Raw genomic sequence first — 243,793 nt, forward strand, 5'->3', positions numbered from 1 at the left:
ATCCCATCTCTACTAAAAACACAAAAAAATTAGCCAGGTGTGTTGGCAGGTGCCTGTAATCCCAGCTACTTGGAGGTTGAGGCAGGATAATTACTTAAGCTTGGGAGGCAGAAGTTGCACTGAGCCGAGATCATGCCACTGCACTCCAGTCTGGGAGACAGAGCAGGACTCCATCTCAAAAAAAAAAAAAAAAAAAAAAAAAAAAAAGGCATTTATAGCTATTCAGCATCTTCCCAGGCGCACCCAATGGGATAAACTCTAGACCCATGACGAGATGAATGACAGCGTCGTTGAAGTGAGGCCCCTCAAGGCTGGCAGCTGCTCCACTGGCTTCTGGATCCCTGTTTTCATCAGCTTTTGGAAATCCTCCCTGAATGATAACAGTAAATATTTGTTTAATTAATAAATAAAATGTTCATTCTAATCAATCAAGTAAGCCACAAAACAGTTTAAAGGAAGTTAAGCCTGCAAAGCTGAGTTACAAACTTTTCCTGTAAAGGGTCAGGTTATAAATCTCGGACTTGACAGCCGTCTACCCGCTATCTCTGACACATATTTTTCCTTTTCTTTCTCCTCTTTTTTTCTCCTCCCTTCCTTCCTCCCTCCCTCCTTTCTTCCCTCCCTCCCTCCCTCCTTCTCTCTCTCTCTCTCTCTTTCTTTCTCTCTCTCTTTTCTTTCTTCCTTTTTTCTTTTCTTTTCTTTTCTTTTTTTTTTTTGCCCAGCTCTTTAACAACATCAAAACCATTCTGAGCTCAGGAACAGGTAAAAGACAGATTGACCTGTGGGCTGTAGTTCACTGACCCCTGCTTTAGAATACAGAGAAATAGTGATATTAAGATGAGCTCACACTTTTTGAGTTCTTGTTATATGCCATGCTCTTAATTTCTGTGGCTACCAAAAATTTATAATACTCTCTCTACAGAAATGTATAATAGCGGCCTTGAAAGATAATCCTGTGGGTCTCTTAGGACCACCATAAGTGTACGTGAAAGTTCCATTTGCGGACCACCATCGAAAAAAGTCTCCTGAGAACACACAAGGAGGAACGCAAAATTCACTCTTCTGACGGTGGGTCTATTATGCTTTGTCTATCATTGAAATTCACTTGTAAATATTTTTATTGCCTGTAGAAGTCAGAACAAACTCTCCTAGACCTGGGGGTTGAGAGGACATGATCTTTGTTGTGTTTCTAATATGGGCCAGGCCCTGTTCTGAGGGCAGAGAGCAAAGCTGTGAGTGCAGCAACTGCAGGTGTTGGTTCAAGAGCGCATGTGTGAGTGCAGGGACCACCATTGTTGATTCAGGAGTGCGTCCATGAATTCAGAGACCAGAGCTGTTGGGCCAGGAATGCATCTGTGAAAGCAGGGACCACAGCTGTTGGTACGTGGGTGCTTCTATGTGTGTAATGTCTACAAATGTGAGTGCAGGGACCACCGTTGTGAGTGCAGAGTCTACAGCTGTGAGAGCAGGGACTACAGATGTGAGGGGTTTGCTATCACTGCAATTATATATAGTAAGATAAAACAGAAAATAAGCAAATGAATACATATGCTTATTTCAGGTACTAACAAATGGTCAGAGATGACACAGTCTTAGTGAGTATCTGGACAAGGCGAAGGAGGATGGGATTGAAGACCTCTGGAAAGAATGGATATGATGATAAGGGAAGAGCCTCTGGAAGGTGTGTGGCAAGAGCACTGAGGTGAAAAGAACAGTTTTGTGTATTGGTCTATTCCCCCCATCCCCTTCCACCTCTCCCCTGCACCAGGAGCTAGAATTCTACCCCAGGGCCGAGAATCCTGGAATCTGAGTTTCTGACACCCCAGTGCCCTGGAGGCAGGGCACATTCTGCTCCTGAGACGTGAAGGTGTCTTAGGCAAGCAGGTATAGTGCAGATGAGTGTGTGGGCTTTGGCAAAGGCATGACTTGGCGTTTCCTGTCCTGGCCGTGTGGTTTCTCTGCTCATTGGCAGAAAGTTCCTCCACTTTCCTGGTGCTCCTGATTCCCTGGTGAAGCTGACAGCAACCATCGGTTCCAATCCTTTCATGTGTTTGCATCACAGTCTCCAAATTAAATTCTTTTCTTCAAAAACAGTTTCTAGAGGGGCATTTTTTTTTTTCTATTTCAATCCTGACTGATACAACAAGTGCAAAGTCCTAAGGTGGGAATACTTTTTTTTTTTTTTTTTTTGAGACAGGGTCTTCTTCTGTCTCACAGGCTGGAATGCAGAGGCACAATCATAGCTCACTGCAGCCTCCAACTCCTGGGCTCAAGCGATCCTCCCATCTCAGCCTCCCGAGTAGTTGGGACTATAGGTGACTGTAGCCACCATGCCTGGCTAATATTTTTTATTTTTGTAGAGACAAGGTCTCACTATGTTGCCCAGGCTGGTCTCAAACTCCTGGCTTCAAGTAATCCTTCCACCCTGGCCTCCCAAAGAGCTGGGATTACAGGTGTGAACCGCCCCCTGCTGGCATGCCATACATTTATTGGAGCATGAGAAGGCTGGCCATGCTGGAGCAGGAAGAAAATGGTAAGGGAGTGGGAAAATTGAAACCAGAGGTCAACGAAAGCCACAACTCCACCCATGGCTGATGAAGGGCCACATAAGTCATCCTAAGGGGTTTGGATTTTCTTCTGGAGGTTCTGGAAATGCACCAGGGGGTGAAGGTAGGGGAGGGAATTGAACAGGAAAGGGGAGAAATGAGCAAGACTGGAAAGATGAAGCAGAACTAAGGAAGTATAAATAATTTATAATAAGGCCGGGGTGGTGGCTCACGCCTGTAATCCCAGCACTTTGAGAGGCCGAGGCATGTGGATCACTTGAGGTCAGAAGTTCAAGACCAGCCTGGCCAACATGGTGAAACTCCATTTCTACTAAAAGTACAAAAATTAGCTGGACATGGTGGTACACACCTGTAATCCAGCTACTTGGGAGACTGAGGCAGAAGAGTCGCTTGAACCCAGGAGGTAGAGGTTGCAGTGAGTCGAGAGCGCACCACTGCACTCCAGACTGGGTGACAGAGCAAGACTCCATCTCAAAATAATAATAATACATAATAATAAAAATAATAAAGCTTACGATAACATGTTCTGGAAAAGAAAATAATGGCTAAAAGGTGACTTGATAACCATCAGCCAACACTTGAAGGGCTATTTGATTTCTTATGTTTACTAGATGTTTTCTATCAAATCTGAAGATAAAGGAGGACCAGCTTCAACCTATAGAAGCATTCAGCTTAGTTACGTAGAAAAACAACATTCCTTACTGCAGAAAGAGGTTCAATAATTCCTTCTCTTGAGACCCTGTCACCCAGCCTGGAGTGCAGTAGTACAATCATGGCTCACTGAAGCTTTGAATTCCCGGGCTCAAGCAATCCTCCCACCTCACTTTCGTGAGTAGCTGGGACTCCAGAAGCACATCGCCACACCCAGCTAATTTTTTAATCTTTTGTAAAGACAGGGTCTCGCTCTGTCGCCCAGGCTGTTGAACTCCTGCCTTCAAGCAATCCTTTTGCTTCAGTTCTTGAGAATTTAAGGATAAGACAGACAACTGTTGAGTGTTCCTAGCATTTGGATACACATGATTATGGATAATTCGGTCTCATTTCTATATTCACTGTATGATAAATTGACCTTGATTATAATGCTATATGTTGATTACCCTCTATGAGTTCAGAAAGTCTAGTTTCCTCAAAACACACACAGAATATGCAGTCTTCATGTTAAGAAAACATAAGGTTTGGAAATTATATACCTTATAACTTTGTCATAAGTACACTACGAACTGCATTAACAATGATGAGGTTATTCATCTATTTCCAGTAATAGAGTATTAAATAATCATTTACTGAACATGTGATACACCTGTGGCAGGAATGTGGGCAATGGAATCCATAGGCAGGAAATGATAAAGAGAACCAGGCAGCCACAACAGGCTGTAACAGCAACCCCGCCCACTGACTCAGGTACTAAGCTGGCCAGGTCCAGGTATCAGCCTCAAGATAATCACAGTGATGTCACAGAAGAAGCAGGATATGGGACATGATCTCCAATGCCCCTCATCTGTCAGCTGTGGGTCTAATATGGTTTGAGTCTGTGTCCCCAAATTTCCTGCTGAATTGTAATCCCTAATTTTGGAGGCGGGGCCTGGTAGGAGGTGATTGGCTCATGGGAGCGGTTTCTCATGAATGGTTTAGTGCCATCCCACTAGTGCTGTTCTTGTGACAGAGTTCTCAGGAGACCTGGCTGTTTAAAAGTCTCTCTTCCTTCTTCTCTGGCCACCTAAGATGAGCCTACTTACCCTTTGCCTTCTGCCATAATTGTAAGTTTCCTGAGGCCTCCCCAGAAGCCAAGCAGATGCCAGAATCACACTTTCTATATAACCTGCAGAACTGTGAGAATTAAAACTCTCTTCTTTGTAAATTACCCAGCGTCTGGTATTTTTGTTTTTTTCCTTTATTTTTTAAAGTTGTATTTTATTTTATTTTATTTTGAGATGGTATCTCACTCTGTCGTCTAGGCTGGAGTGCAGTGGCACAATCTTGGCTCACTGCAACCTTGTCCTCCTAGGTTCAAGTGATTCTCCTGCATCAGCCTCCCAAGTAGCTGGGATTACAGGTGCATGCCACCACACCCAGCTAATTTTTGTATTTTTAGTAGAGTCAGGGTTTCACCATTTTGGCCAGCTGATCTGGAACTCCTGCTCTCAGGTGATCCTTGTACCTCGGCCTCCCAAAGTGCTGGGATTATAGGCATAAGCCACCACACCTGGCCTTTTTTTTTTTCATACTAGGCAAGGAAGGCAGGCATCTCTTTGCAGCAGTGTGAGAATGGAATAATACATGGTCTCTCACTGGAGTTGTGAAGGGTGGAACCTGAGGAAGAGAGAGAGGATGTTTGCCTTTGGAGTGGAAGCCTACAAAGCAAACTCAAAACTGGACCTCAGGTCCTGTGACCCGATAAAGCAAGAGGCCAAGGTACAGGAGAGAGGGCTGAGAAACAAAAAGTAGAACAAGCAAAATAGAAAGTGGGCCGGCACAATGCCACAGGGATAGGCGATGCCCTCTCTGGCTTCATGCAGGGGATGGACAGAGCCCGCTCCCTGGGGTCACCAAGACCTGGCCTAAAATCTCAGCTCTAAGTCACCACTTGGGAAGCCTTGAGAAAAGCATTCAAACCCTTGAGTCTCAGTATCTTCATTTTCAAGAAGGAATACTGGAAGTCTTCATTATCCAGGGATCATTGGTACAGGTTTAAAAAAAAAGAAAAACTTGAAGTGACTCTGAAGAGGAACTACAGTTTGAGATCAAATAATTTAGGAGTGTTTGGTTACAATCCTAGCTTTAAAAATGAAACTCACAATTATAAATAAAAATTATTTTGTTTCATAGTTGAGAAAAACATAGGTTATACTTACAACAATGTGCTGATTTTTAGAACAAAGAATGACTCAGATTTATTTGCAGAGCACTGGCATATTTTTCCTGACAGCATTCTCGTGCTGGAGGGCTTCATCCATTTTCCTAAGGGTCTCTCCTAATGCTTTCACATGCAAAGAATTCTCTTTCCATGATGTGGCATCCTGGTGTCAATACATTTCATACAAGAACAGACAGGGAATGAACAATTTCAATTTTAATTTACTTTTAACTTTACATAGGTTTTTAAAAATTACAGAAATCATTTTTATTCCTGGCAATATGGTAGACTAGATATCTTAAAAAGCCTTCCCTCTCCACAAAACATTTAGGAATTCGAGATAAAATAGAACAAACACCCCTTTAAGTGCAGAGCTGGCTCAGAATAAAGGCGGCTCCCAGAAGAAATGGATAAGGGCCATAAACTAGATGCTGCAGCTGCCTTGGGCCGGGCAAGGGCAGAGCTGCAGCAGAGACATCTGCAGAAAGTGCCAAGCTGCAAAAGCCCCCGGAGCTTCAAGGAGGGCTTGGAAAAAAATCCACCATGACAAAATGAGATATTCAGTATGTCTGCTGCAGCTTGTGGTGGTGGGTACATGGTAAATAAGTGTGAGATTTGCAGAAGAATGGTTTGGTGTGTATCTTTTCAGATACACACACACACAGCCATATGTGTTTATATGGTTCTACAACATTTTTCCTTTTCCTTTGTCTTTGAGATCTTTGCACTATATGCATTTGTCTCATTTTTTAAAAATTTGTATAACAACATGTATTATGGACATGATTTCATTTGAAATTACAAAAAAAAATGCTTTATACTTTCAATTTTCCTTACTTTGCTGACATTTATGGGTGAGTTTCTGTTTCCTGCAATGAGCGTGGAAGCTTCAAGGGGGAGAGATTTGTGTTGAGTTTTTTCACTGAGCTATCCCATATGCTTAGAAAAGTGCTTATCATCTGGGCACAGTGGCTCATGCCTGTGATTCCCAGCACTTCGGGAGGCCGAGGTGGTTGGATCATTTGAGGTCAGGAGTTCAAGAGCAGCCTGGCCAACATGGTGAAACCCCGTCTCTACTACAAATACAAAAATTAGCCAGGCATGGTGGCCTGTGCCTGGAGTCCCAGCTACTCTCCTTGGGAGGCTGAGGCAGGAGAACTGCTTGAACCTGAGAAGCAGAGGTTGCAGTAAGCCGAGATCACACCACTGCACTCCAGCATGGGCAACAGGGTGAGACTGTCTCCAAAAAAAGAAAGGAAAGTGCTTATCACATAGTAGACTCTCAGTAAATATTTGCTGAATGAATTGAATGAATAAGCTATACTTGAACCCAGGCCCCAAATAACTTGTAAGTTTGTATGACTCTAAACAACATGGCAAACATTGTCATGCACTGCCACGTGCACAAAACTGCAGTCAAACATCCAAGTCTACACAGTGGTGGCCACTAGATGAAAAGATGTATGGAAAATAACTTCTGCTGAGAAACAAGCAAGACAATTTACTACTCCGCTCATGGTGATTTATTGCAGATATGTAATACATGACTATCGGAATTGCTACTCAGATGTCTTCCAGGAAGTTTTAATATTGCTCTGCTGCCGAGAGGGCCTGGGACTCCAAAACAGCCCCACATTCCCTGTCCTTTTGCTGTCGCCCTAATTCATGTTCTTCCCACAGAAGCATATTCCTTTTTCCTATGGGATAAAGAAGGTAGAGAGGCCAGGAGCAGTGGCTCACGCCTGTAATCCCAGAACTTTGGGAGGCAGAGGCAGGTGGATCACTTGAGGTCAGGAGTTTGAGACCAGCTTGGCCAACAGGGTGAAACCCTGTCTCTACTAAAAATTCAAAAATTAGCTGGGCCTGGTGGCGGGCGCCTGTAATCCCACCTACTCGGGAGGCTGAGGCAGGAGATTCGCTTGAACACAGGAGGCGGAGGTTGCAGTGAGCCGAGATCGTGCCACTGCATTCCAACCTGGGCGCAGAGAGGCTCCGTCTCAAAAAAATAAAAAAAATAAAAAAAGAGAAAGTAAGCTCTTGGCTACTTCCCTTTTACTGCTTGAAGTTGAGCCTACGGGCAGAGCTGAGCATTTTGAAGAGATGGGAAATAATAAATGCCAAGATTCATGCGAAATTCAGATGGAAGTCAGCATCCCATAAATTTAAATAAATGTTTATTTTCAGTCAGGCAATGAAATGTGGAGTGTGACATCAGATCAAAAGAATGACCACATAACGGAGATACAAGACCCGAAGGAGCTTTCGTTTGTTTGTTTTTTGTAAGCCATGAAGTGAGAGGGACCTGCACAAGCCAAATACCTGGAGGAGCTGCTTGGCACCCGCTGTGCATTTTCCTAATTCACCATGACTTCGCTTCCAATTTCACATTCAAGAACATTTCCCCAACAGTGTCCTACCTATGGCATCCCACGAACAATAAGAAGGAATGACCAGATATCTCATTTTAAAGAATGTGTTCTCTTTTATCTTAATATTGTTCTTCCTCAGGTGATTTGGGGAAGGAAAGTAATCAGTTCCCCACACCACACAACCCCCACCCCCGCCTTTTTTTTTCGAGACAGTCTTGCTCTGTCGCCCAGGCTGGAGTGCAGTGGCATCATCATCCCAGCTCACTGGAACCCCGGGTTCCAAGCGATTCTCATGCCTCAGCCTCCCAAGTAGCTGGGATTACAGGCGCCTGCCATCACCCCTGGCTAAGTTTTATATTTTTAGTAGAGACGGGGTTTCACCATGTTGGCCAGCCTGGTCTTGAACTCCTGGCCTCAAAGATCCACCCTGCTCGGCCTCCCAAAGTTCTGCGATTGTGGGCTTGAAACACCACCCCTAGCCTGTTCCCTTTTTCTAAGTGCCGTGGCACCTCCTTACAAAAGTTAGATTTGAAATGGTCCTACCCGAACCCTACCGCCTATCCAATGACTGAAGGGAAATAGCATCTCGGGGTTTCCCTCCTAGAAGGTGTAGTTTTTGAGCATCGTAACTGACTTCCCTGGAGGAAGAACAGTTTCCCTGCTCCTTGGGCTATTGGGATTTCCTGTCCCCTGCCTAAGCCTTCAGCGATGCCAGTCCCCCAACACAAACATCTGAGAGCAGCTTTTGAGCCGCCTTCCTAACTGGCCTCATGTATCACAGGGCTCCTCCCTCCCCTCTATGCTCCGATGCCCTCCATTTTTGTTAGAACGTAGGCATAGCCCTGTCATTTGCAGGACTGAGGTTTGAGTACAAAGGGAAGCCTACAGACGATATGTTCAAATATTTAAAAGTGATAGATCATGTTAACAACTTTTAAATAAAATGGACTCTATCCTTGCGCCTTGTCAAATACAACTTCATAACAACTAAATGAAAAACAATGTGTAAGCCGGGCATGGTGGTTCATGCCTGTAATCCTGTCACAGGCACTCGAACCAGAGCGACTCCATTTTGAGTGAGGGCTGGAGAATGAGGCTGGGACTTGCTGGGCTGCATTCCCAGAAAGTTAGGCATTCCAGGCCTCTAGATGTTTACGGTTAAGGGAACAAATTAGTAACCTTTACTCAACAGACTCAGACTTAGGAGTGTCCAGATATTCCAATATCTGGAGAACAAAGGCATTCCTAATTTTGCTTTAAAGATAATATTATAGATTCTTGCAAAATGTAGTAATTAAGAAAATTAGTTCTTTATCACAAACTCTCAGAGCAGAGCACATCTCCCCATATACATGAGTATTGTACCTAGGGTGGACGCGTTCCTCCTCTTACTTTCAGGAACGTCCTACTCTGTCTATGGGAGTAGCTGTTCTTTCACCACTTTACTCTCTTAATAAACTTGTTTTTACATTGCGTTGCGGACTCGTCCTGAATTCTTTCTTGCGGGAGATCCAAGAACCTTCTCTTGGGGTCTGGATCGGGACCCCTTTCCTGTAACAATCCCACACTTTGGGGAGCCAAGGCAGGTGGATCACTTGAGGTCAGAAGCTCGAGACCAGCCTGGCCAACGTGGCAAAAAACCGTCTCTACTAAAAATACGAAAGTTAGCCAGGCGTGGTGGTGGGCGCCTGTAATTCCAGCTACTCGGGAGGCTGAGACAAGATACTCCTTTGAACTCGGAAGGTGGAGGTTGCAGTGAGCCGAGATGGCGCCATTGCACTCCAACCTGGGTGACAGAGCAAGACTCCGTCTCAAAAAAAAAAAAAAAAAAAGAAATGAAAAGAAAAAGAAAAGCAGTGTGTAAATCTGTGATTTTGGGCAAAATATCAAAGACAGCTGAATTTAATCACTATTGTATTATGGCTAGATGTTCTGCTAATGGAGCAGGATGTTCAGACGAGTAATAAAATAGAAATGTCCATAATTCATAAACCGTTTGTTTCAGAATATTTTTCTTACCTTCATTTCAGCAAAATTCTTAAATATTTATAAAGAATTTAAAATAATCTGTATTCTATTGACAGTTATTTAAAAGATTAAAAACAAAATGTAACAATATTCTAACTATAAAATTTGAATGTATTCCATCCCTGTTTGAGACATCAGCATATACAGATAACGTTCACTAAGTGTTTAGCATGTGGTAGGCACATGCTAAAGTGTTTTCCTTGCATTAGTGTATCTAATCTTCATAATTATGAAACAGGTGCCATTGTTATCTCCATCTTATAGATGAGGCAACTGAGGTTCAGGGATAAAGTCATAAAATTGCCTGTGGTCACCTCCCAAAAGATCTGAATATATTTTTATTAAGAGAACAAAATAAAGGAAGTTAAAAGTAACAAAATTAAAAGTATTTTTCACATCCTTAGGAGTTAACTTTCTTTAAAAAGAGTCTTCAAAGAAATTTTAAAATTCTTGAAATTTGAAGACATAATTAAAAAGCAAAATTCAAACTATAAAAAATGAACATCCAAATTTTAAATGAAGTTATTTAAAGTGAACTGCAATATTTATTGACTCTTTAAACATGTAAGTGCATTTAAGAAAGTATATCATGAAAGTAAAATTATTCACAAGTCTAGTGTTTCATGTCCATTTATTGCCAACGTAAAGCATCAGCCTATTTCATGCATGCTATATTTAGACCTACATGTAAACAAACCTAAGAAAAATACGAATTGTTTCATAGTGCAAACATTGCTGAGTGACGGCGTTCAATTTTTGTAAACATCATACTAGCACGTCAGTACCTCCAACAATGGGCAGAACACCATGAGCAAGAAACTGGATTCTTGCCACTACTTACTGGAAATATTTTATTACACAAGAATATTGTTTAGTCATGCTGAGAAGAAGGATTTGACAAATTAACCCATCTTTTCTCTTACTTAGGTGTTTTCCAACAAACTCTCATCACACTTTGAAGGAATCAATCCACAAACCTCTATGGCACGGAGAAGCTGGCAGCCCCTGTTTTGAGGACATGGGGCAAGAGACATGAAGAAGCAGGTCCCTGAGTGGTACGAGTCCCAGCTGCACATATTTAGGCTTCTGGGCTAAGCTCTGTGTCCTAAGTGGCAGGGTTGGGTCAGGGCTTGCATTTTTTACATAGATTTTTTTTTTGTACTCTTATGATATGTGGGATCCTAAAGTGCAGGGCCCAGGGCTGGGCCTAGATCTTCCTTAGATCTGAGGTTGATACTGGGTGCATGGAAAACTCCTGTGATCATGATTATTATTCTATTTGAGACAACGTCTCACTGTGTCGCCCAGGTTGGAGTGCAGTGGTGCGATCTCGGTTCACTGCAGCCTCCGCTCCTGGGTTCAAGCGATTCTCCTGCCTCAGCCTCCTGAGTAGCTGGGACTACAGGCACACGCCACCATGCCCAGCTAATTTTTTGTATTTTTAGTAGAGACGGGGTTTCACCATGTTAGCCAGGATGGTCTCGATCTCCTGACCTCATGATCCACCCACCTTGGCCTCCCAAAGTGCTGGGATCACAGGCGTGAGCCACCGTGTCTGGCCACTCCTGTGACTGTTGAAGTATCACCGCCCGTGGAGACCTCCCCTGTGAAGGAGGGCTGACAGCTTTAAGATAGGGCTCAACGCATGACATTGAAACTACTTGTTCCTCCTACTTGATTTTACTTGATGACCCTATCTGAAATTCCTGATGCTTTTACTCAAATGCAGTCTCCTTGAGGACCTCCAGCTTACAAACAAGATTTACCTGTATTTCACTCTCTGTCATATTTCAAAGGTAATACATGCTTAATTCAAAAGCGTGATGTTGAATAGGTTTTTCTGACTCCTCCTGCCATCCTGTTTATGTGCCGCAATGGAAAGCCACTATGCTACAGGGAGGGACGGGGGTTCACATGACTGTGGGATGCACAGGCCCAAGGGCAGGCTGGTCTTGGTACACTCATTTATGCATGGAGATTCTCACAGGGCTTGCAGTGCACCGACTGCTTCAGGTCTCACTCCTGTGACCCAAAGTCTTCAATTCTGAAGATCCTTTGCCAATTTTTAAGCTGACTCTCACTCTACCTCTTCTTTGCAAAATCTGAGGATTAACCAGGGACAACAGGGAGCCTAAAGCAGGAAGGGAAACGCCCCACAGACCCTTCTCCTTGAATCTGGCAAATGGAGGATTTTGGAACTGTTGTTTTGGGGCCTCTAATGGTTGAGACACCCGCTTCCGAAGGTATTTCTTTGCACCATCTCTTAAAGGGTAAGTAATGACATTGAATAAACATGGGAAAGGGTAGAGGTCGCAATTCCAATAATGATTACAATTCACATCAAGGCTTCAGAGCTGGACTTTTATTGGTTGTGCAGGAAGTAAATATGACAGCAAAGTATCTCATATTCTTATAGGTCCATTGTAAATGTCTTTAAAGCAAATGAAATCAGAACAAAAATAAGCTATTTATGAGGTCAAAAGTTCCTCAGAAAGAAGTAAAGCACAGGTGTTATAAAATTCTCCCGAGGGAACTGAGATAAACAGCAAGGAAGTAGCTAGCACAGGTGTTATAAAATTCTCCCGAGGGAACTGAGATAAACAGCAAGGAAGTAGCTATGTGCTTGGGTCAAGTCCAAGCCAGAGATGGTATATAAAGGCTTCCCCAGCAGAAGGAGGCATCAGACTCCCCTCAAGTCTCCTGAGTCCTCCCTCCTCACTTCACTGGAATCCTCTCTACTGACACCATGGGTTGCTGTGGTTGTAGTGGCTGCGGTGGTGGCTGTGGTGGCTGTGGTGGCTGTGGCAGCTGCACCACCTGCAGGTGCTACCGGGTGGGCTGCTGCCTCTGCTGCCGTGGCTGCTGTAGCACGCCCGTGATCTGCTGCTGCCGCTGCACCTGCAGCTCGTTTGGCTGTGGCTATGGCTGTGGGAAGGGCTGTTGCCAGCAGAAGGGCTGTTGCCAGAAGCAATGCTGCTGCTAGGCGGGCCCCCGGCCTCTGGGCAGGTGCTCATTGTGCTTGGATTTGTAGACTTTGTGTGCTTTCATCTCCTCTGGTTCACCTAAATATTGAGTTGCGTTGGCCGGGCGCGGTGGCTCACACCTGTAATCCCAACACTTTGAGAGACTGAAGCGGATGGATCACTTGAGGTCAGAAGTTCAAGACTAGCCTGGCCAAAATGGTGAAACCCCATCTCTGCTAAAAGTACTAAAATTGGCCGGGCATGATGGTGAGTGCCTGTAGTCCCAGCTACTTGGGAGGCTGAGGCAGAAGAATCACTTAAATCCGGGAAGCGGAGGTTGCAACGAGCTGAGATCTCGCCATTGCACTCCATCCTGGGCAACAAGAGTGAAACTCCATCTCAAAGAAAAAAAAAAAAAAAAAATATATATATATATATATATCACATGGCTCTCTCTAGAGAGAGCGAGAGAGTGAGAGCGAGACAACCATGTGATTTAACATAAATACACCTGATTAGAAGTCAGAAGCCCAAATTCAAGTCCATGCTCTGCCACAGCGGTCAGCCACACACAAGTCAGTCAGCCTCCTCCCAGAGTCTTGCTTATTCACCTATAAAATAGTAAGTTTGAACTAAGAATGAGTAAGGAACTTTTCAGTTTTAACAACATGTGAATCTACTGAGATCTATTGAGTTCACAGAACTAAATGCACAGGCTCTCCAGCCCCACACTCTGAAGATTTCTCTTATATATCTTATGCTTTTAAATATATATACCTTTGCTATAGTGGGCATTAAAATTTGTTAACACAAAAAACAATCACCTTTAATCTAATATGATTCATCAGTTATAATCCACACTGCAACAAAAACAGGCCATAGCTTACCTGATGAAAGTTCAACAGTTTACATTAATGAGCTCAGCCGAATGAAATAATGATTACTAATATATTCCATTCTTTTGAAACATTTACTATCTGTGGAAATTCTGTACTTATATACCTGCTTATATTCGTTGTATACTATACATTGGTTACAGCTTCTAGTGTTCCCTTATCTTCCTAAATATGATTTAATGAAGCACTAGAAAAATCTTGTATTTCACTGTGTTTGTTTTGATTTGTTTTTGTCGTTTTTGAAGGAGGGGTGAGTGTGATGAAGCTGATGTTTGGTAACACATGTTGCAAACTTTCGAAGGTTGTAAGATGAAAGAGAAGGGATACTCTGAATTTACTGGGGTAATGTTAGCTACAGCAAAGCTTTTCTTATTGATGTCAACTGATCCTGAGCAGTTTTAGGTGGGCAGGAGGGGATGAGGATTCGGGAAGCTATTCTTCACTCAGTCATTTAGGGATCTAGGTTAAAGAAAGCACTGACATTTTCAAGATATGGCTTCTAAGATGGCTTAGTGGTCCTCAGTTTATAGGTAGAAAAGAATAGATAGCCCATCGCTTCTTAAGCGCTGTGGCTTGACAGTGACACAGCTTGTCATTGATGGGAAGTAACCACATGGTCCTGGCCAGAGTCGGTGGCTCGCGCCTGTAATCCCAGCACAAGGGAGGCCGAGGCAGGTGGATCACCTGAGGTCAGGAGTTTGAGCCCAGCTTGGCCAACATGGAGAAACCCCATCTCTACTAAAAAATGAAAAGAAATTAGCTAGGCATGGTGGCACGTGCCTGCAACCCCAGCTACTCGGGAGGCTGAGGCAGGAGAACCGCTTGAACCTGGGAAGCAGAGGTTGAGATTGTGCAGTGAGTCGAGATTGTGCCACTGCACTCCAGCCTGGGCAACAGAGTGAGACTCTGTCTCAAAAAAAAAAAAGGAAGTAATCACATGGTCCTATCCAGTCCATAGCTAGACTGACATTTCCCAGCAACAACCTTGTCATATGAAAGGGAAAGCATACATTTCTCATGGACAGTTAGCTGTGTCTGCCATATAAAGCTCATGTTCTAGTAAAACTCCTAGCTGATTTGACTGCAGTGTGTTTAGAAGGGGATACCCTGAGGTAACCAGTGGGTGTTTAATTCCCATTTGTATCACATGAGTTTCCCCTGGAGTAGTGAAACTGGTCCCTGCAGCAGATCATTCTTCAAAGAAAAGTTTTTCTTTTTTTTTTTTCCTTTTTGAGATGGCGTCTCACTCTGTCACCCAGGTTGGAGCGCAGTAGTGTGATTACGGCTCACTGCAACTTCCGCTTCCCAGGCTCAAGCAATTCTCCCACCTCAGCCTCTCGAGTAGCTGGGACCACAGGTGTGTGCTACCATGCTTGGCTAATGTTTTGTATTTTTTTTTGTAGAAACAGGGTCTCACCACATTGCCCAGGCTGGCCTCGAACTCCTGGGCTCAAGCGATTCACCTGCCTGGGCCTCCCAAAGTGCTGGGATTACAGGCGTGAGCCACCGTGCCAAGCACAAGTTTTTCTAATACTGTTAACACTGTTCTCATTTGAATTAATCAGATAGTTTTAATTTGTTTTTTAAAATGTTACATGTCATTCTAGAGTTATAAGCACAAACATCGTTCAGATTATTTAAAAAGGATCTAGATATTCTAGAGAAAGTTTTCTCCATACCATTTAAATGAGATCATAGTGATGGCTATGGTGAGCTCTCTTGGTCAACAGCCATTTCTATGTCCCTTTAGTATTTGCTGTTTTTCTGTACAGCAGAGGCTGAGATGATTAGAAATTACATTGCACAGAATCCTCTGCATCTGGGATCTGGATATTGCAAGAATTAGATCAACCTCTGAGGGGTATAAAAGGCAGAAACGAGGTGAAGGTCATTTTCCTCCACCTTCTATCTGTTGCTGCTGATAAGGAAGAGTAGGGTGGAAGAGTTGAGTTTTCTACACTGCAGCAATGTTCCTGGGTCCAGATAGTGTCATACAAGTTAATAACCAGTTACAGAGGAAACTGTAGTCAGCTGGGCACCCACCACTCCTCCCGGCTAATTTTTGTATTAGCTGGGCGTGGTGGCGGGTACCTGTAATCCCAGCTACTCAGGAGGCTAAGGCAGGAGAATCGCTTGAGCCCAGGAGGTGGAGGTAAATTGAGTGTTGTAGCATTCAATCACTAACCCCGGGGTGTGCAGAGTGGTGATGACAACAGAGGCAATGGTTCCTTGGTTCCTCGACTACAGCCATAGTGGGGTGTTCTTGAACTTAATCGTTCCAGAGGTGGCTTCTTGATATCCCTGCTTTTTTTTTTTTTTTTTTTTTTTAACAGAGTCTCACTCTTATTGCCCAGACTGGAGTGCAGTGGCATGATCTTGGCTCACTGCAACCTCCGCCTCCCAGGTTCAAGTGACTCTCCTGCCTCAGCCTCCCAAGTAGCTGAGATTACAGGCATCTGCCACCATGCCTGGCCAATTGTTGTATTTTTAGTAGAGATGGGGTTTCACCATGTTGGCCAGGCTGGTCTCAAACTCCTAACCTCATGATCCACCCACCTCAGCGTCCCCAAAATTCTGGGATTACAGGCATGAGCCGCCGTGCCCAGCCTTCCCTGCCTTTTTGGCTACTGCAGAGACAGTGGCATCTCCCAGGGCCAGTTCAGCAGTCATGACCCGGGAAGCATTTCTGCAGATAAGTCTAGAGCCTGCTTTTCTAGCCCTTCCAGCAATTTTGTACACATGATTCTCCCACGACATCTCTTCCCAATTTCATAGCTAGAATTTCAGTTTTCTGCAACTAACTGACACTAGTCTATGAAACGCCCTTCTATCTTTTTATACCAAATTCTAGCCACGCTCCAAAGCTGTGTGGAATCCTGGCTCCCAGCCCTTCTTGATGGAATCTTCCTTTTTCTGAACTCCGAGGCTTTTGCTGTTTTGGCATGCCATGTGACAAGTTATTTGCATACTTTTCTATCCTTGGTTTTAGCAACTTTTAGTTTTAGCTCTTTTGGTTGCAGAAAAATAAAAACCCACTAAAAACAATATAAAAGGATAATAATATAGGAGCATCTCACAGAAAACAGAGTCTGCAGTCAGTTTTCATAGGGTAGAAATTAAGATGTAAAATACCATTGAGAAACCAAACAGTTACCCTTTCTCTGCCACCCTCTAAAGCTGTGTGGTCTCCTACCTCCTCTTCCTGCATATTTCTCCTCTCTGTCTCTCCTCCTCCTTCTTTTTGTACAGATTGGTTTCTCTCTCTCTCCCAGCAGAGTTCATGAATTCATTGTATTGTATTGTATTTGTATTATTTTTATTTATTTTTCTTTGTCTAGAGAAGGCTCTCAGTCTGTTGTTCAGGCTGGAGTGCAGTGACATGATCATAGCTCACTACAACCTCCAACTTCTGGGTTCAAGCAATCCTTCCACATCAGCCTCTTGAGTAGGTGGGAATTTAGGTGTATGCCACTATACCTGGCTAAATATTTTTGTGGACGTGGGGTCTCCAGGCTGGTCTCAAATTCCTCACCTCAGATGATTCTCTCACCTCAGCCTCCCAAATCACTGCCATTACAGGCATAAGCCACCGTGCCTGGCTGTTATTTTTATTTTTTGTAGGGATGGGGTCTTGCTATGTTGCCCTGGCTGGTCTTGAACTCCTGGCCTCAAACACTCCTCCCACCTCAGCCTCCCAAGTAGCTGGGATTATAGGTGTGAGCCACCATGCCTGGTTAAGCTCATGAATTTAAATATGGTAGAGACTTCTAGTTGTCTACCCAATACCCTTGGTCTCGTTCTTCTCCCCAGTTTTAACTGGGCACAGATCACTTGGAATAAATACTACCTTTCCTATGCTGCTACATGGCTATATTCTAGGCAATGAGATGGCTCTTTAAAAGAAAGAGGGTGAGCCTTTCTCCTCCTTTATCCTTCTTGTTTTATTTATTTTTTCTTCTCTTCCTTTATCCTTCTGAGTGGAGAGCAGATATACTCGTTGGAGCTATGATTGCCTACATTTTGAACATGAGAATAAAGAGATCAAAGAGACAGTGGATCCATGCACTGAAAGGATCTCTGAGGAAGTGGAGCTCCCACTCCAACTCTTGAGTGCTGTGTTAGTCTGTTCCCATACTGCTAATAAAGACATACTTGAGACTGGGTAATTTGTAAAGGAAAGAGGTTTAATCAACTCACAGTTCAGCATGGCTGGGGAGGCCTCAGGAAACTTTCAATCATGGTGGAAGAGGAAGCAAACACATTCTTCTTCACATGGCAGCAGCAAGGAGAAGAATGAGCAAAAGGGGGAAAGCCCCTTAAAAAAACCATCAGATCTCGTGAGAACTCACTCACTACCAGGAGAACAGCAGCATAAGGGTAACCACCCCCATTCAATTACCTCCCACCAGGTCCCTCCCATGACACATGGGGATCATGGGAACTATAATTCAAGATGAAATTTGGGTGGGGACACGGCCAGACCACCCGACTTTGTGTACTTACCTCCCGACTTTGTGAATAACTTTCTATCTTAAGTCATTTTTATTTTAAATTCCTTTTTGTGTGCAACTAAGCTTAATTTTAACAGATACACGTGCCCTTCCATTTCATTCATACTAGGGAATAAGTTGTTTCTCTTGGTTTCAATTCCAAGCTCCTAGAGAGATTGGAAGAGCTTAGCTTCTGTATCTACTGGTATTCCAATCAACAATGACCAGGGGAGCAAAATTCCATAACACAAATGGGATACGGAGGATCTATGCATGTAAGTTATGGGGGGGGGTTGTTTTTACAGAAACAGGTGTGTGTGTTGGGCAGATACTAAAATGTTGTCATCATTCTCCTCTTCAGTTATCAGCTAATTCTCTTTTCAGCTTTATACTGAAATATCTTCCCCTTCATAACATACAGATTACATTTCTACATTTTTACAGAAGTCTTCAGATACTTCCTTTTAGTCACAAATGTAAGGAGTTCCAAAACCAAGTGGAAATGTTATGCCCACTAGCAAAAGCATGCAACTTACTCAGTTTTGGTCAAATGGCAAAGACTCTGGATGTCAGACACTTGATTCTTGTAGTCAGGTGGAGTCCAACCGATCCAGTTTCCTACACATAAAATGATTACCGAAACAGTTCTTCAATTCAACAGCTTATGAAGACAGCAAAAAGATTTGAAATGGCACAACCCACATTCTAAGATAAGTAACTACCACCTCCCACTCATTCAAGTCAGTAATAAATATATAATTTGTTTATTATATAGTTATAGAATGATATAATTTATATGACTTAGTGGGAGGGTACATTTTAGTTGTTAATTTTTATAAAATAAAAAATATATATTTTTAGAATGTTATATAATTATAGTAGAAATCTCAACCATGCAGAACTACATAAACCATACAATGGAAGTGTCTTCTGTCTCTAACCCAGTTGTATTCTTTCAGTTATTCTCGGTGTTTTGCGTGTTGTGTTGATAGGTGGGTGTTTTTTGTTTTTGTTTTGAGATGGAGCCTCACTCTATTGCCCAGGCTGGAGTTCAGTGGTGCAATCTCGGCTCACTGCAACCACTGCCTTCTGGGTTCAAGCGATTCTCCTGCCTCAGTCTCCCAAGTAGCTGGGATTACAGGCACCTGTCACCATACCCAGCTAATTTTTTTGTATTTTTAGTAGAGACAGGGTTTCGCCATATTGGCCAGGCTGGTCTCGAACTCCTGGGCTCAAGTGATCCTCCCACCTCGCCCTCCCAAAGTGCTGGGATTACAGGGGTGAGCCACCACGCCCGGCCCATAGGTGAGTTACTCTTAATCCTTTCATACAAAGGATTTCACATTTCACTGGGGTCCAGTAACTGGATCCCAGTCTGGAGCTAATGTTTTGGTGTCCATTACCAGGCATGCCCCTTGTACCAGGCTGTGTGCCCCCCTGCTGCTGCAGAGTGGAGCGCTGCTCCCCAAGCCTACTACGCCTGAGCTTTTGGCTCACACTGACCGCACCACTGCATGCACTATCTCACCATTCCCAACAGTACTCACTGAATCTATGCTCTGGGCTGAGCGGGGGATTACACAGAAGCAGAAGGAAGGCATTGTAGAGATTAGAACTGCCTAACATCCCAATCTTTTCTCCTAGACATATTGGCTTGTATTTACACCAACTTGAACTCATCCATAACTGAGTGACTTTTTTGGCCAATGAAATGTGAACAGAAGTGATGTGGGTCGCTTCTGGGCAGAAACATATAGATCCAGTATGCAGCTCACCACATTTTTGTACCCTGCCCCGTAACTGTGGAAGCCTGGATCAAGATGGTGCCTCTGCCAGTCTAGGTCTTTCAGGAACTACCAGGAGCACGGACCCCATTTAGATCAGGATGGTGAGTTAGCATAAGCAAGAACTTTTGTATTGTTTTTGTTTTTTGAGACGGAGTCTCACTCTGTAGCCCAGGCTGGAGTGCAGTCTTGGCTCATGGCAACCTCCACCTCCCAGGTTCGAGTGATTCTCCTGCCTCAGCCTCCCAAGTAGCTGGGATCACAGGTGTGTGCCACCACGCTTGGCTACTTTTTGTTTTTTTAGTACAGATAGGGGTTTTGCCATGTTGGCCAGACTGGCCTCCAACTCTTGACTTCGGGTGATCCTCTCGTCTTGGCCTCCCAAAGTGCTGGGATTACAGGCGTGAGCCACTGCAGCTGGCCAGAAATTTTGTATTTTAAAGCCCATCCCAACTGATAGTCTTTTCTTGAGGAGCTCACAAGCTAGTAGAGAGGCAATGTGGAACCACAGTCTGGAGATGTAGTACTGTACATGGCCAAGTAAGTGTTCAAAGGCTTAAAGAAAATATGATAACCTCCTCATCCAATCTCTCTCCTATTGCTATCTTTCAGTTTGGCTTTCATTAGCCAAAACTCTCACATGTCTTAGGTGGGCTATCACCAAATGGATTAGTCTGCAACACTAGAATAATATGACATAAACATTTTATTTTGTGTATGTGAGCATACAGCTTGAAATAAACTCTAATATTTGCAGCAGAAAAAATACTTTTCTCCGCATCTCATATGTGTTCATTTTCTTGTTGAACGATTTCAAAGAAAGAAACTTCCATAGCTAGTAATAATATCAATAGGACAGGAAAATATAGTTTAGCTGGATATTTCTGTTTTTACTTTTTACAAGCCATACTAATAAAGGAGTATATTAAAGGAGCTTATCGTAAGCCTATCTTCTTGCATAAATTTATCTCATAGATTTTCTTTTTCTGCTTTCCTTCCTTCACCCCATCATAATATAGAATTATTTTCTCATTTCCCATCATAGTCGTCATAATAATGTCCTACCCTATTGGACTCTGAACTACTTTCCACTATTCATTTTTTATTAGCGTTAAATTTTAACCAGAATATTGGGATAAAAGGCAACACAGTACCATGCAAGCATAGCCACTTTGACAACGTTTCTAACTCAGCCGGGGTGACCATGACCTGCTGCGAGGGATGGACATCCTGCAATGGATTCAGCCTGTTGGTTCTACTGCTGTTAGGAGTAGTTCTCAATGCGATACCTCTAATTGTCAGCTTAATTGAGGAAGACCAATCTTCTCAAAACCCCATCTCTTGCTTTGAGTGGTGGTTCCCAGGAATTATAGGAGCAGGTCTGATGGTGAGTAATAGTCATATGAGTTGATGTGAAGAAGTGCCTGCCTATTTCACCACAATCCTAAAAGCTATCTTTCAGTCTTGCAGTTAACTATGTCTTGGCTTATGATACAATTTGGAGCAGTGGTATGGCATTAACTTATATTGGTCATCAGTGAAGAATGGTAATTTAAATAAAGTACACTATGTGGTATAGGATAGAGAACTGGGCAAAAAAATAAATAAATTGATAGAAGTTGGCTGGGTTATTATCTCTCACATTTCTGCACAGGTAGGGCTGCTCTTCCAAGCTTTATGGTTAGAATTAGGGACTTTCTGAATTAGTTCCTTCAACTTTCCATTGCTTCATACCAGTCTCTAAGTATTTACAGAAAATGCAATAGGAGCGAGAGGTTGCTTAATAGGAATGAGTAGAAACATTCCCATGTATGATGACTGGCCTGGGTGATGGTAATTACGAGCCATGAATGTTGCATTGCCTGTACCTGAAGGGAGTTGGGCTAAGAGACATGGACTTAAAATCCTGGGTCTCTGGTCTCAAGGACTTTTTGACTCAGCTATTATATAGATCCTAGGACATCGAGCTTGTTGAATAGTTTGATGATTGTTACTAGGTCTACCTTTGTTGAAATCTGCAGCAGAGCAGTGCAGTATGGAACTCCTGAATGTAACTGACATGAGTCACCTGAGGCACTTGCAATAGTTAGATTTACGGATTTTCTCCTGAGAATTCTGGTGCAGTAGGCCTGGGTAGGACCCATTTGTATAGGGAAAACTGCTTTCAAATCTGGCAGAATACCTCAGCTATGCTTCTGCCTCCAATATATCACTGCAAGCAAATCATTTATCCTATGGTTTTGTTTCTATATGTGTAAAATGGGGATGTGGATGTTGAAGTTGATAATTCAGCATCCAAGAGGCATGTTTTTGTTTGTTATGCCACTATGGGGTTTAGTTAGTGCCAGATAAATGAGTATATGTGTGTGTGTGTAAGACAGACAGAGAGAGAGAGAGAGAGAGCAAGCTGTAAGGACTGACATTGTCAGTGTTTTAGAGATAATAAAACACGGAGGTGACTTTAGTTTAACTTTTTTTTAACTTTTAAGTTCAGAGGTACATGTGCAGGTTTGTTACACAGGTAAACGTGTGTCCTGGGGGGTTGTTGTACAGATTATTTCATCACCCAGGTATTAAGCCTACTACCCATTGTTTATTTTGCCTGATCCTCTCCCTCCTCCCACCCTCCACCCTCCACCCTCCGCCCTCCGCCCTCCAACAGGCCCCAGTGTGTGTTGTTCCCTTTTATGTGCTCATGTGTTCTCATCATTTACCTCCCACTTATGAGTCAGAACATGCAGTTTTTGGTTTTCTGTTCATGCATTAGTTTGTTAAGGATAATGGCCTCCAGCTCCATCCACGTCCCTACAAAGGACATGATCTCATTCCTTTTTTGTGGCTGTGGAGGTGATTTTTTTAAAAATTCAGAACATAGTTTTCTACTTGAATCACTTATTCTTAATTATGATCAGTTACTGCTGCTGGTCTTATCCCCAGATTTACAAAAACCCTCTTCCTTTACCATCACAAGGAATCTGTTCCTCTGCTTTAGGTAGAAAGATCTAATTAAAGCAAAAGCTTTTGGAAAGTTTTGGGCTATTTCTTCACACTGCCACGAATGCTCTCTTCCAGGCTGAGAGACAGAAAACACATTGCAACTCAACAGCGTGAAGCAACCAGACATCCGTGTGTCTGTTTTCTCCCCTGTAGAAGGCGTCTCTCTATTTGAGTAGTAGAAGCCTCTTTTGCATTTGCTTACACCAGAAGCCAGGAGCAGCTGGCTGAGCATAACTTCACGATAGCAATTTCCATGAAGCTCCTAAAAGTTCCCGAGTTAAGACAATCCACTTAGAATAACTCATGCAGCATTAGATATGAATTGGCTCTGCCACAAATCCCATGAGATAAAAAAAAAAGCATTAGCATTAAAGGACTCTGAGGTGGTGATGACACATACCTACATCTCCTGTATTCTTCATTTTAGGATGGTGGCGGGTGTGGCAGGGAGAGAAGAGATAGAGAAAACCAGACAGAAGGACCTAAGTCTTCATTTATTGGCCATCTGCCAAGGGCCATCTACTGGGTTCATTCATTACCTTGTTATCTCATTTAGTCTCTATAATAATGTGTGTATTTATTATCACTTGTATTTTACAGGCCAGCACACAGAAAGTTAGGAATATTAACAAGGTCACCTAATGGGTGTGAAACCCAGTTCCAGATACATCTGATGTCAAAACTCTGTTTTTCCACCAGTGCTAGTACCATAGTCCTCAACACCTGTCTCAGGGCTGCCAGAGGTGAAAGACATAATCCATAAATTAATCCATAAAGTTAAGTGACCAGGAAACTGCATCACAGAAAGATTACAGAAACTTGTGGAACAGTTTCAGAGAATCTGAACTTCCTTGTTCTACAGCTAACTTTACTTTATCACCCTCAGCAAGTATTATCGAAGATATCCACATCAGACTATCTCTATTATTCAGTATTATAGAATGTCATTGAAGCATCAGACAACTCTTTGAAAAGTCCAATATGAACTTTAGTCAGAGGCTAAGCCCACAGGCGAACAGGTGGGTGGTAAAAAGAGTTCAGACTACAGGTATATTTTCATGATCCTCAGATAGATACAGAATGTGGAAGAAAGTCTTTTTCAAAGGGACTTATTAATATGTCCTTTAAAACATCCATGAAAATACCCACTAGTTCAAAATATTGAGCTTTCAATATACTTGTAACCACACAAAAAAGTTATTAGAGAAGAAATCACAGCCCGTGATAAGCACTTTGGTCATAGTTCTTGACATCTTTCCAAGATTACTGCAGTGTTTCAAATTAGTATTGTTACCAAAAATGGGATTTTGCAGGAAGTAGATAATTATACAAACTATGGAATTCATTATTGATTACATCATGAAATATATTCATTTTATGGCTTCATGACTTACTTAAAACGGAGGTGAACTTTTCATCTTCTAAAACCATGACTAAGTAAAAATGTGATGTACTTAACTTTAAATGGAAAAACCGATACAAATGTTATTTACTTTTAAAAAGACCTCAAAATGTTTCCTTGAAAACATATAAACAGAAAGGCCATTTTATTTTATATAAGGTTAATTGTGAGCCTGATCTTAATCATGCTTATTCATTGAGTTCACTTATTAGATAAGAGCAACTCATCAAAATCAGTTATTGCAGTCTTAATAGAGAACAAATTGTTGAAAGCTGGCCGGGCCCAGTGGCTCATGTCTGTAATCCCAGCACTTTGGGAGACTGAGGTGGGCAGATCACCAGGTCAGGAGACCAAGATCATCCTGGCTAACATGGTGAAACCCCGTCTCTACTAAAAATACAAAAAATTAGCCAGGCGTGGTGGCGGGCACCTGTAGTCCCAGCTACTCGGGAGGCTGAGGCAGGGGAATGGCGTGAACCCGGGAGGTGGAGCTTGCAGTGAGCTGAGATCATGCCACTGCACTCTAGCCTGGGCAACAGAGCGAGACTCCATCTCAAAAAAAAAAAATTGTTGAAAGTTAAACAGATGAGAAGATTTTACGCACGACAAACATTTGTAAAACATACTTTTGTGGGGTTTTTTTTGGGGGGGGGGTCATTGTTTTTGAGACAAGGTCATGCTCTGTCACCCAGGCTAGAATGCAGTGCTGTGAGCATAGCTCACTGGAGCCTGAACCTCCTGGGATCAAGTGATCCTCCCCCTTCAGCCTCCTAAGTAGCTGGGACTATAGGCATGCACCATGATGCCCAGCTTATCTTAAAAACCTTTTTTGGCCAGGTGTGGTAGCTTGTGCCTGTAACCCAGCACCTTGAGACGCTGAGGTGAGTGGATCACCTGAGGTCAGGAGTTCGAGACCAGCCTGGCCAACATAGAGAAACCCGTTTCTACCAAAAAATAAAAAAATTAGCCGGGCATGGTGGTGCATGCCTCTAATCCCAGCTACTCGGGAAGCTGAGGCAGGAGAATCACTTGAACCCGGAGATGGAAGTTGCATAGAGCCAAGATTGTGCCACTGCATTCCAGTCTAGGTGACAGGGCGAGACTCTGTCTCAATTTTTTTTTTTTTTTTTGTAGATAGGGTCTCACTATATTGCCCAGGTTGGGGTCACACTCCTGGGTTCAAGCAATCCTTCTGTCTTGGCCTCCCAAAGTGCCAGAATTAAAGGCATGAGCCACCATGACTGGCTGCAAAATATAGTTTTGATATTTGTAATGAGCTATGACTTTGTGTGTTACTGTCATGTTCAATTTCTTAGAGGACTCCCAAAAGTCTGAATTTCATCACAGAATTTTTAATGGTCTAAAGTTTTTCTGTACTTCATTTGTAAAATCATATAACTTCTAAAACTAAATACAATTAAGGGTTTCTGTAAGAAAAAATGAACAATATTACTTTTCTTTTTAAAAACAAAAGACTAGCAAGACATTTAATTTTACAAAAACTCAGGCATTCAAAATATGCTTAGGAAATGAGAAAGCGCGTTCTCATAATTATTCATTTTGGCAGGAGATTATCTGGAAAATTTATATATAATTCAGACATACACACACACCATTCACAGTTTTAGCGTCTGTTCCTCTAAAGAACCCCTCCAATTTCCAGAGCTCTGAATGGGAAAGCGGTTGAAACCACAGTGAGTTGTCAAATTACCAGTAACAGCATTACGAAGATGTGTTAACACGCCTTGAAGTCAGTGGGGTGGTGACTAATACACTGTAAGTAATTGTCCCTTTACAAAACCCCTTTGTAAGCGAATCATGAAAGTAAATATTTAGCAACTCTGAAATAAACTTATCTTCATGAAAGTTAGCAGAGTTCGGTTTGCATCAACAAGGAAAACAGAACAATTTATCCATTTAAGTTGCAATGTCAATCCACATTTTTTTTTTTTTTTTTTTAAGACAGGGTCTCGCTTTGTCATCCTAGGCTGGAGTACACTGGCACTTTCTTTTGAAAGAATCATTATTTTTCTAAATCTGTGGCTGGCAAACTGTAAATATTCATTGAATATTTTAGGTTTACAAACCAGCCTCTTCCACACAATTTTTTTTTTTTTTTTTTTTTTTTTTTGAGACGGAGTCTTGCTCTGTCACCAGGCTGGAGTGCAGTGGTGCGATCTTGGCTCACTGCAACCTCTGTCTCCCGGGTTGAAGTGATTCCTCTGCCTCAGGCTCCCCGGTAGCTGGGACTACAGGCACGCACCACCAAGCCCGGCTAATTTTTTGTATTTTAGTAGAGACAGCGTTTCATCATGTTGGTCAGGATGGTCTCGATCTCCCGACCTCGTGATACGCCTACCTTGGCCTCCCAAAGTGCTGGGATTACAGGCATGAGACACTGCGCCCAGCCTCTTCCACACAATTTAACTCTACTGTTGGTGCACAAAAGTAGCCATAGACAGTATGTAAATAAATGGATGTGACTGTGTTCCAATAAAACTTTATTTACAAGAAAGAGGTGGCGGGCCATAGTTTGCCAATTCCTGTTATAAATGATTTGTCCTGTAAGCTCAAAAGGCAGTATAGCTTATGTGTACAATAAAAGATGTTTAGTGCATGAATACTGACACCTGTTTGGGAGCTAGAATTTCTTTTCCCTTTTCTTCTGGGCTTTCAGCTATGCTCCAAGGTGGCTGGGCAGCCATATACACATGTGGCCTCTAAGTAAGAAGTGTGGGGTGTTCAAGACAATGTGTAAGCAAGCTTGATAACAATACAAAGTGACATGGAGGCAATACATCATCAGATGGAGAGAGGTTTGTTAGGAAAGCTGCCTTGTAAAGAGGCATAAACTTTAAACCTGTGCTGAAAGAAGAAAGACAGATGTGGCCTTGAATAAATGAATCAGAGAGGGAGTAACTGGAAGGACAATGAGATGGGCAAAGGTGAAGGCAGCAGGGAAGATGAGAACGAACAACCTCTAGGTAGGAATAGGGGAGAATGGTAAGACTTGAGTCAGTGTGGAACAGGGATTAAGAGTCCCGGCTGAGTACAGAGGCTCACCTGTAATCTCAACACTTTAGGAGGCCGAGGCAATCACTTGAGCCCAGGAGTTTGAAACCAGCCTGGGCAACATGGCAAAACCCCCATCTCTACAAAAAATGCCCCTCAAAATAAATTAAAAATAATGGGGCATGATGGCATGCACTTGTAGTCCCAACAACTCGGGAGGCTGAGGTAGGAGGATCTCTTGAGCCCCGGATGCTGAGGCTGCAGTGAACCGTGATCATGCCATTGCACTTCAGCCTGGGTGACAGTGAGACCCTGTCTCAAAAAAACAAAACAAAAAACCGTCTGGGTTCTGCACCCCAAATGACTAGGGTTTTTTGTTGTTGTTTTGAGACGGAGTCTCGCTCTGTCGCCAGGTTGGAGTGCAATGGCGTGATTTCAGCGAACTGCAACCTCTGTCTCCCAGGTTCAAGTGATTCTCCTGCCTCAGCCTCCTGAGTAGCCGGGGCTACAGGTGTGCACCACCACGCCCAGCTAATTTTTGTGTTTTTAGTAGAGACAGGGGTTTTCTCATGTTGGCCAGGATGGTCTCGATCTCCTGACCTCGTGATCCACCCACCTTGGCCTCCCGAAGTGCTGGGATTACAGACTTGAGCCAACCCGCCCGGCCAAATGACTAGTTTTGAATCCCAACCCTTCTACTAAGAAAGTAGAAGGACAATTTGAGTCGTTTGTCTAAGAAAGACAAATCATTCAAACTTTCTATGCCGCAGTCTTCTCATTGGTAAAATGGGAATAATAATAGCACCTACCTCTTAGGATTATGATGAGGATGGAATAAACTAAGGCACATAAAGCACCTGTAAGAGTGCCTGGCATGTAGTCAGAGCTTGGGAAAATGTCAGAGAACGGGAGTAGAAGGAGAGAGAAAAACCACTGAAGGGCAGCTGTGCTGAGATGGCAAAAAACCGATGCCTAAAATTTCTCAAGTGGAAGGAAATAATTTACATTCCACCCTTCAATGATACAAAACTCCTTCCAGTAAGAATTTCTAGTCATAGCTGCTGCCTAGATATGACTAAAAATTGCAACCCAAGTCCTGAGAATATGGTGTTCTTTCTTACAGCTTTCCTTGGCAACATGTATTTCCCTGAAGACAGAATGCGATCTATAGATTTCTGAGCATCAATGTATAAAGTGAGATCATTACATATCATGGATATAGGAAGAGAAAGGAGAACGTGGAACCAAAAATAATTCTCAAATATAAGTTTGGGGAAACCAGCAAGACAGCTGGGATCTTGGGAAAAGAAAGGCTAGTGGGAGTGGGTGGTGACAGAATGATTCGTTCCCAACTGCCAGGCAAACAAAACCTCAACTTCTTTTCTGCAGGTTTGCCAGAATAATTCATACAATTTCTTGAAAATTGGGTCAGGTGTGATAGCTCACATCTGTAGTCTAAGCACTTTAGGGGCACAAGGCAGGAGGTTTTCTTGAGGCCAGGAGTTCAGGACGAGTCTGGGCAACAAAGTGAGATCTTGCCTCTACAAAAATATTTTAAAAATTAGCCAGGTGTGGTGGCCTATACCTGTGGTTCTAGCTACTCAGGAGGCAAAGGCAGGAGGATTATTTGAGCTCAGAAGTTTCAGGCTACAGTGAGCTATGCTCGTATCACTGCACTCCAGCCTGGGTAACAGAATGAGGCCCCTACTCTTTAAACAAACAAACAACTAACAGAGTTTGGATGATGCAGCCAATTCTTTCAGAAACATTTCTTCCAAAAATAATATATAAATAAGTCATCCTAATCTATTCAAAATCTAGTTCTCTGCAGATGACTCAGAGTGAACTAAGAATGTAGATAGAAGACTTCAAAACTGCTGTCTTGAATTCCCCCGTTCCCGCCACCACTTTTAATCTTCCTGGTTGAAACTGGGATGACAAGGTTCACCAAACCACGGATATTGCCAAATTCCCTTTTTGTTCTTTGAGGCTTGATTTCCCACAACTGGTGGTAAACGGAAGGTGAAGATTACTATTTTTTCTTCCGACGAGAAGTAATAATACTCATCTTTCCTGTTGATGTCATTTCCAGGCCATTCCAGCAACAACAATGTCCTTGACAGCAAGAAAAAGAGCATGCTGCAACAACAGAACTGGAGTAAGTATGGAGCAGTCGGCATGGAAGCAGAAGTGCATAAACAGTTACTGCTATCTAAGCAAAGCCACACTGAGTCGCTTACATCCACCGAATCACAGTGGGGCTCCGTTGACAGAACCACAGCCTTAGAAACATGCTATTTTTATTTATTTGTTTAGAGACAGGGTCTCGTTCTGTTGCCGAGACTGGACTGCAGTGGTGCAATCTCGGTTCACTGCAACCTCTGCTTCCCGGGATCAAGCAATTCTCCTGCCTCAACCTCCTGAATAGCTGGGACTATGGGTGCGCACCACCACGCCCCAGCTAATTTTTGTATTTGTAGTAAAGATGGGGTTTCAACCATCTCAGATGTTGGTCAGGCTGGTCTCAAACTCCTGAACTCACGTGATCTGCCCACCTCAGCCTACCAAAGTGCTGGGATTACAGGTTTGAGCCACTGCGCCTGGCCTGAAACATGCTATTTAGGATGATGATATAGAAATAGAAAAAGTGAGAAGGGTTTTTTTGTCCCACAAACAGAGTCGGCCTTCTGCCCCTTCCTCAGTCTTCAGTGGATTGTCCTTTCCTCAATCTAGAGGTTTTCAAAGAAAGGAGATTTATAAGTCACACCCACAGCTGCAATCAGTTTCATAATACTCAGGTGTGATATTTTTGTGGCGCATATAAAATACTCAGGGGAAATGTACTCAGTTCTCTCATGCAATGACAGACTGGTTTGCTGGGATTAGAATGACAACTGCTCTTACCGAGTTAAATCAAAGGAGCTGCCAGGTTTTTTCCCCCCAAAACATTTAATACCTACCCACTATGTATAAAGTCGTAACGAAGTTAAAAGTAAATTAAGATTCATTACCCTGAGTGTCACTCTGCTCAGAACATCTTCAGATATGCTCTCACAAAACCCTTAAGTAGGAAAAAGTAAGATGTGTGTTTTATTCATGAAGGAACAGATGCCCAGAGAAAGTAAATAATTTGCCAGTGTAGCACACTAGTAAGTGGATTGTTATCCAAAACCACTGGAGCACCCCACAATTCACAATCTTTATGCCCTGAACATGGCTATTAAGCAACATAAGGGCTCTCATAGTTCCCTGTGGAAGAGGTAGATTGAAAGCAAGCAGTCACAGTAAATCTGCTTGGCTGAGCTTGAGCTTTCAAAGCAATGGTTCTCAGATGGATGGGAACATTAGGCCGGGCACGGTGGCTCACAGCACTTTGGGAGGCTGAGGTGGGAGGATCACTTGAGGTCAGGAATTTGAGACCAGCCTGGCCAACATGGTGAAACCCCGTCTCTACTATAAATACAAAAATTAGCTGGGTGTGGTGGCCCATGCCTGTAATCCCAGATACTCAGGAGGCTGACGCAGGAGAATCGCTTGAACCCAGGAGGCCAAGGTTGCAGTGAGCCAAGATCGCACCATTGCACTTCAGCCTGGGCAACAGATGAGTAAGACTCTGTAAAAAAAAAAAAAAAAAAAAAGACAGGGATGGGGATGTTAGAATCATCTAAAGAGATTTAAAAAATACCAATGCCTGGGTGGCCTCCAGAGATTCTGCATCAGTATTTTTCAAAAGCACTCAAGATAATTCAGCCAGGGGTTAGAACCACTGCTTAAAAAAAAAAGCCAGATATTTCTATCTATAATGGAAGGCTCATGTTTTAAAAAATTACCCTTTTTTCTGACATTTGATATTTATCTAGGATTACAATAATTATGCTAATTAGTTCTAGTCTATTTTTGTTCTGAATACATTTTAGGTATTCAATAAACACTAATTTTCAGTTTCCCTTCCCTGTCACTTTTCTTTGTAAATGATAACAATCTGGAATTTGACTTTGTATCTTTTCTATATGGTGCTCACAACATTCTCGACATCCTGAGACATTTCTGAATTCCTGAAATCAAAAATATCAAAACACTTACATAGGCTTTTCCTATGGGTGTATCCTCTAAGAAGTGGTGTTTAAGTTGTACCTGGTGTCTTTGAAGCCTAGATAAGACCAAAACATGAGACAAGTGGCAGAGGCTACATCTTGGGAGGAAGGGAAAGGGTTGACCAAGGCTTGTCCCCCGTTTTAACTGTTCCTTGCTTCTTCCCTTTTTCCAGTTCTTAATTTTGCTTCTGAATACAAAATGGTTTTGCTGAATCATTTAAGTGAATCCCCTTTAGGGGAAATACAGATGCCCGGAATCACTTTCTAAAGCCAGGCCTTTTGTCAAGTGATGAGAACTCAGAGATAACACGACCAGGCGCGGTGGCTCACGCCTGTAATCCCGGCACTTTGGGTGGCTGAGGAGGGCAGATCACTTGAGGTCAGGAGTTTGAAACCAGCCTGGCCAACATGGTGAAACCCTGTCTCTACTAAAAATACAAAAAATAAAAAATAAAAATAAAAATTAGCCAGGTGTGGTGGCAGGCACCTGTAATCCCAGCTACTTGGGAGGCTGAGGCAGGTGAATTTCTTGAACCCGGGAGGCAGAGGTTACAGTGAGCCCAGAGAGTGCCATTGCACTCTAGCCTGGGAAACAAAGAAAGGCTCCATCTCAAAAAAAACCCAAACATATATATATAATATATATAATTATGTATATACATTATGTATAGATGATATATAATTGTATATATAACGTATATACTTATGTATAGATATATAATTGTATATATAACGTATATACTTATGTATAGATATATAATTGTATATATAACGTATATACTTATGTATAGATATATAATTGTATATATAACGTATATACTTATGTATAGATATATAATTATATATAACGTATATACTTATGTATAGATATATAATTGTATATATAACGTATATACTTATGTATAGATATATAATTGTATATATAACGTATATACTTATGTATAGATATATAATTGTATATATAACGTACTTATGTATAGATATATAATTGTATATATAACGTACTTATGTATAGATATATAATTGTATATATAACGTACTTATGTATAGATATATAATTGTATATATAACGTACTTATGTATAGATATATAATTGTATATATAACGTACTTATGTATAGATATATAATTGTATATATAACGTACTTATGTATAGATATATAATTGTATATATAACGTACTTATGTATAGATATATAATTGTATATATAACGTACTTATGTATAGATATATAATTGTATATATAACGTACTTATGTATAGATATATAATTGTATATATACGTACTTATGTATAGATATATAATTGTATATATAACGTACTTATGTATAGATATATAATTGTATATATAACGTACTTATGTATAGATATATAATTGTATATATAACGTACTTATGTATAGATATATAATTGTATATATAACGTATATACTTATGTATAGATATATAATTGTATATATAACGTATATACTTATGTATAGATATATAATTGTATATATAACGTATATACTTATGTATAGATATATAATTGTATATATAACGTATATACTTATGTATAAATATATAATTGTATATATAACGTATATACTTATGTATAAATATATAATTGTATATATAACGTATATACTTATGTATAAATATATAATTGTATATATAACGTATATACTTATGTATAAATATATAATTGTATATATAATTATATATTATTTATCCTATATATTTATATAACATATATTTATTTATATATTATATATTTATATAATATATATATTTATATATAATTATATATTATATATATATAATAGATGGCTAAAAATAAACACCATGGCACTTCTTGATGAGTAAATTTAAGTAACTGCACAAGTCACAGTAGCATGGAAGAATCAGGATTTGAAGTAGACTCCAAATCCATCATTGTGAACTTTTGGCTGCAAGAAGTATAGTGATTAAAGTGCTTCCCAGCCGTGAGAGCCTGACAAATTTCATCCATCTCCATGATACACAATTTTCTCATCCATAAAATGGAAATAATAATAGTATCTATCTCTTGGGGCTGTGAAAAGAATTAAATAATATATGTAAAGTACAACATCCCTCAACACAACTCTATAGGTAGTCACCTTATTCTGCACTCATAAAAGGCAGGTCTCAAGAATACAACACATAAATCCTGTGGGAGTTGCATTATTCCCGCAAAGGAAAAGAAAACGCATTCCCTCACTTCATTTCTGCTGATTTTGAAATAATCATCACTGACTAACAACTTCACTGAAACAATACAAAAGTTTCCTTTTTTTTTTTTCTTTTAGAGATGGGGTCTCAATATGTTGTCCAGGCTGGTCTTGAAGTCCTGGGCTCCAGCAATCTGCCTTGCTTGGCCTCCCAAAGTGCTGGGATTACAGGCACGAGCCACCGTGCCTGGCCTAAGAGCTTATTTTTTGAAAAACAAACACTAACTTTCATTCCATTTCCTTTGCCAAATTCCATGCCTTCTTCTGTTCTCATGACTGACTCTTGAAATAAAGATGTGTACGATCTTTGTAACACAGTGGTTCTCAACCGGCGGGTTATTTTACCCACCCACCTCCACCCCAAGAGGATATTTGGCAATGTCTGGAGACAATTTTGGTTGTCAGAACTGGGCTGGAGGTGGCAGGGGTGTGTGTGGGGGGGTGATATTGGCATCTATGAGGTAGAAAGCAGGGATGCTGCTAAATATACTATACTGCACAGGAAAGGCCCCACAGCAAAGTGTGCAAATGTCACTGGTGCTGAGGTTGGGAAGTCCTGTTCTAACTCTATGCTGATGACTGATCACTGCAGGATGCTGGCCACTGGCCACTTAAAGCATCAGGGTCAAATTCACTTAAAGCATCAGGGCCAAACGCTTGGGAGCCAAGAGACCAGGCATGAAGATAAAGGTAGTTAAGATCCAGTCAAGGTCGGGCGTGGTGGCTCAAACCTGTAATCCCAGCACTTTGGGAGGCTGAGACGGGTGGATCATGAGGTCAGCAGATCGAGACCATCCTGGCTAACACAGCGAAACTCCGTCTCTACTAAAAAATACAAAAAACTAGCTGGGCGAGGTGGCAGGCACCTTTAGTCCCAGCTACTCAGGAGGCTGAGGCAGGAGAATGGTGTGAACCCAGGAGGCGGAGCTTGCAGTGAGTTGAGATCCAGCCACTGCACTCCAGCCTGGGCGACAGAGTGAGACTCCGTCTCAACAACAACAACAACAACAACAAAAAAGATCCAGTCAAGATTTTATGAAGTAGGAAGTACACAAAACAGGGAGGAACTAGATCTCAGTGATCAGAAGAAACAGATGAGGCTCAGGAACATGAAAGTTGAGATTTTTCAGAGACAGTGACAGGCCAAAGCATGGTTTTTTTTGTTTGTTTGTTTTTGTTTTTTTGACAGAGTCTTGTTCTGTCACCCACCCAGGCTGGAGTGCAATGGTGCAATCTCCGATCACTGCCTCCCAGGTTCAAGTGATTTTCCTGCCTCAGCCTCCCAAGCAGCTGGGCACCCGCCACTAAGCCCGGGTAATTTTTTTGTATTTTTAGTAGAGAGGGGGTTTTGCCATGTTGGCCAAGATGGTCTTGAACTCCTGACCTCAGGGGATCCACCCACTTTGGCCTCCCAAAATGTTGGGATTACAGGTATGAGCCACCACGCCCAGCCCCAACCATCTTTTAGTGAGTGTAATCAAATAGCAGAGACTTTGCCCTCTGCTCTCTTGTATCATTCACACCTAATCAAACTGTGATCTTAAGATCCAGGATTTTAGGGTAACTGGATTAAAAAAAGACTGCATATGCTCCTGAAACTTGAAACAGATCAGGAACATGTAATAATGTGTGCAAATGGCTCTATTTTATTTTTCAGATGTTTCTTTCATCACTTTTCAGTGTAATCACAGTCATTGGTGCTCTGTATTGCATGCTGATATCCATTCAGGCTCTCTTAAAAGGTCCTCTCATGTGTAATTCTCAAGGCAACAGTACTGCCAATTGTGAATTTTCATTGACAAACATCAGGTAAGTAACTTGATTTTCACAGGCTTACTGTCTTACACAGTTGAACTAGTTTGATTAGACTAATGCAGTACTGAAACAATGCCATGTTTTTATTTGATGCAACTGCTGGGACAGATTCTTAGGAATTTAGTACATTAACGCCAGTTAGCATAACCCCACATAAAAATGGAGGAATCATTAGATTTATAATGCTCTAAAAGGACTTTTAGATATTGTCTAAAAGGACTAGCTGATCTCAAATGGCTTATGCTTCTCTTTCAAAAATCTACAGTTACATATGTGTATGTATATTAAAAAATTATGCAAATATACACCAGAAACTTAACTTTCATCCATGGAGAATGGAAATAGGGGACTCCCTCGGAGAGTAAAGAGAACATTTACTTTCTACACTTCTGAATTAAATTTGTAAACCATAAGCAAATATTACATTTACAATTTAAAAAACTTAATAAAAACACAATAAATAAAATGCAGAGCCTTGCCTGTAGGCCTAAATGGAACAGAGCAACCAATGGATTCATACAGACATGCTATAAATATACTGTATGCATGGGAATGAATCCAAAATTTAAGTCATGTAATAACAAATAATACTGGAGAGTTACATGTACTTAGTAAGTGGCTCATTTTAGTCTTTTGAGATCACTCTGTGACTGAATCTAGACACAATTTGTAAAAACTGGAAGAAAAAAACTAATCCATTAGCTATCTGTATAGGCTGCTCAGTTTAGCAAATAACCAGAATTTACTTTTGTAGTTACGTAAAAAAATTGTTTTTTTTTTTCTCCTTTTCCCTTACCTTGCTACATTACAAAAGAAAAGCCCCTCAAATTTTGTGTAGCATATTTGTTTTGAATCAAAACCCAAGGAAGGCCAGGCACAGTGGCTCACGCCTATAATCCCAGCACTTTGGGAGGCCAAGGTACGTGGATCGCTTGAGGTCAGGAGTTTGAGACCAGCCTGGCCAACATGGTGAAACCGCATCACTACTAAAAATACAAAAATTAGCCAGGTGTGGTGGTGCGTGCCTCTAGTCCCAGCTACTCAGGAGGCTGAGGAGGGAGAACTGCTGGAACCCAGGAGGCGGAGGTTGCAGTAAGCCGAGATCAAGCCACTGCACTCCAGTTTGGATGACAGAGGGAGACTCTGTCTCAAAAACAAAGCCAAGGAAAGTCTCCTTACTAAAATACTTGAAGTAGAGGGTTAAAGATTTCTACCACAGATGCTATGCACATTAAATCCCCAAGGAACGACAGCAGCCCACAGTGTACCAGGCACCAGGCTGAGCTCTGCAGGTAGCACCACTCAGATATTCCCAGCCTAGTTGGGGAGATGGGTTAGGCTAGCAAAGTGACAAGAGAGTGATCCTTGGCTTACTACACATTTCACAAAACACTCACATTTCATGTGCTGAAAATACTGTTGTTTTCCCAGGGTGAATGTCAGTTGCTGGTATCCAGCAATGCAAACTCCCTAAGAACATTCAATTTTACTCTACAATAGACAAAACAAAAAATTATCTTGGGATAGATGTGTTAGGGCTAAAAGTTTCTCATTTTCCATAGCCCTGTTAAGAACAGGCACATATCACTTTAATCAGACATATTTAATCAGTAAAAACTGCACATCTGGTTGAAGAGCGGGCGCCAGGTGCAGTTCTGCACTAAGAACTGAGCTCATTTAAAGGGTGGCAGGGGAGGCTCCTTAGTTTTTATATCTAGCAAGTAGAAGAGTACCTGAATAAATAAAATAAATAGGTTGAACCACGAAAAACTGTTGACATTCAACTATTTCTGACATCCCAGAACAGCAATTTCATTCCGTTCAACCTGAGATGTACTGTAGAGATGCTTGTTAAATGATGGGCTACATAATAGAAGTTTTGTAACTAGTAGAGTATATGGACACATGGTCAAACATCCTGATCTGTTATTTCTGGGCACAGTATTTCAAAAGTACATTCTGTTTCACTAGTTCTTTTACGGGCACAATGCTACGTTCCTTTGGTCAGTGATTTTCTGAATACCTGATTTGTATCTTTGCTTTTCAGTGACATTCATCCAGAAGCCTTCAACTTGCAGTGGTTTTTCAATGACTCTTGTGCACCTCCTACTGGTTTCAAAAACCCCACCAGCAACGACGTCATGGCCAGTGACTGGAGAGCACCTAGTTTGCACTTCAATTCTGAAGAAAACAAACACAGGCTTATCCACTTCTCAGTATTTTTAGGTCTATTGCTTGTTGGAATTCTGGAGCTCCTGTTTGGGATCAGTCAGATAGTCATTGGTTTCCTTGGCTGTCTGTGTGGAGTCTCTAAGCGAAGAAGTCAAATTGTGTAGTTTAATGGGAATAAAATGTAAGTATCAGTAGTTTGAATAATTTGAGAAGTACACTCGTTTTCCAAGTCATCTTTGAGATGATTTAAAAAATCAACCTTTCACATAGAAAGCATGTTGTGAAATTATAGAAAGCATAGAAATGCATAACACTCTCATATTGTGGTTGATTTGGGAAAGGTGGAGAGAATTTTCCATTAGTTTTGTATCATGCTATTCAAATTTTTTACCTCTTCATTGTGTGTAGAGAAAGGAGATGGGAGGCAGGATGAGAAGGAACAAAAGTCATCCTGAAAATAAAAGTACAGGACTTTTTTTTTTTTTTGAGGGTCTCAAAAAAGGCCAGAATACAGTGGTGCTGTCTCAGCTCACTGCAGCCTCAACTTCCTGGGCTCAGGTGATTCTCCCGCCTCAGCCTCCCTAGTAGCTGGGACTACAGGCACGTGCCACTATGCCAAGCTAAATTTTTGTATTTTTAGTAGAGATGGGGTGTTGCCATGTTGCCCAGGCTGGTCTCGAACTCCTGGACTCAAGTGATCTGCCTGCCTCAGCCTCCTAAAGTGCTGCGATTACAGGCGTAAGCCATCGCACCCGAAGTACAGGACCTTTTTATTGTATTTCTTTAAAGAATAAATATATAACCTGAATGTAATCAAGTCTTTAGATCTAATTCTCAGCTTGCAGGGAACACTAGGACAAACCCAAAAAGTGGGTCAGTGGGCAGAGAATGGCCCCTTTCCAACAAGAAAACGTTATAAAAGTATTTTTGAGGAAACTGTTCTAGATTAAGAGAATAGAGGCATATTTCAGCTAAACACATGTAAACTTTGTCAGAGATAACTGGGGGGAATATATAGAAGAATTGGATCAGATGATATTAAGGAATTATTGTTAATTTTGGTAGGTCTGATAATGGTTTTTTTTTTTTTTTTTTTTTTTTTTTTTTTTTTGAGACGGAGTCTCGCTCTGTCGCCCGGGCTGGAGTGCAGTGGCCGGATCTCAGCTCACTGCAAGCTCCGCCTCCCGGGTTTACGCCATTCTCCTGCCTCAGCCTCCCGAGTAGCTGGGACTACAGGCGCCCACCACCTCGCCCGGCTAGATTTTTGTATTTTTTTAGTAGAGACGGGGTTTCACCATGTTAGCCAGGATGGTCTCGATCTCCTGACCTCGTGATCCGCCCGTCTCGGCCTCCCAAAGTGCTGGGATTACAGGCTTGAGCCACCGCGCCCGGCCAATGGTTTTATAGTATAAAGGCTGAGTATCCCTTATCCAAAATGATTAAGATCAGAAGTCTTTTGGCTTTCAAATTTTTCTGGAGTTTGGAATTTTGCCTATAATAATGAGACATCTTGGGGATGGGATGCAAGTCTAACCACAAAATTCATTTATGTCTCATACATACTTTATACACCTGGCCTGAAGGTAATTTCACACAATATTTTAAATAACTGTGCATGAAACAAAATTTTGACTGCATTTTTACTGCAACTCATCATGAGGTCAGGTGTGGAATTTTCCACTTGTGGTGTTATGTTAGTGGCTCAAAAAGTTTTACATCTCGCAGCATTTTGGATTTTGAATTTTTGGATTAGTGATTCTCAACCTGTATACAGAAATGTCCTCATTTTTAAAAAAAGAAATGTATATTTATATGTTTGGTGAGAAAATATGTTTTAAAAATACTTCAATGAAAAGCAATGGGATGATGTTTACTATCATATTTAGATGATAGGTATATGGCAGTTCATTATACTCTTCTATTTTCCTATGTTTACATTTTTCATTAAAAAACCATACCTAGAAAAGCCCAAGTCTTTCAAAAGCTATTTTCTATATGTGCCAATCTTTAAAAAACAGGGTAACAAGTGTATTTATCACATTAAAGTGTTGTCAAAGCTAAAAATCTAAAATTTTCTGAATGTTATTTCTATATTTTATTTCAATTGTTTATGTTCATTGGGCTTACGGTTCTATAAATAATTTGCAGTACCTATATTATAGCTGCCTAAATAGATTTAGTAACATCGAGAGCTTATACGCCTTTTTTTCCTAACATTTACTATATAAAAACATTCGCCCTACACCCCTACAAATACTTACTTGTCCTTAAGGCCTAGTTTAAATACCTCCTACTTGAGGAAGCCTTCCCAGTGCTCATGATCCAATAAACCAAGTTAGCACTTACCCAAGGCTCTATTATCATTCCTGTCATAATGTAACATACATGTGTTTGTACGTCCATCACTAAAGCATTTAGGAGCACAGGAACCACGTTCATCAGCCCTCTCCTCTTCAAGTCCTTAGCAAGGCTCCTTGTTTCCCCACCCCCAAACCCATTCCTACCCCACCTGCCTTATCTCTGGCAGCACTCTTTATCCTTGACTTCAGCACAGATACCACTTTTTTCTGAGAGGCTATTTCTAACCGTCTAATGAAAACTAGGTTTCCCTTTACTCTTTTACCATGCTTTCATTTACAGCATCTATCACAATGATGACTGCATTTTCGTTTGAGCTTGCTTCTTAAATTTCACTGTCCCCCGTTAGACTATAAGCTCCAGGGGTACAGGAACATGTTTATTCCTTCCTGGTATAAACAGTACTTAGTACAGTGCCTGGTACAAAGCAGAAACATTGTATTTAGTTGAATGAATTAATTAATCCCATCTTCAGTACCCAGCTTTTAGTGAAGACTCGATACTTATTCAATGAATTGTCAAACTGCTAATAGTCATGAAATTAAAACAAAAATAAGACAGCTCACTGTACTCTAGTGAACAAGGATCAGCAATGATGCTTACAAATTTTCTCATCACCCCCCCCAAAATATTTATGCCATGTACTTTCCCCCAAATGTGACTTCATTAATTCAGCCAGTGACCAAGGTATCCTCAGATCAATGAGTAGATATAAAAACTTTATTGGAACAGCATGTTAGCAGCAGTGAACAGAGGCATGGCTGCGGAGGGTTTCCAAAACAAGTTGAGCGTGAAGGATGCCATATGCTGTTGCCAACGCCTAGAACACAGTGACTAAAGACACGGGTGTAAATGCCCAGCACACCCTCTGGCCTGCAACTATGTTCAGTGATGATGATAAACAAGGTGGTGACTTGGAAGGAATCCCTATGTCAAGTGAGAAAAAAAAAGATGTCTGACCTCCTTGTATATGCAAAAAATATACCTTTAGAGTCTGTCAGTAAGCTGGAAGAAGTGGATGTTGAAGTTTTTCACATCGATAATGGGTCTCCAGTTGCTGATCAACCCATGGTGAAATAGCTGAACGGTTCTGAATCAAAGGTGATCATAATAGTGACATTAACATTGCAGAAAAAGTGCCTACCGATGACATGGTGAAAATACGTGACGGGCTTGAAGGACTAGAACAGTGTGTATTCAAAACAGAACAAGAAATCACGTCAATTTATAAAATCAAAGAGCGGTTTCTCAGACAAAAACATTGTTCATGAGGTAGATGACTCTGGAAGAAATATTTTAAAAAGCCACCTAGGAGAATGCCTCGTCTCTACAGGATCCACTTCGTAGCCTCTCAACTGCTTCTCATGTTTCTTCTCACCGAAAAAAATAGTGTCCAGTAATCTTTACTCCAACAGCACCGCCGGTGGGGACAGGAAACCTCCTGTGGCTGTTGCTGGTTGTAGCTGTTGTCTAACAGCTGGTGCAGGTAAAATTTTTTTATTTTTTATTTTTTGAGATGGAGTTTGGCTCTGTCGCTTAGGCTGGAGTGCAGTGGCATGATCTCAGCTTACTGCAACCTCTGTCTTCTGGGTTCAAGTGATTCTCCTGCCTCAGCCTCCCGAGTAGCTGGGACAGCTATTGCCACCATGTCTGCCACCACACCTGGCTAATTTTTGTATTTTTGGTAGAGATGGGGTTTCACTGTATTGGCCAGGCTGGGCTCGAACTCCTGACTTCAAGTGATCCGCCCGCCTAGGCCTCCCAAAGTGTTGGGATTACGGGCGTGAGCCACCACACCCAGTCTTGAGATTTAAATTCACCAGTATATATATATATAATTAGCAAATAAATACCACAATGAACAAAGTATATACAACTCTGGCTGGGCACGGTGGCTGTAATCTCTGCTCTTTGGGAGGCTAAGGCAGGCGGATCACCTGAGGTCAGGAGTTCGAGATCAGCCTGGCCACCATGGCAAAACCCCGTATCTACTAAAAATACAAAAATTAGTTGGCTGTGGTGGCCAGCGCCTGTAATCCCAGCTACTCGGGAGGCTGAGGCAGGAGAATCACTTGAACCTGGGAGGTGGAGGTTCTAGTGAGCCAAGATCACGCCACTGGACTCCAGCATCAGCAACAGAGCAAGACTCCATCTCAAAAAAAAAAAAAGAGTATACACAACTCAAGGTATTTAAACCTGAACCACTTTATAGATATTATAAATTAGAAAACCACCTTCAATGCAACCAACAGCCACCAATACCAGGATGAAGGTCTGAAAGGAAGCATAGTAGGTTCTTGCGACCTACCATGTCATTAATTGTATTACTTGCTCCTGAGACAGGAAGACTCATACAAGGTAATACGATACAAAATGTAGCTGATCGCACAAATGATGAAATAAAATCCTCCAACAGACAAATACTGCTTTGCTTGACAGTTTATTAAATACACGACATTTGTACCTTATTCTGTAGTTTTTTAAATTGTTCACACATGAACTGAGTAAAAACGTACTTTATAGAAAACCAAGTGCAAAACTAAAATGAAAGAATGCACATATTGCACACATATTAAACTGCTGAAATGTCAGAACTTAATCTGTACAAGTACCTAATGAAGAAGGTTATGAAATATTAGGTGGTTCGAGTTTCTCAAATCTGGCACCAGACCATGACTTTGAAAGTGTTAATGTTGAAGTGTTGATGCAAAAATGTCTATTAACAAAACTGCTTAACAGTGTTTGAGAAACAGGACAAAAAAATTGTTTTTCTTTCACAGACACTTATCTAAATCAATTCTCTACAGACTCTCTGCCATTCAGAATCACTTCTGTGGACTGATGAGGCAAAAAATAAATTCCTTTTAAAAAACAAAACTGGAGCCTATTTACAAAACATGCAAAGGGAGAATTTTAAGCAGGTGTTACTGCAGAACTGCTCAAACGTGAATACAGCTAAGTGACAGAATATACCTTTACTTCTACAAATATAGGTCCTTCTTCCAGACTTTCTGGAAGAAATACATTTTCAGGGTGTGGACTATAAAATGGCATATAACGCAGAGACAGAAACAAAGAAGTTTGCAAATCTTTTATATTTCCAGTTGTTGAGACAATATTTTTGAGAGCTGATGTTACCTCTAGCGGCGAAACCACAGCCAGCTATTAAGCAGCCAGAAAGCTACAGTAATTGAATACATGATCATTTCTCTTTTAGCACGTTCTTTGTTCTCCTCTTCCAGAAGTTGTAGACGTCTATTTAGTTTGATTATCTAAGTGAAAAACAAACACACAAAAAATACAATATAGAGGCTTTAATGAATAGAGCAATGAGATTCTTATAAAGTAGTATAATAATTTGTCAACAAAAGTATTATTACAAACATGGAAAGTTTCATCTGGAGCAAAATAAACACAACTACATATAGAAAAACATGTCATTGATGACAACTCAAATTCACTTAAACATCCTTTCCCTTTCCCTTCTTCAGATTTCTGAGTTAGGAAGGGTATATTTCCTTCCTAACTTGATTACAAAGTGAGGTGAGGAAGCTGTTACCTACTGTTATTGTGGCAGAAAAGACTCAGTATGCATTTTGGCAGGCTTACCACAGCACAAAGGATACGGGACTCTTTTCCCTTCCTATGTCTCTCCTATGAACTTCTCGTCACTCAACCTCAGTTGTTCATCTTTAACCTGGCATAACTGCCTTCTCTGTCCACCTCTGAATTACCGACACAATCCAAGGAAATAACCTACTGTAGTGGGCCTTGGGTATGGCATCCAAACCCTTCAGGCCTGAAGGCTGATTCCCCAGCTGCTGGAAATGCTGCTGGCTGACAGTACAGTACCACCCTTGCTGTTAGCCCTTACTGTGAAAAGCCTGGGGCTGAATAACCAACTGCCTGCTTAAGCTCATGTTCTCCTACTGATCTTCACCTAAAAACATCTTATTTAATTCAATTTCCCTCTACATCTATTTGGCATAGACACAATGAGAAAACCAACTATGTCTTCTTCACATGTGTGTACGTCTGTGTGATACTCGAGGCTGTGGGAGTACGTATTAAAAAATACACATGTGCAACTGCAGTTCTAAGAAAGGATTTATTCCAGAATACAAGAAATACATATGCAGAGACGCTGTGCAAGCTGCAAGGAGCAGTGTCCAAAATGGAGTTATTAAACACAGTAACAAAGGTTCCAAAGTGATTGTTCCACATTTCAAAAGCCAAACAAGCAACTTATGGCTGTAATGGTTTGCTAAAGACTCTTTGTTATCGGCCAGAATTACATTCATCTATCTTGGTAATACTGTTTCATGGTGACCACAACATGTAAATGGTAGTTTAATATATCTTTAATCAAAATGAGACAATCAATTATGGCTTACTAGCTTGACAGATAAAATAGTTCCATTCATGGGTCCCACAGGAGAGAAAATGATAAAATGTTGAGAACTATCACTTTAAAATACTGTATGAATTTAACTGAGAAATCTATCTTATTTGGTACACTAAATACCTGCCGTCTTAGTGAAGCTGCATCTACAACAGTCAGGTCATCTGACGTTCCTTCAATTGTTGTATCTAGATTTGAAATGCCATACCTGCAGATAAGAGATAGAAAGACAAATGAATATTAAAGTAGAACTCAGAGTAACTGGCACGTCATGTCATGCTTTGTGTAATGCTCAAAGTAGTATTCAGAAAACTGGTACTAATAACATGAATTACTAAAATATTTTACCACCTGAATTTGTACTAATAAAGGAAAGGAAAAAGCTTAAAATGACAACTGTCTACAATATTGAATAGGGGCACTAAAAACTGGAGAATGAGAAAAAAATCCTGACTAAAGATACAAATAGAAAATTCTCAAGCCAGAAGGATTGGCGATGCTAAAAAAGGGTCCCTGGCTGAAAAGGTCTGAGAGCTGCCACTTAGGATAGAACAAAATATAATTCTTTTTTTTTTTTTTTTTTTTTTAGACGGAGTCTCGCTCTGTCGCCTGGGCTGGAGTGCCGTGGCCGGATCTCAGCTCACTGCAAGCTCCGCCTCCCGGGTTTACGCCATTCTCCTGCCTCAGCCTCCCGAGTAGCTGGGACTACAGACGCCCGCCACCTCGCCCGGCTAGTTTTTTGTATTTTTTAGTAGAGACGAGGTTTCACCGTGTTAGCCAGGATGGTCTCGATCTCCTGACCTCGTGATCCGCCTGTCTTGGCCTCCCAAAGTGCTGGGATTACAGGCTTGAGCCACCGCGCCTGGCCACAAAATATAATTCTTACACAAACTTATATCCGTATGTAAGCCCATAGGCACAGACTCACTGGCAGGGAACACAAAGTAGACTAACTCTAACTAAAAAAAGAAAGACTCATCACCTCTTCTCATTGCCTCTTGTCTTACCATTTTTATTCTTTACTTCTTTTTTTTTTTTTTTTTTTTTTGAGACAGAGTTTCACTTTTGTTGCCCAGGCTGGAGTGCAATGGCACAATCTTGGCTCACTGCAACTTCCACCTCCGGGGTTCAAGTGATTCTCCTGCCTCAGTCTCCCAAGTAGCTGGGATTACAGGCACCCACCACCATGCCCGGCTAATTTTTGTACTTTTAGTAGAGACGGGGTTTCACCATTTTGGCCAGGCTGGTCTCAAACTCACGACCTCAGGTGATCCACCCGTCTCAGCCTCCCAAAGTGCTGGGATTACAGGTCTGAGCAACCACGCCCAGCCTATTCTTCTTATTTCTAATTACTTAAGCTCTACTGTGTTCTCCCGCAGAAACAATTATGAAATCTCCTGAATACATCTTGCCACTACATTTAGCTCCAGAATTGGCCCAATAATGAATAAGAGGCTGTGTACAAAATAATACTGAAAAACCACTAAGACAAAATCCAGAGAAAGCATAATAAAAAAGTACTTTTTGTTCCAATGCAGTTACTTCGAAAGGGGAACTACTTTTTAGGTGAATGACACTAAACTTCTGAAAAACAAAGACAACTCCTTTGCCTGGATTTCCACATTTTAAAATTTAATTAATAGCTTCATTAAGCTACAACTTATATAATAACCACACAATTCACCTCCCATATATTTTATATCCTAACTGGTTATTTTAGTAAAATGGCACAGTACATTTTCTAAATGAGCAGAATATAAACAAACTGAATTAAAAGTTACTCCTGTGTAGTACACAGAATCAGCACATGGATCATCTACTCTAATATCTAGCTCAGCAAGTCCCCAGACAAAAAGCACATACCCACACCAAAGGATATGAAGCGGAATCACACGTTTCATCCAGACATGTTAAAGACAAGTCTATTCGGAAAACCCTTTTGTTTTAAATATTGTTAAAAGTAATAATTTAGCAAAGTATGCAAAAAACCTTAAACAATAGATGGCGTGTACTGACCCTAGATAATCTACAACCATCTCCAAATGTTCCTTCTATGGCTAAATTGTCTTGTTTTCTCATTAACTGTCCCCTTGTTTCCTGAGAACACAGTAAACAACCTGGGGCACTGAGGGTAATTTTACCAGTTAGAGAAGTAAACTTCTAAGTTAGTAGATGCTGGAACTATGGGTTTACAAATGATTAGTGGAAAAAATAAAGGTTGAAGGTTCCCTTTTCCTTCACTTAATCCTCAAAATAAAACTCTTCTCTTTCTCTGAGGCCACATAACAGATGAATAACTAGAAAAAAAAACCCAACAGAAGCAATTGTTAAAGGGATCTGAACTGAACATAGAGAATGAAGTACAAATGAAAGCGATTACTCACAATTTATATCCTGAATTAACTAAGGTTTAGATATCTGAAAAGGAAATCTCCATTTGCAAAGAAATATAAGGATATGACCAAAGATTTTACCTACATAATTCAATTTAAAACTAAAATATGTTACTTTACATTGTGTTTTAAACAAAAACCTGCATTTATTAGAACTAAAAAACTCTAATGCTAAGTTAGACCACTGGCTGAAAATACTCTGACAGGAAGATAAAAGGATCACAAACTTAAGAGAAAAATATAAGCGAAAACAACAATGAACTGAACTAAGATTGTAAACAGAACACATCAGCAGAGTGGTGAGGGATTACCACAGTCAACGCTTTCCAAATATCCTCCAACATGAATTCAGTTTTAATGAGCAGCTAATGTTTCCCTTTTCTCTTGCTTCGATGAATGCACCAGCTTCTTCTAAGCACAGAAATGATGCTGCCAGTTTTAAATCTACTGCTACAGATAATACATTTCTGCTTGAATAAAACCGACTGAAAAAGTTATACAGTAGTAGCGTCTGTGGATACCAACGAGCTTTTGTTTTTCCAGACTATGGGAAAACTAAATGGGGATTTTGGCACTTGAGAATTGTATGTGTTTGTATGTGCCATTCTGCCAGCCCCTGTGCATATCAGGAAGAAAGGAACACTCAGCCTACACATGTCTGAAAGTGTGAAAGGGGCAAAAATAAGAGAGAAGGCCTTAAATCAACAGATGATAAAAACGCTTAAAACTCAATTTCCTTTCTAAGTAAGTGTCTTCCCAAACTGTGGAGCTGTTAATACTGATTCCTCCCAGTTTAAGATGATGCCTTACAAACAAAGAGGTTTGTTCACACACCAGAAGTGACATTCCAGATAATTAACAACTTAAAAGGAAATGCTGGGCACAATTCAGGCAACCATTAAAATGATGTACATAAGATAAGATTTAAGACTTTTTTTCTGTTTTAGCATGTCAATTATCACAAACCACCTATAAACTATTAACACTATACTTAAATAAAATAGCTGTTCACATCGTACCATAATTATTAAACATTTTCCCTCATACTAATTGGCCAAATGTCATGACTGATGATTCATTGTTCTTAGAGAGAAGCAAGATGTACTCATCGAGGAAAGCTGTAGAAAGAAGTTCAGCTACAAACACAGGCGTGGTTACGACATGCATCATGCCCTGCAACACACAAATTCCGCCAACCATTTACCCTGGTAATTACAAAGTCTCAAAATTTACCTGACGTTGTCATGATGAGGATTAGAAGTGGCGGCAGCAGACCCACCACGCAACACAGGTCTAAGGCAGGTTTTTGCGGGAGAAGGCACAAGACAGAATCAGGAAACAGAGAAGTAATAAAATAAAAGCAAAAACAAGACAAATAAATGTCAAATAGGATTATATTGTATATTTCAATACAATATAATATCTCTCAACCACTTTAAAAAATCCTTGTCTCATGTGTCCTCCATTTTATAATTTTCATAAACTCAACATTACTATCAATCAAAGAAACAAAAGGAATCTATATTTATATGACAAAATAGCACCAACATATAAAATAATTTTCTTGGTGCTTTACATTATGAAATTTAAGACAGAAGACAACTCTGTTTAAAAAGTATAATTCCTTTCTTCTAGTTGGAAAAAAAAATCACTAGCACCTTTAAAAGCATATCAGGACCTGGTTAGCTGCACCGGTATGACCATGGTTGCTCATCTGACATCAACAGCTCCATCTCAAAAACTGTATTCATAAATTTCAAGAAACTCCATTTCCCACAGTTCCTTCCCTCCCACCTTATTAATTCTGAGTAGTGCCTGATGTCTCATTGCGGCTGTGTGTCATTCAAACTCTCAGTTCTCCAGAGTGAAAATGCAAGCCTCCACTCTGAAGCTGAGAAGATCAGGAGATGTGCTGGAGCACATTACAGGAAGCGCAATCCACAATTTGAGTCTGATCTTGAGACAACCAGGAGTGACATACGGGGCCGCTGGCAATGAAGACTAAGTAGGTGCACTGGGAAACCTGGTGGGCATTTCCACCCATTCTCAGTATACACTTTGGCACTAGAGGAGTTAGCTTTCTACCTTGATAAGCAGTAAGCTTTCCAGTGAGTTTTATATTTTAAAATCAGAAAACAAAAGCTTCTACCTGTTCACTGGTCAATTCCCCCTAAAACAGTCAGCAATATTTACTAAGCAGAGAAAGGAGACTGGAGTATTGGATCCATATAAAGATTCGAAGAATTATTAAATCCTATTTTGGGTATCTAATTCTCTAAGTAACTGATCTGGTTTTGCTTGAATTTAAGTATCAAGACAACACTGAATTATATAATGGTAAATGTTTAATACCAAATGCACTAATTTTTTCTGTAAGTTGGCACAGCTGTGGAATTTTGACTACAATACAAATCTTTATTTTCTGATAATTCAATTTATGTAAGAAAATTCTAATGTTTAACTTCTACATGTCTTAAAGGTACTACCAGTGCTTAAATAAATTTCTGGAGCCTAGATGACAAGGGATTCAAAGAATTTTTGGGGAAACACGTTTGACTTTTATTTTACTGGCTAAAAAACATGGAGAAATCATATACGCTTCAGACAGGTCTTTAACTCATCTCATCTTACTAACATATTTACTCTGTGGTATTAGGAAACCTGTTATTTAACTACAATCTTAAATTACACTAACATGAAAATGGTTATTTAGATAATGCCATCGCTGTGTGCTTCTTAAAGCTTTTTAAACTGCACACAGCATGTTCAAATGGATCTGTCATATTCAACATATTCCACCACAGAGATTTCCCTTTTATAATGCAGAGCCAGAAAATAATACAGTTACCTTTCACAACGTATTTCATTTTGTCTTCTCACACTGGCAATTGACACATATAATATAAAAGTAAATTAGACAGGTATTTGGCAAAATTAGAAACTTCATTCAAGTACCATTTTCTATGATAAGTATGAGTAATACATAAAATCTTTTCAACAGTATGTTTTGTAGAGTGGTAAAAGGAGAGAAATCCAAGGCTACCACCCAGCCCCACCATTAACTTGTGTACTGACGTTTTTTGAGTAAATATGCTCTGACGTAACAGAATATGTGTTTCGTTGCTATAAAAATGCAATCTGCTACAGAAAATAAACAGTTTAATTGGGAATCAGGAATTATACTTTTTTTTAAAAGAGAAAAATTATAAATAACAAATATTGTATCCACTGCAACTCTGGATTTCCAGGTCTTCCAAGCTATGTATTTATAGGGATACTTGCCGAAAATATAAATTTTTCACACATTGGTTTCTTATTCTATTCACTCAAAGCTGGTACAGTCTGTTAAGGAAAAAGTGTATAAAAATAATCAAGCCCCTTCTAAAAATAAGAGCTAAGCATGACTCATCTATCAATATTCAAATACTGTTCTTACACAGGAACTAAGTTTCTTTTTTAAGATGTTAATATTTTACATTGTAAAACGAGGTACATAGCTCTAACAGATGTAGGGAGAGACGGGCATTTTCTAACCAGGTAAGGACCAAATCATAACAGTATTTTAATTTCTGCTGCACCTGAGCAAATAACACACCTGGTGTTTTGGTAAATTTTCAAGATACCGGTTTTCCAAATGCGTAACACTGACCTGTGTAAATAAAGTTTTCTAACATGTACATAGGATTTAACTTGGTTTTCATGTTGAGCTTGGTTTAAATCATCTACATGCTTGTAAGAAAAAAATATATAGTACATAAACCTTTTGACAGCGTCCTTTAAAATGTAAACTGAAAATAGTTCTTAAGTCAAGGAATTGTGAATGTGCATTATTTCACAGTGATAAAGCAAGCAGAAAGCGTTTTTCTTTTTCTGCCAAATAGTTCTAGCTTAAATTAACCATACCTAATGTGATGGCATATGACGAAAGATAAAGTATTGCATTAGCATAATAGCCAAGAGTAATAAAATAGAAAGGAAAAAATGATGTACAGAGCAAAGAACACAGAAGCACTTAAAATTTTATAAGCAGTATTATTTTATAATCATGCAAGTAGAACATTATCCAAATTTCACATTCCTATTTCTTATATCTGAAAAGTCATGCCGGATACTTCTCACAGAGGAAACAAAAACTGATTTGGCACTTAAAATTCTGACAAAATCTTGCTCAACACTGAGATCCTAAGTGAATACAACTTAAAAAAATCCTTTCAATACTGAAAGCATCAATTAGACTGATGAGAATCTAACCCTCCAGGCTCCAAGGTAACAACTACTGCTACAGACCTAGGAGCAAAGCATTATTAATATAACTCCTTCATGAACTTCTAAAAACTTACTGAAATGAATGAGAAAAGAGAACTCCTTCCCAGAAAAGGGATTTTAGAGTTATCAATTCATCACAATGTAAAAAAGTGAAATAAAATTTCACTTAAAGTCCAAAATATTTTTCATTATTAAAAAAATACAAAGTTTATACTAATACGATTTTTGATTTTATACATTTGACTCTGAGGCACAATGTTTTTCCATTATGGAGGAAAAAATCCATTCTTTTTATAAGTTCCACATGACTGCGATGAACTGTGTATATGCTGACCGTGGGGGTTGAGACGAATCATTTCTTTTTTCTTTTTTTACTTTTTGGGACACATAATTTTAATGTACTGTGACTTTGCCATCTAGCTATTATTACTTTTTATACAAGATTTGGAAATATCTCTCTCATTCAGATATTTTAAATGTAATAGCATTTGATATGACATATTCGCACCTAATAATCTGGTCTCCACTAAGGACTTACTGTAATTAAAAAGTTAAACAAGTTAGCTGATGGACAATAAATGTGTTTTAAGGAGGGAAAACAGACCCTTGTAAATATTAGTTCTTAAGTGCCAGCTACTTTATATTCAATATCATTTGAAAGATCTCCTACCACACTAAATAAAGAATTGGAGGCCATTATCCCATTATAATTAAAGGTGGGGGAGGGGAGAAGATCCACACAAGAATTCAGAAAGCTAGATATTATTATCCTTCCTCTCTAGTTTTCAACAGATGAGAAAAATGAGGCCAAAAGAAGCTAAGCAATTTGTTCAAGGCCATTATGCAGTTATGCACTGGGGTGGATCCGGGTTAATCCTGACTGACTCCCTGAATCCATGCTTTGTGTTCTGAACCTTGCTGCTTCTTACAGCTTCCCAATAGTCCAATAATGTCTTTGAAGCTTCAAAAAGCACAAAAGGGAGTCTAAATCCTTGGGGAAAAACAAACAAACAAAACACATCTATACACACACGTGTATATATAATTCCCCTCCCCACACCCTCATGCCATGAGCTTTCTTTTTAAGCTCTTTTCAGTGCAGCTTTCAGTCCTTGGGCCCAAATGCATAGCACTAGGTCAACTCTGGGAAGGCCCTGAAAGGCCCTGGATTCAACAAGGAAAAGTAGCATGGACAAGTGCTTGTGAAGTATGGTGACATACCCAGGGCCTGTGTGAGGACTACAAGCACTCAACAAGAAAGAGTTTGTTCAGTGCAAGCCAGAAGTCATATTCGTTCCTAAGGTAAGAAACAGGATTTATTAGAAGGGCCAGCTTAATTTATTGTGAAACCTTCAAAATGCAAAAAGTAACAAGTAAATAATCATGAAAATTCAAACCCTGACTACCAGAAGCCACTAGATAAATGTTCAGAGTCGAAATGAAATTGACTCTATCTTTCCCACAGTATGCCAAAAAAGCTCCCTGAATTTCCTTTAAAACATTATGTAGTAATAAAGCGAGGACAAAAAGTACTTGAAATAACTGCAAAAAAAAATTTCTATGAATAAGTCTAAGTTTACTACTGATGATTTTACTTGGAGATATTCAAAAGTGAGATAAATTATCAACACTGAAAAATATCAGTATTATCAAAAAGATGGTAGCACCTGGAATTTTCAAAACAAGCCTAGAAATCCATAGTTTGGGAGGAAAGGAAAAAAGTGTCCTGGCAGCTGCACTGACCTCACCTCCTCAGATGTGCTTTATTAATCCAATCATGTAAGTAGTATAAATGATTACATCAAGATTAATTAAAGAGGACTAGTAAGCTTCAGTGCAACACTCAATCCAATGGGACCCCTTGGCATATCCCGAAGTGGAAACAAGTACTTAGAACAGGCTAGAAAAGCCTTTGAAAAAAATCACTACACTTTCTACGTATACTCTCCCTGACAGAAGGAAAGGTAATGTAATCTTACGAAATGTGAATTTTGGACAATAATTTCAAATTAAAAGAAAGTAAAGCAAGCTGTTTCAAATCATTGCATCTTAGAAAGAGGCTAGAAGGTAAAAACAGAAAAGAAAGACACCACAGTCCACTAAACAAGAGGCCAAAAACTATGCAACAAAGCTGGCAAGAGTCACGGATGGCCAATCACCTGCGATTTTCATCCAGCACATCCAAGATCTGCTGGTATGCCCTACGGGTAGAAGACTGGATAAGCGACAAAATGCCACGAGCAGAGGACAGATTAGCTCCATCTTCAGGTAACATATGGGGAGGACAGACCCGAGCCTGTTGTGGCGATGGTGTCACACTGTTTACACAAGCACAGCAAATGAAGAGAAAAACACTCAAGTCAGATTTTTATAAAACTTCTGCTGAGCAGTCTTTATCTTAATTTTCTTAGTGTTCTTGCCCCGCTTTCCCACCCTTCACTCTCCCCCCAAGAAAACAGTCAAAGAATAAACATTTTGAATTGTTTTCAAAAACGAGCTATAAGGGAACAATTATAACTTTGTAGCCCTAAACATCAAAATAAATAAACTGAATATGAAAGAGCTGTAGAGAGGGAAGAGAACTACAGCAATGAATGTGTTCAACTCCTCCCATTGGAAAAGCAGCATTCTTTACTTCGTGTTTATATTCCAATTCAATAAACCAAACTTCCAAGAAACAACACTGCTGTCAACTTATGGATGATTAGAAGAGTAGGACAGGGGATTCTCACATGCAGATGTCAAAGTTTAAACACATGAATCAAAAGTGATTCCATAAAAACACCATTTCAAATACTTCATAAAGCCAATGAAACAAGTTGAAGTTTATGACAAGTAAATGACACTGATTTAAGGATGAATTCGTCTTAGAAAATGGTAACAAAGCATTTTGATTGTTTAGTTATAGAAAGCATATGTTTTCTAGTTAAATGACTAAAGCATAAAAATATTACCAAATCTGTGAATAGAGTGAAAGAAGGCAAGGACACTTCTTAAATTATCAATGGCTGGTAACCATTTCTGGGTTTCTTAATGACAATAATCTTAATCGTTCTTTCATGTGTGGGCTGAGATTCATAATTTCATTTGGCTCCCCTGCCAGTGCTTTCTGACAGCTGAATGAACCAGTTCTTGTGGTTCTAACCTAAACTCTTAAGATCTGTGTCAGTATTTTCAGGGAGCCATTTAATGTTACAGCATGATTATGTGACGTATTTAACTTAACTGACATACGGACTTGGCAGATAGTTTGTTACAATAAGAGGACTATGACAGTGGGATGAGGGTTCAACATTCTCAACGTCAAGGCAAAACTAACATCAGGCTAAACGTCATCCAATGTGTATTACGTCTAAAAGAATAAAAACAAAGCAGATGATAAACAATTGAAAAAAGAAAATCTCTTATTTTGACTATGTAATCTTTTCTAATAGCATGTATTTGTTTGGAAACTACAAAATAACTGGGATAATTTTTGACAGGATAGTTACAGTCATCTAATATTATTCCCAGAGTCCCAGAAAATTAAAAAACAAAATCTTCTCCACAATTTTATGAATAACTTTGAATGGCTTGGCGATCCAAAGACAGAAGTACCATAATATGAAAACCACGTTTTTCAAAGACTGCTTAGAAGATCTAAGCCAAATCTTAACATACAAAGTAACTAATCTATCAAGCCTGATTCACCATAGGATTTAGGCCTAATGGTGTCAAGATAAACTCAAATTTTCTGATGCAATCTCATGACTAGTGACCTTAAATGTCCATCCAGAGACTGGTAATCTCTGGGAATCCATATAAACCAACATTATCTACTGATCCATGGTAATTGGCCAAACCCATACCGGGCATTCCAGAAGGGTAAAAACAAATAAACAAAAAAACCCATCCTATCTGTGAAACAAAACTATACGTTAGTCTTACACTCAGAATTCTCTTTAGGCAGCACTGTGAAAACCTGAAGCCCTTACTGCTTGTGAGAATTAAAAATGGCCAGTTCTGCACCAACATAAACAAACAATTCATCTGACACTCTTCTTGATAGAGCAGTCAGCGTTTAACTGCCTAAATTCACTTAAGCAAGTTTTAAAGGACCAATCAGTACTTTGCCTCTGCATTTGGGGGTTTAAATTGAACACTTTGTGTATCATTCTGTATTGATAAATAAACTAGCTACATACTAACATATTAAAGGCTACAGTAATCAATATTTGGAATTACAATCTTGGGGCAACAGCATGAATGAACGAAACTCAAATCCATGAAAAAAACTTAATGGATTTTGGTCCATTAAAAATTAAAATAGAAGTGTTACTTCTCTAAGAGAAATCCTTTTGCGGGAAACAAACAACAATGAATTGTTTCCTTCAACTGTAAAAGTACAAGTATTTTCTGTCCATACATAGGAAATGAGGATGTCATCTTATAAAACAGTCAAACTATAAACTGACTTCAGATTAACTGCGAAGAGTTCCTAAGATGGAATGCGGAAGGGTAGATTCTAAAACAATCTATAAGATCTCTCTCAATTCTACGATTTTACGATCACATGAAATTGGAATATAATGGGAAAACACCTTACATGATCCTCAGTTGTAATTTAACATGAAAAATACTTATGTAGAAAGATAAAAGAAGAAATTAAGTTTTTATCAATACTAGTAAAGATACTTATTTCATCAAAAACCAGCATCAAAAACATAACTTGAGGTTCTAGTTGTTTCTCAAAAGAAATTAACATTTCGAAGATTAGTAAAAAATTTAGCTTTACATTCATGTGTACGGCAATCCTCCATAAACAGCAAAAACAAAATCGGGAGTATTCTTTTTTTAATTGATGACTACTTTTGCCAGTGTATGTACAGATTAAATGTCCTTGTTTGATAACACATAATTCCATCTACAGATGAAATGAATCACCATAAGCTTGCCAAAACTACATTAGTAATTAGAGGCAATAAATAATTTAGCAATTCTCTTTCCTTTTTAAAACTTTAAGCAGTCTTGTTGGTCTTTTTTACAAATAAATGTAAAAACAAAAAAAGAATAAGCTACATTTTAGCAATCAGTTTGACAGGAGCTAAAATGTACTACACAGGTATCAGCTGTGGAGGGAAACAGTGATTTCACCTCCATCCACTCTTGGACCCAACCAAGGTTTAGTGACTTTCTGTTTCTGCTGTTTTGACAAGTGAACTATTGTGAAAAATAAAAAAGTAAACATACTGCAAAGGCTCTGAGAAGATCAAGTAAATGGCATTATATATATTAGTAATTTAATAAAAATGTTCTTTGATAAACTGATTCCAGTGAGATTATAAAACAGCAAAGTCCCAACATTACCTTTTTAAAAGAAGAGATTAGAAAAATTTGAAGAAAGCACTGATGTTCACCATGCTTCATTAGTAATAGCTCTACCTCATGCTTACACGAAATCTTATTACATAAGAGTTAAGTAAACAACACCAGGGCTGGGCACAGTGGCTCACGCCTATAATCCCAGCACTTTGGGAGGCCAAGATGGGCAGATCACTTGAGGTCAGGAGTTCTAGACCAGCCTGGCCAATATGGTGAAACCCTGTCTCTACTAAAAATACAAAAATTAGTCAGGCATGGTGGTGTGTGCCTGTAGTCTCAGCTACTTGGGAGACTGGGGCAGGACAATCGCTTGAACCCAGGAGGCCGGAGGCTGCCGTGAGCCGAGATCATGCCATGGCACTCCAGTCTGGAAGTCACAGTGAGACTCCATCTCAAAAAAACAAACAAAATAAAACAGCAAAAAAAAAAAAAAAAAAAAAAAAAATCAGCCAATGCCAGAACTAAAATTGAAATAAAAATTTACTTGGTATAACTATGTCATTATTAAAAGTAAGTTCAAAGTCAGGTACCTCTTTCTCTGAGTTTTCACAGGAATAATGTTTCTCAAACTGTGACTTTAACCTCTTCAGTGAGGTATCAGACTCTTCCAAAAAATAGGGTAAAATAATAAAGAGAAAAAATTTTCATCAAAACACAAATATATTAATTTCTCTTGGAATTTTAAATAGAGAGGAAATTTTAACATATTGCCACTATCTACGGCAACTGAATAGTTCCGCGAAGCATAATAATAGAACCAGAGTAAGAGGAAAACTGTTGGCTATCGGTGTGGTTTCTTCTGCTGCTTAAGAACGCTATTAGCTATTGATTCTTGTATTATACACCAAAATGTTCTGCTCTATGAGTGAGTCATTCCCATACCTTATTTTGTCACACGGAAAAACGGTGGGTTTAATAATAGCAAAAAATGCTTCCAAGCATCATTTTAATCTATGGGATTATAAAATAAATGACAAACCACACTTATTCTTCATTCTCCTTCAGGGACAAGATAGAATAAGGACAGTATGCTGAAATTAAAAAAAAAAAAAAAAAATTTGGGATCACTGAACCAGGTGAAGTTGAATCTGTGGAGAACTATTATGCCAACCAAAGCAAAATAAACAAAAAAGGAGGCTTGGTCCTTATGTGCATATTATATTCCATGTTCCTTTCACCAATACATGCAAAATCATATACAACTTCCTTTAGTTGGTCTAGTTATTTTTTTCCTTAATAAAGTATATAATGACAGTTTGAGAAATCCTGAAACAGAGGTACTAAAAAGCCAAACAGGAAGATAATTAGGATAGCATATGTCAATTACCTGGTCAATAGATTAGTATTAACATAATCCTTCAAAATCAAAACAACTACTTGTGAAAAGCAGAGCAGATAAAATCTTACGTGTACTCCGGTGCAGAAATCGGTGCCTGGAACCTTGAAATTTTATTTCTTGGGGCAGAATCTGATCTGTGCCACCTTAAATAATAATTATGCTTCTTTTACATATTCAGCTTTTATAACACAAAGAAAAAGCTACATCTGATTTTACTGTTCAGAATACACTTTTGTGCTAATAGCTGACGATAATCTTATTGCCTCTTCAAAGTAATTAAGAAAACAAAGACCAGTGCTCCTGCTCTCATACCCATTCGCACTTTTATTCTCAAAGCCACGGAATAAAATAAAGTGGAGACAGGCAAAGTTTCATGCACTCTGATGCACAACAATTTCACGTTACAAAGAAAACACTAAAGTAGGTAAAGATAGTAAGAGTTTAATAATTATTGTAATAGAGGTATTATATCAATTGTTTTTTCCTTACTACATTAATGACACTGAATAATATGTTCGTTACACACAATTCTAAAGTTAGTAAGATGGAGATTCTTAAAGACAAATTGTAAAGTATAAAATTAACAACAGTAGGGAAAGAAAGGAGAAAGTTACATTATTAACAAATTACATCTATAACATGGTAACAACCATAACGAAAAATATGGTTAAGCAATGTTAAGTGTTTCACTGTGAAAATGTATAAAGATTCATTACTTTTACTACCAAAAATGAGATTTTCAGTTTTATTAAAGACTGAAATGGCATTTTAGAAAATGTCATTAAAGCAACTTAAAAAAAAAAAATCAAGTATTAGTTAATACTGTAAATCTTTTCTGTTACGAGGAACTGATGTTATCGGGTAAATGCAAAAATATCTATATCATCTACTCTAAATCATACTTCACTGGACTGGTTTTCATACATAATAAAGGGGTTTCCTTTCTCTTCAGTTGAATGCAGCTATCAATAATATATACTTCGGGAGAAAAAATAAAAGTGGTGCTATATTACAATAATCTTGTTTTTATTTTATTAAATAAAATGTCAAAGTAGCTAAGAACCTAAAGAGTAAGCCACATCTTTATAAAGTGGAAAAGCTTACTAGAAATCTTTGTTGCCTTGGGATAATGTTACAAAAAGGAAATAATTAAAGCTCTTGAGTGTATGTTTAATCACTCTGTAAAGTACATCAAGAAGCCACCTTAGCCATAAATGATACAGCCTCTTTACTGTTTATGTAATACATTTGGAAATAGTCTAGAAAAAATGGATCTTGTGGACCTGCTGACATCACTGCCAACCAGATACCTCTAGGGAAACACAATCATAAAAAATGTTCTATTACTAATGGCTGAATCTTGCAGCAAGCATTCCCTGAAGGAGATATATATTCATTTTAACTCACTGTCTTCCTACACAGTCTTACAGAATAATTTTAACTCACTTAGGAGATATTTCAATATTCTCCAAGAAATCAGAGCAGTTTTAGTTCTCCTTTCCCCTAACACAAGAGAATGGAATTTCCATAAGGCAAGCAAATAAATTATATAGAAGTTAGAACTTCTTTGCTCTTTCAAAGCAAGGATAAAAATATTTGAAAAAAGAATCCTCTATCTTGAATATCAATGACCCTATCCCATCAAAACTCCTTCTGTATCCCTATACTCTTTAGAGAGGTCCAAACTGGAGATTAATATGCTATAATATAAATCACTGTATTGTTCTCTAGTTATTTTGTAAATAAAATTAAATGTTTTGCTTCTATCTAGATTTGCAAGCTCTCAGAAGAGATGTATCATCTCCTGATTCTTTCAGCTTCTGCAGAAGCTAACATGATGCTTGCCATCGTATGTGGTTCATGAGTTCATGAAAATTGGCCAAAACATTAATGAGGAAGAAATATTAATTTATATAATCTATTTAAAAAGCCACTACTGACAATGACTTTCTGATTAAAATTCTGACCAGTTTTCAAGGAACATTTTGTTTGTAAAAACCCATTAATTTTAATAAAAAAGTAAAAAAGCACTAACATTAATAGATCTTGTGGTAGCTTTAAGATCAGAATTTGATAATACAACCAAATGAGAAAGAAAGGTTTAAACAACTAGTCTTTTAAACAACACACTTGTATTTTTTGAAAATGAAAAGGACCAAAAAATTCAATGAATCACAAAGGAGAAAGCTAAAAAATACTTTTGGAAAGAAAAAAATTCTACCTGTCTTGCTACACTGTCCAACACAGCTCATTAGAAACAAAGCTGGAAAGGACCAGTTCACCATCTTATGATAACTTCATTAGCAAATCATACGACACAGGAAAGGATAAGGTGACTGAAAAATTCTTAGGACCCACAAAATGGCCAGATTTTAAGACTACAAAAAGTATTACAAAAACGTAAACTTGATGGAAAACAAATTTTAAAAACTACAGGAAGTCATTATTTAGAAAAACACGGGTACACAAAATATCCTGAGAAAACTTACAAAGGAGATACAATGCTAGTGCTTCTACTCACAGAGAATCATTTCTGACCAGCTGTCCATTTTGGCGAACGGCATTTTCACTCATAGACCGCTCTCTTTTTAGTCTGCCAACTGCACGGATCTGTTAAGGCACAAAGACAGGGAAGGAAAGAGAAATATTCTTAGTAGCCTAGTAGCTGCTTAGCATCAAAAGAACCTCGATACAAGGCTACTCAAAAAATTTACAACGAACTAAGAAAAGGCAACCAAGAATTGCTGCCAGGCAGTGTATTACTGACAGACTTGCTTTTAAGAAAAACAACACATACCCTTACTATAATGCAGATAAACAGCAATGTCTATTTACTTTAAGAATGCTACTCTAGTTTCTAAGTATCAATATTACTTGGCGCGATCATTATTATTTGTTTAATCTTATGCTGTATACTTATAAGAACAATTTATAAAAGTGTTTACAGGCACATATAGGAAATGGAGAGTATCTGTATTATAAATAAACATTCCTGGCTTCTAGGGTTATAACAAATTCAGATTTGGTTGAATATTTGAAAACCAGACTAAAAAAGTATCTAGCTTAGTGGCTTTGGCATCGCAGAATGGCTGCAATCTCTGATCCCACACGCTCTTCTTACAACATGTATCTTTGACCTTCTTTCATTAAGAGACAGGATCATGTTTCTTCCCCTTGAAATTCAGACGGCTGGTGACTCCTACAGAATGATGCAAAGTGACTTCTGAGGATAGGTCATAACAGTACAGCTTCTGCCTTTCTTTCCCCAGCTTGCTCATATTTCGAAGAATGGCACCATGATACAAGGAAGGCCAAGTAGCCACACAGTGAGGCCATGAATAAGTGCACCTGCCGACAACCCTAATGGATGTCCCAGACAACAGCTAGTACCAAGTGACATGTGAGTGAACAAACCTTCAGGTAACTGCAGCTCCAGCTGTTGAGTTATCCTTAGCCTTTGAGACTTTGTACCTTAGGCTCCAGACATTGAAGAACAGAAACAAGCTTTTCCCTTTATGGCAACTGCAAATTCCTAACCCACAGTATGCATGAGCAAAACATAGGCTTGTTTGTTTTAAACCACTAAGTTTAAGATGATTTGTTACATAGAAATGGATAACTAGAACAGTGGTAATCATTAACTTTTCTGCTTATTTAAAAATACTTTTTTTTTTTTTGAGATAGGATCTTGCTCTGTCACCCAGGCTGGAGTGCAGTGGCACACTCATGGCTTGTTGCAGTCTCAGCCTCCTGGCCTCAAGTGATCCTTCCACTTCAGCCTCCCAAGTAGCTGGGACTACAGGCACACATCACCACACCTGGATAATTTTTGTATTTTGTAGAGATGGGGGTTTTGCCATGTTGCCCAGGCTGATCTCGAACTCCTGAGCTCAAGTGTTCTGCCCATCTTGGCCTCCCAAAGTGTTGGGATTACAGGTGTGAGCTACTGCGCCCAACAAAAATACTTAAAAAAACAAAACAAACAAAAACCCCCCAACTAAAATAGCCATGGCAACATTATGGTTTTATTTTGTGGGTTTTTTTTTGTTTTTTTTTTGAGATAGGGTCTTGCTCCGTCGCCCAGGCTGCAGTGCAGTGGCACAATCTTGGCTTACTGCAAACTCTGCCTCCCGGGATCAAGCAATTCTCCTGCCTCGGCCTCCAGAGTAGCTGGGGGTGTGCGCCACCACACCTGGCTCATTTTTGTATTTTCAGTAGAGACGGGGTTTCACCATGTTGGCAGGCTCATCTCGAACTCCTGATCTCATGATCCGCCTGCCTCAGCCTCCCAAAGTGCTGGGATTACAGGCGTGAGCCACTGCACTCGACTGACATTATGGTTTAAAAAAAATTAAACTTTATAGTAAAAAACAAATAGTATGTGAATTAAAGGACTTGAATATTAAGATTTTCAAAATATCAATCAATATTTATTGATGTTTTTGGTCGGGCATGGTGGCTCACACCTATAATCCCAAGTGGATGTTTTTCTTCTTTTTTTTTTTTTTTTGAGACAGTGTCACTCTTTTCCCCAGGGTGGAGTGCAATGGTGCTATTTCAGCTCACTGCAACCTCCACCTCCCGGGTTCAAGCGATTCTCATGCCTCAGCCTCCCGAGTAGCTGGGATTACAGGCGCATGCCATCTCGTCCAGATAATTTTTGCATTTTTAGTAGAAACGGGGTTTCACCACATTGGCCAGGCTGGTCTTAAACTCCTAACCTCACGTGATCCATCCACCTTGGCCTCCCAAAGTAGTGGGATTACAGGTGTGAGTCACCATGCCTGGCTTGGACGTTTATTTTGTTTCATTCCGAGATTTTTTTTTTTTTTTTAGACAGGGTCTCACTGTGTTGCCCAGGATGGAGTGAAGTGGCATGATCTTGGCTTACTGCAATCTCTGCCTCCTGGGTTCAAGAGACTTTCATGCCTCGGCCTCCTGAGTAGCTGAGATTACATGTACACACCACCATGACCGGCTAATTTTTGTATTTTTTGGTAGAGATGGGGTTTCACCATGTTGGCCAGGCTGGTCTTAAACTCTTGACCTGAAAAGATCCACCCACTATGGCCTTCCAAAGTGCTGGGATTACAAGTGTGAGTCACTGCGCCTGGCCTCAATGCAAAATTTTAAAATGTCTTTCAGAATCATCTTTCATTGATTATGCACTTACTTTTATTCATCCCTGAGGCTGAGAAAGAGTTTCCTAGGTTCAAGAAGCTTCCTGGAAGTTGGGTCACAGGGTCTAATGCTACATAGTTATATAACATATAGCACTAGACACTCTGCATGCATGCATACAATTCTCCTTTAATATGCTTACACCGCAAGTTAAATTTGATTGTTCAAGTAAATGTCCTCTAGGTTTTTTGATGGCCGATTCTCTCAATCTGTTCAAAGCCCACCTCTTCTTCAGGAATCTACTCAGAGCCTTAGTGGTTTTCCTCTATACTCATCCCCATTTTCTGTGAGACTTTTATGCAGAAAGGGGAAAGGTACAAATGAACAATGTAGACTGAACAGATAGGATAAATATCTTCCCTCCCCAACATGTTCAGTGTCCAAAATTTAACATCATGAATCACAGGGAGAACAGTTACGCCAGTGACTGTGGGTTTTGGGAAGGACACATGGCTCAATTTGTCAGGAGTGACGAGACCATGCTTGTGGTAAGAGGGCCATGAAACTGTATCTGTACAAAGACTGTGAGTGCACATCTCTGAATTTTCCATGCAGGAATGTGTATACACATATACAATTCAGCTTTTCCTTTTCTCTCCAGACTTTTGCTCCATTCTGCTCATTGCAGTCCCAGCTCCTCTTTCCAGAAGTAACGAGGAAGGAAAAAGAGCTCAAGAAACCATCACCAAACTGTGATCAGACCCATATTCATCAAGTTCTTGATTTTCCAAGCTCCCGCAGGACCCTTTTAAAATATTCACTCAGTCCCTGGGAGCCCTTCTGCATTTGTTTTAGGATATGCCATTTAGCTATGGTTTTTTGCTTCACATCCTTAGCGTTGTCATACCAACTGAACCAGGCACCAATAACCATCTGCTACTTCTTTACAGTAGAATCACAGGTCTAGGGCCTTCTGCTAGACATTCATGGCTTTTGTGTTATCCTTCAGATTCTAAGATTGCTGCTTTCTAAGTATGATCTGTGTTAAGGGTGAATCTAGCTGGATATTTCTTCTACTCCTTGAGCTCTGGCTGTACATTTGGGACATAACTGTTGTAGAATTTGGCATCCTGTGGATGCCATTTGATGGCTTCTGCATAAACCTGGCATGGCTTGGAGATAGTTCCATTTCTGAAACCACTCAATGCCTTTACTCTTCCAAAATCAGGTCAGGGTTTATATATGCCAATTGACTTTGCTCCTTCCAGATTAATTCCTAACTATTGACAGTTCTTGTACATCTGCGGTTCAGTGCTCTTCCAAAGGTTTATTATAGAAATGAATAGTATTCTCATACTTCTCCTCTTTGAAGTAAGAGATGCCAACTTGGGCAAAAGCTTTTACTCTCTATCTTTAGTCTAGTCTGTTTTTTCCTCCAACGTCAATGGACTTCTCACAAAGTTTTTAGGGTTTATTGTAGCTGATTTTTTCAAAGCACATCATGGCTTGATTGATAGGATGTAATGGCAGAGTGCACATCTTTGACTTGGTCCCATTGTTCAAGGCTGCGTCAAATCTTCTTACAGTCAGCATTTCCAACTCTTTCTGTATAGTTCTTCCTTCTTGTTCTCTGGAAGATCCTTCCCCACTGGCTCCCATTTGGATTCCTTGATGAGAAGAGGTGGTAATGTCACTGTCACAGCTTCTTTCTCCTCATTCACACGGCCCAGTCTCTTTGACACTAAAAACTGTCATGACTTGGGCATTTTGCATTTCACGCCCAGATCACACACAGTTGCTTTGTTAGTTGATTTCCAAATATTGGTGGAGATCAGGCATATTGGAAGGGTTTGTCAACTTCCTCTCTTCCAGCCAAGCCTCCAGATTTTTAAACCCTCTTTAAGCTAAGCGATTATTTGTGTTATATTTTAAGCCCTCCTCAAGAGCTCACCCGGATTCTTTAAGCCAGTTTAAGAAGTCAAGTACAATTGCTTTCTACAAATTTACCCCTTACATCAATCAGGCTTTCAGACAATTTTATAGGCTTCCTCATAAGCCTTCTCCTGGTAGTCTCCTTTCTTGAGATAGGTCAGTGGTTTTCAGTAGGGGGTGATCTTGCCCTGTAGAGAACATCTGGCAATGTCTGGAGGTCTTTTCTTTTTTATTGTGGTAAAACACACATAACATATACAATTTTAACCATTTTGAAGTATACAATTCAGTGGCATTTAGTACACTCACAATGTTGTGTATATCATTACCACTATCTAGTTCCAGAATAGTTTCATCAGCCCAAAGGAAACCCCATACTGATTAAGCAGTCACTCTCAATTCCCCTTTCCTCTAACCCCCTGGCAACTACTGATCTGTATCCTGTCTTCATTCATTTGGCCACTCTGGATATTTCATGTAAGTAGAAAAATGCAATATATGGCCTTTGCTGTCTGGCTTCCTAAACTTTACATGTTTTCAAGGTTCATCCAAGTTGTGGCATGTATCGGTACCTTTTTTTTTTTTGGAGACAGAGTCTGGCTCTGTTGCCCAGGCTGGAGTGCAGTGGTGCAATCTCAGCTCGCTGCTACCTCCGCCTCCCGGGTTCAAGTGATTCTCCTGCCTCTGCCTCCGGAGTAGCTGGGATTGCAGGCGTCCACACCACCATGCTCGGCTAATTTCTATAGTTTTAGTAGGGTCTCACCATGTTGGCCAGGCTGGTCTTAAACTCCTGACCTCAAATGATCTGCCTGCCTCAGCCTCCCAAAGTGCTGGGATTGCAGGCATCGGCCACCGCACCCGGCCAGTACCTCATTTTTTTAATGGCTGAATAAGCGTTACTATATGGCTAGATCATGTTTTGCTTATCCATCCATCAGCTGATGGACATTTTAGTTGCTTCCACCTTTTCGCTATTACAAACATTTTTGGATATCATGACTTGGAAGATGGTAATGCCATCTTGTAGATAGATACCACAAATGTTGCAAACATTCTACAGTGCAAAAAGATGGCTCTCACCACAAGGAATTTTCCAGTCCAAAATGCCAATAGTGCTGAAGTAAAGAAACCCTGGCAACTACTGCAGAATGATTACTACAGAGCAAATGTTCTGGGGATCTCACTTTATAGACTCTGAGTAACACCTGAATGGATCATCAATGTTATCAGCACTCAGGGTCTTATTGCTTCTCTATTTCAGTCAATTTCTAGAAGCTACTAGAACCCTGGCTCCCTTACCCCTTCCGCCCTTGCTCATGGTAGTTGAATGCTTGTTGAAGGCTACTGGACCCTTCTATAAGCTTGTATAAACTTAAGTTCAAACCATCATCTTTGCTTTCAATAGGCAGATGGTATTAATCTCAAAAACTCCTCTTTCATTTCAGGATCTGGCTCCTGCCACAGGATTTTAACTCTTTCCTAACAATAACATTTATACGTATTGAGCTTTTAACATGAATTAGAACATGTCCTTACACGCATTATTACATTTAATTCTCACAATAATCTTATGCACTTGGCATTATTTTTATCTTTATTTCAGAGATAAGCCCTAGAACTGTTAAATAACTTGCCAAAAGTTATGTGGTTAGTAAATGGCAAAGTAGGTCTTCCAAGTTAGGTCTAATTCTCACACAAACTTTTTTACCCCAGTGTTATACACTCTGGGCATCTATCACATTTGACTAAATATCACAATTAACGCAGGAATGAACCCCGTACAGTCTTAAAGCCTGGGTCTACTGAGGGAAATCCCAGCAAACTTTCTTCACTCACTCTTAAAATAATCACTCAAGGAATTGCTTGGGTTGCTTTCAATCAGTTAGGAGCAGCAGAAAGATCAAAAGAAAAACCCAAAGAATACAATAAAGAACATTTCTTTCCTGGCAAAAACCTCACTGGAAGACAATTATTTTCACAGGTATAATTCCCAAGGAACTCTGGGGAGTTAGAAAGCTGGGCCTCAAACTGAGAGCACACTGGATACTTTTGTTTTATGTAACCATCTTGGTAACTTTCATTATTTTCTGCTATTAAAGAATTTTATATATTCTGTGTGTGTTGATGTCTTTTCCTCACTCATATTACTGTCCTGCTGAAACCAGACAGACAGCAAACTTTCTGAATGCAGGAACGACGTCTCATTAATTCTTATACTGCATATAGTATCTCAGAGATAAAAGTTAAAAAATGCTTGTTAAATAATACAATTCTCCAAGCGTCTTAGTGCCTTTCTGTCATGTAAAGTCTCAGATTATTGCTTTTCACCAAACAAATACCTAGAATATCCAAACTGTGTGCATATTGCCTCAATTATCTCAGCAGAAACTTACAACCTAAGAACTAGTCCTAGCAAATTGCATTGCCCTAGACAGTATGCGGGCTTTACCCTCTTTGGAAAGGACTACATGCAAAATGAAACCGGACACAAGCAATACCATCGTTAATAAAAACATATGTTTGTACATTGTCTAATACTAGCTTCATGACAACATGTTAGCAGTTCAGAAGGTATATGAAAAAGATGCAACTCCAGAAATCATCACAGCAAAGAAGCTTCAAAGCTTAGCTGTAAGTCAATGGCAAAGGCAGGATTTGAACTCTGCTACTAACACCTTATTAGTCTCCACTGCTACATTTAGGTCAACTGGCATATTAATGTAATGCAGTATAGGAGCTAACTCAGTAGAAACTTTTAATCAAGAAGCGAGAATGGGTAGTGTCAAGGGAAAAAGGGCTTTCTTTGCCATGTTTGCTAGACTGATTTTATAACAAAGTGATACATTTACTTTTTATTGCTAAACTCCCAACTTTTTCTTATTATTTAACAAGTAACACCTACCCATAAAGGCTCTTTCTTCAAACCACAGGAACTTAATAATACTTTCCACAAAATTTACATTTTCCTAAAACATAACATTCAAATTTAAAAAAATAGCATAATAACTTATTTGGTACATTTGTAAATTAGAATTATTAGTAATGTTCCATATGGAAAGCTTTCACGACATATTGCTAAGAATATGATAAAGCCTCTTCACTCTTCTCTTTTACCTTTGTTTACATTATTTCAAATTCTAGTGATATTAAAGTTCTACTTACTTCTTCATTTTGAGGGGTTGTAGGAGGTCTTTCTAAATCCAGAAAATCTAGTGGTCTTTCACTTAGCGTAAGTACACGAGGTGGTGTTTTTAGTGCCAGGGGTTTAAAGGGAGTTGACTGAATAAGGTCAAGATCTGCTGGTCTTGAAAATGAAACATCTTCATTATTTCCTAGGAGTTAAGAAAATAGACAAAGAAGAGAAAAGCGGGAGGTTTTTTAAAAAGACAGTGTTTTTTGTTAAAATGTATTTACCTTCTTCTGCTTTTGAATTATACCTCCCAATGAGCATTAGTTTCTTTCAAAATATGCTTCCAGCATACTGGCATTTCACTAATATTTATCACTGTGGTACAGAAATAAGAAATTATGCAATGCATGATATATAACCAAAAAAACTGATATTTAGAATATATAAAACTCTTACAACACCCAATTTTTTAAACTGACAAAACATGTGAATAGACACTTCACAACGAATATATATAAATGGCCAAAAAGCACATGAGCAGATGTTCAAAATTATTAATAATCAGGGAAATAGAATTAAAATCACGAGATGGCACTGCACACCCACTCAAACAGCTAAAATTAAAAAGACTGACAATACAAAATGTTGGCAAGGACGTGGAGCAACTGAAACTCATACATCACTGATGGAATGCAACACCGTACTAGAATTTGGAAAATAGTTTAGCAGTCTTTCAAAGTTTAAAATAACTTGTAGTACATAAACCAGCAATTTCACTCCTAAAGATATGAAAACATATGTCCTCACAAAGACTTGAACCTGAATATTCAGTGGCTTTAATCCTAACAGCTTCAAACAAAAAGCAATCAATTAATGAAGATGAATGGATAAACAAATTATGGTGTATCCAAACTGAAATATTACTCAGTAATAAAATGGAATGAACAACTGATATATGCAACAACAGAAAGAATCTCAAAAACATTACACTGAACAAAAGAAGCCAGATAAGAGTATATACTCTATGATTCTATTTACATGAAACTCTGGGAAAGACAAATCTAGTCTCTGGCTATAGAAAGGAGACTATGGTTGCCTAGAGTTGAGGGGAAGGGACTGAGTGAGAAAGAGACATAAGGGAACCCTGCAGAGTAACAAAAATGGTCTCCATTTGGACTGTGGTGGTGGTTATATGGGTGTTTACTTTTGTCAAAACTCATCAAGTACACATTTAGAAATGTATACATTTTATGTGTGTAAAACCTCAATAATTAGTTGAATTACTAAAAAATACTGTGTGAAATTCAGACTATAATAATGAATGGAAATTTCAAAAGCATAAAGTTGCATTTTCCAACTCCTTTTCTAAATAACATTTAGAAAAACTCAAGTTTTCATAGAAACATACAAAACAAAGACTTAACAGGCAACCTTCTAAGTAAAGGTGAAATACCTGCCACAACAATCCTCTCCGGAACTTGCATTATCACACTAGCATTTGGAACTCCTTCTTGGAATCCTTGTTCCAGGTCAGCGTTTGGTGGTGCTACTTTTAACTTTTCTGGGACCCTCATTCGCTGACTAATGCCTTCGGTATATTCCATTTCGTATTGAATTCGACTAATTTCTGCCATCTCAGCAGCAGTAGGAGAAGGAAATGTTGCCCCACTCACCCTGTGGGAGAAAAATTTAAAGACAGGGCTGACTGTTAAAATATCAGTCTCCTCTAAGTAGAGTAGGGAAGTTAGAAGACAATACCGTATAGAAAGAGAGAAAGGAAACTTCTCATTTGCAAGTACTGAACACATACAAAGCAAAAATAAAAGATGAAAGAAAATGATTTCCTCAACAAAATGCCTTCTTACTTATCAGCTGAAACTGTACCTTGAGGAAAGGAAACTTCTCATTTGCAAGTACTGAACACATACAAAGCAAAAATAAAGGATGAAAGAAAATGATTTCCTCAACAAAATGCCTTCTTACTTATCAGCTGAAATTGTACCTTGATATTGCTTAGGAGTAAATTTTTAAAATTATTATAGAATTACAACACAAATGTGTACATACAGATACATACACACACTCTCTCTGCATAAATAAATACGCATGATGCTTGTAACTAAAAAAATGCCTGCAATAAAATTTAAACTTAAATTTACTCATCAATTTGAGGGAAAGCTGCTTGGAGTTTAAAAATATAAAATTAAAAATTACTGTCATGCATGAAAACATAAAACCTTTAAATGACAAATGCATCAGTTATTCAAAACCTTTAAATGATAGATGCATAAAATTAACTCTGAATTTACTAAAAAAGAATATGCAACTCCCTGAAAATCACATCGTACAAATTAAAACTTCTCTTAATGACTGAGATGCAATGAATACCAAATTTAGAATTTGTAATAATAAATCCTCATGTTTGTATTCATTTTTGGAGGAATTGAAAGTTTTACACTATTAATTTGTATTTAATATATTTACATGTGTATTTTTTTTAATGCAGTAGAAAGAACGTTTCCGCCAATACAAACGCTGATAAATATGTAAAAGAGCATGGTTAGCCTACAGCAGTAAGCTTTGAAGCCATTGTCTCTCAAACCTGTAATACCAGCTCAACTGAATAAAATTTCACTGACCTTCCTAGCGGTGTGTCACTGCTTGTTCTTTTAATCATTTTAATACCGTATATACACGTCTATAATAGCTATTAAAATACTGCTACCCTGTAGTTCAGTTTACACAACAATTCCCCTACACATCTAAACTTTTTTTGGAGGTGTACATAACACGGACACTGTTTTTCCAGCTGTAAAAAAGAAAGAATAAAAATCAGTATTTCAACAATTCATTTTGTAGGAAAACTATGAAAAAAGTAAATATCTACTTAAAATGACTTTTGGATTTGAACATGGCTTAGGGCTTGATTTGAGAAACCAATTTTCAAATCTATCCTAAGAAGAGTTTTTCTATACCTCAAAAATCATAAGACAGTTTTAAGCACAGTCACTGTCTTATGATTCTGCAAACAGGATACAGAGAAAGTATATCAAATATATATACAAATGTGAAGTCAGAGTAGAAAAAAAAAAAAATACTGCCATAAAACTCCTCTAATCATCATACGCCAAAGGGGAAAAATCCTTTTTTAAGACTAAGCTCAAATGAAGAAATCATGAAGGGAATACAAAGGGTAAAAAGTAAATGTAACTGAGGTAGTCTACAAATGTGACGTCTAATGGTTTCTTTAAATAGAAATAAACTTCAAAATTTAGTGTAAACTTCAAATGGAAATTACACTCAATTTTTCACAAAGACATTATATATAAATAAAGGGCATAAAAAGTTAAACACAGTATACACGACTTTACCATGGCTAAGGTACTTCCTAAACTCCATGCTGGAGATGTAGCCCCACCCTAAGCCCCCGCCTCACTGAGATGCCTAGGAGAGTTCTTACAGGTTCTCAGGACACTCAGCCCCAGCAACTGGTTTAACTATGACTGCTAACTCACATCTTTTATTCTTTAACAAAAAATCTCTGGGGACATAGATCTTTAAGGATTTGGCATGCAGACGATTTAAAGACTGAGAAAGTAAGCCAAAAGGGACAAATTTTACTCACAAATGTGTACCAACTACTGCTTGCTATTTGGCACTATCTGCTTCTGTGCTTCATATTAAATCCTTTAACTTGCTTCAATGTGCGTGTGCTGGATTGAGAGCCACTTTTGTCCCTGGGGAAGAAAAACAGGGGCTAATTGAGAAACTAGATGATACCACTACTAGGGATTCATTATTGGAAATTCTCCAAATGGTAACAGTCACAGAGATGTACAACCTGACATCAAGAGACCAGTAAGAGAAGAAAGAAAGAAAAAAATGAAGCTTACCACCAATCTTAGTTCCACAGATGGGGTCCTATGACTATTCATTAGTTAACGCAACATAAAAGACTAGCTCTGGCATTATTTCTGATTTGTGTTTAGAAATGCGGCAGATGAAAAATATGTAAGTTTAAATGAAGCTAATACTTATGTGTATATATGCATATAGGTACACATATATGTTAAAGAGGAACAAATGCATTGTAAATTTTTTTTTGTCACCCAGGCTAGATTGCAATGGAGCAATCACTGCTCACTGAAGCCTTGATCTCAGGGGCTCACGTGATCTTCCTACCTCACCCTCCTGAATAGCTGGGACTAGAGGCGTATGCCACCACACCCAGGCAATTTTTGTATTTTTTATAGAGGCACAGTCTTACTATGTTGCTCAGGCTGATCTCAAACTTCTAGGCTCAAGAAATCCTCCCGTCTTGGTCTCCCAAAGTGCTGGGATTACAGGTGTGAGCCACCGTGCCCGACCCGTTTAAATTTTCATTCACTTACAATGTTAAAATTTTGAACCAGTAACTCATGTACTCGGTACAAAGTACACAAGCTATACAGAGAAAAGGAAGTGTCCCACTTCCAATCCTATCTTTAACCACCCAGGTTCCCACAGGCAACCTTTATAATCAATTTTTGTGCATCATTCTAGATGAGATGCTCTTCTAATACTTGTGTGTATCTCAAGCATAGCAAAAGCTCATATTCAGAACTAACACTGAAAAGAGCTACCTCAAAAAGATTATAGCCTTTGGTCATTATAAACTGAAGTTTTATAATAATAAACGAGAAGCAAGTAGCTAGAACCTCAGTATCTCCTTGAAATGTGCTTTCTCTGCAGTCCATTCATTGCATTTCAGTCTTAGGAACTTTCTAGTAGTACGTCTCATAGGTCTCACTAGTATATTTCGTTCTGTACCAGCATCTTTTCTTACGACAATCTCCAAGTTTGTGAAAAACTATTGACTTAGAAAAAAAAGGTGGATACTGAAATGCCAACTTCTGGAAAAAGCCAAATTCTCCTGTAGCTGAACTACTTAAATGTAAAAAGTAACTGGAACTTTTTTACTAAAATTTAACACTGTACTATCCTAATTATTGGGTTTTCTGCTTAAAAACCAATCAAAATCTATTTTTTTCTCCCTTGTTAGACTGTGGCATTTCTGATAATATCTTTTGGCAATAAATAAACTTCTCATCATTTGGTGTTGATATGTTAATTCCAGAAGTTTTGTAACTTAGAATCCAGTAGGCAACCTGTACGTGATTCTGTTATATAACATAACAAAGAAGGCAAAATCTCTCTTAGAATCACAGATGATTTCACAGATTTCTACTTTCTAAGCCCAGTGGTTCCCAAACACCAATAACTAACTAGACAAATTTCATGTTTTTTTTCTTTTTCCCATATTCACAGAGTACATTAACTTTTTGTTACAGTTAATTTTTTAACTCGACTTTTTAAAATCAAAAAAGTATTGTAAAAGAAAATTTTGTATCACTACCTTAAACCATGGCTGTACACATATAAATACAGATTGCAAAGACATCCTGTTACAAAAAAATCCTCATCTACATACCACCTAGAGTCAAGACACATGTCACTAGTGGAAAGTGTACCAATTTTGGGACACAGTGATTCTAGCCCAACTTTCTCATTTTCTGTATTAGAACACTGGAACCCAGAAAGCCTAGGAAGTAAATGAAACAACTTGAGGCAAACTGACTGTGGTTGCAAATGTTTATATACTTCTCAAAGACAAACACACAAACAAACAAAAACAAAAACAAAAAAACCCCTCCAGTTCTTCACCACCTACTGTGTGGCCCTAGTTCACATAGATGGGCCACTCTGCACACCGTGTTTCAGTTCTCTTTCAAAGAAACTACATTTAAAAAGTCACTGCAAACTTTGAAAACTATATATTAATGAACTTTAAAATAAGGTTATGAATCCACAGAAAAGTTTCAACACCAGAAGAGAGGAGAGCGAGGACTAAACTTTGTAATTCTGAAAGGAGGCAGCTCTATCAGACAGGAAGGGAGAGAACACAATTTCCTTTCGGAAAGAACAGCAAAACCAATATACAAGCCTTTGAAACCAAAAGATAGCAGGTCCCCCAAGCAATTTAATTGCATGGGAAGACTACTAAGTATAACTAAATCGTCCTAATTTTCCTAAGGGTTTTTCTTTTGGGAATCTCATTAGCCAACGGAATTGAGGCAGAAAAAATGTTTTTCACGCAGGGAGAGAAAACATTAGTGATCATTCTAAGTCTCTCGGTGGATGAGAGGCCTGAATACAAATGGTTCTGTATTTGGGCAGAAGGGCCAGAAAGCATTTTTTTTTTCCCCTTTAATCTTCTCCAATGAAAACATGTCACTTTTGAAAAGGTGCTCTTCCCTCGAGAATGCCCTTTGCTTCTAACTCTGTGGGAGGTAGACAGGGGTGTTCTTTTACGATGATAATAATAATAATAATAGCACACGTCCTGCAGAGGAAGGTCAGAAGCCTGGCGGAACAGGAACCGCAGCTTTCCTCCGGCTTCCCAGCTCCAGGCAGGAAACCCGAGAGCAACCGCCTGCAGCCACATCTGCGAGCAAGGATGCTCAGAGCCGGGCAGGGTGGCCCACAGCCACGCGCGATGCCACAACCTGGGCTTCCAACAAGGCCCTTCTTTTCCAACATGTACTTGCCACAAAACAACACAAAAACCTCCTTTTAAATAGGGCAGATTTAAGGTCATCCTGTAAGGTGTCAGGGACTTGGCAGGGAAGGATGAGTGAAGATTTACAAAGCCCGGCGTTCACGCTCACGGGACTCCCGCTGCTTCCCAAACCCCTATTTTCTAGTCGGAAAAGTCCGATTAATCCACAAAAGGAGACGCCGAACCACACAGGGTGAAGAGGTTCGCCCAAAAACACCTGCAGAAGGCGCTTCTCTCCCTCGCTCTCCTCGGGGACTCAAGGTCCCGGGGAGGAGGAAAGACCAAGGTTGAAGGCAAGAGGCCCGGGGACGGGACTCGGGTCAGGGAGACACTACCGGGGGGGCCGGGCCACCGCTGATCCCTCTGTTGGCCGGAGGGTCTCGGCGGCGGCGCTAGGCCTGGCAGCCAGCTCGGGCGGGGGGTCGCGAAGAGGTCAGCACTCACCCCTGGGCCCACAGGAGGGTCCCGGCGAGGACCGCCGCCCTCCGGCTCCCGGGGCGCTCGAGTGGGCGCTCTCAGAGGCGGTTGGCCGAGAGCACAGAGGCGCCCGGGAACAGCACCGGCGGAGCGGCCCGCAAAGGGCCAGGGCCGAAGCGCGAAAGGCCAAGGCTGGCCCCTTCAGGGAGCCGTAGCGGAAGAGTGTTCGTGGTCATGTGACGCGGAAAAGGGCGGACGGGCGGCCCACGCACTGGAACGGGTCCACGGTAAGCGATGCGCAGACATCTTTGTTGTGGGCTGACAGCCGGTTACGCCTCTTGCGGTTAAGTTTAATTCACACTTCGGCTTTATTAGATTTTGTAATCTTTAAGAACCTGGTGTTTGCAAGGTAAACCTTCGGTAGCCAATTAAAATAACTATTTCAGGACCATCAGCATCAAAATTTCTGTGCTGTGAGGCTTAGGAATTCTCATATGTAAATCAGCTGCGGGGGTGATCCCATGCATTCGAATTTGATACTTCTTAAGCCCTCAGATGATCAGACCTGGTCTTCCATGAGAATTCCGGGAGAGGGGAAGTTAGGTTTCACAGTAGTTGGCAGCGTCGTTTAGCTTTGGGAGAGCGCTCTCTGCTTCTGAACACCCAACCACAGACTTTCCCCCCAGGAAGCCCTTGCTTAGAGCAGGGAAGAGTGGTACCGTGCTTGTCAGCATGGGAACGCACTGAAGCCAAATAATGGAATATTTTATATGCCTTAGGTTTCACAAACACCTAAAGGTGTGCACATGACTTATGTACTCCTCTGCGATCTAATTGATACTTTAGAGATGTTACCGTTCTTCAGAATGATTTGGGAAGCCCTCTGATTTGCGTTCTTGGGCTACTTAACACTGGTGTAGGGAAAGTGAAATATTTCCTCTTCCCTCTTGGGGTCTTGACTGGGCCTAAGAATTAAACTGATGAGGAAAAGAGTCAAACTCTGTAAAATATTTGAAGAGATTATTTGAAAATATTCTGAGCCAAATGTGCGTGACCATGGCCCGTGACAGAGACCTCAGGAGGTCCTGAGAACATATGCCCAAGGTGGTTGGGGAACAGCTTGGTTTTATATATTTTAGGGAGGCATGAGACATCCATCAAATAAATTTAAGAAATACATTGGTTTGGTTCAGAAAGTCAGGACAACTCAAAGCAGGGGCTTCCAGGCTGTAGGTAAATTTAAACATTTTCTGGTTGGCATTTGAAGACCTGGGATCCATAGAAAGGAAATGTTGAGGTTAAAATAAAAGATTGTGGAGACCAAGGTACTTTTGAAGTCTTATAGTGGCTGCCCTTAGAGACAATGGATGACAAATTTTCCTATTCAGATCTTTAGAAGGTGCTAGACTCTTACATAATCTCTTTAGGATTGGGAGGACCTGGAAGAAAATGATCTAGCTATGTTAATAGAAATTCTATGTAGATGCAGATTTTCCCCCAACAAAGGACAGCTTTGCAGAGCCATTTCAAGATATGTCAAAAACTAAAAAACAAAATTGTCTGGACGGAGGAAGGGAGGGAACAAAAAGAACAAAGGGACTAAAATGGCGCATTTCCGGGTTCTTCATTGTTAACTTTCCCCAGCCTGGGAAAGACAGGGGTCCACTGCCCAGGCGCAACCTGACCTCCGACGGAGAAAAACCGGAACCGCCTAGCCACGCCTATTGCCCGCCCCCAACCCGCCTATGTCCCGCCCACTGCCCTCCCACTCCTGGGCCCAGGACATAAAAGCCGCTCCTGGCGGGCCGGCCGAGGTGCGAACTTGCTTGGCTCCTGCTCGTGTGCGGACCAAGGAACCTCGCCCCTCCTTCACATTGGCTTGTAAATAAAGTTTTCTTTTACTTTGCCTGCTTGCCTATTCTCTGGCATTTACTCTGGTGGTCGTTTGGAGCAAATCAAAAATGTTTTGGGATAAAATGTTTTGATTTTGTTTCTTGTCTCGTTATGCCAGTGTCAGATTGGAAAGTAAGTCACAATATATAGGGTTAAATAAAAGCCATCTGATGAGAATTTATGGATTGTAGGGCATGACTTCCTAGACCCCTTAGACAGGAATTTGAGCAAGATAAAAAAAAGAAAAAAAATCAGAGCTTAGTCTCCACTGACGTAAAATAGAGACATAAAACAACAGGACAAAAGCATACAACTTTTATTTAGTAATTTTTACATTGACATTGGAGCCTTCCCTAGAAAAATGGAGACCCAAATTAACAGTTGGACCCTAAGTGCATTTTGGGTCTCTGTTTTTCTAGGGAAAGCTAAAAAGAATAGTAAATTGTGAAAATGTGAGAAAACAAGCAAATTTGGGTTGGTGCAGTTAATACAGAAGTGACTAAGAAGATAAAGGTTGTTGTAACAAAGTGAAAATAAAAATCTGTAAGTTTGTGCAGATACAGCTCAGCTTTGACTCCCTGTCTCTGGTGTTGAGAACATCTCCTTCTTTGTACAGGCAGGGCCCCTTTCATGCAGAATTTTTATCTCCTGCTTTCAGGAAGGAAAAAGGAAAGCCACAATGCTCTTTTTGCATTTGCTTTTTTTTTTTTTCAAGTACCTTTGACTTGAAAATAATCTTTATGCCAAAGTGCCATATTTTGGGTTGACATATCCTACTATTGACAGAGCAGAAGCACTGCCGTTTTAAAGTGTCGCTTGATCAAAAACCACCTAAATCCAACCCAAAGGGTATCAGCCTAATGGCTAATGTCAGCATGACCATAAACCACAAAGGACACATCCAACCAGAAACATTCCAACCCTAAGATAAACCCCTCTCCCACCAGACACATGCCCGCCGGAAGATAACCTTCCCTCTGACCGAAGCAATGTCAGCCCCAAGGTAACCCTTCCCCTCCGACCAGAGACATTCCAACCCTGTAATAAACTCCACGCGGAAACAATCCAAGCCTATGATAAGCTCTCTCACTCTAAACCCTTGAATACTCTTAGTCTGTAAGAGAGAATGTTCCTGACTGAAATCGGCCAGAAGCCCCACTCAGGTTTATTCTCCAAAATAAACCTATCTTTGACTGTTGAGCCACTTTTTGTGTTTCTCTCTTCTTTCTTTAACTCTTACAACTACCCTACAGAGACAAATAAGCCTTTAAGAATAGATTGATTTTAGGAATAATCAGTCATTCTGAGTCAATCTTTTGTGGGAAGATAGAGATCAAGTTGGGAGATCACGTATTAGGTTGGTTCTGAGGAGTAAGCTCCGATTTTTTTATCTTGCCCAAATTCCTATCCAAGGGCCATTGGGGGGTCATGCCCTCCAAACCATAAATTCACATCAGATGGGTTTTATTTAACCTTGTCTATCATGACTTACTTTCCAATCTGACTCTGGCATGACAAGGAAGAAAATCAAAATATTTTACCCCAAAATATATTTCCTTGCCATACCTTGAAATTGTCCTGCAAAGTCTCTTGTGGGAAAAATCCACATTCTGTAGAGAATCCCCTTTCCCCGTTGTTTTCCTTCCTTCCTTTCCAGATCTAGGAGATAATCAGCTAAGAGCCAGGTACCCTTTTAGTTCTGATAAGAAATATTTTACAACCTACTCTCTCTCTAAAGTCTGCTGAGAGCTTCCTCTGAACAATAAAACTGGGTCTCCACAGTCCTTTTTCTTAACCTGAACATTTCCTTTCTGTGGATCCCAGGTCTTCAGATAAACTCAACCAACTGTCAACCAGAAAATGTTTAAATTTGCCTATAGCCTGGAAGCCCCCGCTTTGAGTTGTCCCGCCTTTCTGAACCAAAGCAATATATTTCTTAAATGTATTTGATTGATGTCTCATGCCTCCCTAAAATATGTAAAGCCAAACTGCACCCTGACTACCTTGGGCACATGTTCTCAGGACCTCCTGAAGGCTGTGTCATGGGCCATGGTCACTCATATTTGGCTCAGAATAAATCTCTAAAAGTATTTTACAGAGTTTGACTTTTTTCATCAACAGTGCAAAGGTAATTGCAGTTTGCCATTACTATCAGTGGCAAAAACCACAATTACTTTTGCACCAACCTATGAAATCATAACCTTTAAAAACTAGAAATGATGTTCCTCCTGCTTCCACTAACCTTTCCACTTCTTAATTACTTACAATTTGGCTTTTAATCCTGTACTCCCCTCAAAGAAAAACATTTTGAAATAACTTTCAAATGAAGATTGTGATCCAATTACCAAACCCGATGTCTTCTCCCATAAACCTCATTGTCCTTTATCTCCTTGCATCATTTGGTTTCTGTTAAAATAAATGAGACAGTATTGTGCTCAAAGTACCTAACACTGTCTAATAGACGATTCTCAGAGAAAAGGCTTTTACTCTTCCTTATATAGGAACTCTACTCCCTCATTTTATGTAACATTTATTTATATTTAGCATATATATTAGTATATTTTTATATATATAAAATATGTATTCCTTTTTTTCACCATTAATGTGGACATTGTTGTCTAATGTTTTAATCCATCATTGACTATTTTTGCAACCATGGTTTCCTCAAATGTTTTGTGGGAAAGGGTGGTATATAAGTTATCTCATCCATCTAGTCTTTCCCTGTTGTACTGGTTCTAGCCAATTCTACTTAAGTGTGCCATTGGAGCTTTGATCCCAGCAGGGTTTCCAACTCAAATTTTTTCCATTCTTCTCACTGTAGATACCATCTTCTGAATTCCTTTTTTTTTTTTTTTTTTTTTCAGTTAATGGCCAGGTTATTTTTCCAATCATCAGGGTTCAAAGTACTGAAGTTATCTTTCACTGTCACCCAAGTCCCATGTGATGGTTAATTTTAGGTGTCAACTTGACTGTATTAAAGGATACCCAGATAGCTGGTAAAGCTTTATTTCTGGGTATGTCTGTGAGAGTGTTGCTGGAAGAGATTGACATTTTAGTGAGGGGATTCAGTAAGGAAGATCTGCTCTTACCAATGTGGGTAGGCACCATTCAATCAGCTGAGGGCCCATATAGAACAAAAAGGCAGAGGCAAGACAAATTTGCCCTCTCTCTTCTGGAGCTGGGACACTTCTCTTGCCCTTGAACATGAGATCTACAGATTCTCCAGTCTTTGAACTCCAGAACTTGCACAAGTGGTGCCCACATTCTCAGGCCTTCAAACTTGAACTCAGCCATGCTACCAGTTTTCCTGGTTCTCCAGCTTGTGAATAGCATATTGTGGGATTTTTCAGCCTCCAGAATTGCATGAGCCAGTTTTCACAATAAATCTTTTCTCATAGATCTACCTATCTTTCTTTCCAAATATGCCTTTTTTTTTTTTTTTTTTTTTTTTGGAAACAGAGTTTCACTTTTGTTGCCCAGGCTGGAGTGCAACAGAGGGATCTTGGCTCACTGCAACCTCTGCCTCTGGGTTCAAGCAATTCTCCTGCCTCAGCCTCCTGAGTAGCTGGGATTACAGACACCCACCACCACACCCAGCTAATTTTGTGTGTGTGTATATTTTTAGTAGAGACGGGGTTTCACCATGTTGGCCAGGCTGGTCTCAGACTCCTGACCTCAGGTGATCCACCCGCATCGGCCTCCCAAAGTGCTGGGATCACAGGCATGAGCCACCACGCCTGGCCACACCATCCTTTTTTTTTTTTTTTTTTTTTTTTTTAATTCAACTTCTATTTTAGATTCAAGGGGTAAATGTGCAGGTTTGTTATATGGGTATATTGTGTGATGCTGAGGTTTAGGATATGAACGTTCTTGTCACTCAGATAGTGAGCATAGTACCCACTAGGTCATTTCTCATCCCTTGCCCCCATCCCTCTCGCCCACGTCTAGTAGTTCCTAATGTCTATTGTTGCCATCTTTATGTCCATGTGTACCCAATGCTTAGCTCCCACTTCTAAGTGAGAACATGTGGTGTTTGGTTTTCTGCATCTGTGTTAATTCACTTAGGATAATGGTCCACCTGCATCCATGTTGATGCAAAGGACATCATTTCTTCCTTTTTTATGGTTGTGTAGTATTCCATGGTGTGTATGTACCACGAAATTTCTTTAATCCACCGTGGATAGGCACCTTGGTTGATTCCCTGTCTTTGCCATTGTGAATAGTGCCGTGATGAACATATGTCTTTTTGGTAAAATGGTTTATTTTCCCTAGTATCCTTCATCCTTTAGATTCTCCCTTTTCAATGCTAACTTTCTGCTTTATCTGTTCTGTTCCTAATCCTAGATGATCACCCATCATCTGGGCTGTTATCCTTTTAACTGGCCTCCTCATACCCAATATTTTTCTTTCTCCAATTCTTGTTAGACATTGGGTCTACGTAGGACCTATGTTTCCAAATTGTGGCATCTCAAATATGAAGCCCCAGTTTCAAAGGAAATTAATGATTTATAGCTATCTTCCAATTCAAAAGTTCATCACAGCAATCCAGTAATTTTTAAAAAACATTTGAAACTATGAAATAGCCTAGCAAGTACCATGTATTAAATATTGGATCTCCCAGGTTATTGTTTATATGGTAATTCCACTCTTTGGCTCAAAATCTTCACTGAATCTCTAGTAGCAATCCATGAAGTACAAGTTCAACCTGGTATTCTAAACCCTGCCCAACATGGTCTTAACCTCCTGCCGTGCCGCTTTATTTACCGCTGTGTATGTATATAAATATATATTATATATTCTTGACCATTAATTGTTCCCTGAGATTGCCTCATCTCTTCCTAACTACTTAGCTTCATTCGTGCTATTTCTGCCACATGGAATGCCACCGTGCTTCTGACCATCTTCTGCGTCTTGAAATCCTAACTGCCCTTAAAGGACCACTGAAAATATCCCCTCTTTTTATGAATTCTTTCCTGAGGCCTCCAACTTTTGAACCAGTATTTGTTGTCCCTTAGAGCACTTAATCGTGTTCTGTCTAGTATTAAAGTTATCCATGTATTTGTCTTATTTTCCCCTACCAGATTGTAAACTCTACGCTCGAGACCAAGGTCTGTGTCTCACTCATCTAAGTGTATGCTGTGGAGCCAAACGTATTAAGCATGTTGTAGGTCTTGGATATAAAATAATGAGACCCAGCTCCTTGTTTGGCTCAAAAATTGGAATTGAAGATACTACAATTCCAAAGCAATCATTCTAAAAAGGTTTTGAGCAGTCAGCATTTTTAGAAAAAACATGGAGCCTGCAAAATCCTAGGAAGGATCATATTTATCTAAATATTTAAGTTTAGCCTGGTTATTAAAAACCAATTTACATTTTCCTCTGTGTTTGCTTATCTGTTAATTTCTAATAGGTAGAACTGGGATTAGGGTGAGATGAGTTAGATGCCAATGGCACCAATTGAAGGAGGCAATCACTTTTTCGTCAGTCTCCTGCCAATAGATTACTAAGAATCCATTAGGGCATAATCAAAATTTTTCTTTCCAAACGAGCTTATAAATAGAGAATGTGCTTAAACACAGCATTCCTTTTTGACTTACTCGAAGTAAAAGTAAGTTCATTGAAATGGATTAGTACTTTTTTACTCGAAGTGTTTTCAAATTAGATTTTTTTGGCCCACCTATGACAATAGGTGACGGTGTTTCTGAAGTATTTATGTGAGCAACAATTTTCTTGATCTTCTTAGAATTATGACCCAGGATCACTGTTCATTCCATTTCTTCCCTTGATTATATCATTATTGCCATTTATTGCAGCCTGAAAGTTCTCTATGATATTTCATATTTTGCATGTATATGTATTTTAAGACAGAGTCTCTCTCTGTCTTAAAATCCAGGCTGGAGTGCAGTGGCGCAACCTCGGCTCACTGCAACCTTTGCCTCCCAGGTTCAAGCGATTCCTCTGCCTCAGCCTCCCAAGTAGCTGGGATTACAGTATCTGCCACCACGCCCAGCTAATTTTTGTAATTTTAGTAGAGATGGGGTTTCACCATGTTGGCCAGGCTGGTCTCGAACTCATGACCTCAAGTGATCCACCTAGGCCTCCCAAAGTGCTGGGATTACAGCTATGAGCCACCATGCCCAGCCTATATTTTGCATATTAAAAACCTTTTTTTTTCCACCAGCTCTCTACATTTGAAATTTTATGAATTGTTTTCCTTGAATAAGGAGTATTTGTACTATAAATGGGAAACAAGTATCAAAATATATGACCCATGATTTCTGTAATCTGTATGCTTTTCTTACTGATTTGTAAAGACTCCTTAAATACCTCAATAGAAAAATGAGCAAAGATGTGATTAGGCCCTTCACAGGAAAACAGGCAGTCATCAAAATACTTCTTTAATTTAAAAAAAAAAACACTAATTAAAAGTGACAAATATTCTGCCTCACTGCAATGAGATAGGCAAAGATGTAAAAGAACAGCAATATTCAATATTGGTAAATTAATAGGGAAATGAGTGTTTTCATTATATGGTTGATGCAGCTGAAAATTCTAGCAGCCTTTCTGGAGAGCATTTTTGTATATATTTCAAAAGCCTAAGATTGTGTGAGACCTTTGACTCTACGGTGTTCCTTCTGGAGATTTATCTTGAAGAAATAATTGGACAAACTTGTGGTGACATAGGTACAATATGTCTATAATATACCTAAATTAAATGTCTGTCAATTGGGGATTGATTGTCTTAGGTTATAAACCCATACAATGAACTGTGGTGCAAGTGATGATTAGTTCTTGTCTGTTGATATGAAAATGTGCCCACTATGTATTAAGTTTTTAAAAACCTGGTGACAAAAAAGGCCGGGCACTGTGGCTCACGCCTGTAATCAGCACTTTGGGAGGCCGAGGCGGGTGGATCACGAGGTCAGGAGATCGGGAAGTCAGCAACCCCGAATGGAGGGACTGGCTGAAGCCATGTTTTACATCTTTGCCTATCTCATTGCAGTGAGGCAAAATATTTGTCACTTTTAATTAGTGTTTTTTTTTTTTAAATTAAAGAAGTATTTTGATGATTGCCTGTTTTCCTCTGAAGGGCCTAATTACATCTTTGCTCATTTTTCTATTGAGGTATTTTAAGAAAAGCATATAGATTACAGAAATCATGGGTCATATATTTTGATACTTGTTTCCCATTTATAATACAAATACTCCTTATTCAAGGAAAACAGTTCATAAAATTTCAAATGTAGAGAGCTGGTGAAAAAAAAGGTTTTTAATATGCAAAATATAGGCATATTAATATAGGCATAATATCAAAATATTATGCATAATATGGGCATGGTGGCTTGTGGCTGTAATCCCAGCACTTTGGGAGGTCTAGGTGGGTGGATCACTTGAGGTCATGAGTTCGAGACCAGCCTGGCCAACACAGTGAAACCCCATCTCTACTAAAAATAAAAAAAGTTAGCCAGGCATAGTGGTGGGCGCCTACTACGCCCGAGTAGTCCCAGCTACTCGGGAGGCTGAGGCAGGAGAATAGCGTGAACCCAGGAGGCGGAGCTTGCAGTGAGCTGAGATTACACCACTGCTCTCCAGCCTGGGCGACAGAGCAAGACTCCGTCTCAAAAAAAAAAAAAAATAGCATGCTTTTATCTCATTTCTGTTTAAAAATAGATTTATCACTTATCTTGGATGGGAGTGAGGATTAGATCATTGTTGTGGGAAGTCAGGGACCCTGAATGGAGGGACTGACTAAAGCCATGGCAGGAGAACATAAGTTGTGAAGAATTCATGAACATTTATTAGTTCCCCAAATTAATACTTTTATAATTTCTTACACCTGTCTTTACTGCAATCTCTGAACTCTAAATTGTGAAGATTTCATGGACACTTCTCACTTCGCCAATCAATACTCTTGTGATTTCCTATGCCTGTCTTTGCTTTAATCTCTTAATCCTGTCATCTTCGTAAGCTGAGGATGAATGTCACCTCAGGACCTTGTGATGATTGCATTAACTGCACAAATTGTTTAAACAATATGAAATCTGGGCACCTTTTAAAAAGAATAGGATTACAGCAATGATCAGGGAACAAGGGAGATAACCTTAAAGTCTGGCTGCCTGTGGGCCGGGTGGAACAGAGCCATATTTCTCTTCTTTCAAAAGCAAATAGGAGAAATATTGCTGAATTCTTTTTCTCAGCAAGGAACGTCCCTGAGAAAGAGAATGCGTTCCTAAGGGGAGGCCTCTGAAATGGCCGCTTTGGGAATGTCTGTCCTTTATGGTTGTAGATAAGGGATGAAATAAGCCCCAGTCTCCCGTAGCACTCCCAAGCTTATTAGGACGAGGAAATTCCCACCTAATAAATTCTAGTCAGACCGGTTCTCTGCTCTTGAACCTTGTTTATCAATGACAATGCGTGCACAGTGGGACATGGAAGTTCATTAGTGATTCTAGTTTCGCCCTGACCTTGTGATCTCGCCCTGACCTCCTGCGTTGTGATCTTTTGTCGCCCTTGAAGCATGTAATCTCTGTGACCCACACCCTATTCGTGCACTCCCTACCCTTTGAAAATTGCTAATAAAAACTTGCTGGTTTTATGGCTCGGGGGGCATCATGGAACCCGCCGACATGTGATGTCTCCTCTGGACACCCAGCTTTAAAATTTCTCTCTTTTGTACTCTTTCCCTTTTTTTCTCAGACCAGCTGACACTTAGGGAAAATAGAAGAGGACCCACGTTGAATATCGGGGGTGGGTTTCCCCTGATAGATCATGGCCATTTTTGTATTCTTCTTCATAACTTCTGTATTGTCTATTCTTTTTACAGTGAACATCTGTTATTCTTACAATCCAAAAAAAATTTATTTCCATTTTGTAAAAAAAGGACCAGCTTCAATTTAAAAAATGTTTATTCTTAGGCAATACAATAAAATAATATTTTAGATATAATTACAGAAATATTAGTACATTAAAATATTATAATCTTGTCAGGATATAACAATATAAAATATTCAATATATTTTAAATATATTTCATTTGGTTATAGAGTAAATATTAAATTAAGTTTAGTAGCAGTAAGTTACATTTGATACATGAAAATCTTTGTAAGTTAGCCATCAAATTCAAATGTAAGCATTATTTTAATACTTTCATAAATAAGTTACTTAATAACATTTATCTTGCTGAAAGACTTCTGAGAAATCTGTTATTTTAGCACACTGTGAAATTCCAAAGTTGAAGCCCCAATTTTAAAGAAACAGTTTACATTTTATCTGTAATATTAAATCTTCATAATTGTATAAGCTACTCATAAGCTAAGTTATCTGGAAAATAATGCACATGAGCTATAACTTAGTGCCGAAGTACTTCTAAGTAAAGTCTTAGAAGTACGACTGAACAGCTGTTCATATGGCTTCATTGGAATTTCAGGTCTTAGCATCACTTGTCTTCCTCAGAAGTTAAATACTGATAAGAGGGCATGAGAAGATGGAGGCCTGAGTGGAGGCCAGTGGTTTGACATTAGCACCAGTCTAGGGCTTTTACTTATGAGTAAAAGTAGATGACCTTAGAGTCACCTGTGAGTTTGAACTTTAAATAGAGACATGGATGGAGCAGCTGTAGCCAGCCGTACTGGGTAACTGCCTGTAGAATTGTTGCTTGGGTATTTGTCTAGAACAATATTTCTAGAAATACTTGAAAACCTTGAAAAACAAGGTTTTCTCAGTCTTTAGAGTACATCAGAATCATGTGATGGGCTTGGTAAAACATAGATATTTTGGGCCCTCCCCCAAGAGTTTCTGATTCCTGTGGGTCTGGAGTGGTCCCTAGAATCTGCATCTGTGACAAGTTCCCAGATGATGCTGATGCTGCTCTTCCAGGGACCGCCCTTTGAGAACTACTGGCCTATGGTGGGTTTGTAGAGATTAGCTAGCTCTATATGCCGCTATAGTACACTTGGGATAATGGGACGTTTTTAAAGCAGAAAAATTTATTCGTTAAGTGAATCTAAATAAGTGAAATGCTGCACATCTTAGCTGAGATGTAAAAATGGCTTGACAGCAAACACATGAGCAGTGAAGGATGAAAACCATGTGAGCCATGGCCATAGTCTGTGCTGTCCTCTGGGTCACATTTTTCACTTACAAAGCAATTGAGATTGAAGCAGTAGCCTGAATTTAAATATCAGCACCACCAACTCCACCTAGGTAGATCAAGAAGCATCTTCAAAGCTTTGTCTCTTGGTGTCTGGACTCTTAAGACTCATCAAATAGTGTTATCATCAAGTATAACACTAGTTTAATGTTTTCTAGATCTTGGTTTTTCTGCTATTATTCAGACCTTGTCTTCTCTTGGCTTTTCTAAGAGAAACTAGAAGCCCTCGGTTTCCCTAGGCATAGACCTTATTTTTAACCTTTACTTGGGCCTGCTGAATTATCATAATGAAGTATAACAGCAGTGAAAAGGAAGAAAAAACGAGAGGGGAGGGAAGCTACTTGTATATGTGAGATTCTTAACAGAGCAATGAGTTACTTTTTCTGGGATATTAGGTCAGAAACAAGTCTCTTTTTTTCTCTTAGCATCTCTGTAGGTTAGTATAGTATCTGGGACATGCTTGGTGCTGAATAACATGATTGTTAAGTTGAATTAAGTAACCTTGGGAATGTATCAACACCTTGAAAAGTGGGTTTTAAGACATACAGCAGCCAAATTATACATTTGATACATTAAGATTTTTAAACAATGGACTCTTTCAATATGGTTTGTAAGAATATATAACATAAAAAGTGTTGCTTTTTTTTAAACAAAGGAAGAATTAGAGAAGTAACAAAGGAATAAATCTGTAAAACCTAGAGTGATGACATATTCAGAGCAATGAAAAAATAGATTCTGAGTCTGATAAACCAACAAATGGCTTAAGTTCGTTCGTGGATTATTGAACTGCTCCTTTACATAAGATATGCACCAACATTTATGGGATGAGGATAAAGTACACATTTCATAAGTAGTATTCTTGTTATTTGTGTGGGTATGCTGGTAAAAGAGAAGTTAAAGTTATACATATTTCATAGTATGTGTATAACAATATCCTTTTAAAACATTCACTAAGGGGGAAAATTGTATATGCTTTGAATACAAGCAGATTTTAGAGCTACAGTGAAATGAATTTAATAAACAAAAAAATCTTTAAAAATCAACAAAACAAAACCATACAGTATTTCCAACGGTATTATGGTTCCATCAGGGAATCCCCCTTTTGCGCTTAGCAGTGGGCATGTTTGAAACATTCCTAGAAAATCCATGAACCTCAGTTCAGTTCTGTGTTCCATCAGGCCTTATGGTCCTCAGCAGGTCTGAAAGTCCAGTTCTATACACAATGCTCCAAGATACCATATGCCCCCTTCTCTTCCCATACCCAGGGTCTGAAGTTTCATGAAGGGGTGGTGGGGCAATCAAACACTGATTTAGCCTCCCTGAGTCTTAAAGACAGGAGGAGGACAAAGGTGGGAATACAGTGGGCCAAATATTTCATAACTTGTAGCGTTCAAACTTCATACAATCACCATACTGACAGTGCCTTGGATGTAAGTGGAATAGATTTTTGGTGTTATTTTGTGAATAGTTGCTGCTTTGCCACAGGGAACTTTGAAATAGCACAGATTAGAGACCCAGATCACAGAACTGACTTGAAAGAACTGCTTTGTTCTGTGGGGAAACAAATTGAAACTTTGTACTGAGTCACCATGGAGCAATATTGTCTGGTTAAAGAAAAATACCTAAATAAAAGCATGCTCTGTCATTACTTTGTTCTTTAGGATGAAAGTAGCAGTTCTGCTGTCTTTTTTAGCTTTAGTGTCGTTTCTTCATGCACACCTGACAGCGACTTATTATTTTTTCTAATTCTCCAGCTTTCACAGTTGATGGAATAGGCTTTCTGAAATAAAAACAAACCAAAAAAAAAAAAAAAAAAACTCATTGATTTATGCATAAAAGGGAATTTTTGCTGAGTTTGAGTTTTATTAATGAATATTGTCGCTATTTTGAAATTTATTACAGGGTCGGCGTGGTGGCTCACGCCTGTAATCCTAGCACTTTGGGAGGCTGAGGTGGGAGGATCACTTGAGGTCAGGAGTTTGAGACCAGCCTGGCCAACATGGTGAAACCCCATCTCTACTAAAAACAACAAAAATTAGACAGGTATCATGGCAGATGCCTTCTATAATCCCAGCTACTCAGGAGGCTGAGGCAGGAGAATCACTTAAACCTGGGAAGTGGAGGTTCCAGTGAGCCCAGATCGTCAGATTGTGCCACTGCACTCCAGCCTGGGCAACAGAGCAAGACTGTCTCAAAAAAAAAAAAAGAAAGAAAGAAATGTATTATAGGACTATTTATCGTTATGGAAGAAGTATATTTCTGAAGAGGCATATATGGTGGCATTTTATAATTTTAGTCATATTTCAACAGCATTAAAGAAACATAAGCCTTGATGAAAACTTACAGATCATCTTTTTTGTAATACAAACTACTCCCACCCTTTAAATAATCCACATTATTCGCAAGTCTTTCAATATAGTAAATTCAGAAGAGAGATCATTTAGTGTGATTGCATCAAGTAATTTACTATAAATATATATACAAATGTTAAATGTGTTTAGTAATGACAAAACACTGATTTTGTCTTTATTGGCACAGTAGTACAAAATCATGGCCACTCCTTGACCCGAGAACACAGGCAACTTTCGACAGTTCTGCAATTGAGTCATCAGATTCAGCTTGATGGTGAATAGTTACCTGAACATTCTTTCTGGGTTTAATGAAGCCAGCCAGAAACTGTAGGAATTTGAATAGTAGTTGCACGTTCCTCTTCCATGACATTCTAGAAATGGGCTGGCTCGGAATTCTTCCAGGCAGGAGCCGGGGGAGGCCAGTGCTTGCCCGGTGCCCTCAGAACCTGCACTTGTGAACTACCACAGTTTAAAAAATCTGAGTAAACACTCTGTCCACTGGGATTCAAATTTTCAAATCTCTACTTTTTTTTTTTTTTTGAATGAATGGGCAACTGTGAGTAAAGAAGGGGGAGGAATGATCATAAGTGATGCTACAGATTAGAAATAACCACCTATGTGGCCAGGTGCAGTGACTCATGCCTGGAATCCCAGCTCTCATGCCTGTAATCCCAGCTCGCTCTTTGGGAGGCCTAGGTGGGCAGATCACTTGAGGTCAGGAGTTTGAGGCCAGCCTGGCTAACATAGTGAAACTATGTCTGTACTAAAAATACAAAAATTAGCTGGCATGGTGGCGTGTGCCTGTAGTCCAAGCTACTCAGGAGGCTGAGGCAAGAGAATTGCTTGAACCCTGGAGGCAGAGATTGCAGTGAGCCAGGAGGTGGAGATTGCAGTGAGCCAAGATTGCACCACTGCACTCCAGCCTGGGCAACAGAGGGAGATTCTGTCTCAAGAAAAAAAGAAAAAGAAAAAAGAAAGAACCACCTGTGTGCAGCTATGACAGTCATCACAGTCACACATGGCCATTCCAGAGACTTCTTCACTAGCATTGACATCTGACAGCTTTTTCTTTAAAAGACTTTCTTTGCTTTTATCTCTGTATGAATGTGAAAGGGGCACAGATTTTGGAGCAGACAGACCTGGGTTCAGATCCTAGCTTTTCCACTAAATAGTTGTAAGACCTTGGGGAAAGTACTTCATTCTTGTTTGTAAAACTGTAGATGATAGAAATTACCTATCAGAGTTTTCATAAAAATTACAGAGAATGTATATAAAGCAGTTATCTTATTAAAAATAGGCATTCCAGGCTGGGTGCAGTGACTCATGCCTGTAATCCCACCACTTTGGGAGGCTGAGTTGGGTAGATCACTGGAGGTCAGGAGTTTGAGACCAGCCTGGGCAATATGGTGAAACCCTGTCTCTACTAAAAAAACAAAACAAACAACCAAAAATACAAAGATTAGCTGGGCGTGGTGGCACACACCTGTAATCTCAGCTACTCAGCAGGCCGAGGCAGGAGAATCACTTGAACCTGGGAGGCAGAGGTTACAGTGAGCCAAAATCACTCCACTGCACTCCAGCCTGGGTGACAGAGTGAGACTCTGTCTCAAAAGATAAAAATAATAAAAAAAAGAGGGATTCCGTTATCAATAAATGGCAGCTACTATTCACCTAAATTTCATAATAGAATTTGTAGGTAATCTCCTTCTGAGAAGTCTTTTTTTAATACTCCATTATTTACCAGAAGTAAAAAAAAAAAAGTGTATTTATAGATTTTCAAGGAAATGTCTATGGCATGTTGCACCCACTGACATCAGACAGCATCGACCCTGGGAACCACATTTTACCCAGCACAATGTAACATTCTACGGGTAGTCTTTACTATAAAACTCCTGTTCCTTTTCTCCTCACCATGATGAATGAAAATCCTTTCCAGAGAGAAATCCAGCCATGAGGACATGGAGGAATGTCAGTGGTTTGGCTGTGAACGGCTATGACGATCGCAGGACCTTCACAAACAGTGCATCTGTAACATGAAACAAAAACACTGTGGCAGCATTGCCACTTTCCGCACTGTGATGTGCTGCCTTACATTCCATTACAAGGGAAGTGATCCATTACAAGGGAAGTGATTCACTTGGTCCCATTGTAAAACTAGGGGATTGGATTTTTACCTGCTTATATAAGGCTCAAGGGCCCTGCCAGTAATGGGAGCCATGTTCATTGGCATCAGAGCTGGTGTTGACAGCCAGTATGAATAATCATTTCGAGATGCGAAATTACATACATCATTGACATTGCAGAATAAGAACGGCATTGTGGTAAATCGCTGCAGGCAGCTGCCCAGAGTTCCTAATGAAATATCAGACTGAGTATCACTTTCAGTAAGTTAAAGTTATTTTCGGCATCGCTGCTAGAGAGAAGCTAATTAAAACGTAACCTGTAGCAACAGCTGGACAAAGACAACACAAAAGAGTTATCTGCAAAGTGTAGTATTGAAAAGTTTTCATACTGATAGAAATCAAAGATCCAATAGGCAAACAAATCTTCTTTCTCCCACCTTTAATACTTTCTGCGGCTCTTTCTTTCTTTCTTTTTTTTTTGAGATGGAGTCTCACTCTATCACCGAGGCTGGAGTGCAGTGGCCGGATCTCGGCTCACTGCAAGCTCTGCCTCCCGGGTTTATGACATTCTCCTGCCTCAGCCTCCCGAGTAGCTAGGACTACAGGCACCCACCACCTCGCCCGGCTAGTTTTTTTGTATTTTTTTAGTAGAGACAGAGTTTCTGCTAAACCAGGATGGTCTCGAACTCCTGACCTTGTGATCCGCCCGTCTCGGCCTCCCAAAGTGCTGGGATTACAGGCTTGAGCCACCGTGCCCGGCCCCCTGTGGCTCTTTCTAATCGATCTAGAACATGGGGGCTAGCATAGGTCAGCTGGGATAGTGTTTTTGCTTCAAAGTATTCCCACTTATTCATATGTACATAATAGCTAATTATCCAGATAAAGGTTTAGAAAAACTTATTATTTGTGAAATTAAAAAGCAAACGGGTGGGCTGGGCATGGTGGCTCACACCTGTAATCCCAGCACTTTGGGAGGCTGAGGAGGGAGGATTGCTTGAGCTCAAGAGTTTGAGACAAACCTTGACAATATAGCCAGACCTCGTCTCTACTGAAAATCAAAAAAATTAGCTGGATATAGTGGCATGTGCCTGTAATCCCAGCCATTCAGGAGTCTGAGGTGGGAGAATTGCTTGAGCCTGGGATGTTGAGGCTGCAGTGAGCCGTGTTGCACCACTGCACTCCAGCCTGGGTGATGACAGTGAGACCCTGTCTAAAAAAAAAAAAAGAGAAAAAGAAAAACACCAAAAAGAGAAACGCAGACAGGTGGTTTAGGGGGTTTTAGGGGCAAATTGTTTGCACTGAATGGGAGGAGCTAGGCTGGCATTCCTGAGCTAGGCTCCTTCCAGCATTTTACATTCCAGAATGAAAATTAGCCCAGTGTTGTTTTATTTGTTCTCTTTAAAATGTGCCAGGAGATACTCAAGGTTGTTTACACTTAACTTCAGAGGGAAGCATCCTAGGCTGTAAAGATTTATAATCTGCATGTGGAACAACACAACTGGCAAATGGGACTGGGACATTACCGAGGTCTTGTCCGTGGGCTCGTTCATTCCCTTGTACAAAAAGAAAAGAAAACCCACTGTAGAGTGGCGCTGTCCCCTCTGGACATGAAGGGATTGCTGTGGTTTGACTGTGTCGGGTGAAGACAAAGCCTCTCGTTGTCCAGGTTGCAGGTGATCCACTGTCTCCACGTTTTCCTTTCAAACCTGGCAATCCATCTGATCCAGGTGGTCCTTCAAAAAACACATTCTAAATGTTGCAACAGACAGAAAATCTTAAACTTGTTTTTTCAAAGTACTAATTTAAATATATGTGTATATATATGTTGAGCCCCATATATTGAAAGAAATCCTGGAGAAGAGTGGCTTATAAAAATGGCCAAATGGTATTATTAAATGTTAAGCAGTTTATCCCACGGTGCCTCTTCTTATCAATCTTTGTGTGAAAATCTGATGAGTTTTTTGAGATCAGGTCTTTATCTTTGAATTCCTCTGTGAGGCCTGGCACAGTGGCCTGCCTGCATCTGGTAGGTCTTATGTATGTTTTTTATGAATAAATGAATGAATCCTCCTACAATGTGATGGGAGAAAAATCCAATATCTACAACTTAAAGTCTATTCAAGTAGATAATAATAAATTACTTATGGTTTTGATAAATTCACAAATTATTGCAACATTGTCTATAATAAACAATTGCAGAAAACACTGAAAGCTCTTTTTAAAAGTTCAAACTTCAAGAAAGTTTTGATCAATTTGTAAGGAAAGTAAGACGAGAAGGTTTTTTTTTTTTTTTTTTTTTTTTTTTTACTGTAATAAGGGTTAATTTATTTTATTTATATGAGTTAAAAACAAAGTAAATGCTTTCTGTACATTTTTCTCCCTGTGTAGAAAAACTTTCTATGCTTTGGAGTGCGGAGTTGGACAAGGCTAATCCACCCTTGTCATGTTCTAGATGAGGACCAGTGAGCTGTCCTCTCTTCCATTCCTCTTGAACTTCCTTCTCCTTTCTTTCATTGAACAGCTATTATTTACGGTATTGGCATTGGCTTCCACCTCCTCACCCCCATCCATTTGTGCAGCCACTGTACCCAGACTCCCTCCCCAACCAGATTTGGGCCATGGTTCTTTAGGGTCCTAAGGAAGCCCAGAGAAAACAGAGACGGTTAGACTTTGGGCCTACATCATCACAGGAATTAGTTTTGTTGTCCACAAACATCCATGCCCCTGGGAGTCAGGCATTGTCACAGTTTAGTCCTGACTCAGAAGTCAGGACTTCCCACAAAAATTTGTAAAAGCCCCAATATTATATATTTTTTTCAATTTTCTCTGAATTCTGCCCACTCTTGTCTCCTCCAGGGACCTTGAGTGGTTTTTTGAAATTAAAAATAGGCCACATCCAAATTCTCCAGTCTGATATCTTACTTGAAAAATCCAAGTTGCCATGGTTTTAATATATTGGGGAGACACATTTTTCTCTTTTCCTAACCCCTGCCCTCATTCAGAGGGGGTATAATTGACCCCAAACAAAAGATGCCTCCTGATCTCTACACAGGAATTGGAAAGTGATTAGCTGAGCAGGGCAGGAACTGGAAGTGAGCTTTTGTACAGACGTGTGATATCCAAGGCATTTCCATATCTCCAAGAAGGGGGCCAGGGCTGTCAGTTTATGCCAGTGCAGTTTGACTCTTAGATCCCTTTGTCATTCTCAGATCCCTTTGTCATTCTCCAATGCTATGGAGATAGCATTCAGTTCAATGCTATGGAGATAGCATTGAACTGTCTACTTGCTAATTAATTCTCAACAAAATTTGTATTGCAGTGCCCTTGCTCTTGCTGTTGCCCCATTCTTAGGGCATTAAAGCCTTGGTCATTAAAATTTTTAAATTAATAGAATTATTAATAAAAGTGTTTTGTCATTTCAAAAACCACACTTTAAGGAAAGTTGAACGATTAATAGTACTCCACTGTGTACCCATCGCAATACTAAATCATATGTAATTATGCAATTAGTATTATAATATTAACATCATATTTGAATTTTTAAAAATTTAAGTCTACAGTCTTTACCATTTTAATATAGTAGATCTGAGCATAATATATGCCAGTAAATTCAGAAATCACATTTAGAATTTTTCTTGCTTTAACAAAGTCAGCAATCCTAAAAAATAGAAGATTTGGACATCAAGGTAGTTTCCAGAAGAGTGCTTTGAAACATTTGCAGAAGGTAGATGTTGATCCAGGTGTCAAACTGACACATACAGCATATATTCAGAATAAAACACTATATGTAAGAGGCCCCTTTTCATGACACACATGAATTGTTGAATTCTATTCAAGAATAGCTTTTTTTTTTTTGAGATGGAGTCTCGCTCTATCACCCAGGTTGGACTGCAGTGGTGTGATCTTGGCTCACTGCAACCTCCACCTCCCAAGTTCAAGCAATTCTCCTGCCTCAGCCTCCCAAGTAGCTGGGATTACAGGCACCTGCCACCATGAAGAATGGCATTTTTGAAAGATGGCTTTCTTAAAAAAGGATACTAAGTTGCTCTTCTATGCATACCAAGGTAATATTTTTCTAGCTACGTACTTATGTACCGCTCCTATAAATAATAATTATTAACTAATTACTCCTGTAAGTTATTAAAGACAGGTATTGGCCTTTTTGAAAGAAGAACACCCATAGGACTTATTAGTTCTATTTGTCCTCGGGCTAAACTGTGCATCAGTTTGGAGCCCATCTGACCAGCGAAGAGGTCGGAAAAATAGTGTGTTCCAATAATTCTTGATTCTCATCTTCCAAATTAACATTTGATCCTTGGCCTTTGGTCTGATCTGAATAACATAAACTCAAAGGCCTAGATAACTCATAGTCACCCACTCAAACAAGACCTCTTTATGTCTAAATAACACTTCTTCAGTGAGGAAACAAGCTGGGTGTTTACCTGGCTCTCCTTTAGAACCTTTGTTGCCTTTTTCTCCAGCTGGTCCAGGACTTCCTGGTTTTCCATCCTTGCCTGGCTTACCTCTTGGCCCACAGGGTCCTAGGCAAAAACCAACACTGCATTGCATTTTATCATATAGGTTGAAAGATAAGGTGACCAACCATCCGGTTAACCCAGGACTTTCTCAGTTTCAGGAATGAAAGTCCTGCATCCTGGGAAGGTCCTCGGTCCTGGGCAAGCTAGGATGATTAGTCACCTAACTTGTTAGCCCCACTTCCCAGAAAACAAGGCTCTCAAAAATGAACTATGAGGATACTTAATGCAGTAGTTTAAAATTGTGCTGCAATTTTGATTTATGTTCTTCCAGAATTCACTATGTCCCTGAATTGATCAAACTAATAAGTAATATCTTTATCTCCCAGGTGATTCAGACACACTTAAGGCGTAATCATTCCATTCAGAAGCCTATTACAATACGCTCTGCTTATGTAGAGGGGTTAGTTCAGTTTTCAAACACCAGTATTTTGAAAAGATTCCTAAATCATTATTTTTTCTAATACTTTGCTGTACAAAGTGTTAGAAAAGCATAAATTCACAGAACTCAGGTATATTCAGACAATCATTTAGAAATAGAGCCCCAAGACTGACAGTTGTCAGAGGAGATAGACATACCTTTACCTTAATAAAAAATAAAAAAACAAAAATATGCTCCCCTAAAGTGTATTTGTTCAAGTTATACTATGTACAACAGCTTTCAATAGATTCCAAGGTCTTTTATTTGCTGGTCAAGGGTAAAATGAGCTCAATCCTAAGACTGTGAAAACCACTATCATGTTCAACATTTTCTGTGAAGTTGTATCAGCTCTTTCCAAAGCAGTTTACAGGTATTTTGGTTCAACCACTTCCTAGTGATCCAAGTCAATGCTGCCAGTCTCACACCTAGGTTTCCAGGTGGCCCTGGTGGCCCAGGTTCGCCCTGCATCCCTGGTTCTCCAGGTGTGCCAGGTGGCCCTGGGCTTCCTGGAAGGGAGATAATCTTAAGTGTGCCAGGGTCTCCACGTATACCTGTTGACATAAACATAAGAAGAAGATGATGGCTTCAGGGATGCGTTACCTTTCTTCACTGAGATCAATAGTAAGGAAATTTATTTACCAGGTGGTCCTATTGGCCCAATTGGTCCTGGAGGTCCAATGGATCCTAGAAATCCAGGATTACCCTTTTCTCCTAAAAACAAACAAACAAAAACACAATGTGATTCCACTTAGATCAGTGAGTCTCCTACTTCTTCAGGTTGATGATTGACTCTAAGGACAAATACTAGAAGTGTGCCTGGAGGCTCTGTCCTGTGGGTTCTGTCACAAGGGCTACAATTTCATTTTTGTTCACATAGGTTTTGGCATGTCACTGGGACCCAGTAGGTCATGCTTAATGAGTCTGTAAAGAAATATATTCCAGAAGCAGGCATTAAGAACTTGTATTTTAACACTGAAGGGGAAGGGCCCTTAAGAGTCCAATTTTTGAGTTCAGAAACCAATTTGATATTTAAGGTAAGATACAAAGTCACATTAAAACCTGTTTTACCATCTGGTGAATTATATTGCTTGGTTGTCATAGTTATCTACTTTCTCAGCTTATTACTCTAGCTTTACTCATAGCCTAGAGTTAGTTACATCAGGAGTTCTCTTGAGCACAGAGAGAATATTTGCTTTGTGCCATATTGTTGTTTTAGTATTGGATTCAACTGGATATTCTGTGTCCTAAATGGAGTAGCCTGGTACTGCCAGCGTGAACTAATAAAGTGGTAAGATTTCTCTTGCAAGCACAGTCTTTTACACAAATAAAAGAAGGTTACTGAGAGCCGTTCATCTGGAGAAATACTCTATTTAAAAGAATCTTGAAATAGTATAGTGGAGCCTTCCTACTTCACTCATATTGAGGTCCTATTTGTACTAACCCCAGCTGTCTGTACTTCAACAAACACTTGTGTGCCCTAAAATATAAATTGAGGTTATTGTATTTGCATATAAAGAGCAATGCACAAAAACAGTACCTTTCACGCCCGGAAACCCCTGGAATCCAGGATCACCTCTGAGTCCTGGAAGACCTGGAGTACCTGGTGCTCCCTATATTTCAAAAAAAGGGAGTAGAACCAAAACAAATCTTTTAAAATTACTAAATTCACAGCAGTTTTTAAAAAATGCAAATAGGATATAATATTATGTTGGATGAGAATAAGCTGAAGTTAGCAGACATCATTTTTTCAATCAAGGCTTTAACTCCTTTGGCCACTTAGAACCTTTCCTTAGGACTATCATTTTAAAAGTAAAATAAAAGCTTCCCTTAAGCCCAAGAGCAAACATACCTTCTAATGTTGGTGTATGTTGTTTTAGTATTGGATTCAACCGGATATTCTGTGTCCTAAATGGAGTAGCCCAGTACTGCCAGCATGATTTTTTATTTTTTTCATTTTTTTGAGACAGAGTCTCGTTTTGTCATCCAGACTGGAGTGCAGTGGCATAATCTTGGCTTGCTGCAACCTCTGCCTCCCACATTCAAGTAATTCTCATGCCTCAGCCTCCTGAGTAGCTGGGATTACAGGCATGCACCACCACACCTTGCTAATTTTTGTATTTTGAGTAGAAACAGGGTTTTACCATGTTGGCCAAGCTGGTCTCGAACTCCTGACCTCAAATGATCTGCCCACCTCAGCTTCCCAAAGTGCTGGGATTATAGTAGTGAGCTACCATGCCTGGCCCAGAATGAAAATTATAATCATCTGTATTTATAATTGTTGCAAAGACAACAAAACCATTGTTGAGTTATAGCACCCAAGCATCATTCTAACTAAGCTAGCAGAGCCATAAATTACTCTTGACCATGATGATAGGAGAAGTAATGTCCAGGGATGGGAGTGTATAGGAGTTGTCAAGAGAGAGTATTTGACAGCCATATTTGACAAGGATGCAATAATCTAAGCGGGAAGGAGGTGCTCTCTTCTTGTGAGGCTCACATGAACTGGTCTTATAGCCAGAAGATGCTCAAGCAAAGCCATAGAAGGAGGGAGGAGGGAGCAGGGCTTCTGAAAAGAGCTGTTTGTCAAAATGTATGCTAAATCTACTTTCATACTGTCCATATGATTTGAGATAATGCTATTACCTGAGAATAATGGGCTTTGAAGGTCGTGAAAAGTGCCAAGAATAAAACTGGCCTTGAACCAGCTATCTTTGGAGCAAGAAGACCAAAGAAGGAACCATCTGATTGCTTGGATAAAGTGTTGTTAAAAAAAGAAGAGAGAGAAAACAGAACCATCTGATCAAGGACTTGCTGGCTTCTCATTTCTGCCTGTTCCTCTTGAGGCTAAGGTAACTATGAAAAAGAGCATGTTGCCAGGGTTATCCCTGGCAGCAGGAGGGAGCTGTTAAAGGCCGCAAGCCAGTTGAGACATCCATCAATAATTGTCTTTCAACTGTACGTATAGAAGCCTATGAATGACCATGAAATCACCAGAGGAGTTAAGTAAGATCATGTTTCCAAACCAAGCTTTATACATCCCAGTGTCCTTGGAAGGTCTTTAGATGTAACTGTGGATCAAATTGGCAACTTTCAAAGAATCATGGAGAACACAAGAGACACTTACAGACTGAAGATGGGCAAATATGTCATTTTTCAAAAAAAAAAAAAAAAAAAAAAAAACATTTAAAAGTAGATTCTGGAAATCAAATACCAAGACAGCTTAAGAGTGATTCCTAACAATGAGCTATGGTAAAGTACCTCATTATGCATCACTGATGAGGTTAGTAGAGGACGAAATGAGTTATACCATACATGTTCTGTACATTGACCATTTACATGGTAGAGAGAGCTGTGCCACGTGCCATGGTAGCTCTCTCTACCATGTTTTTCTGGCCAAAATGGCTGCTGCATAGAGGAACAAGGATAGATTTAAAGCTTGGTGAATGGCCACGTCGAAAGGCAGTTCATTAAGGGATTAATTCCAGCTTGTAGAGAGAGAACTCTGGGCACAAAGAGCTGCTTTGTAAGTGTTTCTTGGATCAGCAAGTGATGTCCTCCCTCTTCTTAGTCTAGAAAATCAGACCTCCATTACCTGACTCCTGCTTAGCCCTCCAGACTTCTCTCAAGGTGTCCTCATTCCCACCTCAGCTCCAGTAATAGAGTTGTGTGTTTGTCACTCACACACACCCATTGTCATTTTGCTCAGAAAGCTCCCTTCCTCCACCCCACCCATACCCCTGCTTTTCTTATTTTCTTGGATAACTCCTATGCATCTGTCAAGACTCAGACCAGGCATCAGTCTCCTTGGGGAGGGATCTTTCCTGAGCGTCTTCCCTCTACAGTCTGGATTAAATACCCTTCCTCTGTGTCCCCATAGCCTCCTGCATTCTTCCTACCACACGGTGTGAAAATGGCCTGTCTCTGTGCCTATCACCCTCACTTTGTTGTGGGCTGCTCTAGGGCAAAGGACTGTAGCTTTTTGTTTTTCTATCCATCGGTACAGAGTAGACACTCAGTTAGGATCCCTGAGTCACATTCATCTATTCAACATCTGTCTCCAAGGATTTGATGTAGACAGAGGGATCAGCTCGTCTAATATGCTGCTAAGAGAAAGCTAGGGATGACGGCTGTGGCGTTGAGAGACAGAATATGAATTGAGAGATCGCAGGCTGGGCGCACAGGCCTAAATGAATAAGACAATGTCTAAGATTGATAAATGTAAAAGTTCTACACTTAAGTCCCAAATAAACATCAATAACAACAAGGTAGGCAAGAAATAATGGAGAAAACTTAGTAGCAGTTCATGAGCAGTTCTTAGTAGCTTGATTACAAGCGCAATGTGGAAACAAGCAGGTCAGCCCAGTGGCCCAAGTGGAATTTTAGGTCTGATTCCTAAAATGACTCGTCTGTCCTTTTGCCACTCACTGGGGTATTGACTTCTAACTTCTGGAGGGCATTCATTCCAGAGGCTATATTTTTTAGGGCAATAATGAGAAACTAGGGTGTATTCAGTACAGAGGCAAAGCTGATAAATGGTTAAACTGAATTTGAAAGAACCAAGTATTTATCCAGGAATTAAATAATTGGAAAGAAATGGCAGTTAGCTAGAAACATTGGCAGGCATTTGGGGGGCAGAAAATAAATAGGCATTTACAGGGGAAAGCAGAAAACTTCAGAAGCATATAAGTAGAGGAAAAAGTGACAGTGTCATTTAGAAGGATTCTGAACTCCCAGCTGCTTTTTGAAGATTCCATCACTGGACTTGTTCAGGGTCTAAATAAGCAAGGGTCTGGAATGCTGTAGAGGTGAGTCCCTTACAGACCAAAGTTTTGGAGGCCTCTTAGAGGCCAAATCATTCCAACTCTGAAGATTTTTTGATTTTCAGAAACTTTTGGACTGTGTTCCCTTAGGCATACTGCACAGATGCATCAAAAATTGTAAATGTTTGCTGCTTCCAGGCCCATCTGATCTGGCAATTAATTTATAAGAGTATAATAGCACTCTTGTACTAACAGTAAGTCAATGTTAATGATATGGTTTGGCTGTGTCCCCACTCAAATCTCATCTTGAATTGTAGTTCCTATAATCCCCACATGTCCTGGGAAAGATCTAGTGGGAGGTAGTTGAATCATGGGGGTGGTTCCCCCATGCCATTCTCATGATAGTGAGTGAGTTCTCATTAGATCTGATGGTTTTATAAGGGGCTACCCCCTTCACTTGGCACTCATTCTGTCTCCTGTTGCAGTGTGAAGAGGTGCCTTCTGCCATGATTGTAAGTTTCTTGAGGTCTCCCCAGCCATGCAGGATTATGAGTCAATTAAACTTCTTTTCCTTATAAATTACCCAGTCTTGGGTATGTCTTTATTAGCAGCATGAGAATGGACTAATACAGTTAACAATATCAATAATATATGATATAATGTACAATATAAGAATAATTATAATAAGTGGATATTGAATTGATAATGAGTCAAAATAATTATCCATACTCACCAGATGACCTGGTGGTCCCATGTCTCCTACAGTTCCAGGTGGACCTTTTGGGCCAGGGTGGCCCATAGACCCTTTGTCTCCTTTTATGCCTATTACGTGACTCCCTGGAGGTCCAGGGGGACCAGGCTCACCTGAATTCATGAAAAGTCTGTCAGTATTGCCAGCCGGGGAGCTTCGAAGGTTCTACCTATCAGTGATTGTTTCTAATGAAGTATAAACCCTTCACTTAGCATTACCACAAACATTCTTTCCCCTGGGGCATGTGATGGGATTGTGGTAAAGACAGGATGAGATGACGCCAGTGAAGCACCTGGCACCCACCAGCAGGATCTGCTTCTCCCCAGTGAGGGTCTGTTACAGCAGAGTCTGTGCCTGCTTCCCTAGAGCCTAGCCCAGCTCTAGGGATTCAACAAATAGAGTTGAATGAATGCATCACTGTCTTTTAGGCTAATTAATTATTATTATTTTTTGAGACAGTTTTGTTCTGTTGCCCAGGCTGGAGTGCAGTGGTGCAATCTCAGCTCACTGCAGCCTCTGCCTCCCAGGTTTAAGCGGTTCTCCCATCTCAGCCTCCTGAGTAGCTGGGATTACAGGCACGTACCACCAAGCAAGACTGGCTAATTTTTGTATTTTTTAGTAGAGACAGGGTTTCGCCATGTTGGCCAGGCTAGTCTTGAACTCCTGACCTCAAGTGATCCACCCGCCTTGGCCTACCAAAGTGCTGGGATTATAGGCATGAGCCACTGTGTCCAGCCAGGCTCATTGATTTACTGACTACGCATCCCTCAAACAGGCTACCTTGCCTTGACAGTGGCTGGGTGTGGGAACCATGGGTAGACGGGGAATGGAGATGACCACAGGGAAAGAAGCAGCAGCAAGGTAACGTGAGGAGGAGGTTGAAAACTTTTGAGGTCAAACATGATTTTTGTTCTTTTATGCTATTTAAAAGTAAACCCTCTACCTGGGCTTCCTCTTAAGCCTGGTGGACCATGATTTCCTTTCTGGCCAGGGATAATTGCACCGGGCAGACCTGGTGGCCCTGGGAATCCTTCTATGCCTGTGGGCCCTCGAGGCCCAGCATCTCCCATGGCCCCTTTTCTGCCAGGGAGGCCAGGAAAACCTGGGGATCCCCTGTCTCCTTTAGCTCCTGCAAAGAAGAAGGCTTAATAAGTTTCTTTAATGGCCATACGGTTGGGTTAGAGCTCTTGGCTATCTTTAATAATGTAAGTACTTTGCTTAAAAGTGTTCAGATTCAGAATATATATTTCTAAAATATATATTTTATAATATATTGCTGGCAAATGCAATATAGAGCTACAAAAACTGAGTTGAGACTCAGTGTGTCTCCAACTAGCTGTCTGATCTTGGCAAATTCACTTCAGATTTACTTACTATTACAAATTTTGATTTTCTTATTTTAAAAATGGAGGTAATACCTGTTCTAGCTAATTATTTCAGATCAAGTGAGATAACATACAAACATAAAAGCATGGCATAAGCTCTAAAGTGTTATATAAACGTAAGCCACAGTTACTATCAGCTGATGAACTTAATCATGTTGACATTGTTGAGTCACTGATAATCCGTTAGAGCATAAGAAGCTAAACGGCATAGCACTGATGTATGCATTTGAAGTATTATCCCGCTAAACCCAGACAAAGGAGCAACAAAATTGCAGTCTTTATTCTGTCCTTTTGCTAACTTCCCCACACATCCCCCATAATAGGAATAGTAGTGGCAGGAGGTTTGGATTTACCAAAGACTCCCCAAAATGTCACAAGTTAATACTAATATTTTTCATCTTAGAAAACCTTCAAGAAATTGTGCTTTGACATTCATGAATGAAAAATATTGTAGGAATTGAAAATAATGTCTCCCTCTTCTCTCCCATCTCTGTGTTATTCTAGAAGCAGTAAATGGCATGAAAACAGGAGATAGATATACAGAAGGAGAGGGAGAAAGAAAGGGAGGCTAATAGCTCAGGGGAGGGCTTGGGGAGTTGTTATATAGTAAAGACTTACAATGAAAATAAAATTGATGAATATTGATTATCTAGCCCTGTGTCTATTCACATCCTTTAGCTTTTTAATACCTGTAATTTATGCTTTTAAAAGAAAGTGCTTAGATGACTTCAGTTCACTCCAAGCTTTGTAATACTATATTTGCATGGCAATGACCTGAAGCACCAAGATGGCTTGGATTATATATTTCATGTTCATTAAAATGATTACATGCTCTGCAATATGATTTCATTTTAGGATTTTGGAGAATAAACTAATTAAAAGGATTCATACCTTCCAAGTCTCAATGAACTCTTCTCCATATATAGTTATCCTAGAGGGATTGAGGTGCATAATCATTCACTTACATAATTAGTCTATTGGTTAGTTTTAAGGCTTTTAAACCTAAGGTATGACCGTTTTACACCAAATTTTATTTCCACTTAAAAGCTAGTGTTCTCATTCCAAATGATTAAACTGTGAGTTAGCCTGGGAACATGAAGAGCAACTCTCCTTTTGACCACAATTCTAAAGCTACACTGTGGAACAGGAAAAGCCTTCGTGCTCATTGGGAAAGGAGAGGTCTGAGAGATGTGGGAAGACTGAGCTCAACCAAAAGAACAATCAAACCAGTAAGAAACAAATGGGAGAGAACAGCTCTTGTCTACTTTTACACTTTAACTGTTTTGTCAAAGGTGGTTCCTGCCCGACTGAGTTTCTCATTGGCATTGAGCTATTCTTTGCTGGTTCGCATGAGCATCAATAACTAGGACCTTTCCATGTGCTAGGCCTCTTTGCTAATGAAATGCTCCCATTCATAGGACCCGTGGCTGAGATGGGTCAATGAAATGTGCAAACGATCTGATGTTTATCCTGGAAGGTTTGACTAGAAAATGGAAAAGAGTTAAAAGAAGCTGTTTATCTTGTAAAGCACTGATGTGAGAAATCCAGACTTGCGACCTGCCAAACAAAAAACTTGTAAATACTCTGAATGACATGTTCAGTAAACTGCCATGTCTGAGATGTTGAGAGACTCTCTGGGTAGCCTTTAATAAACAATAGCATGGACCACAAGCTGGATCTGGGAGTTGGAATCAGATCTAAGAAGATATAGGTGGGAAAGGATTTGGATTACTCCTGTGCCTCAGAACAGCAGGGACAGATGCTCACTGAGAACCCATCAGTTCCACCTTCACCTTTTAGGAGGTGGTACCTTTAAACCATGCTAACAACAGCAAGACATATACAGAAGAATCCTTTTTACTTTTCAAGACTTTCTTAGTAGGAAATTCCAAAATTGAATCAGAGTTTCTCATTCATTCCATTTGCTGTGATGGTAATAAGTAAACATTTAAAATTGAAGACCAAGATGATAAATATCCTTCTATATTGCCATTGGAACATCTTTAATTTGCTAGGTTAAGCTTATTTATATTTCAAGCATGTTCAACTGCTTTCTCTCCTTGAAAATGTGTACATTAGGACAGGGAAGAAGAACTGCTTACCTTGAGCACCCGGGTTCCCTCTTGGGCCTGGAGGGGCCCCCGATAAACCTGAAAAATATAATCTTGGCATGTTAATATTTGGTCAATTTCATTATATTATATGTCTATGACAGAAGTTTAGTACACACCAAAAACATGTTAAAGATAATCAGTTCTATCGGAGAAAAATCTTTAGAGCAGCAAAGGATTACACTGTTACTAATGATTCTATCCAAAATAAAACTAGTGGATCAAAGATAATGAGCAAGTTGTACCCATTTCTCCCTTTTCTCCGGCTGGACCAGGAATTCCATCACGTCCTTGGTCACCTCTTACACCCATTGGTCCAGGAGACCCTGGGAATCCTGGAAGACCTGAAAAAAAAAAAAAAAAAAAAAAAAAAAAAAAAAGCCTAAAACTATGATATACATAAAGACCATTTATTTCTTGCCAATGGCCTAATGGGAATACCAGGGAGATGTGTGGAATTGTGTTAAAGAGGCTGTTTTTCAGAACTGTAGCTATGTGAAGCTATATTCCTAGGGAAAACCACGTACAGATTACTATTATCATGAGGATTATCAGTTTGGAATAGGTTGCCAAATATTTGAATTAAATAGATAGAAATAGCTAACCTCATTTTTTTTGCATTTTTGTCTGGATACTGAGTAACTAGGAGCTGCCTTCTATAGAGTAGTAGGTTTACAGAAATCCAAACCTCAGGAGACAGTGTGCCTCCCACATGAAAAGGAAAGAGAGAAAGTACAAAAATGAAACCTGAAGGGCCTTTGATTCCTGGAGGGCCCGGGAAGCCTTTGATTCCTTTAAAACCCAAATCACCATGAGGACCTGGCTTTCCTAGAAATGAAGAGAGGGGAAGGAAGAAAAAAGATCACCAAAAGCTAAATGATTACAACGGTGACCGAAACGGTCTGTTTTTATAGTCAACCATGCTCAGGCTGGCCTTAAGGAAGCTCTCTTGTTGCAAGGTCACCCCATGGTTTTGTCCAGGCTGCTATTTTCCCAGAGAACCACATGCAGAGATGTGGCAAATCACTTTCAAAGATGTGTGTACGCCAACCACAAGCACCACTCAATATGCAATTTTATTTTAATTGTGAGTTAAATGCAAATTTATTGAAACTTTCTGTATTTGAACAGGTAGTTTATTGTATTTAAGTAAGACCTGAATCTGCAACCTAATAGTTTCCCAGTTGTTTTTAATAAAACAAAACCCTAAACCTGAATTGTAAGCTAATAAGCAAGAAAGCCAAAATTCAATCCAGAAATGGGTTCAAAAAAGAGTCACAGCACAGTGTTGTAGTTTGAATTCTGTTGTTCCCAGATTCATATATTGAAGTCCTAACCTTCAGGACTTTGGAACGTGACTCTGTATTTGGGGATAGGGCTGGTAAAGAGGTAACTAAATTAAAATGAGGCCAGTAGGGTGGACCCTAATCCAATATCATGTGGTGTCTTTATAAGAAAAGAAGATTAAGACACTTGGAAAACACAGGAAGAAGATAGCCATCTATAAGCCAAGAACAGGGGCCCTAGAAGAAACCAATGCTGCTGACAGCTTGATCACAGACTTGGAGCTGCTGGAACTGTGAGAAAATAAACGTCAGTAGTTTAAGCCACCTAATCACTTCTCAGCCTTCTGGCTAACATCAAGTGTAGTTTAAGCCACCTAGTCTGTGGTATTCACTATGGAAGACTGAACAAACTAATACAAACATTACGATTGTACAGCGGCTAACATTTTGTATCCTTGGGCTGAATTTGTTGAGACAGTTCTTCAAAAGTGTTGTTTATAGGAACATATTTTTATATTTCAGTCCACCAAATGGGCTGATTAGTAAAATTGGGCTCTCTTAATGAATTGCCTGTTTTTTAGTGTGTTAGAATTTGAAGTTCAAAGTTGGATAGAAGCAACTGCAGCATAAAAGTATAAATAGCTTTCTGTTTACCGCAGTGATTTCAGGAGGGCTATACTCTGAGTAATGCTTCCAGCTTTTAGAATTGTAAACCCAAACCTTACCTGGGAGGCCAGGACTTCCAGGACTTCCATGGGCTCCCTCAGGTCCAGCAGGCCCCGAATGTCCAGGTGGGCCAGGTTGCCCCATTTCTCCTTTCTTTCCCATTTCACCCGGCAGTCCTGGATCCCCCTTAAATGTAGTCAAATACCTTTAAAATTCTCATATAAGCAGGATATGTGGTTAGAATTCAGCATAAACTTTATTCACTAATTCTTTCATTCATTCATCAATTCATATTTAGTATCTGCTATCTGCCAGCACTGTGATAGGTGCTGGGAATAAGATGGCCACATGGTTTATGGGGCCCAGTGGAAAATGAAAATGCAGCTTCCCTTAAAACTTAAAGCGAATTTCTTTTTTTTTTTTTTTTTTTTTTTGAGACGGAGTCTTGCTCTGCCGCCCAGGCTGGAGTGCAGTGGCCAGCTCTCAGCTTACTGCAAGCTCCGCCTCCCGGGTTCACGCCATTCTCCTGCCTCAGCCTCCCGAGTAGCTGGGACTACAGGCGCCCGCCTCGTCGCCCGGCTAGTTTTTTGTATTTTTTTAGTAGAGACGGGGTTTCACCGTGTTAGCCAGGATGGTCTCGATCTCCTGACCTCGTGATCCGCCCGTCTCGGCCTCCCAAAGTGCTGGGATTACAGGCTTGAGCCACCGCGCCCGGCAAAGCGAATTTCAAGACAGCAACAGCACAGCATCAGACCAAGTGCGGAGGCCCTTCTTAGCACAGGACCTCTGTGACTGCACTGGTAGCACACCCAGGAAGCTGGCTTTTACCAGGATATAATGGTAACCTATATAGGTTTATGGCTTACACAGTCCCTGCCTTCATGGAGCTTCAGAGACCAGTAAGTAGATAGATATTAAATAATCATACAAATATATAATTGCAAATTGTGATGAGTAGCTGGGAGTAAGAAACAAATAGACTAAATAAAGATGTAGCCTACAAATACTATGCATGCAAATATGTCAATCACATGTTTTAAAAACCTTCCAATGATTTAATGTTCATTAAATCTTCACGTAAGTTTTAAGACCAACCAGAACATACAGATTTGGTCAAGATTCACAAAATGTCTATGGTAGCCAATTAAAATATACTACTCTGTTACTCTCATTTTGCTGACATGATAAAACCAGCTCATTGTGTGTTCAATGCACAGTTCTAAAAATTTATTCTGGTGGTTACCTGGTGAAAACTTGAAATCTAAATGAAACTATCAGTTAACTGAGTGTGAAGTCAAATAGGATTTCTCATTGAGCAAATATCTCAGTGGAAGCAATCTCAGGTTTTCTGAGGCCTTAATCTAAATATAAAGAACAAAGACATTTGTCTGCGCTCCAAGTGAAAAAACAGTTGCTTTCTTGGGTCTGTGTAGTGTCTAATTTTTTTTCTTGTTTTAGCAATTACTACTGGAGACTATAGCTGGTGGAAATATTTAGGAAAGGTGATATTTTATTGTCTCCAAAAAGAGGGAGAAGGTTCCCTAAGTAATAATTTTTATATGTTGGAGTCATATACTGTTGAAAATCTAAAAATCTAAATCTGAAAACTAGACTCTCCCCTACAAAAACATTTTCAAACATTTCGCATTTAGCTTCAAGAGGTTGCTGGGCTTCTTGGGATCCCGTAGATTTTCCCACTGGTCCATGGAATCCCATGTTAGTAACCTCTGCTTATAGGAACTTCTGTTAATCATTCTCTTGTGGTCTATGTCTGGCTTTTAATGTGAGAGCTGTACTCAGAAAATTGGGAAGAGAATAAACCTAAGAAAGCCACTGAGCCCTATTGAAACATTTGGTTGCTGCTTTGTATAACACTGTAGTAAAATAAGGGCTTTAACATCCAACCTCAATTTGACAGAGCACGAACACTGAAAACATTGAAACAAGATTGAGTATTTCCATTCCATTACACAGAAAAAGTTCTAAAACAAGAAAGATAAATGTATGTATCTTAGGATTTTGTTCGCTTTCTAATGATGTTGTAAAGTTATTTTATTTTGTATCTTTTGTTAGTCTTAGTAAGACAAGTGTTTTTTATTAGAAGGTTTGGAAATTTATTTTTCTAAGTCTGCATGAGATGAGTACAGCAGAAATGGGCCACTTTGTATCACAAGAAAAAAATCCACCGTCCCATCTGATTTTATGGGCCTGTAATCACTGCCTTCTTCTGGCAGCACACCTAAATTGCAGGGACAGTGTGGCAATTCCTTGGTGACTGAAAGAGGCTTTCAGAAGTTGACAGCTCTGTGACAGACAAGCATCCTCAGTTGTGGAGACAGGATTTTAAAAATCCAAATAACTGTCTGAAAGTATAGTAATAGTTTCAATTTTCTCTGCCCACACTGAATCTGGGTACTTGTTGGTATTTTTCAAGGCACTCACTCCACCACCAAAATGTAAATATTTCAGTGGCCTATATACCGTTGGTCCCGGTGGTCCTGGCCTTGTACCTTCTGAATAACCTGGCTCTCCTTTATCTCCCTGGAGACCGTGAATACCTGGGAGGCCTGGTCTTCCTGCTCGACCTGGGAATCCCAAAGTTCCCCTTTTTCCTTTAGAACCTGAAATTAGGGGGAACACATCGAGTAAAATAGATAAACATGAGGATCGTGAAGTTTTCTACTTTTCGCTCTTGCGTAAGTTTTCTCCCAAGAATGGCTTTTTCAGAATTGCAAATGCATCAGGTAGTTAACAATGGATGATTATTATATAACATCAATATTTATTTTGTTCTCACCCATATTCTAATTGCATACTGTGCATTTGTCTAATAGCAAATCTAGTTTTGTTGTTGTCGTTGGTTTTTATTGAGACGGAGTCTCACTCTGTCGCCCATGCTGGAGTACAGTGGCGTGACCTCAGCTCACTACAACCTCCACCTCTTGGGTTCAAGCGATTCTCCTGCCTCAGCCTCCCGTGTAGCTGGGACTACAGGTGTGCACCACCACGCCCAGCTAATTTTTTTATATTTTTAGTAGAGATGGGGTTTCGCCATGTTGGCCAGGCTGCTCTCAAACTCCTGACCTCAGGTGATCTGCCTGTCTCAGCCTCCCACAGTGCTGGGATTACAGGCATGAGCCACTGCACTTGGCCCCGCAAATCTAGTTTTTTAATATAAGTTTTCTACCAAGTGGAAAACCAAAACAGTACACAACACAGAAAATCTGGAATCCTCACCCATCATGAGCTTGTGGGCTCGTAACAGGACCTTATGCATTACCTGGCATGCCCATGTTCCCCATGCTTCCTGGTATACCACGTAGTCCTGGTTCTCCAGGATTCCCAATGCTGCCCAAATCTCCTCTGGGGCCTTCAGAACAAATAAATAGTTATTGCCCTGAACAGTTTCTGGTCATAGTATGTGTTTAATAAATACTTGTTGCTTGCATGCATGAATGAATCCAGAACAGCCAGACCAGCTGGTTTAGGCATTGCCTAGCTGTCCTTTTTCCTTCAAATAAGGAGGGAACTAGGGACCCAGAACATGTAAAACTAAAGAAAGTTAGATTCTTGTCAGCAGGCCTCGGTTTCAAACACTAAAATCATCCCAGGACCAACACCAGCAGGAAAAAGTGGGCTCCTGCAACCATATGGTAATATATTTCCAACTGCATCCTGAAGTGTTATTGCCATGTAATATATTTTGTTACTGAGGTGGTTATGGGAATGGTGGGATACTTTAATTATTTAAAAATTATTTTGTAAACTCAGTTACTTGCTTTAAAAAAGAAAGATGCAAACCTGAAAACTTCTAAGGCATTCTCTAATTTTCATCTCTGATATGTGATATGGTGATGAATTATAATTTATAATACATATCAGCAATTTCAGAATGAAATTTTGAGGACAAAATGGAACTATTTGTAGGTTAATATAAGTTAACTACACACCAACTATCAACACCTTCTTGTTAATTTAGTAGCAAATTTTGCTGGAACACTATCAGAACAGAACTGATATTTAAACCCAATAAGTCTAGAAACAACGTTTATTACTTTAGATGTAGAAAAGTGTAAAATGTGATATTTTTCTATTTGAGAATCAGCTGTACCTGGTGGTCCTGCTGGTCCAGGTAGTCCTTTGAGGCCTTTTAAACCTGGCATCCCTGGAACACCTCTGTTTCCTTTCTCACCTGGATTTCCTGCGAATCCTAAAGTTAGAAACCAGGTATTAACAAGAAAATTAGCCAGGTGTGGTGGCAGGTGCCTGTAATCCCAGTTACATGGGAGGCTGAGGCAGGAGAATCACTTCAACCTAGGAGATGGAGTTTGCAGCGAGCGGAGATTGTGCCATCACACTCCAGCTGGGGTGATAGAGCGAGACTCCGTCTCAAAATAAATAAATAAATAGTCACTGGATCTATTACCTACAGAGTAAATTGCAAACTCCTTCGGCAGCATGAAGCATTCTACAATCTGTCTACGGCCTGCCTTTGTGCTTTCTCTCAAGCAGATTCACTTCCCTTGGCTCTTTTCCTGCATATGTACTTATTCATTCACATATGGATGGAGCATCTAATTAATGAATAGGTCTTGTGCTGAGCACCGGAGAGATAAATCATCATGTTCTCTTCCCCCAAATTTTTAGTGTTTAACTGGGGAGACAGCCAAGTAAACAAATAATTATCATCCAGGCAGATAAACTCTGTACTAGAGTTGGGCACAATATGCTACAGGGAAGAATTTCTGGAAGAGGTAGTATTCTTTAGCTCAGTCTTGAAGGCCAAATGAAAACTAATTGGGTGAAGAAGGTCTGGAGTGAGACAGGATTCCCAGACAGTAAAATAGCATGTAGAAAGGAGTGATGAGTATCAGGGAGTTAGATTGTTTTGTTTTACAACCTTCGTTTTTTCCTTTTATGTTCTTGATTGCAATCTGAAAAGATATATACTGTTTAGTCTGTTTGTTTACTTCAGTTTTTTAGGGGTTGGCAAAATACAGCTTTCAGGCTGAATCTGGCTTGGTTTTGTATGGCTTGCGAGTTAAGATGGGTTTTACTTTTTTTTTTTTTTTTTTTTTTGAGATGGAGTCTCGCTTTGTCGCCAGGCTGGAGTGCAGTGGCATGATCTCGGCTCACTGCAACCTCCGCCTCCCAGGTTCAAGTGATTCTCCTACCTCAGCCTCCTGAGTAGTTGGGATTACAGGTGTGTGCTACCATGCCTGGCTAATTGTTGTATTTTTATTAGAGTCGGGGTTTCACTATGTTGGCCAGGATGGTCTCAATCTCTTGACCTCATGATCCACCCGCCTCAGCCTCCCAAAGTGCTGGGATTTACATGAGCCACCATGCCCGGTGGTTTTTACATTTTTAAAAGGTTGTTAAAAACAAAAGCAAAGAAAAATATGCAACAAGGACCATATGTGATCCACAAAGCCTAAGATACTTACTCCCTAGCCTAAATGGAAAATGTTTATGGACCCATTATGTCTCTTCCCCCCACTAAACTGTAACTTTCATCATGACTAGGAAACTAAAGTCTGCTTTGTTCACCTCTGTATAATCAAGACATAGCAAAATGCCTAGTCCATAGGCATTATTAAGTAAAAAGTAATTATTGAGTACATAAATGTCACGTGGCTGGAGAGACAGGCCAAGTGCAAGTGGTGAATAAACTTGTATGTCAGTCTAAGAAGTTTCAATTCTCAGAGCACAGGGAGCCTTGGAAAGATTTTAAGCCAAGAATTTTATTTGTTCATCTGAATCTTGTTTGACATTTAAATCCTCTTTCACGGAGGTTTCACTGACTATCCTAGTTGCTGTATTTTCTGCTTCCCTCTACTCCTATGGAGCTCTGGCAGCACAGTGAGGAGGCCAAGTGTGAGGCCCATCTCTGCCATTTCTTATCAGAGTGACATTGGGCAAGTAACTTCACCTCCCTATTTCCCCATATGTAAAATGGGATGATTGCAATAGCAGTACCTACTCCTAGAGTTATGTATTTATTTATTTTTTGAGACAGAGTCTTACTCTGTTGCCAAGACTGGAGTGCAGTGGCACAATCTCAGCTCATTGCAATCTTCACCTCCCAGGTTCAAGCGATTCTCTTGCCTCAGCCTCCTGAGTAGCTGGGATTACAGGCGCTTGCCACCACACCCAGCTTATTTTTGTATTTTTAGTAGAGACGGGGTTTTGCCAGGTTGGCCAGGCTGGTCTTGAACGCCTGACCTCAGGTGATCCACCCGCCTTGGCCTCCCAAAATACTGGGATTAGAGCTGTGAGCCACCGTGCCCAGCCTACTTGTAGGGTTATTGTGAGGATTAAATGAGTCAATAGTTGTAAAACTTGGGACAGTACTTGCACATGGTAAATGTTCCTTAGATTGTTGTTAAATAATATAGCATACTAATTTGCCCCTTGCGTTCTTTATTATCTTTTTCTACATATGCCTAAGCCTCTCACGCAGACTCCTTGTGGAGAGGATAGTGACTTGTTATTGTGCTTCTCTATATATTCAATATCTCTTCCACATGTGAAGTGAATAGCTTTAAGTCAGAAATTCAGATTTAGGAAAAAAAAAATGGATCATATTGAAATTAGGGAGGCCTAGATACAGGTTCTTTTTTTTTTTGTTGTTATTCTTCAATCTGTGTCCCTTGGTTATGCATTTGAAAAGCCTGAAGAAAACATACAGAACAGCCTGGATGCTTACTCTACTTTGGGTGAGTAAAAGAGTTTTGTTGGAAGCATAGAAATAGCCCCATAGCATGTGTCCTTCTGTACTTCACAAAAGGAATTCTTCAATTGCAAATTAGTACTCACAGCATATTTATACTGTGAGAGCCAAATTTCTGCTTATGTAGGCAGAGATATGCTATTCATATTTTTTCCAGAATGCTTCTAACACTACTTAAATAATCTAAAATAGTCTAGTGAAGTGGTGTCTATGCAGACAGTTTATGAGGACTGGAGATTGGTGCCAGTATTTTTTTTTTTTTTCATATCTTGGCTTAGACTAGTCTTAGCAGAGTTTTATAAAAGTCACATTACTTTCTTTTTCATTGCTAAAAATGAAATGCAATATTCTTTTTGTACCAGAACTAAACTGTCTCTTCGACACCAGGTTAGATGGGGACTACCCAGAAGGCCTTTACTTCCTAACTTGCCAGTTAGTCAGCCTTTATATTGTGGTCTATAGCACCCTGTGCAGAATATATTTGTTTTTTTTTTTTTTAGGTTTGACAGTACATGTGAAGGTTTGTTACATCCTTATGTGCCACACATATAAATATTTGTTGAATACAGTCTCATTTCTCAAAAGTCATTTCAAATGTCTCAAAATTTAACATGGTTTTGCAACTGCAAACATATTTTTCTTTTATTGTGCTCTTGCTATGACACTTTTTTCTTTTATTCCTTTCCTGCTATGAGAATCTGATCTGCAAATGTAGTATTTTGCCCAACAGTTCTCTGTTTTTCTAAAGTTGCTTGGGATTACATTTGGTCAAGAAGACCACAAGGGAAGGCTTCTGAAAGTTTAGTTTTATACTGGCTGTATTGATCATATCACAAAAACTACCAAAAAAGCACCCAAATAACTTGAAATTATGTGAATGCATTTGAATTTTAGCTTAAGAACCACATCTAACAACAGTCTTTCAAAGGGTTACATTTTCATTGGAGCATTTCTTTTTAATAATTATTCTCCAAAGGATTTTGAACAGGAGAAGAAGTTTTTAGATGAAATCAGAAAATATTCTCCTGGTAGTCTACAGAATAAAGTTGAATTTGAGAAGGAGATTTCAACATCAGCCTGAAAAGTTTTATAATGTGGAATTTTTTTAAGGGTGTAATTTTCCCCATACTTGGCAAAGAGGGAGTTTTGAGGCTTATAATTTAAAAACTGACTGTTGATGATTTAAATATAGCAAATCAAAATGCAGAATTAACCTAGAAATAAAAATGTTATGCATTGAGGAGGCAACATGTCGTGGAAGGTGACTCAGTTCTAGTGCCTGCTCAGCCACCAACAGGCTGTGTGACGGGCAGGTAACTAAACACTGGTCCTCACTGTCCTATTTGTCAATTAAAGGGATTTGCCTGGATAATTTATTAGCCCGAGAATCAGCTCTGATGTCCTGATTCCAAACAAGCAATTCTTTACCTTTGAGACCTGGTTCTCCTTTGTCCCCTATTACGTGGGATATCTGAGAAGGCCCGGGGTTTCCTTTATCTCCTTGTTCCCCCTTGGCTCCTGGGGTTCCTCTCTGGCCCTTTACTCCTGGAATTCCAAGGCTCCCTAACAGACAGGAGTAACAACATCAGGTCCTTAATTCTTCAAGTAGTTCATAGGGATTAAAAAGTTGGCAGTGCTTACGATAAAACAGAATAAATCAAACAAAAAAGGCTAACAATGCTGAGAACTTGATAAATAGTTTCCCCATGCAGGCAGCCTCATAAGGGTAGTGGTATAAGCCTGCAGGGAGAAAACAGGATTCCATTCAAATGGAAAAAAGGAACACAGAAAACAGCAAAATCAAATACTGCTGCTCTCTCAAAACTATTTTTCCCTCCAAAGAAACATAACTTTTTTGCTGCAAAATAAATGAACATTGTTTATGCTCCCTGCTATTTAGAAAGACATTCCATCACTTACCCCTCTGCCCTGGCATGCCTGGGTTCCCAGGGGGCCCCGGAGGGCCAGTGGCTCCAGGAAAGCCCATCATCCCAACCACTCCATCTTCACCTGTGGAAACAAATTAGCACAAAGCAGCACATGTTGTACAGAGTGAGAAAAGCAAAATATTCCATATACTAAAATAAATTATACTTAGAAGTAGAGATTGGGAGTTGAAAAAAATGGCCTCTGTACATAGTAAAATTACTGTATTAGTCTAGGAGATGGGTCAGTAAATGGTCTTTTAAACTCATCTGTGTAGAAGTGATTGGTAGCAAATCATATGCATGGATGAGGATAGAATATATGGAAGTTTTGGAGCATTCCATCCTCCCAGCCCCTGACCAGTCACTTTCTATTATATCCCTTCACTTTATTTTCTCCATAACACTTGTCTCAAATTGAACTTAGATTTTAAATATTTCTATTATTGCTCCTCTACTATGAGAAAGGGAGACTTGTCTACCGACTGATGTGTCTCTAGGGCCTAGAAGAATGCTGGCATGTGATAGTAGCCCAATAAGATGAATGAAAAGATAATGTGTCGATTAAGTTGTTTTAGCCTCTTTTCCGGAGGGGAAATCAGTGAGGTCCTTATGCCATGAGGGAACAGAATATTCTCCCCAAACATATAAACAATAAACATAGCCATGAAATTAGAACAACTATACAGAAATATGATTAACAACTCTATGGCAACAAATCAGATAACTTAGACAAAATGGACAAGTTTCTAGAGAAACAGAATACCAAAACTGATTCCAGAAGAAATAGAAAACCTGAATATACCTATAAGAAATGAAGAGATTGAATTAGTCATTTAGAGACTTCCCACAAAGAAATGCCCAGACCCAGATAACTTCACTGGTGAATTCTACCAAATGTTTATAGAGCATCAATTCTTCACACACTGTTCCAGAAAATACAAGACGAGGAAACACTTCCCAGCTTGTTCTATCAGACCAGCATTACTCTGACACCAAAACCAAAGGTATCACAAGAACACTACAGACCAATATCCCTTCTCAATATAAATGCAAAAATTCTCAACAAAATACTAGCAAACATATTATAGTAGTCGTATATAAAAAGGATTACACAGCAAAAATAGCCACATTCTGGGTAATTGTGAAATGTGTTCATCTAGCCACCACCGTTTCCCTGCAACATGGCTCCTGGTTTCTTACAAATAATTTAGAAGGAAAACCTTATATTAAGTAAAATCATAGCGTCAAAAGCATATGCCTATGTACAGTTGACAGAGCCACCTTAAGAGGAAGAGGAAATAAGAAGAAAATAGAAACACAGAAAAGGATACCTGGTGGCCCTAAAAGTCCTGGATTTCCTGGATATCCTTTTTGACCTGGTGGTCCCATCTCGCCTTGATGACCTGACATTCCTGGTGATCCAGTTTCTCCAGGAAATCCTGATCTATCCAAGCCTGGAATTCCTGGGTCTCCCTTTGGCCCCATTTTACCTCTTCTGCCTGTGTATGAATAAGTGAATGAATTAATTAATTAACCCACAAATGCTTTCCCCTCCTAACTTCAGAAATATATATATATTCTTAAGATGGAGTCTCCCTCTGTCTTCCAGACTGGATTGCAGTGGTGCGATCTCGGCTCACTGCAACCTCCGCCTCCCTGGTTCAAGTGATTCTCCTGCCTCAGCCTCCCAAGTAGCTGGGACTACAGGCATGCGCCATAACGCGTGGCTAATTTTTGTCTTTTTAGTAGAGATGGGGTTTTGCCACGCAGGCCAGGCTGGTCTCGAACTCCTGACCTCAAGTGATCTGCCCACCTCGGCCTCCCAAAGTGCTGGGATTACAGGCATGAGCCACAGAGCCCGGCCACTTCAGAAATATTTTATGGCTGTAAATATTTAGCTTTGTGAGTTGGGGTAACTGTACACTTATGCCTGCACGTGTCTGTGTGTGTGTGTGTGTGCGTGCGCGTGTATGTATTTAATGTCCCCTCTGTAAAATTTCTGAGCTCCCTTCTGGTTCTAACATTCTCTGCTCCAATGACTCATGCAGTAATACAAGTGTAGTCTTTATATCTATTTTCTAGTCCTGCAGACACATTCTGGGACTGCACCTTATGAGCGCCGCTCACTCTGTATCCTGCAGAAGACATACAGAGCCGTTCACATAGAGGTAAGTCACTGGATGCCTCTGGAAACAATAATAATGCCACTGTAACAGTTAAGGTCTTGGTCAAAAATTTATTTGTGAACATATAAGCAATACGATAGACCACAGACATTAACTGATTCCTAAGTAAAATTTTCCAGGAACAGTTCATCAGACCTGATTGAGAGGATCCAAAAACATAAAGTAAGTTTTCCATCCTCTGGAACATCTAGCCTGCATCATTTAGATTTATTTTCATGTTTCTTCTTTTATATTGTGTGTAAAACAATCAACTACATATTTTAGTTTATAAGTTTTTAAACTGGTATCATTGCATACATTTACCACATTTTAATAATAAGGATAAACTTACCACTTTAATATACTTATGAAAGTATTAAAGGTAAAATGTTTTCTGAGAATTTATATGTATCTAAATACATGTAAACACACACCAATCTCTCTCTGTCTTCAGCATTCATGTTTTTCTTGCATAAAATACACAAAGCAACTCACTAAATTATTAACTTCAGGTTTCTTCCTTTATAGGTGGTACACACTACTGTGTGCAACAAACCCTGACAGCAAGGTTTACACTTCTGAAGTATTTCTCATTGAACAGTGGTCAGGACTTGTTGCTGGACAGTTCCCACGTTAAGCAGCAAAGCACAGAGCAGGAGTCTCATGTCTCCTACCCATCTGGTGGCCAGTTTTGAGGCCCTCCTCCTACCTTGTTGCCCTTTCAATCCATTTAAGCCTGGAAGTCCTTGGGCTCCCCTAGGACCCTCTATGCACCTTCCTGGGGGTCCTTGTTCTCCAGGTGGTCCAGGCTGCCCTGGATCTCCTGCAAAAGAAAGCACACGTATATACCCAGATGCTAGAACTTAAGGTCTTGGTATTGCTATAGCAATCATTCTTCTGTTAACTTTTTTTCCACCTAAATCAGACCTATATTTACTACCATTAATATACCTTTTGTAGAGGGCATTCATTTAAAAAGAAGGAAGGAAGAAGGAAAGAAGGAAGAAAGGTAGGGCAGGAACATTGGATGGGAAAATAATTAGGCTCCATAGATTCTATTTCTCAAACTAGAAATTTTATTTGAGAATTCTTCATTTCTAGAACACCTACACATTCAGTTTGCTGCCTTTTAGCAGAGCTCACAGTGGAGAAAAGTAATGACACTTGCTATTGTACCTCGTGGTCCATCAAACCCTTCATTTCCTGGAGTTCCAGGGAGACCCGGAAGTCCAGGGAGTCCAATTTCTCCATGTTCTCCAGAATTGCCTCTTTCTCCTGGAAAACCTGGTGTTCCTGGTCCTCCAGGCATGGCTACTGCTGGTTCTCCCTATAGCACAGAAATTATGTTATTACTATATAGTGCTTCCAAATCCTCGCTGATACTGACTAGTCTCTGTTATGGAGGCTGTAAGTCCCTGTTGCACAGCAACCACTATGCCATCAACTTTCCTTTTTGAGCTCTAGTTGCTGACTTTTCTATAAGATTATATTTAATAACACTTCAGGATATGTAGCCTCCACTTTTTCAGAAGACTGTGGGATTGTCTATAAAGAGAAAAATCTAGATGTTTTTACTTTTGATAGTTTTTCTCGTAGCTAACCACATTTCTTTCTAGTGTTGTTCCATTTTAAATACTCCGAGTGTTTATGAAATGATTAAAGATGCTGTCAGGATGAAATCTGCATTCTGACACCTTATGTTTTCCTTTCTAAAATGGAAGATGATCCAGAGAAATGTTTAAATAATTTAACATCTTCATCATCTACAAATATATTGATAATTTCTACATCTAGAGTGTTCTGCCAGGTAGGTGCCTACAAACTGGCCAATTAATGGTCACCCGCCCTCTCTTCTGTGACAGTTTGAGTTTGAATTTTTGCATACCTTGGCTCCTGGGACGCCTGGCTTTCCAGGTAACCCAGGCTCTCCTATTTTTCCAGGACAACCCAGTGATCCTTTTGTACCCGGAAAACCTTGGTCTCCTTCAGAGAAAAAACAATAAACATTGTTGTAGGATTAGTCTTATTGAAAGATTCTGAACAGTAACTCTCTTATCTCTCAACCAGCCAGAGATGCTTTTATGAAAGTTTAAGTGATAATAAAACCAACTGATAAATTAGCAATTTTTTAAAAGTTCCAAATCAAATTACATTGGTTCCCATTTTAAAAATTAACTTTCTCTATTTGGTTGTTTAGTATGGCTATGATTTTGATTCAGCAATTCTTCAAACCACTGATGCTGGTTGACCTATTTGACTTTGTTTTTGAAGTATTTTTTACATACAGTGTACAGGTAAGTGGATTTTTATATGCAGATATATTCATGTAAGCATGACCTAGATTAAGATACAGAGCTTTTGGCCGGGCACGATGGCTCACACCTGTAATCCCAGAACTTTGGGAGGCCAAGGTGGGTGGATCACCTGAGGTCGGGAGTTTGAGACCAGCCTGACCGACATGGAGAAACCCCGTCTCTACTAAAAATACACACACACACACACACACACACACACACACACACACACACACACACAAATTAGCCAGGCATGGTGACGCATGCCTGTAATCCCAGCTACTCAGGAGGGTGAGGCAGGAGAATTGCTTGAACCCAGGAGGCGGAGGTTGCAGTGAGCCGAGATAGTGCCAGTCACACTCCAGCCTGGGCAACAAAAGCAAAACTCCATCTCAAAAAAAAAAAAAAAAAAAAAAAAAAAAGATACAGAGCTTTTTCAGCACCCCAGGTAGCCTTTCCCAACAGGGTTGCTTAAGAGAAGTAAGTCCTAATACCCTATAGCATCCATTGCACGTAAGGGATTAACTTCTTATGCCTTTATAGTAGGCGAACTGAGAAAGGGGTCAACACATTTTCTGTGTTCTCTGGTTCAGAAGAGGAAGCCACGGTGAAGCAAGGCTGCATTCAGAGTGTTCCTTCATACCCTCATTTGACCAATATTTAATTTGCAGTTAGTTCATGGGATTTGTTAGATTCAATTGTGAAACTGTAAATCTCCACTTTCTTTTTTTTTTTTTTTTTTTGAGACGGAGTCTCGTCTGTCGCCCAGGCTGGAGTGCAGTGGCGCAATCTCCGCTCACTGCAAGCTCCGCCTCCCGGGTTCACGCCATTCTCCTGCCTCAGCCTCCTGTGGAGCTGGGACTACAGGCGTCCGCCACCGCGCCCGGCTAATTTTTTGTATTTTTAGTAGAGACGGGGTTTCACCGTGTTAGCCAGGATGGTCTCGATCTCCTGACCTCGTGATCCGCCCGTCTCGGCCTCCCAAAGTGCTGGGATTACAGGCGTGAGCCACCGCGCCCGGCGTAAAATCTCCACTTTCAAGGAGCTCTTGGGTTAGTTCTGTTTCCCATAGTCAACAGTCTTCTTCCAGAGAGTCAATACCTAGAGTTGCAAAGTAGGGATGTAATTTATTAATGCAGGGTCCAAGAAGAATGAAGTACCAATGTGAGCCAGGCTCCCTTACTTCACAGATCATTAGGAAGAAAACCAAGAAATTGGACTCAAAGCCATTCTTGAGACTCCATGAGAAATGTGATTATGTTTTCCATTTCAAATACTCATAAATCGAAATCAATATTCTCATATTTGGGCAAAATTAATGTATAATAAACACTGATGACATACTAATCCAAGAGCTGAAACACCAAAACATGGATGCTATTTTTGACAAACATTTTAAATAATATTGTAACAAACATGAAATTGTCATAAAACTTGCAGTTCTGTGTGAGAATCCAGGGACTCAGGTTATTCATATGTCATCCTGGACAGGACTTTCCTGTACTTGTCAGTGGGCAGGTTTATGTCATTGTGTGAGTTCTCAGCATCTAGATTTTTTTTGGAGTGTTTCCTCTTTAAGGGGAAACAGCATTGTTTTTCCTAAAGGAAAATAAATTCTGTAATTTATTTTGGAGTGTATGGGGAAATCAGCTATGATTTCATAGTTCCTTTCTTATTAAAAAAAAAGAAATGTATACATGTAAAAGATGCAGGCATTTATAGAGAAGTATCAAAAATGTTTTTGAAATCCAACAATCAAGGTTCACTATTACCATTTTGGTGAATTTCCTTCTAGTTGTTTTCTATGTGTTTTAAAAAATACAACTGAAATGAAATTGCATAAATCAATGTAAATTCTGCCTTTTCACCTAACATATTATTATAAGATTTTTTTCCATTTATGGCTCTTAGAAAACATTTTTTTTTTTTTTTTTTTTTTTTTTTTTGAGACAGAGTCTTGCACCTCAGCCTCCTGAGTAGCTGAGATTACAGGCACGTGGCACCACACCAGGCTAATGTTTGTATTTGTAATAGAGTCTGGGTTTCACCATGTTGGTCAGGCTGGTCTCGAACTCCTGACCTCAAGTGATCTGCCCACCTCCGTCCCCCAAGGTGTGGGATTACAGGCGTGAGCCATTGTGTCTGGCCAGAAAACATTTTAAAGAGTATTATGGATATTTCCTATTTTACTCATTTTTATATCTTATATCCTCTATATCTTTATATTGTATTTTACTCATTTTACTTATACATATATACCTCTTCTAAATATCCACAATGAACTTTATGTTTGAAAAAATTTTAAATTTACCCTTAGGTCCAGGACGCCCAGGAAATCCAATTCCCGGAATTCCTGGTTCACCATCAGGTCCTGGAAGACCAGGATCTCCACATTTCCCCATAGATCCAGGCATACCTTAAAAACAAATATACATACGCATCTCCACATCAGCAACTTTCCTTCATCTTGTTATAAAAGAAAATGTCTAAGTTATTTGTGTCATCCTATCCCTTTTGCACATTAAGTTTTTTTTTTTTTTTGAGACGGAGTCTCGCTCTGTCGCCCAGGCTGGAGTGCAGTGGCGTGATCTTGGCTCACTGCAAGTTCCGCCTCCCGGGTTCACGCCATTCTTCTGCCTCAGCCTCCCGAGTAGCTGGGACTACAGGTGCTCACCACCATGCCCAGCTAATTTTTTTTGTATTTTTAGTAGAGATGGGGTTTCACCAGGTTAGCCAGGATAGTCTCCATCTCCTGACATCATGATCTGCCTGCCTCGGCTTCCCAAAGTGCTGGGATTATAAGCGGGAGCCACCGCGCCCAGCCAAGAAACATGTTTTAACACAACCCTAATCATATGCTCCCCTTCCCTCTCCCTATCCAATGGACTAATCTTTAGGAATTGCAAAGAATTTTGTCAATGTAATTTAATTCCTAATGGGAAATATTCTAGATGTCTTGAACTATGTAAGTCTCCCTCCATGCATGCAAAACTCAGTTTTACATCACGTTGGCAAAGAAATTCAGTTTTCAAATGAAGATGCTATGGAAAATATCCTAACAAGTTACCAGTGGGCAAACATCACTTGCTCCCCCACCAAAACTCCATAAAGGTTTTTCTGCTCTAAAATCCCTCGTAAGTAATTACATCGGTTCTCCTCTGGAACCTTTATATTAGAAGCACCAGTTAGTTAGAATAATTTGGATAACCTCAGAGAACTACAGCAAGTCCCCAGCCTGCTTGCTTATCAGATAAGACACTGCCCTGTGCTCTCTTTTGGAGCCAATGAATACATTTTTTCCTTATAATGGGGACAGTATTTTTCCAAGAGAGTCAGGGTGTTGTTTGATGCCATGTACCAGATTTGGCAGAGGGTACTTACCAGGTGGACCTTGGGGGCCAGGATGGCCAGGGGGCCCTGGAGGTCCTGGTGGGCCTGGAACTGGTGTTGAAACACTGAGTTCTCCCCTAGGACCTTAAGGAAAGTTGTGGTCATAAGATTGGGGTATATACTGAAGCTTGTCTTAGATGATAGGGGAAAATACGATTATAAAGGGTTTATAAACATATCCCAAAGAAAATAAAAAATAACCTCTGTTTTCACAGGCTTCAAAACTAGCTTAAGGACGACCAGCCCGTAGAAACTTTCGTATTGAATCAACAAATATAAGTTTAGACAATTGTCTAATTGTTTTAACCCGTTTCCTGTTTACTCTGAGATAGCTCACAGATGACAGTCCTAACTTGACCCCCTTATATTAGGATTAGAGACAAGTTCTGTTTAGAAATAACTCCAAGAACAGTTGTTGTATTTTATTTCACATTGAAAATCAGATTTGCTTCAGCCTCAAAGAACGCGTTTATGTAAAATTAAATGAGCGCTGGCAGCGAGCTGCACTTCTATTTTTTTTCTAAAAGGGAAATTAATAGCCTAACATGCTGGTCTATTGAAAACAGCCTATTCCAAATAATTGATAATATGGAATTAAGTTTAAACGTTGGTGAATACTGATAGGATACTTATTTATTGGGTGACTAGTTTCCACAGGAAGCCTATTGAATGAAATAGTAAGTTTTGATATGGGCAAGGCTGATGTGGGTTTATGAACTTGGACACTTTTCTTAACCTCGCTGGTAAGTTCTCTGTCATAAGGGAAAGAATGCCTACTCAGCAGATGAGGACATGACATAACATTCTGACCACAGTGGCAAACATTAAAAATATGTTTAGTGATAAGTGTTGTCCATATAGTCATTTATTTATAGAAAAAATAGGTTTACAGTATGTGATGAGACAATTTTGATAATAATATATTTTATGACAATGGAGTCCTTTAGTAAAGATTCACACTTAGAAATAACAGAAGAGGCCGGGCGTGGTGGTTCACACCTGTAATCTCAGCACTTTGGGAGGCCTAGGTGGGTGGATCACTTGATGCTATGGAAAATATGGAGTTCAAGACCAGCCTGGCCAACATAGTAAACCCTGTCTCTACTAAAAATACAAAAATTAACCAGGTGTGGTGGTGTGTGCCTGTAATCCCAACTACTCAGGAGGCTGAGGCACGAGAATCCCTTGAGTCTAGGAGATGTAGGTTGCAGTGAGCCGAGATCACACCACTGTACTCCAGCCTGGGTGGCAGAGCAAGACCCCATCTCAAAAAACAACAACAAAAACAGCAACAACAATAGAGCATTTGGTGATGGATTAGAACAGGGCTAAATAAACTTTTGCTGTAAAGGACCAGATAGTAAGAAATTTAGGCTTCGTGATTCAAATCTACTCAGCTACTCAGTTCCGCCATTGTAGCATAAAAGCAGCCAGAGACAGTACATACAGGAGTGCGGCTGTGTTCCAAGAAACTTTATTTATGGATACTCTAATTTGAATTTCATATCATTTTCATGTATCACAAAATATCATTAAATATTTTTTCGATCATTTGAAAATGTGAAAACCATTCTTAGCTTGATACAAAATCTTAGCCTGATAGAAAATCAGGCAGTGGGCTGGACTTGGACAGTGGTCCACCACCGTTTGCTAGTACCTGGATTAGAACAGCAGCCTCCTTCAGCCAGGCATAGTGGCTCATACCTGTAATCCTAGTACTTTAGGAGGCCAAGGCAGGTAGATCACCTGAGGTCGGGAGTTCAAGACCAGCCTGGCCAACATGGTGAAACCCCATCTCCACTAAAAATACAAAAATTAGCCTGGCATGGTGGCAGGTGCCTGTAATCCCAGCTACTCGGGAGGATGAGACAGGAGAATCTCTTGAACCCAGGAGGCGGAGGTTGCAGTGAGCCAAGATTGCAACATTACACTCCAGCCTGGGCGACAGAGCAAGACTCCATCTCAGAAAAAAAAAAAAAGAAAAGAAAAGAAAAGAAAAAGAATAACAGCCTCCAAAGTAAGGTGCGGATAAACATAAATATTTATTTATTTATTTAATATATAGAGAAAGTCGTAAGATTTAAGATTTACATGCATGTGTGGACAGAAATGATGCATACATTTATAACACATAATGTAAGTTTGTGTACTCTACAAGTTTTACCAATGAGGGAAGATACTATAAAATGATTTAGAGACCATGGGTTTACTGGGTCTCACCCTTTAAAGTGATTTTATTTTATTTTATCTATCTATCTATCTATCTATCTATCTATCTATCTATCTACCTACCTACCTACCTACCTACCTACCTACCTACCTACCTATATATCTATCTATTTATTTTTGAGACATTGTCTCATTCTGTTGCCCAGGCTGGAGTGCAGTAGCATGATCTCGGCTCACTGCAACCTCCACCTTCCAGGTTCAAGTGATTCTCCTACCTCAGCCTTCCAAGTAGCTGGAACTGTGGGTATGTGCCACCATGCTCAGCTGATTTTTATATTTTTAGTAGAGATAGGGGTTCGCCATGTTGACCAGGCTGGTCTTGAACTTCTGACCTCAAGTGATCTGCCCATCTTGGCCTTCCAAAAGGCTGGGATTATAGGTGTGAGTCACTGTGCCCAGCCTAAAGTGATTTTAGAAGTAAAACATGACCATGGTGGCATTATTCGCTTAAAACTGTCAGTAGCATGCTATTCTGACCTCCAGCCACACTCCTGAATTCAGAACTACGGCCAGTATATGTATATCCCAAAAGTTACCTGGACTTTTAAACTATTAGCAGACCATTTCCTTCATTTGTCTTAGATATTTTAAACTTTTATTTGTAACCTGCCTATTGAGTTATGGATCAAAATCAACAAAGTTGTGGCTGGGCACAGTGGCTCACACCTGTAATCCTAGCACTTTGGGAGGCTGAAGCAAGGATTGTTTGGGCTTAGGAGATGGAGATCAGCCTGGACAAACAGCAAGATCCTGTCTCTACAAAAAATAAAAATAAAATGTAAGTTAGCTGGTCGTGGTGACACACGCCTATAGCCCCAGCTACTCTGGAGACCAGGTGGGAGGATCTATTAAGCCCAGAAGAAGTTTGAGGATGCAGTAAACTATAATTATGCCACTGCACTCCAGTCTGGCAACAGAGTGAGACCCTGTCTCTAAAAACACACACACAAAAAACTAATTTGCAATAACGCTTAGCATCTATTCATTTCATATATTTATATAAGTAATAGATACGGAATATCCTAGGAAATTTCAGTTGAATTGCCCAGTAATGGAGAAAAGATGAGTTTTCTCTAACATACCCTACATATTCTTTCCTGGCATCTGTGAGATGACATATTCTATTCATTAAAAGCAAGTTTCTATATTTTCCTTAGTCTTCGAGAAGCTTCGTTAGCTCTAGAAACAATCAACCCACTCCATCAGAAAACAGGACTGGAAAGAAAACTAACCAACCGGCTTCTCCGGGTGGTCCAGGGGCTCCAGGAACTCCTTGCATGCCCTGGGGACCAGGTTCTCCTTGGGGTCCGTAGCCAGGTGGTCCAGCTGGTCCTGCAGGTCCTGGGGACCCAGGGGAGCCAGGATCCCCTGGAGGACCTTGGTCCCCCTTCTCACCACTCAGAGCCTGTGACAACAGGAATGTGTTTGAATTGTGCTTCATTCCAGTATCTTCTTACGACAGGTTAATCATCCTCCAGATATGAATACCAGTTAGGCTGTCATTGAGATCTTGAATTAAAAGCATTTGGCATTTGATGAGAATTATTACTAAAATAAGAGCACTGCAGGTTTCTGCCATTTTGTGTCCTTTGGAGTTTAGCAACATTTTTTGAACTTGGAACTGTCTTGAGTCCCACTTGAGATATCTTACAATGACAGATCTCTCATATAATAATAGCCACTAGAACTAAGTTCAAATTGACAGTAGTTCAAATGACTTTAGCGGTGATTTTTATGATAATGTTATATTTCTGAAATAAAATGAGTACAGCAAACCTTTACTTGTGTTTTCACCAGGTATTTTCATGACAAAGGGGATTTCCCACTTCCATTTTCTCTCATAAACTGTCTAGTTTTTAAATCTTCATATGCTATAACCTTGAAAATGATTTGTAGATTTAAAAGAAGTTGAATTTGACAAAATAATTTAAGCCCTCTTCCTTCCCAACATGGCCCTCTGAAATAAATTTGACTCAATTTTTCATTGTTCAATGTCATCAGATGGCTAAGTGGTCTGTGTCCTTTTCTAATGACAGGATGTAAGCCTCCACAAATCACCACCTTGATTTTTCTCTCATTTACTTTATGGAATATCTGTACCAGAACTTATAAAGAAAGTGAGATGCAAGTAGGGACATCATACAAATTCACTTAATACTAGACCAACAGAATTCTGGCACTGTCGCTTTATAAGCATAACTACCACAAAGTGAACAGCCTGGGACTTGGCCAAGGCAGGGTCTGAGAACTGCTGGCCCTGTAGATGCTGCCAGCCAAAAAGGATTTTGTAGTCAGAAGCATTTAGGAAAGACCAGATAGCTTATCTTCATGTGGAAGACTCACAGGTCATGTTCTGACATTAAAGGGTCTGTAAATGAATCTTTAAATTTGTTTACCAAGTTTCTCCAAACCTGTTTGAGGTAAAATCTGTTTTATTGGATAACACAGGTTAGTCCCGGGAGAAACTGGTATTTCATAGTTTGGGCAGCATCCCTTGCAAACCTCTTGTAAATACGTTATGATGACAGGTGCTCACCCTCTCACTCTATGACATTTTAAAACAAATCTTAGGGCTGGGTGCGTTGACTTACACCTGTAATCCCAGCACTTTGGGAGGCCTGAGGTGGGCAGATCACCTGAGGTCAGGAGTTCGAGACCACCCTGGCCAACATGGTAAAACCCCATCTTTACTAAAAATACAAAATTAGCTGGGTGTGGTGGCACATGCCTGTGATCCCAGCTACTCAGGAGGCTAAGGTGGGAGAATCGCTTGAACCCGGGAGATGGAGGTTGCAGTGAGCTGAGAGTGCACCATTGCACTCAGCCTGGGCAACACTGCCCGCCCCGCAAAAAAAAAAAAAAAGGAAAAAAAAAAAGATCTTGATAGATATTACCTCAATTAAACATGTGAGAAATTCTTTCATGAAAAGTGATTAAATTTACATAAACTTAAATATCTTAAATGACAAAACAGTCTCTTTATTTGACTATGATACCTCTGAATATGCTGTCTTCTAATGCATTTATTTTTACTTAAAAGTATGGACATAGACCCCAAAATATTTATTAAACTTTCCACTATATATGATTTTCTGAACCTTTCCATGGACTCATTTGATACAAATATGGAACTGTAATTTGTGTATGAGATAGGGTTGTTATCAATATAGAATTTTGTTTGGTTGAAATCACTGAATGCTACCTATTTATTTTATCAAAATACTATAACTATTTGCTTGGGTTATTCCTGCTAATTTGAAGATGCTTCATTCTGCAGTTAGAGCAACGAACTGTGCTGAGCGGCCATTTTTGGAAAAGAAATCACTTTTTTTTTTTTTTTTATTATACTTCAAGTTCTAGGGTACATGTGCATAACGTGCAGGTTTGTTACATATGTATACTTGTGCCATGTTGGTGTGCTGCACCCATCAACTCATCAGCACCCATCAATTCATCATTTATATCATGTATAACTCCCCAATGCAATCCCTCCCCCCTCCCCCCTCCCCATAATAGGCCCCAGTGTGTGATGTTCCCCTTCTCGAGTCCAAGTGATCTCATTGTTCAGTTCCCACCTATGAGTGAGAACAGGCGGTGTTTGGTTTTCTGTTCTTAGACTTGGAATCAACCCAAATGGCCATCTGTGACAGACTGGATTAAGAAAATGTGGCACATATACACCATGGAATACTATGCAGCCATAAAAAAGGATGAGTTTGCGTCCTTTGTAGGGGCATGGATGCAGCTGGAAACCATCATTCTTAGCAAACTATCACAAGAACAGAAATCACTTTTATCTCTAAACTTCAGAGTACTTCATTCATAGGGAGGGTAAAGTTGCTAAATACCAACCAGTTCGCCTTTAGGTCCTGGTAATCCTTTCACTCCCGGAGTTCCAGGAATTCCATCGAAGCCCTTTCTCCCAGGTTGACCTCTGAGCCCCGGGTCCCCTGGGGCACCAACTTGCCCCTCAGGCTGAAGTGTTTCACCTTTTTCTCCTTTAAGTCCTCGGTCACCCTCGGCACCTGGGAAACCCTAGGGTAGTACAGAAATGAATCTGCATTATATTTTGTTAGAATTCTTCTTGTGTCAATCTTAAAAACAGTGTGGACATGAACTTTTGAATTTTAACATGAATTTTTTCAACACACTTTCTTTGGTCCACAAGTATTATTTCAAGCATTTTGTTTGTTTTGCTTTGTTGTTAACTTCCAAAACTGAAAAATAATTCAGTTAGGTAGTATAATTCAAAACAATACACACAATAATCTAATTCAATACCATAGAACAATCACCATAATTCAGGTTATGTTCGAATATTGGTAAATTTTAACAAGCGTCTCTGAATAATTTGATCTAAATATATTTATCTATAACTTTTTGGTTCACTATGACAATCAAGATTCTAATTTTTAACAGACTTACTGTGGTATAATTTACATACCATAAAATTTCTCCTTTATAAGAGTACAATTCAGTGATTTTTTAGTAAATTCATAGAATCATGCCACAATCACCACAATCATGTTTAAACATCTCCATCACACTCCCAAATTCCCTCAAACCCATTTGCAATGAACCTCTGTTCCCACCCTCAGCCCTAGGCAACCACTAATCTGTTTTCTGTTTCTGATACCATTTCAAACTGTTTATAAATTCATTGACTCATTCACTTAATCAGTCACAGATTTATTCATTTAATCAACAGGTATCTATTAAGTGCCTACCATTTGCAAGGCACCAAACTAATAAGTGTGTTGCAACCGTATTTCTAGAGTGTGCACTTTTTCAAATCGAAGCTAAAGATTTAAAAACATGAAATCTTACTGGAATTCCTGGAAGTCCTGTATTTCCTGGGGACCCTGGGCTTCCTTTCAAGCCAGCTGCACCTTGTCTTCCTGCAAATCAACGAATTATTAACTAACTCCTCATTGAACGCCAACTCTGAGTAGACAGGGTAATACAATGTATGAAGAAAATAGAGTGTTTTCTTATGGGGAAAGAAAGACAGCTTCTGTCATAAAACATAAATGCAATAAGAGAATGGGAGTAAATAACAGAACAAGAGATCATGGAAAAAGTAACTCAGATCTTAGCTTCTTAAAATTTAATCTTCATAATTTTAAGATTATATCTTTATTTTTTCTGAGTATATATTACTTTTAAAAGTAATATATGCTCATTATAAGAAAATTATGCAGAAAGAAGAGACTAAAAATCACCTATAAATCTACTACCAGAAGATAATATTTGCTAAAGTTTAACGTATATTAATGATAAATTTTTATATCCATAAGTGCATAGGACTCATATACACACTATTTTGGAATTATAGTATACACATGTCAATAAGTATGAATTTATAGCTTCGTTTTAAATGGCTGCATGCTGCCTATTGTGTTGGTGAGCCATCATTTATTTAGCTAAATGCTGTTTTTAGACATTTAGAGTTAGCTAGACATTTTTCAACTTTTGACTGTTGTAAACAATGCTTTGAAAAATGTCTCTGGGTATTTAGCTTTCCAGATTTATCCAATTATTTCCTTTATAATAAATTTTTAAAAGTATAACGGCAGAGGCAAATGGTCACAAACTTTTCTAAGGTTTTGAATATCTCTTGACAAATTGCATTTTATTGTACAATTTTATATTTCCCATAGATATTTAAATATCTGTAAAGATGATCCCTTTAAATGACTTTCTGGGTGGGTCTTTGGTCAGTTAATCAACACATATTTATTCAGATTCTATTTTTTTGCAAGCTATTGAGCTGGGGTGTATATTTTTATAGGGATCCAAACCATTTTACTGCTTACATATCTTCTTTGAGCTGCACCTGGATAGGCCAAATGTAGAGAAACTATGAAAAATACAACAATGCAATGAGTGGACAACATCAGTGAGCTGCTCACCTGCTCACCTTGAGCCAAGGAGGGGACTCGAGGAGAGTCTAGGAAAATAATGATTTTTTATCTTTTATTGTTTTTCCTCCTTATTTCCCTCCTTCATTTTCTTCCTTTTGGTTTTTGTTTTAATAGAACACTTCCCTTGGATATTTGGATACTGAACAGGAGTGACATGAGGAACAGCCCCTACCTCTCCACTCCTCCTTCCCGCACAAGCCTGTGAGCCAGGGCAGGGGCAGCCATTGAAAGTAGCAGAGGCCTTCATAAAGGAGAAGTGAGTGGGACCTGAGGGGACAAAGGATCCCTGCCCAAGTGCATGTCATCCAGTGGCTGGCCACAGTGTCCACGGCTGCCGCCATTAGTCTTTCTTCTTTGGATTGAGACCCAGTCTCCCAGAAGACCCTATGCCAATGCAAATGGCTACTGGATGGAGATAACATATCATATTCCCTATCCAGGTTGCCAGGTAGACCTTTGGATTAACTCCCCAAAAGCAGCCACCTAGGAGACAGGTGACAGCACTGCGGTCAGGGGATGCAGGCGTGGAGGGCAAGAGCACGCCTCTGGATTTAAGTTCAGTCTCTACCACATTATCAGCTGTGCCACCTGATGCCTCAGCTTCCTCATCTGTCAAATGGGGTTAATTACAGCACCAACCTCTAGGGCTGATGTGAGAAATAAAGGAATGGAGGCACGTAAGACACTTAAAACAGTGCCCAACACACAGGCCAAGGGCTCTGTAACTTCAACTCTTACTGGTTAATGATACATAATTTGATGACACTGTCTGAAGACCAAGGTGCTGGTGGCAGAGTCAGGACTGTGGGTGGTAGCAAGGGAGAGAGAGGCCCTGTGTAGACAGGGGAGTGGCACAAGGGGCAGAGGAACGCAGTCAATAAACAGAGATGTTTTGTACTTCAAAGTTTTACCCATAGGCAGTTCTGTGACTGAAGACGGGGAGGTCAAAAGCAGAGGTGGTGACAGCCATGAGTAACCATGTGGGACAGAGAGTCCTGGCCTGGTACAGAGTTGTCAAGAGGAGACTTGTGAATCATCCTTTATTTAAGCCTCAGGACACTGGCTATAAAATGTTTTGTTTTTTCCCCCTTTCAAAATTTGACTTAGTGGCTAATATTTTTTTTAAAAAACACCATGAGATTTAAATAAAAATTCCAATTCCTTTCTTCTGATGAAAACTTGGAAAATTTATTAATGCAGGGCCTAACATGTTACACAGTAACAATGGGCTGGAAGCGAGTGCCTGCTGGCCCGTTCAAATGTGCCCTCAGTTTGTTTACTGTAGTTCTGCAACTCTCTTGTCCCCAGCACTGAGGATGTTGCAATTTTTTAAAATAGCATTTGCATCCTTAAGAAGAAAGTGAAATACCGCACATTCCTATGACTCTTAAAAGTAGGAACATGAAAAAATGGACTGAGTAGGGTTGTGTCTTTTGAGAAAAAAGGGAGAGAGCATGTTTCTTTATGGAAGAGAAAGAGGGTATCTGTTTCATGCAGCTGCTTCACTGCCTTCAGTTAACTGCTGTTCTCTTGTAGGACTCTGTGTTGACAATTCCTGCCTAACACAATACTTTGCTAGGGGTCAGCAACTAAAATGGAACAGGGAAAAATACCAGCTTTTCTTGGATTTTGGCTGACTTTATGTTAATAAAATACATGTTTTTGAAACTCTCCCTCCAAGTTCACATAAACCACGTCATGACATCCACCTATCAAATGCCTTTATTTTCTTCCAATGTATTGACCCTTTTATGCTTGCAAAAACACTTGCATGCAAATTGTTTGTACCTGGGATTCCTTTTACACCATGTAACCCTGGCAATCCTGGGAGACCGGGGGGCCCTGGGATATAAGGGCACTGTGTACACAGCAGGCCTGGTTCTCCTGCAATGAGAGTACACTAGCATTACTTATAAAGCTACACCACATCCTCAGAAAAAAACAAATATTTTCCAACCACACTATCATTTATTACATTTAAACATTTTTATGTAGTGAAAATTATCTAGGACATTATACATATTAATTTTAAAATTCATCTATTATAGATCTGCTTACTTTAATGTTCTGAGCTATACAGTTCTTCTGAAAGGGGAAATTCCAAGACTCTAACGTAAAACATCTATTTCAGTGATTCTTTCCTTGCATGCAGGCGAAAACTCACATTTTAGGGATATCCAACAATTTATTGCATAGGTGCCAAATAAATTATTGATTTACAGATAAACAAAATCATCACTGACTGGTAGCTATTTGGGATCATTGTTATCTCAGGGGGAAAATCAATTATAATAATGATGATGAAAAAGACTTATCCTAATACAACATTATTGATTGAACCAACCTTTGGGCCCATCAATGCCTGGGATTCCTGAAGACCCTAGATAGCCTGGCAGTCCGCGATCTCCAGGTGGACCCTTGCGAAAAATGATGTCACCTGTAAAAATACAGCACCAAAGGCAATTTTTTATTTATTTATTTTTTTCAATGTAGTGAGTGTTGTAATATATGTATTATTTAAAGTGCATCTCTCTCATGTTTGTATTGGAAGCCTAGTCTTAAAAGTTTATCTGCAACTGAGAAGACATGGTGACCAGCTCTTCCCTTCATATTACATAGATGTGGCATTTTTAAGGTAGTTGGTCTTCGAAAGCTCATTATATAATTTTTTTTTTTGTCACAGAATCAACCTATTTTATCTTACTTAGTTGTTTCCAGTTATTCCAAGTTGATATGGTTTGGCTGTATCCCCACCCAAATCTCATCTTGAATTGTAGTACTTCTATAATCCCCATGTGTCTTGAAACGAACCTGGTGGGAGGTAATTTAATCATGGGGGTGGTTACCCTCATGCTGTTCTTGTGATAATGAATGAGTGCTTATGAGATCTGATGGTTTTATAAGGGGCTTTTCCCCATTTTGCTCAGCACTTCTCCTTGTTGCCATCATGTGAAGAAGGACATGTTTGCTTCCCCTTCTACCATAAGTGTAAGTTTCCTGAGGCCTCCCCAACCATGCTGAACTGTGAGTCAATTAAACCTCTTTCCTTTATAAATTACCCAGTCTCAGGTATGTCTTTATTAGCAGCCTGAGAACGGACTAATACACAGACAATCCCTTTAGCATCTTGAGGCAAAGGATCAAATCTTATTCTGGATATTTTTTGATACATTGTATTTTCCTGATATACTGTAGATGCTTAATATATGTTGAGAAAAAGAAAAATAGATTCTGACTCAGGGTATCATCTGTTTTCTCTTTGTTGCTTGTCCATATCAATTGAGTTGTCATTCTTAAGGCAGGTCTCTAAGAAAGCTCTTTTCAGCTTCCACATTTTCTGCTACTGTAATGTTACAATGAACAGCTAATTCTCTTTAACTGGTTAATTGTGTTCAGTAATCTAATGGTTGGCTCTGTCATTTCAATTACAGGTTGAAGGCAATGGTGATTAAAGTAAATATTTAAAAACAGTACCATAGCTGTCCCAAATTTCAGAAAAACAAGGTACCACTAGAAACATTTAATTTCATTGGAACACAGAAGAATGACCATTTTGTGATCAGTTTTCTGCATCTTTAAAATACCTGGAAGGTCATCTTTAAATGGTACAATCTGATAAAAGTTTAATACTTAGTGTAGACTTATATGAATACTACATTCATACATTTTTGTATACTTACACATTTTCATACTCAATTAATGCTTAATTAAAAAAATATTTGAGTACCTGCAGTGTTCCCCATGCTACATATTGGGCTTAAACAGTTAAAAAGATATGGTCTTTGACCTCAAAATACTTTGATTCTTGTAAGAAAAACTGACAAAGACAAAGATAAGGCAATGTGAAAACTTCTACAGTTGGGATAACCTTGGCAGTTACAGGATGTGGACTCACTGAAAGCTTTCTGCTGGACTTGAACTTGAAACTGCAGTCTGAAGGACAGATGGGTGTTGCTTAGAGAAGGGAAGGTAGGAAGCAAAGACCCCTGGACAGAGTGTAGCAGGCACTGAGGGAGCATGACACCTCCGGGAGGGAGCCACGAGCGCCTGGGCCCAGATCCCAGCTTTAGCTTCCTTAGCCCTGTGAACTCTGTATGTCAGCCTTGACATAGAAAAAAAGAGGATACTAAATCTCCATCTTAAAAGAGACTTGGAAGAAGCTGGGATTATAGGCACACCACCACACCTGGCCCCAGAAAAGCTACGTTAAAATATGTTCGTGAGGACCTCTTGTACCTATGAGCCAACACAGAATGCTAGGGGGCTCTGTAGAGGAATGCGAAGGAGAGGATGCCTGTGTCAGGACCTCTGAGCACCACTTCAAGTCCATTGGGCTACAGCTCTGTCATCTCTGACCCCTTCACCTCATAGCATGTTGCCTTACACCCATGCGGCACACCTCTGGCCTACTGTCCTGGGGCTTCCCTGCTGATGCCAAGGAATAGGACTTCCTGGGAACCATGCAGACACAGCCTGGAAGTGGGAGGATGGAAGACGGGGGGCTGCTCCTCTCTTGGGGGGAAATCTTTGACCCATGGGAACTAGGAGCAAATGGATACACTCTTGCCTCTTTCTCCCTGACACAGGCTTCTTAGAAGATAGTCTCTGGGGCTGAACAGGTAGTTGCATTTGGTCAAGGCCAACTTGATAGCCACCCATGCTTCCCCGCATCACTCTCTTTGTCCCTGCCTCCGGCTCTGCTGTCTGGGAAACTCTGGCTAAGACTTGGCTGCATTTGTTAAGTAGTCATTGCATCAATTTCTTTCACAGAGAGTTAGTGAAATATGAAGACCATCGGAAAGATAACTCATAAAAACCACACAGACTGGTGGCTAAGCTGTGAGGAGGGTTTGTCGCCCCTGGTTTGCACACATCTGTCATTTGGTGCTGTACACAAAAGGGATCCCCTTCCACATCTTTACCTGGTGGTCCTGGAGGTCCCGGTGATCCTGGAGGGCCTGGTGAACCAGGACAACCTGGGGACCCAGGAGTCCCCATGGCTTCCTTTCCTGGGTAGCCTCGTTCCCCTTTACTTCCTTTCAAGCCTGGCCATCCAGGGGCTCCTCTGAGGCCAGGCCTTGAGGATCCTTAGAGAAAATAATCATTTCTTGTATTTTATATTTTTTCCTGATTAATACAAATTTATTTTTTAATTGCAAGAGTAATATAATTTTATTTATAAAAATTGCACAATGGCGAGGTACATAACACATTTAAATAAAAAAGTGAATATCCTTGCTTTTTTCATCTGTAGCCTTGTTAAATAACCACAGTACAGCAAAGTGCAGAACATTCCATTCCCACGAGAAATTTAGTCTAATTTACTGCAAGAAACTGAAACAGAGTTTGGAATGCACTGTATCTTTTTATTTAAAAGGAAGTGAGGAATATTTCCATATATGCTACTTTGTAAATTTTTTTTTTATTAGAGACTAGAGGATGCCTCCAGTGTCCAAAATGAGAAAGAGAGAAAGTTGTGAAGTGGACTTTATTCCTGCCAGTGTCTTAGACATAAAAGGGTATGATGAGGGATGGTCACCTCCTGGGAAAGGAGCTGTGCCTGGTGGCACAAACCCCACCCTAATCTTAAAATGGTGAGAATGTGAGGAGCGGATAGTCTCAAATGTCTGTCCCACAAACATTTTAACTATTTTTTTTTTTTTTTTTTTTTTTGAGACGGAGTCTTGCTCTGTCACCCAGGCTGGAGTGCAGTGGCCAGATCTCAGCTCACTGCAAGCTCCGCCTCCCAGGTTCACACCATTCTCCTGCCTCAGCCTCCCGAGTAGCTGGGACTACAGGCGCCCACCACCACGCCCGGCTAGTTTTTTGTATTTTTAGTAGAGACGGGGTTTCACCGTATTAGCCAGGATGGTCTCGATCTCCTGACCTCGTGATCCGCCCGTCTTGGCCTCCCAGAGTGCTGGGGATTACAGGCTTGAGCCACCGCGCCCGGCCCATTTTAACTATTAAGAAGAGAGATGCCACCAGCAAAGGGCTGAGAAACCAGCTGAGGTAATATCTGATTGTGTCCTATTATTTGAACATAAAGACAGAATCTTCTGATTGACATCTGTTTCAGAGTTTTGTATTTTTTTAATCATATTTTACTTTGGCATATATATTTGTACTAATTTATGGGGTACATGTAAGATTTTGTTACATGTATTGAATGTGTAGTGTAATGATCATGTCAGGGTATTTTTGAGTATCTATGATCCAAGTATTTATCATTTCTGTGTTGAATACATTTCATGTCCTCTCTTCCAGTTAATTTGAAATATACATTGTTGTTAACGATAGTCACCCTACTCTGCTATCAAACATTAGAATTTATTCCTTCTATCTAACTGTATGCTTGTACCCATTAACTAATCTCTCTTCACCCCCAACTCCATCAAAAAAACTTTTAGAACCGATAAACAAATTCAGTAAAATTGCAGGACATGAAATCGACATATCAAAATCAGTAGCATCTTTTTTATGCACCAATAATGAAAGAGCCAAAAAAGAAGTCAAGAAGGCAATCCTATTTGCAGTAGCCCCACACACAAAATAAAATACCTAGGAATACATTTAACCAACACGGTGAAAGATCCCTGCAAGGAAAACTACAAAATACCGGTGAAAGAAATTGAAGAGGACCCAGACGAATGGAGAGACATCCCATGCTCATGGATCAGAAGAACTAATATAGTTAAAATGACCATACTACCCAAAGCAACCTACAGATTCAATGCAATCCCTATCGAGATACCAATGCCATTTTTCACAGAAACAGAAAAAACAATCCTAAAATTCTTCTGGAATTAGAGCTTTGTAATTTTCCACTCACTGGCTTCTTAAAGGAGCCTTTTTTTTTTTTTTTTTTTTTTTTTTTTTTTTTTTTTTTTAACTTAGTGGCCTGGCAGGGGGAAGGAGGCCTTCTTTAATGTCAGAACTCTAAAATATCTTTTTGCCCCATTCTAACTGTAAGAGATATCTACTATTAACAGTGTGAGATATATCTTTCCATGCATATTCAGGTACATATAATATTTATCCATTTCTGTATCTATTTTTTTAATAGTGGAATTATAGTACACTTATAGTTCTGCAGTCTGCTTAATTTTCAGTAATTTTCAAAATTATGAAGTAGTATAATATACATTATACAGAGAAAAATATGATCAGTGGCAGGGCACCTGCCCAATAGTTTATCAAATTTTGCTCTTTTTTCTTAGTTTTGTTTTCATTAAAAAGAACACGCTACAGTTCTACTTGATGAGTCCCTGTGGACCATCCCTGATCCAACTCTTTTTCCACTCTCAAAAGGTAAACACTCTAATCAGTCACAGACGAAAGTTTAGAACTTTACAGAAAAAGTGTAATGTAGGCATCCTTATGCAACTCATGATATGTTATGAAAACTACCATTTTCAACCAACCACATTACCATGACATTGTTTTCTATTTCTGTACCTCCTCTGAGTTTCAAGGCCCCTGCTCATACCCCAAAGTCACTGTAAAAATTCCTGACAATAAGGCGTTTACACTTAGTTAAAACTGCTGAGAAGTGAAAAAGAGCATTTCTATATCAGTTTGTATCAGCTCCACTCCTTCTTCCACTATAAATTGCAAATATGACAATTTAAGAAGCTGGAAACACTATTTTATTTTATTTTATTTTGAGATGGAGTCTCACTCTGTTGCCCAGGCTGGAGTGCAGTGGCACCATCTCAGCTCACTGCAACCTCTGCTTCCCAAGTTCAAGCGATTCTCCTGCCTCAGCCTCCTGCCTCCTGACTAGCTGGGATTACAGATTACAGGTGTGCGCTACCATGCCCAGCTGATTTTTTTTTTTTTTTTTTTTTTTTTTTTGTATTTTTAGTAGAGACAGGGTTTCGCCATGTTGGCCAGGCTGGTCTCGAACTCCTGACCTCAGGTGATCCACCCGCCTTAGCCTCCCAAAGTACTGGGATTACAGGCATGAGCCATTGCACCCAGCCTGGAAACACTTTTAGATCAGTTAGTGAAACATTTGTCTTACGTAAATAATGCAAAATTAATAGAGGACAGTGTATTTTCCTTTGTAATAGCATTTCTACTTGTACCCTAAGAAACATGGACATACCAGGACTTCCAGGAACTCCGGGGGGACCACTGGGACCTGGGAATATATAACATTAATTAATTGCTTAGAAAGATGTAAATGCTATCCCATCCACTTTTGAAATCTTGGGTGACAATATAATGATAGTTAATAATACAGAGTTTTCATATTTGTTCCTACTCTCACCTAGACAAACGTTAGAAATTTTCTCTTATTTAGACAAGAGAAAACTAATCTTAGAAGTTTAACACTCAAAAGTAAATCATGCCGCCATAATTCAACAGAGATTTACTAAGAGCCTGTTGTGTGTTCAGCACTTTGCTGGAAGTGCAGATGCCAGAAAATCAAACAGTGCTGGAACATCCAGGATCTGCAGTTTGTCTTGGTGTTCCATCTTAGATTGCTTCCACCTGTAATATCCTGGGGGTTATAATTCTTTTATATATACATGTGAGTGATGTATAGTCAGTGAACCAGATTTTTAAGAAAATCTATATCAATGTCTGTATTCATCTGTCCTTTTATTTAAAGACACTGGGAAATTGTATTCTTTTAAGTAAAATTTTCCTTTGAAATCTTCTTCATATCAATAATTTGATCAGATCAGTGGCTCCCAATCCTGGCTGCATGCTGGACTAGTCCAGGGAGTTTTTACCATCTACCAGTGTCCAGAGCCCTCCTCCAGACAATGAAATCAGAATGACAGGGTGGGACCTTGGCGAGGCCATTACAGAAGTTCCCAGGGATTCCAATATGTAGCCAGAGATGAGAGGGATTGGCCCAGAACTTTTGGGTTTCTCCAAAGAGATACAGTATAAGTACATGTGACAATAATTCATGGCATCAAGGACAGATCATTGTTCCAAGAGCCGGGAAACCAGAGTTTCAGTTCCCCCTTGCAAATCTCTGTAAGTTTGTTCAGGGTCTCCATTTTTCCCTTCATAATCCCATTGAGATTGCCAATGCCTTGTACTCCCTCCTCCTGCCCCCCAGCAAGTGTTTCCATGACAGATTTGAACTTTATGCTTTGCTACATAATTTAATTACCTTCTCGGTATACCACCTATGAAATAAAAATATGAAGAGTAGGAGACATCAAAAAATAACAGCCCTATGAAAATGAAGAGATCTCCCTTCCCTTTCCTCACCCACGTCAACTCTATAAGCACATGCTATTTATTACCTTGAAAGAAAACCAGAAATATGTTCAGCAAATGCTCTGGGAAGAAATTTAGTCTTACCTTGTGGGCCACGACCTCCTTTGGGCCCTGGTGGGCCTGGAATGCCTTCATCTCCCTTTTCCTGGTATGTGTCATAATATTCTGTCTTAGAGGAGAAAGAAATGAATACAGAGAAATGATAGCTATTTATGGGCTGCTCACCAAGCATAATTACTTCAGTTTCTTCATTTTGGCCCAAAGATGGCTTCCTTCTTTTCCTGAATTCATAGGTTTACATGTTAGCAGGTGTATGACAGTCATGTAAATGTAGGTGGAAAAATTTAAATAAGTAGACCTTTGTGGTATCACAGTATCAGATATTTTATGGGCTTTCAATTAGAAATACATTTTATGATGTGACTCAGGTTACACACCCACATTTATATGTACACATTCATACATACCTATGTATGTGTGCATATGTATAGAAAAATGAGAGTTTCACAAAACAATGACTTATTCTTACAACATATGATCAACCCTGATACTTTTTATTCTATTCTATTTTACTTTTCAAAAATGCTGGTCCTGGTGGACTGAACTTATTTCCATTTTGGAAGTGTATGGAACCCACACATCAAAAAATACTGTATTTATTGTTTCTTTAAATTCCAGGGAACCTGTGGCCTGCAAGAATCGAGGAATATTGTTTCTGACATGCTCAGTGGACCTACTGCCGGTGTTCTTAACCGTTTCCTTCCTAAGTTGAACTTCTTTTGAGGTTAGTAGAAGCTGCAAACAGAGTTATATGGAATCGAATATAAGAAAATACACAGAGAGGAGTGCTAAGAATTCCTCTGAAATGTAATGAAAACATAGATTTCATTTAACATTCAGTACATTTATCTTGAAGGAAGCAAGGTGGAAATATCAAAGGTTTTAAAAAAACCTCTTTGTATTTTCATATGCTAGATGGATCAATTACTTTGTTGACTTATTTAAGATGAAGCAACAAGAGCCTTGTAGTTAAGCAGTATGTATAAAATCACAAAAGTATTATATTAATAATATAACAATAATGTCCACCATGAAATCTGTAATGATATGTGTGCACCTACCAAATGTTGGGCACAGTGCTAAGTGATTTCACAAAATAACTCATTTAACCTTCCTGGGAACTCCACCAAAGTATTTTGGGACTGTTATAGTTTGAGTGTGCCCCCTCCAATATTCAGGTGTTATCAGTGTGATAGAAGTATGAGGTAGGGCCTTTAGGAGGTAATTAGGCCATGAGGGTTTCTCCCTCATTAATGGGATTAAGGCCCTATTAAAAGAGGCTTCGAGCAGCCTCAGGCCAGCTTGCCCTTCTGCTTTCTGCCATGTGAGGATGCAGCCAGGAAAGCCCTCACCAGACCAAGGGCCAGCATCTTGATTTTGGACTTCCCAGCCTCTAGAACTGTGAAAGTAAATTTCTGTTCTTTATAAATTACTCAGTCTCAGGTACTCTGTTGTAGCAGCACAGAACAGACTAAGACAGGGGCTCTATGCATCCAAATCATTTGCTTTTCAGGGTAAAGATGCAGATTTCCAGGCCCCACTCCAATTCCTGAGTTACATTACTGAGCATGGGGGTCTGAGAACTGCATTTTTAACAGGACACTCTTTCCCCTCATGACCCTTTTGCCACAACGTGCCATTTTGTTTAACCTGCATGATCATTCATGGCAGCCTTGCTTGGCACACTGAATGTGAGAACCACTGTGTTTTGAGGTAGGAGATGAACGAACACCAGCACTCAGAGTCTGGGTCCCCTTTCTTCTCTTCTTCAGCTGCAGAGTCACGGAATATAGAATGTGGCTTTCTGCAGTTAGGAGCTGACATCAAATACATGTCTGCTGGGAAGGGGAGCACTGCCTGCTACACAGAGCTTGGGCTGGAATGATTGCTTTTCGCTGACCATGTATTAAACCCGTAGTTTAGCGTCTGCTGCCTAAAAGCTCAGGACCCAGGCCCAGGTGCGGGGGAGGAGAAGTTGACTTATTCATCCCTTGTTGCCTCACTGTCCTCCTCTACCCTGAAGATGCAGGATCACCTTGGGCCTGGGCTGCTTAGACAAAGCTTTTCGTCTCTTCCATAGCCCAGCATGGGCATCACTAGTACCTTCCAGGGATCAAATAGAAATATTTACGCATGGTCAAAGGGACAAATAGTGACCAGCTATTTTCTGCCCTGGTTTGATAACGAGGTAAATGTTACAATCTCTCTCACACAGTTAATGAGAGACACTGATTCAAAATTTCCTTGCTACTTTAAAGAACTTGATCAAAGATAGCATTGATATTGTCTTTAATCACACTTACTGGACCACGAAATCCTGGAGGGCCAGTGTCCCCTTTCTGTCCCTACAGTGAAAGACAATTACAAATTGTGAATATGGTCACCCAAAGTATTTACATATAAAAAGCAAGATGTACAGTTAAAATGAACAGTATATTGATGTTTAGATGTCATGTACAAACCAAATGAAAGTTAAAGGGACACTGACTTTAAACTATTTTCCTGGAGAGCCCGTATCTGGGTAAGGAATCCTATCTACAAGGTGGTACAGAAGTTGCTGTTGCCCTGGTGGTTCTCCAGGTTTCTTTCACAACACCATCTTCAGTGCTCGTTCATGTACATTTCTCATTCCTGTGTTCTCACCCTGGTTAGAGGCACAGGAATATCAGACTGTGGGTTGTATGCATTTCCAAGTGTCTCCGCTGTAACCAACCCCCTTTCCTTCAAGAAGGCATTTCAGAATTCTACTGGAAGTGATATGGTTAAAGAGTAAATCTTAAATCTGCACATATACCTACATATATAGCCATGTGCCACATAACAATGTTTGGGTCAATGATGGACTGTGTATACGATAGTGGTCTCATCAGATTATAATACCATATTTTTAGTACTCAATTTCTATGTTTAGATACACAAACACCCACCACTGTGTTACAATTGCCTACGTTATTCAGTACAGTAACATGATATGCAGGTTTGTAGCCTAGAGTAACAATCTCTGCCATCTAGGTTTGTGTGAGTACACTCTATGATGTTCGCACAATGACAAAATCACCTAATGATGCATTTCTCAGGACAGATCCCTATCTTTAAGTAACACATGACTACACATGACTTGAAAATGTTTGTAACATACTGTCAGAAGTGCAGAATACAGTTCACAACTAATTGACCACAAGCTTTCAATGTATCATGACTCAGATTGAGACTCATGAAGTCTAGCCTATGCTTGATCTCAAATAACCACAAACTTCCTACAATTGTAGGTCTTTTTCTACCTCTTCCTCATGGGAAGCTGGAATCTCACTGGTCCTAAGTCAGACAGCTTCAAGTACACAGCACAAGTTTAATATCTTTTCCTCAAGAACACCCTTCAAATGTTTAAGTAAAGTTGCCACATCTCTCTTTTCTTCTTAACAGACCTAGTAGCGTATTTGTATGAAGCCTGTTATTGTAATCCCTTGTACTTAGGTCCAGGATGTAGGTAAAAGTAAAAGCATAGGCAAAACCCAACCTATTAAAAATAGGGTATTAGGGAGAGGGTTACCTTAATGCCATCTTCACCTGCTAACCCAGGGAAACCCCTGTTGCCCTTGACTCCCTAAAGAAAAGAACAAAAGGAATGGGTCAGAAGACACAGGAGCCAACTGCTCCTGCGGGGGGAGCAGGTGCAATTTGAACTCCTCTGAAACAAAGGAATGTGCTCAGATGATCTCTCTTCACAGTGGAGATGTAAAACTATGATTCCCAAGTGCAATTTTTAAAACCTGTAAGCTTTTTGTTTGTTTATAACTATTTAGTGACTTTTAAAATTCCTTCTTCAGCTAGTAGGACTGACATTTTTACTACCTCCATGGGCCAAATCAAGTCTATACCTCACTTCCAGGGAAGCCAGGAACGCCGTCTTTACCGGGTTTTCCCTACAGCAAAAACAAATAAAAAACATGAAGTTTAATAAATATGGCTAACTTTACAAATATGGAAATCTTAAGTGATATAATCATCTCCTCTTGACTTCAGGCATGAAAAGTCTGAGTAAAGATCCTCACCCAGGTGTTAGAAGGAAAAACTATTAACCACAGAATACACAACAGCCCTCTCTTTCCAGGGAAGGCAGAAGCCAGTCAGAATGGGAAACTAGAGAAAGTCAGAGAAGGAAGGAAGGACATTAACAGCCAAACTTAAATTAGACCTGATGCTGTTCATCCTGAGCTTGGAAGGAAAATAAAAATCACACTGGGCAGAGAAGTAAATAAGGAAGCCTAGAAAAGGGAAGGTGTTCACAGTCCGTTTATTCATTTATTTGAAATATTGGTAATTCCTCGGACTCCAGGTGTGCCTGTATTTAAATACATGTATAAAAGGTATAGTGTGGTATCTCAACCAGCAGCGTTGATTGACTTATGGTATTGGCGTTTCCTGATAAAATTTAAAAATCATGTTCATTGAATATTTTTTTCCTGAGGCAAAAAAATATGTTTTTTGCTTATGTATAATTTTTATAGATTTTACTTTTCCAAAAGTATAACTTATAGAAATTTAACACAATAGATGGATTTAAATCTTTCCAAAATGGATCTGGGTAGGGTTGTGGGCCCTGCTGCTTCCATTTTTCCAGCCACCCACTTCTGGTCACAGATTGCCCTATATCCTTTGTGGGGGCTGCCCTTCCCTCACTCTGGGTGGTTCTGATGGCACTGTCAATCTAAGTAGTCCACTGCCCCACTGGCCTGGCCAATCATAGTACCCTTTTCTCTTGGTCACAGCCTTTTTTCCAGAGTGAGAACAGATATGACCAAGCTGGGCCAATGAGATGAATTCCCTGAGATTTTATAAATGGACACAGGGAGAGAGAGGCTCTCTTTCTCCTCTAATGCCATCAGCCTGAAGTTGTCTGCTCAAGGGTAACTCTTTCTCCCCATCTCCCCTGACGTGGAAGATCATCTGCCAGAGGAAAGAATGAGGCTGATATGCAGAGAGAAGCAGAAGTGAGATGGACAGGGAGTCATGCCCTCATTTTTCCAGGCTCTGAAGTCCTTGAACCCTGTTTTAGCCTTGAACATCTTAGATACTTGAGCAGGTAAATCCTGCCTCCCAAATCTTAAAGAACAAAAATTTTTAACTGGAGCTAATTTGAGTTGGGCATCTGGTTCCTGTAACCTAAAGAGTCCCAAGTCCTGACTAATCAAAACTGCACATGACACCGAATTTCCAAATTTACCTGCGGGCCGGGGTCTCCAGGAGCACCCTTTTCAGATCCGTATGATTCTCCAGGCAGTCCCTGTATTAAGCAGAGCTATGTCAAGTTTTATGAATTACTGATTTTTTTACTTACATTGATTTTTATTAATTTGTCCCTTTTGGTTATTCTGCCATTTAAAAACATGTTTAAGTGCTGAGTCATCTAAGAGAGAAATCTTATTGATGAATAGTAATTAAAAAACAGATGCTAAAAAAGCTGATGCTGAAGATAAGTCCTAAGATGGGCGGCATTGGGGCTGGGCGCGGTGGCTCAAGCCTGTAATCCCAGCACTTTGGGAGGCCGAGACGGGCGGATCACGAGGTCAGGAGATCGAGACCATCCTGGCTAACACGGTGAAACCCCGTCTCTACTAAAAAATACAAAAAGCTAGCCGGGCGAGGTGGCGGGCGCCTGTAGTCCCAGCTACTCGGGAGGCTGAGGCAGGAGAATGGCGTAAACCCGGGGGGCGGAGCTTGCAGTGAGCTGAGATCCGGCCACTGCACTCTCAGCCCGGGCGACAGAGCGAGACTCCGTCTCAAAAAAAAAAAAAAAAAAGATGGGCGGCATTGGATGCATGTACAACAGTGCAAGGATTTCAGCAAGGAATGGCTGTAAAATAACTCTAGTGTATTCATGATCTCTGCAGTCAAATGTTATTGTATTTTAGCCAATATTAAGACTTAAAAGCAATAGCTGCTCTGCCTGTGGAGTAGCCATTCTTTTATTCCTTTACTTTCCTGAAAAAAAAAAAAAAAAAAAAACTTAAGACAAAACACACATCAAACTAAATACTAGGGCTCTACTTTGTGTGTTATGGGGACAATATAACTTGAAATAACCTACTGAGGGTCCAGGAGGTCCAGGCTGGCCGATGGCTCCCTTGTCTCCCTTTTCCCCCTTGAGGTCCTGCCAAAGAAACAGTTCAACATTGTTATAAATGGATGAAATGAGATTTCACTGATTCAACAGTGAGACAAATCCTCTATCTGTTCAATAAATTGGGTTTACAAACTATGAATGTGCCTTATGTTAATACAACCCAATACACCTTCCATTTCTCACATTTCAAATTTATACCTGTGAACTCACTGAAGCTACCTGCAAACTTTTTTTTTAAGTATCTTCTTTTTTTTTTAAATAAAGCCTCACTCTGTTGTCCAAGCTGAGCCTCAGATCTTCCCTGTGTAATGTTTCCAAGATTTATGAGTAAAGGACAGGAAGGAATAAATCCTGGAGGTTCTGGCTGGCTGAGGAAGCTGGGCTGAACTGGGCTTAGATAACAAGATATTGTAAAAGAGGTACAGGGTCACGAGGACTTCGTCCTAGACACGGGAAGGCACAACCCTAATCATAAAACTGAAGAATTACCGTTCTGTTATCTGGGCCAGTTAGGGTCACAATAACTGTTCCTGGTGGTCCCGGGGGTCCTGTTAACCCTTTCACACCCTAAAGACAAAAACACTTAGGAGTGAGAAAATAAACAACAGCATCACCATTTCAATGTTACTACATTTGAAAGGTCTACTTTTCCCCTTTAGTGCTTATACGAGAAGATAGAACAAATGAAGGCCCATCAATTTCCGCTTGACCAGTAAGTAAACGGTATAGGCTGATATGCTCTGGGACATACAATATCTTGCTTGCTAATAAGACATAGTATTTAAATTACCCGCTCTCCTTTTTGTCCTATCACTCTTTCACCCATGTGACCCTGTAAGAAAACACAAAACCAAATTATTTTCTAAAAATAAATATGAATAGTCTAAACTCATCAAAGTTCCAATATTTGTAACTGAGCATTTATATTTAAACTTTCATTTTAGAATGATAAATGAGTTTAGCTATTTCTTAGAGAAGAGCATTGATATGTTTCTTTTAGAGGAGGAACTCTTGAGGTGCAGAAAGCTTAAGGGATTAAACAGAAAGCTAACATGGCAAATGCTGACACGCAGTGGTGTGGGGGAGGGAAAGGAACCCAGCTCAGAGCATATTTTCTGGCTCTGCAGTAGCTAGTTTTGATCCCACTGGCCGGCTACTTAACTTCCTGATGCCCTTGTTTTCTTGTTTTAAAAATAAGAATGGGTAGCTGCATTTCAGGATTCTGAAATTCAATACTTAATAGAGAATCTAAGAATAGAATTCCAGCTACCCGACTTCACTGGTAGTTTAGTGACATGAGTCTAATGCAAATAGTTTCTTCACTAATGATGGCTGATTTGTCATTTCGACTAATACCTGCTTGCTTTTTCACCCATGAGTACGCAGATCTTCCCCTTGTTAGACCAAAGCTGAGGGGAATCAAAACACTTTAAACCTCAGCTCTGCCATGTACTGTCTATTGGACAATTCACTTAACCAGAACCTATCCATCTCTCAGGGTGCATGCGTGTGTGTGTGTGTGTGTGTGTGTGTGTGTGTGTGTGTGTATTTGTGTGTACCAATAAGATAATAAATATGAAAGTATCTTAGAAAATACCTCATATAAAAGGCTACCCGAGCCAGGCACAGTGGTTCACGCCTGTAATTCCAGCACTTTGGGGGGCTGAGGCGGGTGGATCACCTGGGGTCGGGAGTTCGAGACCAGCCTGGCCACCATGGTAAGACCCCATCTCTACTAAAAATACAAAAAAAATTAGCCAGTAGTGGTGCTGTACGTCTGTAATTCCACTTAGTCGGGAGGCTGAGGCAGGAGAATTGCTTGAACCCGGGAGATGGAGGTTGCAGTGAGCCAAGATCACACCAGTGCACTCCAGCCTGGGCAACAGAGTGAGACTCCATCTCAAAAAAAAGAAAAATAATAATGAAAGAAAAGGCTACCTGATAGTAGGAGATACTGTGCTTAGGACTAATTTCCTGTTGGGGCTTAGCCTCACTCAACATTTTTATAATTAAACTAACAATTGCACTTCTGTTTTTTGTTTGTTTTTGTTTTTTGTTTGTTTGTTTTTGTTTGTTTGTTTTAGATGGAGCCTCTTTCTGTCACCCAAGCTGGAGTGCAGTGGTGCTATCTTGGCTCACTGCAAACTCCAACTCCCGGGTTCAAGCTATTTTCCTGCCTCAGCCCCCTGAGTAGCTGGGATTACAGGCATGTGTCACCATTCCTGGCTAATTTTTGTATTTTTAGTAGAGACAGGATTTCATCACGTTGGCCAGCCTGGCCTCGAACTCCTGACCTCAAGTGATCCACCCGCCTCTGCCTCCCAAAGTGCTGGGATTACAGGCGTGAGCCAATGTGCCTGGCCTTGTCTTAACAGAAACACATGCAAGACCCTGTGTAATGAGCACACAAATAGTCATCTTTTACTTACTAGCATAAGACCCGGTTGGCTTTGTGAAGCAGCATACTACAAAAACTCAGAGGATAATGTGCTGTGTGAGATGATCAGAAATGGAAAACCTGTGGATTAAGAATCCTTGCATTTTTCCTGATAAGTAGCTTCTTATAAATTGAATTAAGACTCTTTGTATCAGGGATCAAGTTACTGAAATGCAAGAAGAGAGGTGAGAGAAGCTAGCCATGCTCTTCCCTGCTAGGAATCCTTGTGAGTTCCAGAGAGGTACCTAACAGTGACCCACATGAAGAAGCAGGCCAGGTTTGACTTTGAGATTGAGTAGGGTGTGCTAGCTGTTACATCATATGAACGGTAGTCTACCTTAGGTCCTCTAGGTCCCATGGCTCCTGGAAAGCCCTAGAAAAATCCACAAATGAAAATCACAGCAGGAAATCCATCCAACCAGAAAAATTCTTTTAATAACTTGTTAATAATAAATAATGAATCTATTAGTTGACAGAGTCTGTAGCAAGGATGACTTGATACTCACAAAGAATCCCGGAGGACCAGGTGGGCCAACAGGCCCAGGAAAACCTGGAGGGCCTGGCAAACCCTTGAAATTGAGAGAAGAATAAGAGTGAGTTTAACTTTACTTCTCACTTAATAACAATGTCCATTAATTAAATGCATTAAAATAATAAAATCAGGAGAGCCTAACACCTCCCTTTTCAGTGGCTGCAGTTAATGACAACAAATATCAAAAAGTGTGTTGCCATGTGTAACAGGCTGGCAGGACCATCTGGACGATACCGTTTCTAAAATGACCAGAGTAGTTAGTTTACTTCAGATGTTTCAAAATTTTGCTTTTGTCTTTCTTCCCACCTCTTTTCTCCTCCCTTTTCCTTTCTCTGTCTCTCGTTTTGGCCGAGCATGCTCCTATGTTAGGACCTGCCACCTGCTCTCCCTCTGCCTAGAATCCCCTTTTCCCAGGTATCTGTATGACTCACTCCCTTTTCCTTTTCTTGTCTTTATGTAATTGTCGTCCTTTCCGTAAAGCCTTCCTGCTTATCCAAAGTTCTAACCCACCTTCCAACCCAGACACTGCCTATCCTGCTTTCCTGTATTATTTTTATTTTTAGCATTTATTACTCACGCACCATAGAGTTACTCATTTACACTTTTTTTGTTTCCCCCATGAGAATGTAAGCTCTATAAAGGCAATATATATACATTTTAAGAGACTGGGTCTCCTATGTTGCCCAGGCTGGTCTATAACTCCTAGGTCAAGAGACCTTCCCGTCTCAGCTTTCCCAAGTAGCTGGGACTATAGGTACATGCCACCATGCCTGGTTCATCAAATTTTTAAATATCTATCTATCTGTCTATCTATCTATCTATCTATCTATCTATCTATCTATCTATCTATCTATCTTCTATCTTCTATCTATCTATCTATTTTTTATTTTTGAGACAGAGTCTCATTCTGTCCTTGGGCTGGAGTGCAGTGGTATGATCTCTGCTCACTGCAGCCTCTGGTTCCCAGGTTCAAGTGATTCTCCTGCCTCAGCCTCCCAAGTAGCTGGGACTACAGGTGCATGTCACCACACCTGGCTAATTTTTGTATGTTTAGTAGAGATGGAGTTTGACCATTTTAGCCAGGCTGGTCTCAAACTCCTGACCTCGAGTGATCCTCCTGTCTCAGCCTCCCAAAGTGCTGAGATTACAGGTGTGAGCCACCGTGCCCAGCCTTAAATCTACATTTTGGCTGATTTGTGCCCTGCTGTATTCCTAGAGCCTAGAAATAGCCCCTTGCACATAGTTGGCAGGTAAAAAATATTTCTTGTATAATCGAATGTACCATCATTATATCTTCAACGTCATCACAATGACTAATACATAGATGATAATCAATACACATTTAAAGAATGTATCAATATCTTGGATTACTATTATCTCTTCTTCCTGGATCCCCTGCCTTCAGCATCTGGACTCTTAAATGTTTTCTAAGCAAAAAAAGCGAGAGCCACTATATCTTGCATCTCTTCTCAGAAGCCTATAATGGCTCCTAACTGCATCATTCTGCATTTTTTGCAGCTCCTAATCTAACTTCACATCCTCAGTTGGGATGGCTTACCACACAGGAGTTCAACAGCCTCAACTCAAACTCACTTAGGCAAATATTCCATCTCTACCCAGGAATTTCTACATATAATTCTGAACTAAGTTAAAAGAATTCCAGTTAATTGGCTGGGTGTGTTGGCTCACGCCTGTAATCCCAGCACTTTGGGAGGCTGAAGTTGGTGGATCACCTGAGGTCAGGAGATCCAGACCAGCCTGGCCAACATGGTGAAACCCCATCTCTATGAAAAATACAAAAATTAGCCGGGCATGGTGGCCCACGCCTGTAATCCCAGCTACTCAGGAGGCTGAGGCAGGAGAATTGCTTGAATCCAGGAGGCGGAGGTTGCAGTGACCCAAGATTGCACCACTGCACTCCAGCCTGGGTGATAGAGCCAGACTCCTTCTCAAAAAAAAAAAAAAAAAAAAAAAAAAAAAAAAAATATATATATATATATATATATATATATATATATATAACACATATATGTAAATATATAACACACACACACATATATATATAACTAGTTAGTTTTGGTTATATACAATTATAACCTGAAAGTTAGCACTTGAGGTTTACTTCTATGAAAGGGTCGTTTTGAATCACAAAGTAAAGCACACACAGACCCAAAGGCAGTTGTGACTCTTTGTATCCCTTTTGGATCCTACTCAGGCTACATACATATAAATCAGAAAAGCAAACACTTCACCTGGAGAGCATTGCATTTAAATAAAAAAAACTTTATTTTCTTTATTATCTCAACTTCAACTGGAGAGAGTTGCATTTAAATAAAAACCTTTTATCATTATGCAAATTTTAAAATAGGGCTGTTATTTAAAATTACAGTTTTAAATAATATTCAATGTGTGATACAAATCTATCCTTATTTTCAACAAATACAAATTAAGTGGAACATAACTATTCCTGTTAGATTCAGGCCAGCTTGGTGACTGAGAATGAAGAGGAGGATGAAAAACATACGCAGATCATCTTTGCATATCAGCATCATGTAGTTTTCCAGAACAGAGTGAAAGCTTTAGAAGGAAATGAGGCCAGATATGTAAACAGAATAAATAGGAATTTCTATTTAAAATCTTCTTAAGAGAGTGAGAGGAACCTATGGGGAAAAAGAGAGATGGAGGAAAGAGAGGTGAAAAGAGAGAGAAAGAGAGACTGAAGAACTGAGAATAATAGGGACCTTCTCTGAAGTGCTGTACCTGGGGTCCTGGAGCCCCTGGCAACCCGGGGTCGCCTTTTGCATCAAGTTCTATATCTTCTCCTTTAGCAGGAGCACCCTTGAAAATGAAGAAGTTCATCAAACATCATCAGTGTTATATTTTTAAAACCCCTCCAAGTGCTTATTCAAAGTTATACTTCTTCAAAGATAAAAGTGCTTTTCAAGATAGATACTCAGAGAAATGATTTATGATTTTGTAATTATTCCATTATGAAGATTTCAAAGCAATTTCCTATTTTCTAAAATCAAAAATTTACAGTAAGCCCAGTACAGTGGCACATGCCTGTAATCCCAGCACTATGGGAGATCAAAACAGGCAAATCACGTGAGGTCAGGAGTTCAAGACCAGCCTGGCCAACATGGCAAAACCCCATTTCTACTAAAAATACAAGAATTAGCTGGGCGTGGTGATGTGCACCTGTAATCCCAGTTACTTGGGAGGCTGAGACAGAAGAAACGCTTGAACCCAGGAGGTGGAGGTTGCAGTGAGCTGAGATCATGCCACTGCACTCTAGCCTGGGCAATAGAGCAAGACTCTGTCTCAAAAAAAAAAAAAAAAAAAAAAAAATTACAGTGGAAAGAAGAAAGATGCAGGGGTAATAAGTCATTTCCCAAGACACCAAAAATAGCAATGTGGGGCCCTGAGCATGAGGTCAGTTTTCTTCTCCAAGACCCTATTTCCTTAAACAATGATACAAAACCTGTAAGACTCTTTATGACAAGAGCCAGAAGGAGCTATTTAATAGGAATAAATATCATGTCCCAATTATTATTGTTTCTGAATGATTAAGGTCTGGATTATGAAATCTTATTTGTAATGACTTAAGTCTCATTATTTAATAGAAGTCTTTTTCACATGTACAGTTAGAGGTTTTCAGCGACAGCATTTCCACCAATGACTTACCTTTTGTCCTTTCAAACCAGGAGCACCCTAGGAAAAAAGCAGCCTATGAACAACTAGAGGAAAATCAAACGCACACACTCCTACTCGGTCTGCTCTGCCCTCTCTCCTGTTTTGCAACCTCTCCCCATCATACACCTCCCACAGGCTTACAAAGCAAAGTCTTCCCTTAATCTTTTACCTCCCACCATATTGTCCTGTCTTTCCTTCGTCTCACCTGGGAACTTCCCATTTCCTTCATTTCCCACCCTTTCCTCAGTTCCAAATCTGCCCCCTGCTCCATCCTGCCATGGAATTGTCCCTTGCTAAGGTCAGACATGATATTGATGTTGCTAAAACCAATGCCAACATGTCAGTCCTCCTCTGAATGGACTTTGCAGCAGCATCCAGCAGCTGTCTGCCACTCCCTTCTACTACAGTAGGTCTTTCCTGGACCTCCATAATACACCCCTGCTGGTTTTCTTTCTCCCACCAGAGCTGCTCCTCCTTTACAGGCTCATTCTCCTTGATCTCAACATCACTGCTGGAGCTAAGTCTCAGTTCTAAGCCCCTGTTCTCCTCACTGTGACTCCTTGAGTCACCACCAGCTGGAACCTCTTCTCTGAGTGAATCCAAGTACCTCTCATGCATCTCCACTTGGATGTCTCAAAAGCAAAACAAAGTCTCCACTTCTAACCCTACGTTCATAATGCATGTATTCATCCATTCCCTAACTATTAGTTGAATGTCTACTATGGCTACCCCAGACTTCCCTAAAGTCATGACGGATTTGTGTATATGGCCGTATGGAGTAGACCACTTTTATTTATGCTTTATGTCTTTGATGGGGATTAGAAATGCAAACCTACCGGGATCCCTCGGTAGCCCAGTGTCCCTGGGAGTCCTGGAAACCCCTGCTCACCCTAAAAGACATACAAAGTTTGTTATTATTCTTAGTTGTTCTAGAATAGCCTATTCAGATATTTTTCCTGTTTCTCGCTTCCAACTTTGCAATGGTAAATCTAGACAAAGTAATCCAAATTCCTTATGGCTACTGGGTCATGAGGCTGAAGACCAAAAAACCATTATCTTAATTAAAAACAGGATTAGAATACTGTTTCTCAAATTGTGCATAAATGGCAAAGTCTAATTGCGCCAAGAACTTTTTAATTGCTGTTTCCTTCAAACTTGAGTAATTAGTTCATTCATGGCCACCATTCTGGAGAAAAGGAGAGCTCAGTTCGAAAACAAAAGGAGGTGAGTGAACACTGAAAAGCTCAGTCATTCCTTCTCTAAAACTAATTCTGCACTCAAAGCTTTGATTTCTGATTTATATACACAGCCTCAGATGAAAACAACCAGTTGAGCTCCAAGTTTTCCTTCTGTGGGAGAACTTTCCTTAAAAGACAATTAGAAAGCAAGCAATGCGAAGAAAGAAAATAGGAAGTTTCCTGGCTCCGAATTGTACTGTTGGTTCTGGTCTAAAGCAATGTTTCAAGGGAAGCCTGTCTTCCTTTCATTGCCACTTCACCTTGATTTAGTCATTCAGCAAAACATTTATTAATCATCTTCTGTGTGAAAAGTACTTACCTTAGAACCATTGCATCCTGGTACACCGACAAGTCCATAAGGCCCAGTATTGCCTGGGGTGCCCTGGAAGAAGAACAAGTCTCAATGAGGAGGGTCATCCCAAGAAACAGTACTGAACTCACGGGAAAAGAGGGACTGATTTAAATAACTCTTGAAATATAAATGATTATTTAAATGGTTAAGTAGGAAATGTACATTGTGGTTTTATGTATAATTCCAGTAACAGCAAACTAAACAGGCTGACTAAAATGAAGACTTATCAAGTTAGGTGCAGGTATTTAAGATAAAGCAAAAGCCTTTTATCCATAAAATAAAAAAGTCCCTTAACATGCTGTTTTAAGCTGGGGAGAAAGGAAGGGAAAAAGAGGAGGAAAGTGTGCACAGATGAAATTATTTTATTATTCTATGCTATTAAATACAATCATTTCATTCTATCCTATGCTATTCTATCAGCTTGTAACAGATAGTTTCCTTCAGTACCTGTGGGGGTTTAGTTCTAGGACCTCCATGAATACAAAAATCCACAGATACTCAAGTCTCTTATATAAAATAGTATAGTATTTGCACATAACCTATACATATCCTCCTGTATACTTAAAGTCATCTCTAGATTACTTATAATACCTAATACGATGTGAATGCTATGTCAATAGTTGTTATACTGTAATGGTTTTTAAGTTTGTACAATTTTTATTATTTTTTAAAAATATTTTTGATCTACAGTTGGTTGGTTGAATTCATGGATGTGGAATCGATGGATATGGAGGGCTCACTTACTATATAATTTGCTAATTATCCTACCCTATCCTATCCTGTCCTGCTTCTATTTCAGGAAGTACAATTTGACTCATATGACATAAAAATCCACACACTAATATACCATCCTAAGGTGCTATTTCTTCATGTAGGGAATGCATCAGAACACATTTTCTCACATGACCGTTTTAACATCTTTATTAAAATGAGCTTATTTTTCAATTTTCTAGCTACGGATTTTTCCCATTACTTACTGGAAGTCCAGGAGAACCAGAAAATCCTGGCAATCCAGTTACTCCCTGAAGACATAGAAAAAAGGAGGGGGTGACAAAAAACACTTTTAAAATGTTCAATATATAAACATAAATTTATTTACCATTGCAATAATCTTTTTCTGCAACTATAACTGGGAATGGCTCGAAACGATTGGGAAAACAAACACCAAAGCTTTAACAAACTTTTGTAAATCTCACATTTATGTCACTCTTAAAAAGATATCATTAAGATTAGTTTTGGCTTTTTTGGATAGATTTCTAAGGTACAATTTGCATACAATTAAGTGCTCCAAGTCTTTTGAGAACAGCTTAACTGAACAGCTTAACGAATGTTGACCTGCGTGCAGTTTTATATACCATCATCCCATCAGACACAGAGCATCTGTATCACTCCAGAGGTTCCTTCATGGCCTTTCTTTGTCAGTTTAACACTTGCCTCTAATGTGATAACCACTTCTTTGACATCTACCATTACAGATTAGTTTTACCTGTTCTTGAACTTCATCTATGGAACCATACGCAGTGTACTCCTTTCTGATATTTGTGTAAATCTTACAGTGAAAAGCTGATCTTTCAAAAAGAATGAGTTCATCAACGATCAGGATGGACTGGTTGGACTACTAACCCTTACACCTTTGGGACCCGTGAGTCCTGGAAGTCCTGAAGAGCCCTAGATTCAAGTGAAAAAAGAAAAAGTAAACACTCTGAAAATTATTTGGCGCTAAGAAACCCATACATGAAACCCAGTCTTAGTCACATGCCAAGCTGTTTTGCCCTTCTGATGATTTCATTGTTAATAAGATTCAATTGCTCACTTATTTCATTGGAGCTAAATTGTTTATCAGAAAAGACAAAAGTTCATCCAAACCCTTGCTACTCGAAGTGGGGTTTGGGGCCCGCAACATTAGCATTACCTAGAAGCTTATTAGAAATGTAGAATCTTAGATCTGCCTCACCTCCCAGACTATTGACCCAGAATCTGCATTTTTAACATGATTCCTTAGTGATTCTTGGGCACTTTAAAATCTGTGAAGGGCTGCTGCAAAAGTCCTAATTAGCCTCACAGCTGCTGAGGTCTGATAAAAATGAATGACACAACTACAATGGTGGATGAGAATGGCAGCCAGTATTTCTGTGCACAAGAAACACTCTATTAACAAAATGTGCCTGACATGCACAAGGAAATAAATAGCCAAGTAAGGACTGCCTGAACCAGAGAGAAACTTGCTTTGGGCATGTAATGCATTCAGTTCGACGTCCTGTTTCTTGGAGAATAACCTTAAATGGTGACTGTTTCAGCTAGGCCACGTAGTGTGAAAGTTTCATTGTCCAAAAGCCATTTTCATCATTCCAGAGAGTTTCAGTTTGTTTTGATTTTTAATTTTATTGTTATTATTTGAGAAAAGGGTTGTTACAGAATCCTCTGAGATTGCCCTGTCCAGGCCAAAGTCAGTCTCTCCCATCTATGGTGGAATTCCGGGGTGCGTGGCTGTGTTCAAGGCCAAGGACATTCCTCTTCCCTACAGAATTCTATTCTTATGATACAGAAAGCAGAAGGTTTTACTTGCAGGTTTTACTTTCTCATTGTAAACTTTTTTCATGCAGAAAATATTTAAAATTAAGATAGAAATCTTGTAAATCTAAAACATCTTTTTGGTCAGGTTTTAATATTCTCTAATTATCTGTCTTTGATGGTATTATCTTTTGTAGCTATTAATATATATCTATAAGCCTTATATGCTTTAAAATATGAATCTATGACAACATGGCACTCAGGTTTTCTGGATTAATTTTCTGGAATGCCTGCACTCATATAACCCATACTAAGTGCCATGTGTTTTTGACTATTTTAATGAATTTCAGCACCTCTAAAGAAATGCTGAAGAGAATGAAACAGAGTAGGCTATAGATAACATTTTTTTTAAAACAAGGAATTGGCATTAGGCTGATCTAAGTCCAGGGCTGAAGTGGCAAACTCGTTCTACCAATAGAAATGGAAGGAAACCTGGGTCCATGCCCTAGAGGAAGTCAATGTTCAGTTTCTGCCCAGAATCTGAATGACTTTTTCAAAATTAGGATGAGAAGTAGAAATGGACAAAAAGAACACATACATGAATATGGTAGACAGGGAAATGGCAGAATTACTGGAAAACAGCAAGCTTTTGCATTTTACATGTAAGCTGTGGGTGTGATTTCAAGAGTTTGATTCTGGCATCATATATGTGACGTAAGAAATGCATATTTGTTCTATGCCTTTGGTTCCTGACACGGAGCTCCTAAAAACCCTTCTAATATTCTGAATGATAGGGGAATAAAGATCATCTTTTGTTCTAATATTTGGTGTTTGACCTCACTTGGAATATCCTGGGTGATAGAAGTGTCTTTTGTTCTAAGGAGGCAATTCTTGGTGGGCTTCCAGGTGGGACTGGTCATCAGAAAGACCAAGCCATGATTAGAAGCTTGAAACTTTCAGCTCCAGCTGCACCCTTCAGCGAGGAAAGCAGAGCTAGAGATTGAGTTTATAATTGATCCTGCCCACATTATGACACCTCCATAAGAATCCCTGAAGCATGATGTTCAGAGAGCTTCTGGGTGGGTGAACATTCAGCTTCCAGGAGGGTAATGCACCTCAACTCCATGGCGACAGAAGCTACTGCACTTGGGACCCTTCTGGGCCTCCTCCGATGTATCTTTTCATCTCTCGTTCATATCCTTTATAATAAACTGGTAAATATTCCCATGAGTTCTATGAGGCTGTTTAGCAAATTATCAAACCGGAGGAGGGGGTCATGGGAACCCCTGATTTATTTGTAGCCAAGTTGGACGGAATTATGGGTAACTGAGGACCCACTACTTATGACTAGTCCTGAAGCAGGGACAGTCTTGTAGGACTGAGCCCTTACCCGATGGGGTCTGCACTAACCCCAGGTATTTAATGTCATAACTGAATTGTTGGGTACCCAGTTGGCATCCAGAGAGTTGGAGAATTGTTTGGTGTGAGGAAAACCCCCCACACAATGTCAAACCGCGTTTGAACTCTGATTTTGTTCCCTGTGATCTCCATGACCCAGGAAAAATTACTCAAGTGCTCTGTGTCCGTTTTCTCATCCATGAATTACCTCCACGTAGTGGAGGTAATTAAGTCACCATAGTCATGATTTGTGGGATCAATGTGAGGAGTAAATGAGATCCAGGGAGAAATAAATTGCCCAATGCCTGGCACAGAGTACATATGCAGTAGGATGGCTTTGATTTTGATTATCATTTACATGTTCCATACATTATTCTAATACATATATATGTATGGTTTTTTAAATTTTTTTTTGACAGGGTCTCACTCTGTTACCCAGGCTGGAGTGCAGTAGCATGATCATGGCTCACTGAAGCCTCCGCCTCCGGGGCTCAAGCAATCCTCCCACCTCAGCCTCCTGAGTAGCTGAGACCACAGGCATATGCCACCACACCTGGCTAATTTTTGTATTTTTGGTAGAAACTGGGTCTCCTTATGTTGCCCAGGTTGGCCTCAAACTGGTGGGCTCAAGTGATCCTCCTGCCTCAGCCTCCCAGAGCGATGGGATTACAGGCATGAGCCACTGTGTCCGGCCTGTAATACATATTCTAATATATTATGAAATTTTTAAAAGACCCTGTATAGATCAACTGTAATTATTTTTCATAGCTCATTCGTTGGTTTAAAGCCTGCTGGAGGTCAGTAGTCAGGGGAATGAATGTGTGGGTGTGTGAGAAGCCAGGCTTAAGTCTAGCTAATGTCCACAGCAGGAAAGAGTACTCAGCAAATCCAGTGGTTATGCAGTTATTTAGTAAATCCTCTAGGGTATTTATTTAAACAAAGGCCTTTGCTGTATCACAGACTTTAGGATAAGAATGTGTGATGAATGTGAAGGGTCGTAGACTCTGGATATTTAAGGGACCAGAAGGAAAAGAGAAACCCACGAAGGAAGGGAAAGATGGAGAGACAGGAGAAATACAGACAAGGAAGGGAAGGATGGAGAGACAGGGGAAATACAGAAACAAAGACAGACCAGGAAGAGAAGGATGGAGAGACAGGAGAAACACAGAAACAAAGACAGACAAGGAAGGGAAGGATGAAGAGACAGGAGAAATGGAGAAACAAAGACAGACAAGTGTTTCAAGGAGAGGAGAGCGATCCACATAATTTGAAACTAAGCAGAGGGGTTCAGGTCAGATTAAGACACAAAAGTATGTATTGGCATTGGTCACTTGAAGGCCATTGGTGATCTTTGCTGGAGTGTTTTCAGAGGAGAGGTGGTAGCAGGCAAATTATTACTAAGGATTGAATAGTAGATGAACTACAGGCAGCATGTTTGACTATTCTTTTAAGAAGTTTGACAGAGAAAGGAAAGTCAGGGAAAAGACAGCAATCATTTGGGCACAAGACCTAAAAGATGACGAGGAAGTTTTGTATTATGATGGGAAAATAGTTGCATATTTAAGAACTGAAAGAGAAAAGCAAATAACAAAAGAAAAGCTGGAATGTCTGTAGAGAGGGGAGGCACCTCGTGGAACAAGGAATTCCAAGGATGGGGGCACAGGTGGTTGGACAGGTCTTGAATAGAAGCGAAAAGAGCTCTCATTTTTCACTGTAGGAGGAATAGAGGTAGGAACAGATGCAGATGTAGACACTGTGTAGATTAGGGAGGGAGATGGAGATGAATTTGAGCCACAGACTTGAAGCTAATGATGATCATTTGCAATAGTCTCAGAACAGGTTGCGGTTCTATGTGGCCAGCTAATACTGGGGACCCGGAGTTCGCCATGCACCTAGCAGTTGGCTAAGATGTGGAATTCTCTCCAGGTTTGCAACAGCCCAGGGGGTAGGCATGAAGAGGGTTAGGTGGGTTGGGGATTTTCCAAGCTTGCAGGATGACATACCTTGGGTCCCTGTGGTCCAAGCAAGCCTTCAGGACCTGTGAATCCTTTCTGGCCAGGAGAACCAGGGGGTCCAGGAAAGCCTCTCTCCCCCTGTTAAAACCGAAACAAGGTGAGAAACACACAGAACAGCAACTATCCAACAATAAACACACCAATAACCATTATGTTCTCTTGTTTATGACTTCATGATGACTCTTTGCATATTTTTTCCTTGGATTAAAAAATTCATAATTAACACTCAGGAGTGACTGCATAGGTAACCAGAAAGCTACCAGTTGTTAGTATTTGTCTATAGGCTTGAAAGTGGTGGCTCTTGGTCTTGTAGAAACTTGACTTTCCCCCACAGTGGGGCTATGTAGAGCAGAGCTTAACTGAGAAGGAATAAAAAATGAAAGGGAAAGTCCAGGAAGAAACTTCAAGGTTAGTGGAGTGTTTATTGTGGGATGGAGAGACAGTGAGGCTCAGGTGCAAGAAGGTGTTTGGGGAGTGTGCATAATTACTATGTAGCTTGAAAGAATGCCACCAGGCAGGTTATGAGTCTCAGCCCTTTAATACACAGGCATTAGTAATCTGCTATTTGTATGGGAGATGCAGGAGAGGTAGCAAGGGTGGCATAACCAAAAAGGTGTGAGCTCAGTAATGTTTTAGAAGGAGTCGGATAATATTAGGGGAAAGTACCTAGTAAAAGTGAGTGAAAGTATTTTAAGCCCAAGGCTTGACAGGGTTCTACCAACAAATAACCTTCCCATGGATGTATATCTTGGAATTACGTTTGTCCCTCAGTGTCGGTGGGGCATTGGTTCCACGACCTTCCCCCCACACGAAAACCTGTGGATCCTTAAGTCTCTTACACAAAATGGCATAGTATTTGCATATAACCTAGAACATCCTTCCATATACTTTGAATCTCTAGGTGACTTATAATACCTAATACAATGCAGATGCTTTGCAAATAGTTGTTATACTGCATTTTTTCATTTGTATTATCTTTTATTGTTGTACTGTTATTTTTTATTATCCCCCCCACAAGTATTTTTAATATGCCATTGGTTGAATCTGACGATTCAGAGTGCCTGGATAAGGAGGGCCGACTGTACTCTTCAAAAGTAAAGGCCACCGGCTGATTTGGTTAATTGGGTCAATTTAGTTACACAATTGGCAAATTAAAACAAAAAAGAACAAGTCAGCTATTTTACATTGTGTGTGTGCACACACACTCAATAAGAAGAGAAATAAAAGAATGTACTAGACCCCTCTTGCTACTCGGTTACTTTTATACACCCTAGAATAGCATCTTGCAAATAGTAGAAACTCAATAAATGCTTCTTGAATGCAAGGAGAATCACAGAGAAAGTGCTTCTCAATGGGAAACTGAATTTTAATACATTCACATATTCAAGAAAAAACCTAAATCCAACTACATGTGAATTATGAAATAATTTAAAATAAGTATAATTATTATAATTAGCATACACGTTATATAGAAATTAAAGAGCTTTAAATATGTTCTTAAAATATTTTAAAATAGTCATCCTTCAATATTGTTAAACAATTAATTAGTGTCTCTGAGGAAAGGGTTTGGTAAACAAAGAAAAAAACTTTAGTTCTGCCTCTATCTTAATTATCACAAATTGCAAGTTAATGGAGCGAATTAATGAGATTTCACGGCATTCCTTTTTTTCTTGAATTCTGCAATGGAGCTACTTCCCTCTGCTGAAGTTTTGCCTCAACCACGTGCTGCTGTGGGATTTCTCCACCAGGGGGCGAACTTGAACCAATGCTGCAGGACAGAAATCTGTGGATTTCAATGTTTATTTTCTGTCAAAGTGAATGAATCAATTTGTTTTCAGTTCTTCTCTTGTGTTTAGCAACATTGTAAATAGTGTGCACATATGGAGACTTGTCATAAATTTTGTTTTTCTCTCGCATTTGCTACTTATTCTTTACAGACCAAGAGAGTTGTAATTTAATTGCCGTTGTATATACAAGGTATCTGAAGCTTCCTAGATGACATTTTTTTTTTTTCTTTTTTTTTTAGGTTAATGTTTATATACAATTACTTTAACATTGGATTTGGGAAATGTAACAACATACTGCTGATCTTTCTGCTACAGATGAAAGAAGAAGGTGAGTTTTACCTTGTAGAGCTTTACAGTGTAAACAAGCAGTATTAGGTTTTGTTTTTACCTTCTCCCCTTTGGCCTTGTCACAGAAGCACTGGCCTTTGTCTTTACAGACACAGCCCTAGGAAGAGGGAAAGAGAAAGTGTTTTGTTTAGAAACAGCTGAATAATCCCAACGGGCAGGGTAAAAGCAAATGCATTTCTCTGTTCTTTGAGTATTGGACACTATCCGTTAGGAGCCAGGTGACCTTGTAGCAATATATCCATATATTAATAGAAACACATCAATATATCAATAGAAATAAAGCAGAAAACTGAGAACATGTTGCATAAGGGAGAAATGTCAGATAAGAATACATCATTTGTATTGTACTTGGGAATTTTAAGTATTACAGTAATTGCAGTTTTTGTCATCACTTTTAATTACCTTTGTATCAACCTAATAATTTATATATGGAAATGACAAAATCAGCTATCCTTTTTTTTCAGGATACTATCTAATTGAATCATAAGAAATTGCAGCTGTCATAGGTAGAAAGTGGTCAGATACTGGCAAATTCTTAGGTTCTACATAATGTTCATATATGCATATGTGTATATGTGTATAATGTATATATACCTCTTATGTAAAACACAGGGTATTTGGTTGGTTCCATTACTTGGACGATTTTTTTTTTTTTTTTGCCATTACTTTCGATGGCAAAAGCCACAATAACTTTTGCACCAACCTTACATATATTTGCGTAGATTAATATGCAATACATTCTATAGGTGATATTAAGGTTTTCTTTGACTTAAATAATGTTTAAGACTGAGAAGAGGATCAATACCCATTATGCATCTTTAAGGAGAATAACTAGTATCAGAATGTTCTTTCTTTTTTTTATTCTCAAATGTTTTGAATAACAGAATGTTCTTTCTTATAAAACCAAAACCAAAACAAAAAATTCAGCCGTGAGTTAGACATACCTTATCCTACCTAAGTAGTCACTGTGACATACTTACCCCCCAGCCCTCACACCTATGCACGTACTAGCTACAGTGGACATCAAATTTGTAAAACTTTTATCTGCCAGCAGAGGAATAAATAAAGAAATAGTTTCAAATAATAGACTTAAAATGTGTTTTGGCTGGGCACAGTGGCTCATGCCTGTAATCCCAGCACTTTGGGAGGCCAAGGCAGGCAGGTCATTTGAGGTCAGGAGTTTGAGACCAACCTGGCCAACCTGGTGAAACCCCATTTCTACTAAAAAATATAAAAATTAGCCGTGTGTGGTGGTGGGCTTCTGTAATTCCAGCTACTCCAGAGGCTGAGGCAGGAGAATGGCTTGAACCCAGGAGGTGGATGTTGCAGTGAGCTGAGATCATTCCACTGCACTCCAGTCAGGGTGACAGAGTGAAACTCTGTTCCAAAAAAGAAAAAAAAAAATGTGTTTTGACATACATGCTACACATTATATGGTTATACATTAATCCTTTGCTTTATTATTTTTTTCTTCAGGTTAATATTAACTGAAAATTAATTTGCTTTCTCCAGAAAATATGTTGATAGCAGAGGCCAGGCACATCTAGGAGATATACCGGGTGGTTAGTAGGGAAAATTTTTAAAAAATGCTAGATATTCCTAAGGTGGAGAATTCTATTTATACAACCAAAGCAAAAAAAAAAAAAAAAAAAAAAAACCTACACAAACAAACAAGAGAGAGTATCTTTAACTGAGTATCTTTCCTTAGTCTTGGGCAGTAGGTCTTGCTGTCATTCCAGGAAGGGAGCACATAGTAATTTTGAGACATTCATCATTTGACACTCATCATGTTTATATACATTGTAATTTATAGGAATGGAAAGTACTGGGTATCTACCCAGAGGAAAATAAGTCATTATACGAAAAAGACACTTGCACACTCATATTTATAACAGGACTATTCACAATTGCAAACATCTGGAACCAGCCCAGATGCCCATCAATCAATGAGTGGATAAAGACAATGTGGTATATATACCATGGAATACTACTCAGCCATAAAAAGGAATGGAATAGTCTGGGCACGGTTGCTCATGCCTGCAATCCCAGCACGTTGGGAGGCCCAGGCGGGCAGATCACCTGAGGTCAGGAGTTCGAGACCAGCCTGGCCAACATGGCAAAACCCCCTTCTCTACTAAAAATACAAAAATTAGCCAGGCATGGTGGCGGGCGTCTGTAATCCCAGCTACTTGGGAATCTGAGGCAGGAGAATCGCTTGAACCTGGGAGGCAGAGATTGCAGTGAGCCAAGATCGCACCATTGCACTCAAACCTGGGTGACAAGAGCGAAACTCTGTAACGAAAAAAAAAAAAGAAAGAAAGAAAAAAAAGAGTGAAATAATGGCATCTGCGGCAACCTGGATGGAATTGGAGACCATTATTCTAAGTGATGTAACTCAGGAATGGAAAACCAAACATCACATATTCTCACTTAGAAGTGAGAGCTAAGCTAAGCTATGAGTACACAAAGGCATAAGAATGATACAATGGATTTGGGGAATTGGGGGGAGGGTAAAAGCGGGGTGAGGGATTTAAGACTACACATTGGGAACAGTGTACACTGCTCGGGTGATGGGTGCATCAAAATCTCAGAAATCACCACTGAAGAACTTATCCATGTAACCAAACACCACCTGTTCCCCCATAAGCTATTGAAATTAAAAAAGAGAAAGTAACTGACTAAGAAGGAAATTCTGTAGTCTCCTCAAAGTTGCATATTTGGTATTTCTAGAAGACTAACTCATTGCAGTTTTCCTCCCAAATATTTGGGATCATGAAGTCATGTCTTAACTAAATGATTTTAATCTTATCTTTCTGGACTTTTAAACTTTAATGCTCATTTCAATCACATCTTTTAAATATACTCTACTAAAACTCAAAGTGTGGATTCCCAGACAGCAGCATCACCTGGAGACTTGTCAGAAATGCAAGTTCTTGGAAATGCAAGTCTTCAGAACCCCCTCCCACACCCCAACATGCTACTCCCCCACAGCATCTGAAAGAGGCAGCAGGGCCTCCAAAAGGAAAGCCTGAGTCCTACACCCAAGGGTACCTGATACTGGGTAAGGAAGCTCAATCTGGGCATGGACCTTGGGCTCAAGTGTGCACGGAGGTAGCTGGCCACTGTTTTCAAATGGACAGTGATCACCTCTGATTCTTCTGCCTCCCAGATGCCACAAAACATCTGGATTCTGAGCCTCTAGGACTAGAGGGAAGAAGAGCATGTTGGCAATTCTCTAACCCGTGAGAAGGTGTAGGGGCCTTGAGACAGGCTTAATTTTATTTCTTGGAGTAGGAGTCACGTTCACCATATGCTACTAAAAATCTTTCGGTCTTGGCTTAAGCAAATAAGTGTTGATCTTCTCCAGATTAGACTGGCCCCGTTTGCCTATACACTCCCATTGAACCTTTGCAGTTAGAAATTCAATGTCTATTTTTTCTGATGATTGTTTGTCCCAGGAGAGAAGGAATTGTGCAGTCATATTCACACTGGTATTTTTGGCATATAACATGTCCTCAACAAATGTTTGTGGATTGACTGGATGAATCAATGAGTGGATGGACAGCTGGTTTATTTGCATCCAATTTGAAGGCATGTGAATTGCATTGCTATTTGATAGTGTGCCATGATGAAGATATTTTCTGTATGTATGAATTATGAACAACTATGATCAAAATGGCAAAAAATGGAACCAGAGACTTTGGCTATTTTAACACGTTAAAATTAACACAAGGCTAATTATTTGTTAGTTGCTTGGATTAAAAGAAATGCTTTTGGAAAAAATACAAACCCAACCCTCAGAAGAGTTGACAAACAGTACCGTGAACACTGGTATCTCCTCCCATCGAAGTTCACCAACTGTTTTGTTGTCCCACCTACTCCATCTCTCTGTCTCTCCTTCTCTCTTTCTCTCTCTCCACACACACATACACCACTTTCCCCCCAAATCATTCAAAAGTAGACTACATGCAAGATGACACTGTACCCCAGATACTTCTGTATGCCTCTCCCCCATCTAATTACAACCCTTATCCCCAAAACTAAGAAATCGATGTTGATACAATACCTTCAGGATACCAATTTTTAAATTAGATCTTCAGCCTTATACAAGGTCCTCAATGATCATAGAAAACGAAAAACTGTTTAATTTTTAGCACATCTATCATTTTAGGCCAGAGCTTTTGTCAGTGCTTTCATCCGCAATCAACACCTGAGGCCGGATGTCAACAAGTGGCTCTCATGGTTGCAAGAATCCTTAGGACCCACCCGGGTGCTCAGCAGTCAGGTGTGGGGCTCTGATGTGAGCGTGCTGTTCCCATGAGTCCTCCCTGCCTGGCGTCTGCCTTCCCATCACCACCTGCCGCCATGAGGCATCTCCTTTATTGTCATCAGAATCACAGTTCTTGATTTTTTCTTTTTGTTATTATCCCTCAGTTTGAGTCTTGAACTTTTAGTGGTAAAATATTTAGTTTTTGTTGTATTTGGTTTGTGTGCACATTAAGGTAGAATTTCTGTCTGATAGTTGAGTAGCAGCTTATTAGTTATTTGAAAGAATTTCTATCTGATAGTTGAGTAGCAGCTTATTAGTTATTTGAAAGAATTTCTGTCTGATAGCTGAGTACCAGCTTATTAGTTATTTGAAAGAATTTCTGTCTGATAGCTGAGTAGCAGCTTATTAGTTATTTGAAAAAGTTAAAGTGAAGGGTCAAAACCAAAAAACAGAAACGTGAACACTGGTCAACTTAAAATATATCAATGCTCGCAAATTCTGTAGTCTTGTGAGATAGGGCCCAGGTTGTTCCTTTGGGAATGGGTCTGCTGTTTAGAGTTCAATGGCATCATTCTTGCTAAATCACTCCCACAGGGCACCATCAACAAATTCCGGTTTTAGAATTAAAAAAAAATTTTTTTTACAGGCCAGTTGCTTGTGGGGGCCGGGCATGGTGGCTCACTCCTGTAATCCCAGCACATTGGGAGGCAGCGGCTGGTGGATCACTGGAGGTCAGGAGTTTGAGCCCAGCCTGGCCAACAATGTGAAACCCCATCTCTACTAAAAATACAAAAATTAGTAGGGTTTGGTGGTGCATGCCTGTAACCTTGACTACTCAGGAGGCTGAGGCATGAGAATTGCTTGAACCCAGGAGGCTGAGGTTGCAGTTAGCCGAGATTGTGCCACTGCACTCCAGCCTGGGTGACAGAGCTAGATTCTGTCTCAAAAAAATAAAAAGTAAATAAATAAAATAAAAAAGATGCTTGTGGAGCAATCTGACTGTAGAGTCCTTCTGGATATTAATCCATATTTTTCTCTAACTCTTTAAGTGCTAGCTCAGCCACATGTAATTGAATAATAGTTTTTCTCTCAATTTCATTTTATCAAATCTGTCAATCTTGTTTTTACATAAGCAAATGTCTTTTTATGTATTCATATCTAATCACTTAGTTATTTAATATTTAATTACTTCATTAAAATAGTAAGTTCAACCATCAGGAATTGAAGTGAAATAGCTAATCTTAAAACCATCTGGTCAAAAAATGGGCAAAAGATTTGAATAGACATTTCTCAAAAGAAGACATACAGAGAGCAAACAGGCATATGAAAAGGTGCTCAACATCACTGATCATCAGAGAAATGCAAATCAAAACTACACGGAGATATCATCTCACCCCAGTTAAAATGGCTTATATCCAAATGACAGTCAATAACAAATGCTAGAAAGGAAGTGGAGAAAAGGCAACCCTAGTACGCTGCTTGTGGGAATGTAAATTAGTATAACCACCATGGAGAACAGTGTGGAGGTTCCTCAAAAAACTAAAAATTGCACTACCATATGATCCAGCAATCCCACTGTTGGGTATCTATCCAAAAGAAAGGAAATCAGTCTATCGAAGAGATATCTGCACTCCCATGTTTGTTGTAGCACTGTTTACAATAGCTAAGATTTGGTAAAAGGTGAAAGATTTATACGATCTGAAGAGAAACCAGAGTATACAATAGCTAAGATTTGGAAGCAATCTAAGTATCCATCAACAGACGAATGGATAAAGGAAATGTGGTATATATACACAGTGGAGTACTATGCAGCCATAAAAAAGAATGAGATCCAGTCATTTGCAACAACATGGATGGAACTGGGGATCACTGTGTTAAATAAAGTAAGCCAGACACAGAAAGACAAACATTGTATATTCTCACTGATGTGTGGGATCTAAAAATCAAATCAACTGAACTCATGGACATAGAGAGTAGAAGAATGGTTACCAGAGGCTAAGAGGGGTAGTGAGGGGTTGGACGGGAGGTGGGATGATTAATGTGTACAAAAAAAATAGAATGAATAAGACTATTTGGTAGCACAGTAGGGTGATTATAGTCAATAATAACTTAATTGTGTATTTTAAAACAAAGAATGCAGCCAGGCACGAGGGTTCATGCCTGTAATCCCAGCACACTGGGAGGCCAAGGCAGGTGGATCGCCTGAGATCAGGAGTTCGAGACCAGCCTGGGCAACGTGGAAAAACCCCATCTCTACAAAGAAACAAAAACAAAAACAAAATTTAGCTGGACATGGTGGTGCACACCTGTAGTCTCAGCTACTCAGAGGGCTGAGATGGGAGGATTGCTTGAACCCAGGAAGCAGAGATTGTAGTGAGCCAAGATCAGGCCATTACACTCCAGCCTGGGCAACAGAGTGAGACCCTGTCTCAGAAAAAAAAAAGTAATTGGATTCCTTGTAACTCAAGGGATAAAGTGCTTGAGGGGATGGATGCCCCATTCTCCATGATGTGTTTATTTCACATTGCATGACGGTATCAAAACATCTTATGTACCCCATAAATATATATATGCCTACTATGTAGCCACAAAAATATTTTAAATAATATAAAAAATAAAAGAAAACTGATTGGTGTAACAGACATGTATACTAGGTATACTAGGGAGATGCCTCCAGCTCTGGGCTGCTATTGCACAGAGGTATGGAGAATTCTGGTCCATCCAGCAGTCGGTTAAATGAAAAACCATTGTGAGAGGGTTGACTGTACTCTCCAGTTATACATGTCTGCCATATCATCTATGTGCATGTGGTCTGCCCTGCAGATGAGGCTCCAGAGCCAGGTCTAGAGCTGTGTTTCTGTGCCCCAGTTAGTGGAACTGCTCCAAACTCATTCCAGCTTTAATTCTCAGTTAAATTGGCAAGGCGTGGTTTGCCCGTGCAGCTGCATAATTAAGCTGACTAGGACTTCAGAGTATGTGACAATGTTGCTGACGTGTAGATGCTGCACCTGATTGTGTGAACTCAGAATTATAGTCAGCGCAGCTCTCTGGCTGCTGTTCAGCTGCTGCTCTAGAAACAAGCCCTGCCTGTGTGATGTTCCAGAGACCCCAGAACAGGGACGCTTGAATACTTTTGGATGGTGATGACAGTAACTCAAGAGTCAAGATATTGATTTCTCTCACTAATGCTGTTTTTTCTTAAATATATTTTCATATTGCAAATGTTTCAATAATTCAAAAATTCAAACGGATTATTTAATTTAAAAGATACAGAGTCCATATTTTTATTCTTATTGATTTTAATCCATCTACATTGTTGGACCCAGTTTTTTGAAACACTATGGTTACTTTAATAGTAATAACCCATTCATTACTATTCAACTGTTAAATCACTTAAAAAACCAGGATGGCCAAAGGCTATTAAGGAAGCATAACTAATGGATATTTCTTAAACAACATCTTTATGATTTTTCTCCTTCCAACAATAAATTACCCCATAGTTTCCTCATATCTTAATGGAATACAAAATCATTTGTCATGAACAGAAAGCTCTTAATAATAATATTATGGCTATTAAATCCCCTCCACCATCAGAAAATGACCCGAGATTACATGATGTTTTAGCACTTTTGAATATTAAGTAGTTAAACTTGTGGAAATCATTTTTTCACAGTTGCATTTATGTTTTACAGCCTTACTTAAAATGCAAAATACTACACTTGATCTTAGCCAAAAGGCCGAGAAGCGATTAAAATGCAAAATAAACTTTCATTGTAGAGAACCAAAAAAGAAATCACAGGCCATGTATGTATGGACCTACTGAATATATATGGACCCATCTATGTAGCGTCTACTCCAGCATTGTAGCTACAAACTGGAGCTTTGGGAAATTTCTTCATCCCTCCAAGTTCCCCATCTGTCAAGGGAGATATTAGGATGTATCTTGCAGTGCTTTTGTGAGAAAGAATTGAGATGCTATCACTAGCATGCCTGGTACCCTGCACTCAATAAGGACTCAGTCACTGGGGGCCTCCCTTCTGTCCTTTTTGGCTACAAGATCCCAAGCCAAAGGACATCCACCACTATTGTTTGATCCTTTCTTCCATCAGTCTGCACTAGCCACCTTCCTCCCTGACATTTCCTCTTGAAGTCCCTTGTCCAGTGCCAAAGAACTGGTGTTGAATCTAAGGGCAAGGGTGAGAGACTGCTGTTATCTATCTCTAACAAACAAGTGAATTAACTTGTATTTGTTAATACTATTATTAGAGTACACTGATTATATTGGTTGATTAACCAAATATCATTTGCTGAAGAGCACAGACACATTACAGTGTTTTATTTACAAAATATTGGTTAGAGACCCCGGTGGTATTTGATGCTTATCCAAGAAAGGTGCCAGATCAAATATATTATACAAAGCCAACAAGCCTTCCAGCAGTGCGGATCAGTTGGGTCTCACACTCTTCTCTTGATCTCCATTCTCGCAGTGCCCGTGTGTCACCCATGTCTCCCCTGCACATCACTTTCTCTTACGAGGCAAAGTGGTACAGGCTGCAGGGCACCAGTTCCGGAGACAGACTTCCTGGGTCTAAATCCCAGCTCTGCCACCTCACCTCTGTGAGTCTAGGCAGTCTCAGGTGTCTCAGTTTCCACATCTGTGAAATGGGGTCAGATTGGTTAGCACAGGGAAGCCCTTAGAAGAGTTCATAGGATACACAGAGCTGTTACTGTAGGCTGTTACTGACTCATCGACTTGATACCAATCGTTAGGTGCTCCAGAGTTAAGGGTTTATCACTTTCCCACTGCAGGTGGGAACTGTGTCTCACAATTCCTTATATCCCACACGCACTGTAAACAATTATCTTTTTACCCTTGAAACTCATGAAGGATCTCATTAAACACATCCATTTTTATTGTTCATTAAATGCACATGCATTTTTATTAATAGACCAGAACATAATTTCCAAATAATCTTGACTATTTCCTCTTTCTACTGTCAATAGCCAGCATGCTCGTTCCTGTGCATGCTGGTGAAACAGACGTGGCCTGCCCTGCCTTTCTCCAATCTCTCTCCCGGAGCCCAGTCCAGCCCAGCCCAGCCCAGCCTGGTTTAATAGCAGGGGGAGTTGGCACCGTTCACAGCTGGTTAACACCCTACTGAGCAGGTCTGTTGATTTTGCATTATGATTACTGACCCTGCCAGTCCCTCTGCCCAGCCAATAGCCTGAGGGGAAAGTTTTTGTGTGTGAAAAGAAGAGCTGACCAAGTATAGCCAAACCATGCCAGACAGACGCCACGAGCTGTCCTCTGCAGGGCCGCCTCTGCCCGTGTCTGCCTTAAGCAACCAACCATGTGCCCTGGCACCATGCCCTCCAGTGAAGGAGAATGACACCCATGGACTGCTTTGCACGGTACCCCTGCCTGTCCCGCCCTGAAGCTGCTGTCACCACACTTGGACATCACAGAAATCTTACTGCAGCTGCCACTTCCTATCCCTCAACTCCTGTCCAGAGACACATCACTAGTCTAGACATCTAAACCAGCCACCCGTTTTTGATTTTCTGGATGACAGCAAGCATACAGATTACTAACTCTGACAAAGACGGTGCAATGAGAGCTCTCTGGTCCATTTGAGAATAAACAATTTGGTAAGGAAATTTTGCCCATCTTATGCAATGCAGAGAATGGTAGGTATACCTGTAATCATTAACTCCAGCTTCCTTTTTTTTTTGTTTCTTTTCCCCCCCAAAAGGTTTTGAATGCAGAAAGACCGAGAAACCTTCGCCATTCGTGTAAGAAAAATAGACTGCACAGGATTCCTTGATCAGGATGGTGTAGAAGAAATGAACTTCCGTCAGCACTGTAATGATCTCAGTATGTTTTGAGCACTTTCAGTGCTGGCGGTCTCATATGATCTCATTATATCTTACAACAATTCTGCAAGGGAGGTACTATTATAAACTCCATCTGATCGATGAGAAAACTCGAATTTTGAGAGGCTAAGGATAGTAAGGAACACTGGGAGCGGGTATCTGAACTCAGGTGAGACAGTCTGACCCAGGGCCATATTCTCAGGTGCAGTGTTGCATTTCTTCTTCTCCTTTTTTGGGGGGTGGGGGTGGGGATGGGGGATGGAGTCTCGCTCTGTTGCCCAGGCTGGAGTGCAGTGGTGCAATCTAGGCTCACTGCAACCTCCACCTCCCAGGTTCAAGCGATTCTCCAGTAGAGATGGGGTTTCACCATGTTGACCAGACTGGTCTTGAACTTTTGAACTCAGGTGATCCGCCCGCCTCAGCCTCATAAAGTGCTGGGATTACAGGCATGAGCCACCACGCCCGGCCTGTATTTCATTATTGATGGGCGCTGCTGGCCACAAGGCACTGGGGGAGGAGGGGTACGTTTCTCTCCACCTCACCCTATCACTGTGGCCCTCATGATGGGATGTAAAATCCTAGTGATAAACATAACATAGTAGCTCATGAAATTAGCTGTATAATGCAGGAATTGGCAGACAGCAGCTTGCAGGCCAAATCTGCCCTCTGCCTGTTTCCAGCTGGCCTATGAGCTAAGACTGGTTTTCATATTTTTTCATGGTTGAAACAAAATCAAGAGAGAAATAACATTTTGTAATGTGAAAATTATATAAACTTCAAATCTCAGTGTCCATAAATTAAGTTTACATTTCATCAATACAAATTTTGTGGATATTTATTTTCTCTCTTGTTATATAGGTATCTGCAGAGTAGCCTTCATTTTGCCTCTTGGCTTGCAAAGCCTAAAATATTTACTACCTGGCTCTTTATGGGAAAAACTTGGTGATTCCTGGTGCAAATTATCTTCATTACATTTTTTCTGTGGCAATATAAAGCTTGCATTAAAAAATTAAGATACAGGCCAGGCACAGTGGCTCATGCCTGTAATCTCAGCACTTTGGGAGGCCAAGGTGGGTAGATCACCTGAGGTCAGGAGTTCAAGACCAGCCTGGCCAACTGGGTGAAACTCTGTCTCTACTAAAAATACAAAAATTAGTTTGGTGTGGTGTTGAGCGCCTGTAATCCCAGCTACTTGGGTGGCTGAGGCAGGAGAATTGCTTGAACCTGGGAGGCGAAGGTTGTAGTGGGCAGAGATCACACCACTATACTCCAGCCTGGGCAACAGACCGAGAGTCCGTCTCAGAAAAAAAAAAAGTTAAGGTAGAAACTTAAAGAAGAGATCAGCTGTGAGCTCCAGTGAGAGATGAGCTTCTACCTTGGAATGGCAGATGGGGACCTCTCTCTTCCTTCTGTCCTCCTCATGTGCTTCCCCTTCTCCCACTGTGCTTCTGTCCAAGGCTTGGGGGACACAAGGAATATAATTTGGGGACTGGAAGAACCCAGCAGATCCTCTAGTCTGAAAGTTCTTCATGTTTTGAACTTCACAGAGTAGTAAAATAAATATGTCTTAAAAGGAAGACAAACAGAGGATTGTCTTAGTTATATTTTTCAATATAAGGGCAATGGCCACCTCCAAACACAAACAAACCAACACAATCTCCCAGCCCCCAACCCACAGCAGACCTCTCATCTACTGTCCTCATATTCCAGAGGAAAATTAAGATACCATAAAGCAAGTAAATGCCCACAGAATAAACGATGTTCCCAGGCATGGCTCATGCCTGTAATCCCAGCACTTTGGGAGGCCAAGGTGGGTGGATCACTTGAGCTCAAGAGTTCAAGACCAGTCTGGCCAACATGGTAAAACCCCATCTCTACTAAAAATACAAAAGTTAGTCAGGCATGGTGGCCTGTGCCTGTAGTCCCGGCTACTCGGGAGGCTAAAGCAAAAAAATCGCTTGAACCTGGGAGGTGGAGGTTGAAGTGAGCCGAGATTACACCATTGCACTCCAGTTTGGGAGACAGGGCGAGATCTGTCTCAAACAACAACAACAACAACAACAACAACAACAACAACAACAAAACCCCATGATGTTCTCTTAAAATGGGAACTTGATTTTAAAAAAAAGCTCCGATTTTACTTGATAAAAAAAATCTCTACCTGGTTCTTCTTTTCCTCATTTGTTTTGGGCTGGGGCATCCCTGCACTGGGAAGCACTAAATTAGCCACAACCACCTCCACTCTCTCCTGTGGGTCACTCTTTGCTTTGTCACCTGCTGCTGCAGGGCCTTCTGTCTGAGAGGCCAAAGTAAGCTAATCTTATCGAGAGACATGATGCTAATGGTTAACTTTTAAAAATCCGCCTGGAAACTGTCACATTTTTTCAGAAAACATTACCTCTTCAAACAAACAAACAAACAAACAAGACAGAAAGCTGCCACCAGTGCCGCAAGTGATGGGAAGTTTGAGCTGCAGGCTGGCAGGTGGAGACACACATTAGGGCGGATGGGACTTGCTGGGTCAGGTGCCTGGTTTGTCAAGGACCATTTAAAAAAAAAAAATCTTTGAAAATGTTATTTACAAAACCAAAGTTTAGGCCAGGTGGCTCACACCTATTATCCTAGTATTTTGGGAGGTCAAGATGGGAGGATTACTTGAGCCCAGGAGTTGGAGACCAGCTGGGGCAACACAGTGGGACGCTGTCTCCACAAAAAAATTAGCCGGTCATGGTGGCGCAAGCCTGTAGTTCCATCTATGCGGTTCGCTGAGGTGGGAGGATCGCTTGAGCCCAGGAGGTGGAGGCCACAGTGAGCCATAATCGCACCACAGCACTCCAGCCTGGGTGACAGAGTGAAACCCTGTCAAAAACAAAAACAAAAACAAAAACAAAACAAAACTAGATTACTTTTTCTAAAAATTAACAACAAAAAAGAATTCATTCAGAGCAATAAAAAAGACAGTTCATCTCAAAAATAGAAATTTAAAGTCCTACAATTTATTTATTGTTTCTCAAACTATAAGCATTCATCTTTTTTTTTTTTTTTTTCCTTTGAGATGGAGTTTCACTCCTGTTGCCCAGGCTGGAGTGCTGTGGTGTGATCTTGGCTGACTGCAACCTCCACCTCCCAAGTTCAAGCGATTCTCCTGCCTCAGCCTCCTGAGTAGCTGGGATTACAGGTACCTGCCACCACACCTGGCTACTTTTTTATATTTTTAGTAGAGACAGGGTTTCACCATGTTGGACAGGCTGGTCTTGAACTCCTGACCTTAGGTGATCCACCCCCCTTGGCCTCCCGAAGTGCTGGGATTACAGGCGTGAGCCACCATGCCCAGCAGCATTCATTTTAAGTAATTTTTTTGTTTGTTTGTTTTTTCATTATGGAAAGCTACTAACTTAGTTTTTACTTCCTGGTAGAAAAAAATAAAGCCAGAATAAACATAGGAAAATTTTAAACAATGGTTGAGACATTTGATGAAGAAAGCTTAGAGCTGACAGTTATCTGCAGACACAGTGAAACCCCAGAGGTCACCTGCGCTTCCACTGGCTGAGGTGGGCGAGCTACACTTTCCATTGTTACAAGTAATAGAATATTAAGATTGTAAAAGGCCTTAAAGTTCATTGGTCTCATACTCATTACTCCAAGGTCAGTCCAGATCTTATTTGGAATCTGGAAGTTCTGATTTTCCCTTGGGCAGCTGAGCTGACTGCTTTCGGGACGATTGTGTGCAAACTTCAAAGCACAGAGGCTCTGCTGCATGTTAACTTTTCTGCCCAGCAGTCTGGCCTGCTTGGAGTATCAGAGCCCACACCTAAGGGCATTGTCTTGGAGGAGCTCACCATGGAGAAGAGTAACTCCTTAGGGCTGAATTGATTCCTGGCTTAGTTGCTCACTGCTATGCAAAACATCTTCTCCCTATAAGTGGAGGACAATAGACACTATCTAATTAATGCTTTGATTGGGGCTGGATATAAGTGAGATAAATCATGACTGTAACTCCCTGTAAAGGTTAAGGAGACAATCTGATACTGGAATTTGCTTTATTTATTTGAGACAGAGTCTCATTCTGTTGCCCAAGTTGGAGTGCAGTGGCATGATCTCGGCTCACTGGAACCTCCATCTTCCAGGTTCAAGAGATTCTTCTGCCACAGTTTCCCAAGTAGCTGGGATTACAACCACACCCAGCTAATTTTTATTTTGTATTTTTAGTAGAGTCGGGGGTCTCACCATGTTGGTCAGACTGGTCTTGAACTCCTGACCTCAGGTGATCCGCCTGCCTTGGCCTCCCAAAGTGCTGGGATTACAGGCGTGAGCCACCATGCCCGGCCTGAATTTGCCTTCTAAAATATATGATGTAAATGTCTGGGATATTTTTGCCCCATTTGTTATGAGTAACATACTTCCTTGATAGCATCAGCTCATATCAAATTATGATTAAGAAAACCATCTCTGTATAGTTTCATGATATTCCAACAGAACGTTAGGACAGTGGTTCTCAACTTTTCGTGTATGTGAATTATTTGAAGTCTTTAGTAACCTTACTTTCTCCCTCGAGATCCCATCCTCAGTGAACAGGTCTGAGGCCTGGAATCAGTGCTTAAAACAAGCAACCTGGCGGGCTCAGTTTCAGGGGTTCCCCAGACCACACTCTAACTTCCTTAGCATATCAAGCATTAAAAAAGAACTAAGATTCATCTCCAAAACTTTTATACCAATCTCTTTGATATTTATGAAATAGAATAGCAGTTATTTGTAAAAATATAGGATAGTTGAGATTAATGATCAATTCTGAACAAATTCCCCAAATGAGATGATGTCACTTGGTTGATTAAAAGTATTTAGACCTGGCCATCAGTGCTGAGTTTGAACTCCTGAGCACAGTGTAGGAGGCTGTCTGTATTCCGTGTCCCCTATATCCCTAGCAGAGAGGCCATTGGCCCCCATGGTGCCGGTGCGATTCCTGCGCACTGAGACCCTCTGCTTTCTTTCACATTCCTGTGCTTTTCCACATGCATTTTCGGCCTGGCATGCCCAATTCTCACCACCTCTGACCTTGCTTGGCTAAGTTTTGCTGATTGCAGAGCAGTTCAAAGGTTACCTCTCTTGGAAAACTACCTCCCTCAACCCTCACGGTGGTTAGTTGCTCCCTCACTTGTTTTGTGCATAACTGACTTACAACACGTATCTAATTGCACTGTAATTATTTGTTTACATGCCTCTCTCCACCACCCCGCAAAGTTTCTCATAGGAAGCCACATCTTACTCATCTCTACATTCCTAGGAGGTAGGACTAGTTCACAGTGTCGGAGAGATGGGAGCCATGCTCCCAGAGAGGAAAGTGTCCTCTTAGCTGCCTCCCATGACTTCATGGGCCCGTTTGATGATAACAGGAGACCCTCTGGAAAAAGCCTGCAGGTGGGTGTTGACCTGAGAACAGGCCAAGAAATGTATAACTTGCACCACATATAAAATGAACATGAATCATGCAGAACAGAAACAGTGCCAGAAAAGGAAAATGTACAAGGAAGCTTGAAAGATAGCAAGCTCAGGGGCAGGGGGCTGAAGGACTGCAGGAGCAAGATTGAGCACTGTGTGTCAAGGGTGCTTAAGGAGCCTTTTGTTGTTGTTGTTATTATTATTATTTGAGACAGTGTCTCCCTATGTTGCCCAGGCTGGTCTCAAACTCCTGGGCTCAAACAGTCCTCCCACCTCAGCCTCCTAAGTAGGTGGGACTACAAGCTACTTAGGTGCACCACTGCACCTGGCTTAAGGAGCCTTTTAAAGATGAGGATGCTGAGTTAAATGATCTACTGTGCTCAGTAGATCTCACCCTCAAAGCCATTTTCCCTCCATCGCTTTTTTTTTTCCTAATGTCCAACTTCAAATTTATATTCAAATCTAAAAGTGGTATCATCTATTCATTCATTCAAAAAACATTTATTATGTTCTGTGCACCAGGCACTATTCTAGATACAGGGGACACAGTAGCTTATGTTCTAACAGGGGGAATAAAACAATAGATAACATAAATATATAACATATATATAATACACACATGTTAACTAATTATAATTGCCAAGAAAATATAATGCAGGAAAGGAAGAAATGAAATGTCAGGGGTGGGTTGTAAATGTTTACATAATGTGGTCACGAAAGAGCCTACCTGAGAAGGTGACTTTTGGAATCAAGACTTGAAGGAAGGAGAGGAGGCAGCGACTGGGCTGCATAGACACCATGGGATTTAAGCAGATTTGTATTTTTTCCAGATGGATTTTATCAAGCAAGAGAGCTGAGGAAAAGGTCATCAATGAGGGAAGACGGGAGACTCCAGGAGCACAGAGACAGTGACAAAGCAATGGATAAAGGAATTGTGGGTACCAGTGAGGTGGCAGGATTATGGGATTTGGAGTTCTAGGGACAAAGATGGAAAGACTGGAGGGTGCTTGGAGAGGAACTGTGATTGGTAATGTCAAGATCAAGAGTATTGTCTTGCAGGGGAACCAGTGACAGAGGTCAGGAAGATGAGACCACTGCAATGGTAATTTTATGATATGCACAGGTGTTGATAATTCCTTTGTGCTGGACAAGGTAAAAGAGGAGTGATGACTTTGAAATGTTCTTAAGAAAAAATTCCAGCAATAACATCTGTCTACAACTCATTGGACAAAAGCATCCAGTTCCTCAGAACATCTGATATCTTTTCTGATAACATGAAGATAAAATCATTATTCATTCTGAGTTATAGGACTCTCCACTGACACATAAAGATTTTAAACTATTCTCCATATATATGGAAAGGTATCAAGAATAATGTAACAAATACCCCTGCAGCTACCACCCAGCTCAGAAATAGCATATTATCAATGTAGTTGAAATTTCCTGTGTCATCTCTGAATCTTCAGTACAGTTTGTCATATAAAACTGCCTTATGGCCAGGTGTAGTGGCTTATGCCTGTAATCCCAGCACTTTGGGAGGCTGAGGTAGGGATCACTTGAGGCCAGGAATTTGAGTCCGGCCTGTGCAACACAGTGAGACCCTGTCTCTACAAAAAAATTAAATAAAATAGCCATGCATGGTGGTGAGTGCCTGTAGTTCCAGCTACTCCAGAGGCTGAGGTGGGAGGATTGCTGAAGTCCAGGAGTTGGAGGCTGCAGTTGGCTCCACCACTACCCTCCAGCCTGGGCAATGGAGCAAGACTCTGTCTCTGGTTGGGCACGGTGACTCATGCCTGTAATCCCAGCACTTTGGGAGGCCGAGGCGGGTGGATCACTTGAGGTCAGTAGTTTGAGACCAGCCTGGCCAACATGGAGAAACCCGGTCTCTAATAAAATTACAAAAATTAGCCGGGCGTGGTGGCGGACACCTGTAATCCCAGCTACTTGGGAGGTTGAGGCAGGAGAATCATGTGAACCTGGGAGGCAGAGGCTGAAATGAGCCAAGATCGCGCCACTGCACTCCAGCCTGGGTGACAGAGCGAGACTCCATCTCAAAAAACAAAGACTATCTCTGAAACAAACACACAGACACGTGTGCGCGCACACACACACACAAAACTGCCTTATTAAACAAGAAGCTCTGGCCCATTAATGGAAGAATCGTTGTGGAAATTGAGATGTGGGTAAGATTCAATCTTCAGCAAGTACAGAAAATCAGAAGGAGAAGCTACTAAGAAAATGCAGGCCCCAGTGAAGGTGAAGAAACCTTGGGGCAGAATTTGGACTTCCTACAAATCCAGATGGTATTGAAGGAATGTCATGTAGTTTTAAACCTCAAAGGACAGGATACCTCTAGACAGCACTGGGGTTACAACTGCAAACAGAAGATGCTCAATACATACTGACTATGTGACAAAGTAAATCCCAGAGTACTGAATACATAACATAGGTCATAGGTGTAAATTATTTAACTACATAAAATATATAACCGCGGTAAAAACAAGAAAAGAAGATTAAAAATTAAACCGAGAAAATGTCAAGGATACAAGAGTGCTTCACAGCACTAAAAACAGACTATGGGGAGATAAGCATGTAAATATAATGACAGCTGGAGTGAGACGTCATACAAAAATAAATAAGAAAATGTAAGCTACATCTCTGGGAAAACAAATGTTTGGATATTTTAGACATTTTGATGATTGACTGAGTTTTTCTTCTCATCCAGATGACTAATGCCAAGTAAATAAAATCTTAGAAGCAGATAGACAAGAAAGCCAAGGGGGAATTAACAAAAGTCCTTAGGATTGGCTCTGCAAAAATAACCTCCCCGCTGGCACAGTGTGTAGTGTTATAAGTGGGAAGAGCTCTGAGAGAAGAGTGAGTGCGGGAGCCAGGTAGCAGAGCAACTGGAAAAGGCAAAGATGGGATAGAAATAATGGGACTAAGCAGCCCGGCATGGTGGTTCATGCCTGTAATCCCAGCACTTTGGGAGGCCGAGGCTGACAGATCACCTGAGTTCGGGAGTTCAAGACCAGCCTGACCAACATGGAAAAACCTCTGTCTCTACTTTAAAAAAAAAAAAAAAAAAAAAAAAAAAAAAATTAGCTGGGCATGGTGGTACATGCCTGTAATCCCAGCTACTTGGGAGGCCGAGGCAGGAGAATTGCTTGAACCTGGGAGGTGGGGTTGCAGTGAGCTGTGATTGTGCCATTGCACTCCAGCCTGGGGGACAGAGCGAGACTCTGTCTAAAAAAAAAAAAAAAGAAAGAAAGAAATAATGGGACTGAGGATAGAGACTTCATGTTAGGCTATTTTATTGTAGATTGGAAGATGACAAATTCCACACAATGGCAACATCTGTTTTGTAGAAATACAAAAGGATATGAAAAAAATTTTTTTATTAATTCTGCTTTTTAGAACCAAAATACAAACAGACAAATATAGAATGATTTAGAATGCAAAGCAATTGAAATTCAGGTCACAAGATTTCTAAACATTAAGCATCAGATACCTTTTATATGTCTCCAAGATAATTCTATTTCCACCTTTCCTAATACGTGGTTTACTTTTCTTTTAATATGAAAAATATTGTTTTCTTGTTGCTAAAGTAGAGTTTGATTGTTCAAGTTGGATCAACAGAGCAGGCATCTTGATAGCTTGCTTCACTGTTAGTTTTGGAAGGAAGACTACAGAAACAACAAAGTGCATTGAAATTCGTTTTCCTAAGACAGAGATGGAATCATGATCATATCCTAATAAAAAATGCAGTATTTTCACACAACATTTTTTCTTTTCTTTCCGTTTTTTTTTTTTTTTTTTTTTTTTTTGAGACGGAGTCTCACTCTGTCGCCCAGGCTGGAGTGCAGTGGCGCAATCTCGGCTCACTGCAAGCTCCGCCTCCCGGGTTCATGCCATTCTCCTGCCTCAGTCTCCTGAGTAGCTGGGACTACAGGCACCTGCCACCACGCCTGGCTGATTTTTTGTATTATTTTTAGTAGAGACGGGGTTTCACCGTGTTAGCCAGGATGGTCTCGATCTCCTGACGTCATGATCCGCCCACCTCGGCCTCCCAAAGTGCTGGGATGACAGGCGTGAGCCACTGTGACCGGCCCGCACAACATTTTTTCAAATGAGCAGTCGCATTTGGAAAATCTTAAAAAGGGGTTTAGCTATTAAGGCAAATTAAAAATAACTATATATATAACTATAGTTATATATATAGAGTTATATATATAGTTATTTTATATATAGTTATATATCGTGTTATATATATGTGTGTGTTATATATGTGTGTGTGTATATATATACACATATATATGTATATATATGTGTGTGTTTATATGTGTGTGTGTGTATATATATATGCAGACTTTAAAATGGTGCAGCTGTCCTTCAACAAGACTTTGGCAGCCAGTGTCTATGAGACCCACAGTGTTGTGAACTGTGCTATCGTCATTATATGATGTTAATATGCAGGCATATTCCAGTATATCAAGTTATATTAACTCATGGAGTTTGAATGTGTATTTTAATGGGTGAATCTGACTCTTAAAGCAATGCCGAGACTATCTTCTGCCCTTGAGCCAGTACTGTCTTGTTTGCAGAAGCATTTTGTACAACAGAACAGGCAAAACCAGTAATGTCCAGAATAATGTTTGACTGTAAGCCTCCAAATTTCATTACTTTTTCTCCAAAGAAAAATATTTAGACCCCATCACAGGTGATGGTAACCAATAATTCTGTATAAGCACATTTTTCTTGAACAGTTATCATTACTATTGAATTCAATTGCTGAAACCACACATTTTACTTCCAAATTTTCACATGATAAATAAACTGCTAGATGGCATACTGATAATTTTGCAATTTACACCTTCCCTGGAGAAAGGGAGAGATATTTTAACAAACTCACTATCCTATAGTGATGGTACATCATACATTATTTTGTTCTGTTCAATATCAGCTTTTTCTATAGCCCAAATCTATAAACTGTGGCTATTGGTACAAACACTCAAATAAAACAGGACTACAGTCAGGATAACATTGTGGCTAAAATACGTCTTTGTTAATAAGCACATACCGTTCTTGGTGAAGAATGTGCTTACAAATTGCTTGCTTACAAAAGGAGCAAGGTGGTACAAGTCCGTGAAGATAGGTAAGGTCGCTGATATGGTTTGGCTATGTCCCCACCCAAATCTCATCTTGAATTGTAGCTCCCATAATTCCCACATGTTGTGGGAGGGAGTCAGTGGGAGATAATTGAATCATGGGGCAGTTTCCCCCATACTGTTCTCATGGTAGTCAATAAGTCTCACGAGATCTGATGGTTTTGTAAGGGGAAACCCCTTTCGGATGGTCCTCATTCTCTCTTGTCTGCCACCATGTAAGACATGCCTTTCACCATCTGCCATGATTGTGAGGCCTCCCCAGCCATGTGGAACTGGGAGTCCATAAAACTTCTTTTTCTTTATAAATTACCCAGTCTTGTGTATATCTTTATCAGCAGTGTGACAACAGATGAATACAGTCACTAAATCATATACAATTATTAAACAGGATACCATTTGGACACAGGATTTGGGGAAACGTGAGAGTCTATAGAAGTACAATTTCTAGATAACTGAAGTTTACCATTAAAACCCAAACTCTGACCATCTGTGATTGTATTACAGGCTCTCCTGCCCTGTAAACAGAAAGTGACATAATCCTCCTTTCCTGAACAATATTGCTGTCACTGTGAACACTTTGGGGCCCTAATGGATTCCTGTACATAACTGATACATAAGAAATATTTGTTGAGTGATGCGATTGCATACATAGAGATAATTGTTTGCATTTATATCATTTAATTGCTGGATGGTATATGGTTTTGATTGTTAAGTATGCTTTTTTTTGGAGGAAGATTCTTTTTGCGGTATTAGGCTTTCTGCCTTTCTTTCTTTCTACTGCTGTTTCCTTACCTATAGCTCTCTGATACCTCTTCTGTATTTCTAATTGTTTAATCTATGCTACTAATGAAGAAATCAGTAACCAAAGCTTGATTGAATTACTTATAAATTCAGAATAAAGACATGTGGTAAGGTCTGAGGGCAGTACAAACTACAAACGTAGTGCAGAATCTTTGTAGTATTGTCCTGGTTTTTGTTTATCGTCTAGATGACTGAAATTGATAGGCAAGGGTGGTGTTTATATACCCATTCAGTACATTTTACAATAAAATATATACAGTCATATTTTAAACATCCTCTGATTTTAAAAATTTAATCGTGGTAGAATGCAACTTGCCCAATTTACCTTCTTAACCATTTTTTTAGTGTGCAGGTCATTGGTGTTAAGTACATTCACATTGGTGCATAATTAATCTCCAGAATTCTTTTTATCTTGGAAAACTGAAACTTGATACCTGTTAAGCAACAATCTCTCATTCTCTCCTCCCTTCAGTCCCTGACAAACATGACTCTGTATTCTGTCTCTATGAATTTGACTACTGTAAGTACTAAATACAAATGGAATCATGCAGTATTTATTTGTCTTTTTGTGACTTGCTTCTTTCACTTAGCATAAGGAACTCAAGGTTCATCTATGTTGTAGCATGTAAACACCCTCTTATTTGTTTTATCATAAGGAAAATTTTTAATATCAAAAGAGTAGTACATATAAAAAAAAAAGAGTAGTACAAGCATCTATTAATGAAAGCTAAGGTTATAATACTCTGCCTGCACCTTTGATGCTAGGGAAAACCGAGGGAGGGTAAATCTGCACATAAAACAAGCACATAGGCCTGGAGCAGTGGCTCACACCTGTAATCCCAACACTATGGGAGGCCGAGGCAGGTAGATCACCTGAGGTCAGGAGTTCAAGACCAGCCTGGCCAACATGGTGAAACCCTGCCTCTACTAAAAATACAAAAATTAGTTTGGGATGGTGGTGGGCACCTGTAATCCCAGCTACTTGGGAGGCTGAGGGAAGAGAATTGCTTGAACCCAGGAGGCGGAGGTTGCAGTGAGCCAAGATCATGCTACCAAACTGGGCAACAAAGCGAGACTCCATCTCAAACAAAACAAAACAAAACAAAACCAAGCACATATGGAGGTGGTTATACACATTGTGCCATATCGATACAGTGGAATATTATGGCAACTCATAAAAACATGAGGCAAATTTATATGATCACGTTTTTGTAAGAAACCTATATATATATGCATAGAAATTCTGGAAGTAAATGCATAGAATGATTAAATAATGGTTACTCTGGGGATTATGGTGACTTTCCTATTTGACTTTATACTTTTTTGAATTGCTTAAAAATTTTGGTTGTACATTATTTCATGAGGGTAAAACAATAACGACTTTTCATAAAAAAAAAAAAAAAGAAAGAAATGATGAGACTGGTAGGCTCTTGACCTGTCCACAAAAATGAAAAATAAAAATGCATTGCTAGAAAAGTCTACGTTTTAGGTTTAGTTGATGTTAATTTCTCATTTTAATCCCACATTCTAAGCCAAATAAACAAACCAAAAAATATCCAATATATGTTTCAGACATTCAAGAATGAGTCAGTCTGAAGACAAATATTTTCAGAAACACTTTTCATTTTTGTGGAGTTGGTAAGTAGCGCCCTTTGCAGCCCTTAGGTAATAATGAGATAAGAAAGTTCTTAAACCAGACACCCAGACTGTCAAGCCCTAGGAGTTTATGAGAAGGCTCTTCAAAATATGGGACACAAAATAAATGACAAGGAGGCTAACAATATCCAGCTGACCATATTTCAAAGGACTGGGTAGCAGTTCTCAAGTTCTCCACACACAAATCTTTGAAATTGTTTTCGTTTGACACAGCTAGTGCCTATAATTCACAATGGACAGGTATTTGAAGAATGGAAAACCAGTAATATGTCCAGAGATAGCAATAGGACCCGTGAAGTGTTTTAATAGGCTCTGGCTTGATGAATAAAAACACGTAAAAAGATACATCTGTAGGGAACACTCTGTAGTCATTTGGATTTAAAGCAAAAAATAGACAAAAGGTTATGATGCTAAGCTGTTATGAAAATGCAACTTCATTTGTGATGTTTAAGATACAAACAACACGCCTCAATCAGAGAATATACAAAGGATAAAATTCACATCAAAGAAGGCTTCTCTGTATAGAACACTGGAAAAATTAATGGTGCATCTGATATACTCACAGTTACAGTATACTTGGGTTTGAACGCTCTCTAAGAATAACTCAACAATGACTTTTAATCTTTAAATGAAGAAAAAGTATAATATATATTAATAACCCTGTTTCCTCAGAATTTATATTTAGACTGTACACATTGTATTTTATCAAATTACTGAGAATTTTCATATCAATGATCATTCTTAAATGTTGTGATTAAGTACCAAGGAGTTCCTGAGGCATCATAGACTTTTCAATATGTGGAGGATAAAATGAAGTGGACTCCAATTTACTTAAGCTATCTTCAGAACCAATCCTCAAATGCATACCGTATAGCATTAGTTCATTCCTGGGAACACAATTTCACCTCTACTTTTTCCTAATATGCATTGTAATATTTGATCTGTAATTTTATTTATATGTATGGTGGGTGTTTTTTTTTTTTTTTGAAACAGAGTTTTGCTCTGTCGCCCAGGCTGGTGTGCAGTGGCGTGATCTCTGCTCACTGCAAGCTCCACCTTCTGGGTTCACACCATTCTCCTGCCTCAGCCTCCCAAGTAGCTGGGATTACAGGTGCTTGCCAACACGCCTGGCTAATTTTTCATATTTTGAGTAGAGACGAGGTTTCACCATGTTGACCAAGCTAGTCTTGATCTCCTGACCTCGTGATCTGCCCACCTAGGCCTCCCAAAGTGCCGGGATTACAGGCGTGAGCCACTGTGCCTGGCCATTTATATGTATGTTTTTAATCATCAAAAAAGCGGAAACAAAAATATATACCTCTTACGTATGGTTTAGAGCCTGGTTGAAAACTACAGCCTACAGGGAAATCTAGTCCACCCCCCCTGTTTTTGCAGGACCCTTGAGCTAATAATGGCTTTATATTTTTAGATATAAAAGGAATATTGGTCTTTCCAGGGGAATGGTTGCTGGAAGAATTGAGGACCTTGCCTCTTAGCTCACAAAACCTAAGATATTTACTCTTTTACTCTCCAAAGAAAGTCATCCAGCACCTAGTTAGAATAGAAAAAATTGGAACAGAGAGCAAAGAGACTTGAGTTTTTCAGACTGTGTGACCTTGGGCTGGTTAAGTACCCTCTCTGAATCTCCACACTCTTATACATGTGGTCTCTTTTAATTTAATTCCAGTTTGTTTCAGCCTACGCTTCAGCTATTTAAGGCATCTTAAGAAACTTCATTTTCACTGTACCCTAAAATAGCACTGTGACCTTGATTTGCTTTGGAGGAAGCCAAGTTGGGTCAGGATGAAAGGAAGTAGTTATTATGTTTACAAGGTTTTAAATGTCAAACCAAAAAGTTTGACCAAAACAGGTCTGTTTATGATGGCAAAGGCTATTCTTACTGAATCCAGAGCCATGTTTAGTGCAAGGGTCTTTAGTCTGACTTTAAGCAGGTTTATAGTCTCCAATTAGTCAAGAAAGGCAATGTTGTTGTCTTGACTTTGAAACCTCTCAACTGCTTTCATTAAATCATGGCTGTTCACCCTACATCATGGCCTCAGAGTAAGAGCTAAGGATGTTCTTTTTGCTGTAAGACAAGAGCAATAATGTGCACTGGGGATGTCCAAGAGTCATAAAAAAATGTAAAGCACCATTCTAAAACGTATATGGAAGTGCAATGGGAGGGGCCCAGGAGGGAGCTTGCCCTTCTAGATTCCAACACTTACAGTATAAAATTACAGTAATTAAGATACTGTGGTGTTGGTGTACAGATGGACAAATGTACCAATGGAACAGCATAAAGAACCCAAAAATGGATCTTCCATATATAGAAACCTCATATATGGCAGACCTGGCACTACAGATTTCCTGGGGAAAGGACAGATAAAGAGGCTGAGTGCATTGGTCATTCATATAGAAAACAATGCAAAGTTTCTCTAGCTCATGAAAGTTCAATGTCAAATGGACTAAGGACTCAAATGGAAAAAGGCAAAATTTTAAAAGCTTTAGGGGGAAGCTTCAGAGGGTATCTTTATGATCCTTGGGGTAGGGAAAGATATCATTAAACAGATGCAAAAACATAAACTATAAAGGAAAAGATGGATAAATTCTACTACATTAAAATTTAAGAATTTGTTTCTCAAAAGATATCATAAGTCACAAACTGTGATATATTTGCAACATCTATAACCAACAAAGAATTAGTGCCCAAGAATCAATAAGACAAAAAACTAGAAAAGATACGTGCAGTCATTTTTCAGAAGATGATACACAAACAATCTATAAACATATAAATGCATGCTCAGTGTCACGAGTCATCAGAAAAACTGCACATTTAATCCAAACTCAGGCATGCCTTCACACACATCATATTGGCAAAAACTAAAAGTGGGTTCCAGACTGGCAAAAATCAAGTCTGGCTGGGCACAGTGGTTCATGCCTGTAATCCTAGCACTTTGGGAGGCCAAGGCAGGCAGATCACCTGAGGTCAGGAGTTCAAGACCAGTCTGGTCAACGTGGTGAAACCCCATCTCTACTAAAGATACAAAAATTAACTGGGCGTGGTGGTGCACCCCTGTAGTCCTAGTAACTTGGGAGGCTGAGGCAGGAGAATTGCTTGAACCTGGGAGGTGGAGGTTGCAGTGAGCCAAGACCGCATCACTGCACTCCAGCCTGGGCAACAGAGCAAGACTCTGTCTCAAAATAAATAAGTAAATAAATAAATAAAATAAAAAATCAAGTCTGACAGCACCAAATGTTGGTGAAGGCGAGGAGATACCAGAATGCCTACGTCCTCCAGGTAAGATTGTAAATTGATTTCCAGCATGAACGTAGGACTTCCTAATAAAGATAAACGTATATGCATCCCAACCCCACAGCAATTCCACCCTGGTATATTCCCTGGAGAAACCCTGACATACTTGCACCAGGACAAACGTGCAAACGTGTTCACAGTGGCTTTGTGATAGTCAAAACTGAGAAACCCCATGCATGCCCCAATGTTAGAATGGAAAAACAAATTTTGTTACATTCATAGGATGGGATGTTATACAGCAGTGAAAATGAATACACTACAGCTTTATGGGGCCGGGCGCAGTGGCACAGACCTATAATCCCTGCACTTTGGGAGGCCGAGATGGGCGGATCATGAGGTCAAGAGATCGAGACCATCTTAGCCAACATGGTGAAACCCAGTCTTTACTAAAAATACAAAAATTAGCAGGGCGTGGTGGCAGGTGCCTGTAGTCCCAGCTACTCAGGAGACTGAGGTAGGAGAATCGCTTGAATCCGGAAAGCAGAGGTTGCAGTGAGCCGAGATCGCACCACTGCACTCCAGCCTGGCGACAGAGTGAGACTGTCTCAAACAAAAATGAAAACAAAAACAAAAAAACTACAGCTTTATAACTAACATAGAAAATGAAAACAAACACACGTACACTGAAAAAGTAAGCCAAACAAACACGTGCAGTATGATTCCATTTATATAGAGTTCCCCCCAATAGGTGAAACTAACATATGTATATATATTTTTGTTTGTTTGGGAATAAGTATTTATGGGGAGACACTACAAAGAAAAATAAGAAAATAGGTAACATAAAATCCTGGATCGTATTTGATGGTGGGGTGGCTGTGAGAAGGGAATGCAGTTGTGGAGATTACACTGGAGTTTTACTGCTTATGTTCTCTATCTTAATGCATGTTTGTGCACCTGCGTGCATGTGTGCATGTGTACTTGGGTGTTTATTTTGTTTTTTGTTTTTTTTTGAGATGGAGTCTCGCTCTGTTGCCCAGGCTGGGGTGTAGTGGTTTGATGTCGGCTCTCTGCAACCTCTGCCTCCTGGGTTCAAACGATTCTCTTGTGTCAGCCTCCTGAGTAGCTGGGACTACAGGTGCATGCCACCACATTGGCTAATTTTTTATTTTTAGTAGAGATGGGGTTTCACCACATTGGCCAGGCTGGTCTTGAACTCCTGACCTCAGGTGATCTGCGTGCCTCGGCCTCCCAAAGTGCTGGGATTACAGGTGTGAGCCACCACACCCAGCCTATTTTGTATTCTTTACACTGTGCACAGATAGTATGTACATCATTTCATATGGATGTTGCACTTTATAATGTAGGATAGCTTTGCAATGCTTGTTCAAGAGACCTACGAAGATACTTTGGAGCTTCTGTCCTGTTTCTGCAACAGTATTTAACATCAGTTAAGGTTTGGTTCAGCAATGTCCCAAAGGTGGTTAGACTCATAAATAACACAGATAGCTTTTACTACATGCCTGGCACTGTATCAAGCACTTTACTTACAGGAACTCATTAGATCTTTACAATCTTATAAGTGTGTTGTATAATTATTCCCAATTTATAGACAAGAAAGCTAAGCAAAACAAACAAACAAACAAACAGAAAAACTTAATAACTTGCCTAACATCTCAATCACCCAGTTCACTTCATCATGCATTTGAGAGTTGGTCAGAACATATTCATATAAAAACAAACTGAACAGGACAGAGTAAAGGTCCCATCTTTTTTTGTTTGTCTGTTTGTTTTTGAGACGGAGTTTTGCTCTTATTGCCCAGGCTGGAGTCCAATGGCACGATCTGGGCTCACTGCAACCTCTGCCTCCCAGGTGCAAGTGATTCTCCTGCATCAACCTCCAGAGTTGCTGGGATTACAGGCACCTACCACCACACGCAGCTAATTTTTTGTATTTTTAGTAGAGATGGGGTTTCACCATATTGGCCAGGCTGGTCTCGAACTCCTGATTTCAGGTGATCTACTCACCTCAGCCTCCCAAAGGGCCGAGATTACAGGTGTGAGTCACCGCGCCTGGCCTGGGTCGCATCTTTTTATGTTCTAACATGGAGGAGGTGGAGTTCCCAGAAGATTGGGACACAGAGGCTTCACAGAAGAGATGCGGCTAGAACTGCGTGACAGAGATAGCAGGATTCAAAACAAGGAATCCGTTGGGGAAGATATACCAGGCAGGGAGGATGACAAGCAAAGTCCAGAAGTAAAAGGTTCAGGCCTGCTAAGGACCTAAGGCCGCTGGGCCAGTCTGGCTGGAGTGAAGGGAACAAGAACGGACATTCTAGGTGGTCCACTGAAAAAGCAGATGCATTTGAATTGGACCATCTAGAGCCAGCTGGACACAACATAGGCCACATACTCTTAGGGAATCCCCAAGATTATCCTGGCATGACCTTCCAAGTACCCCTGTTTTAACAGGGACTAGCATTGTGCTGGTGATGTATGACCATGCTTGGCAGAGCCACTTTTTCTCAAGTCACGTTTTGTGTCATTCAAAAACATCTGGCTTAGGCAAACAATGAGGTTCCAAAAGTTTGCTTGTAATGCTTCCCTTTCCTTCTGTTTTCTCTTGGAATTCCTCAACTGGTATTCTCTTTCCTTCTTCCTTCCTTCTCTTGCCATTTAAGATAAAAATTCCATGAAAACTTTAGGAAATTTTTAATATATTTGAAATATTTGCACACAGCATTAAGTTCTTTTGTTTCTCTCCCTCCTCTACTTTTTGTTTTTCGCTCCTCTTTCTAGAACTTTGTACTTATCTCCTTCTATACATGCGTGTGTGTGCGTGTGTGTATGCATGTGTGTATGCGTGTGTGTGTGTGTGTGTAACCGCCCAATGGGTTCACCTTGCTCGCTGCCTAGAGGGAACTGATTTATTCAGACAGGGGAATTTCAATGGAGAAAGAGTAATTCACTCAGAGCCAGCTGTGCGGGAGACGGGAGATTTATTATTACTCAACTCAGTCTCCCTGAGCATGTGGGGATCAGAATTTTTAAAGATAGTTTGGCAGGTAGGGGCTTGGGAAGTGGGGAGAGCTGACTGGTCAGGTTGGAGATGGAATCGTGAGGGGTCGGAGTTAGGTTTTCTTAATGTCTTCTGTTCGTGAGTGCATTAGCACAACTGGGTTGGGCCAGATTACAGGTCTGGGTGATGTTAGCTGATCCATCAAGTGTGGGGTCTGCAAAATATCCCACGCACTGTTCTTAGGTTTTACAATAATGATGTTACCCCCAGGAGCAATTTGGGGAGGTTTGGACTCTTTGGAGCCAGAGGCTGCATGACCCTGAAACTGTAATTTCTAATCTTGTAGCTAATTTGTTAATCCTGCAAAGGAAGACTGGTCCCCAGGCAAGAAGGGGGTCTTTTTGGGAAAGGGTGGTTGTCAATTTTGTTTCAGAGTCAAACCATGAACTAAATTCCTTCCCAAAGTTATTTCGGCCTATGCCTATGAACAAGGACGGCTTAAGGGTTAGAAGAAAAATAGAGTTAGTTAGGTTTGATTGCTTTCACTGTCATAATTTCCTCAGTTATAATTTTGCAAAGGCGGTTTCATGTGTGTGTGCATGAGGGGGAGAGACAGAGAGAGAGAGACAGACCAATACTCCAATTTTTCTAAGAGAATGCATCACTATTTTTTAATATTTTTTCTTCTCTTTTCTTCATTTCTCCCTATTCCCCACTTCCTACTTTGCCCCTTCAATTATAGCCCTTTACCTCCCTTTCACCAGACACTCCCTACAGAGAGGGTTTATCCAACTATGGGCTTAGAAGCTCCGGAGCAGAACTCTCCCCCACCAGGGGATTGCTTTGGGAGATAACACTCAATTTACAACCCAAAGTATGCCTGCTGTGAAACTCTGTCTCACCTGGAGAGTTTTTGGCCACATTTGCAACCTGTTCCTGCCCATGAAGACAACAGCTCCAATGCCCGTAGATAAGTCACCAAAGTGTGTATGTGAACCCCTAACTAGTCACTTCTGCCCCTGCAAACCCCCTTGCCCTTTAAAAGCACCTGCTTTCAGCTCCAAAAGCAAAGCAGTACCCTTAAGGCGGGAAGCCTGTACTGTACTCCTTCCCGTAAGCTAGGTTTGGAATAAAAAGTCACTTTAATTATATCAAACCACACTTTTGTTAACTGGACTCTGCAAGCAGTGGGCCACTGAACCTGTGTTTTGGCTATGAGAGACAGGAGGGAGAATGTAGGGAGATAAACAAGAAGTGAAGAAGAGATAAGTATTTGGAAGATATATTTATTTTTATGTTATACTAAAATGCATTTTTTTTAGTGTGTGTTTTATTTTTAGTTTGGTGACGAGGTATTCCATTTCTGTGGGGTTATTATCTTTCTTGGTTGTTTTCCTAGAACTCTTTTTCTTTTCTTTTTTTTTTTTTTTTTTTTTTCTGAGACGGAGTCTTGCTCAGTCACCCAGGCTGGAGTACAGTGGTGCGATCTCGGCTCACTGCAAGCTCCTCCTCCTGGGTTCACTCTATTCTCCGGCCTCAGCCTCCCGAGTAGCTGGGACTACAGGTGCCCACCACCACGCCCAGCTAATTTTTTTGTATTTTTAGTGGAGACGGGGTTTCACCGTGTTAGCCAGGATGGTCTCGATCTCCTGACCTCGTGATCCACCTGCCTCAGCCTCCCAAAGCGCTGGGATCTAGAACTCTTTTTCTAAGGCACCAAGAAGTTCTCTTAGTTTAGAAACCTGGAATGAAAGGCAAGAGATGATGAATGGAAAGGGTTAGGGGTGCCTTTTCTGGGCTCTGGTTTGGAGGGTAGGATAGGGCCCCCTCCCCCACCCCGCCCAATTCACAGGCCTACTCTTTCTGGCCCAGGACTCAGGATTTCCTCTGGAGTATGTATCAGAGCCCTCCTCTCCACTCCAGGGTGTCTCCTGGGCTTCCTCCTAACCACAAAAGTGGTGACATAGTACAAGAATGCAGTGCAAGTGCTTTGTCGTAGTTAGGGGTCTGAGTTTGAATCTCTGTTCCATTACTTTCTAGATGAGCAAACAAACCCGAGTTTCAGTGTCTTCATCTAGAAAATGGGATGATGATAAAGAATACTTCCTTATGGGTTGGTAGGAGGCTTAGCTAAGACATGTAAACCTGCATACGAGTGTGTAAGTGTCAGTGATTTTCGTCATTATTGTTACCCTGTGATCAAGGCCAAGCTTCTCAAACCTCCACGTGCACAGACATCATCCATGAGTCTTTTTAAAACACAGATTTGGACTCACTAGGTCTGGGGCAGGACCTGAGAGCCTGCATTTCTGACAAGTTCTCAGGTGATACATATCTCTTGGTGTGAGGTCATGGGCCACATTTGGAAGGATCCAGCCATTTCCTCCTACTCTTTGGTGTTCCCAGAGGAACTCACTTTTTTCTGCTCAGCTGGCTCTCTTCCTGCCGTCCTTCCTTCCCTCTCCTCAGTTCCCATCTGAGCCTATCAAAATCTCATTCAATCTTCAGAACCAAAGTCTAAGATGATTTTTCAATTTTTCTGAGAACTTGCTTGCACATTAGAATCACCTGAGGGGGCAGGGCACAGTGGCTCAGGCCCGTAATCCCAGCACTATGGGAGACCAAGGCAGGTGGATCACTTGAGGTCAGGAGTTCGAGACTTGCCTGGCCAACATGGTGAAACCCTGTCTCTACTAAAAATACAAAAATTAGCCGGGTGTGGTGGCAGGTGCCTGTAACCCCAGCTACTCGGGAGGCTGAGGGAGGAGAGTTGCTTGAACCTGGTTGGTGGAGGCTGTAGTGAGCTGAGATCACACCACTGCACTTCAGCCTGGGCAACAGAGTGAGACTCCAACTCAAAAAAAATCACCTGGGGGAACTCTTAAAAACCCTAATGCCCAGGCTACACCCCAGACGTGTTGAATCAAAACCCCAGTCATCAGTATTTTTGCAAGTTTCCCAGATGATTTTCCTTGTAGAGTCCAGGGTGAGAACCATTGCACTAAAGCCTCAGCTAAGCTGCTCTTGATCTCCCCAGATATGACGCATCAACTTGCCAAGACACTGCTCTTATGACATTTGGCATCATGCTGCTTTATTTAGTGGCATGGGTCCTTGTCTTTTTATACCTAAGAAAACAGAAGTTCCTTGAACATGGAGACTGTCTTAATAATATGTAAAGCTCATGAAATGTTTAAGAGAGTATTTTGAACTTAGTAGATTTCAAAAAAAATTTTGTTGAATTAAGTTGTATAGTCATATGGGTTTTAAGCATTGGGAGAAGGAATGTAATACTATTATTGATAAATGTATGTAATAAATTATTATTGATTTTCAAATTCTATCCCCAGATTTGCCTCAGCCACACTTTAGCTCTTAAGCCGTTCATGCCTAGCTTCTATATTTAGTCAGGGAGACCTAAAATGTTGTATGTAATATATTATTATTGATAAATGAATGTAATGCTATTATTGAAGTTATTTACTTGTTTCTATGTTATTTTAATTAATAATAATTGTAGCTATAAATAAGTATTATCAAGAAAATGTTTACATGTCTGGGATCATGTACAATGATAAAAATAATTTCTAATATAAAACATTCATTCTATAACTATGAGATATTATAAAAGCATTGTATGCCTCAAGGCATTGAAAGCAAATCTTCCTATGTTATGAACATATCATGTTTGTGCCTTGCAGAGATTGGCAATCTAGAACAATATACTCTTATTATTGATCTTTTTTCAAAAGTTAATTTATTTTTATTTGATAGAACATCGTATATACAGTATTTCATATATAATCTAATATTTTGAAATTTGTATACATTATGGGGTAGCCAAAATGAGCTGAATAACATATGCATAACTTCATATTACCTCATAACATTTTTTTGTAGTATTTATTTTTAATGTACAGATAAGATTATTTTAAACTATGAAATAAAAGAATATATCAGCTCTTGGAATTTCAAGATTGCATATGGAAGTATGCTAATTTTTTGTAAAATAACCACATTTACATTTCTCTCTGAAGAAACTTCTGCTCCTTATTTGCAATATAATCAAATGTTTCCATAATTTTCACTTACTCATTGTAAAAGTTGAACCAAAAGTACATGTGAATCCTGTTTTGCATCACTGCTGTTGCACCTGCACATAATTTCATGTACTATATATGTGCCCATACATATGACCAGTCGTTAGTCATGTACATTGGAAACATTAAACATTTGCAGGATTGTGATTATGTGTGTACACATATTCACAAACACACTTGCCATTACAGGTTTTGTTCTGAGGATCCAGATACACAGTAAAGGAACATTTCAGGTCTCTCTGACTAAATATGGAGGCTATGCATGAACGGCTTAAGAGCTAAAGTGTGGCTGAGGCAAATCTGGGGATAGAATTTGAAAATCCCTGGCTACTTGGTACTTGTGTCCAGCTAGGCAATTGTTGGTTAATAGGATTAAGCTAAGACAGAGGCATTCAGAAGGAAAATGGCAACAAGCAATTCTGTTAGCCTGTCTTTAGAATCCCAGACAATCTGTCCTGCTTGAGCCATCATTTGCACCGGTCCCTTCGTATATGGTGGAGTCTAACCCCGAGCATCATCGGAAAGATTAAGCAATGTTTCTGAGAGTCCCTGGCAGAAGTATAGTAAAGGAGAAGAATGAAGCCTAAAAAGAGAAGAAAAAATAGTGAGAACATAAGATGGAGAAAGAGAAAAAGATAGAAGGAAATTAAGAAAAGAGAGCAATAGAAGCAGTACCAGGAGGCAGCTAAAAGTAGTAGCTTAGATTTATTGAATACTCACGTGGCAGACATTGTTCCAAGTACATTATTTCTAATAACTCATTTAATTCTTATTGCATATTACAAATGAGAAAACTGAGGCACAGAAAGACTAGGTAATTTTCTTAAAGTCACCCAGCTAGTAAATGCTGGATCTTGGATTCTTGGAGTTGAATCCAGATAACTTAGGCCTACTGTGAATTATTTTTTATTTTTATTTATTTACTTTTTTTGAGATGGAGTCTCGCTCTGTGGCCCAGGCTGGAGTGCAGTGGCCGGATCTCAGCTCACTGCAAGCTCCACCTCCCAGGTTTACGCTATTCTCCTGCCTCAGCCTCCCGAGTAGCTGGGACTACAGGCGCCCGCCACCTCGCCCGGCTAGTTTTTTTGTATTTTTTAGTAGAGACGGGGTTTCACCGTGTTAGCCAGGATGGTCTCGATCTCCTGAACTCGTGATCCGCCCGTCTCGGCCTCCCAAAGTGCTGGGATTACAGGCTTGAGCCACCGCGCCCGGCCTACTGTGAATTATTAAGATGCCACTCAATGTTAGTGCTATTAATTGAATGTAAACTCCATACTGTAAATGTTCTTATCATTTTTTCCACTTCCACATCCCCAGATTCTATCTAGGCTGAATGTCAGTCAATGAATATTTATTAAGCCCTGGTACTGGTCTGGGAGCTGGGAATCCAGCAATTAACATTAGACAAAATTCTCATGCTCAAGAGCCTTATATCTTAGGGGAATGGGTTTGATATGTGGTAAATATTTGTGGAATATTATTGCTGAAAATAAAACTAACTAGGAGATAATAAATGACTTGCTACTGTAGCATTAATACTTTTTTTTTTTTTTAAACCCAGTATACCAGCATTATCAGTTCACTATAGGTAGAAAACTTTGGATACCAAAATAAGATAGCCATGATTATTTAGGGCTTCAAGAAATACCTATGGTTGGAAATGGTAACATTTGATAGGAAGAACAATGAAACATGAAAAAAAGCATGGGAACAGTCACAAGATAAATATAGACAAGTGTAAATTACACAGCTCTCTGAATACAGATGAATTGCATACCACAAGCAAGCTAGAACTTTTATACTCTAATATAGGCACCCTACAGTGTTACAACACATTCAAAACATCAAGTTCTAATGAACCCATACTTAATAGCATACAATAGCAAGAATAATTCTGGAAGGGAATTCTGTACCTGGATTTTTGTGTTGCTAACCAACCTTGAAATCAAACTGCTAAATAGGGCTTAGTGTACTGGAAAATCATTTGAAGTCCTTTTACCAGCATTCAGGTTAATGGTTAAAGGTTGGTATTTAAAGTGTACTATAGTTTCCATTTAATACTTTAGTTAATAATACATCATTCCATGGTGTTTGAAAAATACATCAAAACAAGTAATAGCAAACTAGACCAATGCTTCATTTGGGATCAGGAGGTGCTTAGAACAAAATAAATCTGGCTATCCATTTCCAATAGACAAGAGTAATTAATTTCAATAGGAGAAACACATACAATTGAAATACTTGAGTCCCACAGATGGTTTTAAATCTCTCGTTCCATTCAGAATCCTTTCTGTTTTGCAGTTGAAAAGGATTTGGTAGTTTCTGATTGGTGTCTATAGTGACATTAGGTATTTCTCAGTTTTTAGAATGAACTACTTGTTTCTCTAAACACACGACCCCACACCTTGGATTTCACAGTCTATTGAAATCAAGGTCAACTGGAAACGAATACATTGCTACCATTCTTCTTTCTGTGCCTTCAGACTTTAATAAAAACCACTGACTGAGAGGACAGTGGCAAATACAATGTAAGCCTGGTATGTGACAAATTTGCCTTTTCTACCCAAAATGTGTTGGGCTTTTGCATTTTGCTTTTTGATTCTACCTAACTATGTCAACTCCTACTAAACTTTACCAACAGAGGAAATTTTTTTCCTCCTTAGTAGAAAAGTTTCGTGTCCTAAAACTATTCATGAACTTGTAAATAAGAGTGTTTTTCTCATAGAAAATCTCTTGCTTTTTACACAGATGCTAAGTAAATACTGTTCAGCTTTTACTATCTTGATTCTTCCTTCTTGAGCTGATTGGCTCTAAAAAGAGAGTCATTAAGGTAACACAATCTAATAAGAATAAATGTATTTGTTAAAACAAAACTTTTTAAAGATACTTAAGGCACTTCATTATTACATTAAAATTAAATGTGAATAATATAATTTCTAATCTAAACTTAAGAAGAACCCTTCTTCCCATTTTCCTGTTTAAACATTTTCATAATAACATTTTGGAATAAATGCAAAGCAAAACCAAACAAAACATAAGCAGAAAGTTGAGGCGATCTGACATTTGTAATTGAACATTTAATTGTAATTGAAGATTTAATTGTAATTGAACATGTAATTGTTCAATTGTAATTGTACATGTAATTGAACATGTAAATGAAACCGTAAACTCTAACATAAATTCATATCATGTTACTCATGACAGAAACAAGTTTACAAGTACAAATCACAGAGAACTAAGATGCTTGCTTTTGGAGTCTGTACATAAGTTTCTAGAATTTGCAACTGAGACCCAAAGCATTTTACCCCTGCTTGTACTGCTGGACAGTCAGCTATGAATGGCTTTGTGAGTCTGGGCAGATTTTTGAGTCCTGCCTCCAATGCACACTAGAAACATGCCCCAGCGCCGTCCTTGTTTTCTAAAATAGGGCAACTTTTAAATCTACATGTATCTTTAGGCATTGACTATGTACTATAGCTGTGCTTAGGACAATGGAAATTTTGTGTAGACTGGACTTATGCAGAACAGAAGTGAGACGAGAGCCAATAATTGAACAATCAAGGGTTGAAAACTCTGCGTAGAACCAGCATGACGTGGGACGATGGGGAAGAGTGTGGTGCTTTGGGTTGCTGGCACCCAGGAAAGACTTTGTGAATGAAGTGGATGGTCAAGAATGTTCTAATGGAAAGTCAGTGTAGATTAAAGGAAAAAAGCCCCTTTCTTTGAGCTGTATCTACATATACACACTATGCAAAGATACAAACTTCGTTCCTGTTCTTTCTTTTCCATTTACATCCAGATCACAAAAAGAAATATCATAAGATGGTGAGGTGACAGTCAGGCTCTGCCAGCATTCAGCTGTGTGCACCTGGGAAAAGCTTCAGTCTTTCTGGTCTTCAGCTTTCTTAGATTGGGCAAAGCTATCTCTATGTTTTTTTCTACTTCTAGCTTTCTGTGATGAGGTCAAACCATACATGTCTACAGAATATGGTACCTTCTAGACTGTGAGTAAACATGCAATATAATTTATGAGTTAACATATATAAAGATAAGCTCTTGCTGCAGCCTTCCTATTAACATCGTGGGATGCATGATTCATCCTTCAGACTAGTTTTTTGTTTGTTTGTTTTTGTTCTTGTTTTTTACATTTTTATATGCACAAGAACTATGCATGTTAAAAGCACAAACCCTTCTGAACTTGCCCTGCTCCCAACAACCTGTCTTCATTCTGATTCATTGAATTGGGGCTGGGGCCGCAGATATGAATGTTTAGTCTGGACTGGGCCCAAGAATCTCAACATTTAAGATCTCAGGTGATTCTGATGCCTATGGGTTGTGGACGACAATGCAGAAACACTGAAGTAAGGGATTAATCCTGACCTTGGGTCATTTCTCAAGCTGAAGCCTTTCAGGGACTTTAGGAAAATTTCAAATCAATCTCTTTGGAATGCTTCAGATTAGAGACAAATCCCTTATGTCTGTTTGATCCAGTCATAGTTGCAGACTGAACGAGCCAAAGTGAACTACAACAGGGCATTGATTACCTGGTTATATTTAAATCTCTGAAATACTTATTTTCTAGGACGATAGTATGCCAGGGGCAAGAATTTTCAGAGGTAAAGATTGCCAAGTAGTATCAAAGATAGAAACAACCCAATCCTGGGGGAGGAACGGGGGTGAAATAGACAAGGAAATTCATAACTAACTCTGCTGTAAAACTACTGAGGTTGCAATTACACAGGTAAATCCTCCGGAAGAAAGTGGAATTTTTCTTGTAATAAACATCTTACTCAAATGCCCCTTGCCATGCTTACCAACCTTCACTTACTAGTAATATGTTCCTCTGAGCCTAACATGAATTTTTTCATTCTTCAATTCAGTTTGCTCCTAATCTGTCCTTAGGAGCAAAAACAGCTGTTACTCTGCACTGGAAAATAAACCAACAAAAAGAAAAAAACATTTTATATACTTGGAAAATATTAAGATATAACCTTCAGCAAGGCCATTTTATTATCAAGTGTTATATGCACTATTTTGAGTCTTCTGTGAACGTTCTTATATTTGTAGAGAGGGATATCCCCTGCTCAGGGTCATATCCTTACTCTCGACCAGTTTGGATGCAATGATGGGGTGATGGCAGGTAGGGTATTAAGTCTCACGTCCCCTGCCCTAATTCCTGTGACTCAGCAGGGCCATCTCAGTTGCTGCCATTTCTAATTCATTCACCTCCCTTTCCAGCCATCCTTCACTTCATCCTGCCTCTAAAAGGAGCTTCTTAAGCACAAATCTCTGTTGATTCCCTGCTAAAAACCCTATACTGCTTCCCCATTGCCTTCCATACAAAATTGAAATGACTTTTAACTGTTAAAATTTAAGTAAATAAAAGAGGGGTTTCATAAATATGGAATATGTCTTCCTTTCTCTACAGGCTCTTCTCTGTCAACTTGTAAAAATGTATCTCACTGTAACAGATACACAACTGGCTTTGAAACTTTTAAAACAGACCACCATGATGGGAGTTCCTTGAGGTCACGGAATTCCTTTCCCACTCATTTTTTTTTTTTTTTTTTTTTTGAGACGGAGTCTCGCTCTGTGGCCCAGGCTGGAGTGCAGTGGCCGGATCTCAGCTCACTGCAAGCTCCGCCTTCCGGGTTTACGCCATTCTCCTGCCTCAGCCTCCAGAGTAGCTGGGACTACAGGCGCTGTCACCACGCCTGGCTAGTTTTTTGTATTTTTTTAGTCGAGATGGGGTTTCACCGTGTTAGCCAGGATGGTCTCGATCTCCTGACCTCGTGATCCGCCTGCCTCGGCCTCCCAAAGTGCTGGGATTACAGGCTTGAGCCACCGCGCCCGGCACCCACTCATTTTCATTTCTCCAGCAGTAGTACACGGTGTGGAGTGTTTGTTAAACGAATACATTTTTAAAAAAAGAATGGATGAATAAAGACATTTTTAACATGATTATCTAAAAACATGTCTAACCACGCTTCATTTGAATGATAACATACATAAGGTATTTATAACAATATATTCAACTTAATTTTGTTCATTTGACACATAGCTTTATTGACAGAATGGTTTATGTTCTTCATAGACCATGTAATGTATTTGAATTTTTAAATAAGTATTGCCACAATTTGGAAAATCAGCATTTGAGGTCAAGAACCTGGTTGTAATCAGACTCTGATGGCCATTCACAAATCCAAGCCTGATTAAATCTTGATACAGAAACAAGTATCTTGGCTCCAGTCTTTGGTTTCAATGGCACGAGTGGTTACAATCATGAAGTTAGCTGCCTCCACTATCGCTTACAGAAGATGGCCCACATAGATAGCTGAGAACTGAATTAAGTCTATTCCAACCAAGAGAAAAATGCAACAGTCCTTAGAGCAACAAGCCAGCAAGAGAGGCCTCGCTAAGAGGGAAGAGTCAAACAGTGGCCACTTCCAAGGGATTTGGCACTTTGGCTGTTCTTCACCTCTGCATAAACACGATTTCCACAACTTACAGAGAAGGCAGGAGAAGCAATATATTGGAGGGGTCACCCCAGAGTTCTAGAGCGAGACAGCCAGGCTGACTTCCCAGTTCTACCACTCACCAACCTTGAGACACACCTTAGATATTACTTCTCCTCTCTGCCATGTCCTCGTTAGTGAAATGAGATAATTGTTGTAACCTGCCTCATGGAGGTGTGCAGGAACCCTCACCACCATGCCTGGCACAGAATAGTGGGTTCAGAGAGTATTCACTACTATGCTTATCCTCCTGTTTCCATTTCCACTTTTCCAAGATAGGTGTGTATGTGTTGTGAGAAATGACTGGAAGTTTTCCCAAATGCTTTCTGGTAACCTTAGGGATAAGGCTATGTCTTTCTCTTCTGACACAAACATGGTCAATTTTATAAATGCAAGTGTTAAACAACTTTGCATTTCTGGAATAATGCTACTTGAGGTTAGTGATTTTTTTTTCTTTTTAGTATACAGTTATGTGTTACTTAAAATGAGGATATGTTCTGAGAAACGTGTCATTAGACAATTTTGTCATTGTGCAAACATCATAGATTGTACTTATAGAAACCCAGATGTGTAGCCTGCTGTATTAGTCTGTTTTCAGGCTGCTGATAAAGACATACTCAGTATGGTATGGTATGGTATGGTATGGTACAGTATGGTATGGTATGGTATGTGTGATGGTACACACCTGTAATCCCAACTATTTTGGATATCAAGGCAGGAGAATTGCTTAAACCCAGGAAGGTGGAGGTGGGGGTTGCAGCGAGGTGAGATGGTGCCACTGCACTCCAGCCTGGGTGACAGAGCGAGACTCCATTTCAAAAAAAAAAAAAAAAAAAAAAAAAAAAAAAAAAAGACATACCCGAGACGGGGTAATTTATAAAGCAAAAGAGGTTTAATGGACCAACAGTTCCAGGTGGCTGGGGAGGCCTCACAATCATGGTGGAGGGCAAAAGGCACAGTCTTATATGGCAGCAGGCAAAAGAAAGCTTGTGTAGGGAAACTCCCCTTTCTAAAACCATCAGATCTCATGAGACTCATTCACTACCATGAGAACACCACGATAAATACCCACCCCCCATGATTCAATCACCTTCCACCAGGTCCCTCTCACAACATGTGGGAATTATGGGAGCTAGAATTCAAGATGAGATTTGGTGGGGACACATTCAAACCACATCACCTACCATACACTTAGGCTATATAGTATACCTGCAGTCTGAAACAAACACATAGATAGATAACTGTGTTTTATTTGTTACCTAAAACCATATATAGGTTTATTGGTTCAGATCAAAAGTACATAACAGATGTGATTCCTGGGCTATCAACCTGTATATTGTAGGCAATTGTAACACAATGGTATTTGTATATCTCAACACAGAAAAGATACGATAAAAATACAATATAAAAGATAAAAACATGGTACACCGCCGAGACGGGCGGATCACGAGGTCAGTAGATCGAGACCATCCTGGCCAACACGGTGAAACCCCGTCTCTTCTAAAATACAAAAAACTAGCCGGGCGTGGTGGCAGGCGCCTATAGTCCGAGCTACTTGGGAGGCTGAGGCAGGAGAATGGCGTGAACCCGGGAGGCGGAGCTTGCAGTGAGCTGAGATCTGGCCACTGCACTCCAGCCTGGGCGACAGAGCCAGACTCCGTCTCAAAAAAAAAAAAAAAAAAAAAAAAAAAGAAATATCAGAAAGATATTTCTATATCTATATTAGATTTCTAATTTTGTTTCAAAAAATAATTAAACAGATTGCTAAATATTCCCACCGTGTTAACTTTATAGTTGTTCTACATCAAGTGGAGAAATTGTTAGTTAAATACCTAAAGTGCTTATGCAGTCAGTAACAATGAAGGCATAACCTAGTGTCATATCTTTTCCTACGTTGCTAACTGATTATATAAAATGTCCTTGCTGACCAAGCTGAGAAACCATCATTCATATTAAATTAAAATGGAATGTTAGAATCCAAGAACATTGAATTGGCTGATGAATAACATTCTGAATGTCTTTTCGAGTGTTATGGATATTACAATAGGAACATTCTCTGGCACATGGCAGCTTCTTGAAAAATTAGGAAGGATTAATTTTGCTTTGTCACATAGAAAGATAAAAATAACATCACTTAGCTTAAAAAGGTGCAAATGACCCTTAATACAATTTTAAAAATATATTCTGTTTGTCGTGATCACAAGAAGAAATTAAAAGAAACTGAGAAACGTTTTTTTTTTAGGTTTAAAGGATAAGTAAAACTGTTTCAGTATTTTCAGTTGTATATAACTTATTTTAAATGTCCTCAATGTCGGAAGTTCTAATTCACAGAATACACCATTTGTATGTTAAATTCTCATTTTATACTCATTTTCAGCTTATTTTTCAAGATAAATAATATGTTGTAATAAGCTGGATAATATTGAAATAAATATTTGCCTGGCATGAATGTTGGAGACCTGCAGGCTAGTCTCAATTTTCTCTTTTGAGGAATGGTATTGATTTGGTGACCCTGAAATATGATAAAGGCAGTTTTGTTTAATAAAAAAAGGCAAGTTTTGAGATGAAAAAAAAAAAAAAAACATGGTACACCTACATAAGGCATTTTCCATGAATGAAGCTTGCAGGACTGGAAGTTGCTCTGGGTGAGCCTGTGAGTGAGTGGTGAGTGAATGTGAAGACCCAGGACACTACTGTACGCTGCTGTAGACTTTATACACACTATACACTTAGGCTACCCCACATTTATAAAAACTAATTTTCTTCCTTCAATAATAAATTAACCTGAGCTCACTATAACTTTTTTACTTTATACATTTTAATTTTTAAAACATTTTGATTCTTCTGTAATAACAGCCTAAACCACAAACACATGGTACAGCTGTACAGAAATATTTTCTTTCCCTTTATCCTTATTCTATAAGCTTTTTTCTATTTTTAAATTATTTATTGTTTAACTTTTTAAGCTTTTTTTGTTAAGAACACAGACACAAACACACACATTAGCCTAGGCCTATACAGGGTCAAGATCATCAATGTTACTGTCTTCCACCTCTACCTCTTGTTCCACTGGAAGGTCTTTAGGGCAATAATGCATGGGGCTTTCATCTCCTATGATAAAAATGCCTTCTTCTGGATACCTCCTGAAGGACCTGCCTGAGGCTGTTATACAGCATATACACACACACACATACACACACACACACACACATATATATATATGGCATAGACTCTAATAATAAAAAGTATATTATGGTAAACAAACTAGTAGAGTATTTATTGTCATTATCAAGTATTATGTGCTATACCTAACTGCACATGCTAGACTTTTATACGACTGGCAGTGCAGTAGCTTTGTTTACACTAGCATTACCATAAACAGGAGTAATGCATTGCACTGTGGCATTGGGACTGGTATACATCACTAGTCCATAGGAGTTTTCAGCTTCATTATAATCTTATGGGCCACCATTGTACACGTGGGGTGTATCTTCTTTTGAAACATCATTGTTATTCAATGCATGATTACACTGAGTTTTTATTTTATTGCTTTATGTTATTTTGCTATCTTTTGTTTTTTCAAGATTTTCTTGTCAGGATACCTACATGATTTGGGATTATGATTTTATTTTTCTGCCTTATTTTGCTCAAGTTCAAAATCTATTTATAATGATTTGTAAAATAACAAAAATGGAAACAAAATGTTAGGACCCCATCATTTTTCTCTATGCACCAGAACTGTTGAATAGCCTAACAGTCATTTCTGGACATAATGAAAAAAATTCACTTATAACAACTTTAGGGTAGGAATTCCCTCAAAAGATAATTAATAGAAAATTTTCCTTTTCCCCCCAAGATTATTGGTTTATTTAGATTTTCTATCTCTTAATTTTGGTAGTATATACTCTAACAGGAAATCATTTAAGTTCATTCATGTTTTCAAATTCATTAGCATGGCAGGTGCAAATTATTTTTACTTTTGCCTGTATGTGTCTTTTCCATATTCTCGTTTTGTGTATCACTGGTTTTTCTATTTTTCTTTGATTAGAAGAGCTAGTATTTTTCTATTTTCAAATATTTTCCACACACTTAGCCACAATATTTATGAATTTACAGCATTTCTACTTTCTTTTGTGCTCACTTCTTTTTACTTTTTAATTTCTCCCTTTAATATTTTTATATTTGAGTTTAAGAAAACTTTTTGAGTTGATTGCGTACTGCATTTACCTTCTTTATTTTATTAAGAATGTGCTCACAGCAGTACCAGATAACTTTCACTCCTCCTTCCAGGCCTGCTCCTTGTCTTAGGGGGCTGACCATGAGGACCACAGAGGGGGCTCCCACAACAAGGGGGTCGTGAGCTCTCAGGCTTCTGGCAAAAGATCAGAGAGAGGGAAGGAGCAGAGTGAGATCAGGGCCTCTACTTTCCTGGCTCCCTCCCTGCAGGGTTACCTTGAGCACCTGGTCCCTCCCTTACAGCCCCTCACCCTTCAGGACGGTGACCAACTCAATACTACTCTCTTTCTTGGATTCAGGAAAGGGAACAGTGGTGGAAACAATTTGATTGTTGAACTATCTCTGATGGTTTACCCTAACCTCACCTTTCTAACCAGTGTCTCTATAAAAAAGTTCTTCTCAAATTATCCAATTGTGAGTGTGTCGTGGGTTTCTTATTGGGATGCTGATGATACAACAGGTATGCATTTTCCTCAGAAGACTCTTTGGAACATAACCGATAGGATCCTCCCTTCCTCCCTTCCTTCCTCCCTCCCTCCCTCCCTTTTTTCCTTCCTTCCTTCCTTCCTCCCTCCCTCCCTTCCTCCCTCCCTTACTTCTGTCCTTTCTTCCTCCCTCCCTCCCTCTTGTCTGTCTGTCTGTCTCTCTGTCGCCAGGCTGGAATGCACTGGCACGATCTCGGCTCACTGCAACTTCAGTCTCCCTGATTCAAGAGATTCTCCTGCCTCAGCCTCCCAAGTAGCTGGAATTACAGGCACGCACAACCATGCCTGGCTAATTTTTGTATTTTTAGTAGAGACGAGGTTTCATCATGTTGTCCAGGATGGTCTCCATTTCCTGACCTTGTGATCCGCCTGCCTTGGCCTCCCAAAGTGCTGGGATTATAGGTGCGAGCTGCCGTGCCCAGCCAGGATTTTATTTCTAATCTTTGCATCCTCAATATTTATTTAAACATCCCGCCATTGTGACATTGAGTCCTTCCTTAAACTAAGAGTTATTTAGGAAAAAGATTTAAAAGGCATAGGTAGGCTTTTTGTTGTTGTCTTAAATTTTATTGCAATGTAAACAGATTTTGATTCTTCATCCAATTCCACAAGTTTATGTAATTTGTAGAATTCCTTCATTGTTGCTTTGTGGTCAAATTATGGTCCATTTTTATAAATAGAATATGAGCACTGGGAAAGAAGATGTATCGTTGTAAGGAGGAGATGTGCTTAGTCATATCAGGTGAAGCTTACTAATTGCATTATTCAGTTTCTCTAAACTGGTGCACCTCAAAGCATGGGTCTCAGTTTCTTACCTATGAGAAGGTAAATATAGAAATTGAAAGTAAGCATTTAGAAAGCTTAGAGTGATTTGATAGAGCAATTTTATGCTGATAAAAATAAAATATTTGGGTTTATATTTTATATCTTTTAATTTTATTTTCTTTTAATTTATTTATTCTTATATTTTAAGAAAGTATTGGCTCACAATATAATGGAAATGTAAAAACCAAAACAAAACTTCCTTCACTATAGAAAGTTTGAGAAACGCTGTTCCAAACTCTTATTTGGGTTGACTCGATTTGTCAAGGATTGTTCATGATTCACTCTCACTCCCCAGGGGACAGTGAAACCTCTCTCCCTGCCCTCCAGGCCACCCCTAACCTTTTCCCCACCCTTCACTACAACAACTACCACAAGCACACACTGAGCAAAGTCCCAAGGGACACTTACAGAGATTGAGGACTTGGGGCACCTGAGAGCATCGAGTGATATCCATACAACCACCATTGATTGTGGTGGGGTTTGAAGACTTTCAAAGTCCCAATACCAAGGGTGGGACAGGGGATCACGTTTATTTATACAGCATCATTTGATTCCACGATTAGCTGAGATGAAAAGATGGTAGATGAGGAAACTGAGACCTGGGGTTGGTTTTCATCCTGCCGTGGTCAGGTTCCGGGGAAAATTAAATGAGCAAGTCAAATATGATAGTGTATGGTGAACCACATCTAACATTTCAAAGCATTATGTGCACATGAAGAAATTAAATATTTAATAAAATGGTAGGGGAGAAAGACAACAACCAGACGCAAACTTAGCCTTCTTCACAATTCTATAACTAGGTTTAGACAAGCTGTTCAAGGCAAAATAGGTAGTCAGCACCTGGAGTAATAATTGTTTGGGATTAATTTACCATCTGTTTTTCAATGACATTTTTGCATCTGAATGGTATAATTACCATTTATACTCTGTGCCAAAAGCAAAGAGAGAGAAAAATGAATGCTTGAATTTGGAGCAAATTCTTTCTTTTAAAAGATTTGCTTTAGAGATGAAGAAATTCACCGTACACATTCACAGAGAAATTTAAGGAAAAATGAATTTCTTCCCTTCAATAATTTTTTTCCCTTTCCACAACTCTCAAGTGTCTTGTTTTTGATAAGGGCACTGCTCTTGAAGAAATTGCCAAATTTATTCCAAGATCTTTGTGTTTTGTAAGAGAATCTGTAATATTCTAAGTTCTTCTTATTACTAGTGTTCCAGAAACTAATTACGAAAAAAATCTTTATTTTTAGCCTTAATAATTACCAAAATAAGAAAATGATTTCCATGTAGGGTAACCTGAGATATTCCCAGTAGTTGTAAACACAGTTGTCTTTTATTAAAGTTTCTTGCAGGCCATAATGTAAAATTTCAGCTACATCTGTCTCCAAGATGAGTTATTTGGCCAACTTTGAAATCTGATCATTCTGATTTGCTGAGTCACTGTAATCTTCCATTGCAGCCCCTTGGCACGTTCTTTGAATCCTTGATGCCCAGCATGGCCAACAGGGGAGCTCCATAAATGCACTGTGGATGGAGCCATTGAACATTTGTGTGTGGCTGGTGAAGAGTGATTTTTGTGAACTGCTTTTCAAAACACTTCTTAGCTTTCTTTATTGTACCTCCTGCCCCCCTCACCCACTTAAATTTTTTGTTTTTCCATAAAGTCTGAATTCAGAAAATAGGTCTTTTGTATATGCCAACAGTCTTAAACTTTTGCATCCTTTAAAAAAAAAATCCATTTCCGAGAATGTGTACAAGGAATGTACTTCGAAATCAGAGTGTCATCGGCATGATCATAGCAGTATTACTTATAATAATAAAAATTTTGTTATTCCCCAAGTATCCAATAAGAGCAAAGTGGTTGAGAAAATTTGAATGTTAAAAATGGTTTCCATGGCCATATACATATTATTTATGTAGTCTATTTTTAAGATAAAAAAGACAAAATTTCATATACACCTTTACATCTATATTTTTAAAAATTCTATACATAATAGAAGTGCTAGAAGATACTAAAAACATTAATGATATTGTCCCTAAGTAGTGAAACTATGATTTGCTTTCTTCCTTTTAACTTTTCAGAATTTTGCACATTTTTATTAATTATGACATATTACTATCTTTTTTCAGACAGCATATTGTGCTGTTACCCAGTCTGGAGTGCAGTGGCATGGTCTTGGCTCACTGAAACCTCCACCTCTTAGTCTCAAGCGATCCTCCCACATCAGCCTTCTGAGTAGCTGGGACTACGGGCATGTGCCACCAGGCCTGACTAATTTTTTAATTTTTTGTAGACACGGAGTTTCACCATGTTGAGCAGGCTGCTCTCAAACTCCTGAGCTCAAGCAATCTGCCTGCCTCGGCCTCCCAAAGTGCTGGGATTAGAGTCACGATGCCCAGACTACCTATTACTTTTATAGCAGAAAATCATTAATACAGTTTGTTTTAATTAGTGATACATTTCAACCTCAAAGAATACACAAAGTCCTTCTTCTGTTACATATTTTCATCTGAAATAATAAATTGATATGTATATATTCCGAGATAATATATAAAACAGATATATCTATTTATGTGTTTGTTTTAGACTGTAAAAGTGTTTCCATTTTAGTTTCTTAGGAATGGGTACAGACTGTTGTGAGAAGCATCATGTATGTTCATATTTTAAAAGGGAGTCAGGATCTGCAAGAAATGGAATTCAAGGCATGTTTGCAGAGCCAGCAGAGGAAATAAAGTATCGTGGAGCAGATAGGCCAAGATGGCAGTAAGGGAGAAGCATCACTCTCTTGAGTTACCTCCAGCTCTTGAGGGACCTGCATGTGCCTTGCATTTAAAAAACGAAAATTTATCTCGATATATTCTTGTCTGATGAATTTTTCAACTCATTGATGAATAGTGACGGCAGCTAAGATGCACCAGGGAATGTAGTGAATGGAGGGGATGTTTGCTATTTCCTGTTCTTTTTTTTCCCCACCTGACATTCTTCTTCCTTCCTCTTGGTAGAAGCACATCCATCTCCCTAGCCACTTTGATGGCTTTAGAGCATGCAGCTCCAAAGTTTTTCTCTGATGATTTCTGGGAAAGGAAACTTCCTGACTTGGGAGGAATAATTACTGGTAGAAATGGCTTGTCTTCGTAGTCGACATAACACAGAGAAGTATATGGCTGAGATCACAAGAGAAAGCAATCTTAGGACGAAGCAGACATCATAGGAAGACAAGGGGCGGAAGGAAACTTGGTCTTTGATGATATCTTTGAAATGCTAGGTCCAGCCTCACCTGAAACCTCCATGACTTCTACATTTTTAAATTATGGAAGCAAATAAATATATGTAAAATTGTTTACTCTATTTTGAATGGAGAGTTTTAGGTTACTTACAATTTCAAGCCTGCAAATTAGAACTCTGGGTTATTTAGGTCTTAATTGATAAAAGAAACGCATACTAATATAGTGAAATGGACAGGCTTTTTACTGATACCAACTTGTAATACGAATGTAGCACAAGTCTCTGGGTGAGAGCAGTTCTTTGATGCTAAATTTGGGAGCATGCAGAGTCATCTGTCAGTCATCACCACATCACGTTGATTAGACCAAAAAACTCACAGATCTGCTTGCTGCTTTCCACCCTCTTGGTCATTGTATTCCTGTTGGCCACCTCCTTGTCTCACTGGGATCACCACCACACCTTGCCTGTGCTTCTCCGTGTTCTCCCCACCTCCTGTCTTGCTCACCTCTAGTCCATTTCCCACACCACAGCCAGGGTCCTCTTTCCAAACCACAAATCTGATGATGTTTCTGATCTGCTCAAGATTTTTCTGTGCTCCTCATTCCTCTAAGGATCAAGGTCAAACTCCTTCTGATGACCCTGCAGGAGGGAGCCCTGCCTGCCTCCCCAGCTCCCTTTTCCTTCCTCCCCTGGCCTCTCTCCCTCCAGATGCTCACTTTCTCTCTGGTGCTCAAACAGAATCCCAAGCCAACATGGGCTGTTTTCTGTATATGGAAGATTCTCTCCTCCCATCCTTCCTGGCTGGATTTCAGTCTCAGTGTGGACATCATTTTCTCCGGGAAGGGTTTTCTGACACCCTTCTGTATGCTCCTTTGGCAGGCATTCTCTGTCACTGCATTCCTGTCCTATCATGTAACATTACAATTGCCCATTTCTTGTTCCATAACTCTTACTAGACTGGAAGCTCTGTGAGGACAGGTCCATCATGCTCACTCTCATGTCTTCAACCATAACACAGCACCTAGCACACAGTAAGTGCCTTATAAATATTTTTTGAATGAGTTAATGAATTAGGAAATGATATGGCAACACATAAAACCATACACATATCAGTGCAAAAGTTACATTCTGCTTGCATATATGTGTGTCTAATTCAGAAAGTTATTTATTTGGTAGTGTAGCGCATTTAAGTGAAAACAGTTCCAGTTTTAAACAAGTTAAAAACATTTCATTTGGGTTTTGATTCCATGAGTCACAGAACCTGAGCCAGTTTTCTAAGCGAACTGCTGTAACTCTGTTACGTGAGATGGAGTGGGGGAGAAGTGCTTTAAAAATAGCTGACCTGACCGGATATCCCTCTCGGTGGCCTGGGTTATGTAAAAGTATTTTGTGTTAAGCCAGTGACTCACAATGGCTCGCTGAGTTTTGAAAAGACTATTTGGGGTCCTTTTTCAGTGTTAAATACCTGCTTATAAACGGATCAGACTAAAACTCTCCTAGATAAAAGGATACAATGTCCAAATGTTACCACTTTCTAACTCCAGATACTTAAAAAGAATTCTGATGTTGATACTAAAAGTAATTTTTTTTTTTTTTTACAAAGTCCTTTAAAAATTTAGTGAAGAAGCCGGGATTCCTCTAAAGAAGAGCTGCTAGATTTGGATTTAACATACTTTTCTATTGGAGTAGAACAATCAGATAATATCTGGAGTTACCAACATTTATTTTAAGTTTTTAAAAGTAGTAGTTTGGGGATTTTTTCTTCTAGCCCTCATAAAAGCAAAACAGTGGGGGCTGCTGTTTATCTGTTATGAACTACATTCTTGGGTACAGCTGACTGGACCAAAGCAGGCGAGTCCACTGTGCCGTAACATGTCCTGACTCAACAGCTCTATCAAGACAGTGATCAGCTGGACCAATCCTATTCTCTCTGGAGATATGGGGCATTAGATGCTTGGTAGTGGGAAGGGAAGCTGAGATAAACAGAGAGAAGGTAGAAGGCAGACACTCTGGAAGGAGAAGACATGAATGAATAGAAACCATGAAGTGGAAGCTGAGTAGGCAGAAACCAAGAGCTAGGACACACATGGGTTGGTTGTCTGGCGCAGGAATGGTAGAACTTCTACTGCACTGCTATAATTCCCACTGTTGAAGGGACAATGGGCTAATGAGGTCAATAAGCCTTCATATTCCTAAAATAACTTCCAATATCTATGAGATCTGCCTCAAGAACTAAATTCCTATTTATCCTATTGTTAAGGGTGTATACTTACAGAAAACTCAATTTCTTGGGTCTTTGCCCCAACCTTCCTCCCCTACAAGAAACCCCATCCAGATATATATGTGCAAACCAGCTTGCAGAGCCATTTGAATCATACACAGCTCATCCCTGCTGCTGTACTTCTCCCCTGCCCTGACCAGGCCATCAAAGTCAATTTCTACTCAAAGGCATCCCTGGAGCAACCATTCTCCTCTTAGTTCGAAGTGTGTGATTATCAGCATCTCCCCACCCTCACCCTCCTCCTCCCTCCAATTTTCTGTTTGCAGAAGACCCAGTCCAGCAACTTGGTAAGTCAATATCTGAAAGGTTGCTGGAATCCAGATTCATGAAGGAGATGGAAAAATTACTCTATTATCCTGAGTAAGGTGCTTTAAACTCTTAAAGACAGTGTGTCTTCCTGCATCCAAAGATAGAAGAAATGAATTACTGTTCATCATGTGTACTAAAAATACCTGGAAAATCTCTAATGAGTGAGGAGAATACCATCGAAAGGAGCTGTTTCAACTAACTCTTTTCTAACTGAATGTTCCAGGAAGCAGATCAGTGCCCTTATTAAAGATTCCCAAGGAAGCTTGCTCACTCCTTCCACCACGTGAGGACACAATGAGAAAGTGCTATCTATGAACCAGGAAACAGGCCCTCACCTGACACCAGATCTGCTGGTGCCTTGATATTGTACTTCCCAGCCTCCAGAATTGTGAGGAATAAATGTCTGTTATTTATAAGGCACCCAATTTATGATGTTTTACTAGAGCAGTTTGAACAGACTAAGACATTTTCTATTCTTCACCTGTCCTGAAACAAGAACATTGAATGTGATAGAATACCCCCTCAAAAACAGATGACCTACACTCTCCCTCATGCCATCCCAATCCTATTAACATCTACAGATGGTGGAACCTGCTTACCCCCTCAATAAAACCAAACTCAGGATCCTCCAAGGTTGGCCTAAGGGAAGAACTTTCTTGTGAAAAGGACACTGGCTAAACTTTGTAACTCTCATTTCAGGTCAACCAAATTCAAACTTTTTGCTGCTCTCACTATTAGCTGCTCCCCACACTAGCCTGGCCTGGGGAGAGCAGAGATGGTGATGCCACTGTCAACACTGGCCTTGTGCATCAAGGGTGACAGCAGAATCTCCCCTTAATTCCCAGTGGGACACCGAAGACAATGATGTCATCATAAGCCTCATTATTGGACAGTCATCATCAACCACACCATCACAACAGCTGTTCGATTTTTATTTTCTTGGTTTCTTTGACTTCTCATTACGTAATGCACCTTATCTTATTCAACAGTGCTGTGATAGAGGGCATAATAGAAGCTTGAACGTATACGAAAAATCAAACCAAATCAAATAATCTCCTGTTCTCCAACCACCACCCCAAGGATAGGGGGCAAATCTTTAGAAACAGAAGGAGTGACTAACACACAACCAGCTATTCTGGTTAACAAATTACAGTCCACTCCCGTGCGTTGAGTTCTCCTTCCCTGTAGGAGATGCTGACTCCTTCATTATCTGGACACTTCCAGTAGCCCACGGGTCTGGAATTTCAGGTCCAAGAGGGACCTGGAGGTCAGTCGGAGGAGGTGTTTCCACATGAGAGTTCCAGGGGCCATTTGCATCAGAATGAACTGAGATGTTACAACTGCAGATTTCCAGGCCACACCAGACACTTACTGAGCCGGAATCCCTGGGGATTTTGCCAGGAAATCTGCATTTTCAAATAAGCTCCCTCTCATGCACACTAAAGTTTGAAAACCAGTAGTCTAAGGCTTTCCTTCTGAATTTCAGTTCTCTTTTTACTTCTTCCGTATTGACAAGGAATGTTTACTCTCTTCTGTAGGGATTACAATTACACCAAATAGTTACATGGTGACGGGAGTAGGGGAAAATCAGTGGACTATATAATAAATTAAATAGATATTCTCTTTACATATGAAGATGAACACACTATCTTTAACCTACATTTGCCATTGCTTTTTTAGTAGTAATGACTAACTTACCTATATTCAAGAACAAGAACAATGTGTACAATTGCCCTTCTTCTCCTACAGCTAAAAGGTAACTGGTCCATATAGAGATTTTATCTGATCTTGGCATGTCTAGCAGCACTGTGCACTCACACTTGGAGTAACTGCCAAAAGCCCTGTGTCAAAGCACCTCAAACCACCCATCCTTTGTTTGATCAGACCTTGCACTTGGCCAGAAACTTTTTGCTTTTAACAATTTGGCTGACTGAATCCACTACTAAGAAAAGAATTGCAGCCTAATGTCAAAAGTCCAGTGAGGCAGCCATGCAAAGGAGGGGTCAAGAATGTGTACACAAGTTTAGAGAGAATTTTTCTAAAATGCACATAATGAAAAAAAGATGAGTCTTTCTGTATACTTAAAATGCTCTATTTGGTTTATCTGGTTCGGGTATGAACTTTAAGGATAATCAAATTTTGTTGTTGTGTTTTATTAACTTGATACCTCACTATTTTATACTTTGAGTAATTTGAAACAGTAAAGTAATATTTTAAGTTATTGCTGGTAGAAAAGGAAACATGATCCCCCAAAAGTAAAAGGATATATTAATAAAGACTTGGAAATGAATACCAAAATGTAGTAGCATAGCAAAAATATTGACCAGGCCTTTCTTGGTAAAAAAAAAAAAAAAAAAAAAAAAGTAAGAATTATCACTTTTTGAGGGGCATCAATGAGCAAGGCAGAAGCTGAAATCAAGCTGGCACTCAAGGTCACCTAAGAAGGACTGATATTTCAATAGTTACCATTTCTTTTAGAGACTGATTGAGTCAATCTTAATTTTACTAGGGCTGACACTCATATGTCTGCAAAAGTTGAAGTGCCTCGCAGTTTGCTGATAAGCAATAATTAACCAGCAACTCAGTCCTCACATTCCCTTGTCCATCTTGGGTAACTGCCAGATGAGCTTCCTAGCCAGGGTTCACCCAAGTGCACTTGCTGGTCTGCGTTTGTTGATCCTGAGGGTACTTCTCTCCTCACTTGTTCATATAAGAGGCTTCTTGGCTGAGGTAGAAGGTTGCTGACCCACCAGTTCTTCTGGCCAGACTATTGTCTGGATTCCTGATATCTTGCCAAGGTTTTTGAGGTGGCAAGCAACAGAAATGATTTAGGCTAACACAGTGATCAAAAAGGAATTTGTTGGAATGACATGGGGGCAGCACATAGAAATTGAAGAAAAGTTAAATAAACACAATTCAGAAAAGAACAGCCCCAGGGCTATTGTGAGAATCAAGGTACAAGAACTGACAGAAAGTTTTTGCAAGGCACTGTTGTCAGGATGAATAATCTCCTTACACTCCCAGTTGAAAATTTAAATTCCTGGGAAAGGGCACTTGACTGGCTTGGCTTAGGTCCTGTGCCCGATCTGTTGACTAAAGGACTGACAAGCAAGGAGGAGAGGGTAGGTCTCTCAAGTGAAATTGACACGCTACCACCAGAAGGAGGAAAGAATAATTGTCAGGGGAAAGTAGCAGACATCCGTGTCACTCTGTTTTCTGGTGTCCATGGCTTCCATAGGCCTGCCTGTTGGCTTTGGACATACGATCTCATCTTGGTTTGGAGTCCTTTTGGCCAAGTTTGGTAACTCCACCAAGTTTGAGTCAATCTTCTACCTGTGCGCCCCCTAATGCCTGGTCTGACCTAAAGTCTTAAGTCAAATGTAATTCCAGTGAGCCCTCTGACTTATATTTTTCTCCTTTCCATCCACCACCTTGCTCTGGTCTCTGGTTCTGGTCTGCACTGTTCCTTGGGACTTTTACATATCCCTGAGCACCGTTTCTTTTCTTTTTCTAACTTTTCAAAATGGGAATGAATCATCCCTTAATTTTATTCTAATTCATAGCTTGTTCCTCCTTCTCCCAGAGGCCGCAGAGTGGCAGTGTGGGAGGTCATCTCTTATGGGACATGGTTTGCTATGGCGGCCATGAAGAACGTAATCATTTTCAATTTGCTTATAGAATGAGGAGCTACCATTCTGATTTTAGAAACAAAAAGTACTGTCCTTCTTGACTTTGAATAAACAGGAAAATTAGAGGTCAAAAAGAGCTTATAACAACATAGAGCAGCCCACTCTATTTAGATCAATTCAATGATTTATCCAACTGAAAAAGCATAGCAGTTTCATATGTAAAAACAAGTCTGACTGTGGGGAAGCTTCTCTAACTGCTGAAGGTGAACTTTATTAGACCTCCTAAGTAAATCATTTACAGTATGTTAGTAGATGTTCGAGTAGTTGGTATTAGTCTTCTAGTTTCATATCAGAACATATTAAACACATTGCAAATGTTAATTTGTGTAAATAAATAATTCTTGAATTGGATATATGTGTGATAGCTCAAGAGGGGTTTGATTTATATTTTGTTTCAATAGAGGCAGATTAAAATTGTTAACACATTTTTCCCCAATACAAAATTGTGGGTGTTAAGGCTTTTATTGCCAGTCTGGTTTTTTTTTGTTTTTTTGTTTGTTTTCTTTGCATTATATTTGCTTCTGAGATAATAATATAGCATTATATAATCTATTTCTGAGATTATAATGCACTATATTGTTTATCAAGCTACTGCTCAACTTGATATAAGGAAGTCAATTTAAATTTTGATGCATGGTTTAAGCCAGATCAGCCTTTAAGAAACCTAGAATAAGTCTAATAGATTTTATGCACAAACATCCCCTTCTGGGAGATCATTAAAAATGAACGAGTGAATCAGGAGGGGATGGGATGAATAGAGTGGTCTAGAAAAAGAGGAAAATATTCTTTGATGCACTGACTCAAAATTCTCTTCCAGTGAGTGAATGATCTAGAGCCAATTTGCGTGTTCTATGGTGTTCGCGAATGGGAGGTCTCTGAACCCACCTCATTCCAGATTCACAGCTGTTGTGAGTGGGTGGAGGGGCACAGAAGGGGTGAGCTGATTGAGGCCGGAGTCTTTAAATCTGTCAAACATTTGGCTGACTCCTGAGCTATCACAAGGAAAATAACCGGTAAAGTCCATATTTATTTGTGGCCAAGATATTCCTTTGGTTCATTTTTGGTAAGAGCTGAGACAAATCAATGGGGAATCAGTAGGTTATTGTAAAAGTAATGGTGAGAAAATTGGCTATTTGGGGGAAATTTTAAAAATTTATGTCTTCAATTTATGGGAAATCATATTTTAGATTAAATAAGAAAAGATAAATATCAAAATGTTAATTCTAGTTATATTTACAAGATAGAATTTAGGGTGATTTTATTTATGTTTTTGATCATTAGTATTAAAACTGTGTCTGTTATTTCAAAAGGAGAACTTTCAGTATAAAAAAATTATACCCATTGCTCTAATTAATAATTCTACTATATATCCGTTATTAAAAAATCAAGTATGTAGGCAAAAATCATCATAGCCTTGTTAAATATATAAAAACTTTAGGTTAAATGATGGTATATAAACACCATAGGATATTATGCATTCATTTTTAAGGGATACTTACTGATGTGAGAAAATACAATATAATGTCAAAAAAGCCAGATACATAATACCATATGCCATATGATCTCACTTTAATACAAATATATCAAAATATTCTCACTGGTTATCCCCAGGTTCTAACATGAGGAGTTATTTTTGTTTTATAGTTTTGTTTTTACTTTTATCTACATATCTCAAATATTCACAAATGACATGCATTACATGAATAGTTAGGGAAAAAAAGATCCGTGTATAAAGAATAGTTATGTTCAATCTAATAATCAGTTGTAATGGCTTCATTTTGAAACTTCACAAAGATTCATCCTCTGAGGGATATTTCAAGAGTTTCTGTAAAAGAGTGCATACCACATAAGTGATCATAAATATGCACAAAATGAATTTACACTGCTGATCCCGATGCAGCCAAAAACACATTAATGGAATTTGAGGGAGGCTGTGTACCAAAGCTGGTTCCGTGCCTTCTCTTTAAGATACATGTCAAAGAGTTCTATATTTTAAAGACAAGAAAGGCAGAAATTATTACTATTAAATGTTACCAGAAATATCTCTATACCAGGTATTTTATCTCTGTTAACAGGTATTTTCATGGGGGTATCTGGTAAAATCATCATAAAAGTGATGAAATCACTGGCTGAGTTTTAGCGTCAGTATTTACACAGGATGGTGTAAGGTAAATACTCTGTTCATTTTTTAATCGGGATAGTCCTAAGGGAGGATGCCATTTCTGCTGATGTTTCAAATAATGTTATTAGAAAATACCAGCACCAAAGAATGCACTGAATAATATTTTCAAAAACAAGGAACTCCTTAATGCATTCCAGGAAGTTGATACTAGGTCACAAAATAAAAGGAGAATGAAATGAGTATAAAAAACATTTGGACTATTGCTTTTCTGATATTGAATCTCATTCCTGTCTCAGTAATACTTGGCATTTGTGGAATGCTTGACTGTGTGCAAAATGTGCGATTGTATTATTTCGGGAGATAGCAGGGAAGATTTTATGTGCCACATTTTGTGATTCAGGAAACAGAACCTGAATTTGAATTTGAGTGGCCTTGGAATTTTAGTGACTTGCCCAAAACTGTCACAACAGTGTCTTTCTTCTGGACCACGATGAAGGGTTCTTACTGCTGCTGGGCACTGCCTCTTTTAGATCCCAGGGTGCCTCAGAGGTCCTTGCCTGCATGACTGCGCTTGTAGGGTGTGGGGATGCCGCTCATTCAGGTCACATGGGCTCTGAATGTTCCGTCTCTGAAAGGCCTGAGCAGGTCACAGCGAGTAGAAGCTCTGAACGGTTTCATGGGCACAGTCCCAGGCACAGACAGTACTCAGTAAATCCACATCTCAGTCTTCTGCCTTTCTGCAACAATTAGAGAGCACTGGCACCTGTGTGGGACACTGCAGTCTTGCTTCCAATCAGCTGGAACCTCATCTCATAAGATTTCAGGGGCTCCCCTGTTCTCAGTTTTTATTGCTTTTTGGAAAGGATTGCTGATCTGCTTTTGCGTAAGATGGCAAAATAAGAATCTAGTCCATGACTGTAAACCTTGAAGCACTGCTACTAATCGCTGACAAGGGCTTGATCTGGGGCATAAACTAGAAGACAGTAAAAGCACCGCCCAGTAACTCTACTTGTTGCTTTCTGAATTCATTACCAACATTTTTAAGCACTTTACTTTGATGAGAAACTATGTTTTCAAGCCACTGAAATCTTACTATAATACTTCCTGGCTCTGTTGCACTTACACATTTGCTTAATATAATGCCTGCAAGTTCATTGTTCAGTACATTTATCAATCTTATTCCTCCTCTCAACTCCTGTCAAAGTTTGCTTTTCCATATTTACCTTGTTATAGCATGCATAATTTTACTATTATTCTCTGCATCTAAGCCCCTCACTTGGTTGCATACTCCATGAGGACAGAAGGGACCACATGAGTTTTATCTCCCTTTGTTCCCAGCGTGTAGCACTGTAACCATCACATAATAAGATATGCAAAAGTATTTCCTACATTGTTGAATGAATGAAACATTCAATATTTTATCCCAAAAATAACGTTTTATTCTTCTGTCAAAGGATTAAAGAACTACTAATTCTTTATTGACTTTTTAGTTTTGGTATCTAATAAAATACCAAATGTGGTGTTAAGAGCTGGAACCACAAAGATGGATGAGATGTGAAAACTGTCTTCAAGGAGTTGAGTAAGGGAAGCAACATGGAAATAGGTTAAACTATTTTTAGATTGCAGAGTCAAGTAATATTTCAGTAAATAAAAGTAATTAATTGATGCTTTTTTCAAGTCTCATGAGGCATTCATCGTTGATAACCAAAGCATTTTAAAATTTATCTCATATATTACTTAAGTACCTAAATGGTAAATAGAGTGGCATCTGACAGTCATTTTTAATTATCTGGGAAGTTTTTGGTTGGAAAGGGCTGTGACCAGGCATGATGTCTCATGCCTGTAAACCCAGCCCTTTGAGAGGCTGAGGCCAGCCTATCACTTGAGCCCAGGAGTTCAAGACTAGCCTGGGAAAAATAGAGAAACCCCTAGTCTACAGAAAATACAAAAATTAGCCAGGTGTGGTGGCAAGCATCTGTAGTCCCAGCTACCTGGAAGGCTGAGGAGGGAGAATTGCTTGAGCCTGGGAGGTCGAGGCTGCAGCGAGCCCAGGTTGTACCACTGCACTCTAGCCTGGGCCTCAGAGTGAGGCCCTGTCTCAAAATAATAATAATAATGATAATTTTTTTAAAAAGGAAAAGGCTCTACCAAATATCCTTATAACCAGAAATCCGAATTATAAGCCCACTTTCTCCACTAACTTGATGAACATCATTGGATCAGTCTCTCACCTATAAGTCAAGAATGACACCCAGCACTTTGGGAGGCTGAGGTGGGCGGGTCACCTGAGGTTGGGAGTTCGACACTAGCCTGGCCAACATAGTGAAACCCTGTCTCTACTAAAAATACAAAAAAAAAAAGTAGCTGGGTGTGGTGATGTGTGCCTGTAATCCCAGCTACTCGGGAGGCTGAGGCATGAGGATTGCTTGTACCTGGGAGACAAAAGTTGCAATGAGCCGAGATGGTACCACTGCACTCTAGCCTGGGTGGCAGAGTGACTCTGCTTCAAAAAAAAAAAAAAAAAAAAAAGAAAGAAAGACATTACCTCATCATGTAAATCAGACATTTGGTAAGAAAGCATCTGCATACATAATCATTTAAAATATGAGTATAATGAACGTCAGATAGTATGGAACCCTATATATAGTATACACAAATTTCTTTCTTTTTTCTTTCTTGTTTTTTTGTTTTTGAGACAGGCTGTCACTCTGTTGCCCAGGCTGGAGCCTCCACTCTGCGGGGCTCAAGCGATCCTCCTATCTCAGCCTCCCGAGTAGCTGGGACTACAGGCACGTGCCACCATGCCCGGCTAATTTTTAAATTTTTGGTAGAGAGAGGTCTTATTATATTACTCAGGCTGATCTTGAACTCCTGGGCCTGGGTAACAGAGTGAACTTTTTGCGCCGGCCTCCCAAAGTGCTGAGATTCCGGGTGTGAGTCAGCATGCCCAGCCTGATTTTTTTTCCCTTCTTCACAATTTTATGAATAGAAGATTTGTTCTTACTGTGTATCTCAGCAACCTCAGCATACAATTTTTTTCCTTTCCTTATTAAGTTAAGAACTTCCACTTTCTCAAGTAAAGGATGCACTTTACTGCTTTTCTTTGGCATATCCCAATGGTCAACATTACAAGTCTTGTGCTTGGCACCAAGTAAAATAAGAGCCATTTGAACACAAGCATTGTGATACTGTGACAGTCACCGTGATAACCCAGAGGGTACTCAGTGACTTGCGGGCAAGGAGCATAGACTGTGGATCTGCTGGAAAAAGGGATGATTCACGTCCCGGTGGGACACAGCAGAATGGTACGAGATTTCATCATGCTACTCAGAACGGCGTACAATTTAAAACTTGTGAATCGTTTATTTCTGAAATTTTCTACTGAATATTTTGGAACCCATCGACCACAGGTAACTAAAACCTCAAATAGCAAAATAGCAGATAAGGGAGGACTACTGTATTTCTAAACACATAATTGGAAATGACCAAAATGTTCAATAAGAGGGCATTAATTAAATAACTTATGGTACCAATTCTACAATAAAGTTCTCTATAGACATTTAAAAATTGTATTTAGAAAAATAGGCTGGGTGCGGTGGCTCAAGCCTGTCATCCCAGCACTTTGGGAGGCCGAGGCGGGCGGATCACGAGTTCAGGAGATCGAGACCATCCTGGCTAACATGGTGAAATCCCGCCTTTCCTAAAAATACAAAAAAAGTTAGCCGGGCGTGGTGGCGGGTGCCTGTAGTCCCCAGCTACTCAGGAGGTTGAGGCAGGAGAATGGTGTGAACCCAGGAGGCGGAGCTTGCAGTGAGCTGAGATCGCACCACTGCACTTCAGCCTGGGCGACAGAGCGAGACTCCGTCTCAAAAAATAAAATGAAATAAAATTTTCACCAGTCTGTTGTTAGGAGGAAAAAGCAGAGTGGGTAAAACAAGTATCTGGAAGGAAATAGATCAACATGTTAGCAGTAATCCTCTTTGGGTAATATGATTATAAATAGTTTTAATTTTTATGTTTCTTTTCATACTTGCAGGCATTTTCCAAATTTTGTACAACACATTTAATTGTTTTTAAAAAGCCAGCATGCAAATTCTTTAGCTTTCCCAATATCAGCATAAACAAACAGCATAAAATTATCCTATCATCCTGGTTCAACAAAGAAAATAAATATCTGGCCTTGTTGCCTTGGGTCTCTCCAGACAAACTTCGTCATTTGATACAGAGAAAGAAGATTGCAGATTTTTCAACTTCCCACTTGTGGAACTTTTTTCCTTGAGAAGTTCATGTAACAACAAAAATATCCTGGTGGGAAAAAAAATCCAAGGACCTGACTGTTTTGTCTACGTAACGACAAATCTCTCAAAGTTTCTAAATCCACTTGAACTCATTTTTAAACACTGGGATCACTTCTCTAAGAAACCAGTTTGGAGAGACAATCTAATTAACAAGCATGGATCTTAAAGATTAAAAATGGAAAACTCTTAACTTACCCTAAAACTACTACTAGAAAAATAAAAGATTTTTATATGGCTGTGTTTCAAATAGCTCTGAAGGTTACAAGTTTTAAAGTCATGATCTCACTGCAATAATTAATACCAAAATGCTGAGAATATAAAATATTCTTTAAATATACATGTGTGTGCAAATTTATATGTACACACTCATATCACACATATACAATACCAACCATGGTATGTGGCAATATTTATTTTTATACCATAGAAAAATTCAAGAAACATTTTTGATAGTCTGATATTGTATGTACTAAGCACTAGAAGTGGGGTGGATTTTTAACCTTTCATATGTACTTAAATGATTATCAAATTAATGGCACCAAATCAATTAACTGGGACAGACTGAGCAATTGCCATGTTGATGTAGACTGGTTCTCTTCCGCTCCTCTTCTTCTGAGGAGCTTCTCACTACTTCCAGGTCCTGAACTGGGTTTCATCTTTCTTTGTGCTAAAGTCCTCTCTGGCCTGGTCCTGTGTCAGCTGGGATAAGGGCTCTTGGGCCCAATTTGGCATTCTTGCTCTGGACTAAGGTCTCCTCTGGCCTGGTCCTGTGTCGGGTGGAATAAGGGCTCTTCGGCCTAGCTTGGCATTCTTGCTCTGGGCTAAGGTCTCCTCTGGCCTGGTCCTGTGTCAGGTGGAATAAGGGCTCTTCGGCCTAGCTTGGCATTCTTGCTCTGGGCTAAGGTCCTCTCTGGCCTGGTCCTGTGTCAGCTGGGATAAGGGCTCTTGGGCCTAGCATGGCATTCTTGCTCTGGGCTAAGGTCCCCTCTGGCCTGGTCCTGTGTCAGGTGGGATAAGAGCTCTTGGGCCTAGCTTGGCATTCTTCCTCTGGGCTGCACAGCCACATTTGGCAAATTCACACCCATCCCAATGAGACTGAGGAGAGACGGGCAGAGATATGTCAACAGGAATGAAAGAAGAATGTTTCCATCGCACCATTTTATATGTGGGCTCATTCCCAAACCACACTGTGATTTCATTACTAATGCAAATATCTTGGGAATAGCATAAAAACACTGCATTATATCTCCTTTGCTAAAATTTTGATTTGTTAAAGGTAAACATTACAATTATACCACAGACAGCCACGTAGAGGCCTGTGGACTTACTGCACCCTATTCATCCAGCAATGCTCAATCCTCAATTAGCATAACCACGACATACCCATCTCCTTTGTTATACCCTAACTCCCTGTGTCCCATCCTCCACCTCACCTGTAGCAAAATACTCAGCATATTCCTTCAGGGCCAGGAGTTCCCTTTGTGGTTAGTAATATGCTTAGCTTTTAAAATTTCATGTTATTTCTTTATTTCAAAAGCTCTGCTGGTCTTGGTTTATTTTATTTTATATTTTATTTTATTTTTTGAGACAGAGTCTCGCTCTGTCGCCCAGGCTGGAGTGCAGTGGCGCAATCTTGGCTCACTGCAAAATCCGCCTCCCAGGTTCAAGTGATTCTCCTGCCTCAGCCTCCTAAGTAGCTGGGGTTACAGGCGCCCACCACCACGCTCGGCTAATTTTGTATTTTTAGTAGAGATGGGGTGTCACCATTTTGGCCCAGCTAGTTTCGAACTCCTGACCTCACGTGATCCACCAACCTTGGCCTCCCAAAGTGCTGGGATTACAGGGGTGAGCCACTGTGCCTGGCCTGGTTTTATTCTTTGACAACACAGGAGTGGTAAAATTGGAAGTGTCTGGCCTCTCTCCACCTCTGAGAGGCCCTGTCCTGGACCACATCCCTCAGTGCTTCACAAGGCTGTCACCATGTCCAGCCTCAGTCTGCTTCCCTGACCACCTCTACCTAATGTTAAAAAGTCTCCTTCTTCATCACCACATCCCATCCTCTCCTGTAGCACCACAATCTGATGTTACACATTTGTCTGTTCACTGGGCTGCTGCCTTCTAACTCCATCATGGCTGGGGATTCAGACTGGTTTGTTCACCAATGAGTCCCAGCACCTAGCCCAGTGCCTATGTCTTCTATCCTAGGGTCTGGCATTGAAGAGTAATGATAAGAACATAATAGTCGCTAGGCCAGGTGCAGGGGCTCGCACCTGTAATCCCAACACTTAGGGAGGCCAAGGCAGGCAGATCACTTTGGGTCAGGAGTTCAAGACCAGCCTGGCCAACACGATGAGACCCCTTCTCTTCTAAAAATACAAAAATTAGCCAGGCGTAGTGGCAGGTGCCTGTAATCCCAGCTACTTGGGAGGCTGAGGCAGGAGGATCGCTTGAACCTGGGAGGTGGAGGTTGCAGTGAGCCGAGATTGTGCCACTGCACTCCAACCTGGGTGACAGAACAAGACTCCATCTCAAAATAATAATAATAATCGCTAGACTAAAAACGCTGGATACACATTCTGTATCAGGCGCTATATGGAGCACTTTCGTCTGCTATAACTACGTTGTCATCATTTTCAGATAAGAGAAACAGAGACCTTTTTGGAATTTACTTGGCCAATGTAATACTAAACCTCTTACCCTGTCTGGATGCTAAAGATAATTTGATTTCTAGTTTAAAATGAAAGGCAAGGTGTGGTGTGTTGGTTTTCAATATATTTCCCTTGCCCCATTCCTTTTTCCAATTGTTTTCTGTTTTGGGATGTGTTTTCAAGTTTTCCTGTACATAACTTACAAAATTACAATGCTCATCAAATTACAATGCTAATTTGTATAGCTTTAAACATTGCAGCCAAGGCCAACTATCTTAATTTTCTGGAGAAAAAGATGCAAAGATATTTAGGCACAACTCAGCCTGATTTTTTGCCTTCAATTAAAGTGTTTCATTTTGACAAGTATTTATTTCTTATGGGAAATAACCAGATAAAGTCTATTCTCTCCACAGAATGACATGATGGACTGTATCACCTCCTCTCCTCTGGATGCCACTTACATAGACCCATGCTGTCCAGGACAGTGGCTACATATGGCTATAGATGCTTGAAAATGTGGCTCATTTGAATTGAGATGTTCTGTAAGTAAGTACAAAATACACACCAGACCTTGAAGACTTAATAGGAAAAAAAAGTTTGTAAAATATCTCATTAATGTTTACAATAGTGATTACATATTAAAATGATAATATGACAGATGTATTGGTATAAATAAAACATTAAAATTAGTTTCACCCATCTCTATTTTTTAATGTGGCTACTAGAAAATATTAAATTTAAAATGACATATGAGGCTTGTAGTCATGGCTCACATTATATATCTATTGTATAGCATGGACACAGATATTTACCCGAAGTTTTGTAGGTGTGTGGAAAACTGTTGCACTAATATAATTTAATTTAGTCTCCGTTAGGAAACGGACCTGAAACCGGAGGCCCTAATTAGCATTTACATGAGGAACACCTGGAAGAATGGAAAGGCTGACATGGCTACTTTGAGAAAACCACAGCCAGGGACTACATTTTGGGAGATCAACTTGGAACCTGGAGTAAGGTGCTTTCTTACTAGATTTGTACTTATTTCGTCACCATAAAGTGAAGCTTCTGTCTAATCTTTTTTGCTAAGAAGAGCAAAGAGTTTTCTGTTGTATTGAAAGGTTTTTATTAATAGTTCCTAATTCCCACTGATGTCTAACACTGAGAATTTTTATTATAGAAATGATATTAAAACTAACATTTTAAACTGTGATTGTCACAGGTTAAGTTTACCCACTGAGCTTCCTTTACTTCATTTAGTAGCTTTGCTTGAACTCATTTTTTTCAGTTAAAGAGCTTTAAAAGCTTCTTTATGTTTGTAATAAATCTTGAGACAATGGGCAGAATGTTACGAACTAAAAGTTTCTGTCCCTCTAAATTCCTAGGTTGAAGCTGAAGCCTAGGGTAATGGTCTTTGCAAGTGAGGCCTCTGAAGGTAATCAGTTTAGATGAAGTCACGAGGGTGAGGTCTTCATGATGGGATTTGTGCCCTTATCAGAAGAAACCAGGCCAGGTGCCGTGCCTCACGCCTGTAATCCCAGCCCTTTGGGAGGCAGAGGCGGGTGGATTACTTGAGGTCAGGAGTTTAAGACCAGCCTGGCCAACATGGTGAAACCCCATCTCTACTAAAAATACAAAACTTAGCTGGGTGTGGTGGCCTGTGCCTGAAGTCCCAGCTACTGGAAAGGCTGAGGCAGGAGAATTGCTTGAATCCAGGAGGCAGAGGTTGCAGTGAGCCAAGATAGTGCCACTGCACTTTAGCCTGGGCAACAGAGCAAGACTCCATCAACGAAGAGGAAGAAGGAAGAAGAAGAAAGAAGAAAAAAGAAGAAGAAAGAAGAAAGAAGAAGAAAGAAGAAGAAAAGAGAAGAAAGAAGAAAGGAGAAGGAGAAGAAGAAAGAAAGAAGGAACCAGAGCAGTAACTCTCTCTCTCTCTTTCTCCCTACCCACCCACCCCAACTACCATGTGAGGATACAAGGAGAAGTCAGCAGTCTGCAAGCCAGAAAAAGGGCCCTTACCAGCACCCAGACATTTTGTTACCGTAGGTAGCTAGTCAGGCATGAGCAGAGCAGGAGAGGGCCCCTGCCTCATCAGGAATGTCAGGCAACTATCATATGGTGGTCAGGCGGTTGTTGAACAGGCTTTGTAAAATAATAATTGGTTGCAGCCAGTGCCAGGGAAAGGCAGTCTCCCAAGAAATGAAAACACCTGAAGGTGGTGAGCAGCATCTTCCCGATAATATCTCAGGAACTGGGAAAGTGGGCTCAAGCATGCACATTAAGAGGCAAAGTGGCGGAGTTTAACCGGTATACAACCTTCCAGGGACATTCCATAGGTAAAGGAAGAACGCCTCAAGTGAACAGGCATACAACGCCAGTGAACACACTGCGTATGCTCCCCTCTGAAGCACTGGCAGGTCACTGCACATGCGGACAGCCCATCCCAAGGGAAGAATCACGAGCGAAGGGACCCTAGACCCCAGAAGTATGCCAATGTATAAAATCCTAAGTTAAAGGTGAAACGAGGCACTTGCCTTTCAAATTGCCCGCTTGGCCCTCTTCCAAGTGTACTTTGCTCCCTTTCATTCCTGCTTTAAAGCTTTCTAATAAACTTTCACACCTGCTCTAAAACTTGCCCTGGTTTGTCATGGGCTCCCAAGTGCCTAGGCCATGCATTACGACTGCTGCCCTTACCATTTGTCATATGATGACACTTGACTACATATGGCTTTAGAAATAAAATAACCCTCATAACTACCAAAAAAAAAAAAAAAAAAAAAAAAAAAGAGAGAGAGAAGAAAAGAAAAGAAAGAAACTTGCCCTGGTCTCTCCTTCTGCCTTCTGCCCCTCAGTTGAATTCTTTCTTCTGAGGAGGCAAGAATTGAAGTTTCTGGAGACCCACACGGATTCACCCCCAGTAACAATTTGGGACCCTGATCTTGGACTTTCCAACCTCCAGAACTGTGAGAAATAAGTGCCTGTTTAAGCCACTCAGTCTACGGTATTTTGTGATGGCAGCCCAAGCTGACTAAGACAGATGCCAACAGCTTCATTCCAGAAAACAACGCACACGTGGATTTTGCTCCGTCATACACATCAGTTATTTAAGATCTCAACTTTCCTGTTTAGAGGTGTCAGTAAACATATGGCCATAGTGTACATGTCTTAGGTGGACTCTCACAGGCGCCCACTCCTGGGTTAGCTACATTTATACCCTGAGCATGGCATAGGAATTTACGTACACTATCTCAAAGTGTGTGAATCTACATACATAAAGTTCAGAACAGGCAGAACCAAAATATAGCACTTGGAATAAGTATTTAGAGGATAAAGGCATTTTAAAAAGCAAGGAAATGATTATTAGAAGTCAGATTCTAGTTTCAGGGAAAAGAAAGAGGACTGTGGCTGAGACAGATGCAAGGGTGACTTCTGGGTGCTAGCAGTGTGCTGTTCCTTGACCCGAATGGTCTTTATGTGGGTATTCAGCTAAAAAGCCATTAAATGCTACATTTGTTAATTCACTGTTCCATATTTGTTCCATATTTAATAATAGTATACAATTTAAGAAGAGCCATTTTGACTAGATTTTTTTCCACAGCAATACAAGGATGGTTAAATATTTTTAAAATAATTTGCTCCCTTGACTGACTAAACAGTATATGATTTTTCTTAAAATAGATACAGATGAAATAAATGATAACATTAACATCCAGTCATTAAGTAGAACAATGACAGTAATATTAGGGAGTGAAACTCCCTAAACTGATGAGAATTATTAAAACTCTATAGAAAAATTCTTAATAAAAATATTAAAAATATTTCCTTTAACTTCAGTAATGAGACAAAAATATATAGTATTACTGCTTTTATTTAGCATTGCCCTGAAGTGCTGGTGATATGGCTTGGCTGTGTCCCCACCCAAATCTCATCTTGAATTGTAGCTCCCATAATTCCCATGTGTTGTGGGGGGGACTCGGTGGGAGATAGTTGAATCATGGGGACAGTTTCTTGTGGTAGTGAATAAGGCTCATGAGATCTGATGTTTTTATAAGGGGTTTTCCCTTTCACTTGGCTCTCTTTCCCTCTTGCCTGCCATCATGTAAGATGTCCCTTGTTCTTTTGCCATGATTGTGAGACCTCCCCAGCCACGTGGAACTGTGAGTCCATTAAATCTCTTTTTCTTCATAAATTACCGAGTCTCGGGTATGTCATTAACAGCAGCATGAAAACAGACTAATACAGCTGGTCAGCACAGTAATACAAGGGAAAAAAGGCAGAAAGATTAGAAAGGAAGAAAAACTAATTATTCACTGACAATGTGATTAGTTACATAAAAAAACTAAGAGTATCTACAATCTGTTAGAAATAATAAGAAAATTCAATAAGATTGCTTGAACCAACATCAAAAATTAAAAAAATCAGTAGCATTTCTGTGCACCATTCATGTGTTTATACTTCAACAAGCAGTCATCCTACCTATACGTTCAGTGCAATACCAATTAACATCCCACAGGAATCTTTGATGGATATTTGATGTGCAGATGCTAAAACTCAGCCAGAAGAGCAAAGAGGAAAGAATATCTGTCATAAATTTAAAGAATAATAATAACAGGGATAGCGGTTCTATCTTCTACTTGTCCTACCAGATATAGATTTAATATAAACATAGTGATCAAAAACAATGTGGTATTGGTGAAGAGCCAAAAAAAATTGAACCAATGGAAAGAGAGTTTACGGATAGACCCACATATAAATGGTATACATGTTTGCAGCTATAACACTGCAAAACTTTGAAGGAAAGAATATACTATTTGATTTAAAATGCTAGGACAATTTGTCATCTACATGGAAAAAGATAAAAGTAGATCTCATAAGCAGAAAATAATTCCAGGATTAAGAGATCTAACTGGAAAAGAGTTAAACTATGAAACTTTTTTAAATGTAGGAGAACATTCCTATAATCCCAGGAAAAGAAAAAAAATTTTTTGACAAGGTACAAAAGACCAAATGTCAAAAAAAATCAGTTTGAGATTATAGCGGAAACAGTATTATACATGAAAGCACCAGTAACTCAAAGATAAACCAAAGATTGGAATAAAATATTTGCTATACACTTTAATGACAAAAATTTTGTATCCAAATATATAAATAACTTCTAATTAATTAGCAACAAAAAGGCGAAGTTCACAATAGATAAACAGGCAGAAAGTTGTACTATGCAGTTCACTCTGAGGGAAATATAAATGGCCAAGTAAAATACGAAAAACTTTACAAACTTACTAGTCAAAACAAGATCTCATTTCACACCATTAACATCTAAGCACACCAAGCTTTGCTGAACATACAGGGAAACAAGCCTTGCTGAAGATATCGGGAAACAGGCACTCTGGTACATTGTTGGCACAACCCTTTTGCAGATGCATTTGTCAATTCCTAATATATTTAAATTTGTTTTCTCTATGAACCACTTAGGAATTCAAATTCTAGTTGTCACAATGGTGCATATACCAAAATATGCCTTGCAACTTTATAAAATGAAAATATAAAAACAAGCTTACTATGTTTAGGAAGATGGAAAAATAAACCATACTTTATATAGCTGGATACTAAATACTACAAATACATTGTATCTATACGTACCAACATGGATAAAATTCAAAAACATAATATGGAGTGATAAAAAATAAGCTCCAATAGATATGTATAATGTGATACTATTTATTACATCTGAAAGACCACAAAACAGTAATTATTTTTTACAGAAAACACACACACAAAACACAAAACTGTGCAGGGAAATTACATACATAAACTTTTTGGGATAAAAGAGGGAGTAAATCATGTGTGTATGACTTTCTGTATTCAGATTTTTTTTTTTCTTAAAGGTAGAAATCTGAGAACAAACAAGTCAAAGTATATTAATACTTGCTTAATCTCAGGGATAGATACATTGGTGTCTGTTGCATTACTTTTTGTTTTCTAATTTAACTGAAAGTGCTTAAATTTGAAAATGAAGTCCGGTGAGAAAGCATCCTCCCCAAGTGCAGGTGTTTTTCAACTTTTGATATTTGCTTCTCATATTGCTGCCCTGTCTGGAATGCTAAGGCAAGAAGAAGGATAAACCATGATATCTTAATGTGTGAACATCACCTTATCCAGAAGTCAAAGACAGGGCTTTCTATACCTGCACTCCCAGGTCTGTTGCCTGAGACAACAACAAGGTGACTCCCTGTCTCAAGTGGGTGAGCTGGGTCCTGACGGCTATAAAACCTGGGGATGCTCTGGGCAGCCAGCCTGGAACTGGATGCCTGTGCAAAGCAGCAGAGGTATTTCATTCTGGGCACATCAGTACAAATTGTGTGGGTGGACAGTTCCACCCCGTCTAAACAAACTTAGCATGTAGAGTCAACACCACTGCTATTTCCCTGTTTTGAGAAATGCTAAAGTAAAACTGAAGAAATTTAGAGCGAAACACATCCTTAACTAGAGTAGAACAAAAATAATAAAATATCATGGCTCCAAAGTTACATTTAGCTCTCACTTATACATTGTTTGGCCCATGCTATGTTTTTGTAAAGTTTTGGCTTATTGCTAATATTTAGAATTTGGGAAGTTTCTAATAAACACTGGATTCCCAACTTCTCTCTTGAAGTGATTCTAGCACAATTGGGCTTGACTTCTAGCATGCTAACAACTAGGCTCTAAAGATTGTCTCTTACACCATTGCCTTGCTCTTTACTTTACCTGCTGGCCCCATTGGGGTTTCACCTCTCTCATTTTACAGATGAGAAAACTGAGGCTCAAAGTGGTCAACAGCCTTGCCCAACAGCAGAGTTTCTCTGTGAAGGGAGCCATGTTGGTGCACATTGCCCGATTATCAGTGAATGCTGTGATTCCTTTTTCTACAAGATGAAGGCACATTTCATTATTTTACTTGCATATTTTCTCTCTAACCCAGCAGGTACACTGGAAATGATAATCCTGAAAACTTTTTAATGAAAGACTTACTTCAAGTGATGAGAAAAACAATACAAATGGATTAATTTCAGCAAGAAGTCACCAAGATGTGGCCAAACTCAAAACAGTAAAGTTTACATGTAAAAATAATAAAGGAATATAACAACAGAATTGAAAAATGGTGTAATTAGAGTTTGCATGGTCCCCAAGCATTACTTTTTCAGACTGATCCTTACACAAGTACAATTCTTCCACCCTTTCCCGATCTCATTCCTCTTCTTCTAAATTCAGAAACATGTGCAAACCCTGCTCTGGATCTCTTCTCCAGGCTTCCCCACAACATACATTTCCTTTAGAATTTTGCTTTTTTGGATTTATTTGTCCTGGTTCAAGCTGGTAGATAATCCTCACTGACTTGCATGAGTTTTAGCTATCGTGCCCAGCAGCATTTAAATACCTGGGCTGGGAATTCCTAATCTATGCAACATGCATTTTTGTTAGAACCAGCTACATAAAGAGATTACATGGATCACAAATATCCTTTAGAATGTGAAATAGTGAATAACCTAAATGTAAAATGATAGGGAAATGGTTCAATTAACTTTGGCATATTGTGAAAAACTATGCAACAAAGCAAAAAGAAAAACAAGAAGATCTTAAACACTGACATGGACTGGTCTACAGGTTGCAAAGGAATACAGCACAGTATCATTTGTGTTAAAAAGCCAACAAAACATATAGTTTGTGGGTTCATATATGTGTGTGTAAATGCATGGAAAGTGTTTGGAAAACAACATGAAAGTGGTGAAAGTCGATACCTCTTGGAAGACAGGGAAATGGGGCGAGGCATGGGGGTGTCAGAGAGGGCTTTAGTTTCACCTGTACTGTCTGCAATGTCTTCATTTAATTTAAATAGGAAAAACTTGGATTATATGTGACCATAGGTTCTAAAATTCTTTGCATGTAACATATATAAATATTTCTGTGACCGTTAATTTCCAATCATTATCTCAATGATAACATTTGTAAAAACATCTGCTCATCCTTGGAAATGAAATTTCCTATGCCACGTTATCACCCAAATCAACTTTTTAAAGTGTAAAAATAACACAAAGCATCTGAAAAGTTAAAGTTTACTTTCACAAGGTAAAATCAAATGCACACATGGATGGTGCACAGAAATGCTACCGATTTTTTTAATTTTTGATGTTGGATCAAGCAATCTTATTGAATTTTCTTATTATTTCTAACAGTTTGTAGATACTCTTAGTTTTATGTAACTAATCACATTGTCAGTGAATAATTAGTTTTTCTTCCTTTCTAATCAAGTAAAGTTTACTTTCACAAGGTAAAATCAATGATCTGCTCTAGGAGGCACAATCGTTTCCAGGACAATCAATTTCTCTTTAATGGCAAAGAATAAGTAATACGTGGCGGATTTAAATAAATCCGGTTTCACTCAAATTCCAAGTCAGAAATCAAATCAAAGTGAGAGATTGCTTAATTGATTCTAACCTGAGTTCGATTTCTAAGGTGCTCTTAATTTTTCAGTGATACGTTTGCTTTTCCCAACAATAGCAAAGGAAAACTGAAGGGCAAGTTTTGCAAGGAAGAAACTGAGCCTCAGAGAGGTCAGGGTTTAGTGCGAGGTCCCGGCTAGGAAGAGGCAGCTGAAACTCCCTGCAGGTGTCTCCTGCCAGCCCTCTGTGCGCTCGGCCAAGCTGCTTGATTTGATTCACCAGCGTGACACCGTGCATCTCCACATCCTGTGTTCTCACGTATCACCCCTGGCGATTACCTATGCGTCTATTTTTTAATTTACTGACCTCTGGAGGCCTGTCCCCGCCATCTCTGACTCCTAGGCACTAGACAAACCCCCTCCTCGCCTCTTCCCCCAGCTCTGCGCATTCCACCTGTTCCGGGGCATCCCCGCTTGCTTGCTCCCTTCCGCACGCTGCCTGTCCCGGGACCTGCGTGAAGCCCGCAGCCCCGCCACTAGTCCGGCAGCCGCTACACTACCGCGCCGCTGCGGGTGGGGCCAGCGTGTCCCCCGGACGCGGGGAGGGGGGATGAAAGTGCGGGGGTGGGGGTCGCGCAGCCCCCACTCACCTTGCTGGCCGTGGGCGGCGCGGCCAGGAGCACCAGCAGGAGCTGCAGCAGGAGCACCTGCGATCTGGGCGCCGTCCGGGGGCTCATGGTGGGCGCGCGCTCAGAGCCCGGGCGAGTTCGGGGACTCGCAGGCTCTCAGGCCACCGCGTCTCCTGCGCAGCGCGGCTCGGGGAGCCCGGCTGGAAAGCTCGCCTCGCCACTCGGCCGGGGCGGGTTTTGTAGGGCTCGGTCGCACGGTTCGTCCCTCCCCACCCAGGCTTTTTGGTTGTGGCTCCAAGGGAGGGAAGAAGTGGCTCAGGTCCCGCCCTCGTACCCCCCTCCCTCCCAACTTACCAGGCAGTGTCCCTTCCACCCGGGCATCGTGCCCAGGAGGCGAGAAAGGGCTGGGCGCCTGCGGGGCAGGTGGGCGCGGATCCAGGGTAAGGGGTTAAGGAGGTGATGCTCCCAAGGTCCGGGGGCCCAGGCGGGGAAGTGGGGTGCGGGTCCGAGGTGGGGAGTTTGGGGGTGTGCGGTGGGGAGGTGGCTGCGCAGGGTGGAGGGAGTGGCCAGCGGCCCTGCCCAGATTAAGCCGGAGGCGCGCCCGGCGTCTGCACTCAGGAGGCCCTGCTTGCTCCCCGCGCCCGCGGCGGTCCGCGTTCCCCGCCTCCAGCCCGCCTCCAACTTGCAGCCGCCGGGCTTGGCGCGGCGAAGAGGCAGCTGGGCGCGGGTGGATTGGGGCTGGAGGTGCGCGTCCCGTGGGCGGGCAAGGCGGCAGCTCCCGGCGCTACGGGCGTCCCCACAGGTAAGGCTCCCATGGTTGGGGCAAACGCTGTCCCGGGGCCCCTGAACCTGCCTGGGAGGGGCAGTGGAGGGAGCGTGGCATTCAAGGGGTGGTGGCGGGCCAGGCTGGGGAGTTGTGGCCCGGGGGTCACCAGAGGAGAGCTCGTCTGGCTCCTGGGCTTGTCTGCCTGGGCTTTAAACTGGGTGCTGTGTGTTTTGATTAATTTGGAGGCTCGAGTTACCGGCCTGGCAGTCGGGGCACTCCAAAATGCCAAGAGAAAGAGGCAGCTGAGGAGAAAGAGAAAGCCCATCTTATTCTGCGCTGAGTTGAACTGCTTTTCAGGCCAAATCTTATCTGCGGAAATGCAGGGCAAAACAAGACCCAGCTCTGGTCAGGGAGCGCTCTTCCTGGGGGTGGCCTGGGATGCAAATGTGCCAGGGCACCGTCCTCCAGCAGGCTCTCGCCGTTTCCTGTGCTACGGACCACACTGGCTCTGATAAAGCAATTAGACTCCTTCTCTGAAGAATGCTGTGAAATGCATAAAATACAATTAAATCAGAATCAGTTTTATTGCAATGCAATTATGGAAGCCCTCAAGTCATGATATAGTAACTAACATAGGTGCATCATCATTATTGCATTAAATAGCTAGATTTAACAGCAGGCCAATTAAGCAACTGTAATATCAAAGTAGTGATGACCGCAAATGGTATTTTGAGATAATAGCCCAAACTGAAATGTGACATGAAAATACCAGTGGGTGCAAACTATCAAGAACCGCCAATACTACTGTGGTCTGTTGCCTATGCTCATAAGGGAGGACATGTTGAACTTCTGTGACATGTTACTAAAAGATGCAACTTATTTGCCTATGTAAGTTTCCTATACAGATCACCTGAATTCCATCCTCAGGTTAAGAATCTTTGCTTTGGAACAGTGTTGCTGATATTTGCTGCAGTTGGTTTCAGACAGCAAGTATGATCTATGCAGTTGGTCACCGATTGTAGGGAACCACTTTCTTGCAGTTAAACTTGGGGTCTATTGGTATCTTAGACCTTTGTAGCCATGCAAGTACGCAAAAGCTTAACAGTGAATGAAGATACTCCTCCCGTTCCTTTTATTTTGACTATAGTGTGAATCTTACTGTCTTCTTTCTGTCTTTTATGCCAGTGATTCTCAACTATGGTTGAGCATTAGAATCTTTGGGAGGATCAAAAAATGTTGATACCCAGACCATTCCAAGCCAATTTTAGCAGACTCTCTAGCTGTTTTAAAATTTCCTGTACATTGCCATGCACAATCAAGTTTGAGAGCTCCTGTTTTCACACACATGTTGAATTAGGATATATTCTTAATAGAATAATAAAAAGCACATATATTAAACTCTTCATTACAACTTGGGAACACTGCGGAATTTATGACCATATCGCAGATGTTGCAGTGTGGTATGCAGTAGCTTCTTTCCATTGGTAGGGAAGGTTCTGGAAACTTCTGCCACTCTTGTGGAATGAAACAGCAGGTGTTCTGTTGATGAAGTGACAATGTCCAAGAGTTCTGAGAGTCACATGATTATCTTTCACAAACTGACAATATTTATTTTAAAAAGTACAAACAAAAACGTCTCAATGCTAATGTTAAATACCTCTTCTCTTTGCCAAATTCCAGAAGATTCCTCAATTTGAATTTTAATTGCCTTTTCCTGAAACCAGGTCATTTTGTTGGAGGACTAGACTTGGTTTTGTCCACTTTGGAACAGGAGGTAGCAGTCAACTGCAAGTCATTTCTGATGCAGATACAGAGCCAGAAAGAAACTTGTGATGTAAATACAGCAAGAAAGAGGCAATGCTGGAGAGCTTGACCTCTGGAGTAGACTGGAGTTCTGAGTCTTTTCCATACTTACTAGTGTGACCTAACCTCTCTGGGCTGGAGTCTTCCCTTCTATAAAATAGACATACTCACCGTACCTACCTCAAGGAGTTGTTGGAGTCTAATAAGCTAGCAAAAACCCTTTGTGCAGGATCTTCACACAATAGTCACATAGTGAAAATTGATTTTTTTTTTTTTTTTTTGTACAAAGGAAAATAGGTGGCCCTGATGAGAAATGGTGGCACGTGGTAGAGATGCTCTTCTGAACTCAGTACTAAAACAGCAGGAGGCAAGCATAGCCCATGAACTCCCTTGAGGTTAATACACTTCCAAGGCCTCTAGAACCTTGCCTTGGCATCCCTTGGGGCCAGCAGCATTGGCATCCCTGGGAGCTTGTTGGAAATGTAGAGTCTTAGGTCTCACTCTGGATCCACTGAATCAGATCCCACATTCACCAAGATCTGCAGGCAATTCATATGCACCTGGTACTTGAAACGCTGAGAAGCTGCTTATCTAAAAGCCATATTTAACCACTCATTCCCCACCTGCTACCTTTAGAACAATGTTTGACTGGCTCACCAGGTGGTGTTAATTAACTAGAAGTCTTGATTGTTAAGCAATTGTCTTTGGGTCAGGAGAGTTGATTTTTCAGTTGGTTCTTTAAATGTAAAACAGTAAGAGGAAAGGAGGATGGTTCTTTTTGTACATTCAAAGGACATAGAGGTCTCTATTTTTTACTTTGATGCCATGTAGGAGTTTTAAACAAAATGAGTGGTTATTGTCTTTGACAAGTCCTGTATAATTTGTAATCACAGTATCATGTCCGTTTTCTGCACAATGTTTAAATAGTTGTGTCTGCTTCACTTCATTTCAATGTAAGCCCCATTGGGACGGGGGCTATTTTTGTATTCTTTACTGATGTTGGCGAATGAGTGAGGCTGCTACTGTTTGCTGAATGAATTAGTGAATGCACAAATGAAGTTGAATGACTTGTCAAATTCACCCAGCATTCACACTTAGCCTGTTTTCTTCCTAAGTTCATGATCTACCTCTAGCCTTCATTGTAGAGGGACGTGCCTCTGCTTTTGATGAGATACAAGATACACCTCTTATGCTGCCCACAGCTGCTTCGTTAATCTTGTTTTACTTCATTTCCCCTCTTAGCCATCCTTTCTCTTTCAAGAACTTTCTCTTTTCAATACCTCTGAAACAATTAGGCTCTTAGGTGCTTTTAGAATCTGAGTGATTACCAACTCATGTCAGTTATTGCCATTGCATCTCTGGACTCCTTCTCTGCTTCTCTAAGTTCATGGCTCCTGCCTTGCACTATCATCTGTGGATTATGGTAGCCATCTAGCTAGTTTTCTGTCCTGCAGTCTTTCTACTCTGGAACTCATCTTCTATGTAATTATCAGAGTTACCAATTAAAATTGCACATTATGCTAGCAAGGACAGGTGACTTTAGGGACAGTTACAAACAATTCCCCCAATCCAGAGGCTTATCATTATGGAAGTTTTCTCATCGTTTATACTACATATTCATCGCAGGATGTGGAGAAGTGGGAGTGGGGTGGGGGTGCTCTGTTTATTGCAGTCACTCAGGGACCTCCTGGAAATTCCCTCTCAACATCTTCTTCTCTAATCACCTCAGAAGGGGAAAAGAATGTGCTAAACTAAAACTACCCTGCAAGCTTCCTCCTGGATGTGACACAGGCTACTTCTACTCACATTTCATTGACCGAATGGATCACGTGATCATGCTTTATTCTGTAAGGGGCAGAGAAATGAAGTCTACCACATGTCTGGAAAGAGTGGGAAACAGGTGGCAAATGTCAGTAATACCCATCACACACATCGTGCCCCTTGTTTGTTTAAAAGCTTCCAAAAGTTCCCCTTTGCCTTCAAGACTGATTTCACATTTCTTGGAATAGAATAGTGTGGTCTCAAGTCAGCTTTTTTGTTTTATCTCTTGTGTCATCCCAAGCTTTTTATGATTTCTCTCGTTCACTATACACACTTCCTTACCTCACATCCTTGTACTTACTATTCCCTCTGCTCGCAGGGACCTCCTCCTTGGTCTGTGTTCTACAACTACCTGTGCTTTAAGACCTAGGTCAAGGATTAAAGAGCATGGTTCCTGTGAACACCTTTGTCCAGAACTTTATTATATAGCACAGAAATAGTGTGTGGTGATTTATTGTTCTGCATTACAAAGCTTTGGAGGGCAGGTACAGAGATTATTTGTTAAGTGTATTAGTCTGTTCTCACATTGCTATGAAGAATTACCTGAGACTGGGTAATTTATAAAGAAAAGAGGCTTAATTGACTCACAATTCTGCATGGCTGGGGAGGCCTCAGGAAACTTACAATCATGGTGGAAGGCACCTCTTCACAGGGCAGCAGGAGAGAGAATGAATGCTGAGCGAAGAGGGAAGCCCCTTTTAAAACCATCAGATCTCATGAGAACTCACTCAGTGTCACGAGAACAGTATGGGGGAAACCACCCCCATGATTCAATTACCTCCCGCTGGGTCCCTCCCATGACACATGGGGATTATGAGATTACAATTCAAGATGAGATTTAGGTGGGGACACAAAGTCAAACCATGTCATTAGGGAACTTAAAAAGTACATTTCTTGAGGTATAATCTATGTTCAATAAATTGCATCCACTTAAAGCATGGAATTGAAGAAGTTTTGCTGATGGATTCACCCTGTGAAACCACCACCGCCCATCAAGCTGTAGTATTTTTCTGTCACTCCCAGAAGTTTCTTTCTGCCTCTTTGCTATCCATCCTTCTTTACACATCCCATCCTCAGACCACTACTGATCTGCTTTCTGTCACTGTAGATTTCATTTTAGGTGGCATTTTCTAGAATTTTGTGTTGATGGAATTACACCATGTGTACTGTCTTGTATCTGGCTTCTCTGACTATATAGCAATATTCAGATTCATCCATGTTGTGTGGATTAGGAGTATGTTCTTTTCTATCGCTGAGTAGTATCCCATTGTGTGGAGATTACACTTGGAAAAAAAATCCATTTACCTATTTTTGGGCATTTGGATTGTTTCTAGTATGGGGCTACTACAAATCTAGCTACTATGAATATTTTTCTACAAGCCTTTGTGTATTTTCACTTATTTTCACTTATCTCAAGTAAATACTTAGGAATGAAAGGTCTGGGTCATATGGTAGATGTACATTTAATTATAAAAGAAATGGTTTTCCAAAGTGATTTTATTCTATCTTCTCAGTGCAAGGTACAATACAATGCATAGGAGTTCCAGTTGCTCCATATATTTATTTTGCTGTTAATTTTTAAATTTTAGTCATCCTAATGTTTATACAGAGGTATCCCAGAGTGGTTTCTATTTCTCCAATAACTAATGATGTTGAACATCTTTTAATGTACTTATTGAACATTCATAAAGCTTCTTTTGTAAAGTGCCTATTCAAATCTTTTTTCCACTTAAAATTTGTCTTTTTATCTTCTTATTGTTGAATTGTTATTTGTATATTGAGGATACAAGATCAATGTTAAATACAAGTATTGTGAGAGTTTTCTCCCATTCTGAGAATTGTCTTTTCATTTTCTTGTGATTTTTTTAAGAAGCAAAAGTTTTTATTTTGATGGAATATAATTTATAATTTTTTTCTTTTGTGATTTGTGCTTTTCTTGTTACCTGAGAACTCTATACCTATGCCAAAGTTGCAGAAATTTTCTCCTATGTTTTCTTCTTTGGTAGTATTGTTACTTTTACCTCAATGATCTCTTTCAAGTTAATTTCTGGGTATGGTAGGAAATAAGAATTCATTAAATTATTTTTTCCATGTGAATATCCAGTTGTTGTAACACCAGTTGTTGAAAAGACTTTCCCCCCCACTAAATTGCCATGGCACCTTTGTAAAAAATCAACTGATCATCATGTGTGAGTCTTTTATTCCATTTATCTACATGTCTATTTGTTTACCATCATTCTTACAACTGTAGTTTTTTAGCAAGACTAGTGTAATTCCTTCAACTTTGTTGCTTTTTATAAAAATTGCTTAGGCTATTCTTGGTCATTTGCA

General features: G+C 40.0%; 3 protein-coding genes, 1 long non-coding RNA gene and 1 pseudogene across 17 annotated transcripts; 2 read left to right on the forward strand and 3 right to left on the reverse strand.

Annotated features, from left to right (window-relative positions):
• Positions 1–21,136: 21,136 nt before the first annotated feature.
• TM4SF20 (transmembrane 4 L six family member 20) lies at positions 21,137–37,871 on the forward strand. The gene is made up of 4 exons (XM_010375614.2): positions 21,137–21,338; positions 29,455–29,520; positions 35,341–35,492; positions 37,546–37,871. Exons 1-4 carry the CDS (start codon positions 21,156–21,158, stop codon positions 37,832–37,834), a joined length of 690 nt encoding a protein of 229 aa, XP_010373916.1. The 5' UTR covers positions 21,137–21,155; the 3' UTR covers positions 37,835–37,871.
• A 4,581-nt stretch (positions 37,872–42,452) lies between these two features.
• MFF (mitochondrial fission factor) lies at positions 42,453–75,291 on the reverse strand. 14 transcript variants are annotated; one of them, XM_010375615.2, is made up of 11 exons: positions 75,015–75,291; positions 71,598–71,709; positions 69,426–69,646; positions 68,005–68,174; positions 60,311–60,399; positions 57,858–57,932; positions 53,249–53,407; positions 49,672–49,704; positions 48,057–48,116; positions 44,554–44,638; positions 42,453–43,300 (listed from the first exon to the last, which is right to left on the reverse strand). In XM_010375615.2, the coding sequence occupies exons 3-11, from the start codon at positions 69,604–69,606 to the stop codon at positions 43,169–43,171; spliced, it is 984 nt and encodes a 327-aa protein (XP_010373917.1). In that variant the 5' UTR covers positions 69,607–69,646; positions 71,598–71,709; positions 75,015–75,291; the 3' UTR covers positions 42,453–43,168. The 14 variants fall into 14 exon arrangements, with proteins under 14 accessions (XP_010373917.1, XP_010373919.1, XP_010373921.1 ...); XM_010375617.2 differs by lacking the exon at positions 57,858–57,932; XM_010375619.2 differs by lacking the exon at positions 53,249–53,407.
• LOC115893191 lies at positions 75,245–163,891 on the forward strand. Its single transcript, XR_004053136.1, has 4 exons — positions 75,245–75,274; positions 118,162–118,247; positions 142,006–142,111; positions 163,714–163,891. It is a non-coding gene; the product is annotated as an uncharacterized LOC115893191 (long non-coding RNA).
• Positions 87,679–237,342, reverse strand: COL4A3 (collagen type IV alpha 3 chain). Its single transcript, XM_010375623.2, has 52 exons — positions 237,094–237,342; positions 163,863–163,919; positions 161,676–161,765; positions 157,387–157,431; positions 156,741–156,785; positions 155,731–155,793; positions 155,010–155,063; positions 154,165–154,191; positions 153,241–153,318; positions 150,455–150,517; positions 150,286–150,321; positions 148,302–148,343; positions 148,001–148,078; positions 147,476–147,538; positions 146,612–146,671; positions 145,266–145,310; positions 144,938–144,991; positions 143,691–143,732; positions 141,412–141,496; positions 140,192–140,227; positions 137,004–137,168; positions 134,426–134,518; positions 133,870–133,965; positions 130,985–131,055; positions 130,010–130,192; positions 127,394–127,562; positions 123,920–124,012; positions 122,850–122,954; positions 120,130–120,227; positions 119,421–119,571; positions 118,954–119,067; positions 117,411–117,578; positions 116,072–116,161; positions 115,580–115,714; positions 111,530–111,628; positions 110,699–110,788; positions 109,900–110,039; positions 107,478–107,604; positions 106,214–106,294; positions 105,712–105,810; positions 105,458–105,505; positions 102,914–103,099; positions 101,953–102,083; positions 97,997–98,069; positions 97,099–97,170; positions 96,885–97,010; positions 95,946–96,044; positions 93,027–93,236; positions 91,555–91,732; positions 91,292–91,406; positions 89,667–89,839; positions 87,679–88,809 (listed from the first exon to the last, which is right to left on the reverse strand). The coding sequence occupies exons 1-52, from the start codon at positions 237,178–237,180 to the stop codon at positions 88,725–88,727; spliced, it is 5,013 nt and encodes a 1,670-aa protein (XP_010373925.2). The 5' UTR covers positions 237,181–237,342; the 3' UTR covers positions 87,679–88,724.
• LOC115893418 lies at positions 171,705–171,841 on the reverse strand (annotated as a pseudogene).
• Positions 237,343–243,793: the final 6,451 nt, after the last annotated feature.

The sequence above is a fragment of the Rhinopithecus roxellana genome, chromosome 14 (assembly GCF_007565055.1).
Source record: "Rhinopithecus roxellana isolate Shanxi Qingling chromosome 14, ASM756505v1, whole genome shotgun sequence".
NCBI lineage: Eukaryota > Metazoa > Chordata > Mammalia > Primates > Cercopithecidae > Rhinopithecus > Rhinopithecus roxellana.

Excerpts from the sequence above, each read along its gene's own strand:
- COL4A3 (XM_010375623.2), bottom strand. The coding sequence starts at position 237,180 with ATGAGCCCCCGGACGGCGCCCAGATCGCAGGTGCTCCTGCTGCAGCTC. Across the intron at positions 161,766-163,862 it reads ACAAGGCCAAAGGGGAGAAG|GGGGAGAGAGGCTTTCCTGG; the intron begins GTAAAAACAAAA and ends CGGTTTTAACAG. Across the intron at positions 102,084-102,913 it reads AGGCTTAAGAGGAAGCCCAG|GTGAGCCTGGTCCCCCTGGA; the intron begins GTAGAGGGTTTA and ends TCATGAATTCAG.
- MFF (XM_010375615.2), bottom strand. The coding sequence starts at position 69,606 with ATGGCAGAAATTAGTCGAATTCAATACGAAATGGAATATACCGAAGGC. Across the intron at positions 48,117-49,671 it reads AATGAAATACGTTGTGAAAG|ACCTGTGTTGCGTGGTGGGT; the intron begins GTAACTGTATTA and ends AACCTGCCTTAG. Across the intron at positions 44,639-48,056 it reads CCTCATCATGACAACGTCAG|GTATGGCATTTCAAATCTAG; the intron begins GTAAATTTTGAG and ends TCTTATCTGCAG.
- TM4SF20 (XM_010375614.2), top strand. The coding sequence starts at position 21,156 with ATGACCTGCTGCGAGGGATGGACATCCTGCAATGGATTCAGCCTGTTG. Across the intron at positions 29,521-35,340 it reads GCTGCAACAACAGAACTGGA|ATGTTTCTTTCATCACTTTT; the intron begins GTAAGTATGGAG and ends TTTATTTTTCAG. Across the intron at positions 35,493-37,545 it reads TTTTCATTGACAAACATCAG|TGACATTCATCCAGAAGCCT; the intron begins GTAAGTAACTTG and ends TTTGCTTTTCAG.